Raw genomic sequence first — 288,358 nt, forward strand, 5'->3', positions numbered from 1 at the left:
CAGGTTAAAGATAAATCCTGGAATATTCATCCGTAATCAACTTTTCAGGGGATTCTGAAGCAGATGACCCTTGGACCACAATTGAGGAAATGCCATTTATAGAATCTTCAGATTTCATGGATGGCAGTGCACCTGCAGCCAAATCACTCCTGTTGTGGATTAGAAAGATGCTCCCAATTCTGTTGTTGGGCTCCTGCCATGTTGTCTCATTCTAGTGTCTTCTACTTTCACCCCCAATTATCGTTTTTCTTTGTACCGTACAAACGATGGGAGTGGGTCCATGTGATGGCTCTGGGGTCAGGCCACCCCTTTCCATATCCTGGTTCTGTCCTTCCCTGGGCGTATGACCTCTGTGTCTCATCCGGCCAGACCCAATGATAACAGCTGGGGATGCGTTTGTACACAGATGAAGAACCTGTCCTCGAGGAACTTCTGCTTCAGCCACTTTTACTGGAATATGAGGATATGAATAGCATCTGTGTCATCACAGTGTCATGAGGATTCCATGACTTAATCCATGGAAGCACTTGGAACATTGCTTGGCACATCCTTACCAAATGTTAACCTTTATTAATCATGCTATCCCCATGTTTAATATCCTTCAGTGAGTCACCATTGCCTTTAGGGGAAATTCCAAACTGCTTAGCACAATAGACAGAGTCTTTCAGATCTGGCTCCTGCTTTTGCCTCTTGCTTCATCCCCTGCACGCTCCTTCCCCCGCTAGCCATTGGAGTTGTTCATGGTTTCCATCCTGTGTTGTGCTTTCCCACCTGATGCCTTGACTTCCCCGTCCCCATCCTCTCTCTCTCGGCTCATCTCCTTTGTGGGGGCCTTTTTCCTCTTCAAGAGTTAGCTCAAATTGTCCCCTTTGTAACGACAATTGTGCCAACTCCTCCGTACATATCCACGGCCCCCGCTGGTCACGTTGAGCCCCTTTCCCACACAGCGTTCACACCTGACTTTATTAGAAATGGCGGAGTGGAAGCAGAGAGTCAGTCTAGTTGTGGGATTCCAGGTGGGAGCTGAAGAGTCCAGACCACCCTGGCGGTGCAAAAGACTAAAAGGAGCAGTCAGATGTGCCGTATATTCTGAAAGGCGAATCAGTAAGATGTGCCTGATAAAGAGAGAATAAGAGGGAGAGAAAGGGAGGGATCCAGAGTAAATATTGGGTTTCTGGTTTGGGTAGCTGGGTACATGATGGTGTCGTTTACCGAGACAGGGAAGACGGGTTGTTAAAATCATTTCCTAATAAAGGGGAAACAGAAATTCTGTGAAGGCTGGTTAAGTGTGAGGTGATTGATGTGAATGATATATACAGGCCATTAGACATGTATCTAAAGTTTGGGGAAAATTCTGAGTTGCAGCTATACCTTTAGATGTGTTTTTTTTTTTTAAAAGCACTAATAATAGTACTGAAATCTATGAGAATAGAGAGATCACCCGGGAAAAAATGATAACAATAGAAGAGACCAAGGACCCAGTCTTCAGAAATTGGTATTTGAGGTCATGAGAGATGCAAGGCACCAACAAGGGGCACAGAGAAAGGAGGGAAGTAGGAGAGCGCTGTCAGGAAGACCAAGTGTGGGGAGGAGAGAGACATGCAAGAAGAGTGACGCTGAGGCCTGCCCCTGGAGGGAAATAAGGTCAAAGAGAGGAAAAGGTCTCTAGTTTTGGCATCAAAGAGAAAATTGGTAACCGTCACATAAGTAATTTACGTGATGATTTAAATCATGTGTTTCCATTTTGTGGCGGCACTAAAAGCGAGCTTGTAGTCAATGGAGGCGTGACTGGGGTGAGGACGTAGAGACTGTGTAAAAAGACAGCTCCTTCCAGAAAGCTGGCTCTGGGGAGGAGCCCAGAAACAGTCACGTGGCTGGAGAGTGACAAGTCATCAAGGGAGGAGATGTGTGTGTGTTTCAAGATGGTAGACTGAGGGGCACAATATACAATGAAGTGGATGAAATGGTAGCTAAGAGGGAGTAGTCCAAGGTGCAACGCCACTCTATCTTTTAATGAATCTAATAACCGTTTCTCTAGGATTTTAATTTCATCGCAACCCTCAGTGCCAGCCAATCATATGAGACCAAGAGCCAAGATTAAGGGGTGGGAGCCAGTGAAGAACCATGTCAGCGATGAAGTCCACACCCCTCATTCTGTGATCAGACTCAAATCGAGGATGTTTTAGAAACTCTTTGCAGCCCTAAGCTAGGGACTTCTGAAACCGTACTCTCAGATGAGTGGTATGGCCTGGCCACTAGCAGCCGCTGGATGACATTCCTGACGGATACGTGTGCCGCTGTTGCACACAGCCCTAGAACCCAGCGACGGACGTCTGGCCGACGTCCCTCTGGGAGGCTGAGTCACTTAATCAGAACACCTCCTCAGGGATGAGTCGTGGGGCCACTTGGGGCAGGATTCTGCATAGCAAGGTTTTGTTTAACAGGCATTAACAAGGACATTCACTATTGGCCTCATATGGAAATTGTTTGTTGAATTATTGGCTTCATGGTGAAACCACACACTTTTCAAAGGCAGGGCCTGTGGGTTAGTGCTTTCTGTGGCCCCAGCATCTAACTCAGGGGCTGGTAATTGATGGCTCTTGTTAAATATTGATTGAATGGTAGAATAATTAAATGGACTCAGTGACTAAAATCTTTCAAACTGCAGATACAAACACACACTCATGGTTTGTGTCGGTTAATCTTCTTCATATTACTGTGAAAACCATGCATCCTAGTAATTCTGAGGCATTCTGAATATCAGATCTTACCCGTTATCTCTTCATGTGCCCCACTGTATAGTGATAGATGATAGATAGATAGAAAAAAATAGAATTAGCCTATGACAGAAAACTCTTTCCATCCAGCATCTCCCTTAATGATTTATAAGGGTCTACCATGAAGAAATCTTTTGTGTTAAATACTCTCTTTTAACAGTGACAGTAGTAATAATAGTACTGTTTGTTGACTATTGTCCAGGTACTGTATGAACAGCATTCCATATATCACAATATTAGTGCACTTAATTTTCAAAATAGAGTAATTATTATTGTTAGGATCTGCTTTTTATACGTGAGAAAGTGAGGCTCATAGAAGCATTGCAGTTGTCCCAAGATCGCAGAGCTAGTAAGTGATTGATGGGGGTGGGGGTGGGGGTTTGAAAGCCAGGTAGACTCCCAGACCGTAACGACAGAATGTAAATATTACTGTATCCCTAGAAATTTACATCCCCAACATGGTAAGGCACGTGGCACTGACCCAAGGCAGCCAGTTTGGGCGAGTTGGGGTGGGGAGGGAGAGGAGGACCAGCCCAGCCGTTAAACCCTGAAAAGTACAGACTCGGACACCCAGAGAGGAAGGTCAGTGGCTCCATAGAAAACAGACTGTGCTCAGAAACAAGCTGACCCTATTTCCCAGTGGCTCTGTGGCCAGCCCGCCCGCCCTTTGTCCTTGACTTGCAGAGCTGACTGGTGCCCGTTCTGGAAAGGGAATTTGGGACGCAGCAGCCCTTTGGCAGAGCCTGCAAGATGGGAACAATGACTTGTCGTTTCCTGAGGAGTTCTGAGACTTATTTCCAAAGCTCCGACTAGTTTCAACCAGACTTGGGGTCTCTGCTTTGAACATTGACTTCATTTTAAAGGAGAACTTCTGTTTTACTAATTTACTTGAGGAAATAAGGATGTTCGCGAAATGGTAGAATATTCAGCGGGGCGGGGAGAGGGGGGAACGTGGGAATCTGTACAGATAAGTCACTCTGGAAGTTTTCACAAGGTGTGTTTCACTTGTTAGGGAATGTACTCATTTATTAATATATTTCCTGGCCGCCCCCGCCATGGGTTCCTTCCCCCCAGCTCTCTCCCACTGACATGGAGAATTAGCATATGATTTATTTCCCGTCGTGGAGTTCCTCCCCAGTGAATTGGTACGATTGGCAGCAGACCTTGCTCTGAAAACCCTGGTAGAAATATTTGAAAAGGCATCAGGGACGGAATCTACTTAGCACCGCGCCTGCCACTTTATCTATTTTTACCACCACGCCTCTGCTAGATTGGCGGGGAGGCAGTTTATGCTGAAGTTGCAATTGTGCGTCTCCTCCCAAAGCCTGCTTTAACCTGCCCCGTTTGGCAGTTCACCTGTTTAAAGAGAATCTGTGGAGGACGAGGAAGGGCTTACGTAATCGAATACAGTCCAGGTTGAAAGACCTTTTGCAAAGCCGAGCTGCGTCTTCAGATACCGGTGACTTCCTTCTCTTCCAAGCAGTGGAAGCAATTGGCGGGCGTGCCCTTAATTACCTCTTGCGTCATCCGTCTAGGAAGCCTGGTTCTTGTTTTGAGAGACAAAAGAGCCATGTGTCTTTCCATGATGCCTAACGGAGATGGGATAAAATGGGAGGCTCCCTCGAGGCCCGGTGGGAAGTTGATCTGAAAATTATGATCAGATTTTCCCCTCATCGTTTTCAAATAGGTTAATAGGGAAGGCCATGCGTGCCGTGTCTTTGCGTCTGTCTCTCCAGGACGCTCAATACCACCCGGTTTGGACCTTCTCACCTCTGCTATTATCCATTACCTCCACTGAACGAGGGCATGGGAGTCTGGCCGCTGTGGTTGTTTGGGTAATGTGGACAAACATGCTTCAGATGGGGATTTAAAACAATTCGGTTTCTTTTGTTCTTTGGTTAATTTTTTTCAGCCCAGTGACATGGTAGACAGATGGATTTATCTTTGGAATCCCAGTTACCAAGTTTCCTCTCTTGACCCCTCCCTCCTACATTCTTCTTTTGAAGCCACTGCCCTTCTCTAGCCCTCAGCCACCTTTCCTCTCATGCATTCATTCAACAAAGACTCCTAATTCCCATGGGAAGGGCCAGATACCATGCTGGGATTGGGATAAAGAGACAGCACATCCTGCTCCTGCCCTTAGGGGCCTGCTATTCCTCTTGAGAAAAATGTTTGAAAAACCAAAGCATACAAATGCTAAATAAACCTATCTATGTTTCATTGCTAGGGTTATTTGTATATTAGCAAAACATTATACAATGGATTATGTCACCATTAAAACATATATTATCCCATATAAATATACGTGTGTGTGTGTGTGTATATATATATATATATATATATATATATATATATATATATATATATAAAATTGGAGAGGTATTGCTTCCATGAACCAAGAAAATGATTTTAAAGATAATTTCAGAAAACGAGAGCATATATGGAAATTAATAAGACATAATAAAATGTTTGATGATAAAGTAGAGAAAACTCATAAGAATTATAAGAAAAAGGCAAAGATTTGACAGTAGGAGAGAAGTGGGAGAAAAAAGTTCAAAGATTATTTTAGAAATACTAGAATTTAGATTATTTTAATGTTATTATGAAAGCCATTCTTTGCATGTAACTATTCCTTTACGTAGACACAAGAAGACTTTCTTTTTTGCAGCAGACTAGAATCCATATATTTGCTTTAAGCAATAACAAACACCATGATTCATAAATTATTAAAGGAACTGCCTTATTCCTTCTCTTTAGAAAAGCTCAGCCATCCAGCGAGCATCTGCTTTCCCTTTTCTCCCATAAAAGGCACATGATGTAAACAGTCATCTTAAGAACTTGAGCAAAGTTACATCACCCACGGTTTGAGGAATATAAACGACCCAACTTGAAGACAGAGGATTGTGAAGAAATAGGCGAAAAGGCACAGCCAAACTTTTGCGTATGGCTCCAAGTGCCAGTGTGTTGGTGATTTTAGGTTTAGAAATGTGGTTTCCCACCCATCCCCTCTAGACTGTGTTTTGGAGGAAGGGGTCTCCTCAGAACAGGGGGATCACAGGGGCTGTCAGAAAAAAACGCCTTTATCTTATGCTACAGCTTCAGTGGGACCTTAGGTCCTGTGAAAATGCTGTTAAAGGCTGTCGATTGGTTCTGGCTTGTTTGTTTTGACTTATCGTTTTACTGGTTTGTTTGTCCACCAGTTGTGGTCATTTCTCAAGAGGTTGCAATGAGGTTTCTTGTGATTCTTTCAACATAACATGTCTGCTTCTATTCTGAGTTTACTTATGTAAAGTGGCTAACAATGATGTTATAATTTGCTAAGCGGAATTCACACAGTCCCTGAAGAGCACAGGGCCCAGAAGTGCAGATGGTCACAGTTACCTCGTGCCTTTGCTTTCCCTGCTGCGCTTGCGGGTATGAAGATAAAGCCCCATCTTCCAGACCTTGGCTTCTATCTGAGTTGCAATCAGTAGTCCACACACGCTTTGCACATTCATATTCATTCATGCAGCTCTCTCAGCACGCATCGTTGATGATTCCAGGTGATATGTGCAGTTATTGTTTGTTGTAAACGTGAAAATCTGTCTTGACTTCCAGTCAACAATGATGGGGCACGTACTCATGTCAAATTCTGTGCCAGGCACAGGGCATAAAGCAGTAAGACAGATTTTGCCCTTGGGGAGCTCAGAATTTAAAGTAGGACATAAACAAGTAAAAATACACGTAGCCTGTAATGGGCTCTGTGATATGTACAGGTGTGCACAAGGCAATACGGAAGCCGTGATAAGACCATCTCAGAGGGAGAGCGTGAGAAGCATTCCTGTTGACTCTTGAAGGTCAGGCAAGTGCTTATCAAGGAGAGGAAGGGGGAGAAGACACGTAACCACGGGCAGCATGTATAAATGCATAGGTGTATGCATGGCGCCTGCAGGCCACTCCATATAGATTGGATAGAAAGCAGAATGAATACGGAGACAGGAGGTGAGACAGGTGGGCACGAGTCATATCGAGTGGGTGTTCAGAAGACTCCTGCCGCACAGGGCGCTATTCAGGACGCAAAAATTCCCATTCCCAAGTCTCTGTATCTCAGCAACCCTAGATATGCCGAGGTAATCTGCAGTCGCAGCACATCCGAAAGCACGGTGGGTGGATCTGCCAGGGGCACATTTGTGCAACGGGTGGGATAGAGACATCCAAGGGCCATACATTCAAAAGGAAAAAGGAACCAGGCATAAAGGGGCTGGCTCTCGAGCTGAGCCCTGGTTGTTGAAGGAGGTTAGTCATTCTGAACACAGCCTGGTTTCTGATGGTCTGATATGTCTTCATCCTGGCCTCAAGGACACATGCTGCCTTAAGGACGGTAGTGACAAAGTCAGGAAGGGTGCCAGAGTCTAGAGCAGGGGCAGTGCGGGCAAGAGAAGGCCATGCCCTTGAAGCTGAGCTGCAGATTTGTTCCTGCGCCCGGGAGAGCCATCTCCTAGGGTTACCAAGCACGCCTCTGCTCTGGGAGTTACGATATATTCACCGCTGTATTCCTTGAGCTGATCCTAGTGCTCGGCGAACGTTTATGAAATCAAGTTCAATTTACTCTCAAATCCACAGCAAAGAAATATCAATCAAATGCAACTTGGCAAAGCCTCGGGATTTATACTTTCGATAGAATGTCAATTTGTGAGCTGCCATCTTTCCAAGTTGAAAATGGTGGTAGCCCAGCTAAACTTCCCTCAAAGACATTCTTTGCTCTGCTGGACTCATCTTCCTGGAACCTCTGTGAATTCAAAACCCAGTGTTATTCTTCTCACTTTTCATCTGGATGTGTCACTGACCCTTTGCACTAGTCTGCCGTAAGAAGCACAAATACCCTCCAGGTCTGTGAAGGAAACAGTCACCATGCTTCCTTCCTCACTCAGGATCTCTGATCGACTGTGATTTGCAGTTCCGACTTCCCAATAAGATGTCTAGCTCACTCCAAAACCTAGCATAGAACAATGAACCCTTCTGCAAACAAACAAGACGTGCTTAGGTTTCACCTAATGAGGACAGAGCTCACTTGATTCAAACCTGGCACAAAGTGGTGAGGGAGACGGAGAAAGAAGCAGACACACCCAGTAATGGTCTTAGAATAAGCTCTCCAGATGTGCCGCATATATAATTTTTTACCCACCTCCAGCTGTCATCATTTCAACATTTAATATTTGATTTCCTGCTTTCTTCTTGCCTGCTATCAAAATTGAACTGAAGTCCCCACTCTGCAGGAAATATCATACATATATAAATATATATGTTTTTTTCCTTGTGCTCTGATCTGTGAGCATCTTACGTGGGATTTCTTCTGAAGGTTGCAAGTTAATGTCACAGAGGGAAAGCTGACATGTGAGTGCTGTCACCCATCAATCATTTCCTCGTGTTTCATACTGTGAGGTGTATATTGATTATTTTTACTGCTTTGCTGCATCTCCTTCCTAAACTTCCCTGGTGGAGAGAGAGCACTGCTCTAAATATGGAGAGTTTGAAAAGAGAGGGGCACTTAGCGAAGGGAATGACAGAATCTCACCTGATTATCACAGATGGTTTCCTGCTCCATCTGAGACATTCAGGTGTCCTCTTCCAAATGCTACCCATTCTCCAACATCTTTATCCATCTCACCAATCTGAAAACTCTTCAAGGATTTCATTCTGAAAGTTTCCATCTATCAACAGCACTTCAGGGAGAATAATGAGGAAATAATTTGCATAGCTTGAGAGCTGAATTACTCCAGATGGAATTGACAGGGCAGGAGTAATTGAGGGGAAAATGCTTTTGAAGAGCTGTCTCCAAATTGGCTTTCATATCTCCAGGCTCTGAAGTTCCAGGGGGTCATTGCATGCAAAAGGGAAGCCAAAGAAGGTTTTACTGACAGTTACACCCTGTTTCTGGAACACGTGCTGCTGCATCTTGTGCCTCTTGTTACCAGTGGATGGGGTTTGTGAGCCTGTCACAACGTCTAGGGTCACACAGAGCTGCAGCTTTACCCCTGGCCTCAACTGTGCACCCCAACAGCAGGTCACTTCTTGGAGAGCGAACCTTTGCAGACAGTAAACTGTATGAGACAGATATTTAGTTACAAGTTACAGTGACAGTAGTGGCTGCCACATATTAAGGACCTTCTACAGGACAGCTGTGGTGCTAGAACCGTACACACGCTACTGTCAAACCCTTCCTACAACTGGAAAGTGTGAGCATCTTTTGCCGTTTAGAAATGTGAAAATAGATGATCAGGCAGGTCCAGTCACTTGTCTAATGCCACAGATTCGATGGAGGATTTAACCTCATGGCTGCCTGGCTCCTTCCCACTTTGAAGTCTCTGGTACCTTTTCCTACTATCAGGGGGAGAGAGAGGGAGAGGGAGAGGGAGAGGGAGAGGGAGAGGGTGAGGGTGAAGGAGAGGGACAGGGAGAGAGGGACAGGGAGGAGCAAGAGTAACTCGTCTATTGTCAGTGAGTGAGTTACATTATTTTCCTATAAAGCAGCCCATAGAAGGCCAGGTGTTAATTAGCTCTAAGCTTTCCTAGACCTATAAAGGTGAGGTGTTGATTGGATCTTGGTATGGAAAACCTTTGCGGTTCTGCTTAGGCCCAGGGCATTGAAATAGGGTGGAAAGAGTCATCAGATATGTTTGGTTTTCTGTTGCTGGGGAACACGCCACCCCAAACTTAGAGACCTAAACACAGAAAAGAAGCATTTATTTGCTGAAAATTCAGCATTTGGCCAGGGCTCCTAGCCTCTGCTCCTTGTGGCGTCAGACGGGACAGTTTGACACTGGCCAGCAGATCTGCTTCTCAGATAGCTCACGCACATGGCTGGCAGGGTGGTGCTGGCTGTGCCCTGGAGCTCAGGGTGGGTCTTTCCTCCATGTGGCCTCTCCACATGGCTAGCTGGCCTTCTCTCAGCATGACAGCTGGGTGCAGACGGCGAAGGCTCCAAGAGCTAGACCTCCAATAGGATAATGCACAAGCCCTTACCCAGCCTCTACTTACTTGACCTAACATCACGCTAAAGCTAGTTTCAGGGCCAAGCTGAGCCAACATGGGAGGAAACCACACAAGAGAGTGAATACCCGAAGATGGGGCTCATGGGGGGCCACCCAAGTAGCAATTTTTCACCAGCAGCAGACGGGCTTTGATCTGAACAGGGGCTCTGCCTAGAGTGTCCTTTGTAAACTTGGAAACATTTCTTAGCCTCTGTGTTCCTTTCTCGCCCCATCTGTAAGACTGGGCTGACAAAATCTACCTCACACTTTTGATTAATTACTATGATTCCCATACCCGTGTGGGGTTAGCGTGTTCATCTAGTTCAGGATGTGGGAATACTGAATTAATTCCCAATAAAAGAAACTAGGGCTTAATGAGTGTGTGCCCCAGAGACTTGGGAGTTGGGTAACAGTGGCAGACCTCGAATGTCTGCTTACAGAGCCCTGAGGTAACTGACACCGCGTTTCCTCATGGAGGGAAACTAAGAAAGAGATTTCAAAACACTTTTTACAGGGTGTTGATATGAAAGAAAGCTGACTATGTAGGAGCAGCATGCTTGATTGCAAAAATTACCATCTTGGGAGAAAACAAAGAGTGAATATAAATCTCACGCAAGTTACCCGGTGAAAGCATCTCCCCAGCAGCTCAGATGTTGTTAGCCTCATTTTCTATGTTTTTAAAAGTGAGATGTTAAAAAAACTAAGCATGATATTAGCTATAAGGTGCCCCTCACAAAACTCTATCCCACTGTATATACTCAATAAATGATATTGCTTTTGCACTTGCTGCCACTGTGAAATGACTAGTGACAAACCAACCAAAACAAAACAAAAACCCTAAAAGACACCAAATTGCCTGTATCTCCATTTGGAAGCATAATAATAGGTAGCGTGTATTTTAACATATTCTCAAGGAGAAAGTGCCATATTTTAAGAAATTGAGTAGATTTGTGAAAGTGGAGGTTGCACAGGGGATATTTTAATACAGGGGTTGACAAACTTTTTTTTCAAAGGACCAAATAATAAATATTAGGGCCGTTCTGTCTTTGCAGCAACTATTCAATTCGGCCTTTGCAGTGCAAAAGCAGCCATAGACAATATAGAAACAATAGGTATTATTGTGTTTCAATAAAGCTTTATTGAAACACCATAAAATGGGTGTTGGGCTAGGTTTGGCTTATGGGATCCCGTTTGCCAACTCCTGATTTAAATAGCTGCCAAATGTAATGTTCAATGGCAACAAACATGATCCTCTTAGAATCAGATTCTTGAAATTCTTTCAGAGTTACCATGTTAATATATAAATTTATCTTTGACCCCATGGACTGACTAATTGGAGCAGAGAGGAAAACCTGCACATGGTGACAAAGGTCACTTAATCCCTGACACCAGATGAATACGGTATTTCTTGGTCTCTAAGAATAACTGCGTGGACGTTTGGAATAAATCACTTCATATGATCAGAGAATGCGTGCGTGTAAGAGATAATGTTTCAAATGTTCCCAGTCTTGCAATTCTCTTGCTCAATTATTTATTTATTACATTGGGGGTTTGAACATATTCAGGTATCAATTAAATCTGTCCCAGTTGCAGCCTTTTAGGGTTCATTGTAAAATTTAGTACTGGCAATTCCTCGAGAAGCTGCTTAAGCAATATTTACTAGACAACTATGATGAACCAGGCACTGTTCTTGTCCGCAAATGTAATAGTCCCGGAATAAAACGAAATAGAATTTTGGTTTCTTGGAGCTTACATCCGAGGGGAGGAGAGAAAAGAGGAAGAAAGGAAGGAAAGAAGGATGGAAGGGAGAAAGAGAGACTAGAAGAGAAATCAGATAGTAATAAGTTGTATGCAGAAAAAAAAGTAAAGTAAAAGAGAAAGCCTATTTGAGTAGGCTACATTTAAACCTCCATATGTAAATCACACAGACGATCTTTCTTTTTTCCTAACTTCAAATGATAATAAGGAGAGGTCGGCGTGAAATTTGGAAGTCACCGAAATCGAAATGATATGTATAGCCATGGGGTACACTTTATAGTTAAGGGAAGAAGGCCCAAGGTGGATCCAGGCGCCGTCAGCAGCATTCAGGAGTCAGAAGAAAGGGAACCAGAGGAAAAGGCCAGGATGCGTTATCCAGTGAGAGAGGAGGGAAAGCTGGAGTGAGTGATGTCACCAAGGGTGAACCCTGCCTGAATACAAGTTCATGTCTGAAGTTCTAAAACACGCACCATCCCAGAGGGTTCTTTGGGAGGCAAAACTTTGCAACCCCTGGGGTAAAATGTCAAAGTTTATTTTTACAGAAATAAACTCCAAAGGAAACCACACTCTCAGTAGACTGCACACCTGTGTTTTCTGAACTCCTTCTCTCAAGGGAATGAGTCAGAACATTTGAATTTAACGTTTCATTTTGCAATTCCCCAAGTACCAATGGGGCTACATAAACAACCATTTCCTGTAACCTCAGACCCTACATCCAGTTCTCACCTCACTCTTGTCACCCACACATGCAGGCAGGTTTCCTCCCACCACAAGGATTGAAATGAGCCATGCAAAAGAAAAAAAGAGGAAAGAAGCAGGTGAGCAGGAGAAAATAGCAAAAGTCCCCATCATGAGAATCTCAAAGGCAAGTCTACTAATAGGTATGGTAGGCAGAACATTGGCCCCTCAAAGCTGTCCACATCTCAAAGCCTAGAGCTTGTGTGTGTGTGTATATATATGTATTTTCAGGTACAGAGGGTGCCAAAAAAATGTATACACATTTTAAGGAAGGAAAAAACTGTATTGAAATTGTAATACTCAGTATATATCTATAAGAAAAGATGAGTACAAGTCATGTGGATACATTTTTTTGGCAACCCGGCATACACACACACACACACACACACACACACACACGTATATGTATATATACATACACACACACACACACACATATATATACATATATATATGTATTCTCTTACATGAAAAAGAGAATTAAAGGTTGCAAATGGAATTAATATTGCTAATTAGGTGGCCTTAATATGCAGAGATGATTCTGGATTATCCAGGTAGGCCTGATGCAATCACAAGCGTCCTTAGAAGTAAAAGAGGCAGTCAGAAGACAGAACCGGAGCGATGGCAGCTTGACAAAGGATCTGACCCAACACTGCTGGCTTTAATGCTGAAGGAATGAGGCCAGGAGTCAAGGAATGTGGGCAGCTCCATACAAATGGATCCAACAAGGCTGTGACGCACCCCTAGAGCCTTCAGAAGGAACACCTCCCCGCCAACGCCTTAATTTGGGTCCAGGGAGACCCATTTTGAACTTCCGACTTCCAGAACTGTAAGATAATAAATCCATGCGTTTCTAAGCCACGGCGGTCGTGGCAATTTGTTACATCAGCAATAGGAAATGTATACAATATGGTAAACCTATGTAGTAGGAGCCATGTTCAACCATAAATCATACGGAGACACGACCTCGGCATCTGACATTTAGTGAAATCAATTTTGAAAATTGTTTAGAAATTCATATGAGGTAAATAACTCTTAGCTTACCAGCAAGTGTTCCCTTTGGGAGAAGTCTGGCCTTGCTAATATTAATCCAGCAGGCTTGGAATCTAGCCAGATCTCCCCAGGACGTTAGCTGAAATCAATTAGAGGAAAAAGCTCCAGTGGGTTCTAATACTCAGCTAAATAACCCAACGCTCACGTGACAGCTTGTACTTTATAAGCTTCCACTTGTTAATACTGCCTTGGGTTTGGTTAGTGGATATTTACATTCCAAGGAAGGCAAAACACCAGGAAAATAAATAAATTCTTCTAAGTTTGACATATTGGCTATTAATGAAAGAAAAGAGATGGTGGAAGGTATACACACTGACAAAATCTCTTCCAAAAGCTGAAAGTCTTACTTAAGAATGAGTCATTATATCAATATGTTCTTGAAAGATTTCTGTTCTTGGGACATGCGTTTTTATCTGTCCATGCTCTTCAAAGAAATGGTAGACAAGTTAGCGTAGCTTTAAATAGAATAATTTTTAGCTATTGAAAGGATGTGTCCAGAAAGACTTCCCTTACACTTAAGTCGGTTGCCTTTGCTTTTTCCTTAATCTCCTCTAAGGATTTTTAACAAAAATAACAAGAAAAAGACCTGGTATGACTTGTGTTTGAGGGAGAGCACTTGCAATGGAGAGGATGTATCGGAGGGATGAGACTTCCCTTAAAGTAAGGAAAGAGTTAAAGGTTATTGTGAAAACAGCTCTAATATCTATCAAGATGGGAGAACCATGCAGCGACATATTTTGCTACCTCGGAGAAAATACAACTATTCCTGGTCATGCTGACACTATGCATATATATGGAGAATAATGTCTTTAATTTTATTAGACTAAAGGCTTTTATGGATAATAAGCCACAGTTGCCTAAATTTCTAACTTAGATGCCAAAATTACTGCTATTGTGAGAAATAATAATGATAATCTTGATTTTCTTTGAAAATGGTTAGTGTTTCCAGACTTGTGCCAACGTATATATTTATGGGGATGGTCATTCCCACACTTTGATTGCTGGTCTGGAAATCCAAATTAAAGTGGTAGCTAGATGAGAGAACAGGGGAACAAAAAAAGGAAAAGAAACATTTTCAGTGGTTTTATTCACTTCTTCAGCCTTCCCAAGCTCTTTGGTTTTCCCACCTCTCCCTTGGACAGTGAATAATAGTTGGCATTTATAGAGCTGTTTTTCTAAACAAAGACCCCAGAGGCTGAATGCGCCATGGTAAGAGGCAGAGGGGAGATTGACTCCCACACCAGGTGCATGACGCCACCTCCGATGTGGAATGCAGCAGCTGGGCCACAGCTGGCGGTGAGGGGAGATGGACAATGGCCCAGAACAGGAAGTGCAAAGGAATCCTGGGTCCACTTGAAACTTCAAGGGCAGCGGGAGGCAGCAGCATGAGCTGACACACTGGAAATGTTGCTGGGATATTCATTGCACAAAGCATTCAACTCCCTTGTCGAGGGTGGGGGGAGCCAGTTTCCGGCATGGCTTACGGGGGCCTCAGTGGTCAGGAGCTGGGTCCTCTGGCTCAGCCCTGAGCAGCCAGAGGAACGGCCAGACGACATGGAGACGCCACGCCCAGAAATGGCACGAACATGAAGCATGCATCTGCTGTGGGTGATGGACACATAAAAGGGGGGGACTTGTCTGCCCACTGTACCTCAGTGGGCAGTTTTGTACCCATTGGACAAGAGCAAGAACCATCATTTGCCACTTGAAGGTTTAAAACAGTGTGGTCACATCCAACTCTCTTCAAGATGACTTTCCTGGAGACTTTGTCTCGTGCCTGGAAGATTGAAACACTCACTCTGAGCGGTTCACGTTTGCATTTTTAGTGCGTCTCCTCGAGTTACATCCCAGCAGTAAAACAAATGGGGATGAAGTCTCCAAGGCTTCCTGCTTCTTTTGCTGTTGCTATTCTTAGAGGGTTCGAAGAAAATAAAGGCGGGCTGGGGAATATACCCCTGGTTCACGTGGACCCGCTGAGCCCTTTTGGCTGATTTGAGGTTCCCAGTAACTGTGACACAACCACCGCAGATATGACAACTGTGAAGCCAACAAAAAGGCCAAGAGTCACCACTCTGAACGGGAGGCTCCGGGCAAGGCATGCAGGCGATGGAGGCTGAAGCTCAGTTCAGGGATCTCTTCTTGCAGAGAGAGCAAACGGGTTCCGGCATGCGTGCACACACGGATTAATCAGTGCTGTGTCATGAAGTCCCAGGCACAGAAGGATGCCGAGATCACAGTCGACGGACTCAGCCGGAAAGAATGATCTGGGGTGGCAGTGACCTGTGTGCCGTGTATTTGTAACCTCGGTAGGAGTAGGAGTGGGAGCCAGGCACAGTTGAGGGTCATTCTCCTGAACGATGTTGTGGCTAGTTTTCCGATTTGTTTTTTCATAAACGCTTTCTGTAATGCGACTCCAGCCTGTGCAAAGTTTTTCTAGGACCTCCGTGGTCCGCCCCTTACGTGAAGACCCTCCAGGCCGTCCTGGTGTGGAATCCCATTCTCTGTCGCAGTCACTGGAGGTGCGGCGGGCATCAAGGGTTCTGTGAGGCACCGCGAGCTGGGTTTGTCAGCCATCCGGGTCCCTCGGCCAGGCGCTGGGTAGTGGCACCGAGGACGATGACTCCATCATTGTCCCTGAGGCATCAGCCATCAGATGTCAGCGCACACTGACAGTTACCCTAGAATAGACCTATCATTTAATAGCACTGTGCCTGAGTTTCTCCAACTCTAAACTGGGTTCAATACAGTCATTTCCCTTTTAAGGTTTTGCGAAGATTACATGTAGAGCTGCTGTGTTGCAAACCCCCAAAGGCGCCATCAGATTGTCATCTGTGCATATGGTGGCCCCTGCCCTGGCACATTGTAGAAGCTGTATGTTAATTATTTCATGTAGGGAAGTTAAAAGGGAACCTGGCGCACAGTAGGTGCTTATTAAGTATGTGTCATTATTATGCTGTCCAGCATACTGACATGGAAAATACTCAGTGTTTGTTGAATGAAAGCATGGATTAATCCAATGAATTTATGCAGTTAACCCGTTTTGATCAAGGAAAAGGTGCACGGCATAGGGAAGGTAGAAGTTAAACATGAGGGATCTTGGATGCAAACTAAATGTCTTGAACGTTCCTTTCTAGTTCACAGCGAGCCACTGAGTATCCCTGAACAGGGGAGTAATGTTCTCAAGGTCATTTCAGGGGGCAGTGTTTAGAGAATGAAGTGCACAGGAGACCAGTCATAGCACGGCATGAGTACTCCAGCCACGAGAGAGAGCAAGGAAAGGGTTAGCGTGGAGACAGGACGGGACGTGAGGTGGCAGGTATCACTGAGCAAACCAGGGTACATCTCAGTCTAAATGTCCATCAGGGACCCCAGATCTTGGCCCCAGCTCTGTCCTGGTTCTTCTGTGTCCTCAGAATCTGAGGGCAACAAGATGCCTCTCCCAGCGACTCTACTCCGTAACAGCTACAATGACATGACTGGGCTCACTGCCCCCTAAGACGACTCCAGCTCGAGCCCCACCTGTGAAATGCAGAACGAGTGGGGCGGTGGAGAAGTCGTTGGGAACCTGGCTGAGGGCACTTCCACATGGCTGTCTGGCCCTGGAGCCCCGCGTGGGACAGTTAATGGGAAGATTGTTCTATTATCTTATTTTCTAGCGAGTGTGTCTGTCTGCCTTCCCTTATTTATTTAAGGACAGTTGGGTGTGCCAGGGAGAGGGGGCGGTGTTTCATGGAGGTCAGTTGTTTTAGTTCCAGGCTCTCATTTCGGTCAGGTCAGGGCAAGGGCAGGCCAACTGCCCGTTCCGGTTTCACTCTGCTCCCCCCTGCCCCCGGCCCATACTTCCTGCTAATGCAGCTGGAGAGGCGCCAGCAAACACACACGTGTACCTTTACTTACACAACGCGGGTACACTCATACACACTCACCCCAAAACTCACTCCAGCGCACATGAACTCATGCACACTCACACACATTCCCACTCATGCGATTCACACTCACACACACTTAGGCACACATGCACACGCTCACTCACACGCACACACATTGCCTCACCCCGACACACTCTCACACACACATTTCCCCATGTGTGCACGCGTGAAAGCACCCTCACCCCCCTTCATGCAGTCGCACAACCACACACACACGTGCTCCCCCGTGCACATTCTTGCTCACGTGTGCAAACACACTCTCCAGCATACACACTCACACACGCTTCTCTCTGGGATGGTGGGCCTGAGGAGTATGGAATTTTCCAGCAGGATGCTATTGAATGCCTGTTGTTCTGGCCCAGGGCAGCCACAGCTGCCCGGCTCCTGAAGACTTGAAGCCACATCACAGTTACGGAAGCAAGATTCGGAGAGCTGAAAATAGCTCCATAAACCTTGAGATTAAACATGGTAGCCAACACAACTGGGAGGGATATTCAAACCCAGAGCTCCTTTTCTCATCCCCTCCTTCCGCCCTCATTTGCACGAGCACCGACCTCCCGTGGGGACACGCTGCCAGGAAGACGATTAAAACCAGCTTCTATCTAATTGAAGAATAACTGCCTTACCTTCCTTTCCAAATATGTTTGTAAATATCTTGTAATTAAATTTTCTCCTTCAAGGAAAGACTGCTGGGTTTCCCCTGAGGGAGAACAGCAGTGGCACGTGGCCAGCGGCTTCCAGACCATTTGGCTCTGATAAAGCCTGAGCTCCCCCTGTCCAGGCAGGTGAGGGCACGTTGGTGGGGGTGCCACCATGGCCCAAGTCTCCTGCCACCCATCCCTCAGGGAGCAAACAAACCTAGTTCCAGGGGTTCCTCCGGCAGAATCACACCAGAACTGCCAGCGTGGGCGGTGTGGGGATGTGGAAAACGTGCTGCCCTGTAAATCAGGAGGTCTGCTTTTGAGGCCAGGCTCTGCCACTTACATTTTTTGTTTCTTTGTTTTTTCCTTACATTCATGTGTTTATTCACAGCTGACTTCCAGTTCCCAAAGCATCTGAGGTCTCTGTATACAAACAGGTTAATGAGAAGGTGGGCAAAAAGGCACCTAATGGAAAGGAGAAAGGAAACATGCTAAGCATGGAGGATAATAAAATTGCAATAACTGCCCACGGTCATTGCTCTGGTCTTCCTGGCAGTCTAGGAGAAAAGAGAAACATAACTGGCATGACCACTTAACTAGAAGCAGGCACTCTGACTCCTAAGGAAAGATGCTTTTCTGGTAGGTTTTATTCTGAGCATAAATTCTTAAAAGATCTAACCTGAAATATTTTCTGGGGGATATCAATAAACATTGGACAAGGCCCTCCATGCTGATTTTCATGCCATCCATTATTGTGCCGGTCCAAATACTCAGATGTTTTCCTTTGATCTTCTGTCAAATGAGACGTACAAGCACCAGACACAGGTTAGCTGTAAATCTCAAAAGAGATAATACCTATGACAGTCCTTTACAGTAAATACACAATTACAAGCATGAAGTAGGATCATTCATTCGTATTTTGTGAATGATGGGGGAGAATTCAGAGCTCTAGTGAGCCTTCAAATTTTATTCCTCCCTCCCTGTCAGGACACAGCCCCTTTGTGTGACATACGCCTTCCGGACAGGGAGGGGACAATGCTTAGGAAGGACAGCTGTCCCCCTCAAGAGCTAAGCCCCTGTGTAAATTAGACTTGTGAGCCGGGTCTGTACCCAAAACAAGAAGCTGGCGGGGTTTTCTTGAAGCCAGCTGGCCAGTGCAGCTCATAGATTTATTGGACTTCCCAGCAGTGTATTTCTAGAGGCTGGAAAGGAAGCTTGGAGTGACCCCACACACAGCATCTTGCCGCTGTCATCCTTCCCGGAATATCCTTTGTCCCCTTCCATTTCCACCCACCTGATCCTCTTCCCAACACCCCACAGCAAGGCTTTCGCCCACATCAGGCCGCTGGGCTCTGTCACCACACCCTTCAGGGAGGGCCGGGGCCAGGTTCTCTACTGAGGTCAGCTGGTAATTTCACTACAAATTGTCAGAGTTGAACCTCCTGGGCACTGACTTAGTAACTCCACCACCCTGACACTCCCCTCGGCGGGCTGGCCGGTCAGAATCCACATGATGGGCAACTGGGCAGGAGGCTGGCAGGTCTGGGCCATGAGGTGGGCGTTTAAACAAAAACGGTCCGTGCTTGTTATTTGGAAATCTGTGATTCACACTCATAAATGGGTGTGGGTGCGAGGGAGAGACGGAGGCCATGGCTGGCTCTGATTTTACTTGCAGGGTGGGAGGACAACAGGCAGAGCTCACCCACCCCCAAGAGATCCACTGCTGGGGCCATTCCAGGTGGAGTCCGTGACCCATTGGTTTTTCCGGGTGGTCAAAGCCGTTTTCTGGACATCGTCTAGAGCTTTGCCTGCGGAGCCAAAGTTACCACGTGGGCTGTACCTTTGCCTTGAATCTGAAATTGCAAAACAGGGCCATGTAAATGCCAGCTGAGCAGGGCAGCCCTCTGGTTCTGAGACAGCAGGTGTGTGACTGTCACTGGCCAGGACCCCTGTGTGGGGGGATCCATGTGGACTAATGAAGCACAGAGAGATGGTGTCCCCCTAATCCAGACCTGCAATCTGGACCGTTCAGGGATTCCACCCCAGAAGGAAATGACTAATATCCCCGATTTAGGGATTAGTGTATAATTAAAATAGCTCCCATGGAGAAGCTGTGGTTACAGCGTGGCTTCGGTGTCTGTCAGAGAGCGGGACGGGGGGCCCTGGCTCAGATCGCTCTTCTAACGCACTGTGTAGCTTTTGGCAACTTCACTAACCTCCTCTGAGTGTCAGTTTCCTTCTCTGTAATACAGGAATTACGATAACCTCCTCGCACGGTCATCATGAAAACGTAAGGTCATTTTTTGTTCTTGTTGTTGCTTTAACAAAGAGTGGCAGTCCTCCAGGCATTCAGGAAGAGGAACCTTACTAAGCATCCACGACATGTATGTATTTTCTAAACAGCGTCTGAAACCCTCGTTTATTTATTTTTTCCAGTGATGGCCGTCACCCCTGTACTTTGGCATCTCTTGTCCAAGCCACGGTGCCATATGGGTCAGATCCTAGACCCTCCATGTACCTCCAGTGGGTGGTGTCATTATAGAATGTGAAGTTTCGTCCTGTCCTGTTTAAAGCTGCAGTCTCCTGCCGTCCCTGCCTACCTGGCTTGCCTCTCCTTACGTGAAGGAGAGGTGTGGTCTGTGGTGCTTTCCCTCCGCTTTCCCTCCCTCTTCAGGGTCTAGCGACTCTGGGAGGGGAGAGACATTTTCCCAAGAACGCCCTTGAGCAGTGCTAGCATCCGGATGCGCCTGCAAATTTCTGCAGCAAAATGAGTACCTGGCCAGGGGATACCTAGTTCCCTATTATTTCAAGCACCTCTCATCTGTAACACTCCCTTGACTTGGGGTGGAGAGACCACACCCCTCCCCATGAAAATTACGCTAGACGCCCCAGGGTTCCAATACCACTGGACTCCCCAGGGTTCCTGCCCATAGTCTGCTGGGGGAGGGTGGTGGGTAGCTGGAGGCAGCAGGCCCAGTGAGCCCTGGACGTCTGAGCCCGGGACATCCCGCCCTGGGGAACCCTCCCCGGGTTTGCACGCATCGGGCACCACACGGAGAGTCTGTTTCCCTAGGCTCCCAAAGCGAGTTTCTCCCCAGGAAAGTGCAAATGAACACCATCAGTCAACTGGGCTTGTTCTTTTTTAAAAGCTCACATCCGTCCACGGAGCTGGGACAAGCACTGATTTACCGCCCCACGCAGAATCACCCACACAGTGTTCATTCGGTCCCCGGGCTGCTCAGAAAGCCCTGACTCAGCTGGGGAAGCCGCTGACTGCTGAGGTCTTTCGGGGTGATGTAGCTTCCTGTGGAAGTGCTGCTGTGTTCTCTCTCTGCCCCCAGATAAGGGACACTGTGCCCAAGTGTTCTGGGCGGGTGTCAGGGCCGTAGGCTCCCTGAGATTCCCCCCCCCCCCCCGCTCCCAGGCTGTGTCCCTAGCTGTGCACCTGGCTTCGGAGCTCTGCTGTCAGAGGGCCCTCGTCAACCTGGTCTCCAGCCGCTCCCGTCTGCTCTCACTGCCTGTGAGGGGTCCCAGGAATATCGGAGCCCCAGCAGAAGCAGGTCCCGTTAGGGTTGGAGGGGGCAGTGGGCTGGAATAGCTGCCTCACAGGGAGCAGCGGATGTGATGTCATGTATGGTGAGTTGCTGGGCATGTGTGTGTGTGTGTGTGTGTGTGTGTGTGTGTGTGTGTGTGTGGTGAAGTTAAGCAGATGGAGCTGTAGCAGGGCCACCACACATGGCTGTGCTGCCTCATGCCTGTACAGCTCCAGGGGGCACCCTTCACATAGACTGGTATGAATGACACCCCCTCAGCTTATACAACCTGCCACTTCTGATCTGCCTGCTTCAACCACGTTGATCCCTACGTCCTATGCCCCTACCCTCCCCCCAAAAAACATAAGAGTTTTAGAAGAAATGATGAATCACAAAGGTTTCCATTTATGATAAGCCAATAGGGAAATAAGGCGTAGGTGGGTCAGCATTCCAGAATGAACCAGTGAAGGGCTGGAGCCACTTATGCCAGCTTGCGAGAGCCCGTTAGTAGTAGTATTTGTACCCAGCGGTGGGTTCAGTGATTCCACACTCGCCGCTTGAAATCAGCCATAATGGATTCTTTACAGAAATCGGCAAACTGGAAGTCAGGGCCTCCTCACCCCGCTCCGGGAGCCACTTGTTTCACAGTGCGTCACTGGGCTTGAGACTCCTCCTGCCCTAACTTCTCGGTTTCTCTCAGGGACTAGGGCCATTTTAAAATGTCTTCAGTTTCATATTTGGTGTCTTGAAAGGGATCCTTCCCTGGGATCCCCCATAAAATCTCCCTGGGTCATTCCCCAACCTCACCTGAGACGCAGCTCTATAGTGTCTTTGATTCTTAGTGGATGAGTGGCTAAGCCAGCCACTTGAATTCTGTCTGCACTAGACACATTTTCACCAAGTGACTTTTAACAGATAGACTATATTCTAGAAACATTTTCAGGGGAGTGGTAATTGCATGATCCTTTAAGCTTTTATAATTGGCCGAAGCTTTGTAAACCTGAGAAAGTTTATCTATAAAGATTTCAACTTAGCTTTTCTAAAACTTGCCCCGTCGATAAAGATGAAAGTATGTGACTTGTGTTTGGGAACAATGAAAGAGTTCATCGATTCTGGTAATATTTGATCCATATTAGCTCTTAAGAGTGCACCTTGATTTTTATTTCCTTCTTTAATTCTTGAACGGAGATATCTTTCTATTTAATTTGTAAGAATTCCCCAGAAGCATCCATAAAAGGGGACTCTTGTTCCTGCTACTCGATGTAGAAGTTACTTTTGTCTGAGATTGGTGTCAATGTGGTAATTACATCAGTACTAAGCATTTACAATGCACTTCACAAGTTCCAATGAGTTAATTTACACTACCTACCTTTAAAACGCTTTAAAAAACAAGGAAGCAGTTTAAAAGTTTTCTTAAAACCAAGGACGGGTGTGGAGGGAGAGTGGCGGGAGCGGGGTGGGGATGCATTTCCAACGACCTGTACCAAGTTCACTCATCAGTTGGCCATAATGTGTGTAGTTCCCAGAATAAAGAGGAAAATTTCCAGAGCAATATATTTTGTCAAACTTTTCTTCCCCCACTTACAAACATTTTTAAGTTAGATTATAAAATATTATTTAAAATGGACAGTATGATTCAGACAATATAGTTAATTGGATGTTTCTCCATGCCAAAACAATCATTTAATTTCTTGAGCATACTACTTGCCAGGCACTGTTCTGCAAAATCACATACATTCCTTTTTTGCATTCCTACAGGAATGTTTGAGGGCAGTAGTAGCCAAGTTCACAGACGAGGAGGCTGAGTCTCAGAGAAGTTAGTTATTACCCAAAGGTCTCAGTTAGTAAGTAGCCGTCTTCAGTATTTATGCTATTCCTGTAATACATGTGTATGCTATTTATACTGTATAAATCATATCATGACCCCATACAACCATGAAAATTATATATGGTACTGGATTAATATAATCCCCAAGTAGAAAAGGAACAGAAAAATATTCTTGTTAACATCAAAAGCAAAATGAATGTTGATCTTTGGGGAGTCCTGAATATTTCACTTGAGAAACTAGAAAAATCCAGTTCTTTCTTAGTTTGTTAGCAGTTTTCTTTAAGAATGAGCAAGAAAAGACAGTTGAGCATATTCATCGCTCCAACCCTGTAGGAGCTCCGCGGGGAAGAGCAGCGTTGGCCTTACTGAAGGCTTACTGAAGAAAAAAGAAACTTTCTTCACAGAACAGTAATCATTGGGGCTCTTAAAGTATCTGAAAATATAACAAACACTGCAATCAATGAAAATGTGTTTGGATTCAACTGTCAAGCTTGCTGAAGATGAAAACAATTGTATGTCTTCAGCAATAACAAATATATGAATCATACAGGGCACATCTGTCAGACATGCCTTCCCAAATGACCCGGCTAATCCAAGTGCATCTCTGCTTATAAGTACAAAGCAAAGCCAAGTAAAAAGCCTATTAGGAAAAGAGAATAATTTTGCTGTCAAGAAGAATCCGTGCTGCTGCAAAACTCATGGACTCAAGGCACAAAGTAACGAAAGGGAGATGCCATTTCTACGACCTTTGAAGGGATTACGAAACATGCAGGACCTTTCAGAATCTGATACCGCAAACGTTACTTTGAAAGGTTGAGCATCAGACACTCCTAAGGTTTCTCCGGGAATGCAATTGGCCCACGGTGGCAGGGATTCAGAGTGACATAGTCTCAGATTCCTTATTCTGGTTTACTTCAGACACCTCTGGTTTCTGTTTCATGTAAAATTTTTATCTGTGTTTGTACATGTATAAAATTAAGAAATAAGCTTGGGGAAGAGTGAAGGATTGTAAAATGTTTGAGCAAAATGTTTTAGCCAATCCAATTTTAGCTCCTTCACCCAAACCTAAGGGGACTGAGACTCGGGTTCACAGGCATGTCCAGGTCACAGGACTAACTCATGGGTATGAATAGAACTGGGTTCTAGGTGGTCCCCCAGTACTCCTTGCCTCTGACAAATGAAGCCCCATCCATCAGAAATGGGTAAAAATTATGAATGTGCATCAGAAAGAAGTCTTTGATAGTAGGAGCTAAAGAATGAAGCCGATTAGGCCAAAGTGGCAAAAGCCGAGTTTGTTTTTCCTTCTTTTTAAAGTCTGTTACTCATAAGGTATGTTTTACCCATCTGCTTAACACTGAAGAGAAAAGGTCAGAATTCCGAGTAATTTACTGACAGTTAAGTGGCGGTGACTTCAGTTGGATTCTCAGCATATCATTAAAGCTCCAGTTGTAACAGACGTAGACTCTAATAAGAAGTTCAACCAAGACAGCTAAACTATAGTATTCATAGATATATTTAAATGTTGCTATATTTCTAAACTTCATATACCAGACACGATGAGAGAAGCAAATCTCACCACTTCTGTGTTCCTAAGTAACAAGCAACATTTTTAAGCACTCTCATCGTGTTTTTCACACTTCCCAAGATTGGAAATACAGGTTTTCTTTGCTCGCATGACTTGAACATTTCTGCACGTTTTAGGTCCTTAGTGGAAAGTGCTGAGGTGTATCTTTATAGTGGAAATCACAGCATCATGGGAGTGGCCCTCCTTTATAGCTCATTTCTGCTGCTACACGCTTAAACTGAGAGGTTCTACAAAAACTGGTCACGTAAGGCACTTAAAAAAATAAAAGTGCAGCTATATATCTTACAGATGTTGTGAAGCCAAGATAGTCATGTCCCTAAAAGAGAATGCCTGTGTTTCAAGAGCTCAAAAGCAATGAACCTAACTGCATTTTTCTCTCACGCACCTTTTACCAAATGCACGTGGAAGTTCATTGCTGAATGAAGTGGCCTCAAATCTGTTGCGTTCTTGCTCAGCAATTAATTATGTATCTGCTTGTTTCTCAACACAGTTCCTCATAAAGGTGCAATCCATAAAGATGCTGTTATTGAGGGCAAATCCTGACAATTCTGCATCTTTAATCTTCCGTTGTATCGATTCAAGTCATTGAAACACTTGAAGTCAGCATGTTTTTCCTTCAGGGAAGAATCTGGAACTAGCAGCTCAGGCAAAACCCTGACCTCCACAGGCCTCAGAGACTCACAGGTCCCTTCCATATGTTCTGAATTTGATGGCCGTCGCGTTAATTCTTAGGTGTAAGTTTGTCATGACAGGCTAAGAATGCACAAAAAGTGTGTGTCTGCATGAGGGGATCACAGTGCGGCTGTGTCTCACCCACACTTTAGAATATCCATGCCACAGGTCTGTCCTGGTTCTGGCGTGAGATGCTGACAGGGCCATCGGAGCACGCCCCCTAAAGGATGGGAGGTTGGAAATGAGCCCACCCTGGACACCCTGTACTGTGACAAACTTTGACGGTTAGATTTGGGGACTGAGAGAGCAGACTTTCTAGGGCTGCTTTTTAAAATTACACCAACTTTGCCAGTAGGAGCAAGACTGCAAACAATGCCCAGCCCCACCCCCCAAAATCTTGTTAGGAGATGCCCCGATGCTAAAAGGTGCAAACACTGCATTGTCACACAGACGAACACTTGCCTGCATCTGGATAGCTTGGGAGTTAGCAGAACCCTTCCACATTGGTTGGGTGATTCGAGGCTTTCTACGAGGACCCACACTAGGCATCCCTCTGAGGCTCCCCCCACTCCACCTCCTGCCCCACCCCCTAACCCCGGCAACCTTATTTGACCTTGGTGTTCAACACTCCACCTCTGTTGATCTTGACTGTCTTCGCCAGATCTGCTCCTCAGCACCCTGCCCAGTACTCATGACTGTTGTGGATTCTCTGGAGTTTTTCCCTTTGGCTCTTGTCTCAGGTGGGTGCTCCAGCCACAGACACAGAGATGCAGTTCGGTGTGAGAAGGTTTATTGGGGAGTGACAGCTGTGAAAGGACAAGGGCAGAAGCAGGGTGGGGCAATGGGTGCTGTCACAGCACATTGCAGACCTGCTGCCTCTGCCACATGCCCCCACTCAGGGCATCTCCAAGCAAGGAATGCCCACGAGAGGAGTTCCAGCGGGGACGTGGCCAGTTCCTCACACTACGTCTTGCTAACTCCTTGTCTGGGGTCTGCCCTTGGTGACATCCCTGCCTGGCTCATTCACTGGCCGGCAGCCACCCTGAGACCAGCAAGATGCCAGCCGTCAGGTACCGCAGCTGGGCAGGCTGAGCAGGATCTGGGCACCACACCTGCATGTCTGCCTCAGCTCCCAGCCTCTCGATAAGGGCTCTCTTTTGTAGAAAGCCACTTTTTTGCCAAGATTTAAAAGACTCTTGTAGGTAAAGACAGATCCTGAAGTCTGTAGGTCAGGCTTTAGGTAACCACATCTTTCCAATAAAAAAGTTAAAGATCAATAAGGTGAAGCGATATGCCCCCCAGCCATACACCTGGTAAGGGACAGAGGCAGGATAAAACAAGATAGAACAGCAGAATGACTATGCACTTTCCTTTATAAAAGGATAGCGGCTGACTTGGATGAAATCTGTAGACAGTGTCCCCGGCTCCAGGCTACAAGCATTATGCACAGCATGTCATTCAGTCCTCTCGATGACCGCCTGACAACATTGTAGTCGCCATTTTACTGATGAGAAAACTGAGTCTTAGAGAGGTTGAGAGATTTGTCCCGACGCACGTAGGCAGTAGCTGCAGAAGCAGCATTTGAACCCAGGTGTGACTCCAGCACCTGCCGTGTTCTCCTTCCTCACTGTGGCCGTCATCGCTGCAGAAACATGCATTTTGAATGTAAGTGCCCCATTCCTCTTGTTCCATTTCTGAAGTGCATTCTTTTGGCTTTTGTCAAATGTAGCATCTTCAGGAATATCGGTTCAGGAAACTGTTTATATACTATGAACCCTAAATGACAGGAAATGACCATTTTCTGTGGTTAGACAGATAGCTCAGTTTAACACACCTCAAGATTCCAGTGAAGGCACCCTTTCACATTTTTCTAGAAACCAAAGGAAAATGACCAAAGTAAGTAAACATAAGCCAGGGATTTTTAAAGCACAAAACACTGCTTGTTGTGTGGGGATGCCAGTTTCCTATACTATGTCCTACTGAAACAATAACAAAATATTATTAGTGCTAAATAAATAGGTTTTCAATATTTGCAACTAAGGTTGACTCCCCAAGGTGAAAGCTTGATATGTCTGAGACCTTAATCGATACATATTGATTGAACATTAGCAGTTCCACAATAGTGTTATTTTTCACATCAATCAGAAAACATATCCAATAATCATCAAATTTATTAATATCTTCTAACAATAATCTATGTAGGGTATGAAGGTGAAATGACCGAGTGATTGTAGACAAGGGCTGAGCCCATATCAATCACTTTTATCTAGTTAACATCTAATTAACCATGTTATTCTGTCTTTTCACACCAGGCTACCCACCATCACGTTATTACAGCTTCCTGCGTGTTAAAACCTGAGTTTTATGCTCCCATGTTTAACATTCTTCACTTTCCCTTTGCAGGAATAATTGTAGCTATTTATTTATATATAAATAATGATTGAAAGGAATCTCTCTTTGGTGAAAGGGACAAATACATTTCATTCTTCCACAACCGTAAATGTCTCTTTCAATACATTTACATTTAACATCGTTACTAATTCAGCTTGTCTTCCCCATCTAAATCGGAACAACCGATGTCTTATTGTGCTTCTAATTTGATGCATCTTAGCTTCTTCCCCTTGAAAGTGAATTAATCAGTCCCATTGAAATAATAGTAATCAAAATTCAAGGACACCTGGAAATGAGCACACAGCACCAGCTGGAGGGTGTCATAAATATAATGGATCATTTCTCATAAACAACGGCTCACTTAGTCACATCGACCAGTGCCATGTGCCCACTTAAACTTGGCTAACACAGAGAGGCAGAGGCAAGGGTCAGGGAGGTGACCTGCAAAAATTACTACCAGTAGTTTGCTTGCCAAGAAGTAAACTCACTGAAAATTAACTAGCTCCCTTGCTCTGAATTTATTACCTATTCTTCTAATGCACGATGCATTAGCCCAAGACTCGTGGATCAATAGTTCAGTTGTATAGATTATAAAATATATTGTGTATCCTTTTTCTGGTCAATACCGTATTATTTTTTAAGATTGAAGATAGAGTGACTTCAAATTAGAAGAGAGGTGGCCTTTGAATCAGAAACTTTTTTTTTCTGAATTGCTTAGCATAAGACTTGACATACCAAAATTTCTGAGAATGGCTTGTCTTGGCATGTAGGAAATTGTACAGAATGTATTAACATGGATCCTACCTACCTTGAAAAGGCTTTGGTGATGAATCTGTACACAACCAAAGAGGACCTTGCCTCTCCTTCTTTAATAGTTCATTATGTTAAAGCCTTTCCAACGAAAAGTATATAGCATTAGAAGGAAAATAGGAAAACATGAAAATAGAGCGTGCTTTCTGCTCCTTGTCATAAAGTCTGGTTGAAAGTTTGGAGAATGGAAAGAATTGACATTTCATGTATATAGGAGGGAAATAAAAAGAAAGTTAATATTCCGTACTACAGTAGGTAGACATTTTAACATATTTCTTCTGTGTCATCAGGAAAATGGACTACCCTGCCTATTTCACAATTTCTTGGAGGTCAAATGCAATAATAGTTCAAAAGGTGGTTTGTAAATTCTGAGTGTACACATCAAGAGTATTTTATCAGAGCATAGTAGAATATGAACTGGGAAACTCAAGTAGAGAAACTTAAATCATTCTTGATAATTCAAGGTTAGTGTATGCAAACCTACCTTAAAGGGAATGGAAAGGAGATAATTTCTGCCCTCTCTTCATTCTTAGTTGCTATTTTTCAATATTTTAATTGATTTTATTCAATTTCATTGAACTTAAGCATATTTCAAATGTACACACGATATACCAACTAAAGATAAAAATGAGTTATATGAAAAAAACAAAAAAAGGGTTACACGTGTTTCGATGGCGTGAATGTTATAAAAATGTTTAGAAAATAGTGGATAAGTGTAGCTAAAGAGGGTCAAAATTTAGTTCTAAGAATCTTCACTAAATAACAAAAATAACAAAAAAATGTGCAATCATTGCTATAATTCACAGGACCTATATGACAAAAGTAAAATAGACTCTCAAGAAAAATGTAATTATTCCTAGAATTGAGATAAAGAGGCACTTCTCACAGGGGTCTTTTAACGAAACCGCTATGAGCAATGTCTTCAATATCTTTACAGTAAATTCAACAAACGTTTTTCATAGAGCTATTTCTTATAATGCCTGTCAAGTGCCAAAATGCTGCAGTACAATCATTTTGGTGAAGGGGCGGAGGGATGCACAGGAAATGGGGAGGAAGGAGAGCTGTCCAAAATACTGTATCCGTAAATGGATCTCTGTGATAGAGAGACTTGATCCAAGTATATACATGCTAAAAGGTCAAAATCATGATTCTTAATTGAGATGTATGTCAGAACTCCCCTAAGAGAGCCAAACTCTGTATACCTGGGGCCCAGATCACAGGTCCTGATTTCATAGATCCAGAGTGGAGGTTTGACAAAACTCACCATGGTACTTCAGTGCACATAAACAGATACAGACCTATGATCAAGAGGTCTGCTCACCCTTCAAACCATCTCAAACAATGTTTAGATAAGTTGTAGCCGCAAAAAGTTCAAGATCACCTACTAGAAGCACAGTCACGTGGCATTCTAGATAGCTTCATTTTTGTGCTTCTAAGTAACTCCAACCTGTGGTGGGACCTCGATGGGAAGCCGACGTCTTATCAAACAAAATTCTTGTTTTCCTGGGTGCCTTAGACATAATCCTGGAGGCTGTATGAGTGAAATGGCAGACTCTGCCTTACGGGTTACCTTTTTTGGAGATGGCATGTTCTTTCCACATTGTTTATGCCAGGCTAGTACTCCAGCTCGAGCGTTCTAACAAAACAGGTCACTCTAACATAATCCATTTTCATTCAAGGGACTTCTAGAGATGACACTGGCTGTGTGCCCTTAAATTAGAGGAGACACAGCGTCAACCATTCCTCACCTGGAAGGAGAGGGATAAATTCAGTTGTAACTGTGTTCCTTTCCAAACGGGCGATTCCATGAAATCACACATAGGAGATTTTAATCAGGAGGTGTGGTGGTCGGTAGAAACCATAAATCACAGGCCCAGTTTATCCACAGGAGTCCTGAATAGTCTCAGCTTCATCCTCAGAAACGCCTGGAATTCAGTGGCAAACAGTGTGTGTGTGTGTGTGTGTGTGTGTGTGTGTGTGTGTGTGTTGGAAGTGAGGAAGAGGGTTAGTGGGAGATTTTTTAAGCACACTGCTCACAATTCTAATCCACCCCCCTGGGTAAGCATCAGTGTGCTACTGAGAGATGAGCCTGATGGGACAGTGTTGTCACTGGAAACAGAAAGGACGTGCTTTTAGAACCATGGCCCCATGGAGCACTGTCAGCTTCCTGGGATTGAAGGGCAACTGAGGCAATTGAGACCTACTGAGGATCTCAGAGGACCTAGACTCCACAGGAGCGTCTGCAGTGGCCGGACACCCGTGTGATTGCTGTCTGCCATCCCTCCCCCAGGAACAGTCCATCAATCAGATCGGAAAGAAGGCAGAGGTGCCATTGAGGAGCAAGCAATATGTCTGTCGCCCGACGGACTTTGTTGGGGCCAGCCTGGCAGACCCTACACCGTGCCCTGCAGTATTTCCCAGGCTAACAATATCAACTGAACTTCCCTTTTGTGAAAGGAGATAGCCAGGAGGTTTTACAAAATTTATAACTGCAGCACTCTTCTTGCCAAAAAGAATGGACACTTTTGGGGGGCCAGAAAAGTTACATGTATGCCGAATAGAATTAGCACCATACATGAAAGAGGAATTACCCTTTACTGTTGCATGGAACATCCTGGTTTATGCCAAAGAAGTATCCTGAGGCGTCCGTGGCCTGCCTCACCATCATCTGGAATCCTTAGTTTTCTTTCTATTTATTGAATGTGCATGGTTCCTAAGAGAGCCGGGGAAGACAGAAAAATGAAAGCGTGCTCTTGCTCGAAAATGGATTTGAAAGGTTAGGAGAGATTCCAAAACTAATGATCATCCGTACAATTTTGCTTTGGGGTTCAAGAGCCTGAATTATTGCCTTGTTCTTGAAACTGTGGCTGAAGTGTTTATTAGTCTGGGCGGGGCGGGTGCCCTGACTAAGAAGGTTCTTGAATGCCAAGGAGTACAGTCGCCTGTGCACACTCCAATCGTGGCTCACGATTCCTAGAAGATCCCTGCAGTCACCCCCAGAGCCCTTGTTTGCTCGGCCAGGCAGCTCGGATTTCCTCATTCTCTCACGAGTCAGATCTCCTGGGCTAAACCTGCCGCCCATGGGTGAAAGGATGGGGTGGGCGCAAGCTCTGTGAGTCGTGCTGATCAAAGAGCGTGACCTTGTTTGAAAAGACTGGGTGAAGGCAGTAAAACCAAAAGGCATCCCGTCGGATGCTTCGAATACAAAGCAGCATGTCAGAGAGGGCAGAAGGCAAGTGAAGCCCACGGGATTTATGGCAGAGGTTCTCAGGAGAATAGGAAAACACAAGGGCCTTCTCTTGCGAGGCAGCCATGGTGACGGCAGTGACAGCGGCGGGGTTAGCCGTGACACCCTGGGCACCCAGAGCAAACACTGCTAGATGGAAGAATGGGGGCAAGGCACATCCTTACGAGCCATAAAGGACTTTAAAATACTCGAGTTGTAGACACGTGACAATGAGTTCTTGGTGCACTCTCGGGAGGAAGGAGAAATAACACGCAGACGCACACCATAGAAATACAGTTAGGAATAGTAGTCTTATGGGGATGAAGGAAGAGATAGTCCTGCTCCTGATTTTCAATTCCCAACGGAAAATTCTGGAAATATTACCAGGCACTTGGCACGGATCGATTTCTAGCTTGGTTTGCAATCTGAGACAGTGGAATATGCTTGAAAATGTAAATTCTCCACAGAATCATGTCATCTGCAACCTACTGGAGGCTAGAACTCTGTGTGTGTGTGTGTGTGTGTGTGTGTGTGTGTGTGTGTGTGTGTGTGATTTAGAAAATATTCTTTAGGAAAAGCAACATTTTTTTTTTTTGCAAACCACGTATCAAACAGCTAACATCACAGCACCTGATTGCGCACGAGAATTTATGCTTTACACCCTCCCTCTCGTCAGCAATTGTGAAGGGTCTGGGATTCTGTCCTGCTTGCAAGCAAACAAGTTAGCCTGCCGCCATTTTGTGGGTGCTGGCAGGAAACACAGGACTCCTGGGTCAGAGACAAAAGTCTTTATTACTTATAGCACAGCGAGCAGCATGTTTACATCACTTTCTCTTGCCCCCAAGTCCCAGAGGGCAATGCAGATATGCAGATGGGACCAGATGGCTGCATGCACACAAAGTGAGCCACAGGAGAAGAACCCTGAGCTGGGGGGACCCGAATCTTTTAGCAAGGATGTCTGCTCTGTGCTCCAGCAGATACGATCTCTTTCTTCCAAGGCCATTTGTTCAACAAACATCCTTGAAATGATACTATAAATGAAGAGAGTCAAGGTTTTCTCCCATAAGATATACAGAACTATCAGAGACCAATGGAGAATCGTCTCCCAGCAGGCCTCAGTCTCCAACATTACAAAAGTCTCTTCCCCTTTCTGGGTCTCATATTTTTATATTTTTCAATAGGGGTTCAACTGGATGAAATCTAAGATCATTTCATGGCAATGGAATTAAGATTGTTTCTTAATATGTTTTACAAAACAGTTTTTATAAAGATTCTGCTTTTCAAAGTCTTATAATCTCAGGAGATCACGCTTACTTCTAAATGGTTGGCACTGTACACACATGTACACACACACACACACACACACACAGTATCCATACCTCAGCAAGAGTGCTGTTTCATATCTAATTTTGTGTGTGTGTGAAAGTCCAGTGGAGTGGAAGCTGATATTAGAATGAAAAACTAGCTGTGATTACAGCACATATCTTATTTCTTTTCCTACCATCTCAAATTAATTGGCAATGCATTTTCCTTAACCCAAAGATATGTAGAATGGTCTGTGAGTTTGTCTTGGTTGATTTCCTTACTTTTTATCTTTGTTTTTCCCCTTCCCCTCATTGCAAATTTGTTCTCAGAGTGAGGGCTTTGCAACCAAAGTCCTGCTGAGCCCTACGAAAGAAGCCAGGTCATCAGGCAAAAGCCTAACGTGTCCGCTGCAGGTCGCCTTGGTAACCTGCCAGCGTTAACCACAAAGTGCTCCTGGCGGTAGCTCTGTGATACCCCCAAGCTAGGTGGCCTGTCAATCTGCTGACACTGGGCTCGCACAGGTCACCTTCTATGTCTGGATTCTATGCTAAATGCATCACAGCTCCCCAATTCCACATAATCCTTGTCTTATTAGGCTTTGAAATCTCCATCGAAATCATCGATATCTGCTAGAAATTTCCTGACAGGCGGGCACGGAAGCCTCTCCCTAGGTGGGACCACCTGCACACCTCAGTCCTTCCCAATCCCTGAGCCTGGCTCAGATGCACCCGCCAGCGAGGCCTGGATTGCGTCACACCGCTCCAGCTCATGAGCGCTGTGGCCGGGTGCTGTGCCCCCGGCATCTTACGCTCCCCATGTTCTCCGCCAGACTGTGGCAACCTTCCCTCTTTTGCACTGTGCTTATTCTACTCCTAGAACAGGTTTTCTCTCGTTATCATCCTCTTACTCTGTGTCAGCCAGAGCTGCCATACGTGGCCATGTGAATTTTGATCTTCAGACCTCAGCTGGGCGCCATCCGCTGGACCCCTGCCCAGGGTTGTGCAGTGTTCAGTCTACACAACGGTGGCCTGGCCGGCACCTCCTAACTCATGTTGTTGCTAGTGTAATCCTCACACCCCTGGGAGGTAGCTGCTGTTATCAGAGTCTCACAGAGAACACTAAGCGCAGATTCCCCAAAGATTCGTACCTACTAGATGACCAAATTAAGATGTGTACCTCTACATAAGGTCTGAGGTTCTCAAACTTTTCAAAAACGAACTAAAGCTTTGTTCAAGTGGAGCACAAGCAGAAACACAATTAAAACAAAACCAAGTTGAGTAGCCGCTCCTTGATCAGGTTGTTCTCCTCTCCCAGCCCCAGACCAGCTCTTGGAAGCCTTTCAAAGGGTCCCTAGCATTCTGAAATGACCCACAGTGGCTGGCGTTTTCCTGGGCTAGACTGAGCCAACCACTGGAACTGCAGGTTACCTGTTACAGTGGCCATCTGCATGGCTCTTGATAACCTTCTCTCTATACAGTGTAGAACCTTCCACCTAGAACCTTCCACCTTCTAGAACTTCCACCTTCTAGAACCTTCCCCCTTCTCCCTACTATCAGGCCTTCCTTCTCCCAGTTGCTGGCTGCACCATGCTCAACAGGCTCTTACTACTTGTTGAGTTTCACTGAAGCCAAGACAAATCCACGTCCCCGTTCCCAGATCAGATCCCTCAAGCAGCCTGAATGAGGCTGAATTCCCCAAGCCCCTTGGGACATGGACACCTGGACTGTAGCCTGCTTTCTAGTACTACTACATAGGAGCCTTGGGAGATTCAGGTCCCTCCAACCCCAGGCATTTTGGAACCTGGACACATGTCCCCTTGTGCCGTCTCCTGTCACTGAAGCCTAAACATGCAGGGCCTCCATGTATCAGTGCCAAGCTCCTCTCCAGTAATTCATAGGACTTAATGGGGAAGTTGGTGTCAGCCCCTCAGAAGAAGGAAGTAAAGCACGGAATCACATCCTCCTTCACCTGGCTCCCCCCTAACAACGCATAGTCTGGATGACCCACTCATACGCCACTTTCTGGACTCTCCAGGATGGGTTGCATGCCCACGGAAGACCCTTTCCTTCTCCCATCATGGCACTTAGCTCTTGTCTTATGGTTCCCGGCTTATTTGTGCCTCCCTAGCTAGACTGTCAGGTCCATGGGGAAGGTGACTTAGTCTGCCTTGTTCAGTATTGTTCTTAACCCCTTTGCATGAACTTGACCTATGGAAGAAACCCTTGACATCACTGAAGATCTGCTGAATGAATGAATTACTGTGAAAGGTTGAGTTTAAGGCTTATATCTCCAGTGGCAATAAAGCTACATACTTAGAAGAGGTTTGCTTTCAATTTTTGAACTTGCATCAAATTTGGAAAGATAACTTTAATTTTCTTGTTAAAGATGTGGCTGCCATTTGGTTCTTCACTTTCAAGAACTGTGACAAAAACAGGCTTGAGTTCTCTTAGCCCTTCCAAGCAAAGCATTAACCACCTGTCTGTACCTGGTTGTAATCTGAAATTTGTCAACCCTTTATACAGACTTTAATAATCTTTGTCAATCAAAGATTGTCAATCAGAAGGCCTTGACATTTGGTCTGATTTTATTGTGAGTTTTTTAAAGTTATTTAAAATTTGGTGTAAATGGGGAGTTTACATTTCATTGAACCCAAAACACCAACAATCAACACTTCGTTTCCTAAAAAACAAATCTGATAGCGAAATCCATTTTTATTATCATCTAAGATTTTATTTTTTCCTTTAAAAAATGTTGAATTTGAAACCCCAACCTTGAAAATAATTGTAAATTGGGCAGTGTGTGCCCTTGTCTTGACGTCCCATCATTTTATTCATCCCAAATAATTTTAAAAACTCCTTAAACTAAAACCCTAAGTTTTCTTTCCTCCATGGAGTGTGACTGAGGTGTAGAATTTGCATCTCAGGTTACCGGCTTTGTTGTTGCAGGATAACCACAGGTGATATAGGTGCCCCTTTGATCTGTCTGAGTTTCAGACACTGAGAGAGAGAAACATTTGACTATTGGGTTTTGTCCACTTTGACGTCCCCTTGACAAACTCGTTCTCACATTATTTTCAGAGACAAATATTTTGAAAGTGAAGAACACAAGAGGTTGCTAAATATTAGCTTTCAAAGGCTTGGAGTCACATGCTATTTGCTTGGGTTACCTCTTCTCCAAGTCTATATAAAGAATCATGTTTACCCTTGAACGCTCTTCGGGGCTTAGGCGCTGCTGGGTAAAGAAATATGCAGGAAAGAATGTAAACATGGTTGAGACTTGCTGGGTTCTGTGAATGCAGAAATCTCTGCTTGGTTTAGAAAAACTAAGAAGTAGAAAATGAGAAACACATACGATTTTGAAGGCAAAAGTCTTTCATGAAATTTGGAAAGGGGTATCTATAGCACAAATAAAACATACATTTATATTCAGCAGTATTAAAAAAGGCAACTAAACCAAACATAGATAATTATATAGATATAACATACATGTATAAACATAGATATACACGTTTTAAATACGTATATGCCTTTATTAGCATTGACTTAGATAGAGATCTAAGTTGCATTTCTCCATCCTGGCCATATATTAGAATGATGGGAGTGGGGGTGGGGGGTGGCTTTAAAACAAAATCAAAACTGAACTAAACTGGATAAGAAAATTGTCAAAGAGCTTCATCATAAAAAGCACCAGGCCCAGTGACAAAACTTTGTTTCACATTATCAAACAAAATATTACATCGATGCTATTGTTATGTTCTAGAGAAAAAGGAAAAACCATTCAAAATAATTTTGTAGGACCAGCGTAACAACAAAAGTTTAGAAAGTATGCATGACAACCGAAGCCAGGGGGCATGGGGTGTGTGTGTGGGGGGAAGCACAGGCTAACCCCACATCCTACAAAGAAAAAGATGGCCTATAACATTATTTGAAAAAAAAAAGTTACAGTCAAGTAAGTTTGTACCAAGTGCAAGGATAGATCTTTAATCGGAAATCTCTTAAAATAATTACCCATATTCTAAGGTCGAAAAGGTCATAAATATCTCAGAGACCTCAAGACAGCCCTTTAGGAAGGGCTGATGTCCAGCCATGATTTAAAATAAAATCCGTCATTTCATTCAAATAGAAATACTTCCTCAACACGTTAAAAAAGATTACCGAAGCCAGCCTTACGCTTAGTTGGGATGTCAGCTACCTATAAATTTGAATGCAGGTTTACTCTATCAAGCATTTAGACTTCCAACAGGAAGAACCCAATCAATAGCTCAAGCAATTCATCAAATGATATTATAGCATGAAAAACTGCATTACAAACCAGTATTATCCATTTTTGATAAAGTAAACTGTACGTACTTAGATTGGCGTGTTTATCTTTCCTTGATATGTTTTGATGAGCACAGGAAAAATCTGCGAAAGTGGAAGCAAAGGTCCGGCTATGATGTAGGGGGAGCAGAGCGTGTTGCGGGACATTGATTTTCTACTTCTTTATGGCTTATAAAATGTTTATATAATGTCTGAGGGTGCCCCCCACTTCTTGTCCCCAAAAGGCATGCATTGCTTGACATAATCAGGAACAATAACAAATTTCCAATATGGACAAAAGAATTAAATGAGTCACGTAGAAATATTATGGCAATTGTTATTTATGGAAAGATTTCTATGGCACAAGCAGAAACATTTTTTTTTCCCAGCCAGTAAAGCCAAAGAAAATAATCTAAGGGAGCAGTTTTAATAGTATTTAAAAATTCAAATAGCGAATACTTCTTTTAGGGATATTCTTTGAAGAAAATAATACGTTCATGGAAATCTGCATTCTCTTTTAGTGATACGGGTTCTGGAAGTTATTGAAAGGGGCTTTTCAAGGAAGAAAATCCAGCTTGAAACGTGGTGGTCCTGGCCCCCCTATCACCCATTTTGGGCCCTTTGGGGCTTTACTCTGACCTTCCTAAGACTCCCAGGAATACGGGAGCTGCCGGCTGGCAGGCAAAGGTTGAGTTTGGCTCGCGGTTGTGCCTTGTTTGTCCTGCTGTAAATTATCTGAATGAGTTGCCAATACTAGAGAATTGGAGAGACTCCATAGAAAAATATCCAGACTTGGAAAACCTGGAGGCCCTGGGAGGCCTGGGGCGCTGGCCTCCAACCCTGAGATCCTGCCCCCTGCATGTAGCATCACCTTGGGGAACGGATTTTGCCACACCCTGTGCCTTACAAATTCTTTAAAACCTTTCAAAACCTGCTTCTGGCCGTCCCCTTGTCAGTGCCATCCTACCCGCGGAGAGTTTTCATTTTACAAGAAAGCCATGCTATAAAGAGTTTCTGCCCACATTCCAGGTAGTAACCTGTCAGGAGATGCACTCTTTTTTACCTGAAAAGACTCACAGCACATAGTGGGGTGCAGCCTCAGGGTGCCCTTTGGCATCCTGAGAACCTGAGGCTTGTTTTACATCACCTGGGAAGCAGCTTTTCAGAACACTGTGCAATGCTGCCACCTTGTGGCTACAAGCCGTGAAGCAGCCGCGACATCATTTCATGAGGTCATGCTGTCATCTGCTGGGAAACTGTGAGAATGCAGGACGTGTGTAAAAAGCTCAGCAGCCTAGAATATAAATGAGGTGCTGAAATGCCCGTTAAATTGTGTATTTGTGACGGCTAACTGTGGCGGCTTATCTGTGGACGTTATAACGTTGCCAGCTCAATGTCTCTGATACTGAATCTTGGTGCTGGAAACCAACACGGATTCTTATCTGAGGAAGTTGAGAACAGGTATTGTCAAGAATAAGAGAAGACAGTCATACGCCTGAGATGGTTTGGATTAGTGACCCCCAAATGTTTCCAGCTGGCTGACCTAGAATTCACGAGGGACCTTGTTAGATATCTGCGCCTTGGCTTCTAACTCAGAAATCCCTAAAATCTGTATTTTTACTCCCCAGTGACTAGGTTAGCACCGCCGGTTACATTCTTAAATTAACTCAAACTTCCTCAGACCTATCATCATATTTGGACTCTTATAGTTGGAAATGTAATAAGGAACTCACATCTGCGTCTGTCACTCCTTAAAATTCTCCCTGTTGTGTCTACTTCCTGGGCTGTGGCTACCATTTCCTTAATGAATCCGTTTGAGTTGTATCGCTCTTACTTTCTTGGAAGACCCTCCTCCGCGTCGCCCCAAACCACACTGCTTTGAGGCGTGACCAAGGAAAGCTGCAGGCATTCAAAAAGGCTGGTTTCACGATAAAACCAGTAGCCCTCCAGCAGAAGGCTTCCCAGGGCCTCCAGAACATAGCTTGTCACTCACCGAACCACCATTTTACCTAACCAAGTAACTTTTGTCTCTCCAAACGGATTAACAGAGGCCAACCGTTCCTTCTGTCTGGAACCTTAGGTCCCTCCACCTTCGTCTGAAGAACGCTGTCACATCCTTTTAGGTCCTTCTCAAATGCCAGCGTCTACATTAATTCTTTGCCGACACTTGGAAGCAATCGAACCTTCTCCTCTGTGGAGCCGCTGTATCACTTGACTTGCAAACATCCATTAATGATGCTTATCACTCTTTGCGTCTGTGTCTTCTTTCTATTTACGCCCAGGGTTTCATTTTCACAGAAGCGGGCGGCAGGGCGGGACATGATCAGTCTGCAGGCTGGCTGCCAAGTCGCCCTCCCAATCCACCTCCCACTCCTGCACACTCAGCGAGAGAAGCACATTCTAGACTCTGGTCCTCAGCCTCCCAGGCCCGGAAGCTCAATGTTCTACGTCCTCTAGGACATGGAGTCCCTTAGCAAGGCTTTCTCATACTAACTAACTTCACCAAGTTTTAAAACATGCACAGGATAAGTAATTTACAATACATCGTAGACTGGCGTGCTCACCAGATATCAATATGGTGAGAAGTCTGCATGAATTGAAGGGACGCCAGGGAGGTCACAGACGAATGGCAATAATCACTGTTATCAATCTATCTGTCAGAGGCGGGAAGACCCTTCCATGGGCAGAGTTAGGAAATCAGGGCCATTGAACTTTCGCATCTGGGCTGGCTGTTTTCTTCTGTCCAAGCGTTCTTTCTCCAAACAAAATTTGTAATAAACCATGGTACTTTAAAAGACCCATTTATTTTAAAAAATAAATGTAAAGTCATCTTTTCTCCTTAAATGTCAAAGCTATATTTGGATCACCACTGCCAGGTTCTTGACCTATTAGGTGACGTAGAGTTACACATGTTTTCACGTAATGACCTCTAATTTTTAAGACGTCAGAGTAAGAACACACTGATGTCATGTGGCATAGCGAAACATATGAGACTAGGCCTAAACTGGCTCAATGGGGTGACTATTTTCAATTTGCTTAGCTCTAGTTCTGTCATTTGTAAAACTGTTAGCTTTTCTTTGTATGTGGGAATAAGAATGACTCTCTTTCTAACTTCTCATTATGGTATGTGCCCCGCTAGTAACATTGGCCAGAGGGGCAAATTTTTTCACACAGAATGACTGTCTTTCAATAGGGTTATGACTAAATAAGTTATAGTATATCTGCACTGTTAGCTAGTATGCAGGCATGAAAAAGAGTAGCTGTGCCATTTGATTTGAGGGCTTGTTTTGAGGTGTTCAAAGAGAAAAGCAAGATCCTGATACGTGAATATCATTTGAAGAACCTGTAAATGTGTATACACGTGTTAATATATTACATTGAGGAAAATCATGGAGGGGCATATCTGATGTTAACATGGGTTCCCTGGATAAGGAAAGGTTGGGAGGGGAGGTGAAAGCAGGGTGGCATGAGAGAAGAGAGAAGAAGAGGGGGAAGACAAGAAAAAAGGGGGGGGACAAAAATTTATGTCAAGAAATCCATGTTTGTGATGAACACTTGCGTACATCTTTATAAAATTTTATTTATATTTGTTTATAGGAGCAAATTAATTTTTATAGGCTGACTTTTCAATCTTAGATATTAAGTATAAATTAACTACACGTGTATATAAGTTCTTTAATAAAACACCTGAGTTAAGAAAGGCCATTAGAGATGAATGGAGCAGATCTGGGACTTGCAGACTGATGTACCGTGAACTATTTGACATTAAAAAGGGGCCCTCAATCAAGCAAAAATGGAGGAACCAATGTTCTAGACACTGCTGAACACTCCTGGGGCATGTCTGTAACATATATTACATTCTACAAGATGCTGACAATGTTTTGATTTGAATAGTTCAGCCTTCAGGAAGGAGTCCCACAATCAGTGCCCCAGGCTACGAATCACAGCTCCCAAGGTCATCCATGTACTAAGGAGATCTGGTGAGCTACTACTCTCGATCAGTAGGGCTCAATGAGCCGGCCTATTTCATGCCCCTCCTGGACCTTTCGGACCAGATCCCGTTCAGGCTAGCCTGAGCTAGGCTGGCAGCGTGGGAGTAAACAAACGTGTTAACAGACTGAGTCTGTAAAAGTGAGAGACTTACTCAGTCTAGACTCCAGCTAATGACTATCCTCTAAACAGGTCTTCCAACTTCCAGAGAACTTGATTCGGAGAGCGCTGATGAAATACATAGTGTCTCCCCCCTAAGGGAGGTGTTCTGGCAAAGCTGGAAACAGTGTTAAGAACTGAATGGAAAGGAATGAGAAGGAAACCCCTGGGACTTGGTGGGGAAAAGATGTAACCACTAATAATGTACAGGCTGACCCTTAAAGGATGCAAACAACTGTTCTAGATACTGTGCGGGGCAGATTTATCGAAAGGAGACCAGGAACATTTATGGAAATGAGAAGCACTAATATGTAGGGAACCATGGTGACAAAAATGTCCTTGTGGGGATAACAGATTTCAAGTCTTTTCCACGATGGACATTGGACTCACGGCGGTCCAGCAGACTCTCATGTCATGTCTCATGTCATCTGTTTGATCTGTTGGTGCTTCATAAACTGGAAGATTGTGGGTGGATAGGAAATATTATCCGTAATACACCCATGACACTCAGGACTGCACAGCACCCTGAACCTGTGTTTCCCATGGCACGGTTTTTCTCTTGCCACGTCCTTGTTTAGTAGTTCACCAAGACAGAATGCATGGTTTTGCCTGAGGCAAGCAGTCGTTAAAATGTGGACAGTGAAGAGATAAGCACTAAACACCCTAAATAACAACAGAAAGGGGAGCCTCCTGGGGACACTGAGAAGTAAGTTTGGAAAGAGACGAAGGTCGCTATGCTTGCCATCTTGGTCCCAAATGACACTTCTAGATTCAACCGAGGGCTCCATAGGACAATGGGCAATTTTTGAGATGCTGTAAAGAAGCCTCTCTCTTTAAAAAATATGTGGATAGTGTTAAGTATCTATAACCTTTAGCTAACGTGGAAACAGGGAGAAATAGCCTACTGTCTAACTGCACAAGAGCGGTTTAGTGCAAGCCCCCAAATTTGACAAAGACCCATGTTTTCCAGTATCATAAGCTTTGTTAACAGGGGAGAAAAATGCCTTTATCTGTAAATCTTAGGCAGGAGGAATACATTTTCATTTTGTAACATTCATCTCCTCATTGAAGTGGTTAAGGACTGCAGTCCGCTTGTGCTTCATATTCAGTCAGGAAAACTTCGTTGGTCGAACATTCCTATTTGACAAATTCTAGTCTGAAGTGTGAGGACTTCAGCTGAATCCTCACAAACCCTGTCTGCTTGGTACGTTTCTCCCCTCCATCTTTTCAACTTCATCAGGAGTGATGCATTATAAACGGACATATTCGTCTTCCAGCTAATCCCCAAAGGGTGGAATAAAGACCTTGACACCAATTTTAAGCTTTTCTTTTTTTTCCTCCCCTAATCATTTACTGCAGAAGAAAAATAGCCCTACAAAAATGGATTTTTTTACGGCATGCTCAATAAATCCTCCCTGCATTTCTCTTATTCTCTGTTCCATTGCAAACGTGCTTCTATCAAGATGAATATGAAACTGAGCTCCAGGCTTAGCACCAGATTTGAGCAATGACAAATTCCTCACCATTTCCCCACAGATATTTCACTTTTTCTGCCAAACTGTGAATTTCAACTTGTTCTTGAAATAGACACCGAGGAAAAGCACTCGCATCACTGACTCGACATCTACTCCTTTGAACTCTGATTGACACACTGCGGCAACTGGACTTTTCAATGCGTTGCTTGGACTTTCATCCTGCTAACTATTTTTTTGGACACTCTGCAAAATTCATTTTATAGTTGAAGCTCAGTATAGTGTCTTGAGAGAACAAAATTGACATGAATTGTTTTAGGTTTGTTCCCAGTTTTTTTATTTTATATATATATATATATATGATTAAAATGCAGATTCAAATTGTGTCAGGTATAGATCTATACTCACATAACCCCCCCACCATCTACTGTCTCTTTAATTTCAGACTAAAAAATCTCATAATAAAAGACAGTTTTTAAAACTGAGTAGTTGGCTTTATGTAAAAATTATTTTCCCCTCATTTTGTTGCAGATTTATCCTGAACATACAGTAGTCTGCAGCTCAGCGCTTGGGAATAATGGCATCAGGCAAAGAAATAAAGCCTTCCGTCCACACAGTTCTGAGGTAGGGACCAGCAGACTATGATCCCGGCACTTGCTTTGTTAAATAAATGACAATTCTATGAAATTGCCTTTGGGGCAAAGGGGAATCCCTTTCCCTTTCGGAGCGCCCCGGTTTCATTAACTTTGAAAGATCCTGGTAGAGATCAAAGGAAATTGTGAGGTACCCTAACTGGTCAAAGAACATGCCTACGAATGGGGATAGTGTGTTGATCTCCTAACACTCGTGTCAACATTGAAAAATCTACAGAATTCACATTAATATCTGGGCTACTGACGGCTCTTGAAAAATTTGGAGATCTAGCAATATTGGACAAGCATTCCCACAATTCCTTCAGGGACAAATTTTGTCAAATTCATCCGGCCCAGACCATTAACTGATTTCATTCATTCATTCATTCATTCATTCATTCATTCATTCATATGCCATCTGATTCATTCATGAATATCATCTGCCTGGTAGGAAGTTGTGAATATAAAATTGACATAGAGAGGCAGGGCCCATCTGGATGGACCTTTGAAGGTCCTCATCTTTTGCCCTTCAGCCCTTCCTCCCAATACAAGCACCAGAAATGCAGTCATGCTACCGGGAAGAGAAAGCATGGGGCTGCCACCACAAAAGGCTTTCATTTCCTCCCCTGTCTATGACGGCCTCTCCCTCCTTGGGACTCGGGCTAAGAACTTGAACTGTACAATTTCATATCACTTCAGAAAGAAGGGATATTAGGAGGCTTGAGGGGAAGCCACTTGGCAAACATGAAAGCCTGCTCTGTGACATCTTTATAAGCTCTGTCCCCACCGGGGTGCTCCTCGGAGCCGGCCCCCTGCCGAGCTAACTGAGGCTGCAAGACCAGGCTGCTTATGTTCCATGGCAGCAATTAGAGAAGCTGCCATTCACAAGATTTATTTTATCCCGTGATTGCTAGGGAGGCCACAAAGCACATCCAGCAGGCAGCGATAGCGGTCCCTGTTATCACTGTCATTTTCCATTTCATTTGTGCTCGGCCGCCTTCAGTCTTGCAGAAGCAGTCGGACTTAAAAGGCCGGGCTCTGCACCTCCAGGTTTATCAGAAGAGAGCAGAAATCAGGCTGGGTAGTTTTAAGGGCGTAGGGAAACAACACGGTTTGGTGACAGGAGGCTTTGAATTCCAGTGGGCAAAGAAGGCTGGGTAGTGCTTCCGACTTTCAACATCCAAATAGGTGCATTTAAAATAAAGCCCCACAGACTCCATCTGAACTCGCACGCCTTTTGTTGTCAACATAAAAGCAGAGCCACTCAGCAGTAGTTCTCATAAATTCCAAGGATGAAACCGCCCAGATGGCATTTGGGAATCAATGGCACATTCGGAGAAGAAGAGTGTTTTTGTCTGGATGTCTTTCACTCGAGTGGTGGCAGAAGCAGCTCTCCATTTTTTGAGACTTGAATTTGGAAGTGATAATAGTTATTTATTGAGTACTTTGACAGCACTAGGTAGGAAACTTCATTTAAATGTGACTTCATTTGACTCTCACAAAACTATATTAAGATACATAGTAGTGAGGATGTAGAAATCGAGGCTTAGAGAGATCATTAACTTGACAAAATTTAAGTAACTAGTAAACCATGGCAATCCAGAATTTAAAAAAAGAAGGGATATTAGATATTAAAGGTGATATTAGGGAAAAAAAGGTGAGAGTAGACCTTTCACACTCAAAAATACTGTGTCTCTTTCATCAGGCCACACCTCTGATATATGCAAAATAAAGATCGCCATATTTCTCCAAGTACATGATGACATCAATTGTAAGATGCTCTTTCATGTATCACAAAGGAAAATAAATCTGGCAGTTAAACTGACAGAAGATATATTCCAAGATATTTTGTTTTCAGAGATGTGAAAACATAGGGGGAAAAGTACCTTTGGTACTTTTATATTATAAAACGTATTCATTTGAAAGGTAGGCTGCAGTGGAAAGAACAAAGCAGTAATATGATGGCCCAGCCTGAGGTGCTTTCTGCAAGTCTGGGGAGAAAACTCGGGCTGAGCTTTGATTGTTGCTGCTTCAGGATTTCTGCCTGTAGGGGGCAGTGCAGGCCACCGGATATGGCCTTTGGCCTTCCCTGAAACTGGTTTTAGAGAAGATGGAGGTGAGAAAAGCAGAAACAGATGGGAAACTTGTTTTCACAGCTTCAATGTGCATTCTCCGCTTCTGTGCTGGTTCGAACCTCAGTGTCATTTCTGTCCCATTTTCTTCCTCCCCTTTTCTGCTATCCGGCAACTCCTTTCTCCCCATTAACTCATTTTCTACCCACATTTCTAAAGTCCAAAACTGGTAGACTTGGAATAGAAACAAATGCTTTTCCCTCAAAAATTCAAATCAGAAGTTCAGGTATTGGCTAAAAAGAAGGAAGCTGGTGTGTTGATTATTCTATTATGCTAAAACGTTCTGGTGCCTTGATTATGTCTATCTGGAGAATATTCTAGATATAATCTCAGGATAGAGACTTCTATCTGGAGAATATTTCTCAGGTAGATCGTCCCACCTCTTGATGTGAAATAGCTGGTGGTCAAATCCATTTGTATCACTTTCCTCAGATTCTTCAGATACCTCCCCAGGGCCCATCAGATGAAGTCTAAGCATGAAACCCTGATTCTAGACTCCGTCCCCCACCCCCTTGCATACCACCGAGGCCACCTCCCAAGTTCATGCCACTTGGAGGTCAGCCCCTGACCTGCCTGCCTAGTTCTAGGCTTGGTTGAGACCTGAGTTCCAGCTTCCATTCTGACTCCTCTATTTTTCTCCTCTCTTCTGTGACTTATGAGTAGTTTTGTTTACTACAACTGGGATTGATAAAGTTGACCTTTGCCGGTACTCGGAAAATTATTTAATGCAATCCAAAGTCACCTGTGTGAAGAGGAGTCAACACAGGGTAGTGATTACATAGTAAAGGATCAAAAGCCCAGCGAGGGAACACAAAAGCACATTATCTGCACCCGACTGGCAGTCCTCACTGAGAGAAGCAAGTGGTCTGTGTGCCACTCTGTGAGTAAGCTGGAGGCACAGATGAGTGCAAATCCCAGAAGAGAATCTGTGAGTGATGGAGACACAGCTGATGGGAGAAACGAGAGCAAACAAAGCTCTGTGTACAGCAGTGTCACTTCCTGTGGCATTGTAACCAGAGCTCAAGCCATGCAGTCACACCTACTTGGGTTGAAATCCAGTCTCCAACTCGTGGGAACTGTTTAATGTTGGTCAAGTAGCATAACCTCTTCGGGCCTCAGTTGATGTCCAACAGGAAAAGAATAATAATGATACGGACTCCCCTGAGTTATTGTGGAGGGTGTGAATAGTGTCTGACGCTGGCGGGGCATGAGAACTTAAGAAATGTTAGCTGTTGTTGTTGTTATTATTGCCTTCATCATCCTCCTGGCTTTAGGTAACTCTGTTTATCCCACCTGGAAAGGAAAAGTAGTTAATGAAAACATCCCAACTAATTATATATACATACTATTTATATTTTATTATACGTGTGTCTGTGGACACCGGTATACGATCTTTCATCTAAAATCAGAGGTCACATGTGTTTTGGAATTCAGAACTTTGGGGATTTTAGACCAGCCACCCATGGCATATGGCATCTGTTCATTACAGTCCCCGCTAGTGCCAGAGTAGTTCTCACGTTCACTTTTGTGCCGGGGGTTCCGAAGACCTCTTCCCAGTCTGGCGATTTGCTGGGAGGACCCGCAGGACTCAGCAGCGAGTCGTGCTCGTGGCTATGATTTATTACAACAAAAGGACACAAAGCAACATCAGCAAAGATAAAAGGCTCCAGGGGCAAAGTCCAGAGAAAACCGGGCATAAGCTTCCAAGAGTCCCCTCCCAGTGGAGCCACACAGGATGTGCTTAATTTCTCCGGCTACAAATTGTGACAACACCTGTGACACGTTCTCTGCCACAGAAGCTCATTAGAGACTCAGTGCCCAGGGTTTTTATTGGGGACTCGACACATAAACACCCTCTGCCTAGCACATACCAAATTCAAGACTCCCAGAAGAAAAAAACAGGTTTTCAACAGAAACCACATTGTTTCTATGGACAGATGAGGCACAGAGAGCCCCTCTGATGGATTAGGGAATGGTAGCAGCCTCCCAAAATCCAAGCTCCTAGATTCCAATCCAGGGCCAACATTGCAAGTAGGCCTTTGTAAGGATAGCAGTCTCGGGCCTTGGTGTCTTAACTCTTTCCACACAGCTTCCTGTAGCAAAATATTTGAATAATTACACCAGGAGGGATAAAAACTATTATTAGCCTCATGACTCATCAGGTCAGGCTTTGCCACCAAATCAGCTCAGGAACTGCTTAAAATGTGTCATGACAATCTTCTGGTTTTCAGAGCTTCTTGGGTTTTGGAATTGCAGATCAGGAATCACAACTCAGTTTTGCGGTCTCTCTTTCTCTCTCTCTCTCTCTCTCTCTCTCTCTCTCTCTCTCTCTCTCTCTCTCTCTCTCTCCACCCCCCTGTCCCCCTCTCTCCCTCCCCGGCCTCCTCTCCTTCCCTTCCTTCCTTCCGTTACCTTTGCTCAGTTTTATTATTAAGTAACAAGTATAACAATAACACAAAAGTCAGGAGGTGAGAAATGAAAGTGTGTTACAGGTTTTACGAGTTGTGATCATAAAATACAGTGAATGTTTAAATTTTAAAAAAATGTATCACAGTAAAAGACACATTGCCATTATCCCCCCCTCAAAATCCTTCCCCTCACTTCGAACACACTTATCCCATTGTTCTTGCCATTTTCTGAAGCAGTTCTGGAAGTTCTCTTTCGTGAGTGTCTTTAGTTGCACTGTTGTGGCTGCCTCAATATCCTGAATCATTTTGACTTTGGGGAAGAGCCAGAAGTCTCACAGTGACAGATCCGCTGAATAAGGTGGATGAGGACACACCATAATGTTTTTATTTGACAGAAATTGCCACATACCAGAAGCAGTGTGTGACATGGAGAATTGTTGTGATGGAGGATGAAGTAAAGACACTCACAAAATAGAACATCCAGAACTGCTTCAGAAAGTGGCAAGAACGATGGGATAAGTGTGTTCAAAGCAAGGGGGAGTATTTTGAGGGGGATTAATGGCAATGTGTCTTTTACTGTAATAATTTTTAAAATTTAAACATTCACCGTATTTTTCAATCACACTTTGTATACCACATATAAAGCGTATGCTGTCACTTGAAAGTAGATTGTGAAGTTCAAGACAAACTCTACAGCAGTCACTAAAAAAAACAGCTAATGAGCCAAAAAGGAGACAAAATGGAATCACAAAAACATATTCACTCGATACCAAAAAAAGGTAGAATAAGAGAGAAAGGAAACGAAGAATAGATGGGACAAGTAGAAAACAAATAGCAATATAGTGGATTTAAACCTAATCATATCAATAAATTACATGTCAATAGCCTAAACATCCCACTAAAAAGCAAAAAGTCAGATTGGACAAACAGGCAAGACTCACATATATGGTGCCTAAGAGAAAGTACCTCATAAAGATGCAAATAGATTAAAAATAAAAGAATAGAAAAGATATACCATGTTAGCACTAACAAAAAAGTAGAGTGAGTATACTTGTATTAATGTCTCACAAAGTAAATTTCAAAGAATATTAATAGTGATAAATAAGGTAATTTCATGATAAAAATGTCAATCACAAAACTACCTCCCAGTTTATGCACCTAACAGAGCTTTAAAATTCATGAAGCAGAATCTACTGCAACTACAAGAAGAGACAAATTTACAAATATTTTGAGAGATTTTTATACCTCTCCCTCAATAATTGATAGACTAAACAGATATAAAATCAACAAGGATATAGTAAAGTTGAACAACATTATCAACAAGCGACTTATTTGACATATATAAGACAATCCATTCTTTTCAACTACACATGGAGCATTTATAAAGATATAATTTGGCCAGAAAACAATCTTAAAATACTGAAAAAGACAAACCATGCAAAGTTTGTATGTTCTATGATAAACTTAGAATTAAGTTAGAATTCAAAAACAGAAAGATCTCTTTAAAGTTCATAATATATGGAAACTAAATAGTTCACATCTGAGTAATCATTGTGTCAAAGAAGCAATCAAAAGAAGAATTAGGAAATATTTTGAATGGAAAAAGAAAACAAAAGCCCAACACACTAAAATGTGCTGAATGCTGTAAAACAATATTTAGGTGGTATTTATAGTACTAAACAATTCTGTTAAGCAGAATGAATTTTTCAACTCAATGATTTAAATGTCTTAAGGATGTAGAATAAAAGAGTATATTTAATCCAAAATAAGTATATGAAAGCAAATCTAAAGATCAAAATGGAAATTAATGAACTAGGAAACAAAAGAAACAATAGAGAAAATAAAGGAAACCAGAATTACTTGAGAAAATTGATAATATATAATATTGACAAAGAAGCCAAACATGTTGTGGAAAAAAAAAAAAGAGAGGAAACATAAGTTACTAATGAGACAGATTACATCACAACCAATTCTATAGATACTAGTGAATATCAAGAGTTATTTTAGAAATAACTCTATGCTAATCAATTTAACAATGTAGATTAATTAGACAAATTCCTTGATAAACCTGATGCAAGAAGAAATAGGTCATCTGAGTGGCCTTGAGTCTATTAAAGAAATTGCACTTTTAGTTAAAAACTTTCCTTCAAAAGAAACTCAAAGCTCAAATGGCTTCACGGGTGAATTCTGGCAAAATGTATACTTTTTTTTTTTTTTTTTTTTTTTAGGTTAGAGTTCCAACAAATACTAGAGTAGTATCTGTTTCTAATAATAACATATTTAATACACTTGATCCCATTGAACTTGATTTTCAGTTTACAACATTCTGAGAAAGAGTGCTTTGATAATTTCTTCCGAATTAATCTCTCTAACTGAAATGGAATTCAACTAGTTAAGAGACTCACTAACTTTTTTTTTTCATTTTTAATATTTAGTTAAATGGTTCGACATGTGCTAAGTGTCCTCCTCTCCAGTTAAAATGGAAAACACGGTAAAAGCCTCTCTATAGATACCACTGGGGAATGTGTGCTTTAGTGAAGTTGTAATTCCAGGCTACAAATCCTGTCGTTTGCATTATCCTTGGGCGCCCTTCCTTCCCCCAGCTTCATCCTGTAAGAAGCCAAGCTAAGAGATAGCAGCCTAATGCCAACCTTACTTTATTTATTTAAGCTAGATTCCTTTCATAGATTCCATCAGTCTTTTTCGGTATTTCTCCTTCAAGGAAGTAGGCATGGCCTATTTTAAACCACCCATATAACGAGCAAATAAAAACAATTTTACTTTCCTTTGTTCCTTGTCCCCTCCCAAACTCACAGAAAAGAGTTCTGTTTCGTATGAAAAGATCCATACACGCAGAGATTCATTTCCTTAAACTCTGTCATCTTTATAAACTGCCTATGTACAGGATATGTAAGTGAAGACCAAAAATAAACCTTAAAAAGAAAGAGATTATTTTTAGTCCATTGTACATGTAGTTTTCTAAAAAATACCTTTGTCACATGAATGCATATAGGAGGGCTTGTCTGAGATGTGATCCTTTCGTTCTTGAAAAGAGAGCAACAGAGATTTCTGTAAAACCTTTCAGTGACCAGGGATCTCTAAAAGGTCTGGGACAGCTGGGTCTCTGACACACACCTGGTCTCCTTAACTTTGAAACTTACCTCGGCCTTTTACATCATTTCAATGGTGTCTTGCATTTGCCCAGGAAATGCTCTCACACTTTACAGGGTGTGTCGTAGGAGGAGCGAGTCATGTTTGCAAATCACTGGAAGCCCCAGTGTTCCTCCCGGTCTGGCTTGTGCAGGAATAAACCGGGCACCATTTCATAGGGTTCGTGGTTTTTCTTGTCCTTTCCTGTTTGGAGAAGGATACTGACAGTAGAGCATGCCAGGCCACTGACTCATGGACAGTAGAAATCGCCAGAGTGCAGCCCAGAGGACCAAACCCACCTTCTAAACTTCATCCTCTCCATATGTGACCAAACAAGCTCCAAAATCATCCCTGAAAATTCGGAGACATTGCAGTATGACGATGTTAACTCACCGGTGATACCATATGGACACCCTGTACCCTATACACCTGCTGATAGGATGTGACAGTAAAGGCACGACACCTAGATGCATCTGTCCAAAAAACTAGACCCCAGTCTAATCAAAAGAAAAACAACAGACCGACCCAGACAGGAGGACATTCTGCAGTACCCTTGGCCAGTTCTCAAAACTGCAAACCAACTTCCATATAAATGTATGTGTTTGGGCTTCTCTTAATAGAGCTGTAGATAAGGATGAAAGTTGCAGCATAAAGTCAGCAGTATTTTCCTGTGGGAGGTGGCTGTGGCCTCTTCCATTAGGGCTCAGAACCCAGCCAGTCTTTGCGTAGGAGGAAATGGAGCTACTCTGTGGCTACCCAGCCAGAAACAATCTCTGCTATTTAAAGGATGCTGAGAAGCCTGTACTGAAGCTGGTACATCATTACCAGTAGTAACCCTTCCTGCAAACACGCGAAGGCTCCCAGATGGTCAGTGAGCTCATGCCATCCCCCAAAGGCCTGTAAAGTGAAGCATTACCCATAGACAGGTCTTCATTAATAGAGTATTGTCGTAGCTGTGACCGCTCCATCTTGAGAGAGGTGAGATCACCAAGAAGGAAAACCCATTTTCTTGTCTGGCTTAACAGCTACACATAGTATGTACTTTGACTGTATTGGGCCCACCTGACGTACCGTCCATCTTATTTATCTTCGCACTTTCTGGTTTTCTTGTCCTGTTGGTCTGTAGTTTTGCCTAGCCAATTAAAATTCCAGCTTGTTTCCCCACACTGTTCATTGATCACTTGCTTCTTCATTTTTAATTTCCGCCCTTTAGACATCCAGTCACACTTTCCATGGTGCTGCTAATTCTGTCCTTTATTCTCCTGCCACGTTTTGTCATTAAGTGACTTTGGAAGTTTCCAGCTTGCTGGGGGACACAGCCTCCCGGAGCACACCTTGCTGAAATGTGCACTTCAGAGCCATACAAAACATGAGCAGGCGACAGGGCGGTGTCCCCACACACATTTTAAACGCTGGCCCTCTGCACCTGCTCCTTCTGACTCCCGGCTCTGAGGGAAATAGTCTTTAGCGACATTGACACTCACGTAATAAACTAAAATACTGTTTGTGCAGGGGAAATAACGAGATGCTGGGATTTGCTTGGTTCTCAAGAGAAGTGATTAGTTTTCATTATCGGGGAAGAAACAGTCTAGAAGGCTTTATAGTCACAAAACCTAACAAAGGCACACAACGTTTTCATCTCGTATATGAACAGGACACTTGGACCCGGCCCCATCCTGGGCTTATGGAATTCCTGAGCACATTGTACCCAATACAGGTGTACGGTAAAGCAGACCAGTTTGAAATTCAAGGCTGGGATTTTCAAATGCGAGGTACTGATAGTAGATACACATTCTGCAAATTTCTCAAGTAAGGCCCAGTTCCACCAAAACCCCCCAGGAGGAAGGAGACAGGTCACAATCCATTCTGCGGGTGGGTTTGAAGATCATCGTAGAAGCTGAAAACGGCACCCAAATATCTCTGACATTGAGAGAATCGGCTGAGAAACTCTCCTCCATTTAATGGATTGAAAATGTCGTAGTTTGTATTTAACTGAATAGGGTTGTTCCTTCCCATTCTTCATTTTAAAATCAGCCTAATAGGAAGTTCAAACTAAGCAAAGTTATTTCTTAAAAAAGCCCTTTATAGAATGTAGAATTTTCAGTATAGTTAGGTGTTTCCCAATAAGGAAAAAAATGTTGAGCACTTGTATACTGGAAATTAAGAAATTCATTTAGTTTTAAGGTCACATGTCTTACTAGTATTTTATTTTCTATTTTGTTTGGGTCCACATTTTCTTAGGAAGTGGCGACCATAGTCATTATAAAGATGTACCTAAGAAATCTGTAAAACCGGTAATTGTCTACCAAGCCAGCTTGAAAATATTATTATTATGCACGTCATAAAGCCCCATGTGTCTCCTGACTACTTTTCAATCCATTAATTAGTGATTCTGTACTTTCTTTGTAGGTCATCCTAGTAGTCAGTAATTGGAGGCTGGATGAATTAAGACTTAGTCAAATTACATGTCCCCAGCAGTCACAGAGAGAGACTGGAGACCTCAAGCCCCAAACTTGTTCATGTCCTCAGCCGAAAGTATTGTTATTATTTCCTCCTGTGCATCTGTATTTTAATGTTCTGATTAGTCACGTGGACAATTATGGGACAATTGCTAAACAGGTCTGGCTTCATTCCCCGAATTGATCTTCTCCTGCTGGCTGAGTGTGGGCTTATCCCAGTGACGTGAGCTACATTTCACCCCTGGGGGGTCTCCTTTCCCCCCAACACGGGGTGTGGATTCATTGTTCTAGTATTCTCACCTGTCCAGTACCTGACTCGGTATTATTGGCTGGGCCCCAAAGCAGCTCTCAGGGCCTCCTCCTTCTGCCATTCTGTTATGCTTATCTGTTTCTTTGTTTTTCCTTCATCAAACTGTGAGTCCCTGGAGGGCAGAAGCTACCATATATCTTACTTACCTTATATCCGAGCGTTTACCTTAGAGCGTGACACATTGTTGATCAGGGGACACAAATGGCCACCTGCACTACTTGGCCAGCACAGTGTTATCAATAACTGGAATGAATGCCTTCACGTGTTTGTGACAGTCACTATTTTCTTGTGTGTGGCCACAGTCACGCATAATTTCACCAGCCTGACCCCTGTAGGCGTCCTAGTTTGTGGCCATGGCTGTAGCTGCTTTGTGTGTTAGTTACGTGAATCACTGTGTCTTACTGCGTGGAGAAGTGGTTATCCTAGTCGTATGGTCTTGAAAATCCTTTTACTTTCATCTCAGACTTCGGAAAAGAAGGTAGAAAAATATAAGGCAGTTAAACAGTGTACAAAAAAAGCATTTCTGAATAATGGACAGAGGTGAGCCACTCTGAGCGTTCCTGTAGTCCAATTAGAGAGGACAACAAATTCACTCGTGTTGATTTTTAGAACCCAGAGGATGCAAACAAAACAGTTGCCATGAGAAAGCCTAGGCTTGCATTCCTGAGATGATTCAAAACTTCTGCCTTGGCTCATCTTCCAACAGGCACCAGAATTTTAAAAGCAATGACTGTGACCAATATTCTAAGTTTCCGCTCAACAGCCCATTTCCAAGGCTAAGCCTTAAGATGTCCCTCCGTATGGCCCATGGCAACACCCAGGAGACCCAACAAAGGTGATTGCACAGCAGTGCGTTACCTCGGGGGAAGGTTTGAGCGATTCGTTAATGGATGGAATTCACATCACCAGACAGGACAGCGTTGCTGATGACAGAGTACCCTTGAGCAAAGTTAAGCTTCGCCTACAACAGTAAATTTGGGTTTGCTTTAGCTATTTGAGGAATGAGGGACTATATCTCTTAAGACATACCCTCCATGTCACATTTGATTTTAACTTTTTTAAAGCAAATATTTCCTGGCTGTAGAATTACAGCTCCAATAGCTATAAAAGTGTACCTTAGAGCAGCTTACTACCTGTGAACATTTCCAGCTAATTAGCTTACGTTCAATACATGTCTAGGTATCTGCAATAATTTGTTATATAGGATTATTATTAATAAGACAATTAAACGCTGGTGTTAGTTTCCAAAGAAAGGCTTTGTAATAAATCTTTCTGAGCATTCAGAAAGTAAGATGCATTTTTTGTTAGGTCCACCTCTTTGTTTGAGAAACTGAAACTCTGCCAACCACTTGTAGGAAAATACAGAGCTACGTAGTTAGTTAAATGGCAGAGTTCAGTCTGGAGTGAGTCATTGAATTTGGTCTCTCCAAACCTGCCACTATAAAAAGGAGGGATGGGCTTTCTAGAATCTGTCATGACAATTATACGATAGGAAAAAAATATGAGTAACTATAATAACAAAAACTCCTTGCACTAACCATGAAAGGAACGCCGTTCTCTCAATGCCATTAACACAGCGTTATACATATGCTTCTTTATGATGTGCACTAACCATCTGCCATTCAATCAATGGACTAAATGTTGCCTGAACCATTACAGTGGTTTCACACCCTGGTGGGTCTCCTTCTAGGTGTTCACCTTTCAGTTATTTCTCGATGTCACCTTTGGTCCAGAAATGACAAGAAGCACCAATGAAGGAAAATGTAAGGGCTGCTAGGTGCTCAGCCCTCATTTCACTGGTAGCAGATCTCAGAAACTTTTCTCTGGGGCATTCAAGCGGCTTGTTTCCTAAGAGTCGCCTCGAGTTCTCTGCTTCAAGCCAGACTGGATTGACTGCTTGGTCAGCCCTGCTGGGACAACACGGGCAGGCCTGTCCTGGTTCCCTGGGAGCAGAGAAGAGTTAGAGCTCTCTGGCTCGTATGCATTTACAGACAGAGTCTTCCCTGGTTTAGGGAAGCCTCCTGGACAAAGATTCTAGGTGACTACAGCCATTGTAACTCGTCCTGTGGAAATTGCCCTGGCTCATTCAAACAGGTGCCGTGGCACTGCTGCCATAACTTCTACTGCCGTGTTTCCGAATGTATGACAGGCAGCCTTGCCTGTGACAGCAATGGAGCACATCGGACCTGTAGAAGTCACACATGCCACTGAAAATTGAAGGGAGCAGGTGAAATGGTTAGATTGCCATGCAACCATGCGTGTGTTGTCTAAGACATAAAAGCGATCCTATTGGGTAGGGGTCCAATACAAGTGTGGAGAGAGAGAGCTCGCCCTTCAATCACCATATTGACAGGAGGCCAACTATCTTGTTGTTCATGTGAATTCAGAAGGCAAGGCAGAGAGGACCGCCTATGATACATGCAGGAGGTTTTAATTCTTTGAAAAATTGACAATTATAACATCATTGACAGTGCTTGTAAGACTTGGCTCAACACCTGTTTAAATCAAGAAATTCTATGTAACAACAGCGTATTGACCATTTATCAGCCACGTTATGAGTCTACCTGCCGCTGCTTTCAGTGCTGCTAGTGGTTTTGTAGTCAAATTAAACTGGTTAAAGCCACAGCGTTATTCCACTCTTCCTTGGCCAGAACATCTTTGAAAGAGGCAGGTAACGTACTTGGACAATTGGAAAAACCACCCAAAAATCCTCAAGGACGCTGGACAGAGGAGTGTATTTTGATGAGGCCGAGGAGGTATGACCTTAGATTTCTGTATCTTTAGATGTTTCACTTTCTGTAACACTTAATGATTGAAAAATGCTGTTAGTCAATTTGGACTTGCGGTTTGGCTGCAGGAACCACATAACAGGAACTGCCTGCGAGAGGAGTTAGAGGAGGAAAGCTTTTTTTGTGGGTTCACTTGCTATTTTAATTCAGTTGTTAGTCAGCTTTAAAGGTATGGTTGCTGTTTCTCGTTACTACTCTTTCTCTTCTTCCTTTTATGCTTCCTTCTCCCTGGCCACCCCCATCTCTGCTCTCGAAGACAGGGCTGTAACACAGTGATAAGAGCCTAGGTTTGTCATCGGCCTTTTCATTTGCTCTGACTCTGCTACTAACTTGATCCAGGCCAGTTATTTCATGCTTCTGGGGCTTACTTCCCTCATCTTAAACCAGGGATATTATGAAGTGCCTCACAAATGTCTGAAAATTAAATATGATCACGTATTATATGCCAGGCGCGTGGCATGCATGGGTTTCATGGGTTGCCTGGCTCTGGTCAGAGTCAAGGTGTTGAAAACGGAGGCTGCTGTCTAACCATTGATCCTTTAGGGACCTAGGGACCAAAGTGCCTTCCTCTGAGGATCAATGAAGACACTTGAAGTTGGCAAGCCACACATGTCTTTCCTGACTTTGCACTGAAACGCCAGTGAACCCAACTCCCCTAGTCACTGCCAGATTTTTTGGACACATCTTCCTTTTCCCCTGAGCCAACCCAGACAAATGAGCTGCAAGTGATCTCTTGCTCTTGGTCCAGCAAGTGATCTCTTGTTCTTGGTCCCAGAACCGAGCTGGGGGGCACCTTCTTGTACGGTTTCCCCCCAAAAATAAGACCTAGTTGGACAATCAGCTCTAATGCATCTTTTGGAGCAAAAATTAAATAAGACTTAGTATTATATTATATTACATTATATTATACCTAGTCTTATAGTAAAATAAGACCCGGTCTTATATTAATTTTTGCTCCAAAAGACACATTAGAGCTGATGGTCAGGGTAGGTCTCACTTTCCGGGAAACACTGTAACTAACAGCACGAGCTAAGGGCGGCCACTCCCCCTCTCGGTTTGGCGGCTCTAAGGTGACGCGCGGTGGCCTCCTCCCCTTGAAGGCGGGGCTGGCGTGTGGGGGTGAGGAAGTCCTGCGGCCCTAGGTGATGCCCCTGCCCCCACGGCGTCCAAGCTGCTCCCTGCGCGGGCGACAGGGACGGCAGGTCCCGCGCACATGAGGTGCGCGCGTCCGCCCCTTCTGCAGCCCCCCGGGACAGCAGCCTCGGACAGGTGAGGGAGGTGCTGGACTCACCTGGCAGTGCGCACGGGGTCACCATCTGCTGTCTTCTGCGGGTGGTGTCTGATCTCAACTGAAGTGGGGAGTCGGGGACGCTGAGGTGCCGGGGAAGCTAGTACCCGGGGTCAGAAAGGTGTGCTGCAGACTGGAGGCAGAAGCCCGAGGCTTGGGGGAGTGGAGAACTCAGGGGTGGGGGGCGCGCTGGGACTTCTTTGTATTTGATAGGACACATATTGGGTCCCCTCGGGACTCAGTGGAGATAGTCACCGTCACCACCACCTCAGGGACTCTGCAGAGGTAAGTCCCTCACTTGGGTGGGATTTGACGCGCTCACTTTGTGGAGATCGGGAAATTCCACTTTGGTTCCCTGCGCAGATCAGTGGCTCAGCCACAGGAGAGCAGAGAGCCTTGTAATTGTGGAGATTCTAGAGTGTCTTGTGGCACTTGAAAAAAAAAAAGTGGTGGTGGTGCAGTTGAGGGGAAATTGCTTCCGCAATTAGTTTCCCCAGTTCACTGTCCCATTTGTTAAGCAAATGGTTCGCTGATGGCTTTTAAAAATGGTCGCGTTTCTATAAACTGGGTTAGAACATCCTAAGGACCTTGTTTCTGTGCGATGTCTGATGGTTTCACCTGCGTCCAGATGCTTCCACGAGTGGGTGCTCTACAAGTGACATTGGCCGTGGGCACTCAACAGTTACCAAACAGCTTTCTGGGGAAACTTGGGACCTCAACAACCTGCTTCAGTGACACACTGAATCTCAAACAGGTCCATGGATTATGATTCTGTTAGCATTCCTTTCTAACTTGTGTTAGCAGCCTTCCAATTTAACAAATATCGGTTGTCCGCCTGTTAAGGAGGAAACTCAGAGCCAGGCTGGTGTGCTGTGTGGCAGTACAGGTGTTCACACAAAGGGGGATTTTAGGGCCCTGGTTCCACACAGGTGGGTGTTTAGAGCGAGACCAGTAGAAGCACGTTGTGCTTTTACTTCCTCAGCCCCTCTATAATCTCTGGTAATAAGTATATAAATGCAGGGAGAATGGAAATCTATAAGAATATCTGTCATTAGCCCAGTCTGTCCCCCAAAGTGACAAAGATGATCAAAACCATTCTTAGAATAAGATCATTAAGAAGCAATACTTTGCCAAGCGCCGTGCTAGGCACTTTATCTTGTTGCATAAAATACACAGGATAAGTGTTGCTCCCCTGTACAGATGGGAAACTGAGGCAGGGAGGAATCCAGAAATTTGTTCAAGGTAAGTGGTGGACCTGGGAACTGAATGGGAACTCTTCTGAGGGCAGAAACCATAGCGTTTTCATTATTCTGTGCTGCCGGGAGACAGTGTAAATCGGGGAAATTTAATGGAAATAAGAATTTAAATTTATATTCAGGAAACAACCCACATCCTGGGAGTCAAAGTAACCATCGTGAGTCCAATGAGCACTGCTTTCATTCAACATGTGTGGTTAAACTATGACTAACCTGGAATGAGAGGATGAAAAGCTATTTTCAAAATATAGCTTGTTTTAGTATGTGTCTTCCTTAACATATTTTTAAGGCCCTAATATATCCAAGTGGGGCAAATGAGTAAAAGTATACCTGTATTCCTTGTGTATTGCACATTGAAGTAACAACTTTTTTTTTTATTAGTGTGCTTTAACATATTTCAGCTTGATTTCTTCCCATAGCTTCCTGTTAAATAGAAGTCACTATTGTCACCGAGAAAGGACTTTGTGTTTGTGTCTAAATCTATAATCATACATGAGTACAGTTAATATTTATTTTAGAAGGTAGATCTATTTTTTTTTTCTCAGTCTGTCTCTGGAAATGTGGAGTACTGCAATGTGCTTATTTGGGCAGGAATCCTAAAATTCCTAATTTTAGCCTTTGAGTGAAAGAACCATGACAACTGAGCTGACAGTTTCTTAAAGCACGTATAAAACCATAAAAGTGATTTCCAAATTAAAATTACTACGCTGTATAGGGTGAGAAAGAAAATAGTGCTTAGATTTTTAAATAGTATTCTTGATGAAGTAACATTTCTTGATGTTGAGAGTATTTGCTTTCTTAAAACTTTCCTTGTAATTATTGGTAATGACACACAAACAATTGAGGGGTTCTATATTTAATTTAGGTTAAGATGTTGAAGAAAATGTTTTTTTTTGTTGTTGTTGTTGAAGAAAAGTCTTTTTGCCTGTGTTGAGAGAATCAGGTAGGATTTTCTGCCTGAATCTCACTTTTGGGAGTGAAATTAACAACACCCCTTGAACTTGAGGAGCATTTGAAATCCTGCCTGGAAGGTGTTTATAAAAGTGTGCTTGGCTGGGTTAAGATGCTGCAATGGGAGAGCAGGGTGGTTGATGAATTGGAGAAACTCCCAGGAAACAGAGGGCCGAGGAGCAGAGTGTACAGGGAGGGTGAGACAGGCAGCTCCGGATTTTGTAAGTCCCAAAAGGTAAACAATTTGGGAATCCTCCTTAAGAAAAATAATATAAAACTAGTTATGGAGGTGAATACTTATTTAAAGGCGAAAAAGAAATTAGAGCAATTTGCTGGAGCGTTCCTGTCTGCTGAGATCCCTTTGGGCCATTTACCAGAAATGCTTACAAAGAAATGCTTCCTGATTGCACCCTGGCTTCCTCTCTCATGAGAACACTCAGCATCTTCCAGCAGCTTATGGCACTGGTAGGGCCTATGTCAGTGAGTGGCCAAAAGCTGAAGCGCCATTACCCTCAAAGAATGGGAGGAAACGTTGTGGTTGGAGGCAAGGGCCTCATGCGTGGTCCGTGGAGCAGAGAAGAGACTATTGGCTGGGAGCGAGGGAGCCACAGCTCAGGGGGAACTGGGGCACTTCTTGTCCAGCAAACAGTGCTGAGATGAAGGCCCCTGAACTGGTCTCCAAGACCTTCCACTTTGGTTGTTTCTCCCGAGGTGCCTTTGGTCATTGGCTCTCCCAGCTTTCATTCTATCCGTCACCATGTATTGGGGGTTTTCTATGTCCCAGGAACTGAGAAAGGCAAGGTCCTGATCAGATTTCACTGGTGACAGCCCAATGTTGGAGGTGCTGTCCTGGAGACCTGGAGGGCTCCCACGCTTAGGCTGAGTTTGGAATTGCTGGTGGAGTTCCCGAGCTGGAGGGCTCCAGGAAAGCCGTTCTTTATATGTGGAGGGCCATAGAAAGCCCTGCAGGTTGGGACCCCCACACTCTCGTCCACTGATGCAATGAAGCCTCTTTGTCAGTGTTTCTCATCATGTCCTTGCAGACCAGTAGCACCCACACACCGGGGGTTCGCCTGGCAGACGCTCATGTTCTCAGGTCCCATCCTGGGCCCCTGACTCAGAAGCTCTGTGTCTGGAACACAGCAATCTATATTTTAAGAAGCCTTCCAGATGATTCTGGAGGTAAAGTTTGAGAACTGTTGCTCTTCATAGTTAAGAGAACTCGTAGGGCATAGAATCCCCAATAGAGATGGAGGGAAGGGAACGAGATTAATACCTGGGCTGATATAACATTCTGGTAATTTTCGTTACTATCACTGATATTTATCGAACATTCAGATCATATCAGGTGTTGTGCTAAGAATTATTAACTCTTTTAATCATTAATACAATCCTCCCAGGCGAGGCTGTTACCACCTCCATTTAAATGTAAGAAAACTGAGGCACACAGAGAGGAAGGGAAGTGTTCTAGGTCCCACAGCTGTAAGGATTTGAGCATGGCCAGTGTGGCTCCAGCGCCTCTCTCTCATCGGCGTGGGAGAGTTTGCCTCGTCTCATTGCTACATGTTGGTATTGTGGGAGAGGTCTGGAAGGCAGGCCTGAGATGGCTTGGGATGGTTTTATTTACCATGCGACCCAGCAATCCCTCTCCTGGATATCTACCCAAAAGATTAGAAAACACTTATCCGTAAAGATATATGTGCTTCAATGTTCATTGCAGCTTTATTTACGGTAGGCAAGCCATGGAAACAACCAAAGTGTCCTTCGATAGATGATTGGATAAAGAAGGTGTGGTATATATACACAATGGAATACTATTCTGCCATAAGAAAAGGTGAAAAAGTGCCATTTATGACAACATGGATGGATCTTGAGATGATTATGCTAAGTGAAATAAGTCACAGAAAAAGTCGAGAACCATATGGCTTCACTGATATGTGGGATACAACACTGAAAGCAACAAAGGAACAAGACAAAAAAACAAAGAGTCATAGACACAGACAATAGTTTAACGGTTACCAGAGGGTGGGGGGCAGGGGGTGGTAGATGAGGGTAAAGGGGGTCAAATATACGGTGATGGAAGGAGAACTGAGTCTGGGTGGTGAACACGCAGTGTGACACATAGATGATGGATTACAGAATTGTACACCTGAAACCTATGTCACTTTACTAACCATTGTCACCCCAATAAACTTTAAAAAAAAAAAATAAAGAACAACAGTCATTTGCTCGTCACTTGGGGTTGACAAGTTTTTCTTTAGGGACACATTGCCAGATTAGAGAGGAAGAATGTTACTATCTTTCACTCCTAGTACAAATTTTTGAAGTTTCATAAGGACACGATTGCATATATGTGGTTGCGTCATGTGGACCTGCCTCTCTCCCTGCGTGACTATGGGTTCGTATGGATTTCCCCAGTGGATGGCCTTGTTTCAGAATGTGGGATTTGGTCTGGATATTAGCACAGACGCTTCTCTCCTAAAGGCCAACTCCTTTCCAGGCCTCAGAGGACTTGAGGATGATGGTGTGTTTTGCCATTATTTTCAGTAATTTTATTTTCTGAAAGAAACAATTGGAATATCCACCGTTCCGTACGTTGTAGCACAGAATAGCCTCAGCATGTCAGGCAGAGTAAGCTTATACAGCTATAGATGTGGCTGTATATGTGAGTATATAGAATGATGGCCCGCCTTTGGGTGTGAAACTCAGGTGACCGTGTCTTAGACAAACATTCGTTCGCGTTTATGGCAGGAGGCAGAATTTAACTTTGAGAGTACCAGCTGTCTCATCCATGTATGCATTCATTTGTTCGTATGGTTGCTTGCCTAGTGGTGGTGTGTTAGTGTTATCTGCGGGAAGGGAATACAGTGGTGACCAGACAGATGTGATCGCTACAGGCAAGGGACAAACTTGCTCTGCAGTGTCATGGGTGAATGGAGTTCGAGGTCATAATTCGTGCCCGGTAATTCTGGCCCAGTTGGTTGGAGAGGAGTTAAGAAGTGATAGTTTAGGAATGAAATTCTGGGGCATGGCTTCAGGCAGTAGGGAAGCAGAGGCGGGGAAGGATTTATGAGACATCCAGGAGATTACAGGGGTGACCAGGTGGATGTGGGTGGAGCGAGAGAAGGAATGTTGGGGATGAGGTTTGTGCCCTGTGTCCCTGGGTTGGTGCCAGTGACACAAGTCACGACTAGAGCAGAAGACTGTTTTCAGAGAATAAAAATTAGTTCTGTGGACCTTGTGAGTTTGAAATGTCTGGATGACTGTAGAGTATTAGTTTGGGGTGGATAGTTGGCTGGGATGAGGGTCTGCAGTCCGGGAAAGAGGTCCACCATACAGAGATTGGAAAGAACTTGTCTTTAGATGGTCGTTGACTAAGTGACTAATTTTGAACTGATTGAACAATACAACCTGACATACCAACTAAATAATTCAATGAGTGAACCACACGCTGTCTCCCAAGGAGAGTGGGTAGGTGAGAGCTGTGGCCGTGCCACCTGACCAGGCAGGATGGGAACAAGTTCCAATTCCTTTGATGAGAAAGCAGAGAAAGGTTTACTTCCGCTCATTCTTTAAAGGGTGGAGGTGAATTCTCCACTCTCTTTAGCCTCTCATATGTTTGTTAGCCTGAGCTCCGGCCCATGGGAGGAGGTCTTCAACATGGAAAAGCAAACAAGAGAAGGCCAGAGTAGGCGATGACAAAGGCCTTGTTGAAAGCTGGCTTTCAAATTTGAGCCCATATCATTGTCAGAAGAGAAAATGCTGACCCCTCATCCCCTTAATTTATTGTCTACTTGTAAAAACACTCACCCATCACTTCTGTGTAGTATGTTCATTATAAATTCGTCCTATGATTTTATCTATAATCGATGGATGGATGGTTTTGAGGAACTGAAAGTTTAGGATAGCCTGTTTCAACTTTGTCCATTAAAAGTCAGCTAATAACCAGGAATATTCATGAGACATCTGAGAGATCGAAAACGGAAGTATTCACCTTATTTGTGTGTCTGACTGTGTTCAGATCCAAGTTGTAACTGAGGTGACAATGCAGAAAACGAACAAACAAAACCCACGGACCAAACCAGAAGCAAAAATAGTTGTTGTGTAACACTTATTATTTACTTATTTATTTTGGTGGTGGTTGGGGAACTATTTTTAGCATTATGAAAGATATTGGGGTTTAGTCTGAGAATTTGGGTAGCATTGCTTAAACCACAATACTCAGCATTTTTGTTGTCATTGTTGTGCCTGATGTAAAAGATGTTATAGACACAAAATTAGCTTACCGTTCTAGGTTTGTAGTCTGGAAATGACCTTGGGGGTCAGCTCTTCCATTTCCTGATGTCCCCTCTTGGACCAGTGGGGGTCCAGAGGTGCTGCCGGCTTGCTTATCCTCCATGGTCAGTTGGTGACAAAGTCTGTCCAGTAAAGTATGTCTGTAGTTCTGAGTCCTACACTGTCCTACAGCTTCTCTGGAACGCTGCTTGTCTGTTTCTGGAACAGGCCCCATAATTCACACTCTCCACTTCCTTGAGTCTTTATTTCCACCATGCCCCCTCCCCTTTCCTCCTTATTTTTTATTTGGTGTGTTTGTCATGCACTTTCTTCTTGCATAGTGTAGTGTTTCGAACTTTGTGGGAGTCCCCGGTGGAAGTCGCCTTCCACATTTTAGGCCTGTCTAAACAGGTAGAATTTCTCTGACATGTCTTTCATTCTCTTAAATCTCCTGTGAGCTGGCACAGAGACATTTAGCTATAGCCAGGAATGAGAAAGAAGGTTCTCAGGAAATTACCTATGTTAATATTGAACCAGAAGACATGGCAGAATCACGAAGGTAGATGATAAATTGTTTTTAAACATCATGAACAATCATTTATGTATGTAGCCAAAAAAAAAAAAAAAGTTTGGTTCTTAATAACAGATTGTTATTCAGTTATTTATTAACTATTTCCTTTCCAGCTTTCAGCCTTGTGTCCATGTCAAGCTTTATCATCATGCACTAAAGACCCTAAATCGCTAATTTGTTGCTTAAGTTTTGGATTCAGTTGCCAACATGTGCCTGTTTATTGGTAGTGATCGTTTCCCTTGGTGGAAGAAGTCTTCTGACTTTTTCTGGTTTACAGGACATTCAGACTCAGCTTCTATATTTCATATATTGTGCCAGCTCCCGGACGTTGCTGAGCTGGTAAGTGAAAGCCTTATCTTATTCACTCCGATCCTCTCAGGAACCCTACTAGGAAAGAGTCACCCCCTTTTCATAGAAGAGAACACTGAGGCTGAGAAGCCAGGAGACTTGGTCAGGGTCACCCCCTTGGATGGAACTTTGCCTCCACTATTCCACTCCAAGCCATCTAACATCTCCTCTCAACCATTCCACTCTGCCTTGCGTCCCAGCAAATTGTTGAACCATAAGACTAGACAGTCTCCAAGACCCTGTGCGATAGATTCCAGCACTGTCTGCTTCCTGGGGCTGGGAGCAGCTGCTCTGTGCATCCCAGGGTGAACGCAGAGTTGAAACCCTTCACCATAGAGGCTGCTTTAAAAGCTGCATCGATGGCGCCCTGGAATCCTACTGAACCCTCTTCTGGAGCTGGATTTTGCATAGTCTTGACAAATAGGTCACTTTAGAGCAATTTCCTGCCAGGAGATTGTGAATACATGAAACGGGATATCCTGGAAAGGTCTCTCTCGTTCATCTGATCCACGTGAGGCTTTAACCAAATAATTGTTGTATTAGATTTGTGATGCAAAGCAAGCAGTCACTTAAGCACCACACTTAATTCCCAAATTCCCGAATGTTCGCGTGGGAATGACCTCACTGGTTTTATGTTTTTAAATTGATGTAAGCTTTTAAATATATACAGATGTTGACATTTCAAAACTCCTGTACAATTCCTGTGGTGCTGTTGATCCGATCTAGGGGCTTTTTGTTATTTTACTCATTCATTCATTCATTCTTTATTCATTCATTCACTTATAAGCAGCAGTCCCATTTATCACAGGAGATCTTTTAAGGGTTCACAGTATACAGATGAAGTTGAATCTCTGATTGATGTGGTCTTGGAAAAGCTGGAGTTACTTCTGCTGAGTGTTCTGCTTACCTCCACGAAGGCTTCTGAGACCCCTCCTAGGAGACCCTCCTTTAGTCTGGGTGTCGTTTGTAGCCTCTTAGGACGTGATAGCAGATGCCCCAGCTGATGCGGTGGTGGTGGGAAGCGGGCGGGGGTAACTGACGCCCCCTAGACCCTGCGGTCAGATGTCCCATGCGCAGCTCATGGGCCTTTGAGTAGAACACTCATCAATTATCTACATCTCTTCCGGTAAGAGGCTCTTATGCTCTGTAGAGAATGATACGGTACGTTGGCTGTTTTGGTGAAACTTTTTATGTAAATTTTGCTGACCAATTCTGGATGTCTTGCTGGGGTGGTTCTGGTAGTTTCTGTGGTTTGTAGGTGAATCTGGCCAGTTGAAAAACCAGCCCTTACCAATGCAATGTAATTTTTTGCTAGTGGCTGTGGGTCAGAGCTAACTGACGTAGTATTTATAAAGTATTGGTTTTATCGTTGCTGTGAACATTATATGACAAAGCATGGTATGAAATAGTATAGAGCAAAACCCTGCTTACATATAGTTATGCCATGTGCTGACATGTGTATATATAGTTTAAGAAAATTTTTTTTTTCCTGGAAGTGAGCATAGATAGACACTTACTAGTTCTTTGATGGAGATGGTCTACGTCATCTGGGTTGAGTGACTTTTCATTGCATTACTGTCTGAACAATTCCAATTTCCTAAAGGGCCTACCTTGAAAAAATATTGCCAGGGTTAATTGAATGGTGAGATACAGGCCTTTTTGTGGTGGTGGTGGTGGTCTTTAAAATGTCCCTTAAAAAGTGATCCTGGGGCATGAGAATATTAAAAACACATTTGAATTTTTTTTTTTTTTTTTTTTTTGTTAAACATTTTACAGCTGTTAAAAAGTCTTTGGTATTTCTTATGTGATTTTATGGGCCTAACATCTTTGTTTGAGATTGGAACTAACATGGCACTGCATGGGACTTGAAATGATTAAGGAGAGGAAATGTCAGAGTGATCATCTGCTCTCCACAAGTGTTTCTGGAGGCCACCTCTGACCAGGAAGCTGTGGGGTGGGACCACGTGACAAACTTCCACCCCAGTAAGCCAGCTCTGCAAGCTCACGCTCTGGTTCCCGTAACTCATCACCACCTGCTTCCTGGGAAGAGCAGAGTTTTGGATTCAAAGTCGGGCTCAAATACCTGCTATGTGTAGGACTTCACGATCGTCAAAGCATTCAGGTTTCTCGTTTGTAAAATGGAGATGAAAAGACTTGCTTTGGGGTGCTGGGGATATTAATAATAACTCCTGCACAGTGCCTTGCATGTAGTAGGTACTTCATAAATTTCTATTATTCAAGGAAAGCGGGAGTCTGGCTACTTGGTAATAAGTAAAGCTACAGAGGTTTGGGTACGTGAGTGCCCACACTGTTATGGCAGCTTTCCCCCAGAGATCAGACCCTGCTGCCCTGTTGATGTTTGATTCTACATTTTCTTCTAACCAGACGAAGCATAAGAAAGAGTAGAAAGGAGAGCATGAGTAGGAACTAGTACTAAATTCCAATGTTTCAAAAAATAACTAGAGATACATTTTAGGGAACAAGAAAAATGATCTTACTCAGTCCATTTTACCCAACTTGAAGGTTTTTTTTGTTTTTGTTTTTGTTTTTAAGATATGAGACACTAACCTTCCTTTTTAAAAAAAAACAAAAAACACTTAGATTTTCACTTTCACTTTAAAGGTGTTGTTCCCTTTTGCATTTTTAAGTAAGTCTTGAGGTCAGAAAGCAGGTATTGGACATGCACACATTTTATTGATGGTGTTGGGTTTAGCATTTGCTTGTGATTACAGTATAATTTGATGAAGGCCCAGCCACTCCTGGGGGAAACCCGACAATGTTCCCTAAATATATATGGATGAAAGGATACCTTGGGGGGCTGGCTTTGCAAGGTGACACCTAATCAATGGCTTCATTAGTTGCACATGCCTATATTTCTGATTCCCCACCCCTCCACCCCCCCCCCAAAAAAAAAGAAAGAAAGAGAAAAGGATCCATTAGCAGCTATGATTTCCTGTTTTTCGTGGAGCCATGGAGAAAATAGAAGTTAACTCCTTGGGGAATCAAAATACACCTTCCTGAAGATTACGGGTACGACTAGTTTCCTCTTGGGAGCAGAGAGGATTTTCAAGGCCTGCGAGGTCTGTTTCAGCTGAGAGGGGAGGGCAATGAGGCCTTAGATGGGAAGGATGGCGAAGAAGTAACCCTTAGAGGCTTGTAGAAGTCACCAGGGCGAGATGGGTGCCGTTTATCTCTGTTCCTCTCAAGTGTGTGGCCTCCTGGAACTTTGCCACAGGACCCCATGGCTGCAGCTGTCAGGACTGGACACTGTGCAGCAGGCCTTTCGACGACAGACCCTGAGGGGCAGAGGGCCATACGGGCAAGACCTTGGAGTTGTGCTGCCGGGCCTGAATCTCGGCTCAGCTTCATATCAACTGTGTGGCGCCGGGCAAGTTGCTTAAGCGTTCTGTGCCTCAGTTTACCCACCCATGAGCCGAGGCCTCTCAAAGTACCTGCCTCCTAAGGTTGTGAGAATTAAATGACGATCAAATGCTCGGTGCATGATGCCTAACCCAGGTAACGCCACATGGAAGGAATAATAGCCGCAGTGTTGGCTGCTGTTCTTATAAAAAGGGTTGTGGGGAGGCTCGTTTTGCGTTCCACGGACTCTAAGGTGCCGTGTTTGCCTCTCTTCACTAGAACCTAATGATCGCTTCGTATTTAAAAAGTCACGTGCAGTGTTTTAGCTCAGTGGGAAGATTTGTTCAGGCCCTTCTGATCCCTCCCAGCCTCTTCCCAGCTGATGTTCCGTGAAATGAGTCGCAAAGTGTACAGCAAGGGAGACGACCGAAGACTGGGAAAGTCCATTTGGGATTTATCAAGGGAAGCCGTCATATGCTGGTGTCCCCTTCACTGAGCTGTCACTGGCGTTGATGGAATCAGAGTGGCGGCAGGGGTGGGAGGGTATTGATACAGCCTTTTTAAAAGATAAATGGTTTTAATATTAATGATGGTGTTCTTTACCTTTGCATTTGAGAGATGCTGCCATAATGGAATGCCTTAGAAATACTAATGTGTGCTGACTACATTCTGATCGTGAGTAACCCCTGTGGGTATTTTGAGACAAAAAGTTCTTTGATCTGGGCCAATTTAATGCATCACAGGCAGGTCTAGAAATACGGTCTAGAAATAAACCGTATTTCACACGACGGTAGGAAATACGCATTGATCTCTATTTTAAAAATCTTTTCTTAACTCCCAGGCAAGGAAAGGCTCTCTCTCTCTCTCTCTCTCTCTCTCTCTCTCTCTCTCTCTCTCTGTTTGGTTTGAATTCATGTACAGCAGTTTTCCTCGTTTCATTCAGACATTTGGATCCGTTTAGGGGTGACTGAGTGCACATGACCGCTTCTTGGTGAACGCGTCCTGGAGGCTTCCTCCGGCACTCTGGGTCCTACATGCTGGGGCACACCAGCTATCTCCGGGAGCCTCAGGATTCAAAAGCATCTCAGTTTACTGAAATCCACATGTAGATGGAAGAGAGGAAAGGGCTGAGTCTGTGGACTTTTGCAGCAGTTCTGGGATCCTTCAGTTTTTGGTGGATAGACGTCAGGTCTGTGGGCTTTACCCTGTGTGGAGTTCCAGGGCGTCATTGCCGACCTGTTGACCGTGATTTTGTAAAGGTGGTGAGAGGAGTGGATTGTTCCATTAGGAAATGATTGGGGAAAAGTAGAAGGGAGATGCAGGCAGGTAAAATGGGCTCCGTCCTCACTGGCTACGCCCAGGCCTCTAATGAGGCTGTGACAGGACTCATGGTTATTACTAATTTAATTCTCTGTATCTGGTGCATGAAGATGTTCACACACCTTTAACACAGAACAATAAATATATTACCCAACACTATTTAATTGGTAACTAAACATTTTTTAATGAGCTTAACCATGAGACTTTTTAGGTAGGTTGATGGCATTTACTGGTCTCTAGGAAAGCTTGGTGTTCTGATATATATTCAGTCATGATAGCGGAAGGAATTGGCCTCTGAATTCATTCATTCATCCATCCATTCATTTATTCCAACAAAACTTAGCTGCTAGGTGCCAGGTAGTGTTCTAAGTGCTCAAAATGCAGGTGGTGTGGACGAGTCAAATATAGTCCCATCTCCTCAGAGGACTTAGCGAGGGGGGTAAGAGGTGGAGTGGGGAGAACAAGTAAAAAAACTAATGTGAAGTCTGTCATAAATGTCAGGTGTACGAAAGTGCAGCTCCATGCTGGAGGGTCAGGGTCAGGGTCAGGGTCAGGGTCAGGCTTATAGTTAGGGTAAGGCTTGATAAGGAGGTGATGCTTGATCTGGGACCTGAATTAGCCAGTGTTTGATCTGTGGGGAGAACAGATTATGTAACCAACAGCCTCAAACCAAAAGAAACAAAATCACTAGACTTCACCCCGAATGTTTGCCGCACCCATTTTCTCCTTGATCTGGGGCTGCAGGTTTCTGTATCCAGGCATGACTGTTATACTGGTGAGACTGAACATCCTGAAGATGACAGCCTTTCCCGGGCGAGGTCTTACTTCTGGGTGGGTGAGCCTTCCTCGTCCCAAGCCCACTGAACTTTGCACCTGACAAGAGCTCCCTCTGTGTTTGCTTTCTGATTACACTGGCTAATTAGGCGAGCGTAGAGCTCGCTTTAACTTTCCTGCCTAAGACATGTCATTCCACTTACTACTTTCAGCCTCGTATAAAGGCCACCCTAGCCTGTCATGTTCTCACACGGTCAAGAAACTACCACTTGTGTCAAGACACCTGCTGGAAACTGAAGCTTCCTCTTCTTCCAGCCTGACTCTTTTCAGCTATGGATTATTTTTAGCATTTTTAAAGTCATGTTTGAAGTTTGAATTGTTTTGTGTATTTATGGAAAATGAATAAATGCAGTCGATGAGGCTTTGCAAAGGTGCAAGTGTCTGAATGAAGAACACTTGGTGCTCCATCAGAAACCCATCCAGTTGCTGGAGCAATTTCTTTGTATTTCTTGTAGATTAACTCTTAAGTACGAAACAGTACAATTTGGCTCTTTCACAATAGAGAGAAATGGTTATACAGAACTTTATAGGAAAGTAGAAATTGACCAAATAAAACCCAAAACCCAGACTTGGGTGCTATTGAAGCACTTGTGTAGGGAGAGGCTTATAAAAGGCTGTTCTGTCTCTGGAAGCTTCTGTACGAAGACAGTAAACATGAAACCAGTTTATTACAAATAAGTAGGAATTGTAGTCACTTAATAATAAAACAGATTCAATAGGGGTCTGTCGTGATTCCCTGACACATGTCTGTCCCATGTCAGTTGGAGGGAATGCATTCACGCTTAAGAATTTATGTTTAGAATATTCCATTCTAAAACTGTGTCCATGGATTTTTCTGTATTGACTATTGGACAAGAACTAAAGCCATGTTCTGAGTGGCCAAGGCCTCTTGAGTTGGTTGTTCTAAGGGAAGCCTTAGAATAATAGTCTTGTTCCTTCGACTGAATCTATGTTTCTGACATTAGTGCCAAGACAGAGGTGGCAAATAACCGGCCTAAGGCCACTGCTCCTCTTCCAGCGCCCAGAGCAGATCTTCACGCTGATGACATCAAGTTTCCCACTGAGCTTCAGAATCCTTGGCTGGCCTCGCTCCTTAGGCAGTGGCCATACCTGCTCGGAGCTGGCTGGCCATCAGAAATCTAGCGTCATCCGAGATTATTTTGGATTGAATTTTCCCTTCCGGTTGGGGGAAAACACACACAAACACACACAGATCCAAAATATACACATTACTTTTATTTTTTTACGTGCCTTTATCATGCACACAGCATAGTGTCAATACTAAAAGGAATGAAAACTTAAAAAATTAGGAAAAAAAAAGCAACATTCTCTGCCTCGAAAAAAAAATTAGCCATTAAAGGTTTTTCCATGTTTCCTTCCAGTCTAGTCCACACGTATACATCATTTTACAGAGCTGTGAACATAGTTTAGGTGCCATTCTGCAGTTTGTGTGTTTTCCATCTAAAACTATCATGAATCATTTTCCAGGTGGCTGCATAGCATCAGAAAATTAAATCTTAATGGTGGCATTAATGGAGATTAGTGGTTCATATTTCTGTTTATGATGTTTGTGTCTCTCTGCAAATACATCACTGAGATAGTACGTATTCTATGCTCAATTTCCTAGGCTTGTAGTGTATGTATATCTTCAATTAACTTGATTGTCACCTCGTGCAAACTGTGCAAGACATTCTATTCTTCACCTGCGATCATGGAGTAATTTAAAATTTCACAGGGCGAGCATGTATTGGAAGCTAGTATAGAAACCTATGGACCATGTATTTTTGTATGGATTTTCTTCAATATACGTTACATCTGAAAACACATTAAGGCAAATCACTGGGCTCTCCAAAGAACTAACACTATGAAATAACCTTCCAAACTGATTTATCCAAGTGAATTTATACCTTACTATGGGGACTGGGTATTGTGTAGTTTTTTTCTTTTATTAGCTCAGTGAGGGTCTTTGCATCGCATTTGTACTAAATGACATGAGCTCTGCAAGGTGAAGTCACTCAGAGAACCATCATAAAATTAGAAAGAAAATCAGAGAAGAGTGACTTGAAATAACACATTTTGATTGTTATGCTTATTTATAGAATTCAGTATGAAGGGACTAAGCAAAATCGACAGCCTAGCCCAACAATTTTGGTACCAAAATGATCTGTTCTGGGGGGAAAAAAGCTTTCTCTGTTGTGTTATTCAATGTGAATTGGTGTTGAGTATTTATAGAGTGAGAGGCAGCAGAAAAATGTCCTCATCATCAAGTTTTAGCAAATATCCAAATGAGAAGTAATGACATTGGTATTTATATAATGGTAAAGGAAGTGTGGCTATTGAAAATGATTTCAAAATAGTGGTCCTTGGATGACTTTTGTTTGATTGACAGTGTATAGGAATGTGGAAATTTCCCCTAAACATTTGGGCGGGGAGAATCTCTTGAAACAGCAGCACAGCCCCTGGCCACAGTGAAAGGATCTTTGCTCCAGGGACCCCAGTGTTCTCCCTAGCAGGCCTGAGCCTCCAGCACAACTCATCCTACTTCAGCCTGGCTATGCTCTCGTAGGTTCTTCTCTGCACCCACAGACCGTGCTATAGCAACACGTCTTTTTTTCCCCTCATGCATCCTCTTAAAAGGTATCACTTTGTATAGATCGATATATTCACTCCAACGTGACTTAAACATTAATTTTATAACTTAGTTTTTAATGTTTTAGAAAACTCGTGGTAATGCACACAGCATAAAATTTACCATCTCACCCATGTCTCAGTGTGCAGTTCAGTGGTGTATATTCACGTTGTTGTGCAGCTATCACTACCATCCGTCTTCAGGACTCTGTTCACCTGGCAAAACTAAGACTCTGTACCCATTAGACGCCCGCTTCCCATCGTCCGCTATCCCCAGCCCCTGGCCACCCCCATTCTACTTCCTGTCTCTATGAATCTGACTACGACAGGTACCTCATGTAAGTGCAGTCGTACAGTATTTATCTTTCTGTGACCTATTTCACTTAGCAGGGCGTCCTCAAGGTTGATCCACGTTGTAGCATGTGTCAGAATCTCCTTCCTTATAAGGATGCTCCATACAATAATATTCCATTCTAAGTAGAGACCACCATTTGTTTATCTCGTCATCCACTGATGGACGCTTGGTTTGCGTCCACCTTCTGCTATTGTGAAGAATGCTGCCAAGACTACGGATACACAAATAACTCTTTGAGCCCCTGCTTTCACTTCTTTTGGGTATATACCCAGACATGGAATTTCTGGAACATATGGTAATTCTAGGTTTAATTTTGAGGAACAATTATACTGATTTCCATGACAACTCCACACGATTTTACATTTCTACCCCGCTGACAGTGCACATGGATTCCAGTTTCTCTAACTCCTCACCAACACTTGTTATTTTTGTTTTTTAATAGTGACCATCCTAAAGGATGTCGGGTGATATCTCTCATTGTGGTTTTGATATGCATGTCCCTAATGATTAATGGACTTGAGTGTAATTTTTTAAACTTTTAGTGCAGCTGTAAGACACGACGTTTTGAATTGTGGTTGAAAAAAATTAGCTGGAGAATCAGATGGTCTGGATTTTAGCCACGTATCCTAATTATCCATTTGATTTTCAGTTCCACTGTACTGGGTGCCACAGAGACATAGAAACCACGATTTTTCCATTCGTGTCTCTGGTTTAGTTTTCTTGTCTCTCAGTGTAAGAAAGCTGAAGTGTTTCCTAATTCTGAAGTTTTAAACCTGTAATCTAAGGTTGTAAGTGTCACCCATAGTTCCTTCAGACTAGGTAGGATTGCCTGCCATCAAAATAAGATATGAAAACTCAGATATACAGGGGAAAAGGGAATTATGAGATTTTTTTTTGAAAGGTCTATGATGAAAATACAAAATTTACAACTTCCACTTAATCTTAATTTGTGAGTTTGATTTTTATAAAAATTTAACCTATATTAATCAAATGATACTATTTATTGTGTCTTCACTTGCATGAGATTACAGAGGATTTCTCTCCTCTTCACAGAAAAGCTTCTTAAAAGGGTGTCTCTTGTCATATCTTGCTTTCCTGCTTTCCTAGCTCTCTGCGTTCTGGCGTCTGGGTCCCCAAGACCTCTCTGCCTTCTCAGTAGCCAAAAACAACGGCTGTGCATCAGCCTTCTTTGGCCGGTTTCCCTGGAGTATTTGAAACGGTTGCCCACTCCCTCTTTGAAACTTCTTCCTCCTTCGCATCCTCATCCTGCTCCCTTCCCCTCTGGCTCTCCTGTGCCTCCTTGGGCAGTCCCTGTGAGTTCTCTTTAGTTTGTGGTGCCACCCTGTAGTTCTTCCTGTCCCTCATCCTATTTTCTTTTCACTTGACACACTTGGGAGGGGAAGAGGGTTCCCAACCTCAATCCTGAACTCTCAGCCTGAATATCCGATTAGACCAGAGTCTGTGTCCAATGTAACAACTTATCAGCCCTTCCAACTGAACACGTCCAACAGGGCATTCACTTGCCTTCCTCTGTAAATGGCTTTGGCTCTTATTTCCGTGGATTCACTGGTAGTTCCACTGGATTCTCTGCTGCCTACCTGCAAACTTCTGACGCCTGCCTGTGTCTCACCCCAGCTGTCCCAGCACGTGTCATCACTAGATCACATAATTCAGCTTCTCTGTCAGTCCCCTGTTCTGCATTCTGGTGGCTGTGGCCTTGGTCTAGGTCCTCACCCCCATGGGGTGATGCCTGTCCTATGTCTCTGTTAGCATTTCATTCTTTTTCATTCTTAAGACCTCACAGGTCACAGCGTGCTGTATTGGGATTGCTTTGTTCTCTCCCCTACAGAACTCTGAGTGCCTCAGGAGAATGAATGGTGTGTGTATTATTCCTTGAGCTAATGCTTAGGGGAAAACAAATCTTAGCTTCATTACTGCCACACTCCAGTTTTGTTTTGTTTTGTTTTGTTAACTCGTAAAAGCAGGAGCAGTATGAAAGTTTCTTGACTTTCTATGTCTCATTCGATTGCAGTATTTGTACAATTGTTACCATTCAAGTTCAAAGATGGAAAATGAAAATTTTCTCATTGGCTTAAAAAAAAAAATACCTGGTGGAGTTATAGCTCATTGGTGGGTTGAAACCAACATCTGCTTCTAACGCGGTTCTTTATGCTCCGGAGCACACTGTTTACTTTCACCTTCAATGACTCAGATTTCAAACTATATAAATCGAGTTTGCACATGTATGCACGAAGAGGACGGGGCAGCAGTGGGTGACACGATAAGACGCTTTGAACACTTGCATTGGCAATAGCCAATGCTTGCTTTCTTCATAGCATTTGGATGTCTGTGTAGTTACTTTCTAATTGCTTCTGTTTGTTATTGGTATGTATTCCATAGGATATTTAAATCCCATCACTTTTTATTTAGCCTGCGTAATTTTCTAGACTGTTTCCCACACTAATGCACCAAAATTATCATGTTATCCACAGTGTCTCTTTGTTTTTTTGGTTTTTCTTCCATTCTTATTTTAATATTATGAATGGCTTACCCAGAAGAGAGACTTGGTGATCCCCGCTTATGGATGACATTGTAGCTTAAAGTTTAAGCACAGACTTTGTGGTTAGAGAGAAGCTGGTTAAGATCCTGGCACTGCCGCTTACTAGTTGACAAGTTGCCTAGTACGTATTTCTAGACGTCGATTTCTTCCCATGTGTCATCAAAGTCATTTTACCCACCCCTGTTATGCTTGTGAGACTTCAGAAAGCCCTTATTTAAAAAAAAAAGTGGTCAGTACAGTGCTTGCCCATACTTACACACAATAAAGGGACACTATTTAACATCCCTAAACTACCCACTTGATTTGAAAATTTGATGTGTGGCCAGTGTTTGTTTTCTTGAAGTCTTTATTTCATGGATGAAAATGAGATCAACACAGCTCAGCTATAGAAATGTCCTGAAAACACCGATTTTGTATTCTCATAAGTACTAAGTTATACATATATTTTTGAACGAATCAATTTGAACTGTCCTACTTGTTCTTATGAGAGTAACTATTAATTTGTCATTGACCACAACCTTATGTGACTGGTGACTCTTTATTTAGAAACTAATGACTTATCCACAGAAAATCTTCAGACTCTGTTGCATTGCTTGTAATTTAAACAGTGTCGCTGTTTAAAATAGTGTGAAGTTTTCGTATGGGTTTAGTCTGGCATTTTTATAAAATATTTTATTATACTTGGGAAAGGTCAACGAATGCCAGGCTTGGCAAGGCTGGGATTTATGGAAACACAACTTTTTTTACGTCACCTATTGGGAGATCAGACATGCTTTCCCTCCTTTTTTCTAAAGACCGCATTCAGTAGATAACATTAATTCATATTTTCAAAAATGGTCCCTGACATTTTGATCTTATAGCTATACCCTAATTTTCCTGGTGAGTGATCAGTCTAGCCAAGACTATGGACAGAAATGATTTCAAATATTTCTTTTGGGAAGACGGCTAAGTTTCAAGTTTGATCACGAGATACTTTGGAGAGACCTACGAGAGATACAGGACGTTTTCTTTAGATTTGTTACTATTTGTAATAGAGAGAGCGTTTTCTTCCGTACAACAGATATCTTTGTTATGAACAATCATTTACATATGGATGGCTAGAAAGTTAACTGTTAATTTTTTTTTTTAGCAGTTGGTGGCAGCGCTTATCACTATCTGACATAATAATATTTGAGTAGTAATTTATTTGTACATGTTTTCCCTGAACAGTGATACATCTCATTTAGGTAAGACTTCCAAGAACATACATGTAGTACAGCAAAGGGAGAGTGTACCCCATGAGGGACCCTGGGGTGCTTTGGTAGAAGGGAGTGGAGAAGAGCTCTGGGCTTAAACGCTGGACACATTTAAGGGAGAACCTGGGGAAGCTGGACCAGCTCTGTGGTGGGCGCTGGCCCGAAGTCAGGGCAGGTTACCAGTTGGGTTACCCCAGTAATCTTTGTTCAGGAGGCACAAGGTAGCATTGGAGGAGCTGGCGGGAAACAAATCATCACCCAACAGTATTGGATATTACATCGTTCAACAGCTATGACGTGATCTTGGGGGAGATGTTTTCTGTTGACCTTGCAGTTGGCCTGATCTCTCTCTCTTAGCACGTCACAGTATGATTTTTAGGAGGAGGACTTTTCTCAAATGTCCCGTGAAGATGTTTGTCTGTTCCTCTTGGTCGCGTTCTAGTGTCCAGAATAATTCTTGACAGATGGTAGGAATAAAATACACCCTTCCCCCATGTCTGTTGAATGAATGAACAGCTTTTACTGGTGACATACTTAACTTTGTTGTTAAGTTGTTTCCTTACACACAATGGGGATCCTTTCAGACGCAAATGAAAGTCCCAGGAAATACTTGCACAAATTCTCATGGCGTTGTTTGCATCAGGAGGCTCTTAGGATGTTACTAGTGCATGTATCAGGAAGGCAGAGTGTCTCAGGGATTGGTGTCTTTCCTGGGAGTGTGATTCTCAGCAAAGTAAAGGATGGTTTTGAAAGGAAGCATGACTTTCTCGTGTTCTATTTTCCCGTGTGGACGCAACAGACAGTGGGTGATATAAGATGTGCAGGGCCCAGTATTTCCGGCAGTGCTGTAGATCCACTTGATTGAAATCCAAATCACCAGAAAGCTCAAAACTGAATAGCAAACCGAAGAACCTTTGATTCTTTACTCTTAGCTGGTCTGAGCCGTCCCATTCTTGCTTCATATGGGACACATTTCCCACCAGTGCGATCCTTAAAATATATAACAAATCAGATCCATCCTCTGACCAACCTTCACTTCCCCGTTCCCCCCTCCCACTGCCATGATTTCCCAGCTCCCTTAAAATAAAAATCTAAAATCTTTGCTCGTCCCAGCACCTTCTCTGCTGCCATCTCTTCCTACTGTCCACTAGGCCATGCCGGTCTGGCTATACCGACCTCTTTGGTGTTCCTAAGATACAGGGAGCATGCTTCTGGCTCGGGGGCTCTGCATGGACTCGTCTCTCTGTCTGAACTCCTCTTCCCCAAATGCGTAGTATTTCTCCTTGTCACTTAAGTGTCTTATGTTAACGCTTCCTCTGTGAAACGGCTCCATGTCCCCTCCACTCTGGAACACAAGCTTCAGGAGAGCAGGTCCCCTGTCCAGTTTGACCACTGAATTGAATTCATAAGAAATCAAGTAAGGCTTGGGAAGCTGATCCTGGAGGTCTGTTCAAAAGAGGAACTTTCAGAGTTTATGATAAATCAGATCCAATTCAATCTTCCCTCTCATACATATATCTTTTACATCTGCAGCAGTGGTGTATAATCACGGCCACAACCTGGGAGCATTACAAAGAAAACTCATTTTTTTTTTTTTTTAGAAACTGCCATTTAAAGAATATTTATAGTCGTTTCTGCATATTGACTTTTCATTGTGCTCCAATCTCATGAGTGTTTCTAGTCCCTCTGTGTTGTTTATGATGTCACAGCTAAATCAAGGTTTCAGTTCGCCAGATAATTGGATTTATTTTAATGTTATGCATTTGAATTTCTGCTCTAATTATGAGTAATTCCTCTCAAAGGAGATGCAAATCCTTTTTTCCTACCTTTGTCTCATCACCTGGATGTCCAGAAAGGCCTATGTGTCTACTATTGAAAAATGCAAATTATATGAATGGGCTGGAGGAAGCAAAAGGAAGCAGTGCATAATGTAGTTTGTAAATGTTAGGGTAAACTTGAGACAAATGAGATCATTTGTTGAAATGAATGTTTAATGCATTCCCCAAGAGAAACACCCTTTAGCGGAGCTGACAGCAGTATTTACTGAAAACCCTGTTTAAATCACACTTGGATTTTTTTTTTTTAATACAAGCATCTTGCCTATTTCAGCTTGTCTGGTTTATATTATGTTTGTTACCTGACACTTCATTTTGAAAGAAGAGATACAGTTCTGAAAACAGCCGTTGCCTAAAGGGGGAAAACAAATTCTTTTCTTAGTATTGCAGGTTATTAATTTTTTTTTCAACAGATTAAAGGATTTAATTGTTCAGATGCTCTAGAAACGTTCTCCCCATTCTTTTTTTCATAATACGTCCTATCAGCAGATACTTTTAGAGCAGGCACACCCAATGTAAGTTCACATCTTTACTTATAAATTATGCACATGTACTGTGGTAGCGATATGATATATATTATTAAACACACACAAAAATAGAAATTAAAAGGACACATGGTAGCGGTCTGAATGGAAGTTCCAGTCTTTTCTTCCCATACCCTGTGGCTATCCTGGACCCTCCCTGGAGAATTCTCAGTCTCCTGTGGGGACTCCCTCCCCCAGCCTAGACAACGTCATAGGTTTGCAAGATCTCAATTAAAATGTGTCATGAAAAGTTGTGCAAACTGCACAGGGAGGCTGGAAGGAAAATCATTTGCTAATGGTCCCCAAAGAAGCTCCTTGAACGCTTCTTTCTTCGTCTCCGTAGCACAGCGCCTAGTGCAGGGGGCGGCAGCAAGCGGACATCAGTGTTCCGTGTCTATTCCTGTTCCTGTTCTACGACTTCAGAAGTTATCGCTTCATAAGTTCCAAAAGTTCCGAATTCAAAAGCTTCTGAAAATGGAAACTGGTTTTGTTTTGTTTTGTTTTTTAAACTTATTTGGTAGCAAACACTGACTTGGGTTCTTATGAAGCTATTTGGTCTATGGATCCCATTGACTGTGAATCTCGATATATTTGAGGATGAGGTGCTCAGCCAAACACTTTTTGGGTTGTTGTATAACATATAATACTTCCTCTTTAAAACCTCAAATCCTCAATTCCAAAACAAGCTGGACCCAAGAATATCACGTAAGGGAAGTTAGAGCTGTGCTGCTTTTACTTCTGCTTTCAAGACCGAAGCGCATGCCATGTGGTTCAAGTTCTTGCTAGAAGACCGTTTTGTACACAATGCTACTTTTTGAAGGTCGTGCTTCCTTTAAAGTCTTACCATGTAAAACGTTTGTGAACTGAGCTTCGTTCGAAAAGTATTGCTTGAAGATTGCAGTTGTAATTCGTGCTTCTCGTGTGCGTGCACATGTGTGCTCTCACGCAGACATTTCCTAATCTGGTTTTTGTGAGCAACTTCTAACATGAACTGTTTCTTTTGGGAGATGACTGGGAAATTGCTGGTTAACATACTGGCCCCGCATCATTTATCAAGATCAGTGGTCTGTAAAGTCACTTTTAATTTTAACTTTAATTGTGAAAGAAAATCTGACAGTGACTGCAAGATTTATGGAAGTCATAGCTGCAGTGTTTATATATTCCATTTAGTATGCATCTAAAATATTTATTGCTTCTCGAAGCATATTGCCAAAGGTTTGTGCTATATTACTTTAGTTACGAGATGAATTGGGCATGTAACTCCTGTATGGACAAAAAAAAAAAAGAAAATCTAGATTATTATTTCATTTTTATAGTACAGAATGGACTTCTGGCTTCAATCTTTGTGACCATAAGCCTGTTTACTAAGCAGGGCAAGATACATTATGTACTTGCATTTTTTGGTTGAATACTGTATTTATACTTAAATATAGGTATTTAAGCCAGGGATTGACACATAAGCCCCCAAATGTAAGCTGTTAATCCACTCAGCTATCCATATTCAACTTTCCTTTGTATTTTTCTTAAGGATTTTATTATGCTCCACCAACAACCTCCCTCCTCCCCCCCCCGCCCCCCGCCCCCGATAAAGTTAAGGAAAAAGAATGAAGGTGAAAGGTTCTCAGGTATGAAAAGGTGAAGGTGAAGTCATGTTAGAACAAATTCTGAGGTTAAGGAGAGAGAACTATCAATTTGGCCCCTAGTTCCAACCCGTCCCGAAAAGAAAGGCCTGATTCTCACTATCTTTTAGATAAAAGCACTTGCTCAGGATGTATATACAGCTCTCTTTAAAACTGAGTAATTTTTTTTTCTTGTTTCCTCCTGGGATGCCTGAATATTCAGATGCCTGTTCCACAGATTTATAATTTGTTTGTGTGCGCATGTGTCTGTTGTTCAACTTGGAATCATGGAGGGTATGCCTTGTGCCATTGACTTTCAGATCTCCAGGTCTAGCCAGGCACCAAGTCTTCTGAGGGTCCCTGGCTTCTGATGTGATTGCCAAAACACTTGTCTCTACAAGAGCTGTGTGTTTGCTCTGCCTCTGATTTTATCAGGGATCACATACTCCCAGTGCAGAGGAAGGCACTGTGTGTTCTAGAAAGATAGTGAAAGCATAAGAGAGGCAGATAAAGGAACCTAATCCACTGTGGCTTGTATAAGGGGCCCCATGGACTCGGGACTCGACAGCCATAATCCCCATCTTTTGGTTCATGTGCCTCTGTGATTCAATAGTTGAAAACACACACCCCATTTGTATGCATTTACTTACCTGGAGGTTGTATACACAGAGTTCAGAACTAGTATCAAACGTATGTACATTTTAATTTGCGATAAAAGAGATGTTGGCAAAGGAAGGATTACTGTTGTAAAAGTAGACTGTGTAAATAGTTGCATAACTCAGAAAATTTCTAAGTATTATTCATTTATACACTTAAAATGGGTAAATTTTATGTTATCTAAATTATGCCATGATAGAGAAATTTTTAAAAGGAAGGATGAGATGGAGATGAAATGAGCAGTATATAAACATTTAAAAACCTATTATAAGTATTAAAAACCTCTTGCTCTCACCCAATTTATTAATAATTAAATACTCATTTTTACTAAGAGCAATGTGATTAAACATGTCATCGTTAACATTTTTAATTAACTGTTTGATTAAAGAGAAGCTCATTCTAGGAGTATAATACCCACTCTTTAATACTGTTGCCCGTTTTTCATTATTAGGATTATCTTCAGTGCATAGTTTCTTTGCAAGGATCTCTTTCAGTTAAACTAGGTAACATCTTTAAATCTCTTTAGCCAGGCACACACACGTGTTCCTGTACACGCACACACACGCACACACACACTCACACGCACACTCATTCACTCACTCGACAGCCTCTCGCTCTGAAGCACAGCTGGATGTACTGAGAGACTTCTGTTTTGCCTTCAAAGCAGCTAAAATGGCCCCATGATTGGCTGACAGGTGGACTAGGGAGGGGACCATGTTCTCTTTCCCTTCCTGGCTTTATATTTCTTCCTCAGCACCTTTTACTGTGGGAATTGCATGCATATATTTTTGTGGTGTGTTTGTACTTTTGTTTTAATTTTTAAAAAATCTGTCTCCTCCTCCAGGATGTACATTCCCTGAGTTCAAGAGCTTTGTTTGGTTCATCATGGCATTTCCAGCACTTAGACACCAGCGTCTTCATGGCTTGATAAATATTGTCAAATGGGTGGATCAATCTGTGTGCTAGATCTTAGCAACAATTACCTTTTCGGTTTTAACATAAAGATACATACTCGTACAGGTTCCACTGTTTAACTCCGGCCCACACTGAGGTACTCACACCCAACTCTGCAGACCCCTACCTGTTGACGGCTGGGGTGTGAGAAGGAGATGAAAGGTATGGAGGCAGCCAAGGCCCCGAGCCACAGAGAATGTTTCATGGAGGGGCCAGACAGCCTGTGCTGGCATCTGACTTTTGGCTCACACCCACCTTACCAGGCTTTCCTTACGAAAGGGAAGGGATGGACAAGTTTAAGCAGAAAATGAAACAGGTCAACATATAATACCTTATTCAGAACAATGTAAGGCAGTTTTGAAATATTGTGCAAAGGGGTCTGCTGGTGACGTTGGAAGGATTAATGTGAAGAGTGACGTTGGGACATACGACTTTTCCATATTGGCTGGACTCAGGTGACTTGCATCATTTCAATTTGTTTTCAGGAACTGCTGTGTAACTTAATTGGAATACTGTTGGTTCATATTGATTACTTTATATACATATACGTATACGCATATACGTATACGTATATATATGGTTGTCTCCCTGAAAATAAGACCAGGTCTTATATTAAGTTTTGCTCCAAAAGACGCATTAGGGCTTATGTTCAGGGGATGTCATCCTGAAAAATCATGCCAGGGCTTATTTTCTGGTTAGGTCTTATTTTCAGGGAAATGTTATATATATATATATATATATATATATAAAACAGGCTTATTGTGGTTAATTTGTAGACTAAAATTTACCCTTCTTAGCTCTACAGTTGTCCAAGTTGGAGAGAGAGAGTCTTATAGCCACCACCACAATTATACTGTAGAAAGTTGCTGTTACCCATCTAACGTTGCCTTGGACTCTTTTGTAGTTAATCCCCTCCCCCTGCCCTAGCAACCACTGATCTTATTTCTGTCCATCTAGTTTTTCCTTTACCGGAATCTCACAAAAGATGGTCTCATGCAGTATATAGCCTTTTGCGTTTGGCTTCTTTCATTTAGCATAACGCTTTTATATCCATCCATGTTGTTTTGTGTATTAGTTTATTCCTTTTTTATTGTTGAGTCGCATTCCATTGTATGGATGTACCTTACCATTCAAATCCATTCACTAGTTAATGGGAAGTTGGGTTGTTTTAAGTTTTTGACGACACTGAGTACAATTTTCCTAAACATTTCTGTACAGGTCATTGTATAGACATCTGTTCTGATTTCTCTTGAGTAAATACCTGTAAGTGGGCTTGACGGGCCTTGTGGTGAGTGTATGTTTAGTTGTATAAGAAACTGTCAAATTGTTTTCCTAAGTACCTGTACCACTTTTCATAACCATCAGCCATTTACAAGTTCCAGTTGCCTTGCATTCATGCCAACACTTTGTAGTGTCAGTTTTTCTGTGTTTGTTTGTTTGTTTGTTTTCAGCCATTCTAGAGGAGAGTTGGTTTAGTTCTGAGTGTAATGATTTGAATATGGTCTTGCTTTCATTTTCCTCTTTTTAAATCTATATTTTACTGGCATCACTTCCCTTTTCCTTGAGGACATCTCCCCACCTTGCTTTCTCTTTCACTCTCGCCTTTTGTATACACTAGAATTAACACCTCATTAAATACGATCACCGGTTCTGTTTCTGCATATTTGTGGTACGTGCTACACACTGCCCTGCCCTCCACAGAATTCTTACCATTAGCAAATACACGTCTCGTGGGCAGTTTTTGTTTCCCTCTGGTAAGACCCAATAGGCACTCAGGTAACTCTTCAATCCTGATTGCTTTTTAGGAGGTAAGAGAATAGAGTCAGCCCTGAGAAAATTATTATTTTTAAAAACACTCTTCTTGGTAATATTTTTTTGTATATTAGATGTGACTGGTAGCTTTTTACGACTTGAGAGAAGCACATTTGCCAGATTTTTAGTTCAGATTGGGGATCAATTAATGGTGCACTGTTATTGATACTATTGTTTAAACTGTTAGTATAAGAACTTTTTAATTGCTCTAGCTTCATTACTGTCTTCTTCTCTTAGGATCGAATGCTATTTCTAAAGCATCTATTGAAATGTCTCCTATTAAAGCAGTTAGGCTAGATTGGGCTTGGTTTCAAATTCTGGCATTTTCAAGCTCTCCTCAAATTTAATTGTAAGCATAATTAAGGTTTTAGGCAGATAATAATATAGATTTAGCCCTACCACTTTGGTTGTCTGAATCATCCTCTTTTCAGTGATTTCATTGTGAAGATTTGGGCTTGGTTTCAAATTTTGCTAATTTTCAAGTTCTGATCAAATTCAGTTGTAAGCATAATTAATATCCTAGACAGATAATCACATAAATTTATCCCTACAACATTGAGTATCTTGAGTCATATCCTTTCAAAGACTGCCTTATTGAAAACTGATGTCTCAGTATTAATTTTCAGTGTTTCTTAGGGAAGCAGTCTCACGGGGAGCAGTGCAGATCTAGACAAGCCTGGCTTTCAGTTTGCAGCCCTCTGAGCCTGGACAAGTTGCATTTTCCTGGCCTGTAACATTGGAGTAAGAATACATGTTGCATGAGGTCATTCTGACCACTTCTGATGATGTATGTAAAGCAGGGGACACAGGCCTAGATATTAGGTGGGTACAAAAGTAATTGCCGTTTCAAAGGTTAATTGCAAAAACCGCAATTTTGGCACCAACCTAATACATAGTGGGGACTGGTAAAGAATAGTATGGGGCTGTTAAGCGTGAATTACGTGAAGAACTGAATCACCTTCTCTTGCACACAGTGTGTATTGCAAAGACGATGCAACTATTTATTGCACAGTAAAAACTCCGGTCTGTAGTTGCATGGCAGATAATAAATATCCTGATAAAGGAATTCAGAAAATGTGTGTACGTGTGTGTGTGTTGGTAAGTGATGGGTAGCAGTTCAGTCAACAAACAATTATTGATTGAGCACTGTTGCCATCGAAGCTGTGCTTTTAGCATTTAGATATTACATTCATCCACCTCTAACCATGATCAAATCCTTCAACTTGACTGACATCCCTCTTCTCCTTCAGTGTTCTGAGAGTCATCTAATCTGTTGCCTCCATTTCTTCCTTTCCCACTCCGTTCTGAGCCTACTCCACTCAGGTTTTCTTTTCCCTCACGCCACCTCCAAGCGACACCTGATGTCCCTGACCACTTCCTCTGTAAAACGCCCTTCCTTTGTCTTCTCTATTTCGAGTTCCGTTTATCATAGGTGGTACCACATTCTCCCCACCGCCAAGCCCACAGCTTTTTATTCTTTTTTTTTTTTTTTTTTTTTTTTTTTTTTTTTTAGAGTCTCCTTTTCAAGTTAATCGTGCTTGAACAGACTGTGAAGGGCTGGAGTTCCTTAAAGCTCATTCCGTCTTTTCCTTTTATACTCTTCCTGGCAGTCTCAGCCATTACCAGGCCTCTAGTTCCCATCTGAATGCCAGTCTCTCCAACGTCTGTCTCTAGACAAGGCCCCTGTCTTGGCTCCACTATCCTGTGCTCGGCGGCCACCTGGGCTTCTCCACTGGAAGTTCTCAAGCACAGACAAGCCAGCACCCAGCTCAGAATATCCCCTGAACATCTGAACTTCTGAGTGAATGGCCCTAGAAGTCTTTGGCTGGACTCAATCCCGATATTCCCGTCTCTCATTCCCTTTATGAAGTTCTGTTAGCAACTGCCGAATAAACCGTAAGCTGGGCCATAGAGAAAGCGTCCAACTGCAGGGGAACAGAAACACAGGAATTTTTTTTTTTCTGACTTAATCCTTAAGAATTAAGCTAGAAGTCAAAATACCGTGATAACTAGACAGTCCCATATATTTTAGAAATTAAACACAGCACTTTTAAAAACCCTGTGTGTCGCGGAAGAACTCAAAATGGAACTTAGGAAATATTTTTAATTGAATGGTAATGAAAATAGGACGTATCAAAAGTTATAGAATGCAACTAACTCACTATTAGAGGGGATTTATAGTATTAGGTGCATAAATAAGAAAACAGTACAGTTTGAAAAATCAATATCTAATTTTCCATGTCAAGAATTTTTAAAAAGAATAGCCAATCAAACTCAAAGGGTAGAGAAAGAAGGAAATAGTAAAAAATAAGAACATACATAACTCAACAAAGGAAAAATGAGTTTCAGTAAACTGATAAGTCTCTTGTAAGACTAATCAGGAAGGCAAGAGATAAAGATAAATATTACATATATACTGTGACATATTGAATTGGAAACCCTGGTCAGTGCAGAAAGAAAAGAAAAAGGTGTTTTGGAAAAGATGAGACAAAACTTTCCTTATTTTAAAATAATTTATAAGTCTACATTGAAAACTGAAATTAATTTTAATTTAGAGATAAATCATTAGGGTTAATAAATGAACTCAGCAAGATGGTTGGAATTAGAATTCATGTATAAAAAGTCAATTGTTTTCCTGTATACTAAGAATTCACAAGCCCATATAAGAAAAATAGTACTAATTACTAAACTGTAAGGTACTTAGGAATTAATTTAGCAAAGTATGGGGAAAGTGCCCATTGTGAAAATTAAAAAATATATATAACTGATGATTATTAAAGGATATAAGTGTCTATAGCTGCACAGATACCATATGATTTAGTGATCATACTCCTTGATATTTACCCAAAAGAGCTGAAAACTTATGTCTGCATAAAATTATGTGCACAAATATTTACAGCAGCTTTATTCACAGTTGCCAAATAATAGAAGCAGCCAAGATATCCTTCAACAGGTGAGTGGATGAATAAACTGTGGTCCATCCATATAAACAGAATATTATTCAGTAATAAAAGTCATCTGTTCCTTACATGGAGCTCATCTGGAGAGACCCTTCTATTAAGGATAGTCTCCTTTGTTGGAGGAGTGGGTTGTTTCTGTTACAAGAACACTTAAATATACCCAGGTGTACAGATTCTTCTCCCAGTTCTATCAGAAAGTTCTATCAGAGATCTGAATACTGTTGAATGTCATTTGCCTTTATCTTTTCCCATAAGGGAAGTATTCACTTTGATTGAATTTAGATTAGAGTTTTCTTTTTCCTCCCCATTTTATCCGGATGTGATATGAAATTTTCTTTCTGGTGAGAAAACAAAAACAAACAAACAAACAAAAAAAACTTGATGGTTAGCCAAAAAAGATAGCTCAGTCGTGAATGACACGTTCTGACTAGTGCTGTCGTTTGAATTGGTATTTTGATGGTGAAAACAAGGCCTTTTCATTACATTAGCCCTCACGGAGAACTTCAAGAAGCACCCTAGGAGTCTAATACACATAATAATAACTTATGCTGTTGTCATTCTCGGGGACCTCTTGGCTTCCTTGTGTTTCTTATTCAAACACTGGTTGTGGTTTAGATTCAATCAGAACCTTTGGGGCTGGCGTTTAAAAGGTTTGTGGTTCGTTTTCCATTTGGCCAATTGCTAGCAGCCAGCTGGGGAGGATGTCTGGGTTAAAACCATAATAAATGAAATTTCCATTAGGCTCCTTGGCTTGGGACCATTTCCTGTAAAGACTTTGGCCTACCCTTAGTGGTTTGAAGAAGCAGAATGCTTATTTTCTTTCAATACATGAAAGCTGAAGTTTAGCAGGTACAGTAGTCTAGGTATCTTGTGTCGTGAAGAACTGTGCTTGTGCAGGGATGGTTTGCAGAGCATGGCTTACGTTTTAAGTCACAGCTCTTTGGATGTGGATGACAATCCCTGATGAACTTAGGTCACGGCAGAAAATGGAACAAATATTATGTGTGCGTTTCTTTATAAATATCCTTTGGGATGAGGAAAACTGAACATAGTTTGATTCTCAGAGAGTTGGATTTATCTCACCAGTGTTTTTTTTAAACGTGACTGCTCCTTAGATTTGTTCTTTGTTAAGTTTCTTTTATTCTGAAGAATGCAGTGTTGACGCAGGGGTGACATTTTCAAGCATCAAAGGGACCACAGTCCAACAATGTGTTAGCTTTGTGCACACCTTAAAGGACACTTTTTGCCTGGGGACATATTTTTGTGTTTCTATGTTTGCAGTTTGTACACCTGGCTCTGTATTACTTGCATACATGGGGACAATTATGGTCAGAATGCTTTTGCAAAATTTATTAAAAGAGTTCCGGTTCCCAGTGAAATGGAATAAAACCACTCCGACCTTTTCCCCCCAATAGACACAAACATCAAACCTGTATAAAATGCCTAAAGTTAGTTGAGGTCTGTGAAAAGTAAATATCAGCATGTGGATTAGGGAGGAAGACTAGAATTGCAATATCACTGAACTAGGAGGGGGCTCCCTTTTCTTCTCTCTCTCTCCGCTAAGCCCCCAGCCTGAATTCAATGCAGCCCAAAATCTAGAAGTCAATATTGGGACACAGACAGTGGTCCAAGAGACAACCTCTAGTTCTGGTGGAAGGAGCAGAAAAGGGAAGCCCTGAAGCTCAAAGAAGAGGGAGAACTCTTCCGCCTTTTTTGTTCCCTTTTTGTCTGTTTTGTCATGCCCCCCACTCCCGGGCTATCTTGTGGTAGAGGAAACAGCAGCAAAAGCAGCTGGCAAGGGGAGATTGCAGGAGCCAAAGCAGTGAGTTAGTATTGGGTAAAGCTGTACTCGTTCTGACAGGTAGGGCTAAAGCACTGCTTGCATGGTTTTCCTTCTCTCCCCGCCCTCCTTCTTTTCCCTCCCGCCTCCCCTCCATTCCTCCCTTCCTCCTTTCCTTTCTTTTCCTTCCTTCCTTCCTTCCTTCCTTCCTTCCTTCCTTCCTTCCTTCCTTCCTTCCTTCCTTCTTCCCTTCCTCCCTCCCTCCCTCCCTCCCTCCCTCCCTCCCTTCCTTCCTTCCTTCTTTCCTTCCTTCCTTCCTTCTTTCCTTCCTTCCTTCTTTTTTAAATATCTCTCAATCCTCCCACTGCACTGATACCGTCCTAGAAGTGGGTTGTTTCTGATTGGAAGAGTGGAAAGGGGCGTTTCAGGGTACCAGACAGTATCAGATTAGGAGGGGATTAGGAAGTGATCCCATAAAGTAACTCCTGGACTCACCACAACACACACATGCATGGATCTGATCCTTCCGAGCATACTGAGGGCTTTGGGAAGGCAGGTAATGATGGGGACTCCACCCAGGAGCCAGACTGCCCCCTACGTGGTGGTGCACACCCCCTGCAGGTCCCAATGACCCTGCATAGCTTTTGCAAACAGAACTGACTGAGCTGTTCACAGGAGGTTGGTTGGAATTTATGGCCGGAAGCTAACCAAATCAACTACCTGGGAAACAATAAAATCTACATTCTCCATGGATTTAAATAAGGAACAGGATTTTATAAGAACATTTAATCCATACTGGCATATGAAGAACTACAACAGTCTCAAATCACATGGGAAAAGACGGTTAACAGATGACAATGAAAAGATGGCTCTAAAGCAGCTACTATAAAAATGCTCGAATGAATGACCATGAATCCTGAAATGAAAGTTAAGATAGAAAGTATTAATAAAGAAATAGGAAGTAGAACCAAATGGCAATTTTAGAACTGGAAAATATAATCATCCCCACTTTGCCCTCCCAACCCCCCGCCCCCCAAAAAAGCATCATTATATGGATTTGATGACAGAAGAGAAAGAAAGAGTAAACCTGAAAATAAATCAATTGAAATTATCCAATGTGAACAAAGGAGAAGAAAAGCTGAAGGTCTCAAGTTTGCTTTTCTGAAAATTTCCTTTATAGTTTTGTCAGTTCTTCTGACCTGGTACATTGGAATAAGGACAGACCTCTCACTTTTATAAATGTTTTTCTCTCTACTCATCGTTATTTTAATATAAATTTTAAAGATACTAGATGGAACCCTAGTTGATATGAGTATGTGTTTGTCCTTCAAAATACACACTTAACTCGGGAAAGGAAGAGGAAAAGTTTGAAACAGGGAATGGTGAACTACAGCCTGCTGCCCTTGTTTATAAATAAAGTTTTATTTGTTTGCTGACTGTGGGTTTAGAGACATGGAAAGGCCCTCCCTGGGTCATAGTGGTTAAAAGATGCTGTTAACTGTTTTGGGAAATGTCTTGAGCTCTGTTTATCCCTGGAGAGAAAAATAAGTCTTACTTTATAGTTTTAACTTTTTGCAAGCTCTATTGATGTATAATTGACAAATAAAAATTGTGTATATTTAAGATGTCTAACTCGATCAATTCAATATACACATACATTATGAAATGAGTACCACAATGAGGTTAATTGATGTGTCCATCACTTCACATAGTTACCGTTTTTGTGTCTGTATGTGGTGAGAACACCTAAAATCTACTCTCTCAGCAAATTTCAAGCATGTTATGAAAAAGACAAGAGGTGACAAGTGTCGGGGGTGGTGGGGTTTTGGAGAATGGGGAACCCTTATACACTGTTGGTGGGAATAGGAATTTGAACAGTTATATGGAAAACAGTACAGAGTTTCCTTAAAACATTAAAAACTAGAACTACCATATAATCCAGCTATCCCATTTCTGGGTATATATATCCAAAGGAAATGAAATCAGTATCACATAGTGATATCAGTACCCCATGTTCATTGCAGCATTATTCAGAATAGCCAAGATATGGAAACAACCCACCCAAGTGTCTGTTGAGGGATGAATGGGTAAAGTGTGTGTATATGTGTGTGTGTGTGTATATATATATATATATACACACACACACACTCACATATATACACACATATATTTATATATGTATATGTATGTATGTGTATGTATATATAAGTATGTGTATGTATGGGTATATAATGGAATATTATTTAGCCATAAAAAGAGGGACATGCTTCCCTTTGCAACAACGTGCATGAACCTGAAGGACATTATGCTGAGTGAAATAAACCAGAACCAAAAAGTGCTCTTTTTGAGGCATTCTTTGTGTCAACCAAATAGTTTCATTCATTGCTTTAACTTTTCTGTAACTTCTTTAATGAAAAAAAATCTTAAAAATTCAGTTCGTTAATCTTTTCCTGATGTTTGTCCATGTACCGATCACGTGGTTTACTGTTGATCCTTCGATGCAACGTGCACAGTTTTTGAGTCATGGTTACCACTTGGACGGGCCCTGACACCACGAAGTTTCACATTCCTTCTCCTTCTCTTCTGTTCTCTAGGAGTCCCTGACGTTTTCAGTCCAGACGCACTCTTTTGTGGAGTCACTCCTGGGGTCTTCATGCAGCCATGGATCTGGATAAACCGTCTGTCTGGGGCTCATTCAAACAGAGGACCCGGCCTCTATTACTCAACCTGAGCAAGAAGAAGGTGAAAAAGGACCCCAGTAAACCCCTAGACGTAAGGGGCAGGCGTGGCCTGGATCGTCGCCTCAGCCTCTCCGTGCCTGACCTCCTGGACTCCAATGCCTTGGCCCCGGAGGGCCGGCCCTACTCTGGGCCCCAGTCGTCTTACACTTCTGTGCCCAGCAGCCTGTCCACTGCGGGGATTTTTCCCAAGAGCGGCAGTGGCTCCTTGAAACAGTCTGAAGAAGACCTGGATTGGAGCCAGGAGGAAGCAGGCCACCTCCACGCGCTGGAAACAGACGCCGAGGAGACCTTCGCCTCTCCCGCCGACAGGAGGGCTTCCAGCAATGGCATCTTTGATCTGCTCCCGAAGCCACCGCTGGGGGAGGAGGTGCTGGGTGAGCCAGAGGTGAGACCAAGGCTGGGCGCTTTCCTGTTCCCTTTGCTTGCTTGCTTTTTATTTTTGTTTCCTCTTCTTTTTAAGTGCATTCTGTGCCCTTGGAAAATCTGGTTAGGAGTTATTTTCGTGGTTAGCTTGGATGGAGAGAATGTCATGTACAAGAATTTAAATTAAGGTAATATTGATTGCACCCAGTGTTCCCATTAGTTTCAGGGTTGACCTCTGTGTATTTTAGAACTATTACAAATAACCTTTCCGGGACACTTGAAGGCATTAAAAGCCCGATTGGATGAGTTTTCCTTTTTCCATCTCCTGGCAAAGAAATTAAGAGCATAACTTTTCCTTTAAATTTGCTTTACGTACGTGCCCGCCTCTGTTTCTATCTCTCTCTGCACCATCGCCCAGTCCTGCCATAGACGAAACGTGCATATTTTCCCAGTCCTGAGAAATGTATGAATGTATGTCTTCCCTTGACGGCTAGAGAGTTTGAACTCCTCCTGTTTCGTATGTGTGTGTGTATGTGCGTGTGTGTGCACACATATCTGTGGGCAGCTTTCACTTCCATTTGCTAAAAAAAAGCCAAAAACTAAAAGAAACAATTTCTTAGCAATTCGGTGATTTCACAAAGCTTTTGTATTTCAATAAGATAAAAGGGCCAAATATAATTATGAGACAAATCTTGCATTTCTAGGAAGAGATTAATTTAAATTCAATCACTCGATCGTGATTTGACGGTCCATGTAATCATACATGTATATATTTAAGTCCTATGTTAATGACACGGAAGTAGACTGCACTTTCAGGAAAGGGGTTAATTTTTCTGTATTCCAGGTTACTGTGATAATTGCATAGAAAACTGGTTATTCAATTGGGATTTTTGGTCTTACTATTAGAACGAAAGCCTATTAATTATGTCCTTTATTTCAGCCTCATGGGGGATGGGCTTGTGGATATTTGGTGGATATATTCCAGATTCATTTGGAAGCATTATTATGTTAAGATACCACTATCCATTAAGTGACTTGACTTAACTATTTTTTTATTACCAGTGATATTTATGAAATTCTTTTTATAACAATTTTATGATTTTTACTGCATTTATAGATTTGAAATGTGTGTTTCCACTAATCAAAATGTAAATTAAGTGAATTATTCCACTAGCTCAGTATGAAGGAGGTAACTTATTGAATAATGAACTGAAGGTTAATCTTTACTTCTTGTTACGTATTAACTGTTGAGAGAAAAAAAAGGGTGGGCTTCTCGGCTTTGATATACAAAGAATTTCCCATTAGAAGAATTTTTTCGAAGTTAGGGCTGTTAAACTATTTTAGCATTTCAGGAGTCTATGCCGAATATAAAAATTTGCATGCCTACTCTAACTCAGGCACCATCAAGGTCACAACTGGAAACAGAGATGCATAAGAGGGTGACCCTTGTCTTCAGGTTCTGATCTGTGGGGAGACAGCTTTGCATGGCACTCAGAGAAGCCTAAGAGGCAAACATGTCTGTGCAAACCATCCCTGCCTCGTCTCCTGGCAGCTCAGTGGATAGAGGAGATCAGTGAGTGGAGCGCTAGGGAAGGTCCATGCTGGCCCAGAGGCTAAGCAGGAAATGGCAGGTGAGCAAATGTGGTGACCACGGGCCTGCAGTGTGGATGGGTCAGTTGAGGGGGAGGGGCTGAGCCTCTGCCCTGCCTGGGCGGGAGGCCCGGGAGCTTTCTGCAGTGACACAGGTCTGGGAGGGTGGGCTGTGCAGAGGGGCCGGTCAGTGGTGGCAGGTGGCCCACGGATGGCTGGTAGATCCATGCTTGGTTATTTTCTCTTCTCCAGGCTAAATGCAGGGAAGCCTGGAATTAAGCAGAGTTCTTGAAGGATAAGTTATTCTGGGTAATTGTATTTTCCCGTTCAAGTCAGCATTTTTTTTTTTTTTTTTTAATCTCCTCTCTTGAAAAAGAATCTTTTGCTTCTCTTTTCCTGCCCTAGGAAGTACAAGATAGAGACAAAGGCTGATTCTTTCTTCCATGGCCACTTGAGTGTCATTTATCTGCTTGGTGGCCCCTTTGCAGAGGATGGAGAGCCTGGGCTGTAGCTTATCAGACCTGTAGGGTCACCGGGGTCAAGTGCATTGTTCTGCCTCCCCCTGCCTTCCTCTCCGCTTCCCCCACTCCCTGCTGGGTAGAGTGGGAGGGTCTGCATTGGGTGGGGCCCTCCCGCTACCTGAGAATCCACTTTACCTGGTGGCACAGAAGCTAGCCTCCCCCCTGCTTATCTTCTCCACTAACTATGTACATTTGGGGGATGGGTGAAGCTTTGTCTCCTCAGGGCTTAGCGTGGTGCCTGGCACATAGCATGTGCCCCACCAGGATGCGTGTGATACAGGCATTAATAATAGCTGAGTGTGCATGCAGGTTAATAGGGTTTTGTAAGTGTCTTTATTGTGAGATTTCTTCAGTGTACAATTTAATTAAAGTCGGCATTTTAAAATTTCATTTCGGAAAAATCCCATCGCACTGTAAATGAAATCTCTTTGTATATAGACAATAACTGAAACTATAAAAGGATTAGGTAGGTGTACACTTATCAGCCCAAGTGTAATACGAACTTTAAATTTGAATTTATTTTCTCTGCCTTTTTATAAGGAGAGGAAGGGACAGAAACAGGTAGAGAAGAGAAGGCAAGGGTGTGACTGGCTAAGACCCTGAGAACGTCACCAGGCACCGAGGCCTGGACTCGCTGTCTGGCTCTGAGGACTGACTCATGATAACCACGTGATCAAAGGACCGAGCTACAAGTGGCAATCCCTCCTGCTGTCGTTTGCAATGAGAACTGAATACTTTCTAGACCGTCATGTCCATTTCGTTGTTGTCGAGTTACTTTGGAAGTCAAATCATGATCAACACCTGTTTCATTACCTCGTTGGGAGAAATGATCACGTTAGCGCGTGGCCAGCCGTGGAGAATCCACGTTGGGTCCTTTCCCTCCCCGGAGTCAGCCTGCGTGAGAGGTCACATAGGATCAGGAGATGGTTTCGTGAATGAGCAAACAGGAGTTTTCCACACTGAACAGCGTGCGGCCTGCCACCTACTCCCCAAAGGGACCCGGCTGCAAATGAGAACCTGACACACTCACATGGTATTTGCAGTGGAGCCAGGATTCTTAAAGGTTCATGACATACACTCTCTTCCTTCCAGGGGGTTCAAGGGCAAATCCAAATTCTTACTTAAGACTTCCTTGCATGACCTCTCCCTTTTTTTTTTTTTTTTGATTGACACACGATTGTATTGTATATTCTCACTTTCAGTCAAGCTGATATCCTATTATGGTTGCCTGGCAACCAGGTTTTCTGCTTTAGGTGACTTTGTATGTCTCATCTCTGCTGGGAGAACCGTAGTCCTGTGGTTTCATCTCATTGCTCTCATCATGAAGACTTGGGGCTCACGAGGTGGCACCTCCCACTAGGGCCAAACACAACAACGGCCTTGTATTAAATTAGGGGTTTGGAAGACGGCCCTCTCGTTAGGTTGGAAGCTCCTAAAGATTAGCGATAATGTCTTCTTTTTCTTCTCCCAGCCTTCCCGCAAACCTTGCTTGTGTGAAATATATACATGGCTGTTTCGTATCCACAGTTGACTTTCAAGCCGCAGGCCACTGCTAGGTGCCGTGGGGACCATGGGAAATTCAGGTGGGTTCGAGAAGGCGGGGATGCATGGAGGCCCTGAGTTTAGGGCGAGTTCTGAAGGAGTTCCCAAAGGTTAGATTAAATATGAAGACGCCAAAGTGAAGGAGACTCAGCGGGAGAATAGTGTATTTTTTCTTCTTTCCTTCTTACTTGGCTTTTTCTTCTCACTTCCCTCCCCAGTCAGTGTTCCCCCCAGGAGCTGTTTCATAGGATGCAGGGGCCCCCCATTATCAGTGGGGGATATGTTCCGAGACCTCCAGTGGATGCCTAAAACTATGGATAGTCCTGAACCCTGTATATATTATGTTTTTCCCTCTGTGTACACAACTATGTTTAATTTATAAATTAACATGTTTATTTATAAACAGTAAGAGATTTACAATAACAGTTAATACAATAGAACAATTTTAACAACATACTGGAATAAAAGTGGTGTGGATGTTCTTGTTTCTCTCTCTCTCTCTCTCTCTCTCTCTCTCTCAAAATATCTCATTGTCCTGTACTTCCCCTTCTTGTGATGCTGTGAGATGATCCACTGCCTACGTGATGAGACAGAGCGAGGCAGACACGTTGGACAAAGGGATTATCCACGTCCCAGGCAGGACAGAGCAGGACGGTGTGAGATTTCATCACACTACTCAGAATGGCGTGCAGTTTAAAACATACACATTCTTTATTTCTGGAATTTTCCATTTAATATTTTCTGACCACGGGTAACTGAAACCTCAGAAAGCGAAACTGTAGATCCAGGGGCATCGAGCCTGGCTGGCTGCTGTCCTCTCCTCTCGCATGCCTTGGGGCAAAAGGAATTGCGGTGTAAAATGTTAAAAATTGCAAAAAGCGCAATTCCTTTTGCACCCACCTCATAAAATCAGTGAAGAATTTCAAAGATCCAGAAAGCTGCCTCTGGTTCCTTCCCACAGTGTGGATGATGGACGTGAGATTGGAGCCAGCCCCTGGAAAATGGGACCAGTAAGCAGTCCCTGGTCGGTGCTAGATAACTGGCAGAGGTGGGAGGGGAAGCCACTCTGAGACGGTGAAGAGGAAAGACTTGAGGAGCCTGTGTCTGGAGGATAAGAATCAGAGGGAGTGTAAAACCGAGTAGTTGAATTTCATGCCCATGAGGCTAGAAAAACAGCCAGCTCTTACCCTGTCCCAGGCACTCAGCAGTCCCCAACGAGGACTGTCGCACTTACTAGTGTTAAGAGGATTGTTTTTATCAGTGTGTTTTCAGAATGAAATAGATGGCCGAGGAACGTCAATAACTTGCCTCATGCCATCCAGGGAGTAAACGTCTGAGCCAGGATCTGAATCCAGGCCTGTCTAAATCAAAACCCTGTGCACAAACTTGTGGGTACAACAGGAGTTTGAGGACCCAGGCCTGAAACTTGGGAGAGCTCAGAGCCGGTGATCGAAGAAAAAGTTGCTTATTAAAAGAAGACATTTATTTTTCTGTGTCCACCGTGCCCTTTTCAAAGCAGGGGTAGGATATGGGTCCAGTGGGCTTCTGAGTGTGGTCCGTAACTAAATCCTGAACGGCAGGATTATGACGTCCCCATCATCCGTGTGATCTCACAGTGGGGGTACATCCTTCCCGGACATTTCATTTGGCAGTTGGAGTTTTTAAACAACCAGCTTTGGTGCCAGCTTATGTGGATGAGTTGAGTGGTTTTAGCAAAGAACTCTATTGGGATATTTCCAGAAACTGTACTTGGCAACCACAGAGCTTCTGTTTAGTGACCACAGAGAAGCAAAATGACAAACCACAGAAGAGAAGAGACAACCTGCAGCTCAGAATTAAACAAGTGTGTCCGTTGCTCCCTACGTCAATTATGTGTTCTTTGCTATTTTTGTTTTATCTCAAAAATCATTACTTAACATTACGGTGCCCTGAAGACAGGCGTGTCAGCCATGTCCCAGGGTCCTTTGAGGACCTGCCTCTTTCTTCTTTTCCCTCCGTCCTTCCCATCCCTTGAGCACCTACTATGTGCTGATCCTGTTCTAGGCACTAGTAATACAGCAGTCAACACTGCAGACAAATGTCCATTTCCTCATGCAGATCCTATTCTGAATGGTGGCAGCTCAAGATATATTCAGGCAGCAATCCATTTAATGAGGGAACGTAAAGCAGCAGAGGTACTTGGGAGCGCAGGGGGGAAAGTGTTACTGTTCAGGAAAGACCTCTTCTGAGATGCTAGCATATATGCAAAGACCTAGAGGAGGCGGAAGGAGAAGCCGGAAGGCTCTGGGGAGGCAGGAATGTGCCTGGCTGTTCCAGAAGAGCAAGGAAGCAGTGTGATCGGAACGGAAGGGCTGAGGGGGCAATGGCAGGAGACGTCAGTGTTCTTTCTGAGGCTTCCACATCCATCCAGGCAAATGTGATGCGCTGTGACAAGTCCCTGGGCTACTGAGCGAGCAGGGTCCAAAGGAACCCTGTGGGCTCAGTGCTGTGTGGCTTGCGCGCAGGGCAGGACGGGCCAACGGCCTGCAGGTGCTGTTCGCTGTACCTGGTGTAGACACTGGAGGAAGCATGCACAGGCTCAGGCTGGTGAGCTGCATGTGGGAGGGGAGATGGCTCTGCCTGAGGCTCCACCAGCCTGTTAGCTAGCTTTGTCTTCATAACAGTGTTAGCGGGGAAGGGGTGGTCAGAGTTAAGGGAGGGACCTGGGGCACTGACCACCTTCATTGAGGTTTTTCTTCCCTCCAGTCTTCCCAAACACATCTACTGTCTTAGTATTAAAATAATAATAATAATAATAATAATAATAATAATAATAAATAATAGAATAGCGACACCAATCTCATACCCCTTACTGAGAAGTTATGTGTGGGGAACTCTGCTGAGTACAATATAAATATGAATTCATCAGACCACATCTATTTGCTTCACTCAACATACACGGAGCCTAGTACAGTGTCTGGCGCAGAGAAGGTGCTCAGTAGATATCCTTTGAATGAATGAATTTTCCTCCTGACAACCTATAAGGCAAGTATCATTTTTGTCCCTTTTATAGATGCTCCCATGTCATGAACGGTAAGTACGTTTCCCAAGGACACGAAGCTAGGAAGCTGCAGAAACAAGACTTGAATGCAAGTCTTTTTGCCTCCTGAGCTTTGTCCACTGCTGTGCAGACTTGCCTCTCACATTACAGGAGAGCGGTCCTGTGGATGGATTCTCCTGGTTCTGGGCACAGGTGTGGTGCAGGGTAAAGAGGGGATCCTCGGGGTACTCAGGTGAAGGGCTAACTCTCCTGCTTCTTTTTGGCAACCAAGTAGGCTCTTAGCTCTGGCTCCTTTATTTGTAAATTGGTGACACTACTGACAGCCTGTTGGGCCCCTTAGAAGAAGTTAATAGGAGTATGAATTTGTAAATCATCAAGTGCTACACAACTGTAACGGGACCATTATTTTTTTCAAAGTATTTACTGCTAACAAGCTTGAAAACAGTGTATGGACGATCAGTGGATAAATATTACCAAATATGGAAACAAGGGTTTATTATACCAGGGGTTGGCAGACTTTTTCCTAAAGGGCCAGATAACAAACATGTCCAGCTTTGTCGGCCAATGACTGAACTTGGTGTTGTAGCGTGAAATCAACCATAGACAATATATAAACGAATAGGTGGGGCTGTGTTTCAGAGTTTAAACGGTATCTATAAAACCAAGTGTTGGGCCATAATTAGCTGACCACTGTTTTATGCCATCACAGGATTGACTAGGCTATCTGTATGCACATACACGCAAAAGCACACACAACTTATATTTTGTATCGTAGATGGTGTTCCAGGGGAATCACTTTTAGAGAACAGTCTTTGGGTAGTGGAAAACAAAATATGTATACCTTGATTGTATGGTGACTGATCTCCTGGAAAGTTGTGTAGAAATTGACTACGAGCAGATGCAGCCATCTATCTGGTATACCTGAATTTTTCTGAGCAAGCATTCCAGTCTTGACCTTGAATTGTCCTTTGGCTTGTTTCGATTCTATCACTGTGTCCAGCGGATGGTCTGTCTTCGGCGTCTGATTCCCTTTGTTAGTTTTGTTGCTCCCGTTGCCCTGTAGGTATTTGAATTTCTGGCACAAAGTATTCATGTTTTCAGTAACCTAGATGTGAGTTAAATAATTAAGTAAATGTGTAATACACACACACACACACACACACACATATGGTTTGCTATACTCACGTACTTTAATGGAGTATTTTTCAAAGACTATGTAAGTGATCTTCTCAGCCAACGTTTTACTCTCATTTAGCTTTCCTGGATGTGGGTTAATATCTTTTTCCACTGAAGTGTAAACCGCCCGTGATGGCTTAGATTGTTTATAATTTGCCTTCCTGTGTGCACTTCATGGTAAGGTCCTTCAGGTTGTATTTGTACAAGATCACCCTTAATGTACACAAGAGGAAAATGTTGTTTTTGCACGTCAGTGTCTTGCTCTTAAAATCCTTGGTGACCAGAGGAGATTTTCTTTTTTAAATAATCAGCCCACCCATGCTAATACCTTCCCTTATCCTGCTGAATTTTAATAAATTTACATTGTTGCAGGTAGGGTATTCTAATCTAAAGAAAACACAAAGCATGTACAGTGGATCCTTGAACAGCACGGTACTGAACTGTGTGGGGTCCACCTATACAAGAATCTTTTTCAATAAATATCTGTACTGTTTTGGATGTGCAGTTAGGAGCGTGTGGATGTGGGCGGGGTCAAAGGTATGCATTGATAGATGACTTTTATGGAGGGGACTTGAGCTTCCGTGGATTTTGGTATCCATGAGGCGTCCTGGAATCACTCCCCTGTGGGTACTGAGGGGCAACTGGTATAGTTCAATTTGGGGAGAGTCAAAAATTATACGTGGATTTTCAACTGCATTGGGGGAGCCACCACCCCTAACCTCTGCATTGTTCAAAGGTCACCTGTATTACCTTTCCATCAATTGCAGTTTAGCAAGGCAGAGGGTAATGCCAATGTGAACGCACCACCTTTAGACCCACGCCCGAGACCCACTTCTCTGGAAGGCAGTGGTGAGAGCTGTGTGAGGGATGACTAACCTCCTCCTACTTTTCCCGCCAAGATGTTAATGCTGTATTTTTTCATGTTTGTATGTAATGGGACAGTTGGTCACATTAGCCCTTTTTAGCATCGATGACGTTCAGAATACTTGTCTTTTCCCGAGTATGTCCTTGGAAACAAGTTGTTTGAATTTGTTTAAACCAAGGCCTAATGGATAAACAAATGATGGTACACCCACATAATGGAATACTACTCAGGAATAAAAAAGGGATGGCAGACAACGACTTGTGTGGATTTCAAGGCATTGTGCTGAGTGAAAGATGCCGGGGTTAAGGATTCGTATCCTGTATGAATCTATATGACGTTCTGGAAAAGATGAAACCATATGTGAAAGCAGATGAGTGGTTGCACGGGGTAGGGGTGGCAGAACAATTTGACCACAGTGGGATAGCATGAAGGCATTGGGGGAGGGCTGACAATTGTTCTGTGTCATGACTGGTGGTGGTGAGACAAACAGAAACGTGTCCAAAGTCACAGCACTACACACGCACGAAAAAAGTCAATTTTACTGTTTGTTTTTTTCTGGAAAAAATGTAAAAAACCCAGAGTGATTGATTATACTTATTGAACACATCAAGAAAACAGTCTCCTGATAGGAGGATAGCAGGGATTCCTGATGGGAAAAATATTCATTGTGCTATTTTTAATGAAAATTCACGGGTACAGTTACTACTAGGTTTACAAAGAAGGTGAAAGCGATGCAGCTTTTACGCCGCGAATAATACCTTGGGCTCTTTGCCGGTTGCAGGGGACCATTCAAAGTTACTGTCCCCCAGCAGCTGTAACCCGGTCCTCCTGCGCCCGTGGAGTATTTCTGCTCTTCTTTATGGTGACCACTTCTCTTTGGTGTGGATATATGGTGTGTGACAGTTACGGTGGCCGTGGGAACCATAGCTGTAACTTCGGTGACTTTCCTGCGCGTAAAACCAGCCATAATGTTGAACTAATGTCGTTCCTCACGTTTAATTTCCATGTTGTTGTACGTGGAAGGCTTAGCGCCCATTTGAATAAAAGCTCTGTGTTCGTTTTTTGGATGGCACGTAAGCCATGGTGGTTATGTGGACGGATCTTGCCACTGAATTCACGTTTTCATTAAGTACAGGGAGCCTGAGGGGTGATACTACTTCAGCATCTTCGATTTGATAGTGGAAGATACGCCACCACCTTGCTCCTTAGCTAATAACCGTGCACTTGAAACAGGAATTCCGATCCCAGCACCGGTAGTTTTGCGGGACTGCCTTCACATGGGATTGGGTTGAAGTCGAGCATTGGTTCGTTTAATAAAACCAAAGACACTGAGGTGGGACGGTCAGGCTTCAGAGGATCAGGCAGCAGAGGTTACTGGTGGCGCAGGACGGGAAGTCGCGGGGGGGTCTTTTTCGATTTTGAAAATCAGGCAGAAGAAGAATTGCTAAGCTTCCAGGAAATATTAGTGTGTGAGTTACAAGGCATGAGGAGAACTCTTTTGAAATTGGGAGAGTTGAATAAGGTTCTGATCATCCTCATAAAGCGGATTTCCCCAAGTCCTGTCCAACTCACTTGGGTGTCTTTTCACAAACAGGAGATGCCAGGCATAGAGGGGTGCCGTTTAGCAAAGACCCTGCTCCTCGTCTGTCTGTCTGGTGTCAGGTCGACACACTGCGCCTGAGGGATCTTTTCCAGGTGGGCCCTGAGTGGTGCGTCCACGGCCGGGGGCTGTGGTTTCTGGAGTGCTGCGGCCCTTAGGGGAAGGTCGAAGTGTCTGAAATCCCTTATGACCGTGCGTGAGTTGATCTGAATTGAACGAAAGGTATTCATATCATAGCCAAGGGACGTTAGACCTGGGACTCCTGGAGGGAAAGGAAGACGTGAGGAACCGTAGGGCATCCATGCTTCCTGGCGAACACTTGGGAGGCTCCAAGCTGACTTGTGATCAGGGCACACTCCGCCTGTGGCAGCATTTCTTGTGTGTCACTGTATGCTGAGGAGGTAGACCTGAGAGCCCATGCTTGTTTGCAGACTTTCATTGTTCCTCTTGGGGGACGAGGAATTGCCCTTCTGCTCGGAACCGAGGTTCTATTGCTTCCTGACGTCCCACGTGTGTGTGTGTGTGTGTGTGTGTGTGTGTGTGTGTGTGTGTGAGAGAGAGAGAGGGAGAGAGAGAGAGAGAGAGAGAGAGGGAGGGAGAGAAAGAGAAAGACTTGGAAGGCAGCCTGCCATCCAGGCAGGATCTCTGAATTGTGACAGGACCTCCTTGACTGTCACCGTGGGTGGGAAGGACCAAAGACCACAGCACCTCTGGCCCCCCACTTCTATCCCCAATGGTTTATGGGCATCGAAGCAATCTCTGTTGGCCTGATTCATGTCTCCAAATTTACCCATTCCTTTGGAGTTACGCAGCCTTCTTTGGAGGGAGAAATCCATTGTTTTTCAAGAAATCCGGCCTGGCTAATGCGAGAGACAAACCAGAACATAACCAGAAGGCTGGGAGTCCATTTGTTCATGTCCGTTCTACTCCTCCCTTCCCTACAGGGAGCCATCCTCCCATCCAGCCCAGAAATCTTCACCACCTCCCAGACCTCCTCTTAAAAAGCACCCCAAATTTGTGCAATTGAACCCGACACAGTGGAGATGTCTACTGTATCCTAACCAACCCGGTGGAATCACTTCCTGAGCAGCAGAGGAATATTTGAATGAGGAAACATAGACACTTCCTATTCTGAGGTCGTTCGTTCAGGATGTTGCATTCCCTACGCTTCGGCTGGTGGTTGAACAATTGTCAGGCCCACGAAAGTCCGGTTTGAGGAAGTCTGTCAGATCCCATTTTGAAATGTTTCCTATCTACCTCGCATGCTTGGTTCTCCGATTCCTGAGCTGCCATCTTTTTTCGGTGGCTGGGGGGGGGCAGGTGCGCCCACCCTGGGAGGGGCCTGGCAGGATGGCCCTGCAAAGCATTTGATGAACCAGGGGTGGCTGAGCGGCCCAGCAGGAGAGCACAACGGGCCTTAGCTACTCTCTGATCAATGAGTAAGATGGCAGAGGCCGCAGCCAGATGGACTCCACTGAGTCGCCCTTTTAATTGCCAGGACTTGCCACACACGCAGGAAGACACACCTGAAACAGGAGCATGTGCATGGAAGATTCCCAAAGAGAAAAGCCTCATAAAGGATAGTCTTGTGGGTTGAAGTTCTTTTGCTTTTTTTTTTTTTTTTTAAAAAAAAGCAGGGTGATTATTTTATTTGTTTTCTTTTTATTTACAGAAGCTGTGTGGAAGTGGGGACCTCAGTGCTTCTATGACATCCCAACAGTTCGAAGAACAATCCGTGAGTGACATTCCTTTAAAACAAATAAACACTAAAGTCCGTATTATAAATATTTCTCATTGAATGTTCCGATCCGTATTTCTTTGTGTCATTTATTTCTAAAGAATGCTCAACTATCTCCACCTCCAAAGACAGGCCTTGCAAATTGTAGCTGGAAAAGATTCATTCAGTGTCTATTGATTTGTCAGCCTGGGATAGATTCTTCTAAAAATACAGAGCAGCTATGAAATCGAGTGAGATGGTACAAGAGACAAAGCCCTTCTGAAGGGCTTTGAAACATGGGTGGGAAACTTTCAAAAGAAGACTGTAGGTGACGTAGCCACAGGATCGATTAATTGAATGTCAAAGAGGTGACCCATAAATTATTTTCACCTGTCCTTTCTCTTTGGCAAGACAGAACTTGTGCGAAACCCTCGTTCAAAACATTAGTTGGAGTCATTTTAATAAATATTCAAAAACAGACTGGAATCAGACATTGTGGCCCGTAGGAGATGATGCTTCTCTGGCGAGGGGAGGGAACCGTGTTGGGGGAGGTGAGACTGAGGGTAAGTGTAGGAGACACAATAGTGGGGGCCCAGGGAACAAGAGAAAACCATGTGAAAGACGGGGGAGCACCGGGTAGACACCAAGTATGTCCCGTATGGACGGAGAGGAGGGCCACGTGTCTGATAGACATGCGGGCTCCGTAGGCTGTCAGCTGAGTGCTTACATACTGACAGGATTTTATTACACGTGGAGGCGGTGTACAGCGTTGATGGGGTTGGGAAGAAGTAGGGAGAAGAGGGAGACATTTTACCTCTGAGCCTGGACGTGTGGACCTGTATTGGTGGGAGCTGGCCCCACAGCTGCCCTTTGTCTGCTCTTTCTCTGTGCTCCATCGTGAGTGACTGAATAAAACACCTGCCATCCGTGGATGATGTCCAGTGTGTTTCCGATGGTGGCGTGCCACGTATCTAATTCTTCTTGGAAATTTCACATCGCAAAGATGTCACAATTACCTCTGACATCTGGGAGACCGCCACCCCCCACCCTCCCAACTGGGGAGAAATACAAAGAGCAGTATTTAAACCAAGCAGTGTAACCAAGTCATGAGAGTGAATGTGAGGTGACACTTGAAGATTAGCCATTGCAGTGACCGTGACTTTTTTTTTCCTTCCTTAAATTGAGAAGCGTTTCTGAACTCTCCAGCTGACTTAACTCCTCCGTCTCTGTGCAGACTCTCGGGGAAGCTGCTGATGGCTTGGGCAACCTCCCCAGCCCTTTCGCCTACCTGCTCACCATCCACCTGAAGGAAGGTCGGAACCTGGTCATCCGGGATCGCTGTGGTAAGGCTCCGCCGGCTCTGCTACCCTGTAGCCGGGAAACCTCTCTCTCTCCCCTCGTAACAATGTTATAACAATGTTGTCAGCAGCCTCAGCGTGGTTTGCACAGACCAGCCCTCAAATCTCTGCCTCTCCAGGAATCAAGTCATTTGCAGCAAGTTATGTAAACATCCTGAAGCTTACTGTCCTTTACTGTTACTAAATGAATATTAACGATGGTAATAACCGTCATCATCACGGAAGGTTGTGTGAAATGAACTGAGATCACTAGAATAGCTTTATGCCCGGCTTACAGCAACCGCTCAGGAAAATGGTCCCTTCATCCTACTCTAACTGCCCATGAGAAAGAGAGGAAGACAGTCTTAGTGTAAAGTCATCAAACATACACATAGATGGAAATGCCCTCTGAACCCCACCTTCCTGCCCTGAAATCCCACAGGACTCCCTCAGGATAAATCTGTTACCTATATGATTGACTTATTCACCTTTTCCTCGTGTTTCTATGAATTTGCATATATACACATTTGTAACCATGAAAAGGATGCCATAATGTTCTCAAGATTGACCATGCTTTTCTTTTTCAAATTTTATTTTCATATCTTTTCTTTCTTTTTTTTTTAACATTTTTTTTTTATTAGTTTCCGGTGTAGACCATGCTTTTCTATGTACATATTCCTTCTTCCTTTCACACACCACATGATATTCCATAGTACGGTGTGCTCTTTATCTGTACTGATGAAAGCTGTTTCCCTATTTTCTCAGCCGTCTAAATGATGCTGTATGACATCTAAATGACCGGCCCGTGTATGACTCCATGCCCAGAGAAGATTATATTTTAGATCAAAATAACGTGTTTTTAAGAGCAGACAGTGGAGCCAGACTGCCTGGGCTCACGTCTAACCTTCTCCCTTTAGTGCTGTGTGATTTAAAAACTGTCCTTGCCCTCTCTGTGACTAAGGGTCCTCATCCATGAAAGAAGGATAGTCCTGTTGACCTACCCTGTAGGCTAGGAGGAGTATTGAAAGTAGTAACTTACAGAAAAAAGAATAAAAACAACACCTGACTTTTAGCACTTAATGGAAGCTAGCTGTTGTTAGCAGCCAGGACAAAACAGAGACATCCAAGTATAGGGTTCAGGGGATACTTATCTTTAGAATTTAGAGGTCCTGGCAAATTCCCCGCTAAAATGTACAGCGTGCCCTCTCTTGCAGTATGTGAATGTGTCCCCCTCTTGTTACCACTGAATATTTACTTGTATCACTCTCCCTCGCTTTTGACACTCCTCAGACAGGTGTCCACTCCCTTTCTTTTAATTTGTACTTCATGGATTATGCTGAGGAATCTGGTCCCTTGTGTTTCCCCTTCTGTGACTTTCTATCTCTATCCTTTGCCCAGTTTTCAACTGAGGTTTTCCTTCTAACTGGTTATAATTCTTTATCATTTTTCAAAAGTAACATTTGTTTGTTACACATTGCAAATATTTTTCTCCCAGTCTGTTATTTACCCGTCATTTTTATGGCCTCTTTAGTCTTTCCGAAGGTTGACATTTCTTTATAGGCAAATATATCTGTTTTTTTCCTTGGTTATCTCTTTTCATTTATTTTGTGTATTAGTAGGTGGTACTTTTCTCTTTTAAAGAATTTCGTGTCTTTCTGCTGGTCTTTGGCGCTCTGTCCTGTTGCTTCTCCTCAGCTCTGTTTTGGAACCCCTGCTGGATGAAGGAAGGGCTTTCTAGACCCTCTCATCTGTCTGTATGTCCTGGTTTTCCTTTCTCATTCTTCCCACGATTGTTTCCTTTCATGAAAAATTCCTTAGCTCCCACTTCCTGCTTACTCTTTTTCTTGTCAGTTATAATTGTGCTATTCCGTTCGTCTATCGAGTTGCCATTCATTTCCATTTTTATCAGTTTATTTATGTGTCATGAGACGCTGCCATCTTGTGTTTTGAGAGCGTTAAGTATACAGTAAGTCCTTAATGTCGCCTATAGGTTCTGCAATGTTAAGTGAAATGATATATAATGAAACTAATTTTACCACAGGCTCATTGGTTGAAACAAGACTTATGTCCCTAACTGCACCGTATCAAGGTTATAATGAAACAATGTTGAACGAAACCAATTTGAAGGAAACAGTGTTAAACAAGACAATGCTGAAAGAAACAAAGTTATTGGGGGCCGTGCTGTGCACTTAAAGTCTCCTGTTTGGCGCATTAGTCCTTGGATATCAGGTGGTTGTGTCTGCTGCTCGTGTTTTCATTTGTGTGTCCCATGGGTGCTATATTTGTGTCTTGCCTTCGCTGAGAATGAGGAGGGTTGGGACACGCAGCCGGACAGGGCGAGCCAGTAGTTCAGGCTGCCTCCTTCCCACTCCTCCAGGGATCACCAGCTCCTGGTTCTCGCCTCTCTGGCTTCCTGCCCACGGTGCCTGCCGGCAGTCAGTACCTTTGCTGGTCATTGCCTGGCAGCAAGTGGGGGACAGTGCTGCCCCATCCTGCTGCCCTATGTACGTTACCCCAACCAGTCACCCTGACAGTTGCTCAGACCGCCTTCTGCATCCCATGTCCGCTGCCTCCAAGCTTTGAGCATCTCTGGTCCACCTGCCACAGACCCTTCCATCCTCCCACCCCACCTCTGTTCCTGATACTTTTTTTGCTAACTCTCTGCGGCTCATGGATTCTCTCATTAATCTGATCTCACTGACTTCCATCTTCTAGGGCTCTATAAAATAGTCCCACTTAAAAAAAAAAAATCCTCTCTCTCTCTTTCTCTCTCTTTTTTTTTTTTTTTTTTTTTGTATTTTCTCAAGATTTCCAAATAATGAAAAAATTCCATTTTCTACTTGGTAAATAGTGTTTTTGTATCAAAATCATAGTTTCTTCCTGTCAATTGTGCAACTTCTCGTGTTCTCTCATTGCACACTAGCAGAAATGCGTGCATTTTTAAAAGATACCTCTCTCATGCTAGTCTGGACAATTCAGGGCAGATTGCATTTTGTGCCTGACATGACATGTAAGGTACATGGTCATAAGCCAGCGTAAAGCTCCCTCCCACAAATATCCTGAGTCTTGCTCCAAACCTGTAGTGTCTCGTGGTGCTTCCGTGAAGTAATGATCATTATCGAGCTTGTTTTGTGACAGCTTACCTGGAGATTTGAGGTGCGATCCATAGAGACTGCATTGAACTTTACTAGGAAAAAAAAAAAAGGTGCTCCAAACCTTTCGAAAACATGTCCTGTTTTAAATTTTTGGAATCTTTCCAGTAGTATGTAACTTTGGGGAGGTGCCCAGGCCCTGGACGTCTTGTAGGGCAAGCTGCCCCCTTTTCAGTGTCCCCCATGCTTTCTGGTTCTTTCCCAGTTATGGATGTGAATTTTCTGGCTACCGCACTGCATACCGATATGCATATAGCAGATGCCTAGTAGGTGGTCCGTCAACCTAGTAGATGGTAAGAAGCCAGTGCACGCGTCAGAAAATGATGGAAACAGTGGGGTTTATCTCTGTTACTCCATGTTTCGTTGTTTTAGGGCCACGGGAGAGACCCTAGTCTGTGCCCTAATCCCAGCCATTGTCACCTCACTCTGCGTAGTTTCCTCGGAGTTAAAGCATGTGACAATGTCACAATGAGGCTTTCTCTTGTGTCAACCTAATGTAATCCACGTATAAACACCTGGTGAGTTGAGCTCGTCCACGGTGCTATCCCAGCCCGTTTCTTTTAGAACCAGCAGCGATTGCTCCCGTTGGTTTTCTTGTACTTATCGGGAACATTTACCATTATCCATGAAGAAAATCTCTCCCTCCCAGCAAGTTCTTTTTCTGTACTTTGGGGCATGGCGTGCTTTCCTGTACTGTGACCGTGTTCTTTGCTGCTTGCTTTTCACTAGTATTAAGTTAGTGACCAGGGAGTGTTCCAGTGCCCACTGTTGACTGACGGAGTCAGCAGTCGTAATTATTGGCACATTGGCTCCCGGTCCTGCCCCCTGGGCCTGGGACTCACGTTACTTATCAAGACAGCCGTGTTTTCCTTGGAACCGAACCCAGCCTCTGAATTGTATCCAACACAGGGCTTTGGACCGACAGTTCTCAAACTGGAGTGAGCCTCGGAGCACGCTGGAGGTGAAAATACACACTGCCCACGCCCAGAGCCGCTGATTCAGGAGGTCTAGGGTGGGGTCCGCGAATGTGCGTGTCTAACCAGTTCTCAGGTGATGCTGATGTCACTTGGGTGGCTCTGGTGATCCAATAAGGAGCCTTTCCCGAATGCAGTAAAATGTTCTGGCATTGCCTGGAGCTCACCTTCGTGAGGGATCTCCAGGAGGAAAATAATAGCCCTCCCGCCCCTCTGTCCTCTGTCCCAGGGACTGCCTGAGTCTCTGTCTCTGTAAGCCCACTTCCTTTACTGTCATCTTACTGTCGTTCGCTCTGTCCTTCTATTCCCCTTTTCCTCATCCTAACTTCTTTTACTCCTTTGTATTCCCCTATTTCTTTCCTTCCTTTTTTTTTTTTTTTTTTTTACATGTCAGAAGCTCTACAAGTTGGATTGTTTTTGACCAAGCAAGACAGACACGTGCCTGCTTTCAACTCTCGGTCTGCCACTGTCTAGCAACTCTTGGTGGGGTGGGGGCAGGGGGGTCACCGTACATCTTGACCTTGGTAAAGCGGAAGGAGTAGGATACGGCCAATCGGTCTGAAGTCCATCTGCTTCCTGATTGGCTTGCTCATAGAGGCAGTTGAACCCTGGCTCAGTTTCCCAGGGAAGGGAATGTGGCCAAAGAGGTTAGATCTGTGTGTCTTAGATCTGGTGGTGCTCATGCCAGCAGCCCTGTTTTCTAGGCCTGGCGTGAGCACCTCTTTGTGACATGGCAGGCCTCTTGTCCCGGGAAAAATGCTCAGCTCCTCTTAAATCCCAGAGCATGAATTCCTGGAACACAAGAGCTATTGCCTTAAAACCCAGTGTTTTTCCTTGGTTCCCTGCTGTGGACTGGTGGAAGACTGCGTTCCTCCTGCCCTCTGGTGGCCACTTGGCAGTATTGCAAAAGGGGAGGCTCTTCTTTGAAGACGTTTAGGGTAACATTATAGGAGGGCCATAAAAATCACTTTGGCTGTAGGTGGGAAGGTTGAGGGGTTGATGGTTCTTCTTTTGGATATGAGTTTTCCGAGATGAAAATTCAGGACTTATTCTTCTAGCAAACTGCTCGCTCTCTCCATTCCCAGCACAGGTGGATAGTGGCCCTTTGTTTTCAAGTCAGTGACAGCTTCATTTGCACATTGCAGGAAGGATACATTCACAGTAAGAAGTCCTCCTATTTGGAAAGAATGGTTTAGACAGAAGGATTTAAAAGTCTCCCACTTGGGTGAAATGTCTGCCATCTAATAGGTTGTTTAGCAAATGACTGACTGCTACCAAAGTGTTCAATTGTCAGGTACCTCTCATTCCAGATCTGTTTTCCTTTTGTTATTTAACAGGCACATTTTTTATGATTGTAATTTTTTTTTTATGATTATACATTTCTTTTCAAAGAGAAAAGATACTCTTGTGTTAGACCTAGAGGGAAACATAGTCTTCTCCTTGCAGCTGTGGATGAAAGAACGCCCAAATCTATTAGAAAAGTTTTATAAAAGTTCATTTGAGCCAAAATTTTGAGGACCTGCCGGAAGCAAAATCTCAACGGATTGAGAAAATGCTCTGGAGAATGGGGGTTTTGCAGTTCCTTGTATGCATTTAAACCAAAGGTGCAAAGGGAAGGAACGTGCATGGATTCCATTGGTGGGAGATTAAGGATGTGGGAGAAAGTAATGGGAATCTCTAGGGCTGCAGAAAAGGCATTGTGAAGGGGCTTCTTTCACATTGGTGGGCACAGGACAGTTAATAATCAACATATACAGCACACGGAGATGGTGTTCGGGGCACGAGATGACAATGAGGTGTTCGTGTTCTAGTGTCAGCGGTCATGCCTTCCAGCGAGGGGTCCAGAAAAGAAACTCACTGACATTTCAAAGGTACGTTGTGCTTGGTGCCCATGAACAGTGGCAGGGCTCGCTTAGGGTAAACACTGACGTTTGCTAAGGAAGCGACGGTCCCGGGATGTGACTGCCTGCCATGGCCTGCCCAGTTCGGCGTGTATGATCGCAGCATCCTGTATGGTCACTTTTGGGCACCGAGCTTCTCAGGCCTGCCGTGTGGCCCCCTGAGCTTGTCAGGGGAGAATTATCTGTAAAGTAACGAACTCCCTTTCTTGTTCGCACAGCTGTAATCGAAGGTCACATGGGGTGTTTCTGCAACTCTGTGTTGTGCAGGAGGGAGCAGCCCTATAGCGTCCCGACAGGTGTGTACTGAGAGACTCACCCCTCGGCCTGCAGGGAGTCTCTGCTGAGACTGGCCCAGCCCGGTAGCATTCTCTCCCTCTTACCCTGCTGTGCCCCACAAAAACAATGGCTTTCTTTTGGGCCATGATGAGAGGACCGGGGCTCACTGGGCAGCAGATAAGGGCCATGGACTCTGGGGACCGACCACCCAGGTTTCAAATGAGCTCAGGTACCATCTAGCAATGATTGTGAGGATTAATCTGGTGCGTGTGCTTGTGGGGACTGTGGGACATGTGTGGTGTGGGGTCATAGCACAGTAACAGACAACAAACATTAGCTATTATTACTGCCGTGTCTGGTTAGAGTTATTCTTGTTTGGGTTTCATTTTTCCATTTTCCCCCTGGGAAAGGGAATGACTGCCTCGTGGTATTTCTGCCAGTGTTTTAATGGCCTCTCTTCCCAGTTTCTTGATAACTTGTTCCATCTTTTGCATATCTTTTCTTTTTTCTCTTTTTTCAGATAGATTTTTCCCCCCTGCACCCCCCACAATGGGGGCAATGGGTGGTGGTGAATGAGGGTGTTTTCTGAGACCAGTTCTTAACGTCTGTCTGTGCAACAGCAGAAATGAGAAAGGAGGGACAGACTAGCTTTTAAAGGTTCATTATTTGAATAGGGACTCTTTTCTGGATTGATGACTCTATTTTCCTCATCTTAAATTTGACTCAGAAAATGCCCCTCACATTTCACAGCAACTGACTTGGAAAACCTGGCGTGGATGAAGACATCCTACTTTGTCACTGCTTCCTGGATTTTTTTACTGAACATACTGTACAGATCTGAGTTTTAAAAGATCGATTTTTCTCTCTAAAGTAAAACAGCATCTGATTTTAAATTGCTTGATTACTGGCTGGCTTTCACCACACAAATTTTTTTTTCCATATTATAAAAGATTTATTTTGAGAAGAAATTAAAAACCTAATAGTACATCACTCTTCATTTAATCAACGTTCCAGTTTCAGTCCGTTCAACATTTTTATTATTAGCACTAATGCCGCAGCCAGCATTCTTGTGCCTAAATCTGTGTGTGTACTTTCTTTTTATTTATTTGCAGATGTTTTCTGTCCCGCGATCTGAGCATTTCAGGATTCTCATTACAGAATTGTCAGTTCACTTTTGAGAAGGATCTCTCTGTTTCGCTCACCCACCAGTAGCGTATAAATGGTCCACTTTCCATTTCTCACCTACACTGTGTATAGATTGTCTCTGTTAATTTGATAAGAGAAAAAGGATCATCTTGTTTTTTTTCTTTCAGTTCGTATTGATAAACTTGCTTCCTTAGACGTGTTTGGTTATGAGATGTTTGCTTCTCTTCTGTGCATAGCTTATTCCAACAATTGTTCTTGCTCATTCTTCTGTTTCTTGGATATGTGCACATGTCTTCTTCAAATTTGTCATGCGCCTTTTAATTTTGTTTATAAAGTTTTTGTTGCAAAAATCTTTTTAAGCCTTACAATCCTGTTCTAGAGAGTTACTTGCTTTGTTTTTGTACCTAGAAAGCCCCCCTCCCTTTTTTTTCTCTTGAGAGAGATACACATTAACCTATATTTATTCTCTTTTCTGTCTGGTTTTACATTTTTCATTTATCTCTTTGATCTGTCTCCAGTTTATTTTTATTTCTGGCCCAGAGTAAGAACGTAGTTTCATTTTTTGCCAAATGGCTATTTAATTAACCAGGACTAAATTTTCTTTTCCCTAACGATTTGAATCGTGTGTTACAGTGCAGCACATAGTAGGGTCCGCTTCTCGGATTTCTCTTTGATTCCTACAGATGTGTAGTTTTGCTCAGGTGCCAAGCACTGCACCACAGTTTTAATGTATTGGAAATGTCACAACAGGCACTTTTTATTTTGCTAAAATTGGGATTTGCTTTGCATCGGAATACCCACTCTGAACACCAGATGCCGTGAGATCCTTGCATCCTGTGTGGGAGCAACAGACACACATCTGAGAGAGTACCTTCAAGAGCAAGGTCGACACTTTGAGAGACACAAACAGCCATCCTGAAGCATAGGTCGTGGTTGGCCGCCCCCATTCCCCACTCATTGAGTTCTGAGCTCAGACCAAGTCCCCACAGCAAGTAAGGGGAGCTGGGTTTTGAAACCTGTTTCTGTTTATTCCTTTCTCACTTTGATGTGAGTCTTCATAGCCTTTGATGTGTTCCCACCACCGAGCCCTTTCCTCTGGAGGTTTTTGGGGTTTGGTTTTGCTCTGGGACTCTGCACTCTCGTGGGTTGATTAGAAGGTCCTCATGCTCTTTGGCTTTGTAGAGTCCGTTACCTCTTCTTTCAGTGGGATTTGTCCCGATTCCTATGGAGGACTCCGGAGCCAAACTGGCCTGTTTCCTGTGTCTCCTGCATGTAGCAAATGGCCTTACACCCACCCACAGATTACTGACTTGAATCTAATGGGGCATGTCTTCCAGTTGGGTGAGTGGGAGGGACTTCTCTCTGGGAGGTGGTTGCATCAGCTCTTCAGTTTTGAAACAATATAGTGGTGTGGCTTGGTCCAAGTGGTTCTTCGTACTTTGTTTCACTGTGTGTGATATTGATGCGGTGTGTTCTGCTTAAGGGTGTGTGCGTGTCTTACACAGAGGGTGACGTGCACAGAGGGTGTATCCCTGTATTGCCACGTATGTCCGTGATTTACATGTGGCTTATTTGTGATTCAGCTACAGCCTCAGCAGTGAGTCCAATCGTGTCCTCACACCCCAAATATTGACAACAGGCTGAGTTTGAGGCAGGGTGCTGAATTCATTGACTATCTGGCCTAGTCTTGTCTTATTTATTCCTTTCCCACCCCCAACCCCTACCCCCCAAACCTTTCTAGTCTCTTCATGTTGCTACCTCCCCTCTTCTTTTTTCTATGCTGTCATGCCGTCTTCTACCTTTCCCTGCATCCCTCCGTTTTAGGTGTTATAGGCACGAGTACGCCTGATGTGTCTACACAGAATTTCACACCTCGTGTGCTTTTGACGTGATCACAAGTGAGGTGTAGGCACCTCTTCGTGACCACTTGCCCCGAAGCCAATTTGCTCAATAAGCCAGTCGCCGAATGGCCTGTTTACTGGATTCATCAATATGTTGACCGTGTTTTTCTTTCATCTATTTATAAAGTTATAGCTATGTCTTCATTTAGCAAATTATTGGATCAGAACTGTTCAACACAGCTTTGAAAGGTCTCTGGATCATATTAGTGAATTGGTTATGAAGCCAAAAGAAAAACTGCATTTTAAATAATACTTCATTTGTCTCAGGCCAAAAAAAGATAGAAGAGATGGGACATGTATAGCCTGGGCTGCAAAGGCTAGAAAGGGGATGACGAAGGAGAGAGAAAGAGAAGACACTATTAGGGGAGAAAATGTGGGAAGAAGGCTGAGAGTAGGGGAAAGTTGTGAAGTCTGGGGTGGGCTGGAGTGGGGTGGGCTGACGGACGTTTAGGGAGGTCCTGCCCAGGCTGGAGGAGAATATGGAGATCCCAAGAGGGCCTCACTCCCCAAAGCTCCTTTGTGTCCCATTATTTATTCCTACAGACTTTATAACTATTTAAACATGTTTTGGTAAAACTCTATAAATACCATAGCGAAAATAAATAAGTTTTGGTAAAATCGGTCATTGATCGACTTGTCCATGGGTCATCAGTGACCCCAGAGCAAGTAGGTCAGGAGTTTCCCAGAACTTCTTTCAGAAATTGGATTTTGGCAAATCGCTTGGAACTGGCACGTGACAGAGCTGGCTACCTTAGAGGATGGAGGCCCATCGTACTCCAGAGAAAAGTTCCCAGCTAGTTTAACCTGGAGGTGCCACGTGGCAAGACACGGAGCGCCAGTCCCGTTGATGGTTTGGGGGAAATAAACTCCTGCAGGTGGTAACACAAGACCAGCTCCCAGAAGCACGGAGCCACCATCTGCAGAAGGACAGGCCAGGGTGAACCACGGGATGCAATGGCCCCTTTATTTAATTCCGGTGGGTGAAAGCTGGCTTGCAATCCTACTAGACTTGACCCTGCTGTCCTCTTTAAGTCATACATATTTTGCTCTTCCCAGAAAAACAGGGTTTCTTCTTTCCCATGTGACTGAGGAACCACGCGCTCTGGATTTCCAGAATGCCCATTGTGGTTTCAGAAGAGGTCAGTGAAGAAAGCAGCCAGCACCTGGGAACTCCTGGATCTGGAAATCTCAGCTTACCTGCTAGAGGGCAGCAGCAGCCGTTTAAAAATCTCCACTAGCTTTTTTCACCCTGGAAATTGGAACTGGCTCTTTGATTTTAGCCAGCCTCCAAAAAATCTGCACTTGTGGATCCCATATAAAAATAGCTCAGATTTAGTTCTCTTCCTGGCAAAAAGAAACGATTCAAAGTATGTGTATATATTGAGGCTATTTTGAATGTATCTGTATACATAGAATAAATAGCCCCTCACTACTCTTAAGACAGAGAAGAAAAAAGTCAAATGTATACCTTTCATATATTTCCAAATATTGTTCATGCAGGATGAATTCATCTATATGTAGGTCCGTTTCCCTAAAGATGTGGTAAATAGTTGTTGACGTGGTAAATAATTGTTCAATATGAACTCCTAAGATCTCCTGACAAGGGGGATCAGATATTACAAAATATGAACTTAGTATAAAAATATGGAGATATTTCCTTTTCATGAACAAACAGCTATTCTGAGAAATGCATTTAATTAGAAAACTTTCCTAGCGTAAGATGACCTTCCTTTTGGAGAGACTGTGTCGTTAACGTTTCTAACTTGGCAAATGATCTTTGTTGATAGCAAATAAGTAGGTGTTGCCTGCAAATACTGCTTTTGTGTTCGGTGTAGTGGATTTTTAGTTCAAATGCATAATACTAGTTTTTATATGTTACGTAGTAAGTTTTCGTATATATATATCGGAGGTGCTGAAAAAAAGGTATACATATGACTTGTATTCATCTTTTGTTATCAGTATTACAATTTTAATACAGTTTTTTCGTTTCTTAAAAATGTGTATACATTTTTTTTTGGTGCTCTCTCTGTATATGCGCAAATACACTCATAAATGACTTGTGTTTATGAGCGTGGAAGGAGACTGTGTTATTGACTGAAGAAAGCAGGTAAAATACACAATAGGAAGGCTTTCTGTGAAAAGTGTGTGTGTGTGTGTGTGAAACACACATATACACATATTAAGCTTTTCTAGATTTATATTAATAGATGGTGGTAATTTTCTCCCTCCATCCCTTCCTTTGTTCCTTTCTTTTTCTTTTTCTTTTTTTAGTGCATCTTGACTTTCTACTTTTTCTAACATGGCAATGAGTGGATGGGAGTGCAAATTTGGCAGATTTTGGAAGAACAATTTGACTATGTCTGTCTGAACCAGAAAAGGCACATGTTAATTTGCCCAGCAGTTCTGCTGTTAAAAATTTCTTTTGAATGTAATCACTTATAAACCCCAAAATAGTCATACGTGGATGCTTATTGTAGTATTGTTTGTAGTAGTAAAAAAAAAAAAAATTGGAAATGATGTAAATGTCCATTGTTTGGTTACTAGTTACATAAGACACAACAACACAATGATAATTTCTGCAATTGATTTAAAAAAACTCCCAAACTGGTGAATCTGTATTGCTGATATGAACAGAACTCCAAGGTACCTTAATTGTGAAAGAATGAAGTTCAGGGTATATAATATGATTAAATTTGAGTTAGGAACAATTCTTGTATTTTTTTTTTCCCTGTAAAGTACCCAAGAAACTGGTACATTACAGGTCTGGAGATGAGGAAAAGTATAAGGTCGACGCTTTACTTTTTATTCCATACCTTTCAGAGTTGGGTGCACGTCTTAACATTTGTTACAATATTAAAAAGAGAATAGGAAAAAACAGAAGCACCCTGTATTTCTTACAGAACAAAAACTAAACTCCTCATTTTGTTATTTTTAGGGCACTTTGGTCTCTGACTCAAACCTGCCTTTTAAACTTTACTTCTCATTATATCTTTCCCCTTCATTTCGGGATACATTGAGATGCTTGCTTGGCACTGTACAAATCGAATTGCTTTGATCTCCTTCCCCTGCCACCCTTCCCATGCCAGTCCCTTCTGCTGAAATGACCTCCATCCTTCTCTGCAGGATCAGATCCACCCACGTTTCAACTCCCATCTCTATTTCAGCCTCCACTGCTAACCCCAGCTTACGAATCTCCCCGGCCTGTGACCTAGCGTCTCTCCCAAGTTCAGTTCTATTTGGACACTTACCTACCTCTTGTGTTGTATTTATAGTAAGCCTACTGTTCATCAGGTGCAGAATACAAGGGTCTGAGGTTAATCGTCCTTTGTAATCTCCCCGCCCCCCCACCCCTCCGCCATAGTGCTTATTCCTGAGCCAAGCGCTGATGTCACTTGTACAAGTCGGTGGCACGTGAGCAGGCCCGACAGGTACGAGTCAGGGAGACTTGACAGTCCATGGTGTCACCGAGCAGGAGCAGAAATCAAGACTGTCACACAGGTTGTCAGGCATGTAGACTGGTGCAGCATTTTTGGAGGACCGGTAAATGGCTGTTAGTCTCTCTCAGCACACGTAGGACCACGGTGTGTGTGGGACGGAGCAGGAAACTCGGGCCACGGCTGCTGAACGCCTGGATATTCTAAATTTGAGATTGTGTCGCTCCATGAGGTCCACATGGCAGAATTGGTGGCACCCCAGGATGGAGGAGCCCCAGCCTGGAGGCACCAGTGGGGGATTTGGGGGGGCTAGCTTGATTCTCCTCCCGAAGCCCCACCCTACCCCTCTATTACGAGGAGCCTCATTGTTCATGAAGCTCCCAGGAAAAAAAAGGTTAAAGTCCACCCATTGAGGTGTCGTCATCTCGTCATGTGTATAATCTGGGAGTTGCGTTTCTGAGCAGCCGACCCCTTTTCAGAACCTGCCTAGTTGAGATGTCACATCCCTGACAGTGAGGCACTTAGGCTCGGAGAGAAAAACCACACTGTGCTCCCCTGCTTTCTCAAATTTTCCCTAACAATTAATGCCCCACTAACTTGACACCCTCTTTCCTTGTTTGGCTTTGTAAACCCCGGTCCCTTTTTCTATTAATTCCAGACATTAATATTTTCTTTCACGCAACTGCCGCCATTCACCCGTGAAACAGTTTGAACATTATGTAGCTGTCAAGATGCCTGGGGATTACCCAGTATGCTTTGCCTGTGAGAAAGTGACACCACCGAGGCCTAGTTTTGAGATGTTTATTTTGAGAGTACGCTGACAGGCATGAAGCCCTGATCCCAGAGTGGCAATTTCATTTAATTAAAGGGCTCTTTTTATTATAGTTTTCCCTCCATTTTATATATATATATATATATATGTATCAGAATGATTGTTAAAGTCTGACTTGCCAGAGGTGTTCTCTTGTACTATAAAAGGAGGGTGGTGGGCAGATTCCTCATTCACTAGTGACCATTCAATGTATTCATTCTGTATTCTCCCACTCAGAACCACCACTTAACGTGGGATGCGTGTGTGTGCGTGCACGCGTGGGTACAAGTTTAAAATAAAACTGCTGGGCTTCTGCCCCTGTGTTGCCAAACTTAAAATGGGAGACTTGAGTGCATGCACCTATATGTGTGCATTTGTAGTTTAAGTTCTTTGTTTTAAAGTTAGTATAGCCTTGTGACACTGAAAGACGAACTTCTCAAACTTGTTTCTTGGTTCATCAATTAAGACTCTGTCAACAACGCATATTATCTTCTTCCCTAGTGACTTTGCGTTAAAATCTCTGGGAAGTGTATTGCTTTCATTTTCCGTAGTTTTTAGTTCTGCAGCTAAATAGAAACATAAAAGGGGGCTGGAAAAAAATAAAAGGTTGATGTCGTGATGGGTGTTAACAATTTGGTAAATGTCTGTGATGGAGTCGCCTAATTAATTTTTGACCTAATATTCTTAGACTCTATTGGCTTGACTTTAATATCAGGAATTTAAGTCACTACATGTACAGGAGCCCCTGTTGGGCACTGTCCAAGTCATCTGAGGCAAATCAGTGACCAAAACAGACTATTGGTCTTTGTGCATTCATTCATAATTCTGTGTTTCCCAATTAATTATAACACCATCTTTTTCTTTCCTTCTAGCATTATCGGCTGGCCTTCATTTATTCCCTTGTGGATTATTTATTCCTTTGCGCTTTTTTTATTCGTCACTCACTAGGTATTCATGAACAAGTGTGTCCCAGTCGTTGTTACGTGTCCCACGTATGATGGCACACTTGCATGCATGTAACACACATGCACAACGCATAATCCATGTATTATACTTGCAGACATTTTTTTCCCCCCTCCATTGATCTGAAAAGTGTGGAGGAGGGCCCGTCATCAGCCCTTTTTTCTGCTCGGGACATCATGGCTGGAGGGACATTATTCATTTCTTTTGGCATCCGTTTCAAAGCTCCCTGGTAGGAGCTGCAGGTCAGGGGTGTCACCCCAGGCCAGCTGAGGGCCTGGCTGATGCAGCATTCAGCTGGCCGGGGTGAAACAATGTTCTCTGCTTCACTGCAGGTGCGAGAGGCAGCAAAGAATGGCAACTTTGTCCATTTAATCTCTGTGCCCCCCTCCCCAGTTCCAGTCTTCATCCCCTCACCCCATCTTTTGAGCCAGTGGTTCCAGAGATTGATTTATTTATTGTGATTATATTCTGAAGTACAGGATTCTGTTGAGTCAGCCATCTGGCCAAACGTTTGGAAAAAAAAACGATTTCTTTCCCTTTTCACTGACTCACTGCTATTCTTAAAGGGCGGGGACTTCTCCCCAGGACTCCTGACATCGTTGGGTAGTGTAGTGATGACATGCCCACAATGAAACAAAACAGAAAACGCTCAAGGAGCCCGTTTATATTCTACCACCGAAGGCAACAAAAGAATTTGCCCCAAATTATTTCATTTCTGTCTCCTTTCCACCTCTGGGTCCTGCCATCTCTGCACAGGGAGAGATTTGTTCTGGGTGTAACGCGTGAAATGCTTTGAGCCTGGAGAGTGTGGACAGCATCTTGACTTAATGGAGAGCCTAGGCTTTCACGTATATTTGAAAAAAATCTGTCTTGCTCTCTTTTCTCTTTTAAGGCACAAGTGATCCCTACGTGAAATTTAAGCTGAATGGGAAGACTCTGTACAAAAGTAAAGTCATATATAAGAACTTGAACCCGGTTTGGGATGAAATAGTTGTATTGCCTATACAAAGCCTTGATCAAAAGCTACGTGTAAAGGTAATGACAGATGGTTTTCACACCTGCTCTTTTATTAAAAAAGCGTTTCTTCCTCGGCATCTTTGCCCTCTTAGAAGTGAACCACCCCAAATTAATTCTTTTATTTTTTCCTAAGCACCGGTTTACACATAATTAGTATGGAAAGGACTCTTTGTACCCTCTGTGGAAACTGTACATTTTTTTTTCAGATTGATGATAAGCATTTTACAGAAAAATCAGAGTGACAATAGTATCTCTATTGATTGTATTTAAACTTACTGAATGTGGAAGAATTATTACTGCTAGTGCAGTAGCACCGAGTACTGAAGTCTTTCTCATTAGGAATATCTTTATACTTAATAGAGCTTTAAGTTACCGGTTGTAAGCATCAATTGCTCTAACATCTGGGTGAAAACTGCATGAATTGAGTGCAGGATGGGATTGTTATAGAATATTTAGCAAATTTCTATTTAATTGGCAGACCTGCTCACTGTGGAAAATACCAAATTTTAATGAGAGACCATTTAAACTATAGAGAGCGGGCCATCGTGCATAACATTTTAATGCATGTGAATCCTGCCTTAGAAGTATTTTTTCTGCTGTTGTTTTGGCTGTGACGGGCCAAGTGGGGCAAGTTGGAATAATTTTGTTCCCTCCATCGGCTTTGGCTAAATTCCTCTTTAACTGTACTGTGCAAATTATGTTAATATATAGAGGACTGAATGCAAAATCCCCAGCCTAGTACCTTTATTAATCATTTGATAAACTCTGTTGGTTTACCACCGAATTAATGTGTGTTCCTGCCCTCCTCCTTCTTTGAAGGTATATGATCGAGATTTAACTACGTCTGATTTCATGGGCTCTGCATTTATCATTCTCAGTGATCTTGAACTTAACAGGTATTGTATTTTTACCTTCTAACTGTTAATGAATTTAGAGGGAACTCAAGATAATGTTAAATGGCATTTATTTAGACCAAATGACCAAAAAAAAAAAAAATCCAAATAAGTGTGTTTTAAAAATGTAAGTTTTTCTAGTTTTATTTTTCTAGCTCCCAAATGTACTAGTCAGATATTAAATCCTCCATAATGTATTATAAAATGTGTATTGAATTTTGCACTTCTGTTTGTTAATATTCAGGTTCATTAACCTACCTAACTTAAAATTAAAACAAGTATTTAAATTTCATTTGGGGCGTAAGGGAGAAGAATCAGTTAACTAACTGTTGTATTAGGCAGTGCCAAGCAATTTCTCTACCCTGAAGATGGTAGGTTTATTTTCCTCGAATTGGTGCTTTTTAAACTTGTGTCTAACCCTTATTCAGAGCTGGTAGGCTTTTACGATAAATTCCGGAGGCATTCATTATAAGACTACAGAGTTCTGCAATACCTGGTACTGTTATTTGTTGTTTTTCGCTTGTAGAATGACTGAACACATTTTAAAATTGGAAGATCCGAACAGTTTAGAAGATGACATGGGAGTGATTGTGTTAAATTTGAACTTAGTAGTAAAGCAGGGTGATTTCAAGAGACATGTAAGTGTGTTTGTTTTGTTTGTTTGTTTGTTTTTAAATCTTAAATTGCAATTGTCCTTTGATTACTGGGCTAGCAGATGACTGATGTTTTTGTAACTGTGTTTTTTTTTGGGGGGGAACGACAAATAATTTTTTAGAGACTTAAAGAACCTATTTGTGGTTATAGGTTCTGAGTATATGTATATATACATCCTCTCTTTTACATCATTGGGAAGAAAAATCTATCCAGGCATTCTGTCTGTTTTGGCTAGAAATGTGGATAGTATTGCTATTCTTAAAATGTATATGCTACTCATTAGGCTTGCTTGTAACAGATCATCTGAAATATAATTTTACTAAGTGTTAAGGTTTCCATTTACAGTTTTCTTAGGTGCCAGATGACTTGGGCATTATTCAGTTATGAAAAAGCAGCTCCCAGGATTTAATGATGGCATGGTACATTATTAAGGCGATCCGTATCATTTTGCAGCATTTCAGTTTCTTGTTTTTTTCTTTTAGCTCCCAGGTTCTCTTTTGAGAGTACTTTTTGGAAATTGCAAACTTTAAAGTTCTCTGGTCTATTATACGGAAATTTCTAGTGAATGCATTACCTACTGACAATTTCTGTAATACAAGCAAAGCACTGCATTTTGGGATTGATATGGCTGGGACTCTTCATGACTCAATATGTGACTACAAATCATAAGCATATTTTCTATGCCGAGATTATACCTTGGAATTCCAAGAACTGAAATCAGAACAAAAAGTACCTCTGACTGTAACTTATTTGAAAGGTATTTTAAAACCCAGCTAAAATACTTACATGAAAAAAAGACTAAGATGTGTTCAAATGTAGCATGTTGATATTCTGGCAAGAAAAGCTGAAGCCTGTTTGCAAATTAGGCCTCCAATAATACTCTTGAATTGAGTCAGTGGGGTCGATGAGGAAAATATCCTTCATTTTGACATCACCTTGCTTGTAGTTGTAATTTACTTTCATGATGAAAATCAGGACTGATTTGCTAGTAAACTCATCGAAAATGGCTTAAAAAAGTAGGAAAACTGCACTGTGACTTTTCAGTTGCCCGAGGGTCAACTAAATAGTTGCTGTTTTTAATTCAGTATCTTTATTTATGAGAATTTGCTTGACAATAATTGAAAAACAAAACCCAAAAAAACTCCATTTTAACCCCCAAGTGGCACTGTTGATATTTGAGACACTTGTAAAGCTGATATTTTGATGTTGAAATATCTTAAATTGCTGTTGAAAATAAATTTATTTTTTTATCAAACGTAAAGAAGAAGGGATTTTTCTCCAGCTTCCCTTAGTCTTGGCAGTATTACCACTGGAATTAATATCAATGTGAACAGTAGGTGACTGGTTACTCAAGCTGGATGCCAGGTTAAAATAGCATGCAATGTGAAGAAGTGTCATTTGTCACATGGCTGAGCAATTGCCAGCTGAAATGTTCTAATAACTTCTTATATATTTGTTTGTGAAGTTTGTTAAGTTGGATGATTTCCCCATGAAAATAGTCGCCTATTTAAGCTGCATAGTAGCTCCACATTTATTTGCCTTGTGAATTTTTTCCGTAGTATATTGGGTTATGTTTAGCCGTCATTCTGACACTTGAGATATATGTCAATATTGCAAACACTTGGAGTTTTAAAGTAATGCTCTCTTAGTTAAAATTTAGTTCAGATTGCAGAGCAATTACTGTTAGATGCAGGTTGAGTTTGCCTTTGTAAAACATCTCAAAGAATATCTTTTCAGAGTCCTAAAAGTGGCCACACTTGTCATCTTATTTACTTTGGCTCTTTTCTCCTGAGTTCCCACCTCCTGTTTTTGAGAGTTTGTCAGACTGTATATCTGCTTGCTCATGCACTCATTTTCTTTGTTCTTTGCTTGTTTGGCAGAAGTCTAGTGTACTATGTATTTATTTTATATATATATATATAATATATTAAAATATATATATACTTATATAAAAATATATACATACTTATATATATATGAAATATATATGTATATATACTTGTGTGGAGATTATAATATAGAAAACCCTGCCTACTCTCATTTGTTCCAATCGGTAGTTTTATTTTTCTGTTTATATACTTGATTAAAGTGTACCTTAGCGAGGATAATTTATCCTGGGTTGTGGGTGATGTGATTCAACATACAGTACATATCAGGGACCTTCTGGACGTAGTAGATATCAGAATACGTTTGTTTATTTAAATTGAGTTTAAGTGAATATTTAAAGACATTCTTATATTGGGTTTTTAAATGGGAATAACTAATACTCGAGACTGAAGACAATAGTTTATCGATTGGGAATAATTTGTAAATTTTCATTTTAATTAAAAGTCTGATGGAGAGATTTCAGTTTAAATTCTCAGTTGCGTACCCATATTTCTTCTCGTCATTATTGAGGCAATCTTTATTGCTTTAGAACAAAGCTGGCTAAAATCTTAACATGTGTAACATGTCTGTGAATTCGCTTCATGTCCAGGAATTTAAGTGTCCACGGGCATGGTAGAGTTAGAAGGTAAGGCAGTGGCTGGAAGGCAGACACACCTGAAATCTGTTTTTATTTATTTAAATATATATATATATATATATATATATATATATATATATATATATATATATATATATATATATTTTGGGGGGGTGGCAAAAAGAGGATTGTAGTTAGAATTATGGGCTCTGTTATCAGACTGCCTGGGTTTGAATCCCAGCCCCAATATTTTCTAGTTTTGAGAAGTTAAGTGATCAGGGCAAATTCAAAGGGTCTCCTAACCCTCTCAGGTACAATTTCCTCATCTGTGAAATGGGGATGAAAAAGGTTATCTACTTCACAGAATTGTGAAGAACGAGAGAATCAACCATAGAGCTTGGCATGGAGTAGGTACTTGATATAGGGGCAGCTGTTCATATTATAGTAAGCAGACAGTAACAGTCATTTTCCGTTAATTTCCATATCTTTATTTATCTTCTATGATTGTTGTAAAAAAAATCAAATGAATTATATCAAAAGACCCTAATAGCCTTGCATATCTATACGATGGTAATTAACTTTGGTGTTTGTTTTGGGTAAAAATACTTGTCAATATGTTGTTGGGATAATACAAAAAGAACTGGTTCTAATATCCAGATTGCAGTGCTTGCAACTCCGTGTGATGTGCTGAATGTTGAACTCGCAGTATCACCAGCTGACGAACTTTTAACGGAGAATATTTTCTAGTCATTCCTGTACCAATGTTTCTAGTCGCTGGTTAGTGGCATGTAAGCGGATTTTCCCCAAAGACTATTTATCTTCTGGTTTCTCATTTCTTGGGAAGACGAATTGGCACAGTAGATAGGTTATTTGCCTAAAGGTATTTTTTTCCTTAAGCATAATAGTAAATGTGGTCTGCTCAATTAGATTCATAATTGAGTGGTAATTTCCCAAATTTATCCGAGTTTTAACATCTAGTTAGCTGGTTAACTAGCCAGAGTAGAGCTTCGCAGTGCTGGATGGTGACAGGAGTAATGAGAGGATTTTAATTGTAGATGAAATTCAGCTGCCTTACCATGACAAATGAGAGATCAGAAGAGAACAGTAGTTAAGTTACTTGCAGTTCAGAAAATTTTTCCTTCCCTCCCTCAGTGCTGTATTGGCCTATTTTTCTCAATTGTGCAAGAATGACTCAGATTTTCCCCTCCTATTATTTAGAATATTGACATTTAATCGGGGGGAGGGTCAATGGAATTATTTTGCTAGTATCTAAACCTATGGAAACCTAAGTGTGAACTAACGTTGTCCATGAATTTCGTAAATTTTTTCATAATACCATCTGAATATTTCAAGTAGGAAAAATCTGCCTTTCCACTTTGTTTTCAGAGGTAAAATGATCATGTTTTAAGGCATTTAAAAACATAAACGGACGTCTAAGGACTGAGCAATATTTGTATGTCCTTGTATTTTCACTGTTGAAAATTCTGTGAGAGAAGAATGTAACACAACCACAGGAAAGTGATTTTTCTGTTTTGAACTGCTTTCTTGCCCAAACATGTTTTCTCTGTAACCTCCAAACTTGCGAATTCGTCGTTTGAATGTAGTCTGCACCATCTAACTAATCTAAGGATGTAATTAATTTGTTAATGATTCTATTTCTCTCTTTCATTTTGCCATGTTTCACCATACCATGGACACAAACCTTAGCGTTGGTCAAATCGGAAGCGGTTAAGTGTCAACAAGGTAAATAGAGCTGTTTTTTTCCTTAATATCATTTGGTGAAATGTTCATCTTTGTAGCAAACACAAATGTATATATGATTGATATTACCCACCCTTTTACATGTAGCAGTATTCTTTTCCTCTGGCTGTTCCCCCCTTTAAAATTTCATTTAATAAGGGCCTAGCCAGATGTTTGAACGTACATTGTTTTAGTGGTGACATTTTATATGTGCCGGCCATGTTAGAATGTTACACTTCATTAAGCTTAGATTATGTAGAATGTAGTGCAGTTAGATTTAATCCTTTCGGAAATTACTGACCATTAGATGGAAACTAGCTGTGCTGTTATAGGGACAATGAAAAGACTAATTGAAAGGAATATGTGGTAAGTTTTCTAAATACATTTTGTTTCTTTAAAAAAAAGCCATTTATTACTTTTTTGGGGGTGGTGGGAGGTGAGTTTCTTTAAATATTTCTTCATGAAGCACCAGTGATTTTCACGTTGTTAGTATTTTTTCTAAGCAATTCTACACTGCTGCCTAATTTGTAAAAAAGGTAGGAATGCATTATTGATGATCAGGCTATTAAATTAGCACAGTGTAACTGAAGTGACTAAATGTAAAAATTAATGTAAAAATACACAAACAAAACTTTTTTAAAAAATTATAATTTAGTCACTCAGCTACTTTGTAAAGGGAAACAACCAACGTGGTGATGGCAGTGGTGAGTGTGTGTGTGTGTGTATGGGGGCAAGGGATGTGACGAATCTTTGTTTATGCATTTATTTAAACACACATCTGTGCACAGATATATGCCAACTCTAATTTCTGACCTTACTGTGCTTCAGTTGTTTACTTCTCTGTAAAATAAGGAGATTAAAACAAAGAGTTTGTGTGTGTGTGTGTGTGTGTGTGTGAGAGAGAGAGAGAGAGAGAGAGAGAGAGAGAGAGAGAGAGAGAGAGAGATTGATTGATTTGTAACCTGACGGGTTACTAGTCGGTTAGGAAGAAAGGCAAACTTTCCAACCTTGTCTTTTAAAATTCAAAGCAATCGAAGTTCTGACTCTTCCTAAAATGTGTATCCTTTTGCATTTTGAACGTTTTAAAAACAACTCTGATATGGTGTTTTGTTATCTTACCCATTCACTTGGTTTCCAAAACTCTGGTTCTTTTTAGAATTACAATTAAGAGACAATAAATAGTACAGTGAAGCTATCTCAAAAACCCTTGCAACTTTTGTCTTATTCCTTTATAGTCACTAGAGGGTAGAAGAACATCATTTCTTGCCACAGAAGGGAACCCAGCTCTCGCTCTCCTATATTAAGAGTTTCTGTAACCATCCGAAGCAGTCAAGTTTCCCAGCATGCTTTGGTGAATCCTGACAAAGCAGTATTTTCTCCTTTATTGATTCTGCTGCAGCACTAAAACACTGGTACTGTACATCAATAACCATCTTTAGTTAGGGAGCTCTGGCCTGTGGAAGAGCACTGGCAGTTTGTGGAAGAACATAAAGGCTAGAAAGAAAAATTGTGAGCTTGGGGAATATCGTAGTCTGGGGAAGACAGGAGAGGTTATGGAAGAATGGCCAAAGGAACGGAGAGGGAGAGAAAAAATGTTGACGGCCTGGATAAAGATATCGAAAATATGAAAGGAACAGAGGATCCCAGAGAGCAGTGTTTATGTCTATATTGCAGAGTGTCTCTTACCACTGAGTTGCTGTCTTCTTTTTTCCCTATCGTGGTACTTTCTAGAATTTTGACTTCAGTGCACTGGGCTCAGAGACTTAACAAATGACCAAACCTTATACCTACGTTTAATAAAACCTTAGATGAATAGGGCTCATTGAAAGCTATTTATAATCTTATATTATGTGAGAGATGCAGTTTATACATTGGTGAAGAATTTCACTTGTTAGGTTCTTTGGTACCTCTCATTTGGCTCATGAAAATGAGTCCCATGGAAAATCCTGTACATGCTGTGAGTAGTCCTCTATAAAAGCTGTTGAAATACCCTCATCAACTATCTGGAGATTCGTAAACTATAAGCTTCTTTTTTTAGGGTTTTCATATTATATTTAAAAACCAAGTAGCAGAAATTTGACATAAAGAAGATTATTACTTAGCTATGAGTATCTAAAATTTTACTAGTCCGAAGTACTACCGTGTTTCCCCGAAAATAAGACCGGGTCTTATATTAATTTTTGCTCCAAAAGACGCATTAGGGCTTATGTTCAGGGGATGTCATCCTGAAAAATCCTGCTAGGGCTCATTTTCTGGTTAGGTCTTATTTTCAGGGAAACATGGTACGTTAATTGTCAAATGCCACTGGTTTTTTCACCTCAATCATATTCTCATAATAACTTGATTTAGGTAATTGTTTCTTAAAGCTATAAGTTTATAATTTTGCATCATCTGAAGGAGCCCAGAGTAGCAGTCTTTTTAGACTCTCATCTAATCTGTTTTCTTACTACACCGACCTTGATTTTAAATATAGGAAATGTGGAGAGATTGCCTTCAAATATGGGTTTAGGTTTCATCCAAAAGCCTTTGTTTACTTTTGTGACGAGCATTTCAAAAAGAGAATTGAGAATTTAATTTAATAGGGCCTGAATCAGGTAACTAGTTCTTTTTGGTTATTTACCATGTATATGTATACAATTTTTGCTGTGAATAGATATGTTTCCAATCCTTCTCTCTTGAATGTATATAATAGTACTAGAGATAGAAAGTTAACACAAGTTACTTCTTTTACATCAGGTAGTCTAATGGGAAAAATGCATTGATAAATGGAATTGAGGAATCACCCATTGTATTCAGAAATCTGGACACACACACACACACACACACACACACCTGTTATTATCTGAGCCTTTATAGGTGCTGTGGATGAGGATATACCCCTTTAGTTTTGGACTTCATTTACTTTCGATTAATTTGCGCTCGGATAAACATGTTTTCTAACATAGCCCCTCTTTTGACCCACCGTTTTATGCAGTTATGTATCAGTGATCCAAAGTAAGAGACATGACCTATCTAAGGTAAGACATATGTCCTATACTAGTGTAACTTTTTTTTTTTTTTTCTGTATGAAATTAGTTGACTAGTGGTGCCAATTTTTGGCCTGTTTGGCTTCATATCCTTTTATTTCTTTTCATCTCTGTTGTTGCAGAGGTTGATCTCTGCAGGGTACATTTTCAAGGTCCCCCTGTCAGCTGGCCTGCAGCTGGCTTTGTACAATGAGAGGAATTGTCAGGACACTAGCAGACGGGAGAGGGGAAAAGCTGGGTGTGTCTCCCCTTTCCCTCTGTTTCACGTGGTGTCTCAGACATGGGCTGCATTTCGCATCTTCCATTAGCCAGACCTGCTTTGGTTTCGGCTTAAACCAGGCGACCTTTATTTACTCTTGGTATTTACTGACCTTGGTATTTACTCTTTCTGTCTCAGTCGCCCAGAAGTCATCGAACTTCAGCTTACGAGCCAAATCCAGCCCTACGTCTGTTTTTGCAAATAAAGTTTTATTGGAACACAGCACACCCATTTGTGTATACATTGTCTCTGGCTGATAGTAGTTGGAACAGAGCCCCAATGGCCTGCAAGCGTGAGTGTTCCCTGTCTGACCTTTATAGAAAAAGCTGCTCTCCCCTGCCCTAGCTTGAGAGCTTTAGACACATCCTCCTGTTGTGTCTTACATTATCTCTGTATTCTCTGTTTGCTTTCTCAGCAATTCCATCACCTGTGACAACGGTTCTCTGCCTTATGTACCCTCTGTTTTCAATACCTGTAACACTTTTCTTTTCCTGTTGGATTCCAATATGCAATGTAGGGGCTAAGCCCTTGTTTTTGGCTTTTGTGTGTGTGTGTGTGGGGGGGCACTTTTTAAGTGTGCTTTCTTAGTGAGAATCATGAAGTACTTGGTGAGAATTCTCCATGAATTTAGGTCCTTCCCTCCCCGTCTCTTCCCCCCTTTCCACTTTTTCCCGTATTCCTTTTGTTCTGTCTGTCCCTCTGTTTCTATCCCTGATGTTTAGGTCGTAGGGCAGGCAGACTGCCTCTCAGAGGAACGGGATTGGTAACAATGCTGCGCTTTATTGGGATGGTCCTGAACCCCGAGACTGTCCTGTGATGTGGACCGGCACCCCCTTTCTCTGCTTGTTTTTCCACTTTGGCTTTTGAAAGTCTGCCCACCTCAGACTCACTCATCCCACGGTAGATGAGTTGGGTCCTTGGATATTTCGTAGCTCGTGCTCTCTCGCCGTGGGGTGACGTGGCACCTCTTGTCAGTCCTGACCCCCCCTCCTGGATATGCTTCTGTCCCTGGGCTGGGATTCTATGGGTTAGCTGCGTGGGCACGTGAGTGAAACCTAGGACATCTCAGCAAATTATTGGGTGCTTTTGCCTTGGACTCAGTCGTACAGGCGGACACTGTCAATTCTGCTTCTGAACACTTGGCGAAGACAGGTTCACGTACGACCTCCTTGCAGGTTTAAGAACTTGGCAGACAGTATGTTTAGAGGCGCTGCTGTTTTGCTGAGAACTTGGACTCTGGTGGCTGGCAAAGCGTGGTTTTAACACATTTAGCTCCCAGCAGGGATCTTGCCACAAAGCTAGTTTAATGTAGGAGAGCTTAAATTGAAAGAGGACTGTCAAAGAACTTGGAGGGAATGCCCTCTGTCCCTGCTCCTCTTTCTCTAGATTGAACTCACGTCCCTTATTTGTGTGTCGGTGCAGGAAGCAGTGTAAGCAAGAGGCTTTTTTAAAAAAAAATTTCCACTGCGAAATATTGGGGAACAATGTGTTTTTCCAGGACCCATCAGCTCCAAGTCAAGTTGTTGCCCTTCAATCTAATTGTGGAGGGTGCAGCTCACTGGCCCGTGTGGGAATCGAACCGGCGACCTGGGTGTTATGAGCACTGCGCTCTAATCACTGAGCAATCCGGCCTCCCAGGAGCCTTTTGCAAGTAGTCTGTTTGAAGAACTGAAGGGAGGATACTGTGCCTGAAACACTGTTCCAATTAATAGAAGACTATTTATTTGTTGTGTTCCTTTTTCATTTACAAAGATTCTGAAATGCCTTCCCCCCATAGAAACACCTTTTACTTTTTTATTCTCTTGGTTGAACTCAAAGGACTGAAGAACTGTCTACCCAAAACAGCCATGCATGTCTCTGTGTCTATATACCTGTATATCTGTCTATCTACCTACGGATCTCATCTTATCTACCTAATTTATTTGTCTGTCTGTCTACATATCTGTCCTATCTATCTATCTATCTATCTATCTATCTATCTATCTATCTATCTGTCTATCTGTGTGAAACTGCACAGGCCCACTGCTGACTCTCGTAACCCCAGTGCTTCTGCCTTGTTATGAAGTCCAGGCCAGCATTACCCTGGGCACAGTGACCTCTAGAGACTTCCCCATCTCTGGAGGCCTCTGCCAGGCCCAGGGAAGGCCCTGAATCTGTTGGCACTCTCAAACCCTCTGTGTGTGTTCCGGCCAGAAGAGCAGAGCCACTGCCTTCTTCATCTTTTCATCAAATCTCTTCTCTCAGTGACATTAGAATCACGTTTGGCCAGAGACTTCTCACTGAGCACATAGTATCTTGGTAGGAATACTGTCCTGGGGATTCAAAGATAAATACGATTTGGCCATCAGAAATGATGAGATAGGAGGAGAGATGAGGGCGCCCCCTGGGAGCTGGGGGGAGGTATCCCCCAGTTAGACCCACATCCTGGCCTTGCAGGTGGGTGGGTGGGGTGAGCTGATCACTGGGGACACTTTCACAAAGAAGGCTGGAGTGAATCTTAACCAAATGAGGAGGAGGAAGTGAATTGAGCCAGGACAGTGTAAAATCACATGGGGTATGGCAAAAGCTTCAAACTGGTGATTATCAGGCTCCAAATAATTTGGTTTTCAAAGGGGAACCCCTCGACCAGCACTACCCACCTCACCTGAAAGTTGTTACAAATGCAAATTTCAGAAAAGTTGTTACAAATGCAAATTTCAGACCTCTTGAATCAGAAACTCCAGGCCTGGGGCCCAGCCATCTTTTAGCAAGCCTTCCAGGAGATTCTGAAGCACTCTCATGTTGGAGCACCACCAGGGTGGACCATGACATAAAGTGGGAGACAAAGCTGGAGGTGTGAGAAGGGCAGGCCTTGTGGGCAGGTACTAGCACTGCTAAATCTTAGGTGGGGCTGGGGTTAGGGTGAGGCAAGGAGGTGCCCAGGGTGCAAAACGTAAGAAGGCACCCAACCTCAGGTGCCAGCGCCGCCCTTACAGGAACCCAAGAGGTAGGGCCTTCTTAAATTTTATGCTCCGAGAACCTCACATGCTTCGCTCCTGCCCCAGTCCTAGATAGGATAATGCTGAAGGATTTTTAGTGGCGAAGAGGCATTGAAATATGCAACACAGAAGAGAAGGCCACCAGGATAACACAAGTGAATCAAGAAATACTAAATGATGAATATTATTGCATATGAACACAACATTTAACTTGAGTTTCCTAGAGATCAGGGCAACAAAGAAAATCTTGTATCACATGGCCTTTTTTTTTCTCTTTTCTTTATGTTTTAATAGTAGTAAATGCATTAGAAGCATTTTCCTGCTCCTAAGCCCAGAGAGTCCCTGAGGATTTATTGGTTTTGTCAATATTTTTTTAATCTCTTAATCTGAGTTTTATTTTTCAGTGCACAAACTGAGCAATGCTCGTCCCTGACAATTAAAAAAAAAAGTCTTAAACTGAATATAAAACTTTTATAGCTAATACCTTTGTACACACAGATTATTCACATCCCTGGGACTGTGACAGAATTTTCACCTGCAGATATAAATCTCATCTTCCGTGTGCATGTGGGAAATTTAAAAGGCTTTCTTTAAATCCTCATGCAAAGATTTTTGTGTAGTTCTTCGAGAATTGATGTCTACAGGACCCTTTTCAGATGATGAAAGGAGCTGCTGGGAAGAGGGTTTTCTGGAGCCTGTTCCTCGAGTATATGGATCTGCTCATGTCACGCTACAAAAGTTGTTGACAATGAGCAATGGTTTCACATGCTGACAATGCTTCCAACAACGATTTCACAGGAACCTTTTTTAGACTGTGCTCCCTTAGCTTCTCGACGCAGGGGCAACAGACTTGCAATCTTGCTCTACCATGCATTTGACTCACAACACGAATTGTTTTCACTGACGACCCATTTTGAGAGTCAAAATAAGATGCGTGGACAACCTCGGAGCATCTTTTTATACTTCCATAACTGAGATGGCGTGAAATGTACCCGTGGCATATTTGGCACCTGCGAGGTATGCCCTACTAGACAAAAAAAAAAAAAAACCTTGTGAAAATATTTTCTCACTGCCCCTCTTTTTAACTTTTATCTTTTTAAACTTTTTTGGTATTTTGTTACACCCGAGGGAATCGTTTGCATAATTACTCTGGGATATTGGTCAGGTCTGGACCCAGGCTTAGTGAAATATGGGTAATGCTGCTGAGGCCCCAGCTTTTGGAGTCCATGCCTCCCTTTCAGCATTTCTTTACTCCTGACCTCTCTGACACGCTCCTTGGCTCAGGACAGATAAGAGGCACCAAGCTGACATGTCCATCATCTCTGGGTTTTCCTCTGCTGCCGTGCCAAGCAAATGAGATACTGGAGTCCACGTCACCATCTTCCCACTTGGCCCAAATCTCATAGAACGCATGCAGCCAGGCTCTCATCCATTTTATAGGTCCCGGGAATGACAGTCCGTTCACTGTTTTGAGAGTTTGTTCGTAAGTCAGAAACTCCTGAGGGTTTTCCACCTGTTGGAAGCGAGCAGAAACCCCATAGCTTATCCTTTCAGTTTTGTCCCCTTTGTTCCCTTCCTTCCTTGTCTGTGGGCTTTTCATGACCCGGAAGTAAATTCCTGGTTTTGAAGCTGTTTCATGTGTATGAAAGTCAGTATATTTGTAAGTGAAACTTCACGCCTTGTTTTCACTAGGAAGATCTCACTTGTATCTTTCAGAGAGAAGTCACTCTTTCTGTTTAGAAGAACGGGTGTGGATATGGTGTGGTGGGGGTGAGGGAGAGAGAGAGAGCCTATGAATGAATCAAAATAGAAATAGTAAAAGGTTCTGATCCTTTGGGAGGAAGGAGGAAAATAACAAAACCCTGATGTACTATTTTTTATCCGTTATGTCTGCTGAGAAATTAGGGTCAGGACCCAGAAACTTTACTCTATCTCCCGGTGTTTGTTTCAGTTCAGGTGGGGTGGGCTTCTCTTTTGATGGGTCATTTCCTTTTCTCCTTTCACATTCCAAGCTGCATTAAGATGACAAATTTCACTTACAGACTCCAGCACAGACATGAAAACCTGAGCTATTGAGCTAACAGAGTGAGTGCAAAGGAGTCGATTTATTGTGGGGAGAAAGGGACTGTTTGAAGAGCACAAAAGATTCTGAGGGCCTAGCTCTGCAGCAGAGCATAACACAGGATGGCTCAGATGCGGCCCCCCACCCCCCCAAACCAAACTCCTCCACTCTTAAACCCCATCACAAGTCACCAGGGTGGAGGAGGAATGTTAAATTAATTAAGAAACTTCTTTAGAGCCCATACACACGTCCAGAATACGTAGCTAAAGCAGATGAAATTTTATTTAGACATAACCCGATAGTAGGCTTTGCAGGAATATTTAGGGTGAACTGAGTAGAAGAACCGTCTTGTGTTCTTTTCTATCTGTGAAACTGCAAAACGTACTTCTCTTTTCCTACCCTGCCTTTAGTAAGGGAGAGGGGGAAAAAAAAAATCTTGGACAGCCAAGAGCGAGTCCGTCACATCCAACATGACTTCGTTAAATGCTAAAATGTTCAAAGTCCGACTGAGATAGATAAAGTCTTTGATGGAAAGTGGATATTTCCCAGGGACATTACAAGCAATAATCCAGATGTTATGGTGTAATGCAACGAGTGTCCATGGATAGATCAGGCGCTCCAGCCAAGCCCCGCCTGACGCCGGCCCCTGGCTTTGGCCTCCCATGCTGTTCAGCCATATGGAACCCATCTCTAGGTCCCCTTAATAACCAGCTTTGGATTCCATTTTCACAGAGCTCATAGAGTTAAGTAGGGCTGTTTTATGGACAAGTTAGATAGAAGCCTTTCCAAGATAAACATCCAATTTGAAATTAGGACATACCACGCCGCAAAATTATTTTAGGGCATATTTCATGGAAGCACTGCCATTTTTCTTAGGCAGTTGCCAGACTGTACGATGCCCTTTGGTCCCCTGTGGACCTGACTCCCTTCTTTATAAAAAGGATCTTGAAATAGTTTCAGTGTTTAGGGAGGAATATATCTGTCGGAACTTTGAAGCATGGCCATGGGACAGGTCATGCATTAGCTTGCTGGTTGGCAAGTCAAACTTTTAAGGAGGGGGAAAAGAAAAAGGAAGTTGCAGCAGGACGTATGAATCAAAATCTCAGTTTCTTTTTAAAGATAGAAGTTTTCAGCCTGTAGGCTTAAAAAGCTGTAAAACAGATTAGGTGTACGAACGTCTATATGCACAAACATATATATAAATACATGTATATTTATATACGTGTCTATCCATCTACCTATATAGTGTGATGGTGTGCGTTATTCTTAACAAATACAAATTGCATAACTTTAACTGTTTCATAAACTTTCATTATGGGATATATTTGATCCACAATCCAACTGTAAATAGAAGTTAAGAATTTTTCATGTTCTCCAGAGGAGACGGTTATTTTTTTTTCTTTTTACAACCGAGTGTCCATCAAAATAAGACGTAGCCAGACCATCAGCGCTAATGCATCTTTTGGAGCAAAAATTAATTTAAGACCCGGTCTTATTTTACTATAATGTATGACCGGGTCTTTAATATAATATAATATAGTATGATTGATATAATAAAATAAATACTGGGTCTTATATTAATTTTTGCTCCAAAAGACAAATTTGAGCTGATGGTCCGGCTAAGTCTTATTTTCAGGGAAACACGGAATTAATTCTTTTCTTATCTGTCCTCCCTTGTCTGTCTCAGCTCTTCCAGAAACCGTGTGTGTGTGTGTGTGTGTGTGTGTGTGTGTGTGTGTGTGTGTGCATTTCAAGAGAAAAGCAACATGGATATGAAGTTTGGAAGTCCAGGTTTCCTCAAATGCGTTGTACTTAAGGTAGTTATAAAATGATCAACCCCAACAGTCATTGGTGGCATCATTTATTGCCACAGAATGGCAGAGTGACGTGTGTTGGATGAGGTAAGCTGGTACATAATTAATATGGTACTGACATACCATTTGTTGTGATAAATTGTGACTAACTTGTGTCCGGGCAAATTGGTGTCCAAACGACCTCGAAGATATACTGAGCAGACGACAGGAGTGAATATATAGGGTTAGAAATTCATCGCTTGACTATGATACTCGGTGCCATTCCCATTCTTCACTCCATTTACTTCTCCTGCAAATAAAGCAGTCTCTGCTTGGGCCGTTTCCCTTACCGAACGGAGAGTGTGAATGAACTCTGCCAACTGAATGCAGTTTGTGTGGATCGCGTTGGGATCCTCACTCAAACCAATGAACCATGAAAAGCCATAGCTGAGACCACCAGGAAAACGTGCATGTGTGCTGGGTATTGAACGATATCCAGGGAAGTAGGGCTACTTTTGTTGACTGTGCTCATAGCACATTGCTTATGTAAAAACAGATACGGGTTTTGCTTCCAAATGCTTCAGCCAGGAAAAAAAGAACCCAGCGAAGTGATAGATGAAATAAGATTGGCAAAATGTCGACTCTGGTAGATAAGTACGTGGAGATTCCTTACACAGTAGCCTTTCCACCGTTGTGTGTGAGTGAAAATTTACATGATGGAAATGAAAAATAAAGCGCGCTTGTTCTCTTCATTGTTTAATAATAGGGGACATTTGCTTATTTCTGTATTCTGTTGAAGGTGTGTATGTGAGTGGACATGAGTTACATAGTTTAGAAAAGGAAAAAAAAAGTAAGTTAACGGTTACCGAACCCCTACTGGGTTCCAGGCACTGCACTAAAGTACTTTATACATCCTTTCCTACCCCCAGCTCTGCGAAGCTCCTTTAGCTGGCGGTTTGATGCAGGCTCTATCTGGAGTTGCGAATCTCACAGTGGTGTTAGGTTTTTAGTAGTAGCCCAAGGAGTAAAGGGAAGTGGGGACAGATTCAAGTGTGAAGGATAAATGCAAAACCATTATTTCTAAATGCCCAGAGGTATTTTGTTTCCTGCAAAGCAATGCCTTGTTGGTATATCTCTGTTTTCCAGAATGCCTTTCTCCGCTGCCTACTATTAAAATAGCCCAAGGTCCAGTTGAAGGAGCCGGGTGGGAGTGCAGGCCAGTGTCCAATGCAAGTGTTACTCATATTCACCCTTTCCTATATTGCTGTACGTCCGGTGCTTGAGAAGGAAATCACATAACTGTGATTGCAGATTTGCACAACCAATGAAGAAGAATAACACACTCACCAGGCAGGGAGTGGAGTACTCTTTCTAATCACACATTGAAAGCGGGAATGCCTCTTATCACCGGAGTCAAACTCGGGAATCACCAGCAAGTTGATCTGTCATCTTTATTTTTTGCTTTAGTCCTCTTTGATGCGTAACCTGCGGCTCTCAGACTCCTTGAAAAAGAACCAACTCTGGAACGGGATTATAAGTATAACTTTGTTGGAAGGGAAAAATGTCTCAGGAGGAAACATGACAGAGATGTTTGTCCAGTTAAAACTGGGAGATCAGAGGTATAAAAGTAAGGTAAGTTGTGTCAATTCTTTGAGGAGGGATAGTATCCTTAAAAATGAAAGAAGGAAAGAAAAAATGTTTTCCCACTCTAAATTTCACAAGAATAGAAATGATTTTTAACCCTCCTAACTATGATATATTAGGATTATCCCAGAAAACAAAATAATTATATAGATGCAGTCAATTAATATGGGTATTTGATTACATAGTATAAATTATTTTAATGCAGTAATTAGAGCTAGAGAAAGCTTATTAAGTCACAGTTTTGAATGCATGATGTATTTTCATTTTGAAAATAAATAAGCAAACTTTGTTTTATAGAATGCGGGAAAGGATAACTAAATGGTTTCAAAGTCCAACAAATGTAAAAGAACAACACACATTATATTCGTATTACAATATTTGAGGCAACTAAAAATATTTTCAAAATTATATACTGTTTGCTTTTTCTAACTTGTTAGTAGTTAGACCAAAAATAAAATTTTAGTGCTGCTGGGTTTTTTTATTTTTGGCTATGATTAAAAAAAATAATAAACTACCTAAAGTATTAAAAGTGATTTGTTTTGAACAAAAGTAATGACATTTTTAGCTGTCTTTAAAAATCGGTCATCTTACTGTGCTGATCCAAATTCCATTTAATTTTTAATCTTAGTCATTTGGTGTGGTTTTTATTTCAAAAACCATAGTCTCCAAACCATGGTAATTAATTAGTTTTACATAGCTCTCAGACAGGAATATTTCCTATGTTTTATGGATTGAGGGAACTAGGGTACTTGAAAGTTAAGTCACTTGCCAAAAGCCACATCATAAAAAAAACATCAGTGGAAGATTTTGAAAATCGACCCGAGGATATTTGCAGTTTGGGCTTTCCCGTGTAGAAGAAATAACAGATGCAGACAAGTTGGAAAATGATTTAGGGAGGCAGGAGGTTGTCTGTGCTGTACAGCTTTCAATGAAAAAATCAAATATTAAACATCATTTACACCAGCATAAGGACCAAAGCAACGGAAGCCCATGTGGACAAACCGTTTGTAGGAAATATGAAAAATTGAGGGACAGTTACGGCAGAAATACGCAGATAATTGCTTGAACGAAGGGGTTTCGGGCTGTACCTCACAGAGAGCGTATCCAGGGTGATCACATCTCTCCATCAAGATTCCTTTAGCCAGCCAGGGTCGGGCTAAGGATTTGCAGAAAAATTATTCATCTCTAGACACACTTAGCCCTTTGGACTAAGGTGAAGTGTAGAATTAGTCCAAATATATGCTCCATTCCCCCTTGGGGGATATTGCATTTAATTTGTGGTCTGATAGGTTTTCTTTTTTTTTTTTCCTTCGTGGTTTCTAAATGCCGTGATCTGATCTATGAAGGCCAGTGTGAAAAACAGCTCGTATGATGTTCCGTGATGCTGGTTACAGCTGAGGTCTGGCTTGTCCCTGCTCTCCCATGCAGTGACAGTTGGCACTAAGATTTAATAGTCAATGCTGTGCCCTTAGAGCCTGCTACTCAATGGCCAGCATTTCTGCTCACTTTTTGGTTCACAAAGTGAATCTCCACAAAAATGAAGCAAAAGTGAAAATCCTGCCAATGAATTGGACACACGAGTGGTTTGAAATCACCCTCGGAGAACACAGAAACACTCGTGGAGTTTTCAAATCATGCTTGCTCGTTTTTAAATTGGCTGGCCGTGGAATTTCCTTGTCTTTCTGTCACGCTAGTGAGTGGATTCAGTAAACTCGGATTTAAAAACAGGCAGCCGGTGTACACGTTATGGGTTTCTTGTGTAATGCATCTGACAGATGTTAAGACCCCCAACCCGTTAATTTATGTAGTTCTTAAGCCAGTGCTGAATGGATATGCCAATAAAAAATGTGACTTGCGTTTGACTAACCAGTTAGTAGTACGGTCTGTATTAGAGCCACTGTAAATTGTCGGTTGAGCTATGTGCTCTAGATGCATTTATATGTATGTATATGTAACTGATGATTTCTTGTTCTAACTTGGTGGATACATTCTTGAGTTGGGGGGTCAGCCAGAAAGAGTCGAGACGTTTGCCAAGTGCTGAAACCTCGACGTCCCTCTCCTTGCAAGGAGGAAAGTATAGCTTTGGAAGGGGAAGACAGCCACCTCCTGCCATTTAGAAATGACATGAATGTGTAGCTGCTTTTGCAATGAATGGCATTTGAAGAAAATAAATACTATAACTGCATGTTTTCTAGACACTGTGTAAGAGTGCAAATCCGCAGTGGCGGGAAGAGTTTGACTTTCACTACTTCTCTGACAGGATGGGCATTTTGGACATTGAAGTGTGGGGAAAGGACAGCAAAAAACACGAGGAGCGTCTGGGCACGTGAGTCCTCTCTGCTTTCTAAATGGTGGGAGCCGTGTGTGGAGCTGGTTTCTGCATGAGGCTGCTGGTCTTTATCTGTTGGGCTTAGAGTAAAACCTCCCACCCCCCTGAGGAGCCAGAAGTAAGCTGGACCCTCACTTGGGGAAAATGTATATATTTTTTAAATTGGTAAAATTTAGTATTAATTAAAGCAGAAGAAAATAGTACATGTCAGGAATTCCCTAAAGAAAGATAATAACCTGCCATATCATACCGTTTGGGAAATGTTTATATTTCCAATGTCCCTTATAATTTGGGTTTTGCTACGCAGTGAAATACTATGTAATTTAGCAACACGATGAAGCGAGGTGTCCAAAAAATGATGGGAATTTTTCAGTGTTCTTGATGAACTTTGTGGCAAACTGCCTTGAAATTGACTGAGAGAAGATCTACTTTCTTTTCATTGCTTTTCCTTTGAACCCTCCCGGCTTAATTGATTCCTACATAACGAGCAATGCTATGAGTATTATTGCTTCCTCATAGGATGGTAGTAAGAACCCAATTAAGTGAGGTTGTGTCTGCACCCTGGCTAACTCGTAAGCACAAAAGGATGCTGGTGGAAGCATATATCGTCATCTCTGATCTTACGAATACACTGCAAGTTAGCGGCGTTATTCTCATTTTATAGATGAGGAAATGGAATGCAAGAGGTTTGCAAACAATTTGGCCATGGGCTTCAGAATGGCATATGCCAGGGTCAGGATTCTGTGTTTTCAAACTCCAAGTACATTACACCCAATTGCTGCCTTTTCTTCATCCCATATGCATACGATTTGTCCATGGATCTTTTTTTTCCTTTTAACTAATTAATTTTTTTCAATTACACTTAACATACAATATATTAGTTTCAGATGTGCTACATGGTGATTAGACATTTATAAACCTTACACAGTGACAAGTCTAGCACCCATCTGGATTTGTCCGCACGTCTTAAATTTAGAACATCAACGTTTAAAAGACTTTCAACAATTATTTGTCATCTTTTTCAAACCAAGTTATTTTGGAACCCTGACTTCAGGGGGCTGCCTTGAGGTCATTCCTTGGAGAATGGGGGCAGGTGGGTGTCTCCTAAAATCTCTCCCTTGGGGCCAGAGCATCTCAGCTTCTACCTATTGGGGTTCCATTTGAAGGAAGAGTTTTATTGCTGAAAAGTAAAGATTGAAAACCATTCGTCCAGTATAAGCACTTTATTTTACAGACGAGGACATGTAGAGGCCCCGAATTCCATCAACACGGAATTTAGAGGTAGAAATGGAATGAGCCCCGAATACCCCAGTGGCTCCTGCAATATTTTTTTCTCTGTGAAATATTGAGCGTGCGTCTGGCGCACACACAGTGGTAGCTCTTCTTGATGTCGTCACCCCGTCCCACCTCAGTAGCTCATCCTGAGAGAGATGGGTGGGGAGTTGGGAACCCATGGGACATTCGTCTAGTGTTTCTTCGGAGAGGCACCTGTTGCATGGGGCTGTCTGGCACGTGCAGGATATTTAATTACCTGGCTGTCACCAACCTGACCCCAGTAACTTTCCTCACTTATTATGTAGACAATACACACGCCGGAAGGGACACAGCACCTCCACATTCCATCACACATGTGCAGACAGCCCCTAGGAGGGCAGCAGTGCCACCTGTGTGGGCTTTGGCACCTCCTCTTCCAGGTGTCATAGCCCTGCTTGCTTTGCTCTGCACGGCTCCCTCATCCCCACTCTGCGTATGTAGCAGGTGGCAGCCATTGCTGCCCTGACCACCTGCTGGGCCAGGTTGGTGCTTTCGGATAGCAAACTGGATAATGCCTGCTCTCCAGCTCCTACGGCAGATCTGACTGCCCGCCTTTCACACATACTGCCTGTCAGATTTCTACTCTGGTCTTATTTCTCCTTCCTCCACCTACACAGGGTAACTGAGACACCTCAGACACTTCTCTGACATTTGTCACCGCTGTGACACAGGTACCAGAGCCTGGCCAACACCCATGGGTAGGAGGGTCACACACATTGTGCTAGCCCATGGAGCAAGGATAAGCTACGTAAGTGCACAGATGCCAGGAACTCAGTGTCCTGAAGTGTTATCTGGGCCTCCAGTGGTGAATGGCCAGCGTGTTGTTTCAGCGAGTACGAAGGAGAGTGCACTCTCCTTTCACATGTCGTTGGGCTGTCATGCTTCTTTCACATAATAGGAAATGCTTTTCCCAATGAGTGCTAAGTTTCTGCACAGACATGAAAACGGATTTAGAATGTCCCTTCCATTCCATGTTTTGTCATTCGGGTAGCCATTTATTGTTTTCGCCATTTCCTGTTTGTAACTTAGGTGTATACTGGCCTTAGTAGCCATTCTGTCCTTGTCTGCATGGATTTTAAAGGACTGTTTTGTTTTTTTGTGTTTTGGTCTCCTTTTCCCTTTTCCTCTCCCGAGGTATACGAAAAGGAGCAAAAGTATCTCTTGGGAGCTGGTTGCATAGCGTTACCCTGCAGCAAACTTCCAGGTGGGATGAGACCTAACCTAAAATACACCCTGCTTCTCAGAGTTCAAGGAGACAGTGTGCTAGCATATGCGTGTCACAAACCTGTTCCTCACTGTTTCTTCGTATTCTAAACGTTTCACTTGTTTTTTTCCTCCTTTTCTTTTCTTGGTTGTTGTCATTCCAAGGCTCAGTTATTTCATCTCCCAACTGTTGGGAAATACCTTTCTGCATGAGAAATCCCTGTGGCAGTGTGACTATGGCATTCCTGTCTCGTAAGGCCCGTCTCATATGTTGGGGCTGGATAACACCTTGGTGCTCTTCATTTAAAGTTCTGCATGGCTTCTGAGGAAATTCTCAGCAGTTTGACATGAAGGAAGGGACACCAGCTTTTGAGGTGGACATCCTGGGCTTGCGGATAACCACATCGTTTGCTAGCTAGGTGACCTTGGACTATGGATTTGCTTGTGGAATCTGGTTCCCTATCTGTGTAATGAGGTCACTGCTCGTCATGACTTTCAGCGACAATATCTTTTTGATACTTAGGTGTTTTTGAGCCCCCAGTTGGCAGACGTTATTATTACTGTTAATTTTGAGGGTTTTCAGTATAGTAACCATAGACCCCGCCCCACAACATTTGCAACTAAAATGATGCAATTTAAGTGTGTGAACTATGACTAGTCAAATTTAGCATATTTTTTTCAAAACAGTGTAGACTTTTTAAAACATATATGTACATGTATATTTTTACAGAAGTGAACAGTGGATATCTTCGAGGATGGGGGTGGAAGGATTTTGTTGACTGAAGGACTGAACAGTGTAAATTAGTCTGACCTATACTGCCTTTTGTGGCTATGGATGAAAAGCTGGAGTATCGGTCAGTTATGTGAAGAGAAATCACATTGCATTAGTGGGTGGCTGGCTTGGAGACGGTTAAATCAGGTCCTGCCTGACAGCCAGCCTCCCTCCAGGCTCTCCTGAGTCACGCAGAGCTTCCTGAAATCCCGTTGTGTCAGGCACACCTGCAGGCGTCCCCTGAGCCACAGGTAACGCGTGAGGCGGTAAGAGCTGGTGAGGTGAAGGTGGCTGAGCACGTCCAACACGCCTTAAAACCATGGTGGCTGCTAGTTCCAGACTATTCATGGGCAAAACCAACCAACCAACCAACCAACCAACCAACCAACCAACCAACCAACCAATCAAAACAGTGTCTGAACTTAGAGCCCATCCGTGGTCCAGAGATAGTGAAGTTTTAGGGGGAATAAGAAATAAAGCTAAGTTTACCCAGCTCCAACTTTTAAACAAAATGGCAAGAATATTAATTATAGACTCTTTCATCATTCACCTGTACCCTTTGAAAACAGTCGTATCATTTTCTTAAAGTCTGTTTTACATTGCGAGGGGATTCTAGAGACGAACTCATTGTAGAATAGTCTAGACATAATTTAGCTTGGACAATGTGGGAATGAGAATGCTGAAGCCCATTTGAATTGGGCTACCTCAGAGCCTCAATCCTCAGGGTGCCTTCGAAAGTGGCTCCCAGCATTCTAGCCATTTATTAGTGACTCCAATGAAGCAGGAAATCAGGGCCGGACTGCTTCTCTGGGCAAATTGTATTCCATGTCATGGATGTGCTTTCACAGCCAGGCTGGACATACTCTCCCTGTTCCTCCCGGGCCCCTCCTTCCTTCGTCTCTAAGATTTACAGCTTTTAAAACTATAGCACTCTTCTCCGCCCCTTGCATTTAAGTTAAAAGCTGACCAGTCTATAATATAAAACATAGAGTTAATGGTAATGAGTAAGAGGTTAAAAGCTATCATGGCGAGTGAAACTTGAGCAGGTTTGGCTGACTGATACGGTAAAATTATGTGTTGAATTAAAACATTAAAGTGCTGTGGGATTAATGGAGAAAGACAAGAATGGGGTCAGAAATGATGCCACATCAGCACGTTGACCGCTTGTGGACCAAAGAGGCGCTGAGCTTTAATATATGCCTGTTGCAGAGGGAAAAAAAAAGTCATTCAGTCCTTGTTTTCTTCAGGTGAACACAACCATGGACTTTTCAATCTGGGAGGCATCTAGTAAATACATTTATTCTCACTCCCTTTTTAGATAGGGGAGGAAATAGAGACTGCCAAAGAATTAGTTACTTAGCCAAAAACACTGACTTTATCATTGGAATAGTTTGAGTTTCCTTACGCCATGGGTATTCCTTTGTTTGTTCTTTTTATTCAACAAATATAGAGCAAATTGTGTATCAGACAGCCTTCCAAATGCTGAGGGTTCAGTGAAAAAGCATAGGGATATGAATCCTCTCCTCAGGCACCAATAAGCTAGGGCTTCGACAGCTAAGCAGGCAGTGCCTTGGGGGTGGAAGGTGGCGGCTTCCTGGGAGGACCGAGCTCGGAGACCTGTGAGGTGGGAGGTAGTTAGCCTGGCAAGGAGATTGGAGGAAGAACCTTCCAAGGACTTGGGACAACATGGGCAAAGCCCTAGAGAAGAGGGGGAGCAGATTCTGAGAAACTTGAAAGGAATGAGAAGTGTGGGTGGTGTCACGAGATGACACTAGAGAGGAGGATAAGAGTGAGGTCACGAAGCCATGGATTCCATCTGTGAATGACCCATGGCACCTCCGCTCTGAGCACATACCCATCCGTGACGGCTCTTTTGTTTCCATCACGTAAAGCTTGTTAGCACAGTGGAGCTGCTACTGACCCAATATCCTAAGATCTGACTTTGGGATGAGAATTTCCTGGTCACCTAAGGGCCAGGATGATTGTCCACACATTGTCACTCGCCGGTCTATGAAGTCACACACAGTGTGGCAGAAGCAGACCTATTTGGTGATGCTGTTAACTGCATTTCTCACTTAGATGCTCTGAGCATGTATTTTCCATGTCGATCTATTAGGTAGAGGAGAGATTTCTTAAGTTTTATTGCTTTATCCTAGTTTACTTATAAACACGTCATTGGATATGTTGGCCATAGTTTCCTGGGCTATCATGAGTTAAAAGTTATTTTTCAAAAATTATTCTTAGGTCAATATCTCTGATACCTTTATCATCATGTGTTTGCACTGTCAGTAATCAACCTTGTAAAGTTTAAAAACATTTCCATTAGTGTACTTCACCACAGGTAAATCATTACCATTTCTCTAGGTCAGACTTCAGCAAACTAAGGCCCATGGGCCACGTCCAGGTGGCTGCCTGGTTTTGAATAAAGGTTTATTGGAAAACAGCCTTGTTCATCTGTTTGCGTCATCTGTTACTGCTACAAAGCTACAAGGGGAGAGCGGAGTAGTTGCCACAGAGACCTTATGGCCCATAGACTAAAACTATTTATTTCCTGGCCCTTCATAGACAAAAAAAGGTCTCAGTGCCTATCGTTTGTTAATGTTGGTCTGACTTTTAAAAGATACTTGAACAATTCATGATGAGAGCCTTTCAACTAAGTTTATTTTTCAAAGAAAATTTGCATTCACACTAGTAAGCTAAGTTTTCATCAATGCCCATGAAAGGTTGCCATTTGTGTGTAGTTTGGGAAAGAATTTAGGGGATACAAACTGGAAGAGAAAAAGAATGTATAACAACGTCTGTAAAATTCTGGAATTGGACCGTGAGTGAGTAGCGTTGATAGGATTGAAAAAGGAGGAAGGAGTAGGTGGTATTTTCATTTGCCCAGAGGCTGAGATGGATCTGTTCTCCTAGGCATTCTCAGGCGCTAGTCTTGTACTCTGACTGCAGCAGTTAAGATGAAAGAAAGCTTTGGAAAAGAAGAGATTCTGTGGCACCTAAAAAGAAGTAAGAGATGAGCCAAATTATTTAGTATTTTCTCAGGATAGAATCTGGTTACACTATAGAAAGTGGAGGAAGAAGCCCGAATTGTCCTTTCATAATTTTATACTAAAGATGTATTTAATACGTGTATTTCAGAATGTTTATATCTTAAAGATTCTAGATTTTAGAGTACTTATCTTTACTTGAGCCTTAAAAAAAAAAATTGCTCGTACAGTACTTCAATCTCTTCTGAAGGTTTGATGAGTATTGTTGGTAAAAAGACCTGAAATTCTGAAGAAGGTCTAATCCTTTTCTTTCTCTTTTTTTAATGTTCTTCTGCTTTTGCTGATAATACAGTAACCCCTTTCTAGCTTGGGGTTAATGCAAATAATTCTTCCAGCTTCTGGCTAACCTCCAGAACTTCTGGTTCTCCTTCAGATGTGAGGATGAGCTGAAGCAATGTGGACCGAGATTGAAACAGAGGTTGAGTTGAGAGGGTTTTGCGTGAAATTCATTTCTTGTTACTCCTATCTTTTCTCCTTTCTTCCAGAATGTGGGAATAAATGGGGAAGCCAGGCAGACGGAAGAGCTGCAGAGAGCAGTTCAGCTGTGGAAAGCTTACGGAAAGTCAGCTTTAGAGGGGACCTAGTTGCTAACAGCAAGGAGAGGGTAGCTTTATATTAATTCTTAAGACCTAATACATCACTTCACAGGATGGGGGAAGGGACCTTGAGAGGCTGGGGCATAATCCATGTGCAAAAGGATCAAGGTTTAATTTTGATTGACGGGATGCTGGCACATCAATTTAATTTGCTCTTTGAAGTCCCCAAGAAAGTAAAAGAAAGTACATACTCGGTCAGATTCACTCATTATTTAACTGAAAATGTAAAATCCATTCCGTGTATGCTGCAACCATCCCCAATCTGTAGTTTATGGGTCCCTTTCATCCAGAATCGGCAGGGCTATTTTCATGCAGGTGTTCTGTGTTCATGATCCAAGTACTCTTTAAAAAATCAGATAGGTGCAGACGTTTCCCGGTGGATGGAAATGACTGAAAAGTTTGTGAAAATACATAATTTTCTGAGAAGAGACCCTATATTCTCTTTGCATTTCATCTGGTACATGATTCAGCTTTTGTTTAAAATGAGGAGCTGCTCTGTTTAAGTAAGTTGTTCCTTTAAACAGTCGCTGTTGTTGTAAAGATGCTAATATTGCTCACAGTCTTTTTCCATGTCTTTCTAGAATGAATGTCAGGTCTATTTTGAATTATCTAAGAAAAATTTTATTATCGACTAATGACGCATCATTTTGATGCCCACACATTAGTTGCTCTTGAGCGCTTGTCTAAATAACTTTTGATTGTTCAAAAAAACCAACGAAACCACCGCCACAACAAAATAGTGAACTTCGAAGGACAAAAATAAATTGCCGTTATTAATGATATTAAAAATGAATGTGCCTTAAATAGGTGATTGCTAATATGGGGTAATAAAAGTGACCACCAGAGAAACTTCTTACAAATTTGGATCATTCATCTTTCCGAAAGAAAGAGCTTTATTAAATGAAAGCGTATATGACAATGTAAAATAATGCTTAGCCAAGTATTTCTAACAGATGTACTATAGCCTGCTATATTGCTTAAGAACATGTGGGTGCTTAGTTTTGTAGAAATGGCATAGTTAAAACACTTGACCTTTCTTTCCAAGCAAATTAATTCCCCACTTACATACTTGCTTATGGAATAAAAATATTTAGTAACCCCTCTTTTCACGTAGTAAGCATTAACTTCAAAAGATTCCTTTTTTTCTACAGAAAAACAAAATGTTTTGATTCAAATCATAGACTATTTTTTTTTGTCATGTGTCTCCAGTAGAAGTACATAATGAATTTATTACAGGCAAAAGTTCTTCTCATAATTGGAATCACTGTGTTAATTAGAAAATAAATACCCACGTATATTTAATTTTATACATACATGCCGGTATTAAAATATTTTTATTCTCTAGTAAAAACTGGTATAGGCTTTTCATGTTATTGATATTTTTCTTTCAAATTTATTAAACTGGAACTTTTTACATATCCATATGGCTTACAATTGTCATTGCTTTATAGTATGTTATGTAAGTTTCCTATTTCTAGTTATGTGCAAACGTACAGATTCCACTAAAAATTTAGGGTAAGAATTCATCCTTGTCACACATTATGACATATAAAGTCTTGAATACTCATTTAATAACTGTGAAGGGCAAGTGAAACACACACACACACACACACACACACACACACACACCCATACACCCATCCAGGACCTGCCATCGCCTGCTCTCCCTCTCGGTCCCCCACCCTCCTGCTCATAAACAAAGTGTGGTCCAGGCAAACCCAGAGTCTTCAGTATTATAGTGAATAAGTGGCTTAGCACCTCAGCCCGCCTTTTTGGTGTTTGCTTCTGTATTTAAATGTGTTTGAGGTTTTCAACATCCCCAGAACATTGGCTGTTAAGAGGCGGAAAACATGCAATTTATAGCCTATGGGGACAGCCTTTCCTGGCAGTGCTGCTGAAATGGGATCCATCAACAGCCCTCCATGTGCTGTTTGTCCAAAAAGAAATCCACCCGGGGAAACCCTGTGGAACCATGCCTATTAGGAAAACACCTTAACACGTTTCTTTAATAAAAAACAACGTGGCCAGTTGGCATTCGTCTGGAAAAAAATAGCTTTTTTCTTTAACCCTCCCTCTGCCACTTCCATGTCTCTTGTCCTTTCTAATTTTTTTTTTATCCCTTTATTCTCTTTGCTGGTTAAAAGACAAAGCACAGAGAAGTCATACAAAGCCATAATGCTTCAACTTTGAAACTTTTTTTTCCCTCCCTAATTCTTGATCTCCTTGGCTTTCTGTAGACTTTGTTTGGCAAAGATCCGACCCATCTCTTTTCATTTGCCATTCCATCCAGGCTGCCTTCTCTTTAATGTTCTTTACCTCTCCCTCCCCTTAGTTTTAGAGTGTATTAGGCTGGGAGGAGTATTACGAGCCTGGGAGCCTGTGCAACCGTCACTGCTCAGTAAGCCCCATGCCCAGACAGAGCGAGGGTTTGGGGAGGATGAAATAAACAGGTGCTTTGGAGGGTCCGAAGTGGCCCCAAGTTCATCACTCTTCTTTCTCTGACTCCTGCCCCTTTCCCAGGTGCAAAGTGGACATTGCAGCCCTCCCACTCCGGCAAGTCAACTGCTTGGAGCTGCCGCTGGACAGCTGCTCGGGGGCTCTCCTGATGCTGATCACACTCACTCCCTGTGCAGGAGTCTCCATCTCGGACCTGTGTGTGTGCCCCTTGGCAGACCCCAGCGAGAGAAAGCAGATTGCCCAACGATATGTGAGTGCTTTGCCTTGCGAGAACTGCTCTCCCGCTCCCACCACCACCACGTTGACGTGGCACCAAAGTCTATGAATCAAAAACACTGCATCAAAAGAGGTCTCGGTCCCAAGTTCAGTGGGCTGTCTCATCAAACAAGATGTCAGACCTAGAGGTTAATGCATTCGTGAGTAGGTGAAAGCAGAGTAGTGTTTCCCTTCTTGCTATTTTAAAAGCCAACCAAGGCATTTTGAGTTCTTAGCTGTTAGGAACTCTGGAGAAAGCTGAAGTCCTCAAGGAGGCAAACGGGTGTTTAGCATGTCTGCATACGTCAAAAAGAATTTTCATATCAGCTCACAGAAGTAGCTTTTTAAAACAACCATTAATGATACTTTTTCCAGAACCTCTTAGATTCAAGTGAGAAAGTGCTTGTATCTTAACAAGCAAAGCAAAGCCCTAGACAGACACGAAAGAATGTTGTTCTAGACCACCATGGATATTATTGGCACTTTGAGATTTGGGCCTAAGTAATTGCAATGTGCTTAAAAGTCCACTCAGCATTTGAAAATCAAATGACTTTGTCCTCTTCATTTAGTCTTTGCACTCTGGATATCTAGGTGTCTCTATTTGCATTCTGCTTTTCTCTCATCTTCTCTATAAATCAATACATTTATTTTATTGCCACACACCAAAGACGTGCTTTAGGAAAGTGGCATGAAAACGAAGTAAAGACAAATCTCTATTTAATGGGAGTACTATTCTCAGCATAAACTTCAGAGCCTTCAAAACCTTTCACTGGGCAGGTGTATTGATTAATTGAAAACAAAATTCTTTAGCTTCAGGATTCGTTTTTCAGGTCATAAGAATAGGCAATCACCAAAGGCATTTCTACCTCTCTACGTTGTAAAAGTATTTTATTTAAAATGTTTTCATCTTAGCTTAAACACTAGTTTTTGGTTATTTCTTTTAGGTTGAAAATACAGAGCAGAAACAACTTTCAAAGGTTCTTAGGAATGGTGCATATTAAATCAGGCAAACTCCAACTATTATTGAGTTTTTGTTATTCTACCCTGAAATGCCTCAATCACGAGGATTTTTCTACCTGTCCATAAATCCCTGCAGTCTGTTTATCACAGGTTCTTAGTGATAGAATGATGGTGGAAATACTATAGCCAAAGGTTTCAAAGCAGCATCTTTTCCAGCGGATGTGTTCTGGAGGCATGCAAAGGGAATTTATCTGCTTATCTCTTTCATGCACAATTCCTGATGCATGCAAATATACATAACACATCTAAATAGCGCTATACATGCTTAAGAATTACCAGTAGACACAAGCTTTGGCTCATGCAAATTAAAATTAAAGTAAATGTGAATACTTGATGCTCAAGCTCTAATTTAAGAAGCTAGCTAACACGTGGGCCACACAATTCACTCTAATTCCATCCCTATTGTCTTTTCAGGGTTGATAAGTATCTATGAAGGGTCCAAGTTTAGCCCTCTGGTATCCATAAAGTTTGCACTAACTCGGTCAGAATAATTGTGCCTTTTCGGGTGATTTAAAAGTTTCATTAAAGAGAAAGAAGAGGAAAAGGAGAATGTATGTAGTTCCCACACACATTTTCCCAGTGGGATGTCTGTGCTTTCAGCAGGGGGCGATGTTAAAAGCAGATTGTACGTGTTTGTAATTCGTTCGTTTTGAAACTGTAGTTATTTAAATCTCAGTCACTTTTAATTGGGTTGCTGTCAATGCATAACTGTTCTGTTGACGGTTACAGTGCATGCTGGAATGTTTCTACGTGTTGCATGAGAAAAGTGGTAAATCTAGAACGTACTTCCGGTAGGACTTGATGTCATTAAATGGTATGTTAGAAAGCCATTTTCACTTGTGATCCACTTTTCTCTCCCCTCAGTGCTTACAGAACTCCCTGAAAGATATGAAGGACATCGGCCTTTTACAAGTGAAGGTTTTAAAGGCAGTAGATCTCTTAGCAGCCGATTTCTCAGGTATAAAACCTTTTCATTTTTCATTCCTTTTTATTTTTATTTCCTGCTTTGACATGATCTTATAGCAAAACAACATGTTTTAGTCGGTAGAAGCATGTGCAGAACAACCATGCTCTTTATTTAAATAGAGTGAGTGAAGAACATAAGATGCAGACAAGCAATTCTTGCACTGAATGTACACTTCACAAAATGATTTTGTTTCCAATAATTGTACTATGATTTGATACTGTACTAGTCCATTTGGCTTTCAGAGATATCTGTGGGTTTTTAGTGTCATGACTTCTTCACTTGTTAAATTAATTTTTTGAGAAGGCTTTTCTATGGGACCTCAAAAGACACATTTGACTTCTTGCCTTTATTTCTTTGCGGTGCTCTATGCTGCAAGTTTCATTCTTCACAGTACAAGAGTGCGAGATTTGTAAATCTGAGCTTGAAAGCTGATCTGGCTGGCATTTCTCTGTAATAGTAACCAAAGTCTTGGCCATGGGACTACTTTGCAGTTGTCATTGTTTTATACTAAGTATCTCTTAGTGCTTCACTAACTTAAACTTTTTAGGCATGGGGCCGGGAGTTTTAACTTAGACTTTTAAACACGAGCTAGAGTAGACATGCTTCCTGCTTGATCATGCTTGATGGTGAGGAAAGTAATCCAGATATTCCAGTTCTGATTGGAGGATGACTCTCCACTCTTTGCCAGATTACCCCCAAATTGTACTGACTAACAATTTAGATACCTATATGACATGTTATTTACCAAGTAGATTGATTGAATACAAAGAATATTATACAGCATGGTTCTATTGACGTAGTATTGCATGCTTTTTTTTTTCAATCTCCTATTTTTAGAATGTGGTCTCTGCTCTTCCCAACAGAGACAATTACACTGAATTTGTGTAACCTCTGAACTTTGAGACGCAGTTTGAGGAAGCTCAAACTTTGGAAAAAGGGATTTTAATTGTAAGCGCTTTATATTACCAAAATGATGGAAAACGTAAACTTAGTTTATAAAAAATGTTCTCTTTACCCTCCTTCAAAAAATAGAACAATGGAAATCACTACTCTATAAGCTTTTGAAATAAAGTGGTCTCCCTCTTAAGGAATTGCCCAGTGAGAAGACGCAAAAAATGATTTTTGGCCAATAGGAATACGTAATTTCTCAGGGTTGTAGATGAAATACTCAAATGATAACCCCTAATATTCATTAATGTAGTTGCAAATGATTATAATCTTCATATTGATCTAAAATTGTTCCTTTGTTTTAAAACTCCAGAGCAAAGTTTTTTACTTCCATGTAAGTAATTAGATATAGCACTTTTTAAACCTACGATTGTTGATGTCTCAGGAAATATTGTCTCAAGCCCCAAGAAATCATTTATGTTTTCAAGCACTATTTTCAAAAATTCTTTCTGTAGTTATATATTCTGTGATCTCCAGGAACTAATTGCCATGCATGAAAAGTTATTTTAGAGGCTTGTTTACCATTACATCCATATGTGCAAATACTTTTTATAAACCTCCTTTATTTTACCCATCCTATCAAGTGACCTCCATAAAGCCCTCCCAAACTAGCATTTATGTAGGTTGGTTCAGGCCAATGTATCTTTTTCAATGAATACTTTGATGATTAAATAGGAGAGGAACCTGAAAAATGGGAATCTTTGTAAAGACCAGAATATAAGGCAAACCCTCTTTTCAGAATCATTGTGGGGGGGGCGGGGAATGCTGTTCCCATTTTGTTGTTTTCTTTATATTCAATATGTTCAGTAGATGTAGAATGGATGAGGAAAGGTACCAAAGGATTCCAGGAACAGAAAGCAGTGGTTAGAAATTCAATAATACTGTGTGATTTGACGAGGTGCCCTCGTGTTTTACTATCTCTGTATTATTTATGAGAAAATCCTCATTCTTCTGAATGGAAGCAAAGATTCTTGTCATTAGCCAAACATGTCTTGAGACCATATTGATCTTTATTTTTAGAATCACATTTCACAGTTGAAGTTCTTTATCGGTCCTCAGGCTCCTGCGTGAATCCTGTCTATTCCCAATCAGAGTATTACTTTAAGGCAGCAAAGTGGGCTTCATCCAGAGAGTTGGAAAGTCATTCTTTCCACGTGAAAAAAGAAATGGATTCAGATTGCACTGAGGTAGCACTAGGAGTTGTGTTAATGCGTCTAAGAGGTTAGCGGACTCACACATTATCCACTTTACTTGATATACAGTGAAAAAATGCCAGCTTCACTTTATCATGGATCAGAAGAGACATCCATCCTCGGAAGTGCCAGGAACATTTAAGAAATAAGTTACTTTTTGTACCCCACCCCCAACATTTTCCAGTCAGCCTTCCTTTATAAATGAGCATTCCATTGCAGTTGCTCAGGGAACAAAGTATTCACCGCTGCAAATAAAAAAGAAATACATTTACTCTGAATAACCAGGGGCATTCTCAATGAGTGAAGGTTGTTTGAGACAGTGCAAAAGGGAACTCTGAACCTCTCAGCTTGTCTTTCATTATATTTATTTTTTTGTCTGTGTGTGTGTTGGGGGATTGTTTCTTAAAAACAATACCAAATAACCATAATAACTAATGCTTCAAGTTTCTTTCACCTAAGAGTCAGGGAACCTGACAGAGTGAAAATCCAGGGGGCAGATGCAGGCAGTGGTCCATGAAGGGTAAGGTTGTACTTTGCAGAGTGCAGGGAGCTTCTGTCCCAGAGAAGGAATGAATGCCCTTGGGAAGCCCTTTGGTCTGCAGTTTACCAATTATTGTTGAAGTTTTCTGTATCTTGGCAAGTAACAACTAGAAAAAGAAAATATAAGTCACTCATGCCACTGTGATCGGAGTAGAACGATATGCCTCATGAGTGGTTATTGATGTTATGATTATATAATCATAAAAAGAAATTAAACTGGAGAAATGGAATCCTTATTCTGTTGCTAGTATTTTAGACCATTAGAATAATGTATGTATATATTTCATATGCAAAACATAAAATACATACATATATATGTACACACATACTAAGGTGGATTTCTTTTCTATTAAACATTTAAAATGTGTTTTTATATAAAGAACAAAATAGCTTTTCAAACATGTCAGAAAATATTAATAACCAAAATCTACATATATTACCAATATTAAGATATTTACAAAAGATAAAGGTTTCAATGTGCTAATGTATAAAAAAGATACATGTACTGCTTTTTCAAATTCATTCATTCTTCTATAAATATGCTGTTTTGTGTGATTGAACCTATTCAGTATTGCTAAATTTAAATTTATATACAGCTTGACATTTTTTTTATATGTCTGACATTCATTGCTATATAAGTAAGAAGACTTTTTATCTTAAGGACTCGGAAGGAATCTTATCTTTTCCTGTAGCTCATCCCTCTGTAATTGGTAGAATGTATGTTCTCTATAGCCCATATTAGATATAGATAGTTATGAGCAATTATTCTAATAGAAGAGCCTGTCAGATATTTCCACGAAAGAGTTCATCTCACAAACACCTTGTGCCCAAATACAACCTAAAAATGTTATGTAATGGGTTACCCAGTTGAATGTCATTACTTCTGTCCTAAAGCAGGCCATAGCCTTGGTTCACCAAACACATGATAAAATTGTGCTTTGAGATCAAGGTGAGCGTAGCTCTTTGTAATGTTTAATGAGACCAATACCCTTCACTCAGCCGCTACTAGTCTTAACTCAGCTGTTTGGAAAAGAGAGTAACCCACATTGTAAGGATTAAACGAGACAGAGGAACGTTTTGTTCAGGACAAAGGTGAGAAGTGGTCGCTGCCACAGGTGTCCTGTCCACAGCAGAAGCCCTCAGAGAGTATGGGGCTGCCTCTTCTCCCTGGCCAGGGGCACATCAGATTCGAGAACGAATACTGCTGGAGGTAAAAAAAAGGCAAAGTTTGTATCATAGACTGAAAAGATGATAAAGCAGACGATAGGTAAATAGGAAAAAACTTGCTAGAGAACGGAAGTGTTTTCCCGTCGGAATCGTATGACAACCCTTATCTTACCTACTAAGAGATCAGCCAGGGAAGAGGTGAAAACTATTCACTATGGTCAGCACACGTATGGAGAATTGTTCTGGTAGCCTCGTTAGAATTGGTAGAATATTGTAGGGAAGCTGCCTGGATGATAACATGTAGGGGCTACTTCACATCAGTACTGAAACCAGCCTGGCCACCGTTTGGGTGACGCACCTGCCAAAATTTAACAGCTAGTCTATGACTCTCCTCTTATACTCTGAGAATCAAATTGTGGGCCTCACACATCTTCCTCTCTGATACTTAAGCTTTCTCTTTATTAAGTTGTTTTCTTTTTGTGTGTGTGAAATAATTCTTATATATTGTATTGACACTTTCCCTTCCGTCAGGAACCTTCCAGTGGCAAGACTGGCCATTCTTTACTCTCCCTCTGCTTTTTTCTTCCACCCTGTTACCACGACCATTCAGAATTCTGGTATAAAATAAGGGCGATAGAAACTTAGGAGAGTTTTTGTTACCTTGCCACGTCAGCTTACCAGCCAACAGCAGCTTGGCAAGCCACCTCAATGGAAGGTGATGGGAACATACGCACATAACATTGTGTAGGTCTCAATAGCCCGTCTTCTAGGAGCAAGTCCTGCCTTCGTTTTCCGTGTTCCTGTCATTATCATAGTCTGTACGCCATGCTGAGAAGCTGAAGAATTCTCAGGCAGCAATGAAGGAACAAAACTGGAAATACCATCTTTACTCCCAATTTGGAGATACTTGTTCTCCAGGGACTTTTCTTCCATCCTTGTGACTTTGTGGCACTTTTGGCCACAGAAAACCCACCCAATTAATCCAAGAAATTATCAAATATCCTGGATCTCCTTGGCTGGAAGGTTGTCACCTGGATCTTTTCTGTTTCCAGCATTAATAAGACAACTACCAAGTTAACACGATCTCAGTACCTGTCAGAAGAATGGAGAAGCCACTATTTTTCAGGGAAGAAAAAAATACAGGCGATTGTAGAGTCGGCTTATTTGATAAATAAGCGTGATAGGGGCCATAACAGATAACAGTGCCTGACCCAGGAGCACAAAGATATTTAGTTTCAGAATGTCCACCCTTTTTCCAGTGACCCCAGCCTAACTTCCCAACTGTTGTTTAAGTTTGTCTCAACTCAAGAGAAGTTAACTTTGTGATGAATCTAATGATCTTGAAAAAATATTCATTGAGCACCTGCTATGGATCCTGGGAGGGAGCTTCTAATCACTTCCCCCTTCCTGCTGTCCTGCAGATTGCCAGTAGGGGGCGTTGTGTGTGTGTGTCACTGAAGGTCATTGAGGTACTTTGAAGTACATTCAAGTACATTGAGGACATTGCTTAGAATCAGGGTGGCATTTCCAGTTTGCTGGTTCCTTGCCATCAGGAGGAGCTCTTGGTCTGTCCCACACACAGGGTTAGTCTCCCACGGCTAAGTTCTCCATCCATTTATTAAGCACACGAGCCCTTCCTATGTACTGTGACTTATGCTGTAAGTAAACCAATGTCCAGTTCAATGATTTGTTCATTACAGATGAAAATTAGTCCCCATTTTTCTGTCCTTCATTTTTATGGTAGCCGCCTCTCCTTGTAATCTCTATGTATTATGATATAGATGGATATAAACAGAGACCCACTGTGTAAATCTTGGTTCTACCACTAACTGCCCTTGGGTCCTTTCCAAGTCTCCTCTTCCTCTTGGGTATTTTGATGGTTAAATTAAAACCAAAATGGACATGCCTGACGCATATTTACATGTTCAATAAGTGCTATTCCCAGTCTTTATTAAATTTATTTTATTAGAGTATAGTTGATTATGGGGAATTTCGCAAGTTACTGTCTTGTCGCTCTTTTTGCTCATGATTTCCCTAATGTTGGAAATAGAAGCATTGCTAATCACTTTTAGCTATCCAACCACTGTTAGTTACCAGTATACAGATCTGCCTTTGACAGGCCATCTGCTTTAATTAATAGTCTGCCAAAAAAACCAGGGACTCCTGTCAATGTAAAGTTTGGGAATACATAGAAGATACAGTAGTTTGTCACTTCCTGTCACCATGAGAGTGAATGAATTCAGTTCCTTTGTGCTATTCTGTGAATTACCAAAGGAATTGCTTTGATCGGAGGGGTCCGGTTCCTAGTACTGCCTTAATGTATTCAGCAAATCTCCCTCCTCTGTGTGAGAGGCTGCGGTAGGCCTGGGGGCGTGATGAGGGAGAGCCGTTGGGTCCTCGCCCTCACATGCAGTGACGGATCCAGCCCGTATTATCTGCTGTGGATTAGTGCGTGGTCTTCACGGCTTCAAGCCAGTTTCTGCATTTAACTCCCCATGTCTTCCATTTCCTGACGGCCGCTGTTTAGTTGTATATATATTTGTGTGTTGGTCTGTCTAGTCTAGTCTAGTCTAGTCTAATCTAATCTAATCTAATCTAATGGAAGTATCTATCCACGGTCTCTACCTACCTACCTATCTAATCTATGTATCTTCTTATCTATATCTATCTATCTATCTAATCTATGTATCTATCATCTATGTATCTTATCTATCATCTATCTATCTATCTATCTATCTATCTATCTATCTATCTATCTATCTATCTTGTTAATAAATTTAAGGCTCTGAGCTGTCCCTATCTAATTAAGAAGGACCTACCCATTTCTGCTAGCCAAATCAGCCTCTTCCTAAACCTTGTTTAAGGTTCACCCCCACTATGAATTCTTTCTGGACTTTAACCAACCCAATGAAATTTCTCTGAACTTTAGTTTCCTCATCTGCAACATGGCACAAACTATGCTTACCTCACAGAGGATTAAATGAGGGCCTGTCGAAAGTGTGGTTTCTTGCACAAAGTGGGAAGGGCTTGGCTCCCTCTAGACAGCACCCATCACAGAGGGGAGCCTGCTGTCCTATCTCACTGTTCGCTCTTCTCAGGGGAGGGGTGGGGTGTGCGTATGTTGGGTCTGCCTGCATCAGGCCCCTTAAATTGAATCACAGGGCTAAACATGGAACGAAAATACACAGGTGTGGAATAGAAGAGGTGTAAGGAAAACACACAGTCGGAGATCAGAGACAGGAGCAACTCAGTCCGCAGGCAGTGGGCGCAAGGGACATTTTCACTGAAAAGGTGCTATTTGCTGAAAAGCAGAGATTGGTATGAGGGGTCCTGGAAGGTAAAGACCTGGTGGCCTGTATCCATCAGAGCCTGATTCAGGGCCAGGAGCAGAACGGGCACCTAATAAATATGTGTCAGATGACTCATATGACCTCTGAAATACATTTATTACTCATCACTCAACTTCTATAACTGATATAAAGGTGAAATTATTTAAATGACAAACCTCTACTGGCCATTCAAGGAATGTAAATGAATTTTAAAGTGATGTTGAAAATAGCAAAGGCTGTTGAGTGCCAGGTGCTAAAACACCATGAAACTGGATTGTCATGGGTGTGTGACCGTGTCAAGGTGACATGGCATCTGGATGTAGAAGAGGTCATCTTGATGTTTTACCTGTAAAATTAGGTGGGACAGAGAGGAAAAGTACAGACCCAAGCGTCTGCTCGGTGGTGTTCCCTCGGTACCATTGGGGATCGTTTGGACACTTCATTCGTTATGGGAAATCATTTTTATCCCAAATAAAAATATTCATTACTTAAATTTTATTGAAAGTCCCCATATATCTGGAACCTTTTAAGGGAAAGAAATGAATCCATAAAGTGCCCATCAATTACTCGATAAAGGTTTGGATGTCTTTGTTTCTTCCTCCTCTACGCCTGTTTATATTGTAACATTAACAAATGCAGCATTTTAATGAACTTTCACGGAATTATCTTCAGAGAGTTGGTGCAGTGTGTTCCTTGGAGACAGACTCGGAACTGAAGTTCCCAGTTACTGGAAGGAAGTCTGTTCCTCATTAGCTGGGACAGCTAAGAGTACGCTGACTCGAGAGAGAGGGGGCTGCAGCTCGCGCTCACCTGTGCCTGCTCGGGACTGGCTGCCCTGCTGTGGGATAACCCCAGGGCTTTCATTAAAAGTGTCAGACAGTTTTCCCAGAGCAAATGCTGATGGAATGTCACGTCTCTGTCTCTTGGAGGAGTAGCACTGACGCCTACTTAGTCTGACAAACAGTTAAGTAGCTGTTTCAGCTCGGGTGGAGGAATCCAGCATCGTCTACCTGAGCGTTAAGCTGGGAGCACGTGTCCTCGACCCAGTTAAGAGGCAGTGTGTTCTCCGCTGGCAGGTCCCGCCCCACCCAGCCCCTACCCCATGCCCTGCAAAACACATTCCCAGAGCCAAGCAGTCTTTACATAGCGAAGACGTTTCCGATGCAGATTCATTTTTCTCTTGGTTTGATTTGGGCTGTCCCACCAACTGACACCCCTTGTAGGTTTGGGGCATTTGCCACAGTGTGTTTTGGAGAAGGGATTGAAGCCCACTTTCACTCACGGAAGCTAAAGAGCCAGTACTCCCTCTGTGAGCCCTGGAAATTCGGGCGTGGGTCCTTGGCCACACTGGACCAATCAGGTGCTTCCTCTGAGCCCTTTCCATCTGCATGAAGTAAGGCAAAGAAACACGAGTGACGAATTCACAGCGGAGACAGCCATACTCAGGGGCCGGGGCCAGGCAGGCCTGTGGGGCCAGTTTTCCGGGAAGCTGAGGCCCCACCAGACCCTCCCTGGTGTGAGATATTGACTGAGGTTCTTGTGCCTAAGAATTCCTAAGCAATTCTTTGGTTTCTTGCAATTTCTCAAGCCTGACTTTTGCAACATTTGCTGTACTTCTCAGAACCACTTGATATTATATTTATAAATTGCTTTTCTGCCGAATTTAGACAGGGTCCATTTCCTTTGTTTGTAATGGACAACCCGGGCTCATGCATGTAGGTCCATGGCTTCATCATTGTCTAACCGGCCAGGGAGGTAATAGCACGACTTGAAAGCTTTGGCCAGGCATCCAAGTGTCCAGGCCACGCATCAGTTGTATGGAATCTCCTGTCTAAAACTGACCCTTGCCAAATGCATCTGCTCTTCTTCTTCCCTTTTTAAAAATATAGTCTTCATGCAGGCTCCTGCACATGTCAGGCTCTCTGTTGACGTGCAGTATCTCACAGCTTCTGGTTACGAAGGGAATTAGATGCGTTCACTGACCTGACTCTGAGGCCAGTAGGTCAGGAGGCCTGAGCACTGTTTGCATTAGGCCCTGGCCTGGGTTCCCTCGGCCATTTGTTGAAGGAGCATCTGTCCTTCACGCCCCCAGTTAATTTAGTCCGCACCGCTTTGTCACTCGCTAGTACGTTGCAGAGGCAGGCGGTGTGTTCTCGCTGTCGTACGGACTCTACAGAGCCATCCCTTGTTTTCCTGACAGTTCCGACGCTAGGTCCTTCTTCCAAACCCAACAAAAGGGGAGAGGACTTTTACATGGTAATTTTGGGCGTCCAGCTTTGGGCTTTGGAATTTCTGGCCTTATTTATTTATTTATTTTATCTATTTATCTATGTGTCTGTTTTTTTTTTTTTTTTTTTTCCGGAGGCCGTGTAAGGTAGGGTGGAAAAAGAAGAGGTGGGGTGGGAGAAGTTAAAGGTTGAGCTTTATGTCTTTCAGATAAAAACTTTGAACCAACTTTATGGAATTATACTTTCACCTGGATGGTTACGAGCACCCAAACTATGGCCTGGGTATTTTCACAATGTCCTAAATATATAGGATTATAAATACTGGTGGCCACTCACCCCAGAGCAGTTTTAACTCCTTCATAGGCACGTTGACACTTTTTCCCCCCTACTTTCCTCACAACCGTGTGGGAGCCTATAAGGTATCACAGCCTTCCAGTGACCAGAGGCTCGTGATCTATATGGACTCAAAGAGAATTGGGGGTGAGCAGGGGAAGGAAACAGAGATGAGCTTCTGTTTCCAAACGAAACACGGAGGTGGATTCTCTCTCACATGTCAGGTTGACACCTGCTCCTTTGTGACCTGTGTCGTCAAGGCCGCAGCTGGGGTGAGAGTCAGGTCCAATTCGTTTATCACATTAAAGTCCCCATACTTGCAGGCTCCGTTCCTTTCTCAGATTCACGGGCTCGCCAGAAACAGAGGCTCCCCGTCACCACTCAGCAAGCACAGCTTTATCGTCATAAAAGCACATGGCTTTTGTTCCCTTGGCCTCTGTCACTTCTGAGATCCGTTTGTCTCTGACCAGCGTCTGTGTTCTCTTTGCAGGCAAGAGCGATCCCTTTTGCTTGTTGGAGTTAGGCAATGACCGACTTCAGACACATACCATTTACAAAACCCTCAACCCTGCGTGGAACAAAGTTTTTACATTGTAAGTGCTCTGTTTAGCCTTTGGAATATCCAGGGGCGGCTTTAACTTAGAGACCAATTATCCCTGATACGTTTGGGGCAGGCTGGGGTGCTTGAGTGGACCTCGCTGCCCACTTTTATGTGCCAAGAATGAATTTTATTGTGTTTTTCCTTCTGCAAACCTTTTATCGTTTCATTTTATAGACTTCAGTGTTAATAATAGAAGAGACCCTTTGGAACTGCAGGCAAGTTCCAGAAGGCATTTGCAAAGTAGATCTTTCAGTGACTAAATCAATCCATGAGTAGACGGAAGCTTCCATGTATCCAGAGGAATTCATCCCTGGGTTATAGAAAATTACAGATGTAGACCTGCTTCACATTCAATGTTATAGCATTATTTTAATGCCTGAAGGCTTGTATTCTGCCAGAATCTTTTGGAAAAATACAGATTATCTGCCATTCCTCAAAGACTCCCGAAGGCTCATTGTATTGCAGCTAATCTGAATGACCTGTTCCCTAGCAATGCCCTGTGCACGCTTTCAAACTCAGGCATTTTGGAGGCTGGATATATTTCCTAGTTGGCTTTAGATTCCAAAGCATCTAACCATTAAAGGATGGCCCCTGTAGAGTTTGCGTGAACTAAATGGTGCTACACTGCCCTCCCAATGCTAAAGAACTGCTCTGTCTGTGCTTCTAACCAAAAGAATAAGGTTTGTTTTGAATGGTGTTGATGGTTACCAGTAGAAAGTTCCCAGGGTTCTAGGAGAAGTGGATGAACTCCCCTAAGCAGCTTTGCAAATTGCTTTATGCAAGAGTCTCTTGTTGGCCGAACACATTGCGATGACCATGGTTCCAATTTTCATTGTAGCTGATGTCTGGCTTCTGGTCAACATACAAAATGGTTCTAAATATGCATGGGTCTTTTGGTAATTTGTGTTTAAACAATAGGAAGCTTTAGTTGGATCTCAGCAAATAGTGATTTAGACTACTTTTTTTTTTTAAGGTAATTTGAAGGTAATTCTTCATTAAAGTGAGCACTTATTTGTGCTCTTCTCACTTGGAATCTACTTTGAAATCACTGTCCTTTCCCCCTACTCTTTCTGTCTCCCACTCTCTTTCTTCATCCTGTTTCTTTAAGAGTCCTATCCTTGATTGCACGTAGACGTGGAAAATGTCATAGTAGAAAAGTTGACTTTTTTTTTTTTTTCCAGATGGATGACTAAATCTTTTATGATGGAAGGTTTGGGAATATAGTCAGTTTGATTTAATTTTTGGAATTTAATTAAATGGTAGTTTTATACTCTAAGGACATACAGACTTAATTAGTGAAACCGTGTTTTCAGATCTTCATGGAACAGCCTTCACTTATGTGTTTTTGTATATAATACATGGTGTGTTTCTTGTTCAGTCCCGTTAAAGATATCCATGATGTTTTGGAAGTGACAGTGTTTGATGAAGATGGAGATAAACCCCCCGACTTTCTTGGAAAAGTTGCCATTCCCTTGCTATCCGTAAGTTACTTTTGTTAATGCACAATTTGTGAGTTATTTTACAGTGGGAAGGTTTGTATGGTTTAAGTTACTTTATCTTTGTCAATCTGGGGAGAGAAAGGCTCCCAGCTATAGCAGGAAACAACTGTTGTACTCCTCATCCTTACCCAGTATTTTCAGTAGTTTTCAGATAGGAAGTGACATAATTTTCTCTCTGTGTCAGTCGAATATTGATTGAACCAAGCGTAACATTTTGGCCAGCCTTTCGGTTCACTCTCAGTCTTTCCATTTTAAGATGACAGTTTCTCTTTGTTTTCAAGGAGTACATATCTATGACTGATTTTCCATTTGTTAATGAAAACCACATTTGCATGTCTTTGTTACCTGCGTAATGCCCATTTCATCAAAGATTAATTGCTGGTAACGGGACAGTTGTTCTCAGTTCTACCAAAGATCATTTTCTCCGAAGTTCTATTTGTCTTTTTAGTAGCCATGTTTGTTTTCAGTCTCAAAAATCGCTTGGTGAAGGAAAGCAGAGAGCATCTCTTAGAAAAAGAGGGCCGTTTCCAAAGTCCAGCTACAAGACAACATGCCAGAGTAAGCTGAGAGCTGAATGGAAAAATAGCCAATAAAATTCAGCGGAGAAAGCACCAAATAATGCTCTTATGGCAAAGGAGGAAAGTTGAGATCTGAATTCACCTCTTAATTAGACATGAATGTTTTTACCAAATGTGCTCATCTTGAAGACAGAATTTTAGTTTTTCATCTAACCATTAATACAATGGTTACTGTTGTTATAGCCTTATTAGTAAATAAGGCTTTATTTATTTCTTCCCCAAAACTTATTGTTTCAAGGCTATGAGTGCATTTTCATGGCTGGAGCAGTCTGTAATTTAACCACGAGATGAGACTAGCTCACGTAATGTTTGCAGACGGGAAAACGCTGCACGTCTCAGTCTCGCTCTCTGTTTGATTGCTTGGTTAATTTCTCCCCAAGTTCTCATATCCCTGATGTTACTCGAAGAGAGTGGTGGTACAGCTGCTCCTTCGTAGTTCCCTCCTGCCAAATGCTCCAGGCCATCAGCAGCAATGCCGACTCTCAGGGAGGACATGGTAATTTGGGATTTCCCTCTTTTTTAAATTTTTTATTACAACTTTGCCAGTTATAGTTCAAAGAATACATGTCACAGGAACATGGAGCATAATTTTAGAGAAGTCCAAAAGGATGAGAAGCAAAGGCTCTCCTTTAAAATTCAGTTTCTTTTTTCGCATGTATATAGATAGATTCCCTCCTTTTTTATAGATACATCTCTAGTAGAAATATTTTAGTCCTTGATGGGTGAACATTACTTTGTATCTTTTAAAATCCTCCCTCTGTTTTGCATGTCAAAATTTTGTGTATTTGGTCTTTTTGTAATACCAACAAGTTGACTTTCTTCCCTCCCTGCCTTGTATTAGCACAATATCTATGTGCTCTTGAGTTACATCTAAGACATTACCTGCGGCTAGTTCAGGTGTAGGGTTTCTCAACTTAGCATTATTGCAGGTTTGGGCTGGGGCATCCTTTGTTGGGGGGGCCTGTCCTGTACATTGTAGAGGTTTAGCAGCATATCTGGGTGCTACCCACTGAACACCGGTCACACCTGTTGTGACAGTCAGAGATATCTTCAGACATTGCCAAATGTCCTGAGGGGGGAAATCACTCCCACGGGAGAACCACTGACTTCAATTCATGCAGTTTTCAAACCACATCCTTGAAAATATTCGGTTGATGCAAAAGTCTTTGCAGTTTCTGCAATTATTTTTAACTCGTTAAACCACAATGACTTTTGCACCCACCTAATACAAGGTCGAATGGTTTGTGAAAGACTTGGTTTCAATGCAGGCAGCCCGCCTAGCCCCCTGACTTTTCCCAGATATGCATTCCTTGCGTTTGATCAATATTTATCAAGTGTCCAGTTCGTGCCAGGCATAGTTGTAGGTGGTAATGCTCTAAAAATGACAGCAGTAAAGCTATCTCCTCTCTTGGAACTTATGTTTCGGTTATAGGAGGCAGCATATAAACCCAAAACGAAACAGAACAAAAAAACAAAAGAAAAGTAGACAGTATGTTCCATAGTGAAAGGTGTTATGTACAAAGTAAAGCAGGAGTAGGGGACGCCAAGAATAAATGTGGACGGCACAGGGGCATTTTTCCATGAGCTGGCAGCGCTGTGGCGGGGCTCATTGAAAAGGGGGCATGTGCGTGAGCTTGTAAGGAGGTGAGAGAGAAAGCCATGTAGATATCTGGGGAAACTCTTCCAGGCAAGGAATCTTTAAGTTCCAAGGCTCTAAGTCAGGGCCTTACATCAATAAAATGTATTTATTTAGATCTCGGTGTTTTTTGTTTTTTAAAATTTAATATCTATTGAGTAACGCTTAACTAGCAAACCCTTTGCTGTGCACTGGTCATATGTTAAATCATTAATTCTCTGACAACCTAGTGAGGCATGCTTTCTTATTATGACCATTACAAATGAGGAAACTGAGGCACCAAAAGCATCCTGTAGCTGATAAGTGATAGAGGCTAGATTTGAATTAGGCCATCTTATATCAGAGCCTGCACTTAGGAGATGTATACTACCATATTTAGGGAATATTGGTTAAAACTCCAGAAATAAGCATCAAAGAGAAAACCCTTAGATTTTGTGTTCTGTGCCTCTTAGGGGAAAGATTTATTTCATTGCTTTTTAAATATGAAAGCAAATCATAAAGATGGGTTCATCAAGTGCTTTACTATTATATCTATAGGATATGGAACAGTATCCGATTATACCTTATTTTATATTTAAAAACAAAAAGTGCATTTCTTGGAGAAGAGCGTGACTATTTCTTGTGAGAATACATTTTTCTTTAACCATGTGAGAAACTAAAACTTGATTTATGCTTTGTTTTCTTTTTTTTTAAACAGAAAATGCAAACTACATTTTAAAATGTCTAGGTATAAAATGTGGAATGTTATTCAACTTTTAATCTTTCTCAATTGGTAATGTGCTAAGTGCCTTTATGCCAGTAAAATAAAGAGCATGTTCTGAATCCACGATATCTTTTAATCAAGGTCAATGTGCTGGCTGACTATTGGCTCATTTAAAATCCATATTCTAAAATCAGTATATCTGTGAATGGTGGTAAGCTGTCCAAAGCACATACATGTGCCTAGAAATACATGAGAAAACAAAGAATCCAGACCAGTGAGCTCCCCTTTCATTCACTTCATTTTTGTTCAACTTTTTTGTAGAAGTTATTTTTTTAAGTGATTACATAGATATGCCAACCTTTTTACACATGGTTAAAAACATCAAAAAATTGGGATTGGAATGGATTCTAATCTAAAGACTTCTAATATTTGCCCATTTCCACTTGATTCCTGAAATCTTTCAATCAGTAATATACTAAACATGCATCAGAAAACAGTAGGCACCTTTTAGCGTTTTAAAACATTTCCAGTATAGACACCATCTCCTAATAATTATATGATTCAATAGATTGATGTAACATTTCTACCCTCAATTAAATGACCCTCATTCTGTCCTGACAATCTGGCTGGGTTCTTCACATCAATCTAGGTCATTCTTTTTTATTCAAACATATGTTTAGCCTCTCAGAATTACGGAATGGGTCGATTGAGGAAGACTTTGAAAATCAGCCTTCTGTAAAACGAGGAAAGTATCTGTGTATTATTATTTCCTAATGTCTAAGAAGAAATCATCTGCAGGTTGGTGGGGTCCTACATTTCGAAACAAATTGGAGTCTTCTTGTACAGGCCCCAGCAACGTGTGACTCTGTAATTAGAAGCACAGGGCTCTGCTTTCTCTGTGATTCCACGTGCACAATAACAGCCTCACTTAATTAGTTTTATGGGACAAATTTTCTGTAATTGCTTGTACCAAATCAATGTCCATGCAAATCTTCATTTGCATTTCCCATTAAGTATTTGCCCAGGTTTCACCTGTGAGAAGATTTGCACATTATAATGGGCACACTTACACAATCACATTTTCAGGTTAACGCCAAGAACCTGGCCATAAAAATAAATAATATTGATATTTTACTTTGTGTTAATTAACATTTGTGAATGTACAACTAAATTAAAAAGAAATTAAAAGTAGTCCCAATGCAGGGTTAAAATGGTGATTTTTGAACACAAACGTTCAACTCTCCTCCCTGCCTAATCCTGGTCCAGAATGTCCATTGAAATAAATAAAGAAAGGTAAAATAAGGCACATTTCTCTATTTCCCTGAAAACCCCTTTGATATGCTAGAATTATCATGAACCTCATGTAGTATATAGGGTGGATCACATTTGGTAAAGACGGGCAGGGTAAACAATTGCTAGTCGGATTCCTCTCGTGGCCTGAAACAAGATGACACGTATGAATCTGAGCAAATCACGCATGATGGTAAATGTCGAATGGGTTAAACTTTCCTATTAAATGGGCAAACCTCTTAGAATGAGTCAAAGAGGAAAAGTATCGCACATACATGTACATGAAAGTTAAGTCAGAAACATACAGAGGAGGTTCTTTTTATGGGTTCAAAGAGCCAATTTAATTATCAATCAGGTTATAACAAACATCAACCTTTTATGTGAACAATTTCCCATAGAAATATACCATCAAATGATAATATAGAGGATCTATCCATCTTTAAAAACATCAGAAGCGAAAAATAAGTAAGGCTGTGAAGTGATGTTTCTTGAAAGTCCAAATGTTTGGAAGTCCAGGTCATACAAAGTGTCTGTTAATAGTGAAAGACCGTGCACACCGTCCCACAAGTGTTAAATTTCTGGGGATGAGACCCTGCAATCTCCCTTTTTAAAAGCAAGTTCTCAGTTGAATTTTAGGTGTACTAAAGTGATGGTTCTAAAACTTCAGAGAACAAGCAATGAGCTTGATAATGGATAGGTGTGAATACACAAATGCAAATATATAAAATATTTCTGTTCAAATACCCATTTTACATTTTAAAATATTAACCTTATTGGGGGTCCAAAATGCCTCAGCAGATTCCCAAAAGGCAGAAACTGTACTATGGTCACAGTACTGTAAATAATGGCAAAAACGAAACAAGTGTCAAAACACTTGTTGAAAAAAAAATGCCCATGTGCTAATGTAGATACCAAAACTGCGATTATAGAAATGAACAATGAAGTAGTATAATACATAAAAAGTGTGGATATGGGCCAAAGGTATTATTCAGAGGAAATTCTTACCTTGAATGTTTTTATAATTAAACAACAAAGGTTGAAAATCAATTAAACATCTCAACAGGAGGAACTAAAATTAGATAAAATAAAACTAAGAAAATTAGGAACTGAGGAAGATAAAAAATGAGCAATAACTTAGAAAAATATGTAAACAGTATTTTTGATAAATCCAAGTATTAGTTTTGTAAAAAGCATTTAAACAGGCATATCATTTACGAGTCTAATGAAAAAAAGAGAAAAAAGCATACACTATTAAGAATGATGGACCAACAAGAAATACAGGAATTGCTATGAAGATCACAATTAAATTTTACTGAGTAGTATGAGAGAAAACTTAAATAAATATAGAAACATACCTTTGGAGAACTTAGCTGTTGTAAAGGTATGAAGTCTCCCAAAGTTAACTGTAAACATAACACATCTCCCCATTCCGAGAAATTAATGTATCAAAACCAGCAAGGAAATAATCTTAAAGAATATAATTGGAGGAACTTAAATGTTAGGTGTTGAATGCATTGTTTGTTGAAAATAAGTATGGAAATATCAGGAAAAGGTATCAAATAATTCCACCACTTTCTCCTTCTGTCCCTCCCTCCCCCAAATAAGAAAATAACAGATCCAAATTGTTTAAATTTTTTGAAACTTGAAGGTATAGGCAATTCTTACATTACTGAAATTTGTTAAGAATATGAAAAGAAATGGAAAATATATGAATTTCTTCCCTGATATAAAAAGTATAGATTTAATAAAAAGGAAATTATATATTAATTTGTAAGAAATACTTGCAGCATCAAAATAAATGGATAATACCACTAACATAAAAGGTTTTTTTTTTTTTATCAATAAAGACAAATCAACCTAGCAGAAAATTTAAAGAGGTAGAAATCAGAATAGCTAAACTAATAAGTATATAAGTGGCCCATGCTTTAGTCAACCGTGATTATTGTTGTTAAGAGTGCAGAAGATAAAACCAGACCACGTGAGCTGGCACAGTTTTCTCTCCTAACTGGCTGTGTGATTTTTGACAAGTTACTTAACCTCTCTGTTTCTGTTTCCTTCTTGATAAAATGAAGGTAATTCTCATAATACTTGCATTGGAGGTCTGTGGTGAGGATTTAAATGGTTTGACAAATGTAAAGTGATCGCAGTATAGCACACAGTAAGCACTTACAGCGTAAGCTGTCATCTTCATGACCGTTGTTTTAGTAACTTAAATTATCAAATTAGTTTAAGCAATTCGATTAATAAATATTGTAAAGATTTTTCATTCGCAGTGATGATTCAGTGAAGAAAAAGGACTCCCTTAAACACTGTTGGAGGGAGCATGACATGGAATAAGACTTGGAGAAGACACCTTGATAAAATGGATTAAAATTTAATATACACATATCTTTGAACACATATATTCTAGGTATCTATTTTGGGTAGGTAACTGAGAGAGAAAGTAATTACCCATGGTCTTGCAGATGCTAAATGCCAGAAATGGGAATTGAATCTAAGTCTGTCTGTTTCCACAGTCCCACCAGGGCCCACTGTTAATAAACATATGAAAGAAAATGTTCAGTCTCTTTAGTTATAAAAAGGCACATATTAAAATAACCTGAGATCATTTTATTCCTATGAAATTGCTGTATATTAAATGAAAATGCCTGTGGTTGGCAAAGTTGTTAGGAAATGGACAGGCTTTTTCACTGAGGCTAGGAGTATAAATTAATACAGCATTTTAGGAGGGCAAAACCATAAAAACAGATTCCACCTCTAGAAATTTATTTTTAGGAATGCATCATGAATGCACAAAGATATCTATGTATAAAATCATTACGGTGTTTATAGTTGTTAAAAATTAGAAACAATCTTAGTGAGTTATAGTGAGGATTGGTTAGTTATAGAAATTCATAAGTAAAGAACCATTCTAAATAATGTAGAAGAATCAATTAAGACATTGGGGAATGTTTCCAATTCATTTTTCAAACTCAAAAGACAGGTGATTAAAAAGTCTACAAATTAAAATAAGACTCTCCCAATGAATTTAGAGACCCCCTTTTGTCATAAACTGAAAACTGCCATTTCTTTTTGCCTTAATGGACAGATCTCAAGCTAAACATAGGTCTTCACTGAAGTGACCTTCTCATACCCAAAGATGAAATGTGTGCAGATGCTCTGCTCTGAATTTTCTTTTGGCTGCACTTTAATTGTCCTATGCAATAGAGGTTTCAAAATTACAAACTGCTAGAAATAATTTTCTGAATTCTAAGTATAAATAATAAATAGGTCTCGACAGGAAAAATAGGCGTTCTGCTTTCATTTCTTATTACTGTATAAATGCTCACCTCTGGGACTGGCAAGTTAGGATGTTACAGAACTTTTTATCCTGTATTCTTGTGTTGGAAGTTCAATGATATAAACACTGTGGAAAATGAAAATACTGAATTTTTTACTCTTTGGCTACCATTTCAGTGTCTAATTATAATATTAAATAGTCAAACGCATTGATCTGTTCTTAACCTAAACATTTTCCACATACAATGTAGTGTATTTCCTCTTTCCCTTACTCTTTCCCTTTTCCTGAAAGATATTCCTTACAATAGACATTTTGAAAAAGTGAAATCAACCATATGTTCATAAATAGGAGAATTAATACGTTGTGGTTTATTTATATTTTGAATATTGTATAGCAGAATATTGTATAGCAGTTTTAATATTGTGAGACAGATCTATATACTAATATTGACAAACGATCAAATACAAAATCATATTGATAGCTCTAGCAAGAAGTTGCAAAGTACACACAGTTTGATACTTAGGCAAAAAAAAATTAAAATACTTTTTTCCAGGATGTATTTATGAATATAAATTCTCAATAAAAATTTAGGAAGGATACATGCCAAATTCCTATCTATTATAGTTTCCATACAGAGGGAGAATTGTGGTATTTATGGAAGTTCAAAGGGACTTTTAATTTTTTTTTTGTCATTTTTCAAATTTTTAAACTTGTGATGTATATATTTTAAGATAACAGTATGTTAAAGTACTAAAAATGAATAACCTCAATTATATTTTTGTCTGTAATCACTGCTTTAATATCTCTGAGTGGGTTCTGTGTTTTGCTGACACAATGCTAGGACATTGAGAAAAAGGAAATCATTTACCAAATTAAAAACAAAACAAAACAACAAAAAAATGCAAAACTTCTTTTACTATAAAATAGTTCTTTTTGTACTGATACCTCTTGTTCTTCTATTGACCTTCCCTAACCCTTAAGAAATCATGGAAATTTTACGATAACAGCACAATGCCTGAGGGTTGCAGCAAAGCTAAATTGGACGAAAGTCAGGTTGGCAAATTGTCATGATGTTTTTGTATTTATTTCTTTCAACTTTAACACCCACAATTTATTAAGTGAGACAGTGGATAAAAGAGGAAGCCCAGAATCCTGTTTGGACACCGTTTCGGAAGGAAACCAGGTCTTTATGGGGCAGCCTCTTCCTTTTAGCCACTGGCCAGGAAAACCATCTTTCTGTTTAAAACCTATTCAATCGAGAGAGGTGGGGTGGCTTTGGGAAGGAAGGTGACCTCTCCCTTGTAAAGGAGAATGGTTCTGTTTCCTCCTGTGACTTATTCAACTCATTTCCACCACTGTTTATAAGAACACTTGAGCTGAATGCTTGTAGTGACAGCAATAGTCATTTAAAATATGGCTCAAATTTCATGGCCTCAAATTTCCTCTGTTATTTCCAATCCTTGATCATTACAATCCCGAATGGAGCTTTGGGTCCGCTCAAATTTTGCTGATGTCCTTTTGGAGGTAACAGGTATGCCTCCTACAAGGCCGAAGGTGAATGCATAGATCACTCCTTTGTCGAATAAAGCATTGCTGACATCAACTCTGAAAAGAGAATGCTTTAACGGGAGCCAAGATGTTTCCAAAATGATACAGGAAACATTTTTCTTAGATGCCTTCCATGCTGAGGTCCCCAGCTAGATTAATATATGGAATTAATGTAACATGCTGGCCCAGAGGATATTAGAGGGACATGTTTGTTTGGAAGGTTTGTCACCGCTTGGTGCGTTTTGAATGTTTTTGGATTTTGAACCTCAGTTTGTGTAATTTGCATTTCCCCGTGGCTGTGAGACATTGGTTATTTTATTAAAATTGGTTCCTCTCTGCATTTCTTAAAATAGTTTCATAACCTTTTGGTTTTGGAATAATTTTAGATTTACGGAAAAGTTGCGAACATAATACAGAGTTCCCATATACCCCTCAAGTAAGGGTCCTCGAATGTTAGTATCTCACATTGCTATGATACATTTGTCAAAACTGAAAAACTGACATTCTACATAGCTAGTAACTAAAGTCTGGTCTTGATTTGAATTTCACCAGCTTTTCCACTAATGCCCTTTTTGCATTTAGTCATCTTCTCTCCTTAGCCTTCTGATTTGTGACACTTGCCAAGTGTTTCTTTTTTCCCATGACCTTGGCAATCTTGAGTACTGGCCAGGGATTTTGTAGAATATCATCTTTTAATAAATAAAAAATGTATCACCTCTGGGGTTTTTGAAGGAAAGCCCATGCAGGCTTAGGAATAATTTGCACCACTAGTTTTCCATTAAAACATTAGCTTCAGCCTGGTAATTGTAACTGTATCTGCTTGACAGTTATAACAGCACTCTAGAATTAAAAGTTGATTTATGATTTAATATTTGCTTCATCTATGTGTGCATTCTACATGCTTAGCTTTGCCGGTTTGGTTTCGTTTAAACCTATTTTATCTGCTGCTTATGACAGATTCGAGATGGACAAACAAATTGTTATGTATTGAAGAATAAAGATTTAGAACAAGCTTTTAAAGGAGTTATTTACTTGGAGATGGACCTCATTTATAATCCGGTAAGTCTAACTGGGCCGTACCCCGCAGCCTCTCTATACCTCAAGTGAATGGTGACTATCCTGGAGAGACTCAAATCAATGTAAAATGTTTCAGAATTATTGGAGAGAGAAGGAGGGAGGGAGAGGGGAGGACGGAAAAGGAGAAGGATGAGAGAGAGAGAGAGATTGAGAGAGAGAGAGAGAGAGAAGGGAACAGTGTTTTAAAACTCAGCCAAAAAAAAAAAAAAAATCAGTGCTAGAAACTCCAGTTTTCAACTGGTATTTATCCTATTGAGCCACTGGAATTGATGGTGTTTAATTCTCAATAAATTTAAATGTCAAAGAGAAAATTAAAAATCAAAGAGAAAATTAAGTTTTTAGCTTTGTTACTTGTAATCTTCCAAGGCAACCGTTGGCTTGTAGGACAGATATTTTCAAGCCTCTGACTGTGGTATTTAATTATTACAGTTGATATCCTGGTGTCTAACACTGTCAGAACAAATACTTAAACTCCATTGGAAACTCTGTTGAAGGAGGAAATTTTCTTTAATGTATCTTCAATCTTTAGTTAAATGTAAGATATGTAAATATACATTCATTTGCCAATTTGAGGGCGTGGGCCTAAAACCCTTCTTTTTTTTTTTTTAGCATAGATTTATTATTTTTAGTTCTAAAACTTAATGTTGCTTGCCTAAATGTACCCATAAAATCTACAATAATTGCTACTTTTGGTTTCTTTAATTAAAGTGGAGATATGCTTTAAGGATATTCACAGAACAGTCTGAATCTAGAATTTTTCCAGATTGTTTTTCCATAAAATCTTTACCTCAATCACTGTATCTTTTTAGTGACTGATCTTTACCAGGGCCTTCTAGAGCAACATAAATTTCAACTCGTTTGGTCCCTGCTTGTATCTCAATGATTTATGTCATGATCAAGTAAATATAGAATCACAATAATAGGTAAAACTGGCAACAACAGGTTTGGGAATTGGCACAATTGATTCTTGGCGAGCAATTCTTATAAACAGATGCTCCTAGACCTACAGGAGAGTGACCCATAGCCTGGTATCAGTGGTAGGGTCTAGAAAGGGAAAGGAGAGCACAGGTTAATCCAGTTGGTGTATAAAAGAATGAGCTGTTACAGTAGTCTCAAGGAGCTGGTACAGTAAGCATCAGAGTGACTGCCATTTATTGGCCACCTACAGCGTACCAGGCTCTAACATTATCCCATTTAATCCTCACAAGAAACCTGGCAAACAGGTATCATTCATGCCATTTTTATCATGCGCAAGTGCAGTTGAACAGGAGAGCCGGTTTGCTAATAAATGAGTGAGTCCGAATCCAGTTCCCAATCTTTCTGACTCTGCAGTCATTCCTTTGCGATACTGCTTCTTAGTGTCTCTAAGATATCATTGATACAATCAACGGCAGGGAAGTGTTCTATTTTATTTCCACTAATGCTGGAACTCTGGGCACCGTCTCCAGGATGGGGTCTGTTGATACTTTCTCTTTTCCCCCATTTCTTTCCTTTTTTCTTCAAAGAAATCTTATGTGCGTGTTGTACCTCAGACCATCCTTCCTTTTTCATTTTCTTCTGGCAAACATACGTGTATATACTATGCATACAGGTAAACCTGAGTTTTAGGGGGAAAGCCTACCATAGAACATACGTTAAATAAGTGATTCTTCCAGATACCCGGCTGACGGAGAAGGACTTGAATTTTATTCTTTGATGTTTTCCTCAGTGTGTTGATGAGGACAAATTGCTGTATACCTCTGAGCCTCAGTTTATTCCCGACACAGTAGGGCTACAATGACTCACCTACTTATTTTTGACTCATCATGGAGAAGAAATGAGATTCTCTGTGTAAGAGATGTTTTTATGAGTCGGAAGCCAATGTTCACCTGTAGGGTTTCCTTGGTGAAAGTGTCGTTCAAAACCTCGATGTGAAGGGAAGTTTTCTTTTCAGAGACTTTGCTTCGAGAACCCAGTTTCTGCAGTGGTTTAAAATACCTCCGTTGATTTGCAAGCATTCTGGAGTCCCCCAGATCCAGTGTGACCCACCCCAGTGACATGGTGCTCATGACTTGATCCCCACAAACACACGCAGAGCTCAGGGGCAGCCCCCCGTTCTGCCTCCTGCAAAAGGCTTTGGGGGTCAGAATTATTGGTTTCTCCATTCTCCCCAGTCATTAAGAAGAAAAAAGTCAAGGACCTCAGATATGGGATATAACACTGAGAGCAACAAAAGAGCAAGACAGAGAGACAAACAAAAGCTCATAGACACAGACAATAGTTTAGTAGTTACCAGAGGGTAAAGGGGGAAGCAGGCTGTAGAAGAGGGTAAACGGGGTCTAATATATGGTGATGGAAGGAGAACTGACTCTGGGTGGTCAGCACACAATGTGATACACAGATGCTGTAATACAGAACTATACACTTGAAGCCTATGTAATTTTACTAACCAATGTCACCCCAATAAATTGAATATTTAAAAGAAAAGTAGAAGAATGAAGTCTGTAGAAATGCTGCACTTTTTAACAATGATGTCTTTCTAGGTCAAAGCCAGTATTCGAGCCTTCACTCCCAGAGAAAAGCGCTTTGTAGAAGACAGCCGCAAGCTGTCCAAAAAGGTGGGTCCCAACGGTAAACTGGCTGGTTGCACACTCAGCATCCAGTACCTGAAGTACTGTTGCCGTTACTTGCTTGCGTCTCTACTTCCTTCATTCCCTCTTTTCTCTCTCTCTCCTCCTCCTCCTCCTTCCTTCTCTCTCTCTCTCTCTCTCTCTCTCTCTCTCTCTCTCTCTCTCTCTCTCTCTCTCTCTCTCTCTCTCCTTTCCCTCTCTCTTCTCTCTATTTTTTTCAATCCCCACCTCTCCACTCCTTTCTCCTCGTCTTACCTTCTCTCCCAAAACAAGGACTTCAGTCAGCTCAGTAAGAGGAGAAAGATTTAAACCTCGGTAAGAAGGGAAAGACTTAAACCCTATCTGCTGGGTGAAACACAAGGCGTCAGCCCTCCATCCGTGTCCTGAATCATCCTATAAACAAAAATTCCTGGCGTCAAGCCTCCGTAAACATTCCGCTAGCTTTGTTTGCCCTGCCTACCCTCCTTTCATCACAGACACTTTTGTCTCCGTCTTTCGAAGTTTCGGGGAGGTATTCTGCCCATGAAGTTCATAAAGAAATTAATGGGCCTTCAGAGTCTCCTAGCCTCGGATGTACCGATGGCTGCCCCTATTCCTTTTGTAGGGTCTAAATTTGGGGTGTATTGGCATTTTGCCTCATTTTGAATTACCTGTCCCTGTCCCTGCCTGTTACCCTGAATTCCTCTTTCCTTAGTTCAACCGAAAGTGAAGCTCTGGGCCCAGCAGGGGAAGTTTTGCTTTTTTTTTTTTTTTTTTTAACATGACCTTTACATTTCTTTTCAGTGTACCTCCCTGTTCTGTTCAGACACAGTTCAGGATTTCACTCTGGACCTATTGTCCCTCTTCAGTTGTGTAGCTGAGAACAAAGTGTCCCCTTTGGAAAGTGTTTATTACTTCCAGCACTTCCTGTGCGGTGAGCAGCTGCGGATGACATAAAGCCGTTAACTATAAAGGGATCTTATCATCCTTTTGTTTCCCATGAACCGGGCACACTTGGGACAGACCTTAAATGTCTTCTGAGGGGGGTGGGGGGGCACCCAAATGTTTTGCTTTGGTCTGCCATAACATTGAGTGTAATATTTGTCTTGTGTAATCCGAGGCAGCCTCCTATTTTTTTATTATGATTACTGCCTTTCACTCTGTTTACTTGAAAGTTAAAACCTGGGTTGAGGTAGGTGGGGTAGCTGCTTTGCAAACAAATTGAAATGAATCTGCCTACAACTGGGAGAAAAGACATTTCCTTTGCCAAACATGGACCTCCACATGGGGTGGCTTTGGGGGACTTGGGGCTGAGATCCTGGGGTGTGTTAGGGTCCTGCCCACGTGCCTCTCACCACTAGGTATCCCCACATTTTCATAAAATTGAAACTGGTGCTTCTGCTGCAAATACTTATAAGCACTTACTATGAAGCAGGAGCTATTCTAAGCCCTTTATGCTGGGTTAGTATTAATGCCAATTCCATTGTATGAGAGAGAGGTTAAGAAACTGACCCCAGGTCACACAGCCTGAAGGTGGGAGAACTGGATTCCCTTCCCGGAACTATACTTTCCTGTAGACTTGTTCTTCTGGACTTGATGACTTAGAATACTTGTCCATTTCTCGTCAATCTATCCGTTTCTTTCTAAATAAACAAGATAGATGCTTATTTCCAGAGTTCTCTGTCTCTCTGTTTTTTTCTGTCTCTCTCTCAAACACACACACACGCACACATTCACTCACACACACAGTCACACACGCATTTACATACACACACATTTACATACATTACATTCACACACATTTACACACACACACACACACACACAGACACACACACACACACACATACACCCCAAGTACCTGGCTTCTGTAGCTTTTACCAGCTTAGTTTTGTGATGAATGTTATTGAAGCAAGGTATTCTCCATTAAAGGAGCTATAAGATGCATTGGATTTTCTTTTCTTCTGTGGATCATCATATTTTAAAAAAGAATTTCAGAAAAAAGTAGTAGGACGTTTCCTTTTTTCTTTTTCTTTTTTGATTGGCTGCGATACACAATACAATTTAAATGGCCAAGATGCCGGATCTAAAGAGAATATTTGGAGTATTCATACCTCGTTCCCTGTTTTTCTTTTTTCTTTTTTCTTTTTTAATCAGATCTTATCAAGAGATGTAGACCGTGTGAAAAGAATCACCATGGCGATATGGAATACAATACAGTTCCTTAAAAGCTGTTTCCAGTGGGAATCCACGTTAAGAAGTACAGTAGCATTCGTGGTAAGCTTCCTTTTCTATGTTCAGATTATTTGCTGTTGAGTCCTAAATGCAAATGCAGATGGGTTTTAATTTAGTGACCTGAAGCAGAACGATACGCATTCAGCCTGGCTGAAGTTCACACCCCTAAGGAAACTTGAAATCATGAATGGTACCCATTCATCTTTCTAAGCTATATTATGGCCTAGGTGATTATGTAGGAGATATCATTCTAAGATAGTCCTTTAGTCAGATTTACCCTTGCGAGTCCCTTAAATTGCCCAAATCTTACCCATATACTATCGCTTGGCAAGTTTAAGAGAGCCAATGTTCTACATAGTTTTAAATGTTTTTATGGTGGTGTTATAACCGTGTCTGTATAGTTTCCGCATGGTGTATATTTCTTTCCTCTGTTTCAGTGAATGCCAGTGCTTTTTGAAAAATGGCAGTTAAAAAATAATGACTAAATTAAGACAGAATTGCTGTAATTTGTGTTTGAAGTAAACCGTTCACCGACTTTGATATAAAAAACTTTTATTCATTATCGTTCTACTTGAGACATAACTGATTATTAGACAGAACTGACTCAACACCACAAAGGACAACCACTAATATACATGAACTGCACTGATTTCTCACTGATATCTTGGCCCCATCCTCACGGGCATTATGAAATCCCAGAAGTCTCAGAGCTTCCAGGGATCTGAACACCAAGACTCTCGGAAGGACCTGAAAGTTGGCACAATGCCCTCACTTTACATCTCTGGGCATTCTCGCTCATTTGTAAAGGACTTGCCCCGATCAGACGGGCAGGGTCACACGTGGGAGGAGAAACCAAGTCTCTCAACTGCTAATCTCAGACATTTTGTATGATGCTCTTAATTTTTCATCCCGTGCAAAGGAGCACAATAGGGCCTGCTGTGACACGTGAGTGGTCTGTCACGATCATGGTCCTTCTGTCTCCTGGTTTCTATTGTCAATGCTCTTTCTCATCCCAAAGACCTCCCCTCATTAAAAAAAATAAGTAAATTCACCAAGATGTCAGTGGGTTCAAGGTCACTCCCACCTTTGTGGCTCCCACCGCATGGAGTAAAGTGTATATGGTCCTTACAAGGTTGTTTTCCCCTCGTCACTGGAGAGCATTCTGTTTGGTCTAGTTAATTTTAGGCTTTCATTGCTTCAGGATGTCCAGGGCCTGTGATGGCTGTGGCCTTGACCTTTAATATACTTTGTCTTTGGTCTGAAGTTGCTAAAAGAACTGGCCTTAATGAAAACATTCATAAGGATTTTATGAGTCCATATCTGTCTTTCTCTTGGCATTTTTTTCTCCCAGTTCCCTTTCTCACATTCTCCTACGCTGGGGGCTTCTTGATGTGTTGGGGTTTTCTTCAGCCTCTTTACCTCCGCGTCCCACCTGAATTCTCTTAAAGACTTTCCACGGAATGTTCTGTGTGATTCTGGGCAAAAGTGAAAAGTCAACACAATTGGTGGCTTCTTCCAGTCAGTACCCCAACCCCTGCCAGGAGGAGAGGATTTCCTTCGCTTGAGCTTAGTTTTTGGCACTGGGCTTTTTTAGGAAAACAGATCTGTTGCACTGGGTTATGTAGTGGAATGACAGAAGTGATTAATGGGCTGCCGGCCTGATCTGAGCAAAGATTACAACAAGTGAATAGAAGGAGGTTGTCCAATATGGAGGGGCTTCTAAATGGGAAGGGAGCTTTGGGGGTGCAGCCCCTACCGCACTGCCTGTTCCCTCTGCCAGGCTGGCAGACCCGGGCCGCCACGTTGTCCTTTCAAGTCTCTGAGGCCCACAGAACAGACGATGAAGGCTCTTCACTTGCTGAAACATGCAATTTTGCAAGGACACATGGCTTCATGAGTCTGTGGGAGGCCCCACTATGTGGGGGACATTTTCCATTGGGCACCATTGGGAAAATGCCGAGTCAGTTAGGAATGATGCGTGTATAAGCGCTCTCTCTCTCTCTCTCTCTCTCTCTCTCTCTCTCTCGGTTGTCCTGAAGGTACTGGAATGAAGAGTGCGTGTTAACATAAACACATTTAGTTTTCAGTTTTAATTGGAAACTCTGCGTTCATCTCCCATTTACTTTGACCAGCCATTGGTAGATCTCAGATGTCCTGCAGCTATAGAGGGCTGGGTATCTGCTCTCCCTAAGCTGCTGAAGTGTGATTTAATTAGACAACATTTTCGTTACTACTATCACAATGGGTCATTCCAGAATCATTTCTGCTCTTAAAGCAAGAGCATATAAGGAAAATGCATTTTTAGGGTAAAATTAATATATATATATATATATATATATACACACACACACACACACATATATACACACATATATGTGTGTGTGTGTATATATATACACTAACATATATATAGTCTATATATATATATATATATTAGGCTAATTAGTATATATATTAGTCTAACCTATATATATATTAGTCTAATATATATATTAGTCTCCCTTATTGTTCTTTAATAGGATTATGGGTAGCCAAGCCTTCACTTCTCTGGACAACATTTTGCTCTCATGGATCTTGCCTACAGACTTAAGTAAGCTGCCTGGGAGTCCTGAGTGGCGGTTCCACTCCTGCACGCCCCCATTGGTGTACTGCTGTGCCCCCAACTCTGTGGGGCTCCATTAAGGGTTGTCCTTCTGCAAAGTGTTGAATCCTCAGGTGAGCTGGGCTAGAGAGAGAGAGGAAGGGAGGCTGTGAGTGACTCTGAGGTCTGGCTTCTTCTCTCCCTTGCTCCACTCTTGAGAGCGCCATATTTGCCATTGGCGGGACACGGGGATTGTCTCCTGTGGTCTCCTGGGGACAGAGTGCTGTGTCTGGACTTGGTTCATCAGCCTGCTAATTTGTGCGCGCTTCATCCACTTGCGTTGGGATTACACAGGCAGAGCAATTTTGTGGTGGTTTGAAGCTCGGTCTTAAGCCAAGGATTTATTAAATAGTAGGACTGCATGTAAGGCCTTTCTGTATTAAAAATTAGGATGGGTGGCATTTGAAGGCTCACTGCACAGGTGTGAGCTGAACCATTTTGGCTGAAGCAGTCCTCATTGGAGCTTGTCTTTCCACAAGCTAAGGGCAGAAGTATAGGAATTCTGTTCTCACTTCTGTTTGGTCAGATAACAGAAAAGAGCCTATTGACATCGTGTGAATGTCTATTTTCAGGTGATGCAAAGCAAGAATGTTACAGGATCATGTTTAGTATACTCTGGCTGTGACTTTTAGGACTCTCTGAAAGCAAACCATATGTTTTCAAAGGATTCCTTTGGATGTGTGTATGACTATATCCTATCTTGTTGAAAGCAGGGGTTAAAGAAAAGCAGCCTGTTAAGGCCAGTCAGAAGTGGATGGACAAGCATGAAATAATTTATCTTACTGGACGGTCCGAGCATAAATCTCCCCTAACCTGGGACCAATCCCCTTAATGCGTACATGGGGGCTTGTATTCCCAATAGTGAGAAAGTGCTCTTTAATTCACTGACACCTATAAGGTGAATGTTTCTTTAATTCATTATTATTGGAAGAAATTAAATTTGGGCTTTTTTAGAGTGCTGAAACCTTTCCAAATCACACTTCTACAGCCTGTTTTTTTTTGTTGTTGTTGTTGTTAGGATGATCATGGAAAATCTTGCTTCTTACAGGTTTTGAGTTTTTTCTCCTTCCTCTAAGTTTTCTAAATCTTTCACTGTGTTGCATTTTCTGAGTTTAACTTATTTATTATAAATTAAATATATATGTATTTGTGTTCCAAAGATCACATTCTCAGTTTTCCCAGTTGAAAGACAAATGAGTATGAGATGTCAGTTTATCGAGAGAGGCCAAATGTAGCTAAAAATCTCATGCCTAGAAGAGGCGTAGCTGTGTGTTTCTCTATGAATGGATTTGTAAATACACATGGTGTTTTATAGACGTGTAAAATAGCACACAGCCATTCCCAGACACCGACATTGACCTCTAGGAATATTTTATAGCTGATGTTGTTTCAGTGCTTACTATGTCTTGCTCTGTCCTAAGCACGTTACGAATATTATCTCATTGAGTTCTCACAGCAACCTGCTGATGTAGGTGTCACTTATTATCCTTTTTTTACTTATGAGAAAAACGAGTCCATAGAGGTTAGATAACGTGTCGGAGGTCACATGTTTTAAAGAGGCACGGCTGGGATGGAAACTCAGACCATCAGGCTCTAGAGTCCAAGTACGTAACCGTGGGGTGACAATGCCCCTCACTGACGCCCAGGATGCAGTGATTGACGTCCTTATTTTAGAGAGATAAGAATGATTCCAGGGAAAACACACTGGTCATTTCAGAGACGTATGTAGATGTTCTGGATGAGGGTTAAGCTTGTTCCAAGATGCTCTGGGGGAAAGAACTGTCATTACGTGAGTGGGAATGGTTCTCAGCCATAGCCATGATATTCACAAGAGATGTGGCCAAAGGTGGAAACATCTGTCACATGTTTGGGGGAACACACCAGATCCTGGGAATCACACGTATATGACATCCTTCGAATCCAGCCTCATGGGGTGGAAAACCTCAGTGTCTGGTTCTAGGCTGAGCCCCCAATTGGAGTCTAAGTTATTTGCCCGACACATAAGCTTTTGGGGGAAGAAGCTCTTAGATGATGTACAAGGGTAGATGATATACAAGGGGAGAGAAAAGGCTAAAAACAACCAAATGAAAGGGCCATGAAAGGAATCTATACTTTTTATATTCTCTTAAAGAATTCTAGGTTTCTAAATTCTAGGTTTAAAAGAAGGAATTGGAGTAGTGTAACGGTCTCCTTTAATATATTCTTTCAAAATGTCTGAAAACAGTCGTGATGAGAGAGATAGACCCCTATTTCTAATGTATGGGGGGGTGCTTTGTTGTATATCCCCATGTTTCAGTGCAAATACATTATGTAATGATAATTAAGATGAATTTGTCCTCAAAAGATAATTTTGCACTGTGATGTTTGTGTTGTATTACCAATTATACGTATGGTTTTTTGGTTTGTTTTGCTTTGGGTACTTATATCTGTTAAAAGACCCCAAATTATGTTATGGCCTAAATGCATTCATTTTTTTCATATGACAATAAAGCTTTTATTGACAGATGGCATCATTAGAAGATTACTTTAAATAGCCAAGTTCTCGTACTGCTGTAATAAAAGGACGGCATTTATGTAGTTTTGTTTTTCCGCCAGTCTCTCAGGCACACACCTATTGCATCAAGGGAGCCAAGTGTGTGGGGCATTGATGGATTCCTTATTTTATTAAATTTTTTCTTGAACGTTTGATGTTAAAAGTAATCTAAATCTACCATATATCAATGGGCATCTTCATAAAGCTATGATTTTAACATCTGTGGCTTTTTTCCCCTGAATTTTTCAAGTGTAGAAAAATGAAGAATTCACTCTTCCGAGTTGACAGAGCCTGCAAAATGATACATGATTTACAACATCAATCAACCTCCCCCACCCCAGTAAGGTTAAAAGTACAATTCTCTGCTTTCCTAGTACCACCCCATATTTAGTGTATATAGAATGCTTCGTGCTTAGAGATCCTCAAATTGTGAGAAATGATTTCACGTGAAACTTAACAATAATAGCAGCAGTAACAGAACTGACCCTTCCAAAACACACACACACACACACACACACACGCACACACTCGCACACACACACACGCACACACTCGCACACACACACACACACACACACACTCTCACACACTCACACTCGCAGAGGACATTTGGATACCAAAAATTCCTCTGTTGAACGTTTTGTGAGTACATGTTAGTAAACATTTTATATGAGACCTTGAGGATTGTTTCTGTCTTTGATTCTTTCTGTGGCCCAAAGACCATTTCAGATTGGTAGAAATGACAACTACCATGAAAATTTTGTGTCCAGATGGGCCGTTATTAACACGGTACTGATCAAATGTCTTTTTGATTCTTTATATATTTATGTGTTAACTGTGTCTAAAAGATTTACCTTTTCTTTAAGTTCTAGCACCAAGTTATTCACAATTAGATGTACCTGCCTTTGATTAAACTTTTCAGTGGCTGTTTCCACGGCCACCAAAAGTCACAATCGGGTGTGCAAATCAGACATCACTGCCTGTTTGGTAGCTGTTTGTGCAGTTGGGGCTCAAAGGTTAACAATATTTCCATAAAGCTGAAAAAATATCCACAGTTACAATAATCATCTTCTCTGCATAAGAAGATACTTTTTAAATATCTTAAGTGCATATATATATGTATGTATGTGTATATATATATACACTTACATGCAAAATGTGTAAATATATAAAGTGCTTAAAATATTTGACAGTTTGATTGATTTAACAGTTATAAAATGATTTCCCAAATCTTCTTTTCACTGAAGACTACATTATATACTTTCAAAAATATGTTAAAGTTTTTTTTTGCCCCAGCATTTTTAAATAAGAACAATCCATTATGGCAAATTGGGATTATAATTTTTACAACATAATTGCCCCTTCTATTGATAGCTTCTCAGGCATTAACTAATGATGCCATTTAATAAAATTACAGTAATTGCATTAAATGATTATCTGTTGGAAATGTAAAAGGACAGCCTTAAGTATTTTAGCATATTTTCATGTTTATATTTTCAGCTTTATAATTGAATTGTATTTCCAGACAGAATCACAGCTACACTGCCTGAAATCTGTTGGTAATTTGGGAGCATCCCAGTTTTGACTAGTAAGCATTAGATCTTTATTTTTTTCATCCTAGAACATGATGCCGTGCCAGTCTTCAAATAGCTGGAGGATAAGTGAACAGTTACCTGCTCCTTTTGTATTATAGGTCCAGGCCCTCCACGGCAACACTCTGTCACTCCCTGCTGCCTTCCCGAGCTTCCTGTTGGGATGTACCTGCATGTACATCTCTGCCTTCTCTGGTTAGCAGCCAGTCTTTTGTCCGTTTCACTGAATTCAGTCTCGTTCATTCTACTGCCCAGAGAAACCCTATTGATTTGAACATGATCCTGCTATTAGGATCTTAAATTTTAGAGAAAGAAGACGGTAGAGATCATGTCAGTCCTTGACCCAGCCAATGCTCCATCACCTTCTTTTCTTCTAACTTGCTCTCTTCCTCTCTCCCTCCCTCACGCTTTTCCTCCTTCTCACCCCGCCTACCCCTCCTCCCAACCTCTCCCAGCATCCCTTTCCCAAGGCCTTTGCAGACCCCCTATTTTCTCTCCTCTACCTTTCCTCCACCACCTTCCTCTTCTATTTTAAACCACAGTGGTAACCTTTGAATTATTAAAGCACACCATAAGAAAAATTAAATTTGTGTATGGGGTTGTGTCAAATTAGGTAAGAAGCATGGAAATACTATATGAAGACTTGCTGAGGACGTGGGTAGAAGGTAGGGTAGAAATGCAAGTCATTCTGTTATATGCCTTGTAATTAATATTTGAGAGTCAGCTATTTCTGTTTCTAATGGATATGCATGCAACCACCAAATACCAAAGCACGTGGGTCTGTCCTTAAGGCTACGATAGTACTTTTCATGTTTGACCCAGTAAATGAAGTTTATCCCATCAAAAATAGGCCAGTTATAAGAACAGTCAAGAGGATATAAATACAGCCTAGGGAATATAGTCAATAATGTTGTAATAACAATGTAAGGTGTCAGGCAGGTTCTAGACTTACTGGTGTGATCACTTCGTAAGTTATATAAACGTCGAATCACTGCACTGTCCATCTGAAACTAATACAATGTTGTATGTCCACTGTAATTGAAAAATAAAAAATTTCAATAGGAGAGATTATCTGGATGACCTAGTCCTCCAATGTCATCTGCTGAACAATGCTTCAGTGTAACACAGCTGTAGAACTGAAGGATTCCTTTAGGATGTTGTGAGCTGCAGAATCGTGGTAGCCCAGTCTCTTATCTTTGTAATAGGTCCTTACTGCTTGCTATAGTGTGGGGTACACAGCAAGCATCTAATCAATGCTTCTTGGAGGAATGCTGGAGCCAGTGCAAGCCAGCTGTTGCCAGCTCCTGCATTCTTTTTATTCCGTAACAGCCTATGACTCCATCAGAAGGCAGAATCCGTAGGCAACCTAACGACTTTTCGTCATAACTATGGCTGAGGGGGTCTTCCTAGCGTTTTCTTGACTCTGCCCAGCAGCAGAACTGGGGGAGGAGGGAGGAAGCTGGCAAAGCTCTAACCCTGATCCACAGGCCCTGAATCGCTGTGTGTGTGTGTGTGTGTATGTGGAGGGGGGGGTTAGTTCTGATTCTTACAAAGCTGAGTGCTTCTTCCCTGCTCCCATCTGTTGTCTGTGTGACACCTGGGTGTGCAAACATTTTGTATGGTGCAAAAATGGAAAAGAATATTTAGAAATACGAGAGGGAGGGTTGGAGGGATGCAGAGAAGAACAGGGAGAGGGATGGAGAGAAAGGGGGAGATGGGGGAGGGGGAGGGAACTCGAGCATGGGTGTGTGAGAAAACAGTTAGAACCAATTTCCTGCTTCGGTTTTGACCTGTTGAAGAACCATGCCCAGCACTTATATTTATGGCTAATTTGATATTACCTTCTTTGTGGTCCGAGCTTTGTCATTTGTTCCTAAGCTGTCATTTTTATTAGTCTCCCTGGCTGATCTTTGGGGCTCCCCATCAGGTGGCATGTGTTCTCCTTGTCCGGCTGGGCTTGGGAAGCCGATGGCCCTTTTATTGCTGTGTGATGCAGGCCTGCTTGCTGGGGTGGCCTGTAATTAGACCCACCACAGGTGACAGTTACAAGAGAGCCTGGAAATCATTCTAGCTGCCTGATCTGATGTTTATGGAGAGAAACCTTCTTTTGGTCTGGTGAGGGTTTACTATGCTGTGTTGTACTTTGCCATTTGATTTATGATTAGGGTGTGTTTTGTTCTCCTCCTATCCTGGCAATGTGGCATGGGCTTTTTAAGGCATAGGGGTATGATTTTCATTGACCTAATATGCTAGCTTTCACATTTATTAAAAAAAAAGGCACAGAGAAAAAATTAAATCAGTCTAATTCAACATCATCTAAGCTGTATTTCTGTACACTGTTGTTTTAATCTCAGTGGAATTTTCTTCAACCTTGTTTTGGGCCCTTTAAAAAATGGCATTCTATTTCTGTCCAAGCTTTTTAAAATTTTTGTTTCAACTTATTGCTAAGGATGCTTCATTATGTCAAAAAAATAATATCTATATCGATATCGATATAGATACAGATGTACACTTCTTACCTCGATCCCCGCGGCTACGTTTTTAAGTCTAGAAAAGCATGGAGTTATAGAATATTAAATCGGAGGTTCTTTGACATCATCCATAGGGGACGAAACTGAAAGCTTCAGTAAAGTGATTTTCCCAAGTGATTTTCGGGACTCATTAGCCCAGAAGGTCCCCAATCCCTACACCTTATTTGCATCGTGTGACTTTTGTGTTCAGAAACTTTGGAATCATGGTTTTAGTTCATGAATATCAAACGTATCTATACAGCATCCACGGCTCTTGTTAGTATACTTTTTTCAAAAACACATTTTTCCCCTGCGTCTTACGTTTGGAAAATACAAGACTGGATCATTGCCCCTTCCAAGGGAGGAACGTGCCCTGGAGGAACAGAAATCAGTATTGTGAGTCAGGTGACGGGTCCATCTGTGACCGCGGACGAGTATGGATGGTGAATATGGATGGTAGCTGTGCCGACGATGGTGAAGATAATGACGGCAGTGATGACAGTTACCTGTGGTTTTGTGTTCTAGAGGTGTTTACGTTTTTGACTTCTGCTATTAATACTTATTCTTACCGAGTTACAGCAACACTTGTTGTGAAATGTTATCTCACATTTGTTTTCCGTTTAATGAGCAATGGCACACTAAGTTGGAATTTTCTGAAAGCCACATTTCTTTTGCTCTGGTATAAGCCAGGTACATGCACTTACAAATGGTTTTGTTAACTATTCCAGAGCCAGAGCTGCTTTCCTTGGAAACCATCGAAGTCCTCACATTTTCTTTTCTTTCTTTTTTTTTTGGTAAGGAAATTTCTATAGGCTAATTTCCCCCTCAGAATTCTACTTTGCAAAATGGACAGTGTGATGTGTGTTGAGCTGTTAACAAATTAGCTGCCTGTGGCTTCAGTCACCTGTGTCTCTTTCAGTAAGTTTAACTTTGCATTTCATTGGTGATTTTCACACTTTTAGTAATGCGAATGTCTTCAAAAGAAAACAGAATTGATTTCCTGGAAATTTAGTGCACACGCACACATGCCACACACACACACACACACACACACACACAAGGTGGGGAGGATGAGTAAGGAAGAAAGGGAAAGGAAAAAGAAGAGCAAAATAGCCTGACCCTTAAGCATAGTCCTGCAGGTGGCGATAGAAACTCATAAATCCCAAAGGTAAATTTCTGTGGACTGCTTTTTGGGGATTTTAAATTCAACAATTTATTTTTACTTCGATACAATCATTTACAAACAGAAATCATTACGAGTAAAAATGTGAAATTTCCATGTTATGTAATCTCTGTTTTTATAGTCATTTTCTCCGATATTCTGTGGCATGTTCATCTTTATGCACAAGGGATAAGACCTATAGAATATTGCCAAGTTGGTACAGAATCCCTATGGCAAATAACCTTATTAAGTCTTTTTTTTTTCCTTTTCTTGACATATAGCTAAAATCTCATGCCTGTGCCATTGGTGAGGTTTATCAAATCCATTGCTATTGAATGTCAAGTTGCTTAGGCATAGTGATGTGTGTGTGTGTGTGTGTGTGTGTGTGTGTGTGTGTGTGTATGTTCCAATCAGAGTATCAAATCCAGTTGCTTCCAAAGGGCATTTCTTCCTTAGCTAATTGTTGAAGGTTAGTTTTAATCTGAGCGGGATCATAAAAAATTTGAAAGCTATTTTACCCAGGCATCAAAACACAGCATCAACAGTTTCTTTTAAAACATTAGAAAACACATTGTGGGTAGGATAACATTTTTTCAGTTATTTTTAGTTCATTTTGGACAATAGCCATTATCAAAGCAAAGTTAAAACATTCCGTAGATCTTTCTTTCCTGCTAATTAAGGTTCAAAAGTTCTTAAACTGCTTTTTGTGAATATATATATTTTCATTTGCCCTTTTTTTCCTGAAGTGTGGGTCTGCAACTTCTAACGCTAAAGCGATTTGCTTAAACATAAAGCTAATTTTCAGCTCTTTTTTCTTGCAGTCTCATTTAAAAAACCTTTGCAGTGCACATTTTCAAGGGGGGACCGTCTGATTCTAAGAAAATGTAATTCTTTTGGTTTAAATGCTTTAGGCTTTAGTTTTGAGTGTCATCAGCAGAGAACTATGATGGTCTGGAGCACATTATTTCAGTCTTGTGTCCCTTCTGAGCATTTTGCTAAGTCTTATGGTGACGTTCAAAACCAATAAGATCTTGTATACCTTACCATCAGATACAGAATATTTCTTGTACTAGAAGGGGCAGGGGGTAGGAAAAAAGAAAAGAAACCTTCTAGCCTTCTTATATTCTGTTTCAATTGCTATTCCAATTACTCATGAGGGACAAGAGTGGAAAGTAAGTCAGGCCCTCGGAAAACCTATTTCGCAGCCTTCATAGAAAGAATATTCAGTTCTCTGCTCTGTTAGCAGCTGACCAAAATCTAATCCATTAAAAAAAAATATATCGTGGTAAGCAGTTCTTGAAAATGTTTATAATAAATGGTAAAAGCCAAGCGTCCACTGCGAGATTAGCAGTTGGAACAGGATGTATTCATCAGGAAATAGGTTATTGCCCGACCAGTGCGTCCTGACGCGTAACCTGCAGGATAAATGAAGATTTGAAAGCTTGCAGTGCAAGGAGTTTATTTGATTTCCCCCCTTTGCTTTCTTTTGCATGTTACCATGTTGTTTATCGCACATGGCGTGTTCCTCAATGAATCTATTATGAAGTTCATTTTATAGACAAAAAGCGTCGAATGTTTGGGAGGTTGCCCTTCCCCAACCATGCTCCTCCAATGACTTATGCATATTAATGTAACCAACTCACTTTTACAGAACGGACTTTGGAGCTTGAAAAAAATAGTGAGAGAATTGTGAAAGATTATTTTCCAGAAATTTGGACTCCCCCCCCCACTCCCATCTTAAAGATACAGGAAATACCACTGAGGGTTATGGTGATTTTCCTGCTTTTTGCTTGATTGCAGTCCTGTCTCAGAGCTAGGGGACAGCAGTGATGAATAATACCTTCTACATGGATGATACCTATAGTAACACATGGAGTGACTAAGAAATCAAATACCCTGGCTAAAAAGCCTTAGGGAAGCATTCTATGTCTGAGGTCTGATCTATTGTCTGGGAGGTCGGAGCGTGTTAATGCACTCTGCAAAGATTACACTCCCTCTCTAATTGCTCCGACACTTCCTTAAAAGATTTAAACAGTCTGGAAAGGTGATGCACCTTGTCAATTTTTGTCTTCTGCCTGCCGTTGAAGTTTATCTGTCTTTCCACTGAGACCACTAGATCAAGTAACCCAGGCCTGTCCAAGGCGTAAACTCTGAATGGAGAGTGAAAGCAATGAGAGATGTTATTTACAGCTCCATGATGACTTGCTCTTTAAATTCTTTGCATTCCATTCTGGTGTTTACATTGTGAAAAAGGACAGCATATCTGTGTTCAAGAAGGGGGTGGGGGGGTCCAAGGGAAAAGAGTCCAAGGGTGCACGGTGACTTCTGATCACAGAGTTGTTTTATAATCTTTTATTGATGCCGGAAGGCCCAGTATGGCATTTTGCATTTAGGTTATTTCAATTGAAGATGTGGGGAATAGTGATCTTTATTTTAGCATTTCCTCTGTGCGTCCTCCCCCATCAACACAACAACACACACACACACACACACACACACACACACATACACACATGCACACTCAGTCACTCCATTCGGAAATGTTTAACCTGAATTAGGTATGACCGACCCACACATAGTACCTGATATCTGTATCCACGCCATCATTGTACATTCCAAACGTTGTGCCAACACATTTTAGCTCTCCTCCCCCTCAAAGAGAAGGCCCACCGGATCCTGTGCGGCCCGAAGCTGACATGGTAATTTTGTCAGACGCCGTCTCTCTTGCGTTGTTTGGATTATAACTCAGTATTTTCTAAATGACACTGAAAAGCTTCCAGGGAGGTTTTAGCAGGTCTTTTCCCCATGGTCATTTAGGAAATACTGGGAATCTGTATGTTTGCGAGAGCACATTGAACTCCTTCAGTTCACAGTCTGTATTGCTGTAGGAGTGGGGAGAGCAAGCTTGTGTTTTGCCCTGAGCAGTTTCTACCCACTGTGCACAGTTGCATGATTGAGAGGTAAGAATTCCTCTTAGATCAGTTCAGATTGCTAATATATGTGGCCGAGAGCCTGCAATATAATATATATATATATATATATTTCAATATAATATTTATATAGCTTCCTTGGGAGGATTTCCTGTAATTTAAGATGGTAGTCTGGATGATGGGTGTAGAAGGATTTTTTCTACTTTTTTAAAAAAAGAAATCCTTGTTTGTCCCATAGGCTTTTCACACTTTTCAGCTGACCGCACTGTATTTTATTCATACTGTATAAAGCTGTCAGTGTATTCGTTATATGTGTCTCCTGAAGACTCAGAGCAGATGACGAGAACAATTGCTAGAGGGGGGAAAACACATTTGGATCAACATCTTCAGAAGAGAATTTCTGTAGTGTCTCCTGCTCCTGCATGGACGGTCCCTTGCACGTTTTCTTCGTGCGCATTCTCTCACACTGTCGGCAGATTACACTGAATGTTTCCTCTGTATATAAAAATTAAAAATTCAAACAAAAATCTGGCCCACATGAAGAACAAGCCCTTTGGGCATATGGCTCATTATGCATATTCGTTTAATTACTAAAACACTTGGGATGGCTTCCCTGCCCTTGCTTTCAACTTGCAAAGTTGGATCTCTTCTCTTGCACAGAAAATGTAGCACAGAATTCTGTTCTGAAGGAGAAAATGAGAGAGAGAGAGAGAGAGAGAGAGAGAGAGAGAGAGAGAGAGAGAGAAAGAAAGAGAGAAAAGGAATTAATAGTAAAAAAAGAGCCTTGGAAGAAATTATTGGAATTCACCAAAAGGAGGTATGATTCTCAGGATGGGACTTGATAAAAGTAGGAATTTCTTTCTAGTCTCCTTCTCCCTCCTATGTCTACCCTGCCCCTGTATGCGGGTTTTACTGGGGTTAGTTTATATGTATGCGAGCGGGTGGGAATGTGAGACCTAGGATTTAGGTTTCAAGTACATTTCTTCAGAGCGACTCAAGTCTCAGGACGAAGCTAAGTTTTATTGGCTGGAGAGGGAGTGCTATGCAAGTGTGACTTTAATTGATTTTTTCGGGGCAAACAGGTGGTGATAGTTTAGACATGCCCTGGCCCCAGTGCCCCTCCGAATTTGGGGCCGTGTGCACATAGTAGCTTTATTAAAATAAACAGTCTCCTGGCTCTGCTGTTACCTGAACATGTGCCTCTTGGTTTTTAAAGCGCTTTTCAACTATTTGCATTCTGTGCTTAAATGGATCAGATCCTAAAAAAGCTGGGGAAGACTTTATTTTTCTCTTCATGTCATCAAACTTATTATTTTTTTCCTGTTTGCAATTAGAGACATGAGAATTCAAACACCTTCTTTAAATGGGATCATTGTTGTTTCAGGTTTTTTGTTTTTGGTTTTTGTGGGTTTTTTTTTTTTTTTTTTTTTTGCTGGTGGTGGTTGTTCTGAGCACAATTATTTACATGATGTAACAGATTTTGAACAGAACAGGCCAAAAATTGAATTATTGAATATGTAGTTGGTGGGTTTTGATTTGGACTTTTATTTTGGTGATCAAATGATGGTTTAAGTGAAGGATGGATTTTGTGTGTGTGTGTGTGTGTGTGCGCGTGTGCACATACATGCTTAAAGACTGCATTTTGGGTTTCTTCCTGCTTTATAGCATTAGCTCAGCATCATGGGAAAACTTTTTGAACCCCTCCTGATAACAATAAATTCAGGACTCCTAAAAGCATTTCTAAGGAAAGGAAGATCCAACCCCTGGCATCGTGTCTGTTTTTAGTGGCAAGAATGTGTGGCTCTGATACAAACACAATTTTCTTTTTCATTAAGCAAATAGGTAGTCTGTCTGAGTGACGGGAGACCATCCAAGCCATTCTGGATACGGTTCCTACAGGAATTGGACTTGGCTATAAATAGCTTCGCTCACTAACCACTAGTGGAGGGTTCCAGAATTGAGGCACCTTCGCCTGTTTTAAGCACATTGAATACACGCAGTGCTGTCGCAGGCCTCATGCTAACTTATTGCAACCCTCCTTCTTTTAGTGCCAGAAATAAAGCTGCAAGTGGAGTAACTTAATACAGAGAGCTGCTTTCCTCTATTGCTGCACTAATGCTAATTAGATACACTTGCTTTATTACCCAGAGCGTTTTTTTTTTCTTCCCTCTATTCATTCTGATGCAATCTTTCTACGAACATGAAGGATAAGTCCTAAGTGTTAAGTTTAAGCTTTTAGTCACAGTTGCAGCCTGATGCTCGTGGGCCCAAAGTCAGAGAACACTTTTCGAGAATGCTTGTCCACTTAGAGTACAATTAGAGCCCCATTGGGCTTCTGCCTCGGAGGGTGGCCCCCCCCAGTGCCAACAGTGATGCCTCTGGAATGAGTGAGAGACACTTATCGGTACATTTAATGGAATTTTTTTCTTGACCTCTTCAAGATCCTCAGCTTTATGGGGGAATAAATAAATGTGTGAGGATTTATTTTTTCTCCCTTCCTTTAATCAGAGCAGAGAATTTGCTGATGGCTTTGAAAGGCGTATTTACCAAAATCAGACTTTCAACTGCTCAATTACTAGCTTCTGCAAAAACGCATAATGAGAAATTTATTGCCTGATTCTAGACCTGAGATTATGATCATTTTAGGGGAGAAAAAAAGCCAATCGTTGTAGCATATTAGATGCTTTCTTTCTTTTGGTTTTAGTGCTTTTCTACTTTTTTCACTGACTGCTCTGCCAGTATGAGTGTTGTGGGGATTTTTATTGGGCCAGAGGTGATTGTGTGACTTTTTTTCCATTTACATGAAATCATCACGAAATGTAAAGGATAGGATAGCCAGTAGCATGATGCAAACAGTGGGATTTTCATAAATGTTTCATATTTAAAAGGGAAAAAAATATATAATATAATATATATTATTATAATATATTATTATTATATTATAAATATATAATATCTCATATATATATTATAAATATATTTATATTTATATATACTTATATAAATATATATAAACATATATATTAAAAATATATTTTATATACTATAAATACATATAAATATATATTATAAATATATAATAAAATATATTATAATTATTATATATAACATATATTATATATATTATATATATATTTAGTAAGAAACTTGTGTATCCATACAGGTTAGAAGCATTTTCTTTCCGTTTTTAAAAAAATCCTTTTAGTACACCCAAGAAAGTTTAAATAAAAGTCAACAAAAACTGCAAGTCTTGAAGAATACACTCTAAAAACCTCTAATTTATATTTACTACTAGGATTATGTAGAATTTTTATGTATAGACTTCCTCAATATCAGAATGGAATTAACTACATTCTCGGTAGAAATGTTCGTTGTCGTGTTATGGGGAAACTGACAGTTTGAAAATTATATACCTTCTTTATTTAAATAGTCAGAGAAGATAACAAAATGAAAAGCGCATACCCCAGGCATCTTCCTGCAAAAATGCTAGGAATAAACTCGCAGTTGGGTCATTCCCACAGAAAACCAGAACTAGTGGATGGAGTTTTGTGTCCAAGAGACAAAGAAAGTCACCCGGTTTAATTCCCACTCCCCATTCCCTCAGCAGTGAACTGACTAGTTCATTCTAGGTCGTGTACAAATGGTCAAAGATAGTACCAAAGAAATACCAGAAATTGGATATTTTGATGCACCTGGATCTCCGGAGAAGAGATACCTAATGGGTGTTGATTCGGTAAACTTTCTATATACCATGGCAACCAGAATATGAATTGGAAGCACAGGTTGAAATATGAAGGCTTTATTAGAGGACAGGGGGTGGGGTCGGGCGGGGAGTCAGAGTTAGGACAGGAACAGTTTGGGGGCCTGATCCGAGCTGAGGTTTGCTGAAGCCTTTCTTTCATGTTTGGGGTCTGTTTCCCTTAACCGCTTTCTAGAAGGAACCTGGACCTTTCATAATTCCCCTAGGTGTGTTCACCCCTTCACATTCTACTACTTTATTAGTTTTCGATTGCTACTGTAGCAAATGACCATGTGAATGGCTTTAGACAACACAAATTTATTATTTTGTAGTGCTGAAGGTCAGGAGTCGGCCCCACGTCTCACTGGGCTAAAATCAAGGTGTCAGAAGGGCTGTTTCATTCTGGTGGTTCTGGAGGTTTCTTTCCTTTTCCAATGTTGAGAGGCTACCCACATTCCTTGGCTCACGGCTCCTTCCTCCAACCTCAGATCCATCCAGGGCACATTGCTGAGACTTGCCATGGCACGCCTCTGACCTTGCTTCTGCCTTCACATCTTTTCCTTTCTTCTTCTGCCTCAGTCCTTGAAGGACCCTTGTGATTGCATTGGATTCAACCATATAACTCATGGCGATTTTCCTGTGTCTAGGTCAGACTACTAGCAACCTTAACTCCCTCTGTCACCTTAATGCCCCTTTGCAATGTGACATATTCACAGGTTCTGAGGAGCAGGACATGCATGTCCTTAGGGTACCATTATTCTGCCTACCACAACCAGCTCCTTCGTTACTGTCTTCCGTTTACGTTGCTTTCTGAGGGATAAGGATTTCTGAAGCCCGCACTGGGTCCTTACATAGAAAGTGACTTTAAAAGGCATACATCTGGGAGAAGGAAAGAGGTCACAGACCATGGACATTAGAACCTGTGAGTGGCTGGGAGGACTGCAATTACAAATATGTGGAAGTCACATGTTACCTGCAACTTCTGAAAGATTTGGGCGTTTGATTTTCCTCAGTCTGCTTCTCCTGCAGCTACTACTATTTGTGTGGAGGGCAGGAGGTGGGTGAGGAAGCTAGGAGCCTGTCCGCCCTGTAGATTATACATATGAGAAGCCCAGTGGGGAAGGGAATCGATGGCTACTTTCAGAGGCCAACCCAAACGGGTAAGGTGGCTGGGAATGACTTGAAGGGTTGTCCAGGACTCAGAAGGAATTCCTGGTGCGTGGGTGAGTGTAACTGGCCTCACGATCCGTGGTGTTTCTCCACGTGACTTCCCACAGTTAATCAAATTCCAAGCCATGTTTAAAGAACCAATAAAAATCTGTATTTTCTGTGAAACATCCCTTAGCATCCCAGACAAAAGTGTACCTGACCTTTCTTTCGGGCTAGTGCAGTTTCTTCCTAAAATTTTTCTCACTTTCTCATTTCCTTAGCCCTTTCCCATAAGTAAGGATACTTTGTTACCTGCATTATGTAGTTAAATATTAGATCCTGTGACCGTGTTTTCCAGAAAATAAGACGTAGCCAGACCATCAGCTCTAATGCGTCTTTTGGAGCAAAAATTAATATAAGACCTGGTATTATGTTATATTAATATTATGTTATATTATGTTATACCCAGTATTGTATTATATTATGTTATACCCACTCTTATATTAAAATAAGACTGGATCTTATATTAATTTTCACTCCAAAAGATACATTAGAGCTAATGGTCCAGCTAGGTCTTATTTTGAGGGGAGCACTGTATTTCTCTATTTAAAAATACATAAATGACTTCCCGTTTCCTTTATAATCACATCTCCAACTGGCCACCATGTCATCCAGACCTTGCCATCCCTGACGCCTGCTCAGTCCCCTGACCTCATCTCCAGCCACATCCTTCTAGGATCCAGCCCTGCATGGCATTTTACCATCCCTAGGCTTGTGAAGCCTTTAAAATTTTTTTTACCCTTATCACGTCTTTTGTTTATAGTTCCCTTCTACTAAACTATTAGTCTACTCCAAACACCGCCATGCTTTAGTATCCGGCTGAACACAAAGTGATAACCAAATCAGTGTCTTCCCTTGAACCAGTGAATGACTTCAGTGCTTTTCTACAGAAATAATTGGTAGAGGCCAAACAAACTTTATCTCACATATGATTTTCTGCATTCTTATATCGCTATCCATTTCACTGAGGCTCATTCATTCATTTGCTTCAAGAAGTATGATGATGATGGTGACTCTTTACTTCCTGTATTTCTTTACACTTTACCTGCTTGAACCGGTGGGTTTGTAACCCCTGGCAGCGGTTAACATTCTGAAACTGGTGTAAAATTAGCAGGTGTTTCACAGCCTAGTACATGTGATACAAGAAAATAAATTGTATCCCCTTCTCAGATTAGTTGAGGAAACAATGTATCAAGGGATAGGACTTGACATAGGGTTTTTTGTTTTTTGTTTTAAATAGGGCTTTGGAGAGTTATTCAGAGACTTGGCTTCATGTAATTTGGCTCTTTTCTAGTCTTAAATCCACTGTCAAAGAAAGACAGGCTCTCAAAAAAATTTCAAATGAGGGGATTCCAAAGTATTGGGGGAAATCGTGATGTCATTTCACTTGGTGTCTTGTTATCCTATCTTATAATGAGAATGAATGCATATATTGAAAATGGACGTTCGAAGCATTTTAATTAAATTCAGGAATTAGACAATGATATCCCTCTCAACGGTTTTATTTAACATTGCTTTGTTTTTAATAATGAAATTAAGTATGGAAAAAGTAAGTTGCAGATATTAGAAAAGAGGAAACAGAAGTGATTCTTTATTTGAAGATTGTGTGACTTTATTCTGAGAAACCCCAAAAGAATGATGAAATGAAAAGCTATTTGAAACAATAAGAAAATTCAGTAAAGTTACTAATTTAAGAAAATGAATATGTACAAATCATTAGCTTTTATAGGCCAACAATTACCCATTTGAAAAATATAGTGGAAGAAATGATTAAATTTACAATAGCAACCCAAAAATAAGCAATAAATATATAATATCTACAAAAACAAAATATTTATGTGGTAGAAAAGGTTTTACTAATAGGTAAAACAAATACTGCATTTGGAAACGAGGATTCAATATTTAAGATGCAATAATTTGCCCCTTCTAAGTTGATATGTTGCAAGAGCAACTTTTTTCAGCACGTACTGGTATGAGCTGACAGCTAATAACCACAAATTATCTGATTTCATCTTCTGGACTACCTGTGAGTTTGAAAAGAAAGTGAGGCTCATGTTTTGAAGTAATGTGTCCAAGAGTTGATTCCTGCCTCATGAAATAATTACCATGTGTTCTTTTCTTATTTGTCCTACTAATTAGTGTGTCCCTTGGAGGTAGGGTGATGTCTTATTTGCATTCATGTCTCCAGAGACCATTGTAGCGTAGGCACGGGTTCAGACCCAAGTTCCTGCTTATCCTTTATGGTAGGGATCACAAATTCAGAGGCTGGTAGAAGTCGGGCAGATTAAGTGCCTACTTGGTCAGATGGAGGCAGTACTAGGGTATCATATTCTTGTGGCCAACCAGCCTCAAAATTGGAAGACTTTAAGATTTTTAAGGAGACTTTGGAAATCTGAAGTTTTTATCTGATATATTTGGATTTTTAAATATCAGCAGCCAATTTAAAAAGTAATCCCTTGCTGCAATTCAAATAAACCTTACTGTTGGTAAAATTTGGTCTGGGGCTTGCCTCTTGGAGACCGTAGATTTCTCCATACTACTTTACCTCCATTCTGGTGCACTAAACCTAGGAACAAAACATAGGGTTAATAGGGTTATGGGGTTTCCAGTTACGGGACTCCTGAATCTATCTATTCCAGAGTGTGACTGGCAAACTCATTTCTATCATATGTCTTCCTCAGTCTACTACCAGTTCTAAAACTGTTAATCATTACGTGTGTGTGTGTGTGTGTGTGTGTGTGTGTGTGTGTGTTAACCTGTTTGTTTCTAAACGCTACTATAGAGAGAGACCCCTTGGTTTAATTTCCTTAATTCAATGACTAGGAATTTAAGTTTCCTTCCATACTGTGTCCTCAAGCAGTGATTTGGTCTTTTCTCCCAATCAGGTGTTTTTGGTCACGGTCTGGAATTTTGAACTGTACATGATCCCCCTGGCGTTACTGCTGCTCTTTGTGTACAATTTCATCAGACCCCCGAAAGGGAAGACTGGCAGCATCCAGGACAGCCAGGTAAGCAGATGCCATTAACTGACATTTTTTTTTTTTTTTTTTTTTTTTTTGTTCCCATTTCACTTTTATAAGCACAACAACACTTTCTTTTTCTCAATGTTACCAACTTTTTTTTTTTTTTTTTTTTTTTAATTTATTGGGGTGACAATTGTTAGTAGAATTACATAGATTTCAGTTGTGCAATTCTGAATCACATCATCCATAAATCACACTGTGTGTTCACCACCCAGAGACAGCTCCCCTTCCATCACCGTACATTTGATCCCCCTCACCCTCATCCCCCACCCCCCAACCCCCTTACATTTGATTAGAGGAAAATGTGGGAACAACAATAAACCAGCACCACCAGCACCACCTGAGCGTAGTGCATAGTCCAAGTCCGTTTGGTTTGAGACTTGAGGAGCCACCCTGCACAAATATGCACGTCCTAGTGGAGATCTTTCATCAGGTGCAATCTGGAGCTTTCTTCTAGGGCATCTTACGTTTCTGAGTCTTGGTCCACATTCTTAGCCTGAGGAGAGCCCTCTGGTTCTTGGTCATTATTTCCGTGCCAGCATAACATGTCTGTGTACACATCTGGTTCTCCATAAGGTGACTGCAAAGAACATTCTCAACCACCAGAGAAAAGCCTTTGGTGGCTCCCCGAGAGCAGGTGGGCATGGGCCCCTCTATGCGTGAGTGTCCCCGTTTTTGGTGTAAACCTCAGACTTCCCATCATGGTTGAAGGAAGCCCCAGCATCCACTTTTTCTCCAGCTCTCCTTCCTTCCTCTATTCCTCTCATCCCTGCCCAGAGGATCTTTTCCTGCTGTGAGTGAGCAGGACTTTGTATTTAGGGATTTGTGTCATGGCATCCTCTTGGCACTTCCGATTCAAGGACCAAGTTTTAAAACAAAAATCTAAGGTTTGGACACCTGATAGCCGCTCAGCTTCACATTGGGTTTTTTTTAAGACTCAAGAGCTAATCATCTTTACCTGTTTTATAATGTTCTCATTTTTTAAAAAACTCAGAAATAATGGATATTCAAGGGATATTTGTGGTGTCCTTTGGGATATAGGGGAATTGGGGACAATGAGTATTTTGGCAGGGAATAAAAACCTCAAGGAAATTCAAAATTCTGTCCTGTTTGATGCTTGATTGTTTAATGCATGGACACATATCAATAACGAGGGACCCAAAGATGCTAGAACTAGAACCACCTGATAAATAAATACCTTTAAAGTAAATTTCATTTAAGAACTAAGTTTCACCGAGATACAGATGAGGGAAATTTTTACAGAGAAACATCTGTATAATAACAAGGCTGTCAACTAACATTTTTACACTTTTTAATCAGATTTTATTTTTCCAGCTGTGTATGATGTATATGTTTATAGCCTGGGTATGTATTTATAGTATATATGAACGTATACATGGGTACCCAAGTATACTTTTATGTATATGTGTATGTAAATGTATACGTGTGCATAAAAACCTTTTAATTTACAAAACAGTTTCCAATTTATTACCTAATTTGATCTTGATAACGCAACCATGAAGGAGGCAAGAATTACTGTTTTCTTTTTATGCTCGATGAAACTATGTAAGACTCAGATGGGCACAGTGATTTGCTCAAAGTCACACAGCAAGACTTTGTCTCAAGTTAAAGACTTCTACCTTGTGATTACACTGTTTTTTCTCCGTGAACATGTCTTCATTATGTTCGGGTTTTATCCATTTGCCTTCATGAAACATGCTCACTGCCAATAGTAAACAGGTTAGTTCTGCAGCATCTGTGAATACCACATAGACCGCTAGTTGAAGTTCATGGGAATTCTGGGAGGTAATGTGGTACCAGCCGTGGAGAAATTGCTTGATGGCTGCTCAGTGGTTTTTTTTGGAGGATAGCCGAGTACTCTCTGGTTACTTCAGAGTCACTCCCTTTTAAGAGCATGATATTGACAAATCTTTTTTCTGTGGGAACAATGACATCTAAACAACATGGTTGACCTTTGCAAGGGTAAGCAGACAGGTAAGTATTCAAGCTGAAAATAGACCCCGGTTTTCTAATACCTAGCCTTCTTTCCAAGCTCCCGAACCCATTTGATTATGAACCAGCATGTGCTAGCTTTTCAATATTGCAGTGATCTGATGGAAATTTACCTATTAGATAGGCAAGATTTCTAAACGAATCTGAACCAGTCCATTTGCATCACAGCTGGTGCTGTGACCCCTGAACTAAAGCCAGGCGCCCTTTAGTCCAGATCAGAGCCTCAAGTTTCCTCCCCCCACCTGCCCCCCCAAACCCGAAGCCCAAGGAAAACAAGAACACCGTATAGAAACCTGTAACTTATTCTTGAGATTGATTATATTCAGACTAATGCATTTTCTACTGTCTAATGTTTCAGTAATGGCCCCAAAGGAAAAGAGAAATCATTATAACAATGAGCCTAGCACAAACGGAGTATGGTATTCTCCGCTTTAACGTTAGCAGTTGGTTCATTTGTCAGAAGAAGAACAAAACTGTTTGCAGAAAAAGTACAACTCGGCATTGCGGTTTTTTTTTTGGTTTTTTTTCTTTTTCCCCTTAAACTGTCATTTATTTTAAGTGTGTTTTTCCAGGACCCATCAACTCCAAGTCAAGTAGTTGTTTCAACCTAGTTGTGGAGGGCGCAGCTCACAGTGGCCCATGCGGGGATGAACCCGCAACCTTGTTGTTAAGAGCACCGGTGCTCTAACCAAGGGAGCTATCAGGCACCCTGCATTCCTTCAAAGGGCACTTCCCCAATAGCTTTATTTATAGTTAAGTTGTATGTAGATTATGCAAATATTATTTATGGTTTTGCCACAGTATCCCTAAACTTGAAAAGAGTTACCTTGTAAGGGGTCCTAATGCATTTCAAAAATACTAGTGCTTAAATTATGTAGGAAAGCTTAAAAAAAAAACAAACAAACAGTGCATGAGTTCAATTTGCCCTTGTGATTTCAGTTGATATTTTATGAGCAAATTGTGGGTTTTCCTTTCAGGACAGCACAGATCTCGATGAAGAGGAGGAGGAAGACGATAAGGTGAGTACGCATTCAAGAACAGAAAAGGGGACATTACTATTTTCAGCAGGTGACATTCTTCCAGGTTGGGTCAAAGTCTGTCGTTTTTAGTACTGTGGAGTGACCAGTACATTCGTAGTTTTGTCATTTAAGGAGGATATCTGTTTCTGTTTTTTTGTGGGTTTTGGGTTTTTTTTTGTTTTTGTTTTTCTTTTGTTTTTTTTGTTTTTTTTGTTTTTTTTGTTTTTTTTTTTTAAATAAGGATGAACAGGGGGAAAATGTAAGGAATCACTGAAATATTCTTCCAAAAAGTGTACCTATAGGAGACCTGTCATTGATGCAAGGGAACAGTCTCCTTCTCCTTGGTGTCTAAAAGGGAGCTGAAAGGTAGCCTAGGAAGTCAGAGGAAATCAAGTGAACACTCTTCCTTTAGGTTCATGCCTGCACTCGGTGGGGTGGTCACCCACGTCAGAGCCTGTCACTTGCCCAGCTGTTGTTGGCAACGTTTTCAGCTATATGTCTGTGTACATCTGTCCTTTTTTCTTCTCCTGGGAGAATCTCTCAAATCTGCTGCTTTTGTTGTCATTACGCTTTCAGACAAACCTTCTGGAATAACACGAAAAAAAAAATGAAGTGCCAAGTGAAATGCCGCTAGCTTAATGGACTTCCAGGTCCTCTAGAACCTGTGGATCGATGGGGCTTGTGATGGTAGCATCCAGGAAGCCTGCAGGGGAGGAAAGGGGCAAAAGGGGGGCATTCCTAAGAGTTAAGGATCCAGTATAAACTTCCCAGGAAATAGAAATGAATTTGAAAACACTGGCTCCATGACACAAACAGCCTTAAAATAAATCGAGAGAGCCAGATGGGTTTTGCCCATTTGAAGCAAATTGGGTGGATTACCAAATAAATCTTATTTGTTGTGCTACAATGATCATTAATAGCAAAATCATAAAATAAAGTAGTAAAATATTTTTAAAAAGTGAATCGATCCTTTTCAGAATAAAGGTCACGCAGACGCCACTTCCTTCTTGATGAATGTATGTGGGTGGCTTCTGAGTGACATAACTCCTTGAACATTTAAACTAGTCATATCCGAGTGAAAGCACACGATGGGGGTGGGGGAGGTGTTTTACCAAAGGAAACACGCGTCTTATTGAAATTCCTTTACACCTGTCCTGGGAAAAATTCTGAATTTTATTAACCAAGGCTTGGAAGTGAGAAAGAGTTACTTTCTGTTTGGCCGGGACTTTACAAATGAGCCAGCCATGAAAGAGGGTATCATCTGCCCCTTAGAGACAGTTGTACCCATGTGTCTTTGGCTCATCAGATAAAGGATAGCATCGAACAAGAAGGCAATGAATGAAACAGTGGTGTTTAGTCCATTGGCAGGCAACAAACTCGGGACAGGAAGTGTACACCAGTGGTTGTCGAGGTCTAACCTTATCCAAAGGCGTCTCCACAACTCTCTGGGGCGCCAGGGTCTGGAGGTGGAGCCTCTGGGCTCTGCCTCAAGGCTTTCGGGTCAAGGATGACTGACAGCATCTACCTGGATGCACCTTCGAGCCATGACAGCTGCGTCCACCCGTCCTGCACTGAGGTGTTGTGCTGAGATTCCCCTCATTTCCTCCCAGCCAGGTTGGCTCTTGAGCTACTTTGATGGTAATATTCTCCCAGGGTCTTATAACCACAGCACGGCCGTGTTTGTGTTGCTTCCTCAATTTGGTACGTTTTGTGAAACCTTGTAGAGGAGTAAACCTAATGTGAAATTGTGACTTCTGGTCACAATTTCTGGTCACACGTCTCCTGCTTCACACAACCCTCCTTTCGTTGGAGGAAACCAACGAGCTCCGCGGTTTCTTTTCACATAAATCCGTATCTTTTCACATAAATGAGAGGGATTGTCAACGTCGGGACTCTCGGAGCACATATCACCTACATACATATTACAACCTAGTATTTCTTCTCCGTGTAGAGCAGCCTGCACGACTGAGACGTGCTCGTCACAGACCTCCCCACTCAGGCACGGGGCCACTCCCCTCCCCGGTGCTTGGATCAAAGGGCTTCCCCACACAGCCCTTCTGGCTTCTGTTGCGTGTTAGACATGACAGACCACGCTTCTGGGAACTGTTACACACCCAGCGAGAGATGAACTGTTTACAAATTATAAACACACAGCCGTTTCCTTCCAAACTGGAAGAGGAGAAGGCACTCCTTTCTATGCAACCTATCCATCTTGAAAGTGACACTCCTTAATTGCCAGCTCCCCTTCCCACCAAATACCATCACAGACAACTGCGGAGATGAAAGCATGCCGGGGCCCCTTGGCACAACTTCCTCAGGAGGTGGACACTTTCCCATATTCTGCCTGTCTTCAGTGCACAACCCAGGACTGGGTCTGGGGTCTGTCATGCTTTTATTGTCTGCACCAGGGATTGTTGTAAAATGATATCACGACAGCCTCTTGTTCCTTCTCATTATCAAAAGTCCACGGTAGTGACCTGCGTTAGAAACCAAAGTAGACTCCAAAATTTTGCCTTCCTTTCTTTTGTGGGCTTTCAAGTTAGAACATAGAACTTTCAGGGAACTAGCTTTTAGGCTTTTAGAAAAACTACAAGTACCAACTGAACTTTGAAGCGAGGACATTTTTTTTTCCCCTTTCTGTCTTATACCTGATGGGCCACAGAAGAAATTGCTTGTTACAAGTATAGTTTGCTGGCGACCCCAGGACACAGATAATGGCTAAGTTTGGCCCACAGCAATCAGCTGACATTTCCTATTTGTATTAGATTCCGTATGTGGAATTCTTTTAATTCTTTTGTGTGGAACTTATTTGTACGGATGGATTACAATGAAAATTGCATTAATTTTCTACACAGTAAAGGTCAGTAATTGAAGCATGAACCAAGGAACTATTGTGTAAAACGCTGTATTCCACAGTTAGGAAAGGTCATACAAAGCAATAATATCTTGTTTTCATTGCAGAAGGTATAAATACTTGCATTAGAGATTCATTCTTTTTCCAGCCCAACAATTACTTACATAGAATATTTCAGCATTTACTATTAACATCAGGGAGAAGAAATCATAAGAGCATGTAGTAATAATAAAAAAAACTCTGCCTATTGCTATCATACAGAAATTGTACTGTGACACCTGCGTTGTGGCTTGGTTTGTTTGTAGATCAGCTGTCAGAAATAGGACTGAATGATCTGTTCTTTTAAGACAATCAATGAGTTCACAATTGCCTTACAGTCTTTGGGGGGTGGGGGTGGAATTACCCTTTCATATTAATTGTGGGTGGAAAACAGATATGGATGTTTTCCTTTAAGAAAATAAGGACCATCTCATACATTTGTGTTGATCAATTGTGGAACATCTTATGAGATGATGCAAACAAATAGTATACTACATCCTCTGTTCACGAGCTAGGATGTCATCATTAAAACTTCAGTACTTTTTAAACCATCAATTTTAGTGTTTTAGGATAATTTCCATCATCCAAACTTGATTAGTCCACTCTTCACTACCCAGGCAGAGCCTTCTTAGAGAGAAAGCACAGGGCATGTGTATTCAGAAGGAGTTGTTGCTGTGAATTGCCCTGCATAGTCCTTTGGGTGAACTGGGTAGATGCATCGTGCCTCGTTCCCTGTGTTTTCTTGTTTCGAGAGAGAGAGAAGCTGATCTGTGGTATCTCATCCAGGGAAGATTGTCATTCTTGGAGGAAGTCTCCTTATACTCCAATAGAGAGAGTAGTTTTGCTTACAATTCCTTTCTGACTTCTTAAGAATAGCCAAAACACAGCAAAGTTAGATTAGTGATTTTTTTTTTAAGCTGTTGACTAAGCAGTGGTACTTGAAGACGATAAGCTGTGGTATTTTTAAGAAAATAAAAAGTCAAACAATGTCTTTGAAATATTAGCAATAATTGAATACACACACACACACACACACACACACACACATTTTTAAAGCCTATACAATCTGTGTACAGGGCATACTGTAGAGGGCCAGCTTTTGGATAATTTTCAGGGGAATCGAGTAAAATGGCCATTCGGATTTAACTGCTTTTAATTTGATTTAATATGATTTTTTAGTGCTGAAGTGATTTAATTGCTCACATTTCTACCATGCCATCTTAGCTTCAAGACTTTAATATTAAAATGGATTCCAGCCAATTCTTAATGATCAGCTTATGCATGTTTGAGAAAGCATTGGCTTCCTTATTTCCTGCAGTCTTTTCTCTGACACAACTCGCTCAAATTTTCCTTTTAAACATGAAACCTCCATTCTTAAAAATGTTTTTGGCTTCATTGCCTTTAGAAGTAATCCAGAAATTGTTATTAATCTGGCCTTTTGAAGCTTTAGTCATCCTACTTACTATTCAGGCTCACTAATATTCCTAGTATGTGTGGATTTTCTTTGCGATTTCTACTGAAAGGCTTATACCTGGTATGTTACCCCCGACCGTTGTGAAGTATGATATTCCAGACTGGAAACTGGATGGAGTATCTAGCATTCTATTAGCTAATGCGCGCTGTTTAACAGAACACAGTTACGCCCTCTGGTTTTACAGACTATGTTGCATCTAGATGTTTAGTTTCTCTCTGAAAATGTTTCCATCATGCTAATGTAGACTGCATCGGACATTGTATCTCAGTTACCCGCAGGTCACTGTTTTTCTGAGGACAGTAGCTGTTCCTCTCATCTTTCCAAACGAAGCCTCTTCTGTTTCAGTGTGGTTTGCCCCTAAGTCCCAGTTATCCGATGAGTTTACGAGATAATTGGTAGATAATTTACAAGATAATTGATAGAAAGGTGGGGGACACCACTTTTTTCCTCCAGGGAAAAGTCATAATTTAATGTAAGTAATAAGTGGCACAAAAGTAATAATTGAAAACAAGGTCATTTTGAGTAAGAACTAGGTAAGTAATTAGATTTATAAAAGTATTAATATTTATAGAGCGTTTATAATTTGCAGGCTGTTTTTATGTGCTTTAGCTTATTCAGTACTCAGAATAAACCATTAAATTAGGTATTATTTTTCCCATCTACAAATGAGCAAACCCAAATTAAGAGAAATTAACTTGATAGGCTAGAAGCAAGACTCAACTCCAGCTCTTTTGACCTAAATCACCTTTATTTTTGACCATGGCACATTATTAGAGGAAACGTGTCATTAATTTATCAGTTCATTTTTCTGCATATTATTATGCATTTATGGAGTGTTTTCTCTGCATGAGAGCCTCTATGGGTACAAAGATTGCAACTCTAAACCAGGTGCTCAAAGTAAGTCACATAGATTGCAGCGTGATTGGTACTTGTATCAGTTTCTACACTGTGTTGGGTAGTGGAGGTGCAGTGGGTGGGTGACTCACGAGCTCTACAGGCGGTGAGGTTTAAGCCCAGTCTTAGGTTAATCAGAATTATTGGCTGCATTGCTTGATCACACAAATATTTTTCCTCCCACCCTTCTTAACTCTCCTACCTTAAAGAAAGCTAAAGGACACACAGCTCAGTCAGCAACTTCAGTTCATGGTGCATTTGCTTACAGTAGTTACAGTTGGGGAAAACCATTAGCCCCACTTGCCTGGTGGTGGCTTGGCAACTGGCAACTGGCTCAGAGAAACCGTTAATGAAATCAGTCTTCCCTATTAAAAAAAAAAGTGTATACACACACACGGTGCCCAAAATATGTATACACGTTTTAAGAAAGGAAAACTGTATTAAAAATATACTGATAACAAAAGATGGATACAAGTGTCACGTTTGACCTCTGCAATTACAAGAGGTGCTCAAAGTGGTTCCCATCAGCGTCCAGACACTTCTGATGACAACAAACTACTGCTTGAGCAACGCTGACCAAAGTGTAAACATCTCTTAAAATATGTATACGTTTTTTTGGCACCCCCAAAATAAATATATATATATATATATATATATATATATATATATATATATATATATATATATGTTATTGTTTTCTAAATTGTTCCCAATTTTTCAGTTGTAGTTTACCAACACCTTCCCCCACTTTTTTCCTTCCTTTTGTATTTTTTCGCCTTCCCATTTGATACCAGACAAAAATCCCTGTTGCAAGCCAAAAACAAACAAACAAAAACAACAAAAAAAAACCCATGTTGGTAGATACCAGTCAGTGTGGAAGCACTTTATGTAATGAACAGAGCAGTTTAAAACCACTTAGAAACAATATTGATTCAAAATTCAAACAGTCTGTTTTATATTCATTTCCCAAAGCAAAAGTCCTCCTTGAGAGGGAAATAATGTTCTGGAAGAGTACTGATATTTTCCCCCTCATTTTAATAACATGTACCATGGAGTTGAGTGAGAGAGAGAGAGAGAGAGAGAGAGAGAGAGAGAGAGAGAGAAAGAGAGAGAGAGAGAGAGTGTGTGTGTGTGTGTGTGTGTGTGTGTGTGTGTCTCCGTGTGTCCGTGGGTGTCCCCATGTGTGCACAGTACCTCCCATGGGAAGAAACCCTAAAGACAGTTCTCAGTGCAGTAAGCCCAGATTCCCAAAGAACAATTTTTAATGTTGTATACCAGAAATATTGTTTCTTGTTCTTTGTTATGACAGATGTCGAGAGGTTTTTTTTTTTTCCATGCTAAACGCCACTCAATCTATTTCTGATGTTTATAATATTTCAAGTCTTCAAATTGCAGGCTTTTAATATTCAGTGGGATGAAACAGACCAAACATACTCCTGTTCAAAGTCTAAAGTTATATTTTTGCGTCTTTGCTCTCGAGGGCTGGAATTAGTGGGAAGACCTTGAGGTAGAAATTTTGCATTGATCCTTTTGGGGAATCCTGTGTATCCTGTGACAAATACTACTCAATTTTTAAGCATGTCAGAAAGATTTTTTTCCTGATATGGTCATTTTTCAGGACTCTCTCTCTCTGGTTTTGCCTAGGTAATTCATAGAGAAAGGAGAATTTTTCCTAAATCAGAAAATGTCGGGAAGATTGAAAGGAATATACTGATAATATAATTAATTCTTAGTTGAAATTTAATGTTGAGAGTGTTAAATCTCTCCCAGGGGCTAGAAGCTAGTTTATTCCACCTCAATATTATACTCATAGGAAATACGGGGCAAGCAATGGGGACTAGCAGGAAGAAAGATTTGCTTCTGGATTTATTTTGGTTTTGTTTTTAAATAAGGAACAACACTGGCACGTTATTCATTCTTAATTCAACTGCTTTTAAAGCTTAGCCACAGACTCAGGTTTTTTGGACATTTTATAAACAAATGGACAATGAAAAAAGCGATCTCACGTTCTTCCTTGTATAATATACATGTTTAGGTTACAGTGTTGGAGTTTGTCCCTATTTTTCTTAGAATGAGTGCCACTCTTTGCTTATAGAGTGTAACAAAACAGAGGAACCTTATGAAATTTGAATTCCAGATAGGAAACGTTCCATGCTTTCATCTTTGTCATGATGTGGTTGTCCACGCTTGGCTCATGAAGGGGACCCTAAAGCATGTCCATTTTTCTCACGCCTCCGTGTTCTTTCAAGTTTGTAGTGAGAAGTAAAAGCCATCTCCTTTCTCAAAAGTAGGACTCTAAAAATAGGTGTCTAGCCACAACTGTGATATTTATTTGTTCAATAGTACCAGTGGCTCTCACTATTTTGATTACTCGCTTCCCTCCATAAATTGGAAGCCTTGTCTGTTACGGAAAAATGTAAGCCCATGTGACAGCGGTTGTGTCTTGCTGAAGGAACCGCTGTCACTCTTCCTCGGTCGGCAGTTTGGTGGCAGCAGCAGATGCAGTGTTGTGCTTGGTAACCTGTGTTACCACCACATTCCGTGGTGCCATCTGAAACGTGTAAATAAAGCCAGCATGATGCCGACAGAGCTGCCAGATAATCTCTCACGTGACACAGGACAACATGAGTAGACTCGTCCTGGAAGATCACTGCTTTTGAAACTGAAATCAACCCCAGTCTTCTTTAAACTAGGCCCAAGGTTATTCATTCTTTTGTGCCCTTGCATTCTTGAAAGGAAGGGACTCATATGTGTAAAGCAACTCTATAGAGGCATGCCAAGGTCTTTACATGGGATATTTAATTCTCCAAAGGACTCCTGAATGATCTCCCTTTCCAGGTAACTCAGTTGGAACTCAGAAAAGGTAAGGAACTTGCCACAATCACAAAGCTAGTAGAGGGCAAGACCAGGGATGGATCCAGTTCTCTCTGACTCATCGCCTGTTCTTTATAAAATGTGTAGGTCTGTGGAGCTGATATGTCTCCCAGTTTGTTTGTTGTTCATTTGTTTTTCCTTCTAATATCAAATTCATTAAAAAGAAAAAGGATATTGTGAGAATCATTTAATATTTTGGCGTATGAACTCATACTTTCTTTACAATCAGAACATCAACATTTGGGTGTTTTGCTGAAAGGAAAAAAAAATCAGTTATCTAAAATAGGAAATTGTTATGCAATTGAGCCACATGGAAATGTGAAGCATTTTCCAAGAAATTGTTTTGACCAAAACTCTATGTTGCTGAAAAGAGGAAGCCACCTTTGCCCTTTGGGTCAGATTCCCCGAAGCTTTCAAATCCCCCATTTATAAACATGAATACTGAGATGGGTTTCACCATTGTGGACCATTAATAGACGTTGGTGGATTCCTGAGTGTGGATTGGGTGGGTCTCTCTTGGCAGCATATTTAATTTATAATGCAAACTGCTTGAAGAATTAGAGTTCGTAAGGGAAATAGGGAATTTAAAAGTAGGGTGAAAAAGTAAAAATGTCTTGGAAATTTGACATTGCAAGAGGAAACAGTGAGCTTGACTTCTTCTCCTTCTGTGGAAAACGGTTGGGTGAAGGCCTGTAGACCAGATGGTAAGAAGCGATTCCAACCATCACAGCATGCTTGACTGAAAAGGGGGTGGCAGTGGTCCCTTCTGACCTCTGCCCTTCTCCTTGGTCTGTTTCAACCAAGTATCTTCATAAACAAGGGCAGATGCAAGAAAGGGCGTTTATGCTTTTTGACATTTCTCTCATATTGGTGCTTTTACCAACAATCATTACAGGGTGGTGAGTCCCCCTCACTCCATCCGTGGGTCCAGTTGGATGGAACAGACTATACAAGATGAGAAGGCATGCTTTTTTCTTTTGCTGCACAGGTTATTAGAGAGATGGTCTTTTCCATTCAGAAACTTTTGCTCAGTAATTTAGTAGAGTTCTGACCCAAGTAAAATTCTGGATAAAAACAAAACAAAACAACACTGAAGCAAACAAACAAACAAAAAAGTTTTATTAGGTGTTAGGTTTTATATGTTAGATGCAGCAACTACAATGACCCAGCTAGGCAAGAGCTGAGAGGACATTCGCTAAATCCCATGAATGACAGATTTCATCAGGGAGCTAGAATATAGTACCAGAATATAAGAAACAGTGGAAAAATTCCACTCTTTAGGGAATCATATTTTCTCCATGTGAGTGATTTCTAAATTAGTTTTATAAGCATTTGCATTACCGAACATGGTAAGACGCGCATAAGGTGTTCTACATACAAAGTAAGGGTAATATTCTTGGAAATCTGAATTCAATTTCACATGAAGCATTGGAGACTGAGGCAAATGGACTTATATTTGCTTCCAAGTCCATGAAGGAAAAAATAGCCAGTGGTTGGGCATACCTCCTTAGAAAGCTCCTGGGTAGGGAGCAGTCCTCAGCAGCCTGCTGTCTGGTCACTCTGCAGCCTATCTACAGCTGCTTCCGCTGTTTCTGAGGTGGTTGCCAGAGGGTGACTGAAAAATGTTCACCAGGCTTGCAGTGGGTTTAAAACCTGATGAAAAATGCAGAGCGTTTGACTAAGATGCCACAACATGTTATCCAACATGCCACGTGGTTACCTGCCAGAAACATTTCCGCGACAGGAGAGGGGGAAGATGAGCTGGCAGACAACCTTGTGAAGACACAGAGGAAATCAGGGGCAGCCGAACAGAAGGAATGGCGAAGTTCTCTGACGGAAGCATCAGCCTCCACAGGGAAGTGCAACCCTGGCTTCTGTGGGGCTTCCATTCATCACCCCATGGCCTTGTGTAGCGTCTGAGGCTTGCACACTCCAAGTGGTAGTATCTGAATGAGTGGGCTGGGACTTGCTGGCCTCAGTAAACATGTAAAGTCGTGCAAATATAACATCTCTTAGATTCACTCTGTTTATAATCACCATGGTATGTTACCCCAGTATAATAATTTCCATAGTGGGGTAATAAAAACGAAGTAACTGAATTCAGTCTTGCTTTTACGTTTCTTAGGAATCCGAGAAAAAGGGCATAATCGAAAGAATCTATATGGTACAGGATATTGTCTCAACAGTTCAGAACATCTTGGAGGAAATAGCTTCTTTTGGAGAAAGAATTAAAAAGTAAGTTCTACTGTTTGTGTCGTGGTGTTTAAAGTGCAGCGGCCATCCACCAGGACAGGTGGGGCGTGGGGAGCGTGGGATCAGAAAATGCAAACACCAAAACCAAAAGCAACGGTGTCAGGCAAAGCCTGTTAATTTTGGTTGTTTTTTGTTGTTGTTGTTGCTGTTTTTTGTTTGTTTGTTTTTTGACGTGTGTGTGTGGAGGTGCTTGTCAGTTTCACAGTTGGGCAATGCCTCAGAACTGGAGTGACCAGTTCTGGCTCAAATTACACCAATTGTCCCAGCACAATTATTACTAGTGCCCCCTTCCACTCTCAGAAACATCCTGAATTGGGTGATAAACTAGATATAAAAAATAGATTACAGGATTGACAAAAAGGGAAACAGATATGCTCTAAAGGAGTCGTGTCCATAGAACCACAGACCACAGTCATGTCTCGAGTGAAGTTTTTTCTCAATTCTCCAAAGAATGGTACATAACGAGTAGCATCAGAGATGCCAAGATGGGAATTTGGTTTATTACATACGTGGACGCCTTAGGACAGAGGTCAACAAACTCGATCTGTAAAGGGCCAGAGCGTAAATATTTTTGGCTCAGTGGGTTATATGGTCTCTGTCACAACTACCTGACTCTACTGTGTACCTGTAAAAGCAGTCATAATTGATACATAAATAAATGAATGGGTGTGATGTGTGTTCCAATAAAGCTTTGTTTACAAACATAGATGGCAGGCTAGATTGGACTCAAGTCCAACCCATAGCTTGCCACTCCCTACCTTAGAGCAGAAGGGCTAACTTCTCTCAAGGAGTCCCAGTTGAGAAAGACTCTTCTGTGATTTGTGTTTGTTTTTTTACACATCGCTGAACTGTGTGTAATTTGGTCTTCATTTGGTATCAATGAATAGTTTTTAAGTTTTTTCTTTGAATCGTAAACTTCTTTTCCTTTAAATCCAGAATTATGTCAGCCATGTTTTTCTTTCTGAAGATTGGTTAATATTTTTTCTTAGTGGTCAATCTAGTTTCTTTAAGCAAAAAAGGTAATGTTTAGAAATTGAATGAGTAAAGAAGAGAAAAAAAATAGTGCTGTTAGAAAAGCCAAGTGAAAGTTTTATCTATCAAGATGCAGGGAAATCAATAAATGATCAACATCAAGAAATATAAATGTTTAATATGAAACTTTCTTTGGATTCTGATCTTCTTTCTCAGTCCCTTATCAAGTGAAATTGCCCTCAACTATTCGTTTATTATTGGCATAGTAAATATGTTTGTTTTGTTTAAAAAATAGGTTAAAACCCATCTTTACTTACACACTTTTGGTGAGTTGTTACTTAATTTACATATTATTTGCTCCCATTATCAATGTCTTAAGAGAAGAAAAATTAAACAGTAGTAGGATTTTTGCTTACATGTATCTATCTGGTTTCTTCTAGGTTTCACATAAATTGACAAATGATTCCTGAATTCACCCTCAAAATTGTTTAACAAAGCAGAAGTCACAGTAGAAAATGTGAAGGGATGAGGAGGGAATGACAGTTCTTCATTCATTCACTCATTCAAACATCAGTTACTGAGTTTCAGGCACTGAGTTGGTCTGAGAATGGGAAATGCCTCCATAACAATGAAAATAGCAACAGTAATTGATATTCCGTGCCCGCCAGATGCTGTTGTAAGCCCTGTACACATAGTTACTTCTTTAAGGAGTTACTTAAAGAAACTGGATATACATGATTCCAACACCCTTATGGAGTAAAGACTGTTAATATCCCCATTTTACAGATGAGGAAACTGACGCACCGAGTTATTAACTATGCAGTCCAAGGTCACGCCCCTAGCATGCCCTGGAGCTTGCATTTAAACCTGGCCTCCTCACTATTACACTGTAATGCCGTTATACTCTGGGGATCTATTTTCCGATGAGGGACTCGAAGAGTAATAAGACAGAATTCCGTAGCATTAATGCGAGATAGAGGTAAGATAGAACGTTGGGAGAGCTCTCACCCTCCTAGAAAGAGATGCAGGAGAGAGACAGACAGGCAGAGGGCAATTCTGAACAAGCAACATCTCATCAGCTTCGCTGAGAACTGCAAGAGATAGCGGGCATATGATTGACAGAGGGGAGCTTCACTGGGTGGGAGTCCCAGTGCCAAGTCTCAGAGCCCAAGACTCTGCTAGAGATGTAGGGGATTTAGCGTCTGTGCCATAGACGATGGCAGGGGCAGTGCCTGGAGGTGAGGCACACCATGCGGGTCCTTGAGTGGAAGGAAAAAGTCAATGAAAAAAAAGTGAGCGCGGGCCGCGCTGGCAGCAAAGAGGATATGAGGCTATGCAATGGGGGAACTCTGAGGAAGGAAGGCCGTGTCCGTTAGTCAAACTGTCTGCTTCCACGTCTCTACCAGATAAATGTGGCTGTTGTGTGGTTACTAATGGTCAAGGAAATGTGTCTGAGGAGAGAAGAGGGCAGAGTGATTTAAACAGGCCCCCACTTTCCGGGGCTTTTGAGGGCCGGCTGTGCCCAGCACAGCTGTGGTGGCCATTTCTTAGACGTATTTTCAGCCATGAACAGGGTACTGTTCTGCCAGCCGCAACACAGGAAGGCTGGACTCCTATTAATTCTTTGGCCATTCATTATTCCGGTGACCTTAAAGTTCCTGCTGGGCATTCAAGTGGGGTGTCCTATGTAACTCTGTTGGAATTCCATTGTAATGCAGAGCTTAAGGACCAGGAAAACTTTTACCCAACTACTGGCAACTAGCAAATGAATAGACTTAACATAAAAGGCCAAGAGCAAGGCTTTCCCTGTTACTGACGGGGGAGGACGCCAGTGGTATCGCACTTACATGGAATGAGCTGTATTTTGGGTTTTCTACCTACTCATTTCAAAGGTACATATATATCAGGCTCAAGCATTAATCACCCTGCAACATTTATATTATCCCACGCAGTGGGCAGGATGAGTCAGAGAGTGATTTATATGATATGTCCTATCGTTCTGCAACACTTGTGTCCTTGAGTGGGTAGGGACATCTCCATGGAGGAGATGATGAGTTTAAGGGTAGACCTACAAGTATGACAGGAAGACATCCCTGCAAACGTTCCAGATTAAGGCTTAGAGGGCACATCGTAGGAAGTAGAACTTCCGTGGCGAGGAAGTGTTGTTAAGAAATCCTGAGCAATGAATATGAGAAAGCAGGTGAAGGGCAGTTGGAATCATGGTGAGGACTGAGGACCTGGGAACGACAGATCGATGTTCCTTGTGTTTCATCTAAGAGGGACAGGTTGGAAGGGACTGAGAAGGAACCGAGAGGGCCAGAGGCCAGGTATGAGGAGTGAGTTCCCAATTAGTGTGAAAACCATGCAAGCATCACGTGAAAGAAAGGGTCATGTTGGGTGCACAACAAAAGAATAATCCGCAGGATGATAAGTCCAGTTGTTTCTGTGTCCATGGGCAGGGCAGTCAGAGGACCTCATCTGTCCAAGCCTGGGAAGTGAGGAAACTGACTCCTTGGACACAGTGGTCAACTAGGGGGGCAGCCAGGTTGGGGGCGGGGTCTACAGAAGGACCGCCCACCTTACCAGACGTGGTCACCATCACTTCTGTTCAGTGTTTCCAATTTTTGAAAACGATATTCTTAAGATACACCAGGGAACCCGGATGGTTGAATAAATGAAAGGAATTCATTGATTTTTGTTTTTTTCATTGGTTGAAAGGTTTGGCTCCTTTGGTGTCCTTCCTGCCCAAATCGGGGATTCCCTTCTTAGTGTTTAGGGAGCTCCGAAGGCAGGAAAACTGGGAAATCTATGAAAACATTTAGCAAATCATGTGATTTCAGGACGGAAAGCTTTGATTTGCCAGGGTGTGATGTGTGGAAAGCCAGCACCACGTGGCGTTCCGTGACAACAGGGGCGAGGGTCTAGTCTAGTGCGATTGTGAGTGTCAGAGGCGATACTTTGCAGTGTGTCCTGGAGCTCCAGTCCAAAGGAGAACGGAGCTGGTGTGTTCACGAACATGCTTTCCTCACACATGAAAGCCTTTAACATTTCACCCTTAAGAGTGGGTCCGGAGACAAATAAGTGAGCAAAGGTGAGGACCAGAAGCAGCGGCAGCAGCTTCAGCACTCAGAGCCTCTTTCCTGGCCCCTGGATTGACAGATCATTTCCTGGAATTGTGCAGGATTGCCACAGTCCATTCCCTTCCTCGTCCCATGTTCTAGGTCTCCATTTCCATACAAGTGATACAAGTAAAGGATACAGGGGCCCTGTGAAAATATGTGGTAGCACCACTGACGATGTTATCTAGGGGTTGGTAGTGTAATAGTTTATAGGCAAATGCTCCCCAGCCCCTTTCAGACCACTATTCACCTTCAGTGAATATGAGTCCGGAAACCCTAAATGCATTACTAGAAAATAGTGTAATATTGTCCTCCCTTTTCCTAACTACTTCCTGGCAACCATGTGTTAGTTGACAGAGAAATAGTGACTTCAAAGTGACCTAAGGAACCTTGAGTTTTGAAGATTTCCATGCGTGGAACCATGGTGACAACACCGCCGAGTTGGATCACTTCAGAGAGCCAAAGTCTTCTCTTAGTAACTGTCGGCTCCAAGATGTTCAACAGCAGCTGGGCTGGTGACATTCTCCTATAGACTGTTTCTCCAGTGCCCAGTCATTTTGGCAGACTTTCATGTCCAGGTTTTTTAAATAGACTTTTCCAGCAGATCGTTTTCATTTGTATAACTAAGAAATAATCATGCTCAATGCGTATATATACACATATATGTATATATACACGCACAGAGGGTGCCCCCAAAAAATGCGTACACATTTTGAGAAAGGGAAAATACTGTATTAAAATTGTAATACTCAATCTATACCAATAACAAAAGATGAATACAAGTCATGTGCATACATCGTTTTGGTACCCCCTGGGTGTGTGTGTGTGTGTGTGTGTGTGTGTGTGTGTGTGTGTGTACGTGGCTGTTCAAACCTCAGAGAAAATGACACTAATGTGGTTTGTCTACAGCACATTTAACTGGACGGTCCCATTCCTTTCATCTCTGGCCTGCTTGATACTGGCGGTTGCCACCATCACGTTGTATTTCGTTCCACTTCGGTACATCGTTTTAATCTGGGGTAAGTTTGGCACAGTCCTTTCGCTAGCAATCAATTCCAGGTAAGAACCAATTACTCATTTTTAAAGTGTGACTATAAACTTGAAATGTGCTCCTGTTGGCAATTAAACGTGAGATTAAGGAAAGCATCCAGGGAAGCGAAACTTCCAGGACCTCCGTGAAAGGGCCCATTGCGTGAACGAACTGCATAGCTATTTATAGGCCTCTTGTATAACTGTGATCACATAAAAATGGGATCGTGCGTGTGAGTTCCCTTTGGCTTTCAGAGTCATAAATTCTCTTGCATAATGCATGAGAATGTGGCCCAGTAACTTTCAGGAAACAGTGTTATTCAAACAGAGGGCAAACACCTGTATCTTGCCCTTTATGTTATGTAGAAGTAGCCAGGGTGCTCCCGACACTTCATCTCCTGGAGGAAAAAAAAAAAATAACCCGACCCAATACTGAAATCCAGAAGCAGCTGGGGGAAAGGAAGGGCCTCGCTCAGGATGACCTAACCAGTGCCTGAAAGGAGAGGAAGCTACGGTTGTGTTTACCTGGGGGAAATGGTGTGCCCATATAAAGTTTTAGCTGCTTTAAAAAAGTAGAAATGAAAATGGCAAGCTTGAAATAAGTTGCGTGACTTGATTTATAGCCCTACCTCACAACTGGATAAAATACTAGCAGCCTTGTGAATTTTTGCATCTGCAACTGGGTAGGCTGTGGGTTGACGTGAGGAGAGCACATGGCAGTAAATTAATGGTCGGAGAAGCCATCCACTCCGCTTCCTCTTCTTCCCAAGAGTCTGTGTCAACCCTGGTTTTCCATTGCTTGGCTCCTAGAACTACTGCTGAGTTCTCAACCATCAGGGACCTTAAGATGTTAAGATGTTCAGGTAGGTTACACACACGAGAGACCGCGATGCAATGCGTTCATCTTGAAGCAAAAGCTGACAGCACAGCAGTGCAGGATAGAAGCTACAACCTTTCTAAAACCATTAAGTGTAGACCTTTTCAAAGAGAACCCACAGAAGTAGAATCCTGATGTTAAAGGAAGCGAAACCTAGACATTCAGAAGTGGGGAAACGTCACAGGAAAATAGAATAGTAACTCATCACGTTTCAGAAGTAGGGTGGTCTTAGGAGGGTGCAGTCCATTCATTGCCTATTTTGTTCAGGACAAGAAATTATGACTTATCCAACTTTGTCCCTCTGTTTGATAGATAGGACAGTGTCTCTTACATGGAAGGTGCTCAGTGTTTGATACATGAGCAAGCAAGGACCTTCCACCCCACAAGTGTATGGCAGTCACGGCTACGTGCCCATCACTCCTAGAAATATCTGAAGACTTGTGGTATAATTCTGTTTCGAGTGGTTCTTCAGCGGCCATATGTGCAAAGCGGCCACGCTGTTTTTCCTCTCTCTGATTTTCTCCAAGTGTTTTCTTTTTGATTTTTAATCGGCAGGCTCATGCCACCCCACTGATATATTCTATCTAGGATCTGAGAGCATTAAATGACCCCTTGGTATTTGGATCCCACTTACTTTATTTTTGGGCTATAGAAATAAATATTCCCTCTGTCTATTTGTATTGTTCAGGTTAAAAATCTAAAGGTATGTCTAGCATGCTGCTGGATAAAGCTGCCACTTCCCAATTTGGATGTGTGATCATTTGCCTAATCGTGGGAAGACTCCCCTGTCACACCTTTTTTGTTTTCTTGGCTTATTGGTTCATCTACAGTAATGACGGCGCTCCCTCCATTGTTCTGGAATTTCAGATGACAGAATCCTCTTGCTTGTGTTGTCCCGTGTGATTTTCCCATCACCCTAGGGCAGGTCTTTATTATTCACCTTGTAATGGGAGAACTCTGAGGCACAGGAAGGTTCGGTGATTTGTCTGAAGCCACACAGCTAATACGGGGGAAGCCAGAGGCTGGGCCCCTTGTTATTCCTGCTCTATAATCCATGTCCCTTACATTGCCCCTGGTAGATGACCAAGGAGTACATGCTGCCCTGTGGCATCTCACACAGTAGATAATATGGTGGAATTACAGACATTTGAGCCTGTGACACCTTAAAAACAAAGAAAAGAAAGTGTGATTTCGAAGCATGCAATCGGAGTGAGCGCCTTGTAATTTTTATTCCAACTCAGTTTTTAAAACATAGGCAGTCTCCACACATTGTGGGCTACGGCTGCCCTTATTGGTGTGTCTGAGCTACTGTGCAGGTTTATAATCTTCTCAGTAACTAAGAATGGGTGTTTTGATCGGCTGTGATATTATCCCTGCCTTGCTGTTCATTGTAAAGACTCCAGATGTGCATACTATATATAATTAACAATAGAAGCTATATCTCTTCTCAGTATGTCTTTGTCTCCCTTTATCATTTTGCCTTGTCTGTTTTCTTTTGCCAAAAAGCCCATGCTACAATTAATGTCTTTAGAATAACACAGTGAGAGTATTTTAGTTTAAAGGAAGGCTGGGGGAAATTTTTGCTAGAAACATGAAGCTTGCTGTGGGGGTAGAGGGAAGAAAGACAGTACAGCTTTAACTTGACAGAAAGGGATCATTTGCAAGAAGTCTTACCCAGACCAACCACCAAGCTACCATTTACTTGTGAACAATGGCCGCTGCCATTTGCAAAGCAGATGTAAACGAGAGCCTCTCGAAAGAAACCACTGGAGGTTGGCATTGTGTGGGGTACAGGGCCACGCAGGAAGTCCCGTCCTTAGAGGAAAGCAAAATAATAGTTAATGAAATAAGGAAAACATCAAACCTTTTATGTGTTGGGGACCAGTGAACAGTGAAATGTTACCTTGATTTCAGAGTAGGAGCCCGGCAAGGTATATACCTCAGGTGAGAATACAAGCCTCATCCCTGGATAGACAAGGGCGTCGGATGTGATCCTTGTTAAACAAGCACTTTGGGGCAACACTTCAGAGGCCTGTCTGCTTCTAAAACTCAGCACGAAGAAGGATTGACATGTGGTGAAAAGACCACGGTTTATGAGCTCTGGATACAGGCAAGGAGCTGAGAAAGGCACAAAAGGTGGTTAGAGGAGTTCCCTCCCAAGAAGAAACCGTGGGCAGAGTTTGTCCTGGACATGCCCCGCGCCCAACGTGCCGCCACCAAAGACATCTTCAACGTCTTCTCATCACCATTGGCCCCCGCTGAAAGTAGCACGGCCTCCATGGCCTAGACAAACCCTCGCACCAGTACTGCGGTCCATGAATTAAGTTAGCAACCCTAGTAAGATAATTTTCCAATAATAACTTTTCACAGTTTCCTGCAGCCTCCAAGTACAATCAACATGTCAAATTCTGCTCCGCAGTGAGAGAAGAGAAACCTGTGAAAACGAGTTGGAGGGGGGAAGATAGATTTTCTGCAGCTTCTTTGTAACAACAGAAAAGCAACTTCCGCCCATGGGGTCCACAGCCCCCAAGCAGAGACTTGTTTGGGCGGGGACATCTCTTTCCCTTGCAGAGGGGGTTGTTAATCAGTGTAGTCCAAAAAACGCCGGAGAGCTCCACGGTTTTCGTGTGTGTTTCTGCTGCCCCGCTGCTGGGATTGTGATGGGATTTTCACAGCTGAAGAAGGCAGAGCCTTCCTCCGGCAATCCCCCCTTTCTTGCTTCCTTCAAGAAAAGCCATCTGTGAATGATTCCACATGACGGCAGCTTGGGCATGGCTCGAGGTTTAGTAATTGTTTTCACACTAATTTTTACTTGTGAATGCCTCCCCATCCCCAGTCAGGTAAATTTTTAAAGATAGATGATAGATATATAGATAGATGGATGGATGGATAGATAAAAAGATCTCCCCGTGTTTCTATTTTTCAGGCATAAATAAATTTACTAAGAAGCTTCGCAATCCCTATGCCATTGACAATAATGAACTACTAGACTTCCTCTCCAGGGTACCGTCTGATGTGCAAAAGGTACGTAATGAATAGCCACCACCAACAGGGTCCCCAACACAGCAGTCTGGCCAGCCCCAGAGCCAAAGGAGCTGCAAGACTGCGCCAAGGAGTAATTGAGATAAAGAATCAGAAAATCCTTCAAGGAGCCTGGCTGGCAGGGAGGTGACAAAAAGAAAAAAAAAAAAACAGAAAAAAAAACAAAACACCTTTGTCCCAAGCAGGAGATGATTGGGGCAAATTATCCTGAGAAAAGAACTACTTAAGAATGATCTGGAACTCATACTGTGTGGCTGTGGTGCGGTGGTGTGTGTCCCTTTTCTGATTGCTTGCCTCCCCCAAAGAGAGGATAAGATGTTCTCCGTGAGTGGGAGATGGTGAGATCCAGAGCTGGGGGAAGCTCGCTTATTTTCCTCCTCGTCCATGTGGCAGGCGTCTTATGGGAAGTAGGGGACTAAAGGGACTGATTATTCTTTGTATTCTTGTGTGCCTCAATTGTCTCCTTCTGTCTCTGTCCCGCTGAAGACTTAGGGATGCTTAGGGCAAAGCCTCCACTTACTCGAATACACACCGAGGCAGAGATGGCATGAAATAATTTGAGATCAATCAGAAGTATTATTTACAGGTAATGGTCCCTTCGTCTAGCGGCGTCCAGTTTCTGTGGATACAGAGAGATTAGCCAAGGCAACAATGCCAGAAAATCCTGTAGAATGGCCCAATCTGGGCCCCCGCAGATAGGCTGCTACAAATCCAGAGGGAGGGGGGCAGACAATAATTTCTATAATGGAGAATCTAGAGGGGAGATTATGGCATGGAATAGCGCCACGATGATCAAACAAAGACACAATCCTTTCTTATGTGGCAGACTCCCAAATCCAATATCGATTTTCATCTTTGGGCTACTTTGACATAATTGGCTCCCTGGAAGCTCTGGGTGGGTTGTGGGTACATAGGGCCAAAAAGTCCTGGAGTATCTTTCCCCTTCCTTCCAAGTTCTAGAGGTTAAAATAGACTCTGTGATACTATATTCCTTTAACTTTCATGTTATGATGTAATTCTCTATTCAAATGCATTCTATAAATAGGAATTTACTCCTTAATATTTGCATTACACGATTTATAAAGTCGTCACCTGGCCCTCGTTTGTTTCGCATCAAAGATGAACAGGTACGCCCTCCGTCCCCGACTCTCCCAGGGGACCTTCCCAAAACACTCTAAGGAGAGCATGCTTTTGTTCACGTATCTGCTTACGACCAAATGTAGTAGCTCAGCGTATGTGCGGGTGCCTGCCGTCCCCGGGGAGTTTGGCACAAATGCTCAAAGCAGTGTGCACATGTGGTCTGCTATACAATCCTTTAAATAAAGCCACCCCACCACCAGCCCATCAAAACTCACACACCAAAGCAATAGGATTTCAGTGTACCATCACTTGAGTGGCAGTGTGAGTTCATGTTTGCATCCTCGAAGAATGTAAATTGCCATCAATGCCTGCCCTCAAGGACTGTCTAAGCACCGTCCAGACACCAGCCCTCAGAGCGGTCATCCAGTTGGAGCTGGCATGAATACAGAGGGCACAACAAAAAAGGGCATGCCAGGGAGATACACACTGTTCTAGTAAGCCCCTCCGTGAATCACCAAGAGCCCTTTCTAATAACACAGCAGACACTTTGCCACTTGGGACTCCCCAATGCTCCGATTTGTCACAGATGTTTTAGCTATTACATTGGAAATGAAGTTCATTTTTAAGAGAAATCTATATATAAGTCTGGGGCCAGTATCAATTTCAACATTATTTCCCTCTTTGGCAAAATAAATAGATATAATGTGCAGAGATTCCCCCCCCCCAAGATTTTAGATACTTTTAAATGAATAATTCTTAGTAAGATGCTATATCATATACTAAGATAAACATTCCCAAGAGGCTGTGATTAAGCTTACTTAGAGCGGAAAGCAGGCCCATACAAAGCTAAAAACCTCTAGCAGCGCCGAGAGCAGGTAGAACCCCTTGCATCTCATTAGGAAAATCTGCTTTTAATATTTTGGTTTCAAGAAATGATGCATGACTTCTCAAATCCTTCCTGTAATTAATCCCTCCATGTTCCTGTGTTTAGAAAATGATTCATTACCTTTGAACCTTCCTTCCTTCGCCTTGGTTTGTCCTCAGGGAGCCATTAACACACACTGTGGTGAGCTAGGGTTACCTTACCGCCAGCGTCACGTGTGTTTGTTTTCACAGGTGCAGTACGCGGAGCTGAGAGTCTGCAGCAGCCAGAGTCCTCTTCGGAAGAAGCGCAGTGCTCTCTAGGACACGCACCAATTATAGACACCCGCGCCCGATGCCGGGTTGGGGTGATGAGACCAATATTATCGCTCTTCCTGTGGTACCCGTGGTGTCTTTCCGAAATGCCAGGGGTACCACCCTGTGGTGTGGCACCCTTTCTGTATTCTACCCCTTCTTCAAGTGGACAGATGTATGCACACACGTGCGTGGGTGTCCTCGTTGCCCAGTGGGTGCGCCCAGCCACAGAAGACAATCCAGAGACTGTGAAAAACTAACATCCCTTCTCCTATAGGAGACCAAGCAAGGCTGCCCTGCGTCCGAATACTCTCATCGAGAACAGCCCGGAGACCACTTGGATTCGGGAGTGACTTTGAACTTGTGTTCACACCTCCAGCCGATTCTCATTAAGATTCACTGGTTTTCACTCCCCACCTCCACACTCCTTTCAGGTTATTGTACATGTGAGTCAGTTGTGTGTGTGTGTGTGTGTGTGTGTGTGTGTGTGTGTGTGTTTGTTTTCCAACGAGTTGACAAGTCTTGGATAGCCATCGTTTACCCAAATGATGTATATTATAAACAGATTTTTAAATAATTACCAGGATGAGCCTGAATTTTTGGGAATTGTTCCGCTGTGAGTATGGAAGACCTGTATAAAATTTCAGTAAATAACTTCGGTGCGGGAGGCCAGCCTGCATCACACGTAGCCCTTTGCTGGCAGTGGATTCCCCTAGGAAGGTCCAAAGGGAGCACTCATCCGAAAAGGGAAGGTTTCATGGAAGTATTTGGTCGCCTTCAAACACCAATTCTTCCAATTTTACTTTTTGCTTATTCCCGAAATAAAATGTCAATATTATCGCTACAGAAAGCGGGAGGGAATGAGTGAATGAATTCTGAGACTATTTAGACAGGTAGCAAGGGACGAATACTTGTGGCTGCTTACCTCATTGTCGTAATCACCCCATTTACCCACATTTTTGGAACCGAAAGTAAGAATACTTCAGTCCAAATCTTTTGTTCCTCTTATGGGCAAATAATAAAAGTATATCTGAGAGCTCCATTCCTAGAAAAGGAACACCTCAAAGTCTTCCTTTGAGAGTATCTGATTTCTTCAGACCCCACCACGTTACAGTAACACCCCCCCTCCAAGTAAAAATCCCAGTTTAGTGCATATATATATGCAAAAAATTTCTTTCTTTTCAAATGACATGTAAGTTGTAAAGACTAATTTGTTGACACATACTTTGGATGTGCGTATATATATATATATATATATATATATATATATATATATATATATGAAAAGTTGAGGTAAAATTTAATAGGGAGTTTTTTTCCTTCTCTGGGTTGTAATTTAATAATCTTCAAACAAAATGTTTATGAAAAATGCCAAAGATTCTAAACCTTATCATCCCGTGTCTGTTTTCCTTCATATTATATCTTCCTGGGTTGCTTTCTGGCTGAGCTAGATTTCTGCATGATTTGATTTACTTCGAGTTAATGAAGCTGGCTGGAAAAGAGTCTTGCAGAAATTATAAAAGCTCCAGTAAATCTCTTAGTTGTACATACAATAGATACCCAAGAACCTCTTTTGTGAAACCAGTTACTCAATCTTCTGTGTAAACAATACCTCATTGTCTCACTCCCAACTATCATCTAGTTTATCATAGTCTGTCATTTTGTAACGACCTAAGTCAGACATTTTTAAACAGACATGTGAGATCTGATCAGTCATTTGAATGAAAACTTTCAGCAGCAAAATAACCCCTTATTTATTTAACAGTGGAACCAATGCTTCATTGTTGTTCTTCTTCTATAGAATTTCAAAATGAAATAATTTGCCTGACAAGAAGGCATCATTAGTTAGACTTATTTCCTCTGTAGCTCGACGGAAATTCTCAGCATTAAGTTTAGGCTACAAACAGCTACTGGGATGCAATGGCAGGACCAAATCAACCTTTAATAAACTGTGTATGGAAAACAATTGTTACTTGATTAACTAGACACTGGACGTTAGAAATGAATGTGAGCTGTAAGTGCAATGTGAAGATTGATTCAAGTCATCAGAAACTTGTATGGAAGAGTCCAGATTGCTTTAAATAAAATGTGTGGATTATGGATTCCCAGTGTGCTAATTAAAGATAATTTCGTAGGAAGGTTGAAGTTGTGCCAAGCTCTCCTGGTTCCCTTCTCAAACCTCACACGCCCGTTTCCAGCCCTACCTGGATATCTTACAGGTATCTAAACCTCAGTGGGTCAGACACTCAACGTTCTTTCTCCCTCCATGTCTTCAGGACTCCTAACCCTAGAGTCTCCTTCCAGCTTCCTTATTTTCCTTATTGGCACTGCCATCTTCTGGGCTGGGAGGCCCCGGGCACCCCCTTTTTTTGTTGCTCATGCTTTTTTCCCCATCTTCCAATTTATTAAATCAGGTAGACCAGTGTTGACATGTTATCTTGTCGATTTCTATCTTGTCCAATCGCCACCACGCTTGTAGTTGAGGCCTCTTGGAATCTTTTACAAGTCATTTTCAGTTTCTAAGTCAATTTTACCCTCCTTCACGCTGTCAAAAGTCTCATGCCCTTAGTAGGCTTTCTTAGTTCCTTGGCTGGATGACAGTCTACCTTTTTCTTTTGTATCCCCACATCTTACATATCTTTCCTGTGTCTGCCGTAGCTCAGAATCACCAGTAGCCTTGACTTCCGCTGTCCTCCACTGGGTAGCCCATCCTATCTGGCATGTAATAAACACTCTTGTAAATACATGTTTAATTGACCGGGTCACAGATGCCTTTTCTTTCTCTACCCTTTCATGTGTGACTCAGAACAGAGGGCTGAGCTGCAGAGATGAGTGTGGTCTCTCCTTGGAAGTAATTTCTTGTATTAAATGCAAAGCTTATACTGTGTGATACTATTTAGAAGCTCTGGCAATAATATCTGTGGGCTGTAGAACAGTTTTTGATTCTTTTTCTTGTCATTTACCATTGATGGTCTGGCTAAACAAAACAGGCTGCATTCCCATGGTAGAGCTAGACATTAAACAGATGTGTTTGAGCGGTGGCATAACATTCCCAAGTTTTAAAAGGAGCATTCTGGCCGTAGTGGGGAGTTATGCATGTTCAGAGAAGAGCCAATTGGAGAGCTCCTGATAAGTTGACGGTGGCCTGAACTTTCACATAGTGGCACTGGGAAAAAAAAAAAAATGTATAAGTGACATTAGGAGATGCTTAGGAGACAAAGAGAGCCGGATGCAACAGTTGCTTCCCTGGGGGTGAGAGACGAGTGAAGGATGAATCTCAGTTTTCTTATCTCCAGGTCTAGGAAGATGGGTGTTGCCTTTTGCTGAGGGAGAGAATTACAGCAGCAGCCACGGGAGGACCTGCACGAGCCCAGTTTTAGATGGTGTTGACTTTGTGGTGCCTGAGAAGCCTCTAGGTTGGGATGGCAAAAAGGTAAAGGAATATGTGGATACACAGCAGAGAGAATCAGCAAGCACAACGCTTGTGCTTGAGAGGGATACGTACATGGAAGGGTCAACATTCATAGAAACTGAAGCTACATGCTTCAAGAGTCCGAACTCAACACTCGAAAGTTATATGGGTAAAGATGAGCCAGCTATGAGTGTAAATAGAATTAGAGAGAGACGAGGAAAAGCATTAAGCGGGTGCTTTCATAATAATAGAATCTAATGATTGATTGTGTGTCAAGAAAGCAGGTGTGGTTCGGTAGTGCTAAATGTCGCTGAGATCACATAAGTTGAGGACAAAATAATGACCTTAATGACATGGACATTTTTTTGTGTGTGTGTGGGGGGCATTGCTTGTCAACAAGTCATTTTGGTCGAGTGGTAGGCGTGGAAACCAGATTTGGGTTGAGAAGTATGTGGATATAGAAAAATGGAGACTGAATGAAGGTAACTCTTGAAAGTTCCACGGAAGCAGAGGGCAGAGGGAGGGCAGAGATGTGGAATGAGAGAAAATCTATCGGATGATGTTAGCAAGGAAAGAAATGAGATGTGTCATGAACTCAGTGTATATTAGCTACAAAGAAATTGTTGAAAAGCATGAGATGGGGTTAACCATGTTTGTTATTTAAAACCATGCTCCGTCAAAACCCACCTCTCCTTTACGTAGTATTAATGTAACTTTTATGGCAGCAGAATGGTTGGGAAATTGAAATAGAATATCCTCTGCAAATATTATCTGTAGTCAATTGGTAATGAAATGAAAATTGAAGGGTGACTTCTAAAGAATGGCTTAAAGCTTGTTACCTCTTTACATAGGTTTCTTTTTATAAAGCCTGCCATTTTGCTCTGGCATTTTAATGTAATGATTTACATGGGGAAAAGAGATAGTCAAGCATATAAGAATATTTAACATTTTATAACACTTATCAAATGCCAGGTACTTTCTAAGTGCTGTAGATGTAATAGCTCATTTAATAATAAAAAGCAAGAAATTTCTCTAAAAACCTATGGGGGTAGATACACCAATCGTATACAAACTCTGAAAATAGGAAAAAAAAATGATAGCACTTTTCTACACATTTTATGAGGCCTATATATTCGTCATTCCAAAATCCAACAAGGTCATACAAAAATGGAAATTTACTTACTAAAATCCCTTATGAATATAGATGTAAAGTTATGAAAGATATATAAGCCTCTACACTGAAAAAAAAATAATAATGAGCGGAAGAAGATAAATAATTGAAGGGAATTCATGGATTAGAAGATTCAATATATTAAGATGTCAATCGATTGAATGTAAGCCCCAGAAAAATTGTAAGGTTTTTTTTCTCTTTTTGCAGAAATGAATCAGCTGATTCTAAAATGTGTCTGGAAATGCAAGAGTTCAAGAGTAGCCAAAGCAATCTTGCAGATTATTAATACTAGAGGATATCAAGATGCATCGTAAAGTTATTATAACTAAGACAGTATGGTATTGGACAAGAGGTAGAAAAGACCAGACACAGACCCACACATCTTCAGTAACCTGTGACCTAGTTTACGTCAAAGGTAACATATTTGCAGTGCGTAAGGGAAAGACATTTTTTGAAAGTGATGCTGAGTCATTGTAGTAGCCGCATGAATAACTCGAGGCTTGACCTATTTTTTATACTATTCACAAAATTCAATTCCGTAGCAATTTGCGGATCCGAAAGTGGAAGGCAAAATAAAGATTTCTGAAAAAGACAGAGAAAAAAAGTGTTCACATCTATGCGCCAAGCAAAGATTTCTTAAACTGGACACAAGATGCTAATCACAAAGGAAAAATACAGATAAATTGGAGATCATTAAAATTAATCTTCCTCAAAACACTACGATTGAGAGTGAGAGGATAAGCCACCAAGTGGGATAAGATACGTAACTTTATATATAATCTGACAAAGGGTTCTTATCAGAGTGTAGAATACATGTAGAATTTCCACAATGCAAAGGCAGACAACCCAGTAGAAAAATGGGCTAAACACTTGAACAGGCGTGTTACAAAAGAGTCTGTCCACATGGCCAGCAAATATCTAAAAAGGCATTCAATAACATTAGTCGTCAGCCAAGTGCAAACTGAAGCCACAAGGACACATAGCCAGAATGGCTAAGATGGAGAAAAGTCAGCATCAAGTATTGTCAAGGATACGGGGCAAAACAGAATCTCGTGTATTGGTATGACCACTTTGCAAATCTATTGGGCAGTACCTATTAAAACCCACCATATGCATATGTATAAGCCCCCTCCCACCCGATTTCACTCGTAGGTACATAAGCAACAGATATGTGTATATGTTCAATAAAAGACATGCCCAGCGAATGTTCACAGCAGCACCACCTGCTATTATTTCAAACTGGGAACAGTGTATATTCATCATATCTGAGTTAGTAAGTTATAACTCTATGATGGAATACCACATAGAAGTGACATGAAACACGGTTGTTACATGCAAAAACATGGATGAATTTCACTATGGGAAGCAAAAGAAACAAGATATAAGCACAGATAAATTCGATGCATTTCTTTCAATTACATAAAGTTCCAAAGCAGGCAATATACCTAATCTATGGTGTTGAAAGTCAGGAGGCTGGGGGTGTAGTGACTGAATGATGGCTTAGCGGCCTCCTGGGATGGTGTTAACAGTCTGTGGTTTTGGTCTGGACTCTGGTGAACATGAACTTGTTCATTCACTTTGTGAAATTCATTGAGCCGTAGACGTATGGCTTACAACATTTTCTGCATGTGTACTAAAAGAAAAACGATGAGGCATGACCGTTTCATGCCTAATTTAGAATTAAGGAAACTGAGGCCCATCACTGTTAAGTATTTTTAAACAGGAAAAGAGAGAACCAATGCAAATAAACATTTAAAATTGTGTACGGTTGGGAGTCCTTGTAAACACTAAACCCCAAACAGAGGCTTTCTTTCGTCATCTTATTGCATTTGAAATTCGGTTTCATCGTAACACAAATCAGTCATCCATTTTTACAGCTATTTGTTATTAGGAGTACTAAAAGTGACTTTCCCTGACTGATCACCTACTACAGCATTAAAAAGACTTACCCACTTAACAGGTGGAGAGAAGGATAAAGGTACTTAAAAAGGCAAGACAAATGACTTCTTAGAAGGGGGAGAAGGGAGAAATGACTTTTAGGAAAAATAGGTGGGCCCTTAGGAGAATAGAGATACCATAATTTTTTGCAGCATCTTCTTGTTGTCTCCAGGGACAACAGTCAACCTTCTCGGGTGGGGCAGGAGATTTAAAACAATTGAGTTCTTTGGAGAAGGTCTGCTTTTATTCAGATAAAAGAGTTCAGGGGAAAAAAAATTCCTTTATCTGTTGATTCTCAAATGCCTTCAGCTCAAAATGATTTTATGCTACAGTGGCATATTCTGGATTCCTTCAATATGCACGCGCGCGCACACTTACATACACACACACACACACTTGTAAGTTTTTGTGAAGTTACACATCTGTCCAAAAATTGACCCATAGAGTCCAATTAAGAACCCAAGAACCCGTGCTTTCAGGCAAAACATTCAAAGTTTATCTCTTGCTGCATTTGAAACCTCAGGGTGAAAAATGTGTTTTTTTTTCTTTTTTGAGCCCAATGTCAGTAGCCTGCTCAAATGCCAAAGTTCAACTCATTTCTTGTTTCATCCAACTTTTCTCGGGGAAATGTTTTATTAGGTCAGTCTTCATAGCTGAGAAATCCTGAGAATTCAGTTTGTTTTCCTTTAATTCATGATGATAATGCATACAAGCTCCTCTTCTGCATGTATTTTCGTTGTTAGATAAAAAAAGGAATGGTCAGAAAAGTAAAAACACATGACATCATTTGTTTAACTGCATAATAAATAGCTGACGTAACTGACTTCGTATGCACCTGCCAGGTTATAATGTGGGTGGTGGTAATTATGATCTACCCAGTGGTAAATGCTTGTCATGAATTTGTGTTTATTTTTATATTTTTTACCCCAAGAGGCCTGCCCAAGCTGAAGTGGTCCAGCAAAGAAAAGTTAACAGGGACAAATGGCACCTCCCTGGCACGCTTAAGGGAGACAGCAGATTGATTTTTTTTCTAATCGAGGCATGAATCACCTGCATTTTATGTGAGCTACATGTTGGGTCGAGCCCAGGTAGAGTTTGCTTAACCAGAATCAGGTGTAACAAGTGGGAGACAGAGCCTCTGACTTTGAGAGAAGGAAAGACCGCAGTGAACAGGGAGAGGTCCTCCGGTCGTGCAAAGAGGCTTAATTCTGGGCAGAGCTGAGCTTACGAGGGGAGAGACTTGGATGGCACTTGTCTCAGACTCTGAAAGTTTTGCATTTGCTGTGTTTTTTTGTCACCCTCAGGTGCAGACACTTGCTGCAGGGCATTTAGAAGTGCTACCTAGCATATGGCTGATTAGAGAAAAAGCCTCTTGTCATATAATAATATTTCTCCTGTTTCCTATTGTCTGTACCATAGATAGATAGATAGATTAGCTGATAGATAGATAGATGATAGATAGATAGATTAGATGATAGATAGAAGATAGACAGATAGATAGATAGATCATTTAAAAATTACCTGAAATGTTTGTGCTGTATTGTGGGGACAGAGCCCCAGAAAGCAGTTTCCAGGCTCTCGGCCTCATGTGGAAAGGTGCTGGCTCAGGTAGTAGATAGCCATCAGCTGTGGCTGGTTGGCCGTCAGCTGTAACCATTGAGCCATTGGCCACTAATATAACTGCTGCGGCTACGGAGGGAAGTCGAGGAGAGAGGAGGAGAGAGGAAGAGACTGAAGGAGAGTGGAGGAGAGTCGGTCGGTTGGCAGCAAAGCGGACAGCAGGTCGCACGTCGTGTAAACCCAGCCTCCAGCGAGACCATAGTGGTATGACTCCCCTACCTATGGCTCCGTGGGTGTTCCTTTTTGGCCTAGCCATATCCTGCGTTCTTGTGTGGGGAGCGGGACCAGAGACCCCGCAGGCCGCCCCGCACGACATGTATATTCTTTCTTCCTGATCATTAATAAAGACACTAAAACAGGACAGCATGTGACCTGGATTCCTTCTGCCCACTGACCAGACACCTTTCTTGAACTAAATCCAGTAGCATTTATCATTATCACTGACTTAAAAAAAGATGAGGTTTTCAAGTTACCAGTCTGTTATTTTTTTTCCAGCAAATTAAACTGAAAATTGGAGCTTTGCGAGATCCCACTGAATCTTCTACTACTTATTTTAAGTAGCAAACAGATCTTAACAATTCTTTCTAGCTAACCACCCTCCACTATTGTCAAGTTTAAGCTTCATCATTTCTAGCAGTATATTTGCTTATGATTATGGGCCCAGGTACAATCATACCCGTCGCTACCAGTTACTGATAGTCATTTATATTCAAGGCACTTTGAAATCATAGTTTTAGTCAGTTACAAAGAAATTTTGCATAATTCACAGGGTCTGTCTGGGCTTCAGCTTTTGATCTGTGTTCCAAGTCCTGATTTTGCATGAATCACTTCAAAAGAGTCATGTTGGGGGGCCTGGGGGTGGGGGCAAATACTCTGGGGTCTGAGCAATTAGAACTATTGACTCTTGAATGATAACGTTTCCTCCTGATAGTCCTTTTCCTTGCTTCTTATAAATGGTTACTTGGTCAAGCTGTCCATTTCTATTGAGTATTCACATTGGCTGTTCCTGTGAACGATTTCCAAATGAACGGTGTCTCATTCATTTTAATAATTAATGCCCCCCTTTTCTCCTAACGTTAGTTTTTAGCCTACATCTTGATTATTCCTAGTCCTGTAGGAGTATGCATGAATGCAGGTCACACGTAGCCCTAAAACTTCCCATTACAGTTTAAGCTCACGTGTTCTAACTTCTCTCCCTATGTCCTGATAATCTGTAAAATTCCTACCTTATTCCATCTGTGTTTCATCCACCCATTCTCCAGTTCAGAGGCAACAAAATTCTACATGTCCTAAAATAGGCCTTTTTTAAAGGGGGAGAAAACTCAGAGGACTGGTTGACCCCAAATTTGAACTATATCGAAATGAAAACCAGTTCTCCTTTTTCCATCTGCCATTGATTAGCATTTGACTGTTGCTGGCTTGGAGCTAGGTGAGCTGAATGACGTAGAGCCAGAATGACAAGGGTTCAAGTCCAAGCTTTGGTACTATGGTAACTAATTTCCTGTGTGTTTTTGGGCAACACACTTACCTTCCTGGAGCCTCAGTTTCCTCGTTTCTAGACTAGGAATAATAGAACCCCAATTATGGAGGTTTTGCATTCCACCCCAATTGTATGACTTGCCTTTTTTTTTTTATCAGTTTCAGGTGCACAAAACAATGTAATAGTTAGACATTTATCATTTATATCCCTCACACAACCCCCGTCCCCATCCACTATCCCTCTGACATCGCACACAGCCATTACATTTCCACTGCCTCTATTTGTAATGCTGTACTCTGCTTCTTGTAACTATACATATATACAAATATATACATATATGTGTATATATATATGTGTGTGTATATATATATATATATATACACATATATATAAATATATATAAACTTGTAGTTGACATTCATTATTGTTCAGCTTCAGCTTCAGGCGTACAGTGCAGAGGTCAGGCATCTACCTCTTCCCTGAGGTGGTCTCCCTAACGAGATAAGTGTCCATCGGATACCCTACAAAATCTCGCCTTTCTTATCATGTGTCAGAGGAGTCTTTTCCTGAAGAGAAGTTTTAAATTTAATGCAGGATAATTTATTACTTTTTATATTTTCTGTGCCTTTTGCATCTGGCTGAAGAACAGTTTGTCTATTCCAAAGCCTTGATGACGCTGTTTGCGTGGGAAAGCTTGACCCTAGTGCCCACATCTGCGGTTGCGCCCTCCCTGTTTCAGTCACCCGCCATCCCCTGAGCTCTGAAAATATTCAAGGGGAAATGGCCGAGATAAACAATTCGGTCAACGATTGAGGCGCTTGGAAAGGCACACTGCTCTGAGGAGCGTGATGAGATCTCACCTGAGAAATCTCACGCGGCCCAATCTTGCCTGACGCGCTCTTGCGGGACCAAAACCTGCGTCTCCAAATCGCACGTCACGAAGTCTCGCGGGACGTGCGCCCACGAGCGACACGACTCGTCCCGTTTGGCGCGCCCGTGCCTACCTGTGGCCGCTGCCCACCTGGGAGGCGGCCGGTTCGCTGGGACGCGGCCCGGGAGAGACCTTAGACGCCGTCGGGGTGGCTTCCGGGGACACGGTCGCGGTCCCGCGGTGCTCGTGGTCAACAGGGACCCTTCGTTTATCTTATTACGGACTCAAAGCGCACGGGTGGCGCTGTGGCCGCTCGGGGACGCCGAGGAGCCGGAAAGCGCCTGGGACAAACCGTCAGACGGTCAGTAGCCGGCGGTCGCTGCCTCATTCACCCCGTTTCATCGCGTCCTCGAGGCGTGGGGTCACCTCGCAGCGTGACCAGAACGGTGAGTACAGGCAAACACGACTATTTTGAGAGAGAGAGAAAGACCCTAGTCACATAACTTTTATGACAGTGTATTGTTACAGTTGTTCTTTCTTACTATTGGTGAGTGTCGTTAATCATCCCTGACTGTGCTGAATTTATAAATTAAACTTTACCATAGGTATGAATGTATAGGAAGAAACCGAGTCCATATAGGGCTCGGTACTGTCCACAGTTTGAGGTGTCACCGGGGGATAAGTGGCGGGGTGTGGGGGGCAGGCCGGAGGGGGAGACCCTTGTATTTATTTTTACGTTCTCTCATTCCGGAATTGAGTTTGAGGCACTTGGGAAATAACTGTGATTTGTGTCCCCAGTGGATGCCCCAATGCCATGTTGTGCTTCCCGTTGACTGAAAGCTGTTTCCCCTGACGTTTTAGACTGGAGGCGGGGGTCAGGAGAGCGTCCTTGCGATGGCCCATGGCCGTTGGCCATTGCACAGGGATTTACAAGCAGGGCTGTGCACTGGCCAGTTCTGCCTCCTTTGCTCATCTCTTCCACTGCTGTCTGAACCTTCTCTCTCCTTTGCTCTGTGGCCCCTCTCCTGCTCGATGATGTCTCCATTCACAGCAGTTTTCAGCTTGCCGGGGGACTTGGTCCTGGCGGGAAGGTTTGGTCTCTTGGCGTTGAGGTTGGCGAGTTCCTAGTTCCCAGCGCACGCCAGCTCCCTCAGACCTTGCCTCGCACTCACCTAAAAGTCCCTTCTAGTTTCAGCTGTTGTCCTCACAGGGCCTGCCATGTGGCTCCAGCTACCTACCGGAAATTGGGGGGTTGTTTGCTCTCAGGTCCATCAGGTGCCCTGTGCTCTCTCTGCTGATAACACAGAGGTTTTGAAACTATGACACAGTTGTTTTTTTTCCCACCCAGTTTTATCATGGGGATGTCAGGTGACATAGATTGGACGACATGTTGTATTTTGAGTTTTGGTTATACAATCATAGTTTCTCTGCTTGTCTTTATGAACTTATTTGAGAAGAATTATAGACTATAGAATTATATATATGTGCCAGATAATGGTAATGGGTAGAGTGGGACTCAAGCTTTTATGTGTGAACTCCAACAAGGTTAATACAATTTAACTTCTATTCTATAGACTATTTATATTTATTTGTATCTATTTTAATAAAATTCCCCTTCAGACGTGTCATAATGTACATAATATTTTAATAGTCTTGTATAAGCATATAATTTATAAATAAATAAAACTACAATTATTGGGGGCTGTTCAGAATACTTTAACTGCCCTGTATTCACAATTATTTTTAAAACTGTAAAGATCTAGTAATTTAATCACTGCTCATTAAATTATGTAACTACAGGAAGTCTGAGTACTTGTTACAATGAAAGAAAATAAGAATCCTAGAGAACAAAGATTTGTTTTCCTCTTCTTAATAATACTCAATTGTTATAATATGAGGGAAGACAATGAAAATATATGCAAAATCATAAACAACTGTTTTCCTGTGTGGTTTCTGATGCTGCAGCTACCCAAATTTCATTTGCAGCAGAACATACAAACTACTGAAGTTTCCTATCACATTTGCTGAATTGGAAGAACAACTAACTAGAGAGAGAAGTATTTGATGGATATTAGCTAAACACTACACACCGGACTCTTTTTCTCCCTTCTTTCACCACTGATTAAAAGAATAATAGAAGTACAGCGAGAATGTCTGGCGGTATAAAATCTCCTAGAATCATTAAAATCTAAAAGTCAGACTGATAAACAGAGATATTCAGTGAGGTTTAATTTTGATGCAGTTGTCTCCTCTTTAGGTCAAAAATGATAGGATACTTTAAAGAGAATCCTATTGCTTTAGTTTCCATTGCCAGTTTTGGCAGGCAAATTTTTTCCCCCTTAGGAAATTCTGTTGTTGTTGTTTTTTTTTAATTCATATTTATTTTCAAAGAAGAATTTATTATACTTGCATGGGTTACAGTCATATGTTCACATATGTGTGCACAGGCACACATACACACATAAACACATTTCTAATTTATTCAGAGCATCCCTGAAAAGCAATAGTATGTGAAAAAAACACACATCCTATTGATAATGGGAAAATGCCCTTGTTAAAGGCTCCAAAGCAGCATGCGATGATATAAAGGACATCAAACTCGGAATCAGAAAATCCAGGTTCTTGACCTGAATCTGCCCTTTTATACACTTTAATGTAAAACGTCGTTAGTAGTAATGCTTGAAAGACTTGTTAAGTGAGTCACGGGCATGCATTTATCTCAAAGCTCTTCCCCATCATTAAAATTCCATTGAGGAGCCTTACCGCTAACTAATGGCCAGCTCCTCAGAGGAAGGATGGAAGGAGGATAATCCTACTCTAAATTTGACAGAGGAGAAAATGCTTTTATGTAGTAGGACAAGATAGGATAAAAGCCAGGATCCAAAACACTAATTCTTCATGTCCTCACTCGTATTAATTGTCGAAACACTGAGTGCAAAAATTGCAATGCACCCTAACTCAGTTTCTCCACTAAAGTAATAGGATGATATATAATACTACTTAGGAGTGGAATCGTACATACTGTCTCAGTGCAAAAATGTTTGCAATTTTTAAGATCTTGGCATTGGAGTAGCCCGATTTTATTCTGTAACAATATTCTGTAATACTATTCTGTCAAAATGTTCTGTGATAATGTTCTTGAACAATGTTCAGTGCAAGTGGACTTTGATCATCAGCCACAGTTTGGGCTTGTATTTCCCCACATCTTGGTTTCAATTAGCCATGTTATGCTTGTCTGCTATCATTTCAGAAAATCACAAGTTGGCAGTCAGAGTTACATCATTCTTTTTTGAACAAGCTGTCAAAAATAGAGACTTGAAACTAAAAATATCAAGTCCTTTAGAATGATTAGTTTGGGGAACTTTTTCTCTGGATCTGGGCCATGACGGGGTTGAAGTAACTGATAATAGTGTCCTTCAGTTTTAACTATAAAGTTTCATTCCTTTCAGCTCACACTAGGAAATGATTATGTCAGACCCAGAAACCATAAAGCTAGAAATTGTATAATTAATAGAAATGCCGGTGAACCTGGGGGTTGCAGAGGCAGATTTGATATCTTAGCTCAAACCTAAACACAACGAGAGGCATTCTTTTGTTTTCCTTTCTGAATCTGTTTTCTATTAATATCGGTTAGCTGCGTGGAACTCAGTCTGCTGAGGAGATACTAGGTGTGCACATTTGGGAACACACATATGCTTTTCAGCAAATAGACAACAGGTCAGGCTAATGAGAAGCGTTCGCCAGAGAATTCATCACGTTTTAATAGGTTTGTCATTTTGACACAAAAGACTACCTTACTCATTTACCACAAAGGTGAGTCCCTGCCGTGTACGCCAGTGCTGCATTTTAATACTTGATGAATAAAAATTCCACTGTTGGCATCTACCCGGGCCACCTACTATTGTTTAGCACATACATACAGCAGGGCTCCGTTGTGTAGAGCATTTTTGTGATGCTTGACCAAGAGAAACGTGCGTTTCCTAGCTGTGTAAACTCAAGTCAGTTAATCCCACTGTGCCTTGGATTTCCACATACTTCTCGACAGCTTTTGTCTTGGATGTCTCCTCCTCTAGCCATTCTCAAAACTCTTGTGGGTGTATTTTTTTTCTGGGCAGTGCTTTCATTTTATTAGCATTTCGAGACAGAAGAGCCATTCCACTAGACTCGGTTAATCAGATTTTATGGCACCGAATTAAACACGGTCTTTGGCCCTCGCTTACATATTTATCGGCTCAAACGTTTTGAAACAACCTGTGGCAGTTAACACTGTGACATAATTTTTCTAACCTAGTAATTAGTTTTGAGTAATCCAACTTAGTCTAGTGATCAAGACGGGAATGTATTTTACTGTTTTCAATATGCCTTGACTTAAATATGTGCTTTGACATATGGAAAAGCCTATGTATAATAACATGTCTGAAGACTCTTGAAATTTTCTTCTGAAAGGGCCTTTTTGTGAAAATGTATTCAATTTCCACTAGTTCCTTTAGATAATTTTTGAATACTGAAGCATTGAATGAGTCTGGAGGATCTGAGACAAGAGAAAGTCTCTGCCTTTTAAAACCTCACGATTCTGTGGAAAACCTTAATTCTAGGCTTACTTCTCAGGTTTCAGAAACAGGTTCTACTAATATAATACAAATTATGATTTTAAAATGTAAACTTGCTTCTGGAACCAATGAAGTCAGTTCTTAGACTTCATTTCAGTAGTCACTGGATATGGTTTTTTTTCCTGTGAGAAAGTATCCTGTGAGAAAAGTGGGATTTTTGCCCGAAACTTTAGGGACAGTCAATACCACCTCTTTGCACTTATCACTGCCCATCGGCTCTGCATATTTTTTTTGGTGTTAGCCATGCATTGTTAACGGTGATTGTCATGTAATTAAATCACTGCTCATCACAGGAGTCTGTTTTTATGCTGAGATAAGCATCACAAGCCTGCTGCAGGACCCCCAGATCAATAAAGATGTCCCCAGTAGGATTACAAAGAAGCTGGGGTTGAACAGGGCACCAGAATTAATTAGGAATGATTTCTCTTTCTCTCTCTACTTTCAATATATTTTTAATTGTTTTTCCATTTTCAGTGGGCTCTACAACGTTTTTTTTTTGTTTGTTTTTTTTTTTTTTTTTTTTTTTTGTAACTCGGCGCTGATGCTCAGACACTTTGGTCCAGAGATCTGTAGAAACTGAGCTCTTAATCTCTTCCACTTTTTCAGTCGTGTCCCCAAGCTACAACTTTTAGTGCCAGGCATCTGCGAGTTTCTTCATTTCTAAAGAAACTTTGGAACTAGAGGGGGCCATCCAATTTCAGAAAGCTTCTTGAACATGAAAACACAAGCTTGGACCTGCAGGTACATGTCCCGTTTTAGTTGACATCCTCTTGATGAAAATGCTGTATCCAGTTTTTTTGGACGTCTCAGTGCAGCCTCACGTGAACCAAACTCCAAATCAAATGTGAAGTTTAAGAAAGAAAACTTCTTGGTCTTCACTCAACGGGGTACGACGTCCTCCTGGCGAGTGATACGTGAAAGAACTAGGAACACAGGGCTCAGTGCCTCTACTGCAAATGCATTCTAAGTAAGAAGCGTGGGCCTCTGCAAATAAGGTGCTGTCACGAACACAGCACCTAGCATCCTAACTTCAGGGATTATTAAAATGCCTGGCTGCAGACATGGAGATGAAAAATGAGTGAGGCAGCATCTGGAGGTGGTGGCATTGGTGGGGAAAGGGAGGTATTCAAAGAGTAAAAGGGAATGGGAATAGTTCCAGGAATTGAGAAGCAGATTTCATATAAGAGGGGAAAAGAAAAAAACAAAACAAAAAAGATGGACTGTTCCAAAACAGGAAAGAGAAAGTGATCTATGAATTGTGACCCCAAATGATGACCTGGTACGCTTGCATTATCAGGTACACATGGTCACACTTGGGCCTTGACGCAGCAATACAGTGGAAGGGTGGTGACTGATGCTTCTTGCTGCCATTCGTCTTCAGTAACTAAGTCATGAATTCCTCCTTTCAATCCACACACGCTTACTGAGTGCCTACACTTAAGAGTTTTGTGGCATTTAAGGGGGGCTGTAATACCCCTCTTTTCCACCCGCGTTCAAAAACACCCAAAAGATACCTGCACGTGTGAACAAACGGAAACGAAAAGGCATCTTCCTTACTGCTGTTGGACAGTGAGGACACCGGGCTTCCATTGAATACTGAACCCCAGGGTTAAGTGGACTTACCCCGCCGGGCACAGAGTGTTGCATACCCGAGGCGTCCGGCACAGGGCATCACCTGCTCCCGTAAGGCCTGAGGCAGAGAGGAGCAAAGCAGACGGCTCACTCTCTGCGGAGAGAGGGCTTCCAAAGAGAAAGGGGGCAGGGGCCCCAAGTGGCCTTGCTGCTTCCTCTTCCCTGGGTCGGTGTTTGGATGGAGGCCCTGGAGGGAGGGCAGGAGGTGACTCGTAGACACTTCATGGAAGTCTCTTCAGTCCCGGGTGGCCGAGAGCAAAGGACCCTTCCTCTTAGGAGCAGTTTGGGAGATTAGGAGACACACACACAGATCCCTGCAAGGCAGGACTTGGTCTGGTGCCTCCCTGCCCTCAGGGAGCTTCCAGTCCAGTACTAAACAAACAATAACAACACACTAACCAACTTTCTTTTCTGGCGAGGGGAACCTGTTGGACTCCTTAGGAAGTAACTGGGCCCAACTTAGCTTTCCAGTCCCATGTAACAATACTTTCCCAGAAATAAGGTCAGTGCCACTCAAACTGCTCTACTCTTCAATACTAAATACATGTACTTGCCTTGGTCTTGAATACCTTTTTCTTTCTTTCTCTCCTTCCTTCCTCCTTCCTTCCCTCCCTCCCTCTCTCTCTCTTTTCCTCTCTCCCTCTTTTTCTCTCCCTCTCCCCCTCTTCTCCTCTCTCCCTTTCCCTCTCTCTCCCCCCTCCAGTGTCAACTATTCATTTTTCATTGCTTTTCCCATATTCTATCTCTTTAAGAAACATTTTTTTACCGCCCCCAGCCCCGCAACCCTGCATAACCTTTCCTGCTTTTTTCAGCTTTACATACCACTTTATTCCTTTCTGATTCCATATTCTAAGCATGCCTACCCTCATCTTATTCCTTCTTAAATTGTGGCGTCCTCATCTCTAAATGTCTCCTCACATCGACTTTAGAGGCTTTGCAGGTGGACGTGCAGTGGGAGTGTTAAGTGTCAAGAAGCTAAACGGATGTTGACCATTGTTTAGATTGATTTCATTCATTCCTGTTTATTCATTCGGTTACTGGAGCATCACTTATGAGAGTCAGCTATGTGCTAGGTCTCGTTGCTAGGTATTATGGTGGGGGGAAAAAAGCAAGTCCAATGTAGTTCTTCCTTTTACATTGGAAAACTGAAAATGATATCCACTACATCGCGGTCTTACCTGCCGCTGACATTGAGTATTCAATTTCTTGGTGTTAAGGGAACGTGACAGCCTCCATGGAACCTCAAGTCCAGGGCAAACCAGTGGAGAGAAGACGGGCCCAGGTCTCCTCTCCTTTAGAGACTGTCTGGCTCTTACCCATCTCTCTCTCTCTGTGCGCTAAGATGTCCCCACATCCAGAGAATGCGGTCCAGAACCGTACGCCAGAGCAACTTCTCAACGCTCTAGTAGCCTCCTCTCTCCCTGCAGAACTGCAAATGCCCTGTACCATTTGGAGGTCTTTACATCGAGAAGGCACCAGATCTGTTGTCAAAGGGAATTCGGGGTTCCTGAGAAGTTCCAAAGGAAGACGAAATTTCATTACTTGCTCTCTGCGTTTCTTCACACCATCCCTCTGTAGGCACAATTTTCTCCGCACTTTGTGTTTTCCTTCAAGCAAAACATTTTCCCTTCCAAGTAGAGTCTCCCAGTGACCTTCATGCTCTTTATTGCCTCTCTGTCCAAATTAAACCTCGGAGCTGTGCAGTGGGAGTTCTCAAGGACACAGGTCTCAAACCTGCCCACGTATCATTTAGTGGAAAGAAAAACTAAAAGTCGGTGTGCCTCCAAAACTCTGGAGACTGTGTTTGTCACTAACCTTCAGCACATATAGGCCACATTGTTCACTAAGAAACCGACTGTTGCAGAGTTTCGATCAACTGTCCCTTTCTCCTCTTCATCTTAGACCTTTCCTAGTGCTCACGTTTGTCCCTCAAGATGAAATTGCATCTTCTCTTTCTGCGAGCCACTCCAGCCTCCGAGCCCCCAGCAGTGGTTTGGGAGGTGACTTTCAATGCGACGAGGTCTTGCTGCCTCTAGGGCCTTAAAGAAAATTACGAAATGCAGTATGTCCTTGGCAACTTCCCAGCTCTTTAGCTGACTCTTTCCACAGTCGATCGGTTTACTGGGTTTTGTTTGTTTATAGTAATTTGTGGTGGTTAGATTTTGGTGACCTGAAAAATACCCTTGCAAGTTCTTTCTTCTGCCTGTGGAGTGTTCCTCTCTATTCAGCACAGGCAAGTGACCCACGAGGACTGGAATCTTTCCTTGGTGCCATCTAGTCATTGAAGAGAGCTGTTAGATTTTTATCTCAGTTTGCTAGGCTGAAAGGAGCTACAGGCACCTCTTTTGTCTGCCAAGGGGACAAAATCAACCAGCAGAATTAAATCCAGTAGAGACAACAACTGTGGGATGTGAGCTGTTGGACTCACCCGGGACTGAAGTAGGAATCACCCCTGACATCCTAGTTAACTCATCCAATAATTTCCCTTTTTGCATAATTTGCATTGTTTGGGGATTCTGTCATTATGACTCTCAACTAATGCATAGGCTAATGCAAAAGTGCTTTCCTCTAGTAATTTGCATAGCTTTGACTACATATAAGACTGAACATTAATTCATGTTTGCTGGATATTTCTATTTCTTCTCTAATTGTTTCTTCATGCTCTTTGCCCATATTTGGCAATTTTCTTTTTGTTTCATAATAATGTTTCATAGAGTTAGAGATACCTTTTAAAAACAGCAACAAAAGCTATGAAGTGACTAGGGTTTAACCTAACAGAGAATGAACAAACATGCATGGAGACAATCCTGAAAGAATTAAAGCACATAAAAATTATATTGGATTAAATGAAGAAATGTGCTATATTCTTTGGAAGAACAACTTAATAGTGAACTTAATATTACTTAATATTCATTGAAGGGGACACAAAATGGTAGGTATTTTCTAAAGGGCTTCTCACGGGTTAGCATTTCGACTGCCGACTAATCCTAAGTAGTAATATTATCAAGAATATTAGCGAGGGTGCTTAGTGGGGTTGGAAAGTATGAAGTCAGGCGAGTGGGAATGATGAGAAGAAAATCAAGAAAAAGACAGGAGAGCATGTTTTACGAAGACCAATGGATGACAGTGAGCCAGAGACTGAGAAACATTTTCATGTGGTATTTATTCCTGTGGTCCAAAAGCAAAGTAAAAGCAAAGTGCAGTAAAATAAAATAAAAATGTAAACCTGAAAAAAAAAAAAGTAAACCTACAGCATCTTCTGTTACTTTTAATGTTTTATTTTTATCTGGTGTAAATTGACCTTATTCAGTTCTCGCCCCTCCCCCTAAAAAAATTTTGCCAATTACCTAAATATATTTTATAGATAATTCCTACTTGCTCAATGTTTTAAAATGCCAAGTTTGTTTTCTAATAATACACGGATCTGTGTCTGTTTTTTGTTGTTGTTGCTCTGTCCCATGATCAGTCTGTCTTTTCTTATATCGGTGAAAACCTTTCCAATATATTAGCCTTATGTAAGTCATTTGACTTCCCACTCAGTCACCAAATCTCATTACTTCTGCCTTCTAAATATTTGTGAACTTCTTCCACTTTCCATTGCCAGTGCCCTCACGCTGGTTAATTACATCTCCGTCTTTCTCCTGGAATGCTGCATCTCCCACTATTTCATCTCTTATGTGCATTCTTGCAATCTATTCCGAACCATTCCCCACACAGTAGAGAAAAATAAACTCCTTAAACCATTAATTTTATTATGTCACTTCCCTGCTCAGAACCCTGAGGCAGATTTTCAGTGCACTCAAGTAAAATCTGTTCCATTGTGCAGGGTCTGCATGGGGCCCCCACTTCCTTCTCTTGCCATCCTTACCCCACGTCCCGCTCGGGAGTTCCATTTTTTTTGTCTACACTGAATTCCTTTTGTTTCCTAACTGTGCCAAGATCTTCTCATTGCAGGGTCTTCAAACCAGTTTTCCTTCTTCTGGGATCGCTTTTTCTCTTTCCATTCTTGAGCAGGTTACATGTCACTCCCAGTAAAGATTGACATGTATAGCTTTGTGTATTCTGCACAACAGGCCAGTGACACCATTTGTGTACCAATCAGAGTGGTGTCCTCCAATTTGGGTGGACAACAGCTGTACTGTCAGGCATTACTTCTTTCCAACCTGGAGCTTTCTTTTAAAACAATTATAATTAGTAATTCGATACTTACAATGTTTGTGCCATCTTCTTTTACTGTCTCTCTGTCTTCCACTAGGTTGTAAGCTCCTTGCAGGCAAGAGCCATGTCTGATATGTCCCTTCCACAAGTAAAGTGCACACAGTAGGTCCTCAAAGTATTTACTGAATGAATAATCAACCTCTGATGGGTCGTGCTATCCCTTATCTCTCTTCATCTTATGAAGTGCCAGGTTATCTACCCCAGCTCATTTTTCTACATAAACTTTTGGAAGACCTTTTTCATGGTCTAAAATCTCCTCCTGCAATTTCCTTGCGTTCATAAATTATTTGGGGACGATTTGCAATCTTCACCGTATTAATCTCTCGATATGTGAGCATGACATAATACTATTTTATAGTTTTATTCATAGGGGTTCTCCACATTTCCTGTAAGGATTATTCCCAATTCATTTGATATTTATAGTTACAACTCGGTGCAATCTTTTTGTAGGGGAGAGATCGTTTCCTTATTCTCTTTTCAAAATTAGACGTATTTCTAATACAGGAAATTACTGGTATTTCATACGTAGTTTTTAATCAGCAAGTGTATGTAAATCAATTATTTGTTTTAATGACTTCGAAAGACCTTACTGAATTTTCTGGATTGGCAGTCATATCCTCTACAGACACCTTTTTCTTTATCTCTTTCTATTAGACCTACGGTTCCATTTCTTGTATTTAATTTCATCAGTTATTATTTACACAACAATTGTGAATAATACTAGATAAATGGGGTCACTTTATCATGTTTCTAAACTCAAGGAGAATTTATGGGGTCATCATTAAGCGTGACACAGTTACCACATTGGCCTAGATGTGTTTTTGTGTTACAAAGGAATTTTTATCTTCATTTACAAGAAGTCTTTATCTACAAATGATATGTAATGGTATCAAACGTATTTGAGTCCCTAATATGAAGTATAAGGAGTATGATCTGGGGAAAACAGTTGGGAGAGCTCAAATTTAAACACTTTTCTTGAGCACATTTTCTGCCTCTGATGAACTGGTCTTGGGGGCCACACAAAACACCATGAAGAATTGGCTTTATTGGCTTTTCATGGTGTATAATGCAAGTCCTCTGGATTATTGGATGCTTTGCCAATTGAAAAGACACACTGGTCTTTCCATCATGATTTTTCTCTGATTCTACTACAATTTAGGTAGGGGCCATTCCTTAGAACATTGTGCAAATAAGATGGTTGAAGAGAATATAGTGTTAAAAGTCCCACGTCTAAGGAGTACTGGAGCTTATTGTTATGAACTCTGAGACACCAATGTATCTCCAGTTTGCTTAGTCCTCTAAGCCTTTGCAAATTAAATATGAATTTCCTTGAAAAGTAAGTGATTTTTACTGTCTTTATGTTGCTCTTTGTTAATCAGCTCGTGTGGGTCAAAACTCATTCAGAAAATTATTTACAGGGTTAAAACTCCTTAATAATTTTTTTGTCTCAAGGAACTGAATCTCTTTTCTCCATTATTATGAAAAGAGTTTTTGTGTGTGTTTGTGTGTGTGTGTGTGTGTGTGTGTATGTATACATTTGAAGAAAAAAAAAGTAAAACATAAGAGCCATTCTACAAGACAGCAGTATCCTATAGTCCTTGGATGCCTAAATTAAGTCACAAGAGGTGTGGGTCCCCAACTCTCACTGTTATCTGTAGTTATATGGACCCAACTCTCTTTCCTTCCCCCTCCCTGAGAAGCTTGCAATGTTCTCCTCCTCATCCTTGGGCGTCTGTCATCCCAGCAGCCGCGACACAATCATTCCTCGCTTTCACAAAACCGATTTCTGTTTATGGAGCAGCTGGCAGGAGCACGCCAAGGCCAGGTGCTCCCCGAGAGGCAAGCCTGCTTCTCTCCGCTGTCAAGGAGCCTTTTGAAATCACAGCCTCCTCTGAGGAAGTCAGAATAGCAACAGGAAAAGAAGTAAAACCTATTATAAAACAGTTGTCCAAGAACTTGGGCGTGACGCGGGGTAGAGATCGATACGCTGGGAAGGTTAAATCTATTTTCACACTGTTCTATTTCACAGTTTAATGGTGTTTTAATGTGTCTGTCACTGAGCCCCGCTTCACGTTCTGTAGGTGGAGACTTGGCCAAGGAGAAAGAACCCGGCTTTTCAAGCTTCGCTGTGACATCTTCTTTACCAGCTGCGATCTGACACTTTCTTTTCCTTTCCAGGGCCACAGCAGGTCTGGCTCTTCCTCTCCACCTCTCTGACTCTCTTCTTCCCTTCTCTTTCCTACTCCTGATCTTCGCAGGAGGCAAAGTTGGGTCGCTCTAAGTGGCTGTTAGACAGCTCTCTGAAAAGCTCTCCAGGATGGGTCCCGTGCCAAAGAGGAAAATAACATAAGACATTTCCGCCCCGTCCACTTCGTGTCCTCAACAGGCAGCCTTCATTTTGAAGATGACGCCCACTCGTTCTGGCCGATCTCACTGTCCTCCCCCTTATGCCAGGGCTTTTGGGTCATTCCCCAGCCTTGTCTCTGTCTCTGCACTACAGCTCCTGAATCCGTCTCAGTCAGCAGTCTTGCCCTGGCTTCTCCGCCATGACGAGAGAAATCCTGACTCTTAATTGATTTTGATCCCCAAAGAGATTTGTGTGTCCTTTACACACTCTAAGCCATATAGTAACATGGCAACTGTGTTAGTGTCCATGAGCTGCCGTAACCAAGTACCACAAGCCTGGTGGCTTGAAACAACAGAAAGTCAGTCCCTCATAGTTCTGGAGGCCAGAAGTCTGAAATCGAGGGACAGCAGAACCACGCTGTCAGCGAAGGCTGCAGGGGAGAATCTGTTCCACATCTGTCACTGAACTTCTGGTGGTGCCGGAAACTGCTTTCCTTGGCTTGTAGACACATCAGTCTGATCTCTGCTTCCATCAGCACATGGACTTCTCCTAACCCGTCCTTGGTTCACCCACCCTACTCCACTGTGACCTCACCTTAATTAATGGCATCTGTAACAACCCCACTTCAAAACAGCGTCACATTTTTGAGGTTCCAGGAAGGAGATGAATTGGGGGAACACTAGCTGTGATGGTCCATTTTATGCGTCACTTTGCTTGGGCCACGGTGCTCAGACATGTGGTCACATACTACTCTGGATGTTTCTGTGAGAGTGTGTTAAGATGAGATTAACATTTAAATCAGGGGACTTGGAGTAGAGCAGATTGCCATGCAGTGTGGGTGGGTCTCTTCCCATCAGTCGAAGGTCTTAAGAAAACTAAGACAGACCTCCCCCAAGCAAGAGGGAATTCTGCTGGCTACTGACTTCACACTTGAAAGGGAATGTTGGCTCTTCCCTAGGTCTCTGGCCTGTTGGCCCACCCTGCAGATTCTGGACTTGACAGCCTCCATAATTACATGAGCCAATTCCTTAAGTATCAGTCTCTCACTCTCTCTCTCTGTCTGTGGATTTGCCTTCCCAGCATGCAACACACCTGCCCAAATGACCGTCCGTGAACTTGCAGAATACGTATTGTCCTGCGTTTTCCTTGGCAGCCTTACTCCTGGGATTCTGATCCAAGTAACGGTCACTTATTGAGATGGCAAAGACTAGGAGAGGAGTTGGATGAATGAGTTGCATACTACCAGGACTGATCAGGGACGAAGATGAAAATTTGCAAATTATCAGTATGTAGAGGGTGTTGCAACTATGGGATTGGATGCAAGAAGAGAAAGAGAAGGTAATAGGGACACTCCCACTCTTAGAGGGAGGGGTAACAGAGAGAAAAGAGCCAGCCAAAGAGAGTAAGGAGGAGCAGCCATTGATGTGGAAGGATAATGAAATGCATATGTTTGAAAACTACATGACTTTAAATATTTTGAATTTCATGGTGTTTCACCAAGGGGGCCACGCCTTCTGCTGGTCTGCCAGGCAAACAAATGTGGGAATCCTGGTAGAAAAATTTGTGCTCCAAACCAAATATTTATTGATCTCTGTTTCAAAGAATGGAGAGAACAGTGAAGGCTTAGGATAACTCATTCACTTATTCATTCATTCATTCATAAGAATTTATTCAGAAAAAATAGGGACGTAGTATTAGGTGCTGAGAATACAGATTTAATAAAGCCTGCTGCTTCTTAACCTCAGGTAATTAAGGAAAGTTTTGATAAAAAATATAGGACCTGAACTCAGTATTTGATTTTGATGGGGTTACAAAGAGATTGAAAAATGCCTGAGAGTCACAGATTTGGATTTTTTTTTTCCTTAACATCTTATCACAGGTTTTAACGATGCTCAGTGAATGTGAATTTGGGAGAATTAAGGGGGGAAAAATGACCAGGTCAGTTAATTCCTGAGATATTCTGAAACATTATCATTTCTCCTAGAATTGAGGCACTTTTTATCACCATTTTGCACTTTCCCAATGAGGTTATGAACCAGCTGCCTGTTGAGCAAAAATATTACCATCCAATTAATATTTTGGAAGCAGTGACAGAGCGTTGTAACCTCCTGGCGCAGGAGTCTGCTCGGAGAGTCTGATCCTACAGGAAGTGGGATAAACGTGGGGCCAGTCAGTTCAGCGGGTCCTCACCACAAAGCGCAGAGGCCACTTACTGAAGTCAGTGAATCACAGAAGGCTGCAGCAGGGGATTTCGCATTTGGATTATGAATATTTAAATAGGCTTATTAAAACCGTGTCCACAGAGAGCAAAAATGCATTTGCTTTTAAGACAATGAAAAACATAAGGGGCCGTGCGGTACAGTCACTAAACATAAAATTGGGAGTCAGAAGATGCAGAGTGAGTCTCTCGCACCAGCACTTCCCAGCTACGTGGTGTAGGGACATGGTTGTGACCTCTGTGCATTTCTGCCAAACCCCCACTCCTTCACTTATTCTCATTCATTTAGTCAAGACATAATGTTCAGAACATGGTCTCTGGAGCCAGGCTGTCTAGATTTGAATGCTGGTTCTGTCACTTACTAGCTGCTTGTACTTGTTGCTCAGCTGCTCTGTGCCTCTGTTTCCCCTTCTGTAAGTGGGGATAATCCCAGTAACTATGGAAGGGCCAGTTGTGAGAGAAAATGAGTTAATTTGTATAATGCATTCAGAAGAGTGTCGGGCCCGTAAAAAGCACGAAATAAACGTCAGCTCTGACATTACACATTATGTCACTCCTATGTTCTAGAAACTCTGCCTGGTGATCAGATGAAATAGTGAGCGAGGTGGAAACAATCTCTGCTCACATAGAAATAATGAAACACAGTAACCACAGAGGTGTTAGGAAAGTTTATGGAAACTTGGATGTTAAAGAAGCCCCTCACTTAGTGGTCAGGGATCAGGGAAGGCTTTTAAAGAGAAGTGAAGCTGAGGCTCAGACATGCCAGGCAAAATAGGGATTAACCAGTTCGCAAAAATACTCTGTAAGACTAGGAACCTACCTGTTTTGTTCACCATGATAGCCAGCGTCTTAAACAGTGCCCCCTGTATAGCAAGCCCTGCATAAATAATAGTTGGATAAATAAAAAACACTAAAGAAGACTCTTTGCTCTACTTAACTCTAGAAAGAACAAGTGGTAGTAGTAGGTAGCAAAGGAATTAGAAAAAAATAAAGGAGCAATACTAAACAAAAATCTTATCAATCGCATAACCTTTTCTGTAAATTAGTAAGTTTATTTTGATTTTAATAGTTTGCATTGTTGACTTTTGGGGAACAAGTATGGCCTGTGGGAACATAGGTAAGGGCCACAGAGATAGTAGGTTTCTCACAGCACGTTTGTGTGTGCTTGTCCATCCGTTGGTTCTTGCCTCTTCGATTTCTGGCTCACTGAAGACAGCATGCATTATACTTCTTTTAATATCTTTTATAAGGTTTGTCGTTTGTCTTTGTCCATTGGGCTGTTACAACAAAAGACCATAAATAGCCTAGTAACAACAAGCATCTATTTTATATGGTTCTAGAGACTAGGGAGACCAAGACACTGGCAGATTGGTGTCTGCTGAGGGTCCACTTCCTGTCCTCACCTGACAAAAGGGGCGAGGGAGCTCAGGGGGGGGGGAGGTCTTTTTTTTTTTAAGGGCACTCATCCCACTCCCGAGGGCTCCACCCAGATGACCTCATCACCTCCCGAAGTCCCATCATATGGGGGGGGGTTAGATTTCAACATATGAATTTGGGGGTGGGGGCACAAAACATTCAATCTGCAGCACCATTTCTTTCAACGCAAAAGTTACGTACTGACTGAGCCATTTAATTTTGCTGTTCACGTAGAATCTCCGTATTTCTTAGCCCTTAATTAACCTCCAGTGGAAAAAAAACAAAACAAAACAATAGAGGAGGAAGATGCGAGGGAAGTGTGATTTTATGATTCTGCCCTCCGCGTAGAACTGAATTCTATCTATGACCTTAAAGGCTGGCTGGGAGAGCTGGTGGTGGAAGAAATCAGCTCAGTCTGTTACTGTTACTTCAGAGCTCTGTGCGGTCTACTCTGGACAAGACCTTGCTCAGTAAGGAATCAGGAGTATAATGAGGGCAGTTTGGTCTTGGTCTTTGACTAGCTTCACTGTCTTCTTGGGTTCAGTCTTCCCGGAAACCGACCCTGAGACAAGGACCAAGTGGTTTTCCAAGAAGCATCAGCAGAGTCACAGGGAAGAGAGAGAGAATGGAGGAGAAGGAGGCCAGAAAGACACATGCATGAGTCAGTCAGTGCGACCCACACCTGGACCTCCATCTTGACAGGGAAACCTTGGAGATGGGTGAGAAAACTGGGATACTCCTACTTTCATTCCCACTCCTTGTTGACTGCGAAGTACTGTCAGAGGGTGTTCCATGCCCAGAATTTCTGGCCTGCCTCTCATGCCGGCCAAGAAAAAGCCCTTGGGAAGAGTCTTGGGCATAGATGCTTGGGGTAAGACATCACTGGCATGTCCCATAGTAGAGAGAGCTGAGAGGTCCTGGGTGGGGTATCATGGTAGCTGCTCCAGTTCTGTGGTCAATGATGGACCCAGACAGACCAAGGGAGCAACTCATCCTCTACTCAACTGAGAAGAAGGATAATCTTTGTGTTGTGTCAGTATTTCTCTCCTTGTCAATTTCTTGTTCCCTTGGAATTACTGCCACTCATTTACTAGATCTCTTTCCCTCTCTTTTATTTCCTCCTCCTTTGGATTTTTTTAAAGCTTTCTCTTTTATTTTCTAGATATAAACTATCCAGTTTAAAAGGAGAATGTTTTAGTTGGACAGCAATGTTTTTTGCATAGTGGCCTTATAGTAACCTGGTTTTTCTTTTTTTTTTTTCTTTTTTGTACTTTTCCATGGAAGGAAGAAACCATAGTGGCCTACAGCCACGGGACATGACATGGCATCCTGTCTGTCCCTAATGCTGGATGCCTGTCCAACCTAGGGAACACTCATGTGATTAAGTCTAGGGCTAGAAAAAATAGTAAACTTGTTAATGCTTTATAGGTTTTAGGCAAGTTTTAAATATCTGGCAAGAGTAGTTATCATTAAGGAGATTCTTGGCTTTTCACATGAGATGGGGTGACCTTTGTTCCCTGAGATTTAATTCCCTGAAATCCAATTGACCAGCCACCTTGCTTTCTGTGCACTTCACTCACCCACAACATATTATAAAGTTCTTTTCTATGTCAGGATCAGGCGTAGGCTCTAGAGCTACATGCAGAATGATTCCTTCCTTCAGGGACTTTATGTCCAGATTTACATGGAAAGAGGAAAAACGTAAATGATATGGGTGTGAAATGATAAGTGAGAAAAAAGAGAGGAAGGAAGGAAGGAAGGAAGGAAGGAAGGAAGGAAGGAAGGAAGGAAGGAAAGAAGGAAAGAAGGGAGTGACGGAAGGAGAAAGGAAGAAAAGAAGGGTGGAAGAGAGGGAGGGAAATCCAAACCCACTAGTCTCAGAGCACGCACAGGTGTTTCACCTCTATTCAAGGTCACTACCATGGACCAGAGCAGAACGGGGATCTGAAGAGCCCCCTGATAGGCACCCAGCAGACCTCATCTGCATCTCTGACCCTTTCCCCCCAAACACAGGAAGTCAGGTCCAAGCCCCCAGTGTTTCAACTCAACTTCCTCCGCTTTCCCCAAGCTATGACTACTGTTGTGAAACCTCCTTAACCTTACTGCTTTCTTCCCAGCTCTCCCTTCCTCATTAATATCTATTACCTAGAGGCCAGACGAATCCATATATTAAGACCTTGGAAACTTTGTTGTTCAAGATAGGAGCAAGTCTACCACATTACATTGCCCGCATGGAAGCAGAACCTATCGGTGACGTTTCAGAGATGCTTTTTAGGTGTCATCCTAAAATGCGGCATCGACCACATATTGGGGTTCAACCAAGACTCATCCTCAATAGACCATCCTCAGGCCCTGTCTCTATAAAACACTATTTTGCTCAACTAACCATATGACAGACTTGCTCTGAACATGTTGTTAAACGACAAGCAGTGCATTTTCCTTTGTCCCTGTAGGATTGATATCAACCAATATAAATTATTAGATAATATAAATTATTAGTGATTGAAGTGTGGAGTGGCTCCAGGTGAAGCCATTTGTCATCAGTTACATATATATATGTAATTATATATATGTATATGTATGTTGTGGAGGAATAAAGTGAGACCTGGTCCTTCTCTCACGAAGCCTGTATTTTGATCAGGAAGATAGGGCAGAAAAACTTCATTAATAGCTAATAGTATTGTTCCTAAAGAGGAGCATCAAGATTTCTGGAAAGGTCCAGTATTTTGCATCCTGCTGACGAATTGCCTTCCGTGGCTTTAACTTCCTGCCCTGGCATCACAGGGTCCTTGTGCTGTTTGTCTTCTAAGGTCTTTGACCCTCCTCTTGATAAGACACCGATGATGAGTCTCTTCCCCTCTAGTATCCAAGTCCAGCAAAAGCATTAACAGATTGTGGAAGTAGGAGAAAGACACAGGAGAAGGTCGAGCTACTAGGTAAACGTCATTTTTTTTTTTTTTTTTCATGCTAAGGGGATGGATATTTGAAGAATTCTAAACGGAAAGGGTTTTTTTTTTTTTTTTTTTTTTTTTTTTTTTTTTTTCAGAATGGTTAGGTCGTATATCTTCGGTCAGCAACTTTTTAAAAACCAGGAGCTTTGAGCTAGTCAAGCTGGAGGGGAGAATCCTCTCTCACTGAAAACTAAAGATAGCTCTAAACTCTCCTGTGCACAGAAGACTTCACCCCCAAATCCAGTAATATCGTCATAAGCCAGGCCCTGGGTATCACTGCCTCCTTTGGTTCTTCTGTGAAATGAGAATAACGTTCTTCAACAGGAAAACTTCTCGTTCATGTACATGCTAGGAGTTCACAGAGATTGAATTTGTTCTTGTACGTTCCTGTTTGTTTTTTTTTTTTCTTCCTCTTTCCCCCTTCTCCAAACAGTATTGTGTTTCATACATCGTGTTGACGTCTCCTCCCTGTGAGAATGCTGGGTTACATCCCCCACTCTGTATCTCTTAACAAGCTCCTTGGTGCAGCTGGAATTAATGCTTCCTGTCGTTTTAAATAATGTGACATTGAAATACAATTTTTTAATGTGCTGGCATTTAACATGCCACAATATTTCAGTTATTTTACATTCATTTGGGTGCTCTAGTGTTATTACAGCTGTTATGAAATTCTGACAAAGAGGTACGTTTCTTTCTTCTGTTCCACCATAATTGCTTTTTGCCGCATCTCTGAACCGTAACCATGGCGATCTGCAACATTCATCAGAGGACCTCTTGTTATTTCCCTCGTGTGAATGAAAAACAAAGTGGTATAAATACTTGGAGAACTTTTAAAACGGAAGTTTTTTTTTTTCCTTTTTCTTTTTCCTTCCTTCCTTCCTTCCTTCCTTTCTTCTCTTCCTCCCTCCTCCTCCCTCCCTTCTTCCTTTCTTTCATTTTTTTTTCTTTTCTTTTCAGTTTTCTTTCCTTTTTTTTTTTAAGTCTTCATATGTGGAGGGTCTATTGAGGGGAAATTTAGTTGCATGGCTAGAAATCTTTCATTTACTTATTTTTAATGGAGAATTCTTGATCTCGGGTCTTTCTGTGGAAAAGCACAGAGAGAAAATGAGAACTTAAGTGAGTGCCTTCAGGAAGAAGGAACTGCTGTCATCAGAAATAAAAAGGGAAATGAAAGGTTTAGTCTTTTCTAAAATTGACTTGTTACAAACAAGTTCTTGTTTGAGCTACTTAATGCGGACTACCATTACCATACTGGAACAATGTTGTTGATGTTTGCACTTGCTCTTCCTTTTTGGCAGGGAGGTTGGAATTCCCGTGCCCTGGTTGCACTGTAAATTGCTATCTTTCTGGCAGTTTGGGAGGATGTAGGGAGGTCAGCCCTATCTCATTTATCCATACTCGTCCCATCTCTTCTTTATTCCTTCTGTTCGGGCTTATCAGGTCAGACTTGAGGTTTCAGGTCAGGTTGGTACAGAATTTCCCTTAAATACCCTCTGTGAAAAGGTAGTACCGGGACACTAAAGGGTCCCTGCTCCCTGGGATGGCACAGCCAGCGGTAAACCTGATAGGTTTACCTGAAGCATCACTTACTCCCCAATGGTGCTGCCATTTCAATGGATTGAAGGTAAAGAGGTGTGGACCCTTCTAAATTATATTGGAATGTGAATCACAGATTTTCCTAGAACTGATGTCAAAAAACTCACCTAGCGTTTTAGTTATAATTTTTCCAATGCGTTTTGGACTACAACGAATGAATACTTGGTATTTTGTATTAAGTCGAGGATTTGCAAGAAGGAATCTAGTTCCTGTGATACCTGAAGCCATGGGAATTATTTTTACCGAGTCTTATATATTTTATTGTCTGTTCATCCCTTGTTATCTATTGTGATAGGTCTATTCTAGGTCTTGGTGACAAGCTGTATCAAGAACAGTAGTATAATTTTGAAGTGCAATCACTTCAAAAACAAACTCTCTCTCTGAATAAAGCATATTCATGGAATGGTTTGGATCCAAACGTCAACCTTTGTGAAAGAAAATGATAGCAATTCAACCTAACTTTGGAATTGCCTGCTAAAGCATTTTGCGTTTGAATTGTGGTCTCATTATGTTCACCTCTCCCCTGAAACTTTTATCCTTCCCAACAAACTACTTCTGCTGGCCCATTGTGATAAGCCAAAAGCATCAATAGATAGGTAGGTAGAGTCTCGTCCCCTAGGATTTCAGCCTTGTTTTTATTGAAAAAGGAATAGAAGTAGATCCCAATAGTTTTCCTTGTGGTGTCTCACTGCAATTATTGGAATCCTCAGGGGTAGAATGATGAAAAACAAACATGAAAGAGATTATAAAAGCAAAGAAATATCTGAGCTTATGATGATATCACTTTGAAACACTTTCTCATATAGATTTGCCTCTAGGAATTCACTTGATCCTTACCTCTGATTATTAAGGAAAAATACAAAACTCTTCACTACAGGATACACTGAATCAAAATGCACATGTGAGCTTGATCAGTAAAATTAAAATGAAAGGATCTTCTTTTCTTTGGAGGAAGGTGCTGTGCTGTAGGCAGCCTCAGCTGCACGGCTGTTTGCTTCTTCAAGTCCAGCAGGAGGACCTTTCCCTCCTGTCTCTTCAGATGGAGTCTTACGTAATGTGATGTGACCGTGGGCGTGACATCCATGACTTTTACCATATTCTGTGCGTTAGAAGCACGGCACCTGTCTGCTCACACTCAGGGCAGTGGATCGTTCAAAGGTGTGACTCATGCGGGTGGGGTCACCATGGGGTACGTCCATCGTGTCCTGGGTGCCCCTCCCATCAGATGACTTCTTCCTGGATGTCCTGTTACCTTGCGCTCACAGATGTCTCGAAGACCCGGTTCACGGGACACTCCTAGATATGCCTTACCCCTTCATCCCCACAGCCATGCCTTTAGCAAGGACTTGTAACTCCACCTCTGAGATGCACCCCGTTCCTTCCACTTGTCCAGTCCCCACCTCAACCCTCTTACTCCTCCACATACCGTCAGTGTTGCCACCCTAACTGGTCTCCATTCTACTCTCCCACAGCTCATTCCCCACAGTGCAACCCACAGAGCGATGCTTCAGAAAGTCGTTAGTCAGGTTAGGTTGTTCTCATGTCTTATGCTTCCATGTCCAATGGCTTCCCCACGGTGCTGAAAATCGCGACTCCACACTGTAGCCTACAGGCGATCGTTACTTAGACCTCTGCCCCTAACGCTGACCTCGCTTCCTCCTCCTTCAGGAATGTAAAGTCCACGGAAGCCGGGACTTGATCTTATTCTCTGTTGAGTCTTTAGTGCCTAGAATGAAAACACTTGAGAGATTTAAGAAATCCTTAAATCTTACGGCTGTGTTTTCGGCTTGAGTTGAGCATCCATTATGTCAAAAAAAATGGAGACTCGAAGGTTCTAGCTTCAAAGAACAAAACAGCATTGTAACAGTTGGCTGCAGTCTAGAGTACGAATTAACGGGGGATGAGAGAGCAAGCTGACAAAGGACGTCACTAGGGCACGGTCGCCACCTGGCAGCGTCATGCTCCATCCATTAGCTCTTGGCACATGACAGGATCCAGTGTTGCCTTCTCCTGCCAGCCCTAACTCCCACTCCCTAAGCGTCAAGGACGGAAAGTCAGTGGCCTCAGGGTAGGCACCGAATTTCCTTGAACTCAGCCCCCTTCACAAGTATCTGCATGGAGTTTGCTAGATGAGGTTCTAGCCTCTGATACTAGCCCCGAAGCCAGAACCTAAGGCTTTCTGACTTTGATTCTTAGTCTGAGACCCTCAATCTAAATCCTAATTTGGGTTTCCACCCTCCTTGTGCTGCACCAAATTTAGGAAGAACTCTTTCCAGACAGAAACCATTTTCTTTCTCCATGTGTGAGGTAGACACTGATAATAAATCAAGGCTCATTCCCCCAAACATAATCTCCAACGCCACTTCTCAAACTGTCCCAAATATGTCTCAGGTAGCAATGGGTTGGTATTCAGGATGAAAACAATTTGGCATTTTTACTTTAGGAAACGGGATGCCTCATCTCAAAAGGATTAACCCTGTTCTTATTTCATATTTTAAGGAAAAGCAGTTAGATCTCTTCACAATTTTAAATACTCAGGGTCAGCTAGCTTTCTCAGTAAAACTAATCTTCTGGACAAAGGATGGCAAATGTATTCTAATCTAAGTTGCAAATTCTTGTCAGCTGTTATGGCTACTGGAGAATACTAAAGTCATGTTTAGGCTCGGAAAAAATGTGTTTTGGGTAAGGATGAAAGCTGATGTGAATTTCACACACTTCTTCTTGTCCTTCTGTCAAACAACCTCCCTTTGGGTGAGGGTGACAACACCATATTTGACAGTTCCTTGGCCTCATGACCCAGGGTCTCCCCGAATTTATTGACTCCTTATTTCTCAGAAGCACCAGAGACAGCCTGTGAAACTTACTCCTGCCATTTTAAAGAACACAATCTCATTTCCTGGCCCAGACAACTTTGAAACCTGTACAGGACACCTAGTGTTTTATTTTAATTTAATTTCCCCTCCTTTGGTTTCTGGCAACGCAAAGCAGAAGATGAGGGGCAGGGAGTGAGTCGTGAGGCATTGAAAGCTGCCCTGGCTGTTCCCTTCACAGTACACGGGGAGACACCATGTGGTGTGAGGCATTCATTTGCAGGTATAGAGTCTGTAAAATTGTATTCTAAAATTAAAAAAAAATTTAATTAGAAGGCAGCATCTGTGAACCTTTCGCTGGAAGCCACTGTTTTTTTTTTTTTTTTTTTTGATAAATTATCCCAGCTCCGTGGTCCCCTGTCCCCCTCCCACCATGTCAGAGATTGTAAAACCGGCCTTACCCCCCATGGTAATACTCCTGTAACAGTCATACCCCTGTAACAGTCACATGGAGATTTCTCTGCTTAATATTTAACAAGCCACGGATACCAATTTCAATAAATGGAAAAATATTTAATTTAGAGCCACTTCTTTTCTCAGAGATGCTCTTGGCTGCCCTGTTTTCCTCTCAATCCCTTATTTCCAGAAACTGTGTGACTCCGAGCCAGATAGGGGCTTCTGAGGACTGCGTCAGCTTTGTAATCCCTACCTGCTGCCCTCCTCTGCTCTTTGAAACAACACAATCCACTCCAGCAGCCAATCTGGGGAGCCATGAGTTAAAAAAAAAAAAAGAAAAATTGTTTCAAGTGGGATCTATTTTATCACTTGCAAAAAAATAAAAATTGCCTAGCAACGATGGTCTTCTGTTCCCATTTTCTGAGCTGAGTTGGGCAGAAGTTGAATAGGCCAATCCCACAGCCAGCAGTGCTGTTAGGCTGGAGGTATCTGGGGATATTGAGAATGTGAGCAAGGAGGATCCACGACCAGGAGGTTAGTTGAAGATGGAGGGTGACTCCCGTGGTTCCCCGAAATAAGACCGAGCCGGGCCATCAGCTCTCATGTGTCTTTTGGAGCCAAAATTAATATAAGACCCGGTCTTATTTTACTAGAAGACCAGGTCTTACATAAGACCGGGTTTTATATTAATTTTGGCTCCAAAAGACGCATGAGAGCTGATGGTCCGGCTCGGTCTTATTTTCAGGGAACCGCGGTAAGTGGCGTTAGGTCTAGGATGTGGTGGTGTGTCACAGCACGAGGAAGCAAATGGGGAGCTGGGTATGAAGACCATTTGGGGCAGAGTCCCTGAAATGAACTCAGACAGAGGGAAGAGAAGAGGTGGGCACTGAGCTGCTACTTTTGAGGGCCGCGAATCCGGAGGATAAACCAGCCAAGATGAAGGCATGGAGTTGGACTAGAAGAAGCCTGAAGACGAAGGTGTAGAGAGTGTAGGTTAGAAAGTCAGGGTTTCGGAGCTTTGCAAACATGACTGAGGAAGTACGCTGGGTTGAAATGTGTCCTTCCCAGAAGATGTTGACGTCCTAATACTCAGTACCTGTGAACTTGACCCTATTTGGAAATAGTGTCTTTGCCGGTGATCAAGTTGAGATGAGATAATGAGGTAAGACCCCAATCCAACATAGCTGTGTCCTTACAAAAAGGGGAAATTTGGACCCAGACACCGACACAGAGAACAGACCATGTGAAGATGGAGGTAGAGAGCAGGGTGACGCATCTACAAGCCAGCAAACGCCCAGAAGCCAGGAGAGAAGCATAGCATAAATTCTCTCGAAGAGTGCTCAGAAGACACGCAGCGTTCTGACTCGTTGATCTCAGACTTCCAGCCTCCTAGACTGTAACACGATATGTTTCTGTTGTTTGATCCATCCGGTTTGAGGGACTTAGCAAACACTGTAGTATGTATCACACCCATGAGGCAGATGTACCTAGTTTCTCAATATATAGTTTCCATTGTTTCTTAGTAAAAGAATTTTGACTTTAACTGGTTACATTACCATCTGAAATAACACCTTTATTTCCTGGCCTTCGCAGCCGCTGTTCCCATACAGTGTAATGCGATGAGCTGTGAGGAACTTCAGAAAGGCTGCTTAAAAGAAAGGGAGCCCAGATGATTTTTTTTCTTCTTGTATCTAGTCTACTCTGCTTCCTCATTCTTCTGGAATTCGATTCAGGTCTGAGGGCTGGAGCTCCAGGTGCCGTGGGAGGCAATGCTAGGATGGTAGACGGAGAGATGGACGGAGCCGGGTTCTCTGCTGCTCGTTGAACTACCACATCAACCCTGTCCAGCCTTCCACCATTCTCCTTTGGTATGAGAGAGAAATAAAGCTCTAGGTTGTTCGGCGCTGACCGTGATGAGACGTGTAACCCGTTCCTAAGGAAGACACTGCAGTTGTACACACGAGAAGACTGGAATTCAGGGAGAAAACGAGACTCACCCAGGACCGTACAGCTTGAGTGCTTGGCAAACACCCACATCACAATTCATGTTGGCTGCCATACGTCAGCATTCATCGCCTGGTGGTCCTGCACCCCTAGGCGGAATCATTGAAAGCACTGCGTAACAACACCCATTTCCGTCTGCACCCAGCCCTTCTGGATTCCAGGCTCTGGAACTGGCGCCTGGCCATCTACTTTGCAATCGGCAACAAAGCTGAGTCGTAAGCACACGCAGGGTTGAGAACCTCCCCCAACCCAAGCCGCCTCACACCAGGTACTGAATCTGGGACCTAGAACCAATAGTGACGTTCTTCCCCAATCATTGTCTTACGAACAGAGGACCCTGTTGCCCTGAACTCTTCAGTAGTGAGTGAGCAGGAAACACAGCCATCTGGCACAGGTGTGTCTGTAGAGGATGGTGGGTGAGGGCCCCGCTTCATATTTCCGCGGGAATGAATGCAGGAGGGGGCCAGGGAAAACCAGTGGGCAGAGGGACTCCTGGGCATTCTTCCACGTCCCACGGACGTCAGGGTCTGAGGTCTGGGGGCGTCAAACTTGCCCCGTCGCTGCTTCTACACAGTTGTCCTCTTCCTTTCCCCCTAAAGCTCTGATCCGTCCAGACTCCATCTGTTTGTCTACACTTCCCTCTCTTCCTCCCCGTTTTAAATATTTACTATCCTCCTGGCCACTCCTTAGTCACTGCCTACTTCGGCAATGGGTGCATGGCAGCCCTTTGCACCGCAAATCCTTCCCCTTCAGCGGTGGAAATTCTGGCCTCTCCCCTTTGACCTTATCTATTCCCAGGTCCTCAGCCTCCTCACTCAGTCAAAGCTGCCCCTCTCACACCCGGAGCCTTCTTAGCAGAGACCACTCCATTTCGGACATCGCCCGGTGACAACAGCTCCTCCTCCCCCAGTAACCCTTTAGTCTCCAGGCATCTCTGCTCCGTGCATCCACTGCAGTAGTGTATCCACCCTTGTTCCTCCCATCAGTTCGCCCCTCTATTATTCCCTCAGTGTGCAGCCAGTTTAGGGCGCCCGCTCCACGGAGGCCCGCGTTCTTCTGCAAAGATGCGTGTCTCCTCGCCTCTTGGTCCACTCAGCATGAGCAAAACCCCAGTCCAGAGAGAACCCAACCACTTGCATTCTCCACCTCATATCCATTCTAAAAATTAAGCCCTACTGGGGGAGGAAAATCACACCATTAAGCAGATTAGAATCATTATGAATTCATCCTCTTTCAATCATCGGCCTCAGCTGGGCTCTCATTAAAGTCTAGCAAACATTCTGTTTCTCTCGTCAGCTCCTACCTCACTGTCCCGTCAAAGGAAGACCCATCTGCCCAAACACTGGCTCCCAGGGATGTCACTCTCTTATTATTCCCTTTCTCTTCAGGATCTGAATTGTCTTCCCTACGTTTGTCCCGTCCCATCATCATGGAAGCTCGCTTGACGCTCGCTCATTTTGAGAAACAAAAACAGGCCTGGAGGTGAGGACCTGCCTTTGGACCCCACGTCACTCTGGCTGCCACCATTTCACTTCACTCACCTTCACGGCCACGCTTCTCAAGAGGTTTTTATTTGTGCTTCTTCCACATCACTTCCACCCTTCTGTCATCAGCTGCAGTTTGCTTCTACGCCTGCCACGGCTCCCATTAAAGGCGTGGGTGCTCTCCCCTTTCTTGGACCCAATCACGACACACGCGATGGTCCTCACTTTGTGTTGGCTATGGGTTGACGTGGCTCTGTGTCATGTCTCGTTCCAGGGTCCGGGCTGATGGGCCGCCCCTCTCTGGATTACGCCCTGGGATGTCCCAATCTCATGGCAGAGGGAAAAACGGAAGTACCAGCTAAGCAAAAGCTCTTATGGCTTCTCTTGGAATATGGCATCGCTTAGGCCTGCTTACTTTGCTTTGGCCAAATTAGGTCACGGGCATGGCTGGGTGGGGGCAGGGTACGCTGCTAGACACATAGTGACAGAAAGGAATGTACAGTCCTCTTACAGGGCCAGGGTGGGCAAATACATGGGGACAGTGCTGCAGCTGCCTCAAGGACTTAAATCCCTGGTCTCTTCCCTGTCTTCTTGTTCCAGCGTGGACACTGGTCTTCCTCACCTCTGGATCTTCTTGAACCTCATGGCAAGGACTTAAACACAGTCATTTGCTAATTCCCACCCCCTTGACTCTCTGCTCTTTCTGTCTTGCAAGGGCTCATGCTGAGGTAACTTCCTCTATGCTTTTTATTTCTAGTCCTAGTATTGTTGCGCGTTGATGAATAAAGGGGAAGAGAAAAACATTGTTGCCTGAGTCCATTTTGTGGCTATAACCATGGGGCCCTCCCTGCTGTAGTCTTCCTTGCATCTCTTATTGGCTTCATGGTGCATGTGTTCGAGTGTCTGTTAAAATAACTTCCATCCTTCTCTTTCTGTGTCTCTCCTATTGTGTCTTCATTTCAGTGGATAAGCTGGTCTTTGGTTATAGGAAGATATTTCCAGCCACGTGATTTGAATCCCATCAGCTGTCTTCTTTTTTTTCTCCAACTTTCCAAATATTCCCCCTCTTTCTCTCCTTCATTCTTCACAGCACAAGAAGAGTTTCTCTGGAAACAATCAATTCTTCTCCCTTTGTGCTCACTTGTAACGATATTATAACCCTATTGTATTCCGTTTAACACTCTTTACTGAGAATGCCTTAATGGCTGGTATATGGAAAATACAAATAAATAATGTGACTTTATTTTCCCGAAGACAACTGGGGTTGCGTATGTGTCAAATAGGACATAATAGATAGGGATTTATTCCTCCATTAGCTTTTTAGGTTTGCTTATCTTTCAGAGTAATTTAAATTGAAATGAAAGACAAATCCTTATTTGATTGTTAGGCAATTCAGTGCTATTTATTTTGTGTAAGTTGGTGTGTGGGATATAAGTGCACTGTTGTTAAAAGGCTATTTAATGTCACAGAGAGGGCCTATTAATTTTTGCGATGAATTGCCAGCAGGTCCAGCCAATTGCGTACATTTAATAAGGAGAATCCGTTCTTCTAAAAGTCTGTCTCCATACTTTGCAGTAATGGTGCTATAGTTTATATGCTGCTCGGCAAGCAAAGGCACTGCCTTTGTTATCAAAAGTCTAGAGATAAATCTCCAAGTAAATGTGTGGTTCTGTCAGAAGAGGGTCAAAAGAATGCAATGAGTTTTGTAGCAGAGCTTACAGTTAATAGGCATAGCATGGTGGGAATTTTTTTGGGGGTGGGGGTGGGGGAGGGATGATTTGCTCTGTATTGATAATGAAAAGTAGAACCATTGATGTTGAATTTCAACATATTGTTGGTAGGGCAGCATACTTGTTTCAGCTTGAAACACAGCCTTATCATGGGCATTGCCATCTTACTCGATCTGAAAGACCCGAGCTCATTATTAAGGTCTTTTCCCTTTCTTGTCTATAATTGTCATCTAATTGCTAACTGATTAATGCTTATTCCTGGGGTTATATGACTTGCCTGCTAAAAACAGACAATAGGGAGGGCAGGGACAAGATTACTATACATTTCAAATCAAATCACATATTTACCAGTGACTGATTTTCTTTTTCATATAAATGACTGACAAACAATGTAAAGCAGAATATAGAGAATTATACAATCGGGAGTCTTATCTGCCTTTGTTTGTTCTTATGTCCATAAAACCTAGCACAATGCTTAGAACATAGTACGATAAGTATTTGTCGAATGAATGAATTAATGAATGGATGGATAAATATGTGATAAAGAAATACAAATGGCACCTGTGGATCACTCACCAGAATGCTGCCACAAAGCAGATTAAAATTGTGAGGAACTATATCGCTATGAAATAATAATAACCACCACAGCAATCATAATAAACTTAATAAAGTTGTGGTCGTTAATTGTTTAAGTCAAGCAGATGAAGAAGTGATACAGGTGTTTAGGGAAGATATAGTAAGACAATAGGGAACAGGTAAAATATCAGCTGGCAAACCCTGGGGGTGGCATGAAGAAAAGGAAATCATCACAAAAATGAGGGCCACACTGCCAAGAACATAAAAGAAAAGAGGCCTGGTTGAAAATACAAAAAGAAGGATGGGGACAGTTTCAAATAAACAAGCCAAATAAAAGAGAGATGAATGAAGAGTTAGCAGGACTAAAGAGAAAACAAGAGTAAAAGAAGAATAAAAGAAGATCCAGCCCCTGTATTATTGGTGTTTCTGAAAAAGAAAGCTGAATGAGTGGGACAAATAAAAATTGTTGAAAGAGATACATGTTACAAATTCCCTAAGTAAAATAACACTGAATCTGTAGATTTAAGAAGTAACTCGGTAGGTACCCAAGGGGAAAATATAGCATAGTATAATCTAACTATAAGACATATCCTGATAAAGTTAGTGCACTTCAAAAATAAATATCCTTTGGAAATCCAGGTAAAACTATCCAATCCCTAAGAAGGAGAGAAAGTCAGGCTGGCCTAAGGGCTTTTGTTCTCTCTCTGTCTCTCCCTCCCCACCCCTGAAGTTGCATATATACAAGTGATAACTCATGTGGGTCTCTCTCTGTCTCTCCCTACACATGCGCACACACACACACACACACACACACACACAGTCACGTGCTGCATAACAACATTTCAGTCATGGATGGACCACATATGCGATGGTGGTCCCATAAGATTATAATGGATCTGAAAAATTCCTGTTACCTAGTGACGTCTCGTGGTCTTGTGTAACTTTGTAGCACAGCACATGACTGGTGATACTGGTGTAAAAAAAACCTGGGTTGCCAGTCTTATAAAAGTTGAGAGACCCAATTACCATTGTGTTACATTACAATGAAACAAAGTTATTCGAGGGCTTGTGGTACATGAAAGCCGACGTTCTCCTCCTGCTACCGTTAAGTAGGTTACTAGGTGCGCCTGCAGAACTCTCCCCTTTGCAGCCTCTGGTCACAAGAAAAAGGCATCTGTAGCAGCAAAGAATAAGAACAAAGCACTGTGAGAATCAAAGCTGAGAGATGAAGGGGCCCTGATCATGTAGCTTGAGACTGTGGTGGGAGCTGTGTCCACACTTGCAACGTCAGGTGACACAAGGTGACACATTCCTTTGAACCATCTTGAATGTGTTGTCTGACACTGGTGTCTAGATGGCTCTTGACCAAATACCAAATGTCTCTGCATCCCCGATTTCATTTACATCATGTGGAATCCCCGGACTGAAGCAGGGCGTGTCGTTCTCTTCCTTTCCTTTGAGATAACAGACACGCTGAGAGTTGAAGTAAAAATACCCACGGCCACGTAGCTTGTAAGTGGCATTGCTGAGAGTGGAGGTCAGTCAGGCTTGTACGACTCGGAAGCACAAGCCCATCTCTTGTGTCCGGGAATTTCTTGGTAGTTCCAATAAATAATTCATGGCGGAAACTCTCAGACCACACAGACCCAGTTGCATAGATGAAAAGAAAGGCATGTGTAGGTATTATGCAGAAAAAGAAGAGCGTTCGGACACGCCACTGATTTTTTAAAGAGAAAAAAGTAAATGTACCCAGAGTTCTGTCGATGTAGAGAAGTATATTGCTAGCACCTTTTATCTGTATGACTGTATTTTACAAAGCACCGGGATATGTACTGTCCTCAAGCAATAAGTAATTCTGCTGAACTGGCATTATAATCGCTGTGATTGCGCAGAGGCCGTTTCAAAGGCTTAGAGAGGCATGGCTTCCTTGCTTAATGTTTCACAGCTAGAAAGTGATTCAAAATAAGACCTGGGCCCCAATCTGCTGATGTCTACCCACCATTTTGAGGTTGTTGGCGATATTTTCAACTCCACTAGGTAGTTGAAGTAAAAATAGTCTTTCTCTCTTTTTATATTTCTGCCCTCTACTCCCTCTCTCTGAACCCCTCCGTTCCTCACCCCACAAGCCCAGCGACCTGAACAAAAGCCCAGTCACGATAAGCGGATCAATATGTTGATTTCTACGGGCCTGACTTCAGTGCACATTAAAGGAAACCACTGCCACACAAACGTTGGCTGCTCAAATTCACATTCCTTCTTTCTACTCCTTTTATAAAGTCCTGCTGCAGCTTTTACCACGTGAGTCCCTTGTTTTCAAATTCACACTCTGTGACTCACACTGTGTGATATTCTCCCCCTGACCCCGTGCAGACCTAAAGCTGAGCTGGGGTGGGGTTCTAGCCCCAGAAGTTCTCAGGTGAGGGACAGAAATGCCCTGGGATTGGTGTTTCTGAGATGCAAGGCCAGGCCAGCTGCAGAGGGAGAGGGAAGCCTGCCCTTGCCAGCAGGTGGAGGATGACAGCTAATGTGGAAACATCCTTGGCAGTGACACTGGGGGGTTGGGAGGGGAGCAGATAGAGGAAAAGGAAAGGGAAGCAGCCAAAAGAATGCATGCCACAAGTTCTTGCGGTGTTTGCCGCTTCCCAACTTGGTTTCCATCTATCTAACTTGCTTTATGAGATCAAGGTTAAAAGAAAGGGGAAATGCTCTTACTCAAATGAATAATACACCATGAAAGCATGTGATTTTGCTTTAAAAATACCTAGGGGAAGGAAAACATTAAAAAATGTGCTTGTTCAGTAACCCCACAATTAATATCAGAAAAAAAAATTGCTAATGTGCAAATAGTCTGAATTTTAGCATTAATAAAATTAGATGGGAATTTGATTATGCTGTGTTACAGCTACACATAATGTTCTCAAGCATAGCTTCTGCAAATCTGTTAATTCCACTGGTGATTAGACATGTGCATTTCAACACATCTTGATGCCCTTTGAAATCTAGTACAATCAAGATGTTAGAATGTAAGTTATTTTCTGGTTATTAAGATGTGTTTCAATCCTCATCTTTAATCAACTGAAGAATCGCAAGCTGGCTTTGAGAAGTACACAGGTGTGTGTGTTGTGCGTGTGGGTTGTGTGCCCGTGTTGCATATCCTAAATTGACGTGCTGTCACTCTCATCGCCTCGGTCTCAGGGATGCCCCTCTGGTGTATGTTATTAATAAGGAATCTGTGTTGACTTTCATTCATTTAAAAATGGAAGTGGGCTGAAATGGCTCTTTGCATCTCTAAGTCCTGGCCGGGAACCCCAGGCTTGGCCCCGCCTGTCAGGGTCTGTACTGGAAGGCAGAACTCAGGGAGGCAGAGGAGACACGGCCAGTTGGTAGACAACGCCTGGCTGCCCTCTGACCTTCGGGTCAAACTGCTGTCTGGGCGGCTCGCTCTGGAAGCTGAGTTCCAGGTAGGGAGAGAGGCCAGTTACCTGTCAGCATGCTGAGCCCTGGACTTCATCACCGGGAGGAGGCACGAAGATGGAATATTCCTAATGGCCTCTTTCAGCCCCCTCTGCTGTAGCTCCCAGGCCACTCCAGTGGACAGTTTAGGGAGTTTCCCAATTACCCAGGAACCGATGAGTTAGGTGGCAGGGAAAGTCGGTGAGCTAACATGTTTGCAGAGCGCTGTAGCTGAGACCTGCATGTGGCCATCTAAGCTGGAGGGATGGTGGTGCATGTCCCAAAGTGCTGCTGTCACCATGGAGAGCTCTGCAGTCCCATGATTTAAAGGAGGGGTGGGAAGGGAAGTCATGGTGGTCTTATGTGTCGGTCGCCACCAGGAGATCCATGAAGAGAAGCATTTGGCAGAGAGCAGCAGAGACATGAGACAGGGAGAGGCAATGAAAGAGAGAGACACACAAAGATAGGAGAGAGATGAAGAGACAGAAAGACAGGCAGACAGAGAGGGAGAGACAGAGACAGACAGAGGGATGGAAAGAGAGGAAAACAGACCCAGAGAGAGGGTAAAACAGAAACATACATACATACGGAAGGAAGGAAGGAAGGAAGGAAAGAAGGAAGGAAGGAAGGAAGGAAAGAAGGAAGGAAGGAAGGAAGGAAGGAAGGAAAGAAAGAAGGAAAGAAAGAAGGAAGGAAGGAAGGAAAGAAGGAAGGAAGGAAGGAAGGAAGGAAGGAAGGAAGGAAGGAAGGACGGAAAAGAAAGAGAACTAGACAGATAAGCAGACAGACACAAAAGATAGACGCAGAGAGAAGTAGAGAAAGACACACACAAAGAGAGCAAGAAAGACAGGGACAGAGAGAAGAGAAAAAGAGAGAGACACAGAGTCAGAGAGGGAGACACAGAAGGAGACACAGTGAGAGAGAGAGAAAGAGAGAGAGAAACAGCACAAGAGACAGACGGTCGAACAGACCAGAAGAAATGGAAACAGAGTCTTCGTGAACATGAGCTGGCGTGACCTCGGGGTGATCTGAAAGCAGAGCCTTAGCCACAGGGTGGTGGGTTAGAAGGGAAGGCAACAGGGGCCCTGCTCTGCTGGGGGGTTCCCTCAGGAAGGAGACTCAGCAGAGGACTGGGGCAGGCGCCAAGGCGGGGCCAGGCACGTAGGGACCGGGCAACAGAGGTGGTGGAGACGAGAAGGCCTCCTGATTAAGCTGCAGACGCGGGCTGGCCTTCTGCCATCACTTCTCCCACGTCCTTCTTCCAAGGCCTGCCCTTGTCGTTCCCCCCTTTTCTCCTCCCCTCCATCTCTCTGCTCCTTTCTTTGCCTTGCCCTTCCTTCTGTGAGGGCTCTCGTGACTAGCACTCTCCTTCATTCACTCATTCATGCATTATACACATACTTATGGAGAACCTCTGTGCTATAAACCTTTCTCTCAAAACTGGGAATACATTAGTGACATACACCGAGTCGGGGCTCTCCTTAATTAGGGGTTTCACTGTCTGGGGCCCCAAGCATCACACGTGATAGTCCCCAGGATCCCGTAGGGGCAGAAAGGTGGAGCCAAAGACCAATGTTGCGAAAGAAGCAGCCGAGGGTGGTACATGGAGAGGATGCGAATGGGGCTTGCAGTGCTGGGTATCAGGCCAGGGAGAGAAGCGCCCCCCAGATCCCGGCCAGGTGGACTGTGCTTCATTCCCCTGTGTCCTGGGTATTGATGGAGCATCTGCTTGACACCAGACCTTGGGGCAGGTGTTTCCGGTGACTCTGTGTTAGCAAGTCCAATGTGAGGGGCACTTAGAATGTGGGTTCCTCCACCGTTTCCCTCAACTAATGATGGGCAGATGCTGAAAAGATGAGCAGGCAACGAGGTCAAAATAAAACGTCATTTGATGGCAAGTCACTGAGCAATCCAGGCTCTGATGACCTTGTCCTTTTATTCAAGGTCATCCATCCAGCTGTGGCAAGTTTTCGTCGAAAGTCTGGACACCTCAGCAAAGGCTCTGTGACCTCCATCGGTGTTTGTACAAAAGTTCCATCCACTTCTTGCTGAAGGACAGCGAAGTTATGCAGGAAAGGAGCCCCAGAGAACACCCGTGGGGTCCCTCAGGGACAGCTGAGATCCATTCCACGGGGCTGCCTGCCTCCCAGAGCCACCGACACGCTCCAACAATGGCCCATGGTCCTTGAATGGTCAAAGCATGGAAGTCAAGGTAAGCCAAGTAACCCTTTGTTTCCTGCAGACATTGTCTTTTTAACGGTGCCACAGTTTTCACATAAGCTCTGTTTAAACTTGGAGCTCAGCACTCTGCCGTGACGCAGCTCATGTTTTCGCCTCCTGGAATGTGGAGAATCTCAGTTCGGTAGGTGGTGCTGTTTGCCTCCCAGTCAACCTCACACGGGACCCTGGCCTTGAACGAGGGTGGCCTCAGGGGTGGGAAGATCACTGGTTCCAGGAAGGGAAACTCTACATGTCCCTGCAACATAAAAGAACGCGTAGTGTTTTGTTAATAAGGTGCTTAGGCACAAACTTAGCCAAATATGACCCTTTTCCACACTCCTCTAGAACTATTAGAGTACACAGATATTTATTTATGCATTCATTTATTCAGGCCATAAATATATACAGAGTTGCTCTTCTTTGCAAAGGAATATGTGGGAATCTTTCTGAGATTGTGTTAAGAGAAGCAAAGAAAATGTATAGAATATGACCCCGGCTTCCTGAAGCCTTCAAACTAGTGTTAATAAAATATATTAGTTGAGTAAGTACCATATGTTGGAGACTGTTTGATGCATATGATTCCTAATTGTAAGAATTTTTCACTTTCTAGCTGGGCAAATGGAGATTTTGAAATGTGAAATGACTCGCCCCAGGTTGCACAGCTCTCTAGTGGCTAAAAGGGAGTTTGAGGCTGTGTCTGTGACCTGAAATCCTGTTTCCTTTCCATTGCAAGACGATGGTGGGGCCAGCACTAGTGTGATCCCAGGGAGACACCTGGTGCACTCACTGTCCCCCTGGTAAGACACAGGCAGAGAGGAGGTAGCGCTGATCAATTAAAAGCGCAGACCCTGGGCCGGTCTTGCTGGCTCTGAATCCCAGGGTCGTCTTCCCATAGCTGTGGAGCCCTAGACAAATGATCCCACTGTTCCTCAGTTTTGTCATCTGTCAAATGGGGATGATAATAGCGCAAGACTCTATTGTGGGGAGCAAAAGAGATGACGTACATAAAGTGTTCAGAGTAGTGGTTCACACATGTAAGCATTCGATATTGTTGTTAACATACTGGCATGTTGACATGACAGACTATCTGGGAGCAGTCTCCAGAGATGCAATCGAAGCTGTTTAGGCGTTCAGAGGGAAAAGAGGTGGTTGCTTCCATCTGGAGTAACCTTGCAGGTTGCATCCGAATTGTGTCTTGACAGGACTGAACTAATCCTAGAAGCTTTTGAAGGATTTTTGACAACTGCGGGTAATAATATTTGTAACAACAGTCACTTCGCTTTACTTAGTCTGTACTTTATGCCAAGGGCTCCGCTAAATCCTTTGTATTCACTTTCTCATTTCATCCTTGCAAGGATTCTACGAGGTACATAATGCTCATTATTGCTTTGAACTGACTCCGTGGTCTCTCTGCCCGTGGGATAGAGTTTCAATTCCGGGGCTTCCTGATCTCACAATTCATGGTCTTAACCCCTGGGTAGCACCATGGAGCGGAGGGGTACAGGTGGGGTCTTATGTGAAGGCAGTTCTGCTGGGTGGATGCCCTTGGCCTATTTGCAGCAAGAGGAGAAATCCCCGTAGGGAAGTGTAGGCGACCCACCTGAGAGTTAGGATGGGCCAGAGCTTGAAGGGTCGTCAAGGGCAGGCACAAATGCCTGGGTATTACTTGGTACTAAATGGGGAAGAATTGGGATTTGGAGATTTGGAATAACAAGTATATTTGCCAGACCCATTTATATGATAATTGAGACAGAGCTTGAATGACCTGTATAGTCCGGTTCGATTTACATTTTAGAAATGGGCAATTTAGGATTAAATCCCCCTGTAATCTTGCATTGTTGAAATGATAGGGTTATTTGTATCTACCCTAGAAGAGGCTGTTTGAAATTTTAGATGAGTTTAAAAAAAGAAAGAACAAAAAAAACCACCCCAAAAGGTGCTAGAGACGTGAGGAATTTTAAAGTATCAATTGGTTATATTGAATTACCTGCCTTGGCTCTTCTTTTCCGCCTCTTTCATTAATTCAAATGCATGTTACCACCCAGGGAAGCATTTTGAAAACGCAGCCAGGCATTCTCTCCTGATAGCATGGGCTAGGACGTTTCTAAGAAAATTGTGCTCTGAACACGGAATTTAACTCTGAATCGAGGGCTCATTATTATCCAGAAAGATCCAAGTGTGCCGCTTGCGCTTGAATACTTAACTACCTGCCCCTCTGTCTTCACCCTCCTCCCGGACAACGTAACCCTGTGGAAGTGATTTCTGCTCTTTGCTATTCTACAGGAATCGCACCCCGTTGCAGGGGCACTGCTGGTCCTGGGCAGGAGACAGGGACCCAGGCTCCTTGTCTTTCAGCAAAGCGTGCAGGAAAAGAGAACTAGTTACAGCCACTGTGGTTTATTTATTGTTTTAATGAGCCTGTGCTGCGTAACCGCAAGACGATTATGACCGGGCCACACCACAAGGAGAGGAAGTTCCCGTAACCCTCCTTCTCACTCGTCTTTTCCTGTTGCTGGAAGTCAGAATCTCTTGGCGGCCTGCTTCACGGGCTTCCGGAGTTTGCTGGGTCTTTGTTCTTATCAGTGATGCCCTCCTGTCTCGTAGCCCTCCCTCGTCCCCTCTCTTCTTCCTCCAGACGGGGAGAGGCCTGCAGCAGCAAGCCAAGAAGGCGAAAGGGAGCGGGATGAATAACGTTTCGCGGACCTGAACCATTGTGGAAAGAAATGCTGGCCAGGAAAAGGCCAGGAGCGACTGGAATGGCAAGGGTCCCCCTTTCTTGTCCTGCCTTTGTCAGTCTTAAATAGAAACGGCAGAAACTGATACATTTCACACGATTTCCCCAGGAGACCACAGTTATTAAGCAGTGCCCATGGCGTATGTAAGAGGAATAGCACTGAGTAAGGACGTGTGTGTGAAATGGGATGAAATTGGACAGTGGGATTTCATGCACTTTGGGGGAAATTTGTTCTTTGATGGAGGAGGGGAGGGCCAGGGAGAGTTTCCCAAAATAGAGAACAAGGATTCCAGAGTCCCAGGTTGTCCATCACTTTTGCTGTAACACAGGTGACTTTTAATAACTCCCAGGCGTGTCGCCTTCCTCAGGTGTAAGCACAGCACGATGTGGTGTAAGTTTAGACCGTCCGCTTTGCTTGGGCATCTCAGCGTCATGTTGGAAAACGCATGCTTTGCAGTTGTGTGACCTTGCATTTGAATCCCACTCTCGCCATTCTCCGTCATGTGTTTTGGGGGCCAGGCTTGAAACTCTTCTGAGCCTCAGTTTCCTCAGCTGTGCAACAGGGAGAAGAATACCTCTGACATAGGGATTTTGTGGTGATTAAATAAGGCCACGTAAACAAAGTATCCGGTAGCTAATAGGGGCTTACTAGGACCTGCTCCCCCACCCCACTCCTTCCTTCTGCGTTATCTTTCTCGTTGCCTTTTTGTTTTTCCTCTTATTTTTCTCATTATTGGCATTCCTATTTTTGTTTGGCGGGGGCAGCGGGCTAATTCTAGAAACTGTGGAGAAGCAGTTTCTGAGTTCCGGCATGAGGGGGCCTCGTCAGCTGTGATCTTATCAGTGTGGTCCCATGCGCACCAAATAAGAAAATTGCTTTTGGAAACCAGCTACCATGTCGTGAGGAAGCCCGCTGGCCCTCCAATGAGAGCTTCTCAGATGGCTACAGAGGTCCCTGTGTGTCACTGATGGTAAGGGACGCTGCAGCTCCAGTGCTGGTCTGGTTGTGTGACAATTTCTGAGACCCGAGAGCTGCAGCCAGCCTCCCTTCCCTGAGGACGCACAGAGGCTGGGGGCTCAGAGGACGGACCCCAGGCGATTCTCTGAAACGCTGTGGGTCGGAATGCAGAGCCGAAGCACAGAGTACCACTGGTCACTGTTTTGTCTGTGTACCAAGAGCTGGGGATTCTCAGAAAGAAGGCTGCACTAAGAAGCACGTTGTTCCTTCAGTCTGAGTCAGAAAACCAAGCAGAACACGGGCGCTGTGCTCACGTGCTTTCTTTCAGTAGGTACTTAGGGTTACACCACTTACATATCAGGGGCGGGTCAAACAGTGACCAACAAGATAACCGGAACCTCTGCTTTATTATCTGTGGTGGCTTCATGATGGCCAGGGATTCGCTGGCTCTTCTCTTGAGAGTTCCCTCGAAGCGGGGCTGGCTCTCGGACCGTTTTGCCAGCAGCGCGGTGGTGTCAGTGTATTAGTTTGCTGGGGTTGCCATAAACACAGTACCTGCAGACTGGTTGGCTTCAATAACAAACGTTTATCCCCCCCACCGTTCTGGTGATTGAAAATCCAGGGTAGGCTATTGGCTGGGTTGGTTTCTTGTGAGGACTCGGGGGGAGAATCTATTGTGTGCGTCTCCCCTGGCCGCTGGCAATCGTCGGTCGGCGCGTTGCCGAGTATCCCTCGGATCTCTGCCTTTACCTTCACCGGACGTTCTCCTTGTGTGTCTTCACCTTTGGTGCCTGTGTCCAGTGTTTGCTTTTTGTAAGGACTTCAGTGATACTGCATGAGAGCCTTACCTTAACAACCTCTTCTTCGTGTGACTGTATTTGCCAAAAGCCTATTTCCAAATAAGATGACCTTCTGAGGAACTGGTGGTTCGGGCTTCAGTACGTTGTTTTCTTGGGACTCCATTCAACGCCCAACAGGCCAGGGAAGAGCCCAGCTCTTAGCAGATTGACAACTCGTAACTTCTGTCTTTTGGAACAGTTGCTAAATAACTGTTTTTGTTTTAAGCCACTAAGTTACATAGGGGGGATCCATCACCATAGTAACATCCCGGAAAGCAGAGTTTCAGCAAGTAGGTAAGTATAATAAGTGCTAGAAAGGAGAAGCACAGCCCCCCAGGGATGTGTCGTCAGCAAGAAGGCTGACCTGGTCTGGACCTGGTCTGCGTCGTTACTAAGTAAATGTTCTCATCTGCACCGGTCAATTGTAGCTGTTTCACTAGGTTGGCTTTTCCAGCAAAGATATCTGTTCCGCTACCTGACTTTCTGAAACGCATTTAATTTGAAAACACCGTCACTCGCTTTGCCTCTGGGTTTCCCTTTGGGGAAGTGGGAAAGCCCATCGACGGGGGCTGGCAGCGCCCCATCCAGAGTGAACTCCATTTCCTTTCATCTCCTTCATAACAGCACAGAAAATGGAGCATAAAAATATCCTGTGGAAGGTTAAGTGCTCTGCACTAAATGTGGACAGTACAGAGGGGGCGATGAAGCGAAGTGTGAAGCAGGAGGGGTGAGTTCAGAGGAGGCGTTTTGGTTTCTCCTGTCTTCTTTTGCTCCCGTTCCCAGGAGGCTATGTGATCCAACCGTGAATGTTAAAGGGAGATGACACGGCACCCAGGCAAGGTTGACCTCCTTTGATGGGAATCCCCGTCAAAGCGGATAATTCCTGCCACAGTCATTGGACCAGAACAAGGCCACCGTGTCCCCTAAGGAAACCCGAGGCTGGGCTGTGGACGTTCCACGTCTGGGGTGAAAGATGGCTGGAGCTGGGTGGGGCCAGGTGTGAGCCAGTTTCGCCAGCACCACTGTGGGAGCCTGAGTGCATTTGGGCCGAGGAGCCCAGGCCAGCCAGGCTCGCGGTGGCACTGGACCTTCAAACCTGCTTCCCTTGGTTCGGTCACTCAGTATCGAAGTGCCTTATATGTGCCAGACATTGAGGACTGGCAGAGAACTGAAACCTCTTCGTGTGACACTTTCATTCTAGCAAAGGAAGACGCACAATAGACAAGCAATAATAAAAAAAAATTTATATGTATATATGTAATTTTTATAGAAATAAAGTGATGGAGTCTTGTCCGTCCTTTTACTTCATTCAGATGCTGATAGTTCCTTATTGCAGAATAAAGTTCGGATGATGTCTCGTGCCATTTGAGATCCTGCACAATCTAGGTCTTGCTACATTTCCCAGATTCTTCTTCTTTTCTTCTTCCCTCGTTCCCCAAGACATACCCATATGCTTCCGTCTTATGAGGGAGTCAGAAGCACAATGACTAGCATCAGACTGCCTGGGTTCAAATATCAGCCCTGACACTTACTAGCTGTGTGGCCTTACGCAAGTTGCTCGACCTCTCTGAGCCTTAGCTTCAACTTCTGTAAAACGAGTAGAACGACACTGCTGTCTCCCAAGGTAATGGTGAGAATCAGATGCAATGGTGACCTTAAGACCGGCAGCAGTAATAGTAGAGAAAGATACGATTTGCTTGCTGGTTATAATGACCATATTGTGTGTGCGTGTGTTATGTAAAATGTAATTATGACCCTGCTTTAAGTCAGAGTGTGTATGTATCTCCATGCCACCTAGTAAGACTTGGGCTGCGCCTGTTTTACTGTTCACGCACGGGCAGTAGATGCTGTATAAAATGTATTCAACCCCCGGGTACGTCTTGCAGAGGATGAGAGAGACCCTTCACCAGGAGAGATGCTTTTTCACAGGGCTCGGGACATGTAATTAGGCGACTGTCAGGACGCCGTGCTGACAAAGTGCACTCCTTAGCTTTGCGATCTGCAGTTGGGGACCGTGTTATGAGAGTCCATGTGTGCCACTTGGCAGTGTTAGAATTCTGAGACAGCCCAATCTGTAAAGATTGCCTCCCTCGCAGCCACGTGGTGAGGTGGTCTGGGCTGCTCTAGAAACCGTGGTGAGCCTGTTATCATGTATTTATCATTCCAGCAGGGGCAGGGAAAAAAAGGGACAAAATACTGAAAAGTTAATTAAAAAATAAAATCAAGAGAAATGTCTCTCAGAGGCCACCTCTGTTACAGAGACCACCTGTCATTAAGCATTTTCCTGTCTATAAACCCGAGATTGGAAGCCGATGGACTCCTCTGTTGTTTAATTTTTAATGCCTCCTGTTGGGTCTCGGAGGTAGCTGTTATAGTCAGAGGCTGTCACATAGATACGTACCTTGCCCAGAGAAAACGTGAGTGTGCCCACTGCCAGAACTGACATCCAGTGGGAGAAACCTGCAGCCGAAGTGCCCCCCGCCGCCCCCCACCCGGGGAATGTACTCTTGCATTGATGCTCGTCTGTCTGCTCACTCTGGCATGACAGGAGGGCAAGACGGGACTGTCCTTGGGAGAAGGGGGCAAATGGTGGCTTCTCAGCAGCAGAGCAGCGTCTTCTAATGCGATTGTCTCCAGCTTTCCGGTCCTCGGGTCGCTCCTGCCACACCAGTTTATCGAGCATCTACTATGCCCATGCATGCGGGTGGGCATGGAGGGGGCAGCAGTGACGACGTACAGAGAACAGAGGAAAACCTCTGTTCTCACGACCCAGACCTTCTCCTGAGGGGAGGGAGAGTATAAAGACTTTAACAAATGAGGGTGCTGGGTCAGTTTAGACGATGGTAGAGCATGGAAAAGAACAGCTGCTGATGTGGTGCCCTGGGAATGAAGGCTCCCGGAGGAGGTAAATATTGAGCAGTAAGGTGAAGGGTGAGAAAGAGCCAATGGTGCCAGAATCACAGGGAACAGTGTGCCATGCAGAGGGAACAGCTGCTGTAAAAGCCCTGGGTTGGGTTGGAGACGTGCTCAGCATCTTTGGGAAACAGATGATGTCACTACGCAAAGAGAAAGGAGAGCAGGCGAGTGATGAATGATCGGGCAACTGGAGGGACCCTGTGAGACGGGGAAGGGTTTGGTCGACGGAGTAGGTTTCATACCTGGGGTCAAAACATCCAGGTAAAGTCTCCTTCTGGTGAATAGGAAGGAAACGTGTGCGAGGTCATGGATGCGTCTTCAGTGAATGCGTTCACTCATCCACGCTTCCTAGAAATGAGCAGTGGCGCCCAGGGACCTGTTGCTTGAGACCCAGCTCTGGACCCCTCCCCTCCTGCCTGTATGAATATAGTGCGCCCCCCACCGGGAGCGCTTCTTTCACTCCGGGCCCCGATTTTCCATTCTCCCACTGCTTCAATGTCACCTTCGCCCAACACATCCCATGATGCCGCCCTCCTGCTTACTAGTGTCCTCCAGATTTCAGTAAGCAGTTCCAAACCCTTAGCCGAGCCCACAGGACAGCCGTGCTCTGCCCTCTGCGAGTCCCAGAGTCCCCATGGCCGTGCACCCCTTCTCCGCAAGCACACATGCTGACGTGGGGCCTAAGAGCCTGGCGGGCCTCCAGCACCTTCCCTTGGGCTCTTCTCTCGGCCCGAACCCCTCATCCTGTCTCTCAGCACCAGGAAGACGCTTTCTTGTTCCTCATGTGTCACTCTAAGCTGTCATTCGCTCCCTTGGGGAAATCTTCTCTCCCAGTCTGATAGAAAGGTTTCCTTTTGGGGAGGAAAACGAGGCCAGGTGAAGCGTTAGACTGGCGAGAAGGCGGAGGCAATGCAACCTTCGGAGGAAAGAGTGAAACTGAAATGCAAAGATGCGCGTTGGACGTGAACTTGGTTGGGTGGTTTCCAATTCGCCCTTCTACCTTCTGAGCTCTGGGCTCCTGGGGGCGGGCAGGGTGGGGTGATGGGGCAAGGAAAGCCTATAGCTTATTGAACTTTCTTCCTCCCTTAATCCCTGCCACGCACAATAAGAGCTCACCCTTTCTCTGAGCTGGTATTTTAAATATCTCTGAAATAATTTAGTGGGGGCGGGGGTGGACCCTGCAGTACATTTATTAAGTGGCAATATTAAAATGAGTTCTACGGTAGCTTCTATCATGAGAGTCATAAATAGCATTTAATGTTTATAATCTCGTTTTATAATCTCGTTTTTGGAGGACTTTAATTTTGTTGTTCCAGGAATGTTTACAAAGGAAAAAGGAGCTCCTGTTTGCATCAGTGAGGGGAGCTGTTTCAGAGGGACCGGGAGAGACTTATAACGCTCCCCGTTCGTGCCCTAATTAAGGTATTTGTTATCTGTGTTTTAATAGCTCCAAGGTAGCTCGTCCTTGAGGTAGCTGGTTTATAAACAGCGTTTCCTCAAGAGGAGAGGGGGAAACCTTCCTTTACAAGTTAGAAACCATAAAGTCTTGAGAGTGGGACGATGGCCTGTCTTCCTCATTGACTCAGAATGCCAGACCTCGTCCCAGAACTGCTGAATGTACCACTCAGGGCTGAGGGGTCTAACCAGCTGCATGGTGACACAGCCTGCTGGTCACTGTCCTCACGGCCCCGTATGGGGATCCCTGAGCTAAGGGAACAATTTTCACTGAGTCTTCACGGGCCATGCGCTCTGCTGGGTCCCTGCTGCTTGAAGTGTGGTCCTGTGGCCAGAAACATGCAGGTCCCCTGAAAGCTTGTCAGGTGACTCTCAGCACCCACTGAAACCGGCTGGATTCTCAGAGCCACCTAAGCGATAGAGGTCATTATCGCCATGGAAATCTTTGTGATACGTATTTCTCAAATCACTCTTTTGGTTTCCATTGTGTTTTCTTCTTTGCTTGGGCTGTTTCCAGTCGCTCAGAAGCCATTTCCTTGTTCATGGTAAAGCTCGGTTTCACCCCATGTACTCTACTCGCCAAACAAACTTTTGTCGACTTGACTTCCCTCTGTACCCAAATCTGCCCTGTCATTCTCCTTGCCACCACCAAATTTCCTTGACGGCATCATCTATGAAGAGTCCTATTCAGTGACTCAACCGCCATAGTTTGGGCATTTAGAGTTGTCTTTTTCTGTGATCCCTGTGGTGGGCGGTTTCTACACCGGTGCCCAGTAACCCCCGCCTGCTGCCACAGTCATCCGCTCCCCTGGACTTTGGTTGAACCCCTCAGTGACTTACTTTCCATGAACCGCTTGTGGCCAATGTGATGGCATGTCCTTGTGAGATTAGGTTTTACACGACTGTGACTTGTTCCTTGCTCAGCCTCTTCTCTCAGGCTTTTCTTGGCTGGCTAAGTCTGATGGCGGAGCTGCCATGTTGCCAGCTGCCCTGTGGCACGGCCCACACGTCAAGGGACTAAGTGCCACCTGTGCCCGACAGCCAGTAAGGAACGGAGGCCCTCAGCATATGAGCTCATGAGGAGCTGCATCTTTCCAACAGCCACTGAGTGAGTGTGGAAGCAGACCCACCCCTCCACTGAGCCTAGAGGTGACGTCCGCCCCGCCCACACCTTGATTAAAAGCTGGGGGAGACACAGAGCCTGAGCGCCCATCTACGGGACATTCGCACCGGCCCCACAGACACTGTGGAAGGATGATTGTTGTTGTACAAAGCCACTGCATTTTGGGGTAGTTTGATATGCAACAATTGACAACTAGGACCACGTCCCTTCAGGTGAGGTCGGTCGAAGTCCAGCTCGTAGGATTGATGGATGGGTTCACTGCTCTTGCTCTAAAACTACACAGAAAACAACAAAAAATCTAGTGCAAGAGGACTGCAAGTAGTCTTCAGATCTGGCTTTCCTCCCATTCCTGGGTTCCACGTAAACCACCTTTCCTGATCCAGCTTGATACCAGATGGAGGACGGGTCTGATGAAATGTGACTGGAAGTCGGAGACACCTAGCAGAGGCACCCAGCCTGGTTCCTAAAACACCCCGTTTTTTAGGAGTTCCCTTCCTGCTCTTACTGTTTGCTAATTAGCTGGTCAGATGCACAGAACCTGGAGATACTTTTAGGAAGACTTGCAGGACAATGAGCTGATGGAAAGACTTTGGTCCTTGGGGACCACTTTAAGGAGTGTCTCCTAGGCAACGGCCAACCAGGACCATTCGCATTGGACCTTGGGGGATCAAGCATCAACCTTTGTTGAATTAAATCCTTGAGAAAATACTGTTGTGTGTTAGTCAGCTAGCATAGCCTACCCTGACCAAAATGCCTGCCGTGTATATAGATATATATTTTTTTTCATTTGTTTTACCGTTCGTATATCTTAATACTAGTTTATTGTTTTTCAGTCCTTTAAACACAATTGATCTCTGTTATATTTTATGTAACATTCGTTTATTCACTTTGCAAATATTTATTGGTAGCCAGGCAGTATGGTTATATTGATAACAGACCACAGACTTTTCTCCTTAAAAAACTCATAATGAACTAGGAGAATGGACACACAAAGAGGCAATGAAACTGAAATATAAATAGGGAGATATTCATGGACTTTGTCCAAATACCCTTTAGACATCAAGCACTACCTCCCTCCACACCACTATTCTTTTAACAACACAAACACTCATAACCCACTTCATCACATTTATTGAATATCTACTGTCTGTACAGGTAGGAAAGGGTAGCTGGTTTTGGATCACAATGAATTTGGCTCAAATGGAAGTATCTTGTATGTAGGGGACCTGGAAGGAAGTCACAGAAGGAAAATATGCCCAGACATTTGAAATTTATTCTGTAGACGCTAGGGAGTCATTGATGGTTATAGAGAGAAGGTACGAGATAAACTGGGATTTGGGGAAGATTTATTAGGCAGAGGAATGCAGGGTGGCCTGGAAGAGGGGAGGTAGCACGCATGCAGAGAAGCTAGGTGGAAAGCTGGCTGCGTAGTAGATCAGCCATGAATTCACACAGTCCTGCCGGAAGGCAATAGGAGAGGAAATTAATGGGTAGAAGTTAGTTCTGAGAGAAAAATCTATAAATCTGGCTGAGAGAAATTCCTCCCCCATGATCTGAGAAGATTGCTTGGTGTTTAACTTTTTATTTCTTCCATTTGTATTTAGGGGTGTGGATGTGTGTGTTTGGGTGTGCGTGTTAATCATTTTCGCGATACAAGATGTGGCACTATATCTAGATAAGGTACTATTTCTAATAATGCTGTATTGGGTTGCACTTAGTTTTATTTTATACTCGCTTCTGCACCCCTCCTGCCCTGCCCCTACTTAGGAAAGGAGTTAGCAAGACCTAAATATACTGAGCCAAGCAGACAGGGCTTCACCCCTGGCGGGGAAATCAATGGGTAATAGGGAAATGGGTAGGGGTCTTGCAACCCTGTAAGTTTAAACATGACTCTCAGGGGGAGAAGCAGTGACTCATGGGGTCCCCCAGGTGTGCAGTGACCCCTCAATGTGTGCTCACAAACCAATCCTCAACTGTATCTGCCTAAGGAAGGGAGGCTGCCATGGGAAAGAGCCTTGAGGAAAGAAGGCCCCGGTGGCTGGAGCAGGGTGAGTCCAAGACATCAAGGTCAAAACCAAGGACACTTTTCACTGGAGTGACCCAGTTATACTAAATCTCCCCGCTGTGGACATAAGAGAGATGAGAACATGGAATCATGAATTAGGACGATGTGTAAACTTTCCACATTTCTTGACCAGGCATAAATTATTAGTGAAGATGTTTTCTTTGCTATTTGACATTGAACTATTTCAAGCAGAGGCTCTACTGTTTTTTGGGCAACCTGCTTTGATGTGTCAGGGAAAGGGAACTTCTTTGTACGTCGATTCAGTCTCTTGTCATGCCATTTTATCATTCGTATTCTTGCTTTGATCTTTGCAGAGATAAAGAATAGACTATTATCCATGCACAGTGATTGGGGGACTTCAGGCAAGAACTCTAATTTCTGGGGTCCTTTGTTCCTTTCTCAGTTCGATGGGGGATGGTAATTGTTTGGGTAGGGTGGATGTAAGGACGGGTTGAGTTAACATGCGTGCGACCCTCCTAACAGTTCCTGTACCACTCAATAAAAGTTAGCCCTGACTGTTCTTTCCATTATCGATCCATCATTGAGCAAAAAGATAATTATAGAACAGTCTTACAAATGAAAAGGTGACATGAAAGCAAATGGTGGATGTAATCAATATTGGAAAATAAAAGTCACTAGTGAAAAGTAAAAGCAGTTAGCAAAATTGTTACTGGATCCCATGGAAGGAAAACAAACAAAATTTAATGCATTTTTCCTACTTTTTCGTATTTCGTACAAACATGAACAATATAACAAACCCTTAGATGTATTTTACATAGGAAAGTATAAACCTAGAAAAGCTCAAACGTTATATTACCTATTTCCTTCATTTATTTATTCATCCATTTAGTCAACCAGTATTTATTTGAACTCATTTTGTGCCAGGCACTGGGTTAGATACGTAAGATATGTAATTTTTTTCATCAAATAGCTTTCCATTTAGCAGATGAAGCAGCAATAGACACATCAATAAGTACAAAAAATGGTTACCGTGTTTCCCCGAAAATAAGACCTAGCCGGACAATCAGCTTTAATGCGTCTTTTGGAGCAAAAATTAATATAAGACCCGGTCTTATTTTACTGTAATATATGACTGGGTATAGTATAACATAATATAATACAATACAGGTCTTAATTTACTATAATATAAGACCGGGTCATATAATATAATATAATATGATATAATATCAGATCTTATTTTACTGTAAGACCGGGTATAATATAATATATAATATAACACTGGGTCTTGTATTAATTTTTGCTCCAAAAGATGCATTAGAACTGATTGTCTGGCTGGGTCTTATTTTTGGGAAAACACGGTATATGCTTGGTGAGGAAGGGGCCCTGAGGACTCTTGGATGCTCCAGCAGGGAGGTAGTGCCGTTCAGGAAGGACTTCACAGAACATGGCAGTGCACTGACGGACAAACTGACAGACAGACAGACAGACAGGGGAGGAGGTGAGTCCTGGCTGCGCGAGCCACGCAAATGAAGACACGGACACGTGGAAGAATCTGGAGAGCTCAGCTGGCCAGACCCTTGCTACTCAAAGTGCAGTTCAGAGCAGCACCACCTGGGAACTTGGTTGGAAACCCAGCATCACAGTCTCCACTTGCAGGGGAGAGGCCGACTGCCGAGCTGGGAGGGCAGAGCTGGGAGGGGCCGAGCTGGGAGAGTCTTCACATGCAGCAGCGCTGTTTGGACGTTGCTGCCTTGAGCTCTTCCAAGGCAGGGAGCCAACCCAGCCGACTCCATCTCAGTGCCTCCCCCCAGCATGGGTCGTAGGGAAATGGGCAGGGGTCACTGCACGGGGACACCCACCTGTATGTCCAGCGAACGCTGTGCTCAGTTACAGGACCACAAGATCGTCATCCACTGGCCAACCTCGGTCGCTTCACCCGAACTCTCGCTCCAGTTTTTAAAGGCAGAGTCCTACCTTCTCTCTTAACAAAAAAGAGAACTGTGCGGTATTTTATTTATCTTTTAAAATAGCTCTTAGCACTGTGGTGGGACAGATGAAAAACAGCAGGTCCTCGTTCTGGGTTGTTCCACACCAATTGCTGGCGAGTTCTCCCTGCTCCCACCTCCCAGTCTCCCAGGCAGGGGACCTGGCCCTCGAGCTTAAATGGCAAGTGTAGCAAGCGCTGGTTATTGTTGGTAATATTTCTAAAGTGCTTGGAGGTCATGTGGGATTAAGACAGGTGCAGCTTGAATGTAAAGTCGTGTGCTGCTATTTTAATTATGAAAGACACACTGAAAAAAGGGAAGCCCCTGGAAAGACGAGAGGAAAATGCCAGCCACAGCCCAACAGGTGAAGAGGCTTTTCCCAGAGCCTGGGGCTCGGGCTCCAGCTTCCCAGGGCCCGTGATCAAAGACAACACCCGGCAGCACATGGAACCAAGCGGACCTCATCTCCGTGACAGTGTGATTTTGCTAACCCATTTTCCTCTGCACTGAGCAGCGGCTGTCTTCAAGAGGACAGCGATTGGAGGTCAGGTCTCATGTCTCTGTCTCTCTTTTGCTTGCAACAAAATGTGTTTATGGCTATGAAATTGGACCCGGCTCTTGCTTAGAAGGGAGCAGCGATTTGTTCTGCGGCGAGCACGTGTTCACGGTCTCCGAAGCTGTCTGAGGCGATGTGTCCTCCTGGAAACAGAGAGAGCAGGTCTGTGCCTCTAAATTCACAGAAGCTCCAGGCTGCTCTCCTTGGGACGAGACGGTGCCGCTCGGCGTGGTAATTTTTCGGATTTGTTGCGCACACGACGTCTCGGAAGAGGGATGTGTCTTATCCAACAAGCATCCTTTTTTTTTTTTTTTAACATATATAAAATGGAAGGTATTCACATTATATCTTCATCTTCTATATCTCAACTAGTAACAATATCAGAACTACTCCCTCCTGACAAGTCTCTTCATTTCTCATTAAAGATATTTCATGTTTTATTCAGGAATTTAAATGAAGCTATCAGAGCCCGGAATGGCATCCGTTTGGCATAATTGTATCTCACTGATGCCAGCCCCAAGAGTTCTAATTAATATATATTTAGCTCTCTCACTGTCTTTAGACCAAACGGCTGAGCATAGAAGACAGGAAGAAAAAACACACTGAGATTCGAACAGGAAAGTCTCTTTGAAAAGAGGGAACTTTTGGTAATTGTGCATTTCAAGTGATTTGCTTGAGATGTCAGAAATTACTCTCACGCTACTGAGTGCTTTATGAAAACTGGACTGCACGATGATAATTATTTTTATTGATCACACATTGAAGTTATTAATTTTTTAATCTCCTTTCTTTCTTCCTTTGTTGTTGTTGCGGAAAGGTTCATGCCCAGGGAATTTCTATGTACTCACAATCCTCTTTAGGCCTTCTCTCCGCTTTCCTCCATCTGCCCTTTCTCCCTCCAACCTCACGCTCTTAAAAAGAGCTCTTGTTCCTCTTCGCCAGCGTGGAAATGACGGGCGCCACCGTGGGATTACTTGGCCTCCCTAAACCCGTAATAGGAAAAGAAGCT

General features: G+C 42.3%; 1 protein-coding gene across 1 annotated transcript; it reads left to right on the plus strand.

Moving 5' to 3' along the window:
• The first annotated feature begins 58,184 nt into the window (after positions 1–58,184).
• MCTP2 (multiple C2 and transmembrane domain containing 2) lies at positions 58,185–228,662 on the plus strand. Its single transcript, XM_033100384.1, has 23 exons — positions 58,185–58,324; positions 92,772–93,303; positions 105,288–105,350; positions 106,567–106,675; positions 122,120–122,262; positions 123,064–123,140; positions 123,664–123,775; positions 127,963–127,998; positions 139,581–139,745; positions 141,953–142,083; positions 151,539–151,725; positions 153,615–153,708; positions 163,946–164,048; positions 165,435–165,537; positions 175,548–175,649; positions 178,190–178,264; positions 180,413–180,532; positions 201,692–201,814; positions 204,820–204,861; positions 215,122–215,231; positions 220,250–220,359; positions 224,173–224,270; positions 226,485–228,662. Exons 2-23 carry the CDS (start codon positions 92,839–92,841, stop codon positions 226,551–226,553), a joined length of 2,637 nt encoding a protein of 878 aa, XP_032956275.1. The 5' UTR covers positions 58,185–58,324; positions 92,772–92,838; the 3' UTR covers positions 226,554–228,662.
• Positions 228,663–288,358: the final 59,696 nt, after the last annotated feature.

Source organism: Rhinolophus ferrumequinum, chromosome 28, assembly GCF_004115265.2.
Source record: "Rhinolophus ferrumequinum isolate MPI-CBG mRhiFer1 chromosome 28, mRhiFer1_v1.p, whole genome shotgun sequence".
In the NCBI taxonomy this organism is placed as follows: domain Eukaryota; kingdom Metazoa; phylum Chordata; class Mammalia; order Chiroptera; family Rhinolophidae; genus Rhinolophus; species Rhinolophus ferrumequinum.

Coding starts and splice junctions, on each gene's coding strand:
- MCTP2 (XM_033100384.1), top strand. CDS start 92,839: ATGGATCTGGATAAACCGTCTGTCTGGGGCTCATTCAAACAGAGGACC. Junction 93,304..105,287: donor AGGTGCTGGGTGAGCCAGAG/GTGAGACCAAGG, acceptor TTTTATTTACAG/AAGCTGTGTGGAAGTGGGGA. Junction 151,726..153,614: donor AGCAGATTGCCCAACGATAT/GTGAGTGCTTTG, acceptor CTCTCCCCTCAG/TGCTTACAGAACTCCCTGAA.